The following is a 267262-nucleotide window of genomic DNA, read 5'->3' on the forward strand; positions in this document are numbered from 1 at the left end:
GAAACATTGCATTTATCAACCATAGCTGAATACACAAGAGTGATACTTTACCTACAGATGAATTAATAATACCCCAAAGTTTCGAACACTGAAGTAATAAAGTTTTATGGACAGATGGTGCTGGCCCTGAGCCTGCTTCGTCCGTGTCCTTATCAGAGGACAGTGGAAAGAATACGGTTATGGTACTATAAGAGACACCAGTATTGAAGCCATAAAAAACATGCGATGTTCATTTTCATGACATTTCTGACATACCTATTGCAACGGCAATCCGAACACCTTGCTGTCACCAATGAAGCATGTACTTCTCAACAAAACACGGGGTCCAACACTTTCTAACTGATGATAAAGTCTGCAGAGGGATGGAAATTTCCATGTGATGTTCCAGATAACAGCAGTATTCTTATACCACGCTCAACTTCTCCTGTCTTCCCAGATGACGAGCTTAAAATTGCCGGAAGCTACAGCGATTGGCTAATGTTGAGGGAAGTTTCGATGCACATTCTTACATCGTTTAAAAGCTAAACGTGACTCAAAGTGATCAGGGGAATGGTCTGCACCAGCCACAATCAACCATGAGGGGCCAGGTAGGGGGCAAGACTGAAGACCTTTTCAGAGTTAAAATATTTAAATATTTAAACTCAAACAGGGTCTTAAGTTCCGACTGGTCCTTTTCTGAAAAGGTAGGGCAAAATGAAGATGCTTTTCATGTCCTACCAGTCTCTTGGGGTGCCTGGGGCTGGATGGATCTCCCCTGAGCACCTGCCACCACCTGTCATCTGCCCGCTGACTGTTCGCCATGAAGCGGCGAAAGTGCGGAAAGTGGTGACTGAAAAGAGAGAGAGAGTGAATGAAATATTTGGTCTACAGAGGTCTGTACAGGCTCCAAGTGATCAGGGGAATGGTCTGCACCAGCCACAATCAACCATGAGGGGCCAGGTAGGGGGCAAGACTTCAACCGGAGCTTAAGACCTTGTCGGAACTTAAGGCCTGGTAGACGAGGTCTTAAGCTCCGACAGGGTCTTAAGTTCCGACTGGTCCTTTTCTCAAATCGTAGGGGAAAATGAAGATGCTTTTCATGTCCTACCAGTCTCTTGGGGTGCCTGGGGCTGGATGGATCTCCCCTGAGCACCTGCCACCACCTGTCATCTGCCCGCTGACTGTTCGCCATGAAGCGCCGAGAGTGCGGAAAGGGGTGACTGAAAAGAGAGGGAGAGTGAATGAAATATTTGGTCTACAGAGGTCTGTACAGGCTCCAAGTGATCAGGGGAATGGTCTGCACCAGCCACAATCAACCATGAGGGGCCAGGTAGGGGGCAAGACTTCAACCGGAGCTTAAGACCTTGTCGGAACTTAAGGCCTGGTAGACGAGGTCTTAAGCTCCGACAGGGTCTTAAGTTCCGACTGGTCCTTTTCTCAAATCGTAGGGGAAAATGAAGATGCTTTTCATGTCCTACCAGTCTCTTGGGGTGCCTGGGGCTGGATGGATCTCCCCTGAGCACCTGCCACCACCTGTCATCTGCCCGCTGACTGTTCGCCATGAAGCGCCGAGAGTGCGGAAAGGGGTGACTGAAAAGAGAGGGAGAGTGAATGAAATATTTGGTCTACAGAGGTCTGTACAGGCTCCAAGTGATCAGGGGAATGGTCTGCACCAGCCACAATCAACCATGAGGGGCCAGGTAGGGGGCAAGACTTCAACCGGAGCTTAAGACCTTGTCGGAACTTAAGGCCTGGTAGACGAGGTCTTAAGCTCCGACAGGGTCTTAAGTTCCGACTGGTCCTTTTCTCAAATCGTAGGGGAAAATGAAGATGCTTTTCATGTCCTACCAGTCTCTTGGGGTGCCTGGGGCTGGATGGATCTCCCCTGAGCACCTGCCACCACCTGTCATCTGCCCGCTGACTGTTCGCCATGAAGCGCCGAGAGTGCGGAAAGGGGTGACTGAAAAGAGAGGGAGAGTGAATGAAATATTTGGTCTACAGAGGTCTGTACAGGCTCCAAGTGATCAGGGGAATGGTCTGCACCAGCCACAATCAACCATGAGGGGCCAGGTAGGGGGCAAGACTTCAACCAGGACTGAAGACCTTTTCAGAGTTAAAATATTTAAATATTTAAACTCAAACAGGGTCTTAAGTTCCGACTGGTCCTTTTCTGAAAAGGTAGGGCAAAATGAAGATGCTTTTCATGTCCTACCAGTCTCTTGGGGTGCCTGGGGCTGGATGGATCTCCCCTGAGCACCTGCCACCACCTGTCATCTGCCCGCTGACTGTTCGCCATGAAGCGCCGAGAGTGCGGAAAGGGGTGACTGAAAAGAGAGGGAGAGTGAATGAAATATTTGGTCTACAGAGGTCTGTACAGGCTCCAAGTGATCAGGGGAATGGTCTGCACCAGCCACAATCAACCATGAGGGGCCAGGTAGGGGGCAAGACTTCAACCGGAGCTTAAGACCTTGTCGGAACTTAAGGCCTGGTAGACGAGGTCTTAACCTCCGACAGGGTCTTAAGTTCCGACTGGTCCTTTTCTCAAATCGTAGGGCAAAATGAAGATGCTTCTCATGTCCTACCAGTCTCTTGGGGTGCCTGGGGCTGGATGGATCTCCCCTGAGCACCTGCCACCACCTGTCATCTGCCCGCTGACTGTTCGCCATGAAGCGCCGAGAGTGCGGAAAGGGGTGACTGAAAAGAGAGAGAGTGTGAATGAAATATTTGGTCTACAGAGGTCTGTACAGGCTCCAAGTGATCAGGGGAATGGTCTGCACCAGCCACAATCAACCATGAGGGGCCAGGTAGGGGGCAAGACTTCAACCAGGACTGAAGACCTTTTCAGAGTTAAAATATTTAAATATTTAAACTCAAACAGGGTCTTAAGTTCCGACTGGTCCTTTTCTGAAAAGGTAGGGCAAAATGAAGATGCTTTTCATGTCCTACCAGTCTCTTGGGGTGCCTGGGGCTGGATGGATCTCCCCTGAGCACCTGCCACCACCTGTCATCTGCCCGCTGACTGTTCGCCATGAAGCGCCGAGAGTGCGGAAAGGGGTGACTGAAAAGAGAGAGAGAGTGAATGAAATATTTGGTCTACAGAGGTCTGTACAGGCTCCAAGTGATCAGGGGAATGGTCTGCACCAGCCACAATCAACCATGAGGGGCCAGGTAGGGGGCAAGACTTCAACCGGAGCTTAAGACCTTGTCGGAACTTAAGGCCTGGTAGACGAGGTCTTAAGCTCCGACAGGGTCTTAAGTTCCGACTGGTCCTTTTCTCAAATCGTAGGGGAAAATGAAGATGCTTTTCATGTCCTACCAGTCTCTTGGGGTGCCTGGGGCTGGATGGATCTCCCCTGAGCACCTGCCACCACCTGTCATCTGCCCGCTGACTGTTCGCCATGAAGCGCCGAGAGTGCGGAAAGGGGTGACTGAAAAGAGAGGGAGAGTGAATGAAATATTTGGTCTACAGAGGTCTGTACAGGCTCCAAGTGATCAGGGGAATGGTCTGCACCAGCCACAATCAACCATGAGGGGCCAGGTAGGGGGCAAGACTTCAACCGGAGCTTAAGACCTTGTCGGAACTTAAGGCCTGGTAGACGAGGTCTTAACCTCCGACAGGGTCTTAAGTTCCGACTGGTCCTTTTCTGAAAAGGTAGGGGAAAATGAAGATGCTTTTCATGTCCTACCAGTCTCTTGGGGTGCCTGGGGCTGGATGGATCTCCCCTGAGCACCTGCCACCACCTGTCATCTGCCCGCTGACTGTTCGCCATGAAGCGCCGAGAGTGCGGAAAGTGGTGACTGAAAAGAGAGAGAGAGTGAATGAAATATTTGGTCTACAGAGGTCTGTACAGGCTCCAAGTGATCAGGGGAATGGTCTGCACCAGCCACAATCAACCATGAGGGGCCAGGTAGGGGGCAAGACTTCAACCAGGACTGAAGACCTTTTCAGAGTTAAAATATTTAAATATTTAAACTCAAACAGGGTCTTAAGTTCCGACTGGTCCTTTTCTGAAAAGGTAGGGCAAAATGAAGATGCTTTTCATGTCCTACCAGTCTCTTGGGGTGCCTGGGGCTGGATGGATCTCCCCTGAGCACCTGCCACCACCTGTCATCTGCCCGCTGACTGTTCGCCATGAAGCGGCGAAAGTGCGGAAAGTGGTGACTGAAAAGAGAGAGAGAGTGAATGAAATATTTGGTCTACAGAGGTCTGTACAGGCTCCAAGTGATCAGGGGAATGGTCTGCACCAGCCACAATCAACCATGAGGGGCCAGGTAGGGGGCAAGACTTCAACCGGAGCTTAAGACCTTGTCGGAACTTAAGGCCTGGTAGACGAGGTCTTAAGCTCCGACAGGGTCTTAAGTTCCGACTGGTCCTTTTCTGAAATCGTAGGGGAAAATGAAGATGCTTTTCATGTCCTACCAGTCTCTTGGGGTGCCTGGGGCTGGATGGATCTCCCCTGAGCACCTGCCACCACCTGTCATCTGCCCGCTGACTGTTCGCCATGAAGCGCCGAGAGTGCGGAAAGGGGTGACTGAAAAGAGAGAGAGAGTGAATGAAATATTTGGTCTACAGAGGTCTGTACAGGCTCCAAGTGATCAGGGGAATGGTCTGCACCAGCCACAATCAACCATGAGGGGCCAGGTAGGGGGCAAGACTTCAACCGGAGCTTAAGACCTTGTCGGAACTTAAGGCCTGGTAGACGAGGTCTTAAGCTCCGACAGGGTCTTAAGTTCCGACTGGTCCTTTTCTCAAATCGTAGGGGAAAATGAAGATGCTTTTCATGTCCTACCAGTCTCTTGGGGTGCCTGGGGCTGGATGGATCTCCCCTGAGCACCTGCCACCACCTGTCATCTGCCCGCTGACTGTTCGCCATGAAGCGCCGAGAGTGCGGAAAGGGGTGACTGAAAAGAGAGAGAGAGTGAATGAAATATTTGGTCTACAGAGGTCTGTACAGGCTCCAAGTGATCAGGGGAATGGTCTGCACCAGCCACAATCAACCATGAGGGGCCAGGTAGGGGGCAAGACTTCAACCGGAGCTTAAGACCTTGTCGGAACTTAAGGCCTGGTAGACGAGGTCTTAAGCTCCGACAGGGTCTTAAGTTCCGACTGGTCCTTTTCCCAAATCGTAGGGGAAAATGAAGATGCTTTTCATGTCCTACCAGTCTCTTGGGGTGCCTGGGGCTGGATGGATCTCCCCTGAGCACCTGCCACCACCTGTCATCTGCCCGCTGACTGTTCGCCATGAAGCGCCGAGAGTGCGGAAAGTGGTGACTGAAAAGAGAGAGAGAGTGAATGAAATATTTGGTCTACAGAGGTCTGTACAGGCTCCAAGTGATCAGGGGAATGGTCTGCACCAGCCACAATCAACCATGAGGGGCCAGGTAGGGGGCAAGACTTCAACCAGGACTGAAGACCTTTTCAGAGTTAAAATATTTAAATATTTAAACTCAAACAGGGTCTTAAGTTCCGACTGGTCCGTTTCTGAAAAGGTAGGGCAAAATGAAGATGCTTTTCATGTTCTACCAGTCTCTTGGGGTGCCTGGGGCTGGATGGATCTCCCCTGAGCACCTGCCACCACCTGTCATCTGCCCGCTGACTGTTCGCCATGAAGCGCCGAGAGTGCGGAAAGGGGTGACTGAAAAGAGAGAGAGAGTGAATGAAATATTTGGTCTACAGAGGTCTGTACAGGCTCCAAGTGATCAGGGGAATGGTCTGCACCAGCCACAATCAACCATGAGGGGCCAGGTAGGGGGCAAGACTTCAACCGGAGCTTAAGACCTTGTCGGAACTTAAGGCCTGGTAGACGAGGTCTTAAGCTCCGACAGGGTCTTAAGTTCCGACTGGTCCTTTTCTCAAATCGTAGGGGAAAATGAAGATGCTTTTCATGTCCTACCAGTCTCTTGGGGTGCCTGGGGCTGGATGGATCTCCCCTGAGCACCTGCCACCACCTGTCATCTGCCCGCTGACTGTTCGCCATGAAGCGCCGAGAGTGCGGAAAGGGGTGACTGAAAAGAGAGGGAGAGTGAATGAAATATTTGGTCTACAGAGGTCTGTACAGGCTCCAAGTGATCAGGGGAATGGTCTGCACCAGCCACAATCAACCATGAGGGGCCAGGTAGGGGGCAAGACTTCAACCGGAGCTTAAGACCTTGTCGGAACTTAAGGCCTGGTAGCCGAGGTCTTAACCTCCGACAGGGTCTTAAGTTCCGACTGGTCCTTTTCTGAAATCGTAGGGGAAAATGAAGATGCTTTTCATGTCCTACCAGTCTCTTGGGGTGCCTGGGGCTGGATGGATCTCCCCTGAGCACCTGCCACCACCTGTCATCTGCCCGCTGACTGTTCGCCATGAAGCGCCGAGAGTGCGGAAAGGGGTGACTGAAAAGAGAGAGAGAGTGAATGAAATATTTGGTCTACAGAGGTCTGTACAGGCTCCAAGTGATCAGGGGAATGGTCTGCACCAGCCACAATCAACCATGAGGGGCCAGGTAGGGGGCAAGACTTCAACCGGAGCTTAAGACCTTGTCGGAACTTAAGGCCTAGTAGACGAGGTCTTAAGCTCCGACAGGGTCTTAAGTTCCGACTGGTCCTTTTCTCAAATCGTAGGGGAAAATGAAGATGCTTTTCATGTCCTACCAGTCTCTTGGGTTGCCTGGGGCTGGATGGATCTCCCCTGAGCACCTGCCACCACCTGTCATCTGCCCGCTGACTGTTCGCCATGAAGCGCCGAGAGTGCGGAAAGTGGTGACTGAAAAGAGAGAGAGAGTGAATGAAATATTTGGTCTACAGAGGTCTGTACAGGCTCCAAGTGATCAGGGGAATGGTCTGCACCAGCCACAATCAACCATGAGGGGCCAGGTAGGGGGCAAGACTTCAACCAGGACTGAAGACCTTTTCAGAGTTAAAATATTTAAATATTTAAACTCAAACAGGGTCTTAAGTTCCGACTGGTCCTTTTCTGAAAAGGTAGGGCAAAATGAAGATGCTTTTCATGTCCTACCAGTCTCTTGGGGTGCCTGGGGCTGGATGGATCTCCCCTGAGCACCTGCCACCACCTGTCATCTGCCCGCTGACTGTTCGCCATGAAGCGCCGAGAGTGCGGAAAGGGGTGACTGAAAAGAGAGGGAGAGTGAATGAAATATTTGGTCTACAGAGGTCTGTACAGGCTCCAAGTGATCAGGGGAATGGTCTGCACCAGCCACAATCAACCATGAGGGGCCAGGTAGGGGGCAAGACTTCAACCGGAGCTTAAGACCTTGTCGGAACTTAAGGCCTGGTAGACGAGGTCTTAAGCTCCGACAGGGTCTTAAGTTCCGACTGGTCCTTTTCTCAAATCGTAGGGGAAAATGAAGATGCTTTTCATGTCCTACCAGTCTCTTGGGTTGCCTGGGGCTGGATGGATCTCCCCTGAGCACCTGCCACCACCTGTCATCTGCCCGCTGACTGTTCGCCATGAAGCGCCGAGAGTGCGGAAAGTGGTGACTGAAAAGAGAGAGAGAGTGAATGAAATATTTGGTCTACAGAGGTCTGTACAGGCTCCAAGTGATCAGGGGAATGGTCTGCACCAGCCACAATCAACCATGAGGGGCCAGGTAGGGGGCAAGACTTCAACCAGGACTGAAGACCTTTTCAGAGTTAAAATATTTAAATATTTAAACTCAAACAGGGTCTTAAGTTCCGACTGGTCCTTTTCTGAAAAGGTAGGGCAAAATGAAGATGCTTTTCATGTCCTACCAGTCTCTTGGGGTGCCTGGGGCTGGATGGATCTCCCCTGAGCACCTGCCACCACCTGTCATCTGCCCGCTGACTGTTCGCCATGAAGCGCCGAGAGTGCGGAAAGGGGTGACTGAAAAGAGAGAGAGAGTGAATGAAATATTTGGTCTACAGAGGTCTGTACAGGCTCCAAGTGATCAGGGGAATGGTCTGCACCAGCCACAATCAACCATGAGGGGCCAGGTAGGGGGCAAGACTTCAACCGGAGCTTAAGACCTTGTCGGAACTTAAGGCCTGGTAGACGAGGTCTTAAGCTCCGACAGGGTCTTAAGTTCCGACTGGTCCTTTTCTCAAATCGTAGGGCAAAATGAAGATGCTTCTCATGTCCTACCAGTCTCTTGGGGTGCCTGGGGCTGGATGGATCTCCCCTGAGCACCTGCCACCACCTGTCATCTGCCCGCTGACTGTTCGCCATGAAGCGCCGAGAGTGCGGAAAGTGGTGACTGAAAAGAGAGAGAGTGTGAATGAAATATTTGGTCTACAGAGGTCTGTACAGGCTCCAAGTGATCAGGGGAATGGTCTGCACCAGCCACAATCAACCATGAGGGGCCAGGTAGGGGGCAAGACTTCAACCAGGACTGAAGACCTTTTCAGAGTTAAAATATTTAAATATTTAAACTCAAACAGGGTCTTAAGTTCCGACTGGTCCTTTTCTGAAAAGGTAGGGCAAAATGAAGATGCTTTTCATGTCCTACCAGTCTCTTGGGGTGCCTGGGGCTGGATGGATCTCCCCTGAGCACCTGCCACCACCTGTCATCTGCCCGCTGACTGTTCGCCATGAAGCGCCGAGAGTGCGGAAAGGGGTGACTGAAAAGAGAGAGAGAGTGAATGAAATATTTGGTCTACAGAGGTCTGTACAGGCTCCAAGTGATCAGGGGAATGGTCTGCACCAGCCACAATCAACCATGAGGGGCCAGGTAGGGGGCAAGACTTCAACCGGAGCTTAAGACCTTGTCGGAACTTAAGGCCTGGTAGACGAGGTCTTAAGCTCCGACAGGGTCTTAAGTTCCGACTGGTCCTTTTCTCAAATCGTAGGGGAAAATGAAGATGCTTTTCATGTCCTACCAGTCTCTTGGGGTGCCTGGGGCTGGATGGATCTCCCCTGAGCACCTGCCACCACCTGTCATCTGCCCGCTGACTGTTCGCCATGAAGCGCCGAGAGTGCGGAAAGGGGTGACTGAAAAGAGAGGGAGAGTGAATGAAATATTTGGTCTACAGAGGTCTGTACAGGCTCCAAGTGATCAGGGGAATGGTCTGCACCAGCCACAATCAACCATGAGGGGCCAGGTAGGGGGCAAGACTTCAACCGGAGCTTAAGACCTTGTCGGAACTTAAGGCCTGGTAGACGAGGTCTTAACCTCCGACAGGGTCTTAAGTTCCGACTGGTCCTTTTCTGAAAAGGTAGGGGAAAATGAAGATGCTTTTCATGTCCTACCAGTCTCTTGGGGTGCCTGGGGCTGGATGGATCTCCCCTGAGCACCTGCCACCACCTGTCATCTGCCCGCTGACTGTTCGCCATGAAGCGCCGAGAGTGCGGAAAGTGGTGACTGAAAAGAGAGAGAGAGTGAATGAAATATTTGGTCTACAGAGGTCTGTACAGGCTCCAAGTGATCAGGGGAATGGTCTGCACCAGCCACAATCAACCATGAGGGGCCAGGTAGGGGGCAAGACTTCAACCAGGACTGAAGACCTTTTCAGAGTTAAAATATTTAAATATTTAAACTCAAACAGGGTCTTAAGTTCCGACTGGTCCTTTTCTGAAAAGGTAGGGCAAAATGAAGATGCTTTTCATGTCCTACCAGTCTCTTGGGGTGCCTGGGGCTGGATGGATCTCCCCTGAGCACCTGCCACCACCTGTCATCTGCCCGCTGACTGTTCGCCATGAAGCGCCGAAAGTGCGGAAAGTGGTGACTGAAAAGAGAGAGAGAGTGAATGAAATATTTGGTCTACAGAGGTCTGTACAGGCTCCAAGTGATCAGGGGAATGGTCTGCACCAGCCACAATCAACCATGAGGGGCCAGGTAGGGGGCAAGACTTCAACCAGGACTGAAGACCTTTTCAGAGTTAAAATATTTAAATATTTAAACTCAAACAGGGTCTTAAGTTCCGACTGGTCCTTTTCTGAAAAGGTAGGGCAAAATGAAGATGCTTTTCATGTCCTACCAGTCTCTTGGGGTGCCTGGGGCTGGATGGATCTCCCCTGAGCACCTGCCACCACCTGTCATCTGCCCGCTGACTGTTCGCCATGAAGCGCCGAGAGTGCGGAAAGGGGTGACTGAAAAGAGAGAGAGAGTGAATGAAATATTTGGTCTACAGAGGTCTGTACAGGCTCCAAGTGATCAGGGGAATGGTCTGCACCAGCCACAATCAACCATGAGGGGCCAGGTAGGGGGCAAGACTTCAACCGGAGCTTAAGACCTTGTCGGAACTTAAGGCCTGGTAGACGAGGTCTTAAGCTCCGACAGGGTCTTAAGTTCCGACTGGTCCTTTTCTCAAATCGTAGGGGAAAATGAAGATGCTTTTCATGTCCTACCAGTCTCTTGGGGTGCCTGGGGCTGGATGGATCTCCCCTGAGCACCTGCCACCACCTGTCATCTGCCCGCTGACTGTTCGCCATGAAGCGCCGAGAGTGCGGAAAGGGGTGACTGAAAAGAGAGGGAGAGTGAATGAAATATTTGGTCTACAGAGGTCTGTACAGGCTCCAAGTGATCAGGGGAATGGTCTGCACCAGCCACAATCAACCATGAGGGGCCAGGTAGGGGGCAAGACTTCAACCGGAGCTTAAGACCTTGTCGGAACTTAAGGCCTGGTAGACGAGGTCTTAACCTCCGACAGGGTCTTAAGTTCCGACTGGTCCTTTTCTGAAAAGGTAGGGGAAAATGAAGATGCTTTTCATGTCCTACCAGTCTCTTGGGGTGCCTGGGGCTGGATGGATCTCCCCTGAGCACCTGCCACCACCTGTCATCTGCCCGCTGACTGTTCGCCATGAAGCGCCGAGAGTGCGGAAAGTGGTGACTGAAAAGAGAGAGAGAGTGAATGAAATATTTGGTCTACAGAGGTCTGTACAGGCTCCAAGTGATCAGGGGAATGGTCTGCACCAGCCACAATCAACCATGAGGGGCCAGGTAGGGGGCAAGACTTCAACCAGGACTGAAGACCTTTTCAGAGTTAAAATATTTAAATATTTAAACTCAAACAGGGTCTTAAGTTCCGACTGGTCCTTTTCTGAAAAGGTAGGGCAAAATGAAGATGCTTTTCATGTCCTACCAGTCTCTTGGGGTGCCTGGGGCTGGATGGATCTCCCCTGAGCACCTGCCACCACCTGTCATCTGCCCGCTGACTGTTCGCCATGAAGCGCCGAAAGTGCGGAAAGTGGTGACTGAAAAGAGAGAGAGAGTGAATGAAATATTTGGTCTACAGAGGTCTGTACAGGCTCCAAGTGATCAGGGGAATGGTCTGCACCAGCCACAATCAACCATGAGGGGCCAGGTAGGGGGCAAGACTTCAACCGGAGCTTAAGACCTTGTCGGAACTTAAGGCCTGGTAGACGAGGTCTTAAGCTCCGACAGGGTCTTAAGTTCCGACTGGTCCTTTTCTGAAAAGGTAGGGCAAAATGAAGATGCTTTTCATGTCCTACCAGTCTCTTGGGGTGCCTGGGGCTGGATGGATCTCCCCTGAGCACCTGCCACCACCTGTCATCTGCCCGCTGACTGTTCGCCATGAAGCGCCGAGAGTGCGGAAAGGGGTGACTGAAAAGAGAGAGAGAGTGAATGAAATATTTGGTCTACAGAGGTCTGTACAGGCTCCAAGTGATCAGGGGAATGGTCTGCACCAGCCACAATCAACCATGAGGGGCCAGGTAGGGGGCAAGACTTCAACCGGAGCTTAAGACCTTGTCGGAACTTAAGGCCTGGTAGACGAGGTCTTAAGCTCCGACAGGGTCTTAAGTTCCGACTGGTCCTTTTCTCAAATCGTAGGGCAAAATGAAGATGCTTCTCATGTCCTACCAGTCTCTTGGGGTGCCTGGGGCTGGATGGATCTCCCCTGAGCACCTGCCACCACCTGTCATCTGCCCGCTGACTGTTCGCCATGAAGCGCCGAGAGTGCGGAAAGTGGTGACTGAAAAGAGAGAGAGTGTGAATGAAATATTTGGTCTACAGAGGTCTGTACAGGCTCCAAGTGATCAGGGGAATGGTCTGCACCAGCCACAATCAACCATGAGGGGCCAGGTAGGGGGCAAGACTTCAACCAGGACTGAAGACCTTTTCAGAGTTAAAATATTTAAATATTTAAACTCAAACAGGGTCTTAAGTTCCGACTGGTCCTTTTCTGAAAAGGTAGGGCAAAATGAAGATGCTTTTCATGTCCTACCAGTCTCTTGGGGTGCCTGGGGCTGGATGGATCTCCCCTGAGCACCTGCCACCACCTGTCATCTGCCCGCTGACTGTTCGCCATGAAGCGCCGAGAGTGCGGAAAGGGGTGACTGAAAAGAGAGAGAGAGTGAATGAAATATTTGGTCTACAGAGGTCTGTACAGGCTCCAAGTGATCAGGGGAATGGTCTGCACCAGCCACAATCAACCATGAGGGGCCAGGTAGGGGGCAAGACTTCAACCGGAGCTTAAGACCTTGTCGGAACTTAAGGCCTGGTAGACGAGGTCTTAAGCTCCGACAGGGTCTTAAGTTCCGACTGGTCCTTTTCTCAAATCGTAGGGGAAAATGAAGATGCTTTTCATGTCCTACCAGTCTCTTGGGGTGCCTGGGGCTGGATGGATCTCCCCTGAGCACCTGCCACCACCTGTCATCTGCCCGCTGACTGTTCGCCATGAAGCGCCGAGAGTGCGGAAAGGGGTGACTGAAAAGAGAGGGAGAGTGAATGAAATATTTGGTCTACAGAGGTCTGTACAGGCTCCAAGTGATCAGGGGAATGGTCTGCACCAGCCACAATCAACCATGAGGGGCCAGGTAGGGGGCAAGACTTCAACCGGAGCTTAAGACCTTGTCGGAACTTAAGGCCTGGTAGACGAGGTCTTAACCTCCGACAGGGTCTTAAGTTCCGACTGGTCCTTTTCTGAAAAGGTAGGGGAAAATGAAGATGCTTTTCATGTCCTACCAGTCTCTTGGGGTGCCTGGGGCTGGATGGATCTCCCCTGAGCACCTGCCACCACCTGTCATCTGCCCGCTGACTGTTCGCCATGAAGCGCCGAGAGTGCGGAAAGTGGTGACTGAAAAGAGAGAGAGAGTGAATGAAATATTTGGTCTACAGAGGTCTGTACAGGCTCCAAGTGATCAGGGGAATGGTCTGCACCAGCCACAATCAACCATGAGGGGCCAGGTAGGGGGCAAGACTTCAACCAGGACTGAAGACCTTTTCAGAGTTAAAATATTTAAATATTTAAACTCAAACAGGGTCTTAAGTTCCGACTGGTCCTTTTCTGAAAAGGTAGGGCAAAATGAAGATGCTTTTCATGTCCTACCAGTCTCTTGGGGTGCCTGGGGCTGGATGGATCTCCCCTGAGCACCTGCCACCACCTGTCATCTGCCCGCTGACTGTTCGCCATGAAGCGCCGAAAGTGCGGAAAGTGGTGACTGAAAAGAGAGAGAGAGTGAATGAAATATTTGGTCTACAGAGGTCTGTACAGGCTCCAAGTGATCAGGGGAATGGTCTGCACCAGCCACAATCAACCATGAGGGGCCAGGTAGGGGGCAAGACTTCAACCGGAGCTTAAGACCTTGTCGGAACTTAAGGCCTGGTAGACGAGGTCTTAAGCTCCGACAGGGTCTTAAGTTCCGACTGGTCCTTTTCTGAAAAGGTAGGGCAAAATGAAGATGCTTTTCATGTCCTACCAGTCTCTTGGGGTGCCTGGGGCTGGATGGATCTCCCCTGAGCACCTGCCACCACCTGTCATCTGCCCGCTGACTGTTCGCCATGAAGCGCCGAGAGTGCGGAAAGGGGTGACTGAAAAGAGAGAGAGAGTGAATGAAATATTTGGTCTACAGAGGTCTGTACAGGCTCCAAGTGATCAGGGGAATGGTCTGCACCAGCCACAATCAACCATGAGGGGCCAGGTAGGGGGCAAGACTTCAACTGGAGCTTAAGACCTTGTCGGAACTTAAGGCCTGGTAGACGAGGTCTTAAGCTCCGACAGGGTCTTAAGTTCCGACTGGTCCTTTTCTCAAATCGTAGGGGAAAATGAAGATGCTTTTCATGTCCTACCAGTCTCTTGGGGTGCCTGGGGCTGGATGGATCTCCCCTGAGCACCTGCCACCACCTGTCATCTGCCCGCTGACTGTTCGCCATGAAGCGCCGAGAGTGCGGAAAGGGGTGACTGAAAAGAGAGAGAGAGTGAATGAAATATTTGGTCTACAGAGGTCTGTACAGGCTCCAAGTGATCAGGGGAATGGTCTGCACCAGCCACAATCAACCATGAGGGGCCAGGTAGGGGGCAAGACTTCAACCGGAGCTTAAGACCTTGTCGGAACTTAAGGCCTGGTAGACGAGGTCTTAAGCTCCGACAGGGTCTTAAGTTCCGACTGGTCCTTTTCCCAAATCGTAGGGGAAAATGAAGATGCTTTTCATGTCCTACCAGTCTCTTGGGGTGCCTGGGGCTGGATGGATCTCCCCTGAGCACCTGCCACCACCTGTCATCTGCCCGCTGACTGTTCGCCATGAAGCGCCGAGAGTGCGGAAAGTGGTGACTGAAAAGAGAGAGAGAGTGAATGAAATATTTGGTCTACAGAGGTCTGTACAGGCTCCAAGTGATCAGGGGAATGGTCTGCACCAGCCACAATCAACCATGAGGGGCCAGGTAGGGGGCAAGACTTCAACCAGGACTGAAGACCTTTTCAGAGTTAAAATATTTAAATATTTAAACTCAAACAGGGTCTTAAGTTCCGACTGGTCCTTTTCTGAAAAGGTAGGGCAAAATGAAGATGCTTTTCATGTCCTACCAGTCTCTTGGGGTGCCTGGGGCTGGATGGATCTCCCCTGAGCACCTGCCACCACCTGTCATCTGCCCGCTGACTGTTCGCCATGAAGCGCCGAAAGTGCGGAAAGTGGTGACTGAAAAGAGAGAGAGAGTGAATGAAATATTTGGTCTACAGAGGTCTGTACAGGCTCCAAGTGATCAGGGGAATGGTCTGCACCAGCCACAATCAACCATGAGGGGCCAGGTAGGGGGCAAGACTTCAACCGGAGCTTAAGACCTTGTCGGAACTTAAGGCCTGGTAGACGAGGTCTTAAGCTCCGACAGGGTCTTAAGTTCCGACTGGTCCTTTTCTGAAATCGTAGGGGAAAATGAAGATGCTTTTCATGTCCTACCAGTCTCTTGGGGTGCCTGGGGCTGGATGGATCTCCCCTGAGCACCTGCCACCACCTGTCATCTGCCCGCTGACTGTTCGCCATGAAGCGCCGAGAGTGCGGAAAGGGGTGACTGAAAAGAGAGAGAGAGTGAATGAAATATTTGGTCTACAGAGGTCTGTACAGGCTCCAAGTGATCAGGGGAATGGTCTGCACCAGCCACAATCAACCATGAGGGGCCAGGTAGGGGGCAAGACTTCAACCGGAGCTTAAGACCTTGTCGGAACTTAAGGCCTGGTAGACGAGGTCTTAAGCTCCGACAGGGTCTTAAGTTCCGACTGGTCCTTTTCTGAAATCGTAGGGGAAAATGAAGATGCTTTTCATGTCCTACCAGTCTCTTGGGGTGCCTGGGGCTGGATGGATCTCCCCTGAGCACCTGCCACCACCTGTCATCTGCCCGCTGACTGTTCGCCATGAAGCGCCGAGAGTGCGGAAAGGGGTGACTGAAAAGAGAGAGAGAGTGAATGAAATATTTGGTCTACAGAGGTCTGTACAGGCTCCAAGTGATCAGGGGAATGGTCTGCACCAGCCACAATCAACCATGAGGGGCCAGGTAGGGGGCAAGACTTCAACCGGAGCTTAAGACCTTGTCGGAACTTAAGGCCTGGTAGACGAGGTCTTAAGCTCCGACAGGGTCTTAAGTTCCGACTGGTCCTTTTCTGAAATCGTAGGGGAAAATGAAGATGCTTTTCATGTCCTACCAGTCTCTTGGGGTGCCTGGGGCTGGATGGATCTCCCCTGAGCACCTGCCACCACCTGTCATCTGCCCGCTGACTGTTCGCCATGAAGCGCCGAGAGTGCGGAAAGTGGTGACTGAAAAGAGAGAGAGAGTGAATGAAATATTTGGTCTACAGAGGTCTGTACAGGCTCCAAGTGATCAGGGGAATGGTCTGCACCAGCCACAATCAACCATGAGGGGCCAGGTAGGGGGCAAGACTTCAACCGGAGCTTAAGACCTTGTCGGAACTTAAGGCCTGGTAGACGAGGTCTTAAGCTCCGACAGGGTCTTAAGTTCCGACTGGTCCTTTTCTCAAATCGTAGGGGAAAATGAAGATGCTTTTCATGTCCTACCAGTCTCTTGGGGTGCCTGGGGCTGGATGGATCTCCCCTGAGCACCTGCCACCACCTGTCATCTGCCCGCTGACTGTTCGCCATGAAGCGCCGAGAGTGCGGAAAGGGGTGACTGAAAAGAGAGAGAGAGTGAATGAAATATTTGGTCTACAGAGGTCTGTACAGGCTCCAAGTGATCAGGGGAATGGTCTGCACCAGCCACAATCAACCATGAGGGGCCAGGTAGGGGGCAAGACTTCAACCGGAGCTTAAGACCTTGTCGGAACTTAAGGCCTGGTAGACGAGGTCTTAAGCTCCGACAGGGTCTTAAGTTCCGACTGGTCCTTTTCCCAAATCGTAGGGGAAAATGAAGATGCTTTTCATGTCCTACCAGTCTCTTGGGGTGCCTGGGGCTGGATGGATCTCCCCTGAGCACCTGCCACCACCTGTCATCTGCCCGCTGACTGTTCGCCATGAAGCGCCGAGAGTGCGGAAAGTGGTGACTGAAAAGAGAGAGAGAGTGAATGAAATATTTGGTCTACAGAGGTCTGTACAGGCTCCAAGTGATCAGGGGAATGGTCTGCACCAGCCACAATCAACCATGAGGGGCCAGGTAGGGGGCAAGACTTCAACCAGGACTGAAGACCTTTTCAGAGTTAAAATATTTAAATATTTAAACTCAAACAGGGTCTTAAGTTCCGACTGGTCCGTTTCTGAAAAGGTAGGGCAAAATGAAGATGCTTTTCATGTTCTACCAGTCTCTTGGGGTGCCTGGGGCTGGATGGATCTCCCCTGAGCACCTGCCACCACCTGTCATCTGCCCGCTGACTGTTCGCCATGAAGCGCCGAGAGTGCGGAAAGGGGTGACTGAAAAGAGAGAGAGAGTGAATGAAATATTTGGTCTACAGAGGTCTGTACAGGCTCCAAGTGATCAGGGGAATGGTCTGCACCAGCCACAATCAACCATGAGGGGCCAGGTAGGGGGCAAGACTTCAACCGGAGCTTAAGACCTTGTCGGAACTTAAGGCCTGGTAGCCGAGGTCTTAAGCTCCGACAGGGTCTTAAGTTCCGACTGGTCCTTTTCTCAAATCGTAGGGGAAAATGAAGATGCTTTTCATGTCCTACCAGTCTCTTGGGGTGCCTGGGGCTGGATGGATCTCCCCTGAGCACCTGCCACCACCTGTCATCTGCCCGCTGACTGTTCGCCATGAAGCGCCGAGAGTGCGGAAAGGGGTGACTGAAAAGAGAGAGAGAGTGAATGAAATATTTGGTCTACAGAGGTCTGTACAGGCTCCAAGTGATCAGGGGAATGGTCTGCACCAGCCACAATCAACCATGAGGGGCCAGGTAGGGGGCAAGACTTCAACCGGAGCTTAAGACCTTGTCGGAACTTAAGGCCTGGTAGCCGAGGTCTTAACCTCCGACAGGGTCCTAAGTTCCGACTGGTCCTTTTCTCAAATCGTAGGGGAAAATGAAGATGCTTTTCATGTCCTACCAGTCTCTTGGGGTGCCTGGGGCTGGATGGATCTCCCCTGAGCACCTGCCACCACCTGTCATCTGCCCGCTGACTGTTCGCCATGAAGCGCCGAGAGTGCGGAAAGGGGTGACTGAAAAGAGAGAGAGAGTGAATGAAATATTTGGTCTACAGAGGTCTGTACAGGCTCCAAGTGATCAGGGGAATGGTCTGCACCAGCCACAATCAACCATGAGGGGCCAGGTAGGGGGCAAGACTTCAACCGGAGCTTAAGACCTTGTCGGAACTTAAGGCCTAGTAGACGAGGTCTTAAGCTCCGACAGGGTCTTAAGTTCCGACTGGTCCTTTTCTCAAATCGTAGGGGAAAATGAAGATGCTTTTCATGTCCTACCAGTCTCTTGGGGTGCCTGGGGCTGGATGGATCTCCCCTGAGCACCTGCCACCACCTGTCATCTGCCCGCTGACTGTTCGCCATGAAGCGCCGAGAGTGCGGAAAGGGGTGACTGAAAAGAGAGAGAGAGTGAATGAAATATTTGGTCTACAGAGGTCTGTACAGGCTCCAAGTGATCAGGGGAATGGTCTGCACCAGCCACAATCAACCATGAGGGGCCAGGTAGGGGGCAAGACTTCAACCAGGACTGAAGACCTTTTCAGAGTTAAAATATTTAAATATTTAAACTCAAACAGGGTCTTAAGTTCCGACTGGTCCTTTTCTGAAAAGGTAGGGCAAAATGAAGATGCTTTTCATGTCCTACCAGTCTCTTGGGGTGCCTGGGGCTGGATGGATCTCCCCTGAGCACCTGCCACCACCTGTCATCTGCCCGCTGACTGTTCGCCATGAAGCGCCGAGAGTGCGGAAAGGGGTGACTGAAAAGAGAGGGAGAGTGAATGAAATATTTGGTCTACAGAGGTCTGTACAGGCTCCAAGTGATCAGGGGAATGGTCTGCACCAGCCACAATCAACCATGAGGGGCCAGGTAGGGGGCAAGACTTCAACCGGAGCTTAAGACCTTGTCGGAACTTAAGGCCTGGTAGCCGAGGTCTTAACCTCCGACAGGGTCTTAAGTTCCGACTGGTCCTTTTCTGAAATCGTAGGGGAAAATGAAGATGCTTTTCATGTCCTACCAGTCTCTTGGGGTGCCTGGGGCTGGATGGATCTCCCCTGAGCACCTGCCACCACCTGTCATCTGCCCGCTGACTATTCGCCATGAAGCGCCGAGAGTGCGGAAAGGGGTGACTGAAAAGAGAGGGAGAGTGAATGAAATATTTGGTCTACAGAGGTCTGTACAGGCTCCAAGTGATCAGGGGAATGGTCTGCACCAGCCACAATCAACCATGAGGGGCCAGGTAGGGGGCAAGACTTCAACCGGAGCTTAAGACCTTGTCGGAACTTAAGGCCTGGTAGACGAGGTCTTAACCTCCGACAGGGTCTTAAGTTCCGACTGGTCCTTTTCTGAAATCGTAGGGGAAAATGAAGATGCTTTTCATGTCCTACCAGTCTCTTGGGGTGCCTGGGGCTGGATGGATCTCCCCTGAGCACCTGCCACCACCTGTCATCTGCCCGCTGACTGTTCGCCATGAAGCGCCAAGAGTGCGGAAAGGGGTGACTGAAAAGAGAGAGAGAGTGAATGAAATATTTGGTCTACAGAAGGCTGTACAGGCTCCAAGTGATCAGGGGAATGGTCTGCACCAGCCACAATCAACCATGAGGGGCCAGGTAGGGGGCAAGACTTCAACCGGAGCTTAAGACCTTTTCAGAGTTAAAATATTTAAATATTTAAACTCAAACAGGGTCTTAAGTTCCGACTGGTCCTTTTCTCAAATCGTAGGGGAAAATGAAGATGCTTTTCATGTCCTACCAGTCTCTTGGGGTGCCTGGGGCTGGATGGATCTCCCCTGAGCACCTGCCACCACCTGTCATCTGCCCGCTGACTGTTCGCCATGAAGCGCCGAGAGTGCGGAAAGGGGTGACTGAAAAGAGAGAGAGAGTGAATGAAATATTTGGTCTACAGAGGTCTGTACAGGCTCCAAGTGATCAGGGGAATGGTCTGCACCAGCCACAATCAACCATGAGGGGCCAGGTAGGGGGCAAGACTTCAACCGGAGCTTAAGACCTTGTCGGAACTTAAGGCCTGGTAGACGAGGTCTTAAGCTCCGACAGGGTCTTAAGTTCCGACTGGTCCTTTTCTCAAATCGTAGGGGAAAATGAAGATGCTTTTCATGTCCTACCAGTCTCTTGGGGTGCCTGGGGCTGGATGGATCTCCCCTGAGCACCTGCCACCACCTGTCATCTGCCCGCTGACTGTTCGCCATGAAGCGCCGAGAGTGCGGAAAGTGGTGACTGAAAAGAGAGAGAGAGTGAATGAAATATTTGGTCTACAGAGGTCTGTACAGGCTCCAAGTGATCAGGGGAATGGTCTGCACCAGCCACAATCAACCATGAGGGGCCAGGTAGGGGGCAAGACTTCAACCAGGACTGAAGACCTTTTCAGAGTTAAAATATTTAAATATTTAAACTCAAACAGGGTCTTAAGTTCCGACTGGTCCTTTTCTGAAAAGGTAGGGCAAAATGAAGATGCTTTTCATGTCCTACCAGTCTCTTGGGGTGCCTGGGGCTGGATGGATCTCCCCTGAGCACCTGCCACCACCTGTCATCTGCCCGCTGACTGTTCGCCATGAAGCGCCGAGAGTGCGGAAAGGGGTGACTGAAAAGAGAGAGAGAGTGAATGAAATATTTGGTCTACAGAGGTCTGTACAGGCTCCAAGTGATCAGGGGAATGGTCTGCACCAGCCACAATCAACCATGAGGGGCCAGGTAGGGGGCAAGACTTCAACCGGAGCTTAAGACCTTGTCGGAACTTAAGGCCTGGTAGACGAGGTCTTAAGCTCCGACAGGGTCTTAAGTTCCGACTGGTCCTTTTCTCAAATCGTAGGGGAAAATGAAGATGCTTTTCATGTCCTACCAGTCTCTTGGGGTGCCTGGGGCTGGATGGATCTCCCCTGAGCACCTGCCACCACCTGTCATCTGCCCGCTGACTGTTCGCCATGAAGCGCCGAGAGTGCGGAAAGGGGTGACTGAAAAGAGAGGGAGAGTGAATGAAATATTTGGTCTACAGAGGTCTGTACAGGCTCCAAGTGATCAGGGGAATGGTCTGCACCAGCCACAATCAACCATGAGGGGCCAGGTAGGGGGCAAGACTTCAACCGGAGCTTAAGACCTTGTCGGAACTTAAGGCCTGGTAGCCGAGGTCTTAACCTCCGACAGGGTCTTAAGTTCCGACTGGTCCTTTTCTGAAATCGTAGGGGAAAATGAAGATGCTTTTCATGTCCTACCAGTCTCTTGGGGTGCCTGGGGCTGGATGGATCTCCCCTGAGCACCTGCCACCACCTGTCATCTGCCCGCTGACTGTTCGCCATGAAGCGCCGAGAGTGCGGAAAGGGGTGACTGAAAAGAGAGGGAGAGTGAATGAAATATTTGGTCTACAGAGGTCTGTACAGGCTCCAAGTGATCAGGGGAATGGTCTGCACCAGCCACAATCAACCATGAGGGGCCAGGTAGGGGGCAAGACTTCAACCGGAGCTTAAGACCTTGTCGGAACTTAAGGCCTGGTAGACGAGGTCTTAACCTCCGACAGGGTCTTAAGTTCCGACTGGTCCTTTTCTCAAATCGTAGGGGAAAATGAAGATGCTTTTCATGTCCTACCAGTCTCTTGGGGTGCCTGGGGCTGGATGGATCTCCCCTGAGCACCTGCCACCACCTGTCATCTGCCCGCTGACTGTTCGCCATGAAGCGCCGAGAGTGCGGAAAGTGGTGACTGAAATGGGAGAGAGACTGAATGAAATATTTGGTCTACAGAAGGCTGTATAGGCTCCAAGTGATCAGGGATTACCAAGATTGTCAAGAAGGGATAAAAATAATTCCATAAATACTACGAAATTGTTGATATTTAAGTGATTTCCAGTTATGAAAGAAATATAAATGACATTTAAGAGTGAATAGGTGTGCTGTCTTTAACAACAACCTCTACACAATGGTATTCTAGAGAGAACTGGCCTCTTGCACACATATTAACTGGTGAAGGTTTTGGTATAGTGGTTATTTTTTATGCTTTATATTTAATTTGGCTTCATAACAGAAACTATTACACTTTAAAAGAATTTATCTGTCCACTTCACTTACAAGACCAAAATTGCAGAAGAATGAGTTGTCATTCTAGGAAAAATTGGGGATATATATATTTCCTTTTATTTTTCAAAATGTGAACTAGCACATAGCGTGAGTAGCATTGCTTCGGCCTGGGTAACCTGCCTTACATCAGTGCACTATCAGAGTTGACCCACTTTTGACATGCGCGGAAATAGCCTAATTAGGTGTGGCAATATGCATCGCATAAGTATTACGTCGGCTGACAATATATTTTACTGTGTATGGAAGGATTGCAATGAAAAGTTAGGACTGGGCTGAGACATGGCATAGTCTAATGTCAGCCAGTGGATGTTTTCGAGATGGCTTTGGAAATCGCTTCAGCTCAGCCAATGCTACCTGTAGGAAGCTGCGTCTAAAAAAATCAAAAGCACATCATATTGAATAAACGGCACATATACTAAATACTTACACATATCTCGTATGCATCTTGTGGTTGAGACATTGCATAACGCAAAGAGACCTGTCATTGAGACATGTATTCTATCCTTAGTTCAACAGAAACCATTGTCGCCCATATGTGACGTAGCACATAAGCCCCGCCCACTAATGATTATTCATGTTCAATCGGGACTTAAGACCTGTCGGGGTTTAAGGGCCGCACATACGTGTCATGTACGTTGGCCTATAGAGTCAGTGCTCCTAAGTACGTACGGTCTAGGTTGTCAAACGAATGCGCCGCTTACTTGCAGTACCAGTTTGGGAGCGTCGTATACCAGAATGAAGCTTATCCAATGGGGAGTCTGAACATAGAAACCGGTTCATTATATGGGCTTCAGTTTATCGTCCCTGTTAAATTTTCTACGCAAACGTATAGGCCCCTAATGCCGTACGGATTCACCGTAATACCGTACACCTAACCCCTCAATATCGTACAGGGTGCTCAATACCGTACACACAGCTAGTGTAGTGAATTATATATTATCAAATATTGAATTTCTATACAAAAACAATGTTTTGTACTGCACTTTGTAAGCGTTTGTGAATAAAGCGCACAGTGTCTCTCTTGGAGGCGTGCATAGATATTTCATTGACTGACAGGATAATATGCCCACCCACTAATCAAGGAGCTGTAATAGTGTTGTTGCCAATGATGACATGGCGAAACTTGAAATAATTCGCTATAGGTAGCTTTTGTGTTCACACAAACAAAATTCGTATCATACATTATTTAATAACGAGTGAAATACATGTACAAAATGAAACCGTGGAGGCATGAATGATGATGATAATAATTTTTATCCCAAACGATAAAACAGAGCAATTTGTTCTCGTCATCATACTTTACACACACTTTGAGTCACTGTGGGAGAATCAATTATCATTCTTTTTAAGTTTTTGTTTAAGTTCTCTCTGCTCTTTTCTGGCCTTTTTTTTCTGCTTCATTTTTCCGTTTCTGCTCAACTTTCTTTCTTTTCATTTCAATGATATGATCGCTTGTCAATATTCTGTGTGAGGTCAGCTTTCTGGGATTGACTTTGCCTTCTGAAGTTTTAGTTTCAGGCAAAGAAAATTCCTTGTTTACTGCCTCCAGTTGTCTAAGAGACATCCCTTCATCACTTGCAATCTCTACAATCATATTGCCAGATTCATCAAATGAAGAAGGGACGTCTCCACTGAGAACAGAGAGTATAAATTCCTCAGCTGTCAAGACCTCTGCTCCCTCAGGAAGGTCAGGCTCCTGCGGAGCGGATGTTGATGGTGTCTGATCGGGAGTCGCTGCAACTTTACGTGTAACTGCATCATTGGCAGCTTCGGGGGTTTCAGGGTTGGCTACTTTGGAGTTTGATGTGGAAGCTTTATCAAATGGTTGAGATGGTGCAAAGGCTGATCTGGGGATGGCTGTGGGATTGAAGGGAAATATCCCACATTTCCTGAAGCCATTGATAATGTTGCTGGCGGTGAATGCTTTGTCATAAGCAGCTCTGAATAACCTCGGCCACTCCCACTTACAAACGATGTTGTTGGGGCTGCTGCTCATATACTCCGAACATCCAAAGCTCCATTCCCTACTAAACGAACTAAATACAGTTTTATCTAGCGGACAGAGCCACTGGGTCGTGTGGGGAGGGAACGCGAGAACTGTAATATTATTCTCGCGTGCCTTCTCCAGAAAACCCAGCGTCTCGTGAGATGAATGGCTGTCAAGGATGATCAGCTGGGGTCTCTCTGAGCCGCAATACCTGAGAAAATGGTCTTCAAACCATCTCTCCCCCAGCTGATCCTCCATCCATGCTCTCTCCTGGTATGTATACACAGTACCTGGAACACCGAGTTTTGTGTTATAGGCACCCAAACTTCTTTGGGTTTTCCCTTTCACAATGGCCATTGGCGGTATGGTGTTCCCTGTGGCATTAACACAGGCCAGCACCGTAACTCGGTCTCGGTCATTTCCGACTCGGCCAGGAATGTTTTTGATGCCGGTTTCAGCAAAAACTTTCGCTGGCCGGTGAGTCAGAGGGACCCCAGTTTCATCTATGTTCCAGATTAATTGTGGTTTCTGGCTTAAACCTAGGGTATCTATGATACCACCTAAAGTTTCAAAATACTTGTCCACGATGATGGGGTTCAACATCCTTGCTCTCACTGTGGATAACGCCACTGGAGTTCTGAGCTTCACGTCAGGGTGACGTTTTAGGAAGCCCGCTATCCACTTCTTGCCAGGAATACCCCCTTTAAATGGATTTTTAATACCCAGCTGTTTGCAAATTCGAGACACCTTTATAATTAACTGACGTCGAGTAATTCCGAAACCCTGCAACGCAGCTAATTTCAGTTTTCTAGCAATGTCATTTTCAAGGTCTGCGGAGATGGTTGGTGGACGCCCAAGATGCAAGTCGCCTTCAGATTTTCCTGTGACGCGGTCTGATATGGTCATGACGGGCACACCGTGCTTTTTGGCCGCCTTCCGGAACGACATGCCCATATGTACATCGTTAATTGCCATTTGAAGGTCCTCTTTTGTATATGTTCTTTTCTTCCCCATCTAGAAAAGTAACAATAGTAGCTTAATTCTAATAAAAAGACCAAAACCTTCATGACTGAACAAGATATTCATTTATTTCAGTAACAACCACAGTGTTGTAAAACTTCCATAATGGTTTTCATATCCTGTTGGAGATCATAATGGTTTTGTATATAATACAAGACCTGACGCGCAAGGTGCATCATAGACATTTCACCGTGTATCTCCCCTGCTGGTGTTTTAGTATATGGCAAATTACAAGGGCCACAGCATTTCCGTAAAACATGTTGTCCATGCTGTGCAGAAGCAGTTCCTTTATAATTTCAGCCTCTGACTCGAAATACACATCGTCAATTAGAATGTTTTTGATAGCGATCTTTCCAAAATCAACACCCGTAAAGATTTTCCCATGCAGTTCTTGCTCTCTAATTTTGATCGGCATTGCCATCTGCAATAAAGCATATATATTGTCTTCGTTAAAAGAACATTGATGTATAATAAATATGCCTTAAATTTGCTAGTATTCAATTTCATTTTCAGATTCTAATGGAGCATCTGTCAACCATATTTTACACTAATTACCTGTACGTTCTTCAATAAGATAGACCCGTGAAGGTCCCGGGGTAGAATAGGCCTTCAGCAACCCATGCTTGCCATAACAGGTGACTATGCTTGTCGTAAGAGGCGACTAACGGGATCGGGTGGTCAGACTAGCTGACTTGGTTGACACATGTCATCGGTTCCCAATTGCGCAGATCGATGCTCATGTTGTTGATCACTGGATTGTCTGGTCCAGACTCGATTATTTACAGACCGTCGCCATATAGCTGGAATATTGCTAAGTGCGACGTAAAACTAAACTCACACACTCACACACACACTTCAATAAGATAACCAAATGCATGATAATTAAAGCTAGAGAATAGTGTACGATATTAGGAGAAGGTATTTTTATTTCGCCACAACCGGCCGCCTAAAACCGTACACTTCTTTTTTTCAAAAATGTTTCATTCATCTGTATGAAAGTTCCTTAACCGTTAATATAATCTAATCCTATTCAAACGGGTCGTTTTAGTTTGTATTCAAGTGTCTGTGTTCACTTTATGTACATACCGTTATCAATCAACAGGTGTCCAAGGATACGAGGGCGTGGCTTCTGGTAATCACGGGTGCGAGCGAAAAGAACGAGCCTGCGCAGGCGACCGTAAAATTAACCAATTAAATCTTTCGTGTGATCACGTGATAGTTGACCGATTGCGTGCTATAAATAACACCAGGAATCCCCGGAAAAGTAATCGGCTTGAAACAAAAACATCGAGGCAAGGGTTTATTCAGTATATTTATTTATATGAAGTGTACGGAACTTAGGACACCGTACGGATTTCGGAGCACTGACTCTAACTTGTTTCAGTCTCTGTCCAAGAGCGTCCGTTGTGGTTACTCTCGAACGGTAGTTCAGGATGGTGGACAAGAGATGGAGGGAAGACAAGAGTCAGTGATGGAGATGAAGACTGCAGCAACCATGTTTTATTATTGTTTGGTCGAATGATGGTCGAAAAGGTATATGCAGTCGTAAACACTTGACCTAACGCACATCGGGACTACGTGTCCAATGTTCATAAATGTGGAGACCCGCTCTGACACTTACACACATTCAGAAGTCGGATGGCGATTCTTCATCGTCGACGTAGTCGGAGGCGGGGCGACGGCCTTGGCCAACACCCCGACTAGCCGCACAACCCGTCCACTTCTCTCGATGATCTGGTTTCCCTGCTTGGTTCCCTAACTGGTCTCCTTGGGTAGTCTCGCTGGATGGTCTCCCCGACTGACCAGATCAGTCAGGTTTTTATACACACGGCCATTACGCCACGTTGTGTAAGGTCACCGAACCATGCACACATATACGTAAGATTCGCCGACGTAGGGTGGTTAATTGACATCTATTGATAGCGTTTGAGAATGAAGGGCCCTGCCCTCGAGGGGGGTTTATGATCAGAGGCGGTACACCGAATGCTTGCTGAATATATTACATAGACAAAGGGGATAGAATTTCGGTGGCCTTGGGGCATATATTGAAACAAATAGATCATTTGAATAAATGAAGTTTTGAAGGAACTTATTGAAACGATTTAGTCTATGACAACGATATGGTGAAATAGTGTCCAAGTGACTAGAACTCATAACTCGAAGCTCACTCACTCGTCCTCTTCAGTGGTAGTCATCCCATTCGGAAATATAAACTTTTTATTGGTGCAAAATTGGTCAAACCAGGATAAATAATTAAAGCAGCGTCCAAATGTGTTCATTAACGTTTATTTTCACTGAAGGCAGAACAATTGTTCCACACCTCGGGAATAACCCCCATACCCAAAAGAAGGTGTTTTTACTTCGTTTTACATGAATCTTTGCATGGGATCGAACTCTACATTCAAAGCCAAGTCTTCACTAAAATCACCATGTTGAACATCATCATTATCTAGATCAAGTGAATGTTCTTGCTGATCCCAGTATAATTACTTTTCCTTGTGGAAGGAAAGCTTCGAAATACATATTTTCACAGACGTATCACTCTAAATCTTCTCTTCGCTCTATAATTAAGAAAAACATTCAATAACACATCTTTCCGCTCTAAAAGAAGTCTGATAATGTCTAATTTCAGATCATTTGTGCTTACAAAATTATCAAGGCGTGTTTCAGTTGAACACAATACATAACATTGTATAATGTTTTCAGAATTTTGATAAGACACTCGAGGCAGTTTGTATCGTAGACGTCTACAGACGTCTCATATGAAAGTGAAAGATGGCTAGTTTCTCATTGAAGTGGGACTAGGAGTTTGTTCCATCTTACCTTCTTTTGGTGAGTTATTACACTGCAAACCTATCTCTGCTCTGCACGTATTCAAGATCAGTCCCTTCCTCGTATGTGCGGTGAGATGGACTAATGGTTAAAGCATTTGCTCGTCACGCCGAAGACCCGGGTTCGAAGCTTATTTCTAGTGTTCCCTGTCGTGATATTGCTAGAATAGTGATACAGCGGGGTAAAACTACAGAGTAGCAACGTGCTGGTCATACTGAGCACGTCACGAGCCTTGTAATACTTGGTACTTTTGTTGGATGTTTACAAATTGTACAGGTTGTAAGACCCTTGTCATCAACATGGCTGATATATTCAATAGTATTTACTTCTATTTCACTTCCAGTGATGCTGAGATCAAGATGTTCAACTTTAATTATTTTAGTTATGAACCCACGACGCGTGTGGTTGTAAACGCTAACTCCGATTGCTGCAGCAAAAACACGATCACTAAGAGCTTGTACAGAACGCGTCGAGTCAGACGATCACGATCACTTCATCAAATATTTTTGATAAATTCTTTAAAATTAGTGAAGGAAATAACAAAACATTAGTCTAACTGAGCCACAAACTCTTGTATTTGATTTTGTTTTCTTTTTCTTCCCCAATAAATCTGTATTGACACAATCCATATTTTCTATGCGTTACAAAATGCTACTAATCTTTATCTCGCCGATAACTCTCAATTTTACCCCTACATACATTGTAAATTGATATGGGGATGCATTGATGCCTATACATGCACGCGTAGTTAGAAGTTATGGTTTGTTTGTGACAATAAATAGAGATATTTTCATCAACCGGTGCACTTGAGTCCGTAATCTCCAATCACTATCACTGATACGCTCGCTGTACAAAATCGCTATCACGGGACGCTTGTGCAGTACAGGGTTCCAGAGGCTATAACCATCTGTTGGAGGGTTATGTCTATGAAGAGACGGTGTGTTACCCTACGACAGCTTGTGACGCTCGTTACTGACTTCTGTTTGAACACTTTTTATCAGAGTGGGATCATGCAAACTTGTGTATTATGTTTCTGCTTCTATCATCCATATCAATACCTGAATGATGAAAGTGAAGTCGAGCTTGGTTTGTCACCAAGATACTTCGTACCTAGAATTGGGGAATTAGCCGGGGGAATCTCCACACCTTGATACAAACAGAAGGGTTCAAGGGTCAGACTCTTTATTCAGTACATGGATTCAATGTCATACAAAATCATTCAACCACAATGATATAAAATGTCATCAATGCACTTGAGAAGAGTAGAATAACATCTAAACCTTACTTTATATAATAAATCATTATCAAATTAAGTTAAACTCAATACAATGTTCATTACCGTTACGACGGCGTAATACAAACAAATTTAAAGTTATAATTAACAACTGCATGTCTGTACTAACAATATCTGACATAACATAATCTGTAATTATTTATCATGTACATTTTACTCATAAACATTGTGCCATTCTTGAACAGCGACCATTTTTCAATATAGGGGCGTCCTTTACCTTAAATACGGTACGCCCGTACAGTGTTGAACGTGTACTGTTATAATCCGCTGTACGGTAAATTTAACATAACAGTTATAGATGAGCCATGATATATTTGACAAATAAATATCTCTGGACCAGTTCAGAATACTGTCTGACACATAGCTATATAAATGAAGGCCTATGTGACTGATAATTAGAGCGCACTGAGACTGACTACGGTACGTTACGTCACAAGTAAACAATCTATCCGCGTACGAGCTGTGCAGACCAGTGTGGCGGCATGCTAATGAATTCGTGACCGTTGCGTTGCTGCACAGATTCTACAGCGTTAGCCTTTATTCATTAAATCCACTGAAGTGCTTTAAACTGACAATGTAAACAACTCACTAAAATATTATAACGACTAAACTGTTAACAGGATAAATATAGAAAGTTATGAAGAATATATCTGTAAGTTTGGAAATCTGAAAAACCCTGGTTCTTTACGAACTGATCTACAATACACATAGACTAAATTTCGTAGCTTCCAAATGATTGTTATTTACCGGATATTTTAAGAGTTAATAACTCACGATATTGAAGGACAATAGCGTCTATCAAATGGAAAATATATATTCACTTAGGCTTTGCTAATGCTGTATGCATTTAGTCAGAATAACTTAACGTTCAAGTATTTCTTGTGAACATATATGCAGTTACAACGTTAACTTAGTTACCTAAAATTACAATATCTACGAAAGCAACTAGTCACAATATAACACATATACTTGCGCTGACTTGGTTTTTGGTTTCGACAGTATGCGATGGTAAAACATCTCAACTGAAGTGAACTAATAACTCTGTCTGTTAGGCAGGAATTGTAACATGAAACTGAACCGTGAATTGACGCCGGAAAGTATGGGCAGAACTAGTGCTTCATGTTATTCAACATTTTCCATTATATTTGAAAAGACGAATTCTACACATATGAATATTACAATCAGTGCCAAAGTGATGACTTAAAACACATTCTCACAGCGTGCAACCTGCACATATTCTAAATTACAGAACGCAAGTAAATACATTGTTAACGAAAAACTTCCAGGACACATATTGCGATAGTTTAAAAAAATAATAGAAGCCTAGCTTGTAAACCATATCTGTCATACAGCCGAATTGTGTGTTTAAGTTATAACTATGTTAGTCTTACAAAGTGACGACATACAGATCTTACAAAGTGTCGGCATACAGAACTACAAAGTGACGGCATACAGAACTACTGAAGTAATGATACCAAATTACATTAATCATAATCACGCGGCCAAGGTACAAGATTAGAACATGACTTTGATAAAGTGCAGAACTAGTTCATTGTTCAAGTAAGGAGCATTTTAAGCAGAAATATGAAAACAGAAAAGCATAAAGTAACTATGGCTTACCTTGATACAAACAGAAGGGTTCCAGGGTCAGACTGATGTATGTTTCAGACCCTGGTGCTTATATAGCTGAACCCTCTGCTTGTACGGTATAACCAGTTTCCCTAAAATGGAGACGACGCTGTGTCTATCTTTTGAAAAGTTATGGCATCGAGATATTACTCATTTTGGCAGATAGCTTTCGAGATTCTAATTGCTTTGGTCGTGTGTTGTCGGAAAAGTTGAGTAATAACCAGTAATGTACGTGGTTAAGCCTCCACATCTACATCTGTTTAATTTGACAGCGTGTACAGGCGTGAATATTTGACCATTAAGTTGTGGTCGGAGCGGTCAGTACAAATACTGGAGTGTATACTAAATCAGGCTTTTAGCGGCATGGGGCGATGCCAGTAGCATAGACAGCTGTCACTTACGCAAGTTACCGATAACAAGTCTGCTACAACGTGAATACTGTGACAGTGCACAATATATCTTTGTATTCTTCATATTTGTATATTTATTTGTATGTATGTATTTTGTTTATGTTTGCCATTTATATCTTTCTGTGAGTTCACGTTCATTTTGAAGAGTTGCAATTTTGAAATGTCACATTAATTAGCCTTCATGTCATGGTTCAAACTGATGTAACGCACCTGGCAAGAATAATTAACACAGGCCATATACCATTGAACATGTCACTCTTAAAACTCAAGCTATTGTTTATTGCACTAGTAAATGTCTTAATGACACGTGGTATAGACATCCAGACCACAACTGGTAATTAAAACACCGATTGTACCTTTTTGGCCAATCACAAAAGAATTCCAACATTGATCAGTGGTGTTTCGGCTATAAAAAGAGGTCAGTGATTTCTTGTCTGCACACTTGACCTCACAATAAATGTTGAAACATCTCCCTGACTGATCATTGACTTACGGAATTCTACATTCTATTTAAGGTAAGCTTTCTTGTACAACTCTGATATTACATTATTTAATGCCATGACTAAAATGTCTTATTTATGAATAGAAAGTGGCAATATCATGTATATAGTGTCTTTGCATGAACATCGTCATGCATAATGTCAAAGTCGTTACTGACTGTGTAATAGTGTCTTTGCATGAACATCGTCATGCATAATGTCAAAGTCGTTACTGACTGTGTAATAGTGTCTTTGCATGAACATCGTCATGCATAATGTCAAAGTCGTTACTGACTGTGTAATATTGTCTTTGTATGAACATCGTCATGCATAATGTCAAAGTCGTTACTGACTATGTAATATTGTCTTTGCATGAATATCATCATGCATAATGTCAAAGTCGTTACTGACTATGTAATATTGTATTTGCATGAACATCGTCATGCATAATACCTCAGTCGTTATTTGAACATGTGAGTGAAGTAGATGTTCTGTCATGGATTAGTTGTGCCTGTGTTGCACTCATGTATGGACACATTAGATGTACTTTGCATCATCATTATGCTAATAGTGAACTAAAGTGAATATTTGGTTCAATAGCAAACATCATTTATATATGTTTTACATAACGACAGCTAAGGCACAATTGAGATATGTGTTAAAAGGATTTGTATGAATATGCTTTCCCATTATGATTAGTATTTGATGTTATGTTGAAAAAGGAAATGTTATAACTGTTACAGATTTAAGCTCGACCATTTGAGACGCTAATTCCCCCTCAAAAGGTGTTTATTCGATTATTGTTTAAATATCTTTTATGTATATGTATTTATGTATTGCACACTTGACCTCACAATAAATGTTGAAACATCTCCCTGACTGATCATTGACTTACGGAATTCTACATTCTATTTAAGGATCTAAGCTGGTTATCCCACACGAACCAGCTGACAATAATTTAACAAAATGTACGAAATATAACATTGACTTTGGTGAGAAATATCTGAACAATTTTAGGTACAAATATGCACATTTTGCAACTGTTATAAAAGTATTAGAGCTGGGATGGGAAACACGGATACCCAGGACGGGTGGGTAATAGGTTAGACCAGGGTACCTGCCTGAATGTCCGCACCCGCTTTTATCACGTGACTGATAAATGAAGAATTGATTTTTTTTTTTTATATCATAATTTTGTTTGGAACGAGATTGTTGCCTCATATTTGAGATTGTGGACCAAACGTACACTGAAAACTCAAAAGATATCAAATGTCGGCAACCAAGTATGTCAGGCGTAACATAGGTTGTAAGTAGTTCACTTCAAATAGTCTGTAACCACCCAGTGTTTATATACCTTATTCCGTATTGATTATCTAGCAACATGTCACACAAAAAGAATTATTCAGTCAATATAACTGGACCGGAAACTAAACCACATTGAAACATGAACAAAAAGACAGTCATCAATATCCCCCGCAATGGTAAACTACTCTCCATGAATATGTCAGCTAGTTCTCACAATGTCAGATATTTTATTCTTCACACTGATGTAACGAAACGTGTAAACGTTTCTTATACTAGCATGTTTGTATATCAATGGCAGACTTATACTAGCATGTTTGTATATCAATGACAGACTTATACTAGCATGTTTGTATATCAATGACAGACTTATACTAGCATGTTTGTATATCAATGACAGACTGCGTGAGTGCTTCCATGTTTTTATGTACATCAGTAATGTTGATGCTAAAAATAGAGTGGAACGACTGGTTTATGTCATTAGATTCATGAATACCCACAAAGTGGTAGGAAAGTATAATGGAAGGTTTGAAAGTCCTGCTCCAGAAAGGAGCACTTCGAACAATTTCAGTCAGAGTAAAACATGTGGCCATGGAAATGCATAATATTTTGTTGGAAATCCAAAACTACCTAAAGGCACCAGTTCACCACCAGACCTATCTATGTGCCGATTTGATGAAGGAACATAGCACGATTTTAAGTCATGCTCCGGAAAAGACCAATTTGCACGCATGGACGGACGCACGGACTGAGTCCAAAATAATACTCCCCGCAGAACGCGTTGCGGTGGATAACAATACTGCAACAGCTAAGCGAGTTACTTAATGTTGTACGTTAAATCCGGTCAAAAACAGCGATTATCCTTCAAAGCGTTTATCATTGAATATGTGTGATTGATTTTGACGATAACGAAGTCAGCGTCAGTTCCTGTCAATATATCTATATCTATATCCAAATAAAGCAATATGAATATGAATAAAAAGATTAAATTACTCGATAAAAAGGTGTGTGAATCTGATGTCAACATTGTTTTCTGTCTTTGATACAATATATACATTTCAAAGAATAAGATATAACATGATATCATTACTACGATGGTGTGATGTAGTTCTTTTCATTACTTTGTTACTTGCAAGTTTAATGGTATACGCTATTTATTTATACCTTCAACTGTATTTTGCCTGTCGTTTGTTTATTATGGAGGGATGTTTGTTCAGATCTTTCCATATCGATGACGTACCCACTCCACTGAGAACAAAATGCATTTTGACTTTGTGACTGATGCGACGGATTCAAAATATTTCCAGACGCCGCTCTTATTCTCGGCTATGACTGGTATATGAGTGAGTGAGTTAAGATTATTAATTAAAGTTAAAGCTAGTTAAAGCTAGCTAACACATATCGTTAAAAGTAGAAAACTATTTTTGGACAAAAAATGTGAAAATGGTTTATTGATCGCCAACAACTAGAGACCATGAGGACGTGTATGGACCTTAGTTGGGTTTATACCATTCGTTCAGCCGATGGCGATTGTAGCAAATGTTTAGCCGAAGTTTAAAATGACAAACAATCGCTGCTGATAATTCATCCTGCTAATAATTAAAATACATCTATCTGCAGAGGGAATTAATCGGAATTAATCACTTAAATTCATTTCCTTAAAAAAAATAAACAATAATGAAATATAACTTGCCGTGGTAAAAAGACCTTTAACTGTTTTCACACATTTCACCTATTTATCCCTCATCATGGAGAAGTCAACACAGTCAAGCAGGACATTCTTGACCCTGACCCTCTCATCACAAGGGATACAAAACGGAGGATCATCACCCTTCGGCAAGTATTTGTGAGTATAAAGCGTATGACCAGTGCGACATCGTCGAATGATGACGTCCTCAAATCTGGACTGGCAACCCAAGTAGGTGTAACGAATATAGGAGACTGGTTTATTGTAAGGAAATAACTCGCAGTTATTGATATAACGGGTACCCGCGTCAGGTCAGGTAGTAGGGGGCCATGTGCCCGGGGAAGAAATATGGAAAAGTGTGATATGTAATGTATCATGGCTTCTGAATATGAAACCAACCACCGACTCGGGTCTTTCTCATCTGTAAATGTTTCGCATGAAAGTTCAAATCGACGACAGTACCAAAACATTTCTGACTATGCAAGATGTAATTTTGGCAAGTTATTAGCATTCATGGTGTAAGAATGTCGTCTCCTAACTTCAGCGCTAACATGAACATTAACCACGCGGTTATAAGTTGATTTGTGGGGAAGCATGTGGCCACTGAAGAAGTAAAGACTTGGAAGACTGGGAAAAACCAATGACCTGGGTGATCAGATCGTCCTATCATGTCCGCATGTGGGATATCGTTGCAGTACTTCTCGCAAAGGTCTAATTACGAAATCAAACTGCAAATTGGTCAACGCCCGCTCCCTCGACCGTGACGGACAAAGGGACTGGGCTCCTGTCCATATTAGCAGAATTTCTTCACCTTAACAGTCAAAAGGCCGGATGCCTATCATATGCCATTATTTAAAAATATCCATGGTATTCCTTGTCTGATCGTAACAAAATATCCCAGCAATGCAGTTTTTTTCGGATGCTTGGATGGTATAGTGACTGATCCACTTTGATCCTATTTCTGTGTTTTTAACCTCGATATTTAATCATGTTACTTGAAAATATGATGTCTACAGGCACGTAGCAAGCCATTTGTTTCTGTCCGAAAGATTGCAAAGCTTTATATTTAGGTAGTTTTGAATGTTGGGTCATCTGTGATAGCAAATATCATACGTATATTTTGGTAGCTATGGGAGCTACCCTGATATATTATTTATGATAAAAAACACACAGTTGATTTATTTGAATTTGTAAACTAAAAACGATGAATTTGCCTTTGATAGAGAAATCTGAAAATTTTCTTACGTAAAAAAATTATTACACCTATTTACCTAAGTACACAGCAAATGCCTGTATGTATTCCTTATGTAACGAAGTTCCGTTGGCATCCTCAAAACAGTTTCGGCCCATATGTGTTTTCAGGCTGCATGCGACACAGAGATTACATCTTCCTTGCTGTAACTCGCGTTTGATGGTGTAAACCTACACGTGTTATTTGTCATCATTCTCTTGATGATCAGGTAATGAATTTATAACAGGTATAATTAGTAGTAACACCACTTCGGTTACTCAACAAAGGTTCCCATTTGGCATTTCTCCTGTCTGGAGTAAATACTCAACACCATAAATTAAGGTCTGTAATGGCAAATGTATTGTATGTTATGTAATATGTGCATGTGAGTGATGCAAGAGGGTTTATTAGCTGAGTTACTAAAACAAACATCGATCAAAGGATTAACCGCTAAATCACTGATTGATTAATTACTTCTGCATTCTAGCGAATTTGTCAAAGGGCAGTGTGTGTAGATGTACTAATTTATACTGACTACACCCTCTCGTAAAGTGAGAGTGTAAAAACAACACCCTCCCTTCAAAGAATTAACCACGCTTGCGTTGCCTGATTGATTGCTCATTATTGGTTAACTAAATTACTTAGAATGGTGGACATCATACAATTAGTTGCCAGGTGTGCTATCTTGGGTGACCAATGAGAGGTTTATCAGGTTTTCACCAATGTGAAAGACGTGAAACGATGTGTTACTTTTACGCAAATTAGACTGTTGTAAAACACACGACACAGAGCAGGATTATTTACCAGCTTGGAATATCGTTCTATTATGTGGATATTGATGGATGCATTCCTGAACAAGGTAGTAGCCTGACATTGTTGGTATAAGAATAGTCTGTTTTACATTAAATATTTGCTTTTTGTGTTAATTCATTTGTTTTAGCATTCAACAGAATCTATATGAGAGAAAACACACACTACATTGGCTTCGTTATTTTTCCGTCCTAATAGTTTTTTTACCATTTCTACCACTGGCAGATGATTAACCTTCAAACTGTTTGATTTGTTTTCATAATACATTTGTAATGAAGTAAAAATGACTTCACCTTAGTTGATCTATCTATAATTAAACTATCGATTGCGCACACGGACTGCGCAGCAGAGGTCACCACTCACGAATTCTGGGATATCATCCGAGTACTCACGGGAGAAAAACAATAACAAAAGTTTACACCAGTCCGCGGAAATTGCTCCGCATCAGTGCCCCTTTAAGAGTGAAGTTGACAAAGTTCAGTGTTACTGTATTGTAATGGTAAAATATATGTGGGTTTACAAACGTGGTACCCGTGCTTGTTGGAAGAGGCGACTAATGGGCTTGGCACATATCATCGTATCCCAGTTATGCTCATGTTGTTGAATATTGGATTCTCTGATCCAGACCCTTGAAGATCCGTGTTAGAATTGGTCTTCAGTAACTGCGGCAATGCTTTTGATTCTTCAAAGGCATTTAGAAGTTAGCGTAGTAATACAGGACAAATTTTATGGATAGCAAAAAATAAAAATAAAAATAACCTCAAGAAGTTGCTATCCCTAAAATTTGTCCTGCATGCAATGCTTGTTGTGAAATGCGACTAACGGGATCGTGGAGGTGAGCTTAGCGACTTGGTTGTTCATAGGTAGCCGCCATGTATCTTGCATGTTGCTGAGTGCGGCGTAAAAACAAGAAATAACATGAGCAAACAAACAAAATGTGTGCCAAGGAGGCGTTTTGGTTTAATCTTTTTCCGATGTTGGCATCATTACGGTTTTAACGTTATGCGAGTTTATCGGGTACTGTCTGCTATCTGGTTGCGCGTCTTCACAATGGAACCAGTCAAATTATGAAGTCGTTTAGAGTTATTTACCCCTAGGGTAATGCCAAGAAACCGGCTTAAAAAAGTTGAAGTTGTGGGAAAAGTGCTGTGAATGTAACTCTAATACGCGGATTCAGCGATTTACCTTTCATGCACGGTAAATTTACAACCATCCGGATAAAATCGTTTCCTTATTCATTCACGTCAACAAACATCAGCCAAAGGAAATGTTCACTCACTCTTTACGCTGTTTACCGACTGCGCTAAAACCTTGTTTAAGTTTACGACACGGGTTTACAACAGAACAAGAACCAAAATACAGAAATGTGTCCCAGGATGACTATACAGACCTGTGTCAGAAGTATTCGTCACTTGACGTCATATCCATAGAACCACTCATGTATTATTTCAGTGTATTATAAATAATTTTCATGGAGTGAGTTATCTAAATGGACCTTGTCCGCCTCTGCTCTACTCACACAACTTTAGTTCAGTTCCCCGACCACTATTTAACTAATGACGTTACATTTATCAGTTTATAAATGGTTCCACAATGTACAACCCCGTAGGTCGACATCTGAGGAAAGTTTACAAGAAAATCAACCTTTTTGTCCTGCACTTTTTCATCACAAAGAGTGTTGTCAAGTAATTCAATAACCGAACCCGTACATATCCCAGTGTTAGGGGTTTTCAACGGTATAAGACAAAAATGTATTTTTTATCCTTAATATCATTTTAAGTTTTGATTTTGCTAACGTTGAGTGATAAAGGTATATTCATCTATTTCACAAAAAAGTTTCATGTGTTTCCAACAAAAATAGCGTTTTCACATCGTATCAGCGAAACTGCAGTCGCTTGTCACATCCGGGTATTTTTGTATGTGTTTTCGACGGTGAGCCATACTTTTCTCTCCGCACTGCGTGAGAGTGTTTTGATCACGTGGCTTCCTGTTTCGTACATAACCTGTCACTTGCAGACGACTGATCTTGTTGAATTTTGCTCGCTATGTTTTGTTATATAGGCAATTGATTTTGCATCTGATGTGGTATTAACGATCAAGGGTAAATAATATTGTTGTTTAATTGCTCTTTACATAACTTAATTTCTTGATTTCAATTGTCAATAAAACGTCTCATGACAGGAACTGATCATTCGCCCTACCGATGAAACTGTTTGTGCACTCCGATCGCGCACATATTTCCTCGATATAGCGCTAGCAATGCAATCGTCGAAATCACCAGAACTTCGAATTCAGCTCGCTTTGGGATATAGTATGAGAAGTATCTAAAATATTTTTTGCATTGTATCAATTCAAATTTTCCTCATTGTCCGAGAGTAAACAATAAACACTCTGTGGTTAGTTCCATCCTGTAATGACGTTGCAGTACAATGTCAAAACACTGTACCAAAAGTGTTACCATGTGTAATAGGCGCTCTCCTGGGTGTGTCCTGTGACAGCTGAATTACTGTTTTAACCAGTATGGGAAGATGACAACAAACTTCTCTTGACTTTGTGTTGTGTGATTTTGTTTAATTGTATGCATTTTGCATGTAATCGAGTTTCCAGTTCTTTTAATGGACTATAAGCACCAAAATCTTGACAGAAGAAGAAGAGTTTGTTGAAATAAAAGAAAACATATCAAAATAACATTCATACTCAATCACACCTAACCTACTTTGTTAACTTCTGTATCCTCCTGACCAACCCCTTGTAGTTCCTAATCCTGATCTGCCCCTTTTAATTCCTAAAAAATATCCTATTTAGTCCTACACTAATTGTCTCCCTTCCCAACCTAACAAGAAATCATAATAAATGCTGTACATATTCCCCAACCTACTCTCTACAAGTAACCTTAACCAACAGGGAGGGAGTCTTGATAACAAGACCTTGGGACCCTAGAATGGTACCTGTTCAGATGATCGCAACTAGACAACTGACACTGAAAGTCAGGTCCCTTATGTAGTCGTCTGGGGAATTGACCTCTGACCGTAAAACAATGGAAAACATCATGAAATGCACATGCCCTTGGACCAGCCAAGGCAATTGCCAAGTCATGTGTCACATACCTCACCACCAATATGGCCACACAAGCCCTCGTCGCGTGGTGTATGTCAGACACTCTACAATTCCAAACAAATCAAGACCCGTAAAGGTCCTGGGATAGAATAGGCCTTCAGCAACCCATGCTTGCCATAAAAGGCGACTATGCTTGTTGTAAGCGTCGACTAACGGGACCGGGTGGTCAGGCTTACTGACTTGGTTGACAGGTCATCGGTTCCCAATTTGCGCAGATTGATGCTCATGTTGTTGATCACTGGATTGTCTGGTCCAGACTCGATTATTTACAGACCGCCGCCATATACCGGTAGCTGGAATCTTGCTGAGTGCAGCGTAAAACTAAACTCACTCACTCACCAAACAACCTGCATAAGTGAGACAATGGACACAAGACTATAAGCTACAGATAATTCTATTACGGTTAATTTCCCATGCTATCATCCCCAAATTACTCCTCTCTTAACTGTTAAATTATATAAGTTCCATCACACAAGTAACCATATTGTATAACATTCAACCTGAGTCGTTCATCTTTTCAGCAGTATCATTTTTCACAGATACAAAAACATATGTGCACAACATAACTTGCCATAGGTGAATGTACTGGCATTCTATGCCTGCTGCTTAATTTATACAGAAATCATATGATATACTTCCCATCTCTTCCACCTTCACTGTGATAGTGATACCATACCCAAATGCATTACAAAGATAAATACAGATGGCAGTTTTAATTCTGTGTGAAATTAGTTTTTTGTTAGTTTTTCATTCATACTGTAAATGTATTGCAAATTACATGCATCGTAAATCTGGCCAGTTTTGACACATTACGAAATCACCATCACCATTGCGTTTGGGTTATTTATAGTATGGTTTAATTCAAATGCCAAATGTTACTGGGAGAATTAAAATTAGAAGCAAAAGAGGTAACATATCATTGTGATGAGCGGTATGTTTGTTGTTGATGGAATTACTGATGTTCATTCTGAAACATTATCCATATACTGAGAATTGCTTAGGAAATATGCATACATGTATGACATCAAGTTGAATGATTAGCCATATTGCAGATGGTTTATGAAATCATGTCACATGTATGTTGATTATGTTTTGGCCATAGAATCAGCTATATGGTTCAACACTGTATAGTTCCTTACACGAATCCCTGAATTCCTCATCAGTCTAAGTAAACTTAGCCTCAGTACTTTTCATTACACTCCACTACTGAGTCTAACAAAACCTTATTGGAGGTCAGGTAACCTTTGAGACTGATCAATCAGAACACAGCTTACCAAATCGCGAAAGTGGACATTCGCACAGACCTTTTGATCTTTTTATCATGAAAAGATTCATACCCGAATGATTCTGAATGCTACATAGCTTACGATCGCTTCTGGGTGATGCACTTGGCACATGCTACAACCATGACAACGGTGAATATACAGTCGCTGAAAACAGTGTTTTTGGCAATATTCAAGGATGTCATCTTGCGGAAATATTAGCTAATGGTATCCATGTCAACAGAAACTCCAAAGCATATATACTGCAAGTCAAATAACTGTGTTATATGTGGATTTGTGTTTGTGAGGAGATCTGTGCCAGTGACCTGAATATTTTGTAAGTCCCCCTGATCCCAAAGTAGTAGCAGTTGTCTGTTTGGTTAAGTCTATTTAACCATCTGGCTATTGATTGGGCGGTTTATAGGTTACCTGACGTGACCTTTTACGAGGGTTTGTTAGACTCAGTGGTGGAGTGTAGCGAATAACACTGAGACTAAGCTTACTTAGACTGAATTCCTCATACACTTCCAAATAAAATGGCAAGGGGCCTTGTTATCAGTACCAAGTGTTTTAGTGAAATCTAATGAAATATATCAGATGCCATTCTGGGAAAGGACCACTTGTTTCAAATGTAAACAAAGTCAATGGGAAAGGCATTGTTGTTGGTGATAGTTAAAGGTCACATGCAACGTAAAACACAACTTTGCAGATTCTTACACCTTTCGATATGCACTTTACCGAAACAAATCATCAAAAATACCACTTCAACCAATAAAGTTGAAAAAACAAGTGATGAAAAATGTCTGGTTTATTGACATCTATATGTCTGCCGGCCTGTCTGCTAATGACAAAATGCAATGCTCAACTTGAAACATTGACCACGTGCAGTTTGACATTAACACCTATCGGGCTTATAAGCCGTAAACAAAGAGCCGACAATGCATATTGGCAAATGAACCAGGGGCCAGTGTAAAGGCTTTGTTACACTTGAGTGCACACCCACCAGCTCTGAGTGTATTTGGTATAGTGACTGCCTTGTTTCGAGGGAGGTAACTCACGCACACTGACGATGGTATTTGTCATTTTGACTCTTTCCCTTGCTGACAATGAAAACAAAATGACAAAAGCAATCAGTAGATTGTCACAATGTTTCGGCCTACTTGCATGTCAGATCTATGCATATATATTGCCAGAAACAGTGAAAGTTTCCTGGAAAAGTCCATTCTATTCATGACAGTGAACACACCATTTTGAGAAAGTTGAAAGCTGATAGTGATGTCATACGTACATCAGCATGGTTGTACCTATTTGGTATTTTCATTGAGGTGAGGTTATGGATGAAAAAACACATGATCAATTTGTCCTGCTTCTCACAGTTTCAGTTTTCATGCTTCATTCATATTTTCACAAAACTTTTTTCCTGTGATTAATTTTAGCATTATCATCTTTTGATTAGGGACTAGACAGGAAACCAGTCTAAAAAAAGTAGTACCATTTATGTCATAATCAAAGGATGGTAACTCTGGCCTGTTTGGCTCTGCAAACAAAGGCCTCATAGTGACATACCATTTCAGCACTTATTTTGATGGTAATACTTTCATTGTAAGAAAAATGAGTATATATAATCAAACACTGATATTAAATAATTATTATACTTCACTTCATTTCACATTAGAATAAATGTAATTTTTTGTGTTCAAATCCCCTTTAAAGGAGTTCATAGGCTGCCATGTTAAAGGAGTCCATGGCACTGTGCACGTTGATTACATTGTTGCCAATAAGTAAGCAACAGAAAATTAAACAAAAATCATGTGATTGTAGGTAAGATCAGTACTCACAAATGTGTATATTTTGACTAGCATCTTACGTAAAAAAATTCATTAAAATCATTTATGCAACATAAAATTAACCTGTAAGTCTATTTCAGTGACCTCAAGTGATGAATGATGATACACAAACTGCTAAGTATACTGACTCACGTTTGATTCCCAATGGTGAATACAGGACCAGCAGTTTTTGAGTCTCATTTATTGCTCTTATATACCTTGTACACTTTATTTACCTTATGGTTATTGTGTTGCATATGAGTGTCGTTCATAATTTTGTTTTTTTGGAAGTGTGTTCATTTACCAAGTCCATTCCTCAGTCCACTGTTTTCATGATCGGAATTCTCATGCAGTTATGAGAGCATTGATAGTCCCAAACACTGTAGGAATTGAAACAAGTTTATCACATTCTTGTCTACAGCCTTGTCATGAAATCTGGGGTATATCATTAGGTGCTGAAATCGCTCTCAGGACATAGTTGAGCGCACCTGTGACAGTCCATATTTCTGGTCAAAGATGTGTCAGTGGGGTGAGCATGGGCCCCATCAGTCCCCAGTAGCATCAAATACTTTATAATGGAAATTCTGTCGCAAACTTGAACAAGATTTTTGAAGAAGAATGGGGAGTTGAAGATGAACTAACAGCCCATTAAGATTTTTTACCACTGGGTGATTCTATCACAATATCTATTGCCTTGGGATCTGTTTGGTCCCTGCTCCATAGTACAAGGGTTAATCATATGTAGATCTTCTACAATGATGTATCTATCTGAACATTCCATATTTTTGAAAAAGTAGACCCAGTAACTCCCCACACAGGCATAAATTCCAAACTGTACGCGTTTATGTAACTGCTGTTATTGTATTCCCTTATGAAGATAATTATGAAACCACTTCATCAGATTGCTCATAATTCCAAAGTATCTGCCATACTTTGTGGAATGTATTACCTATTACATGATTGTCAAGGGAACACCTGCATTTTGGTATGAATTAATCCTGAAACTTTTCCCAAACATTCTCATTCCAGAATGATTTCATTATTTATATCTCTGAGAAATTGTGGTGATAAAATTTTCATTTAACAGATCATTTCAGCACTTACACTGTGTCACAGGAACTTCAGCTTGCTGACAGATGAGGCATGTTTATAGAAGCAGACATAAATAACATCCTGGAACCCACAGACACATCTATGCCAATCTTCTTCACCCCTTACTTTTAACACACAAATACATTTCATACTTTTGATCACATTTTCTAGTCTATTGTCAGTCACTTGTAGATATGAACCAGTGGATGTGAACCAGCTTTGGTGCCTCTAAATATTGCTGAAAGAATTACAGTGAAATTATGTAGCTCATGAAATAGGTGAATATTTAATGGTCGAAATCAAGTACAATTTTGTGAGCACTACCCTTTAGTGGGATTATGCATGCACTCGTGCAGAAAGGGAGAATTGGATATTTATTTGATATTTATTTTTTTAATACACTTAGGAACAATGACAAAAAGTAGTTTATTTGCAAATGGATGAAAAGACATGGTTTCAGACTTTTGGTGATGTATACTAGGCAATGTTTCTCCATCTTACACCATGAATGTGGTGTAATGTGTGTAGATTTGGGATTGATTCTAAAAGCGACCTGTTCCTGTTACTTTTAGTATTATGTCAACCTTTGCCTGTGTATATCTTATATTCCCAAAGTACAAATGTTTATGAGAGGGAAATGATAAAAATGTGCTAAATTCAATTTGATCACGTAACATTATTACAGTGCTGTACATTGCTCATGAATTTTACTTTCTATCAGATGAAAGATCTGTTTCCTTTTCTTTTTCATGAACAGCTTATCTAGACAGTAAAATGGATTCAACAGTACTGAAAGCGATGCAGAATGTGCAGCGTAAATACAAAGAGAAACTGGATGAGGCTAAGAAGCCGCCAAGACCTACTACATCCTACATTCCTGGGCTGACTGCACGACCACCACAGTCTGTGGTCACAGCATCACACTCACAAGGTAAAAGAACACACATTGATATTTTTCTGGTGTTAACACAGATTTTCAGTTTTAGGGCTTTTCCATTACATCTTCTACAATATTTTTAGGACAAAGATCATTTAGAAATGTGGGGATCAATTTATCCCATCCAAAACTCTGAATGTCATGTATTGTCATGTAAAGTTGTATAAAAATGAGATCTGAAATAAAGGGATGTCAAGCTGCTTGGTTCAAATTCACCTGAAATTATAAAAATGCATGTTAGATCACCTAGGAACTAGGGATGTCACAATACATGTTTCATGAATTGATTTGTATCAAGACTGACTATTATACTTGTCTCCTTCCTCTGCAGGGATACTCTAGAACAGGGATAGGTCACTCGCTTGCTTTCTTTACCATTTGTACTAATTAACGTGTGCCTTGTTATGCTCCAATGCACGCTGTGACTTGGTTCGTTCCCAGTGCAACTTCAGTTGTCTTTAACCAGGGAGACAATATGGAGTATATACGTTGTAGATTATCCCTGGTTTAACAGAACTTCAGCCAGTTTATTGTATCAGTCAGAATTTTACAGTGAATGAATGAATTATAGTAAGAATTTAGAGCAGAAATTATGTGGATGAATGAACGAAATAAAGAAAAAGAATAAAAGAAAGAAGTACATATGTGAATGAATGAAAGAATAAATGATACACCACAGCCTTCCCTCTCAAAACATGTTAAAGAACACAAAAGTATCGCGAGAACATGTGTTAACAACAGTTGTCCTTTTAAAAAATCTACTTTGAAACATTTTTGTTTACATTAATAATTAATTCAGATATCTTATTGCATGTGGGGAGTGAAATGGACATTAACAAAATGTTAACTGACACTGTCACACTGCCCTCAAAAATAAAACTCCCACAAAGTGTTCTAAAACACCTTTCCAGTTTTGTCAAATAATAAGATAAACAAGAAAGAAACAAGTTATAACCCTCAAGCATCAATGGCGAATCAGATCATAGGAATTAAAGGTGTATGTGAAAGATGTTTTTAAAGTAATAACTAGAAACACTCAAACAACGGCATATAGTATTTCCAAGGCGTATCAGAGCAGATCGGCGATATGTCACATTTTTCACACACCTCAAATATACCCTAACATTCTTTTTTAGATTATGAAACTATCACCATAACTTGCTAAAACATTTCACCTGATAGTATATTCCCCTCATATGAATTAAATGTGTATGTGTTTTTAAGGAAGTAACTAGGAATACTCAAACAACGGCGTATAGCATTTCAATGGCGAAATGTCATATTTTTCACACACCTCAATTACACCCTAACAATTTTTTAAGTCATGAAACTGTCACTATGACTTGCAAATACCTTTCAACTAAAGGTATGTTCTCCTCCTAAAAGTTAAACGAATGTGTGAAAGAAGTAATTATCGGCACAATTTAGTCTATCTTGAAACGGTGAAACGAGAATAGAAGCCAGTGAGCTATAACATACTGACTTGAAACTTTACTACAAATCTGCTGTCCTAATACGGACACTAATACCAATTATTTCACTGAAGTGACAAGATAGTTAACCTCTCTTCTACATGTTGGATTTCAGTTATTACAACACTCAGCGAACTTAATCAGTTCTTGAAAATAAACTGGCCTCAATCTTAAATACTACGCAGCCGCCATATTGGCTACTCTGGCTACATAACGACCCGAGACATACGTTCAGCGGCTTTTCGAGGAGTTCCTTCTCCTCCTCTATATAGGCTCCCTGCTGTATGCAAATGATATCTTGAATCTTGAAACCTCTTGAAGTTCCCTTTTTGGAGAGGACATAAAATCACACTCACCATCACATGACCATCCAAGCTTGTCAGTCTCTCCTCCATTGACCTAGTGAATGGTTGTGAAGGCACCAGGGGTCCCTATACGACATATATGCTTTATTATTTCCATCCTTAACCCTATGTTTTGCTGTGTAAGGCTTTTGGTCTGTATATATTATCATTATGTCTTTGAATTATTGCTACATTTTGCATAATTTTTACCTTGCAGGACATGTAGTTCATCTCTTGAACTTGAGTTTCATTTGATGAAATAGTGTTTCCGTTTTAGGTACTGTCTGTCTGTGGCTGAACCAGATTTGTTAGGTCCTTCATGCACTACTATTTGTTCTTCCAGCATACACTGTAAATTTTGTGAGAATTTGTCTGAAACTAAATTTAATTTGTTATCCCCCCAACATGTAATGTGGGGGGGATATAGTCGACGCCTCATCTGTCCGTCCGTCCGTAATCATTTTGTTTCTGGAGCATAACTCAGAAACCGTTCAATAATTTGTGACCAAACTTGATAGATATTGTAATCTCAGCCTGTGGTTGTGCCTTTTGTTATTTACAAATTTTTGACATTTATATTTTATTTGTTTTTCCATAGAACATTTTGGTGTTAGTCTTATGGTGGGGTGGGCTTCGTTTCCGGAGCAGAACTCCAAAACTGTTCAATATTTTTGTGGAAAACTTAGTAGATATATCAATCAGAACCTAAAGCGGTGCCTTTTTCTAGTTACAGGTTTTTGTGATTTATTATTTTCTCGGTTTCCATGGAACGTTTCGGACATAGTCTCAAAATGGAGGGATGGGCTTCGTTTCCGGAGCAGAACTCAAAAACCATTCAATATTTTTCTGCAAAACTTTTCAGACATATCAGTCAGAACCTGAAGTGGTGCCTTTTGATATGTATAGGATCTTGTGATTTATTATTTTTCGGTTTCCTTGGAAATGTTTCGGACTTAGTCTCAAAAGTGAGAGGTGTGTTTCATTTCCAGAGCAGAACTCAAAACCTTCTAAATATCTGTTAGTAAAACTTTCTAGATATGTGTGGCAGACCCCAAAGTAGTGCCGTTTGGATTTTAAAGGTTTTTGTGATGTATTATTTTCTTAGTTTCCATGGAAATGTTTCGGACTTGTCTCAAAATGGAGGGGTGGGCTTTGTTCCCAGAGCACAACTCGAAAACCATTTCATATCTTTCAACAGATCTTGGCAGATATATGAGACAGATCTTGAAATTGTGACTTTGCTGGTTACAGATATATGGCATTTATAATTTTCATGAATTCCATGGAAACAATTTAAACTTAGTCCAAAAAAAACCAATGATTAACTCTCAGATTATTTGTCCTTTCAAACATGTGGGGGCCAGGGGGATACGTCATCTTCTGATGACTCTTGTATTTATTTACTGTTCATTGACATGCAAGGGACAGGGGTAAAAGGCACTCTCAAGTTATGTCTGGTAAATCTGGTGATAGCACTAGTAACCGTATGTTAGTAACAGCTGCTGATGTTCATTTCCACTGACCCGTGAAGCACAGGGACTTGTATTACTTAGAAACAGCGCTCGAAAGACATATATGTGTATAGACCCTAGCCTAGTACTATATAAAAGGAAAGGGATGTAATGAAGAAACCACCCCCTGTTTGATCAGGGGGTTACATGAAGTTACATGCCACCACGTAAAATTTTTTTAAGGCAACGTCGAGGCCAAGGGATCGAACGCCAGATGATTTCCCTACATAACAAGCCATAAATAGTCACAATCAGATCATTATTTCAAAAGTTATACGCCACGAATCATTGAAAACAGCTACCTCAGCAATTTCATGCCAAAATCATGGATCACCAAATACGGCGAAAACTCACCTTTTAAATTAGTTTATTAACTCCAGACACGTTGACAGCACCAGCGCTGGGCTGGATTTGATCAGCTGCGGCATTCCGTGGGTTGAAAACTTATTGCAACATCTACATTTTCTCGACAGTAAGCAAACATTTTCACCAAAATCGCTGGCAAACCTACTCACATGTCAGCCATAAATGACCTTGACATTCAATGAACTGAGCAGATCCGTGCAAACAGATTCGGGCCATCCGATTGGCCACTGCCACTGTATATTTTATTTCCCGCCAATCACCTAAATGCAGCAATCCAGCAGGATGCATCTACCAGATCCAATGTAGTTGTAAAGAGGCATATATTAGAGAAAATGGTCGACCACTGGCTGTCAGGTTAAAAGAACACAAAACATCAGTTCAAAATTTGGATCAGAAGTCTGCTGTATGTGAACACATCATGCACAACCCCAATCACAAGATTGTTTGGGACAACACCAGGACATTAGTTAGGAGCGCCAATGACTTCAAAAGATGGAATCTCCTAGAAGCCATTGCAATCAAGCAGAACAAGCCCTCAATCAACAGAAACGGTGGTGTTTACCTACCCAATGCATTGAACCACCTTATCCTCAGTGACTAACCTTTATCCAAAGATCTTTACCTGTAAGTCGATAACCTAATCAATACAAGCCTGCATGCCAATCATTTGAAGCCTGTACATAAGTTCAAGCCTGTACCTCAATCAATCGAAGCCTGTATATCAGTTAATAGAAACCTGTATATCTTGTTACCCATTGTTATCTGTCTACTGTTATGTGTATATATAGTACATCCCTTTAGTTTTACCCTCACTACACCTGAAGAAGAGACTAGGAACTGTCTCGAAATGTTGTGACCTTGTATAATAAAGAGTTGAACCATAAAGCATTTTTAGTTTGTCCATAGCTGCCTTGCCAACCTTGCTCCTGCTATCACCTTACAGCTTCAAAGATCACCTGAAGACAGTGGGGTACCAGTGAACTTCAAGAAAGCAAACTTAGATACATGTATGTTGATGAACTGTCAGGGAGTATCTCTGACCCATCAGTTGAGGTTAACTTCATCAGTTTTCAATTGATGGTATGACAGTGGCAAAACATGGTTCAGTGTAATGACAGTGGCAAAACATGGTTCAGTGTAATGGTTTATGGAGTTTTCTAGGAATGGCAGTGAGGGGCAGCTGCTGTTTCATGTACTTTTCCAGTTTATCTGCATCCTTATCGACTCTATGGAAAATTTGAAAACTGACTGGTAATGGAACATTGATGGTGTAGTTTAGGTACAATTTGTCCTACATACTCATAAGACAATTCTGATTAGGTTATATTCAAATCTTGCGATAGAACAGGTCATGTCATTAAAGTACAAGCTAACATTCAGTTTCAAATCACATTGCATCTGATATCTGTTTTTTCAGTTTCTTTACCAAAGGTGGTTCCAAAAGAACTGGTAGAGGCTTTCTTGAATGGCACTAAACATCCTGTGAGTGCCCTGATGGAGTATGCTTCCATGCTGAGACTGACACTGACATTTCAGGAAGTGGCAGTGGAACAGTACTCCTTCACAGCTAAGTTTGCTAATGAGTGTTGCATTGGAACAACTCGCTATCCACAGGGTGTTGGAAAGACCAAAAAAGAAGCCAAGACCAATGCAGCCAAGATAGCTTTCACAATGTTGCTGGGCTTGGATGAAGATGATGTGGACGATAATTCTGGTAAGGAGCAGGATTCTTCTTTTTTTTCACGAACATGAAACTAGACATCTTCTTTGAGTGGCATTTTTGAAGATGGAAGTATAACATAGAACAAACATGGACGCACACACATGCACATACACTTTCCAAGTATGCATTCTTGAAGATTTATGAAACATTACATGTCACCTTGTTACTTTTGTACTTTTCTCTAAAAAAATGACAGGATATGGGCTGTTCTGAAGGCTTATTTTTGTGATGGAACATTTGACCACATGAAGTTATTTTTATTTGTCTTTAGAGCTAGTCTTTCTGAGAAATAATTTCTATTTTTGTGTAAGCAGGGGTACCTGCACGTTCTACGTGACTATAATGTTGTAGTGCGACCTATGATCAACATGCATACAGATTGTGTAATCACTTTTACACTTTGACCTAATTCTGCAGTTTGTAGGACTGTCCCCGCAACAAAATGGATAACATTCCCCTTCGCCGGAATGCTAGCCTGCAAACTCCATAGTCTGACATGCAAACATCCATATCATCACCCTACCCACATCAGTACCACACATTCAGAATTGTGATGTTGTCATATGACCAATGACTCATTGCTAAAGGGAACATGTCAGAAGTTCTAGCATCTTAGTGAATTCAAAGTCCCCACAGTGTTGAACTGATCTGAACACAAACCTTTCCCTTCTGTCCTCAGGACAAGATGAGAATAATGACGAAGATAAAGTTATGAAACTAAAATGTCAAAAAAAGATTGTGAAATCAGCATTTACTAAATCAAGGAACATGTTAGAGAAACTGATTGATAGTGAGCAGATTCCGTCGTGATGAGATGTTAGGGATTCCATTGATAAGGTCCAATGATTGTCAGGCTAAAGCCCCTGAGGTTATTATTGAGCTCTCTGAGTTGTTTGAGTGTTTAGGTGATAAAGACAACAGCATAAAGGTTATGCTTGAAGGTGAACATTTAGATGAGGTAGGTACAGCTCAAAATGAAGCCCAGATATATGGAAACAGTTAAAATGTGTATCAATACCAGTATTCCATAGACACTTCTTGCAATGAAAGGCAGCTTATAACAGTTACGTCTCAAGGTGACTCTAAGGTCACAACAATATCATCTACACAGTCACAAGAGCTTGTCTCTTTGCGCATCGTACCTGCGGTACTAAAAAATGGTGACCTTAGCATATTGTTATAAAGGCATTGCTTGATGATACAAGTACTCAGACTTACATCAATGAAGATGTGTCTTGTCAGCTTGGTTTGAATTGTCATGCTCAATGGTCAAAATGAGAAATTTTCGGACATAGTCTCAAAAGTGAGAAGTGTGTTTCGTTTCCGGAACAGAACTCAAAAACTTCTTAATATCTGTTAGTAAAATTTTCTAGATATGTGTGGCAGACCCCAAAGTGGTGCCTTTTGCTATGTACAGGATCTTGTGGTTTATTATTTTCTCGGTTTCTAAGGAAATGTTTTGGACATAGTCTCATAAGTGAGAGGTGTGTTTCGTTTCCCGGAGCAGAACTCAAAAACCATGCAATATTTTTCAGCAAAACTTGGTAGATATATCAGTCTGAACCTATAATGGTGCCTTTTGGTATTACAGGTTTTTGTGATGTATTATTTTCTTGGTTTCCATAGAAATGTTTCAGACATAGTCTCAATAGTGAGAGGTGTGTTTCGTTTCCGGAGCAGAACTCAAAAACCGTGCAATATTTTTCTGCAAAACTTGGTAGATATATCAGTTAGAAGCTGAAGTTTTGCCTTTTGCTATGTATAGGATCTTGTGGTTTATTATTTTCTCGGTTTCCATGGAAATGTTTCAGACATAGTCTCAAAAGTGAGAGGTGTGTTTCGTTTCCGGGGCAGAACTCAAAAAACTGTTCAATATTTTTCTGCAAAACTTGGTAGATATATCAGTCAGAAGTTGAAGTTTTGCCTTTTGCTATGTATAGGATCTTGTGGTTTATTATTTTCTCGGTTTCCATAGAAATGTTTTAGACATAGTCTCAAAAGTGAGAGGTGTGTTTCGTTTCCGGAGCAGAACTCAAAAACCGTTCAATATTTTTCTGCAAAACTTGGTAGATATATCAGTCAGAAGTTGAAGTTTTGCCTTTTGCTATGTATAGGATCTTGTGGTTTATTATTTTCTCGGTTTCCATGGAAACGTTTTGGACTTAGTCTCAAAAGTGAGAGGTGTGTATCGTTTTCGGAGCAGAACTCAAAACCTTCTAAATATCTGTTAGTAAAACTTTCTAGATATGTGTGGCAGACCCCAGAGTGGTGCCTCTTGCTCTCTGCTTGTTTTTGTGATTTATTATTTTCTTGGTTTCCATAGAAATGTTTCTCTCAAAATGGAGGGGTGGGCTTCGTTTCCAGAGCAAAACTTGGTAGATATATCAGTCAGAACCTAAAGTGGTGCCTTTTGCTATGTATAGGATCTTGTGATGTATTATTTTCTCGGTTTCCATGGAAACGTTTTGGTCCTAATCTGAAAAGTGAGAGGTGTGGTTTTTTTCCAGAGCAGAACACAACAACTTCTGTGGCAGACCCCAAAGTGGTGCCTTTTGGTTTTTAAAGGTTTTTGTGATGTATTATTTCCTTGGTTTCCATGGAAACATTTCGGACTTAGTCTCAAAATGGAGGGGTGGGCTTTGTTCCCAGAGCACAACTCAAAAACCATTTCATATCTTTCAACAGATCTTGGCAGGGGGGATATGTTATTATGCAAAAGCTTTGGCTTTGTGGACTGGGATGATGAACTCACTGGTGAGTTGAAACAAAAGGCATGAGTGTCGCTTTTAGAAAGGTCAAGGAACAACAGTTGCATGTTTTTGTTGATGCGTCGGAAGATGGCGCAGTTGTCTACTGTGTAAATACTTACCAAAATGGTGAGGTTTCCAGCCAGTTTGTGGCTTCCAAGAGTCGTGTTACTCCTTTGAAAACAGTCTTGACCGCAAGATTTGAATTAATGACTGCAGTACTTGAAGGTTGCTACTGTCTGTTGATCACGCTCTAAGAGTAGGGATCTCATGTACAATCTTTTGGACTGACAGCTTGAATGTTTTGTTTTGGATTACAAACCACAGGTGGTATTTCAAAACATTTGTGAGTAATTGTGTTGGATTCATCCAAGAGCATAGTGAACCATCACAGTGGAAGCATGTTCTTGGCAGATATATGACATTGTGACTTTGCTGGTTACAGATATATGGCATTTATAATTTTCATGAATTCCATGGAAACAATTCAAACTTTGTCTAAAAAAACAGTGAGTAACTCGAACATGTTGGGGGCCGGGGGGATATGTCATCTTCTGATGACTCGTTTCATCTGTCCAAGATTCCATCAAATGACAAGGTATGAAATTGGCATACCGTGGAAGGCTGAACCTCAGTCTCTCCTGGAAAATTATGATATGGCCTATAAACGGTTATGTGGTTATGTAGTACTGAGAAGAAACTGTCAAACTGTTGCTGAAAATGTATGAGAAAACTATCACAGATTATCTCAGAATTGTCATGGAATCAGTGGTTGTTGCCACATTTTCCAGTTGTAAAACCAGATCGGACTACCGCGAAAGTGAGAGTAGTTTTTGATGCATCAGCAAAGTGCGAGGGTATATCTCTAAATGATACCATACATCAAGGGGCAAAACTTCAAGGTGATATGCAAATATCCCATTGCATTAGTGTGTGACATTGCAGAAATGTATTTGCAGATAGGCTTATCTCCTGCAGATCCTTTTTCCTTCAGATTTTTGTGGCAATCAATGGATGAAATAAAAATCCCTCAAATTTATGAATTTACACGGGTTGTCTTTGGTGTAAATGCTTCACCTTTCATTGCACAATATATCTTTAGAGAGAATGGCCGTAGACATGAAGGTGCATTTCCAAAGTCTGCAGAAACTGTCTGCAAGTTGACCATGGATTTGGTGAAAGATATTAAGGAATGCAAGATTCTGTTCAGACAACTTACAGAACTTTGGGGCAAAGCTGGAATGAAGTATAGAAAGTGGTTGTTGAATTCACCGGATGTCTTTGAAGTCATTCCTGTAGAAGATAGGGCATCAGAAGTCAACTTGATAAAAGATGAGTTGCCATCTGCTGAGACACTTGGACTTGTTTGGATTACTCAGATGATAAGTTCATACTTTAAAAAAGGGGTTTTCTTAGGGAAATGGCAAAGTTGTTTGATCCACTTGGTTTCCTTTCTCCTTTTCATATTCGTATTCATATTCCAGGAATGAACATTGCAGATATGCTTACCAGAGGAATAGCACTTCGTAACTTGTCGTCAGAGACCTGACATTTTGGTCCAATATTCCTGAAAATGAAAAAATGTGATTGGCCAGAACAATCACTGAAGTTAGAATCAACAAATACTGTTGACTCAAAAAACATCAAAGAAACACACACTTTGGTAGCATATTCAAATTCAGTTTCCCAACTGGAACCATCAGATTTTTCATGTTGGAATAAACTTAACAGAAGTACAGCTTGGGTGTATAGATTTGTCAACAATATTTCTTCTGAGTCTTCTGAAAGACTGACAGCAGAAGAGATTCTTGATGTAGAAAAGCAAATAATTGTCAAAATGCAAAGAGTAGCATTTGCTACATTTGAATATTCTTCAAAGCCCTTGTCCAAAAATAGCAAACTCTTAGGTCTGGATACTTTCATTGATGATGGTCTCATTAGATCATGTAGAAGACTTGAGCATGCTGAGTTTTTGCCATATAAAGCAAGATTTCCAATTATCTTGCCAAAAATAAACAGGGTCACCAAACTAATCGTGAAGCAACACAATGAAGATTCTAATCATGCAGTTGATACAAATCATCTCTTGTAGACGTCATGCAGGTTTTGGATCATTGCTGCACATGAGGAAATAAGGGAATGGGAATGCAAATGTGCATTTTGTTGGCATACAAAGGCAAAACCTGCCACTTGAATCATGGCTCTACTGCCGAAGGTTCATCTGAGGCATTCGATCAAACAGGTGTTGATTTCGCGGGTCCATTTATGACAATTCAGGGAAGTGGAAAAGCAAGCAACAAATGTTATCTTTGGTGTTTACTTGTCTTGCAACAAGGGCAGTTCACCTTGAAATGGCATATGCCCTTGATACTGATTCCTTTCTCAATGCCTTCTATGGAATGACAAGTAGACATGGATTGCCATCAGAAATGATTTCTGACAATAGTACCAACTTTGTTGGGGCTGCAAATGAAATGAAGCAACTAGTTTTCAAGCTAGATTCAGACAAAGTGAAACAATCTTTAGCAAAACGGCGTGTTTGTTGGCTTTTCCAATCCTCCTCAGGTTCCAATTTTGGAAGCGTATTTGAATCAATGATTAAGTCAGCAAGAGGGCTATTTATGCTATCCTTGGTTCTGGAGATATTACCACTTGGAACCTGGGAATAATTGTCAAAACATACCCTGGTTCAGATGGACATGTACGTGTGGTGGACATAAAAACTGAAACGAAAAAGGCCAGTATCAAAAGTATGTCCGTTGGAGGTAGTGAGAGAGAGGATGGACAGGACCAGACAGAGAGGAAGAACAAGAGAGACGAAGAGGAGGGACAAGAAAAACGAAGAGGAAGCTCAAGACAGATGAAGAGGAAGGACAAGGTGGATGAAGAGGAGATGAACAGGAAGGACAAGACATATGAAGGGGAGATGAAGAGAAAGGACACAATAAGTGAAGAGGAAGGATGAGGTTAAACAGATGTAAAAAGGATTCCAGGATTGGTGTTTTATCTGTGCAGACTGAATCATATATGAGTATATTCGTGTTTTTGAAATGTTCTTCATTTTCAGAATTGGATTTATATATATTGGATTTTGCGTATGTTCATGTTTTGAAAAGAAGTATTTCACTTCAGATGTGTACATATTCATGTTTATGAAAGTGCCTTTATTTCATGTAGCATATGTTCTTGATTCTTTGGATGTTATTTTCAGAAATACTATGAAGTCCAACCTTGTGAGTGTGGAGTTTAGTGCTAGAAATATAGAGTGCTTATAAAACATCATTTTTGCTTTTCAGTGATCAAATATTGAACTGTTTAATAATTTAGATTTTGATTTTGTGCTCAAGATGAATGATAGTTTTATCATTGAGGGGGGAATGGACAGAAGGATTCGCCCAACCAACCCCCATTCGTGGGCACACAGTAATGTTAGCGCGAACGCATTTGCAGCTGACTCCTTTTCTGCTGAAACCTGTGCAGACTAGCACGTGGTTGTTTCACTTCGGTGTTCTACTTGAATGAGAGCAATCACACTTTGGTGGCACTCTCTATGTATAATTGGGTGGCTTTGAGAGTGTGTTTGGGTCTAGTTTGTAGACACATAGTTGAGAAAGTTGTATCTTTTGTGTTGTGTCATATTTTGGACACACTATTGTAGTATTGTGTTTGGACACTAGTACTGTTGTATCATGCTTGGACACACTCTGGTAGTATCTTATTTGGACACTTGAATGGTGTCATGTTTGAAGACATTTCTAATGTCGTAGTTGGTATGCTCTGTTATCATTTGACTTTGTATGCTTGAAACTCACTCAAGAGACATTAGCAAGTTGTATGGGTATGCTGAATGATCACAGCATTGCATCTTTGACCAGAGGTTGCTTGCAGTTGAATCTGAAAAAGACATTTGTAATAGTGCAGTATCCAGCCATCTCCCCTACTTTCTGCAAAGTGGAGATGCAGATCAAAGTATGCTATTCCACCACCTCCCCCACTTCCTGCAAAGTGGAGATACAGATCAAAGTATGCTATTCCACCACCTCCCCCACTTCCTGCAAAGTGGAGATTCAGATCAAAGTATGCTATTCCACCACCTCTCCCACTTCCTGCAAAGTGGAGATTCAGATCAAAGTATGCTATTCCACCACCTCTCCCACTTCAAAAGTTGCAGAGATGCCGATCAAAGGATGAAAGTTCTCAGCCTTCTAGCAAAGATCCACTGGTACCACATTCCACTCCAGTTTCTTCAGAATCTCAGAGTCCAACATTGTATCAGTCAAAATGTGATTTTTCTGAGGATGAGGTTTACATTCTATTTACAGAGAACAGTGGATTTTCAAATCTGACTTAACTTCCACTGTTCTGCAGAAGACATGGAGGTAACATTCATTTTTGTGGCTATTTTCTATTTATATGCAGTAAGACACATCTATTTATATGCAGTAAGACACACTTACCTTTTGTTCAAAATGTCTTTCAGGAAACATGGAAATTTATCTTACCTCATGCATAAATGTCGGATTTCTGATAAGCTATGCACTTTACCATTCTTTTGAATGTACCTCACTTACAAGCGAGGTACATTTCAGTGAGGTAACTCTAAATGTGTTTTTCATGTGTCATCTGATGGCTACGAAAATATTTGCCACGCATTCCAATAAATATATTTTGACATAACGTTCAAATGCAGTCCCTGTGAGTATTAAGAAGGGGAATTACACCATGGCAACATTACTAAGACAGTACCTGCAGGAAGAAAAGAAAGATGCAAGTTTCGAATCATTTGGTTCAAAATGGATTGCTGAAATGTACCATCCAATATGGTTTTGAATTGTTTTCTGTTTCCTGGAAAATGATCATGATATTGTTGTTTGTATTAGTTCGTATGGACCAAAATCAGCTAGGTTTATGTTGTGTTTCACTTTTCTGTTGTCATGGCTGTGGCAATCATATTGAAAACATGTTTTAACTTCATTAGACATTTTTTATCCCCTGGCATATAATGCAAAGCAGATTTTAAAAAAACATTCATTTTTTCATGAAAATTGGTCCACACTTCCATGAGATATTGTACTTGTCCCTTTTGATATTTAGAAATTCATAACTTTTTAATTTTGTCTGCCTTCATTGATGCAAGTTGGATTTTGTCCCTATTTGGCGTTAGGTTCAAATACAGAGAATGGAAAACTGTTTCAACATTTATGAAATAAGTTTGCAAAATGGTTGCCTTGTGTATTAAATAATGAATAAACTCACACTTGTACTCTTTTAACCATTACCTATGAAAGACTTGTGGTTAGTCTTAAACAGAACGCCAATGTTTTTTCTTAAAAAACCTTGGTTAATTAGGTTGGTTAAAAAATGTTGCCAAAAGTCGCCTCCATCACTCTCATCCATCACCTCTCGTTACATAACTCTGTCGCCAGATCCCTGTAGTGATGTTATGTGAGGAGTGAGTGAGTGAGTGAGTTTAGTTTTACGTCGCACTTAGCAATATTCCAGCTATATGGCGACGGTCTGTAAATAATCGAGTCTGAACCAGACAATCCAGTGATCAACAACATGAGCATCGATCTGCGCAATGGGGAACCGATGACATGTGTCAACCAAGTCAGCTAGTCTGACCACCCGATCCCGTTAGTCGCCTCTTACGACAAGCCTAGTCACCTTTTATGGCAAGCATGGGTTGCTGAAGGCCTATTCTACCCCGGGACCTTCACGGGTCTGTTATGTGAGGAAGGACTGTCAGTTAGTTGCATATAAAATGTGTAACAAGCTTGGCAATTTGCTGATTCCTCGATGTCAACAGAAACATGCATAATCATTAGGTTATCATCAAATGTTCCCAGGTGTCGGCCACCATGCACAGTACCCATGAAGGTTGCGGGGTAGAACAGGCCTTCAGCAACCCATGCTTGAAATAAAAGGCGACTATGCTTGTCGTAAGAGGCAACTAATGGGATTGGGTAGTCAGACTCGCCAACTTGGTTGACACATGTCATTGGTTCCCAATTGCGCAGATCGATGCTCATGTTGTTGATCACTGGATTGTCTGGCCTAGACTGGATTATTTACAGACTGCTGCCATATAGATGGAATATTGCTGAGTGTGGGGTAACATTAAACTCACTCACTCACCATGCACAGATTTCCTAAATTCTAAATATGTTTTTGAGTGCGAAGCAAGTGTTGTGGAAGCCTGTACATATGAAATCAGGACACCTTCCTCACTTCAAAGTTAGCCTCAAGTTAATAAATCAAAACAGCTAACTAGTAAATGATTGATAACCAAAAGGATTTTGCATGACACAACTTGTAACATAAATATTTCTTCCTTTGAAGCAATCAAGGTTTTGGTCGAAGTGACATTAATTTTGTAGTGTGATACTCACACCAATTTGGGTTTCAAAAGTGACATTGTTATGCTAGAAGCAATGTCATGCAAAATCCTATTGTCTGTCAATCAAATACATATTTTACTACCAGTACAAAGTAGTTTAGATTTTGTAACTCTGTGAAAACAAACCTAAATAGCATTCATTCTCAGACTGGCTGAGACTGGTGACAGGGCGCTGATATTTTTTAAGATGGTGGCGTCACAGTCTAAAGTCAGTTTGAGAATCGTTTAGATTATGGTTTGTTTTTATGAAGTTAAAAGATCAAAACTACCTCCTACTAGTAGTTAAATTTGCTTTTGAATCATGACCAAAAAGATTTTGCATGACACCGCTTGTAAAAGAACATTTTATAACCATTATCACAACAAGTGATTTTGACAGAATCGTCTATGAAAACAAGTTGTATTTCGGAAAATAAGCAAAGTAGGTGACAAAATTAAATGGCAGTAGATTGTGAAAACATAGCGCTTTCATTTTTCAAAACAGTTGTCACGATTGCAGGTTTAGACACACCTACAAACAAGATAATCTACCCCTCGATATGTACATGAATACAGCAACCTACAGCATACCCCATATTACATCATGGAGGCACGCCCCTCTGACTGTGAGAACTGTGCACTGTTGTCAGAAAGGTTGATTTAAGGTAATTAAATGTCAAAATGAGTAGTTTTTATGACTGGGTTGCATTTATAACAATGTGAAAAATGATTTATGAGTATGTCATAGGGGACCATCAGTCAGATATTCTTGTCATGTATGTCACACTTCATACATTCATCCTCACTGTCAAATAGTAGCCATGTATGCTGTTTCATGCACTCTTGATTACAAATAAACACCAAATATGGGCAGTTTTTTTGTTTTTGTTTTCTTTTTAATATTCGGTCATCTCAGTACTAGATTCACTACCTTTCAGGGGCATCTTTTCTCACATTTTGTTTTTCAAAATCATTTGATTTGTTCTTTTTTGTGTTTTAGCTCATAGTGATATGGAGAGCTGCGAATCTCTCACACACTGCACTGACAGGCAGCAATGTCAGTGTGATTTAATTACCCTTATAACAGTGGCTACTGATTGGCTGACTGGCAGTCTCGTTTTAAACACCCTGTGACCGGATGTAAAAAACCTTGGAGTCAACTTTGTGTGCAGACTCTTTCAGTGTTGTCACAACCCCTAGTGTGCAGTACGCAAACCTGTGCACTTAAAAGAACCTACGAATCCTTTGGTAGATAACAAGATGGTGGCCACATGAAAATGTGCAAACACCTAGTTGTGGGTACAGCAATGTGCAGTATAAATGGACTAAGTACTGTGACTATCATGTTTCAGTTGAATGCACAAGTTATTCCAGAATTGTGAGACAAAAAATGTTAGTCTACGGCACATATAGATGATCTTGATCATTCTCTGATGATGCTACCAATTTTTAAGAAGCAGACACAGTGGGGAACTTGATTTGTGTGTGACATGAAGATGTGTTTTCTCTCAGCATTTCTACATGTAGTGTCTCTTCTGAAGACCTTGACACATGTATGACATAAGGACTTGTGTGGTTACTTTAACCATTTCCGATGTACCACACCTTGTTAGGCCCTTTATGTATGAGAAAAAGAGTTGAAAAGTAAAACTACTAACCTGAGCTCAAATGTCAGTTCTTTATGATGTCATTCCAGAAGATTTCAGTCATATTTATGTGTAGCAAATGTGAATTTCATAAAATTATATCAGAATTATATGACAACCTGGAAGATGATAAAGAATCCTGTTATGGCAGTATCCATAATTCAGTGAACAGAAAACTGTCAGCAGTTACGACATGATAAGTTTTCAAAAGGCTGTTCCCTTCTAGTGATTTTTCACTTTTCCATACCACAGATATATACTTCCAACAGTTTATGAGCTTACTATATTCAAATGTTCCAATGAAGGTTGTTTTTACAACATTATAAATAACTTAGAACTAAGCATATATTTTCAAGATTAGCATCCAGTTTGTTGGATGAGTACGTATGTTATGACCTATTTTCAATAACCAGTATTTGACTATATGTTTTGCAACAGGGATTCTAAGTCATGAAAAACTATTCGAGATATTAGAAATTCAGACATCATTCACTCAATCTGAACTAATGTGAATGTTAATTCACCAGAACTGTCATCTACTGACAATTCAGAATCAACCACACCTGTCTTATTCATCCAGATTGTTTTTCATCTCAACTATTTGGACATGGCTCTGAATAAGTGTTGAGTACAGTGACTAGGGTTCCTGGATTCTGTGAAATCAGCCCCTGTCTTCTGTCTCACATTCTACAGAATATGCTGGGAAAGCCAGTATTAATTCCAGCAGCATGATAACATTTTCATGACACCTAATATGACTTTCATAAAGTAAAAGAACATTATCCAGTAAGACTAATTGTTATTATTGTGTTATATGTAAGCCTCCAGGCTGAATAAAAAGGAAACCAGTAAGTTAAACACCAGAAAAGCGTACGAAAGCAAACAACATTAAAAGAACCTGATTTTCAAACAGTGCAACAAATTTAATCTAAATTTTGAGATATAAAACCATATGTGTACAATTAGCCACAAAAGACATCTTAATTTGAAGTAAGCTGGACATAAGGCAACTTATGCAATGTCAAACTGAATAAGATATCTTTGATGGTTTCGCTTGAAGCAAGGTGACAGCAGTCGATGCTGTAGCTAAGCAGTTGTGTCATTAATATCTGAGTGATGTTTGTGCATTGCTTCATCATTAACATGATATTGTCCAGAATCTTCTAAACTACAAGCTAAACTCAAAGAACATTCCCCTCATTTTAAATTTTACACGAAATTTCCATTTAGTGTTAATGAACTTGATATCTGTGGAATGATGATGCCAGCATGGAACTAACAGTCATAGACATAAATGACCAATACCTGTTTATGGTGATTATTAACTTACATGGTGGCCTGTGGGATTGATAAATGTGAAGTCATTAGTTAACTCATTATAGTCCATTTGTCTCAAAAGCGGAACGATGAATTGCAGTGTAACTCGAAAACTAATAAGCGTAACATACTCAATGAAACGCTGATCATAATCAAAACATCCTCAACTGAATTCCTTAACCAAAACCTCTGCATCATGTAATCTAAAATCTTGCAACATCTCCTTTGACAATACCCCATATCATTTCAATGGGGTTAAGGTCACAGCGATAGGGTGAAAGTCGCAGAATATCATGACCCTTACTTTTTATGTAACTGTCAACTTTGTAGATAGGTTCACCTTTGTGGGTTTTTGTGATCTCATATGGCCGAGGCTTTGTTGCCTTTGAAGGCCATGTGATCTGAAATTAGTTGAGCCATGATATCATATCACCTTTTCGACTGTCCGATGTTGGGGCTTTACTTTCGGGTCCTGCATGCTGTGGTATGGGGCATTGTCCATTACGATGAAAAACTTCTCTGGTAGAGCTGGTACCAACTTGTTGTTAACCCAATCGAGGAAAACTGCACCCTTCATCTCAGAATAGCAGTCTCTGTTATCTGTGGACTTTGCCCTGAATACCAAGTCACAGCCTGGGAGAAAGCCTTTGCTGGAGCAACCAGCATGGAGAATAATTAGTTTCTCTCCTTTCCCTAGAGGCAGTTTTCTATGTGACAGCTTATCACCCCCATCTGGTACCCACTGATTGCTGGCAGTGTGCGAGGCATTGACCAAGGTCTCGTCCAAGTACATTGGCTTTTGTTTTCAAAGTAGAGCTTGTTGATAGACTGCCTTACAAGGTCCTTTTGAAAGTTGTCTAAACGTTTTAATTTGTGTGATTTGGACACGACCCCTACCTGCTTTGCATCACCGTCATAGTGTTTGTGTTATAGAACATTTGTCAGTACCATTGCTGATACTCCTAAAGCTTTTGATGCCTGCTGACGGAATTTATTAATGGCATAAAATGGTTTGCCCTTTTTGGCTTCAGCATGGAAAAAATCGTACACTTTAATCATCAACTGTTTCACATCAGCATTCAACATTTTTCATCAGGCATGTGCTTGACGAGATAGTGGTTGTTCTGTTCTTGTAGTTTTTTGGTGGAGTTCGGAAAATGTTCAAATATGAGAAAGCTGTTGAGTATTAGTAAATGATAAACATGTGTGCTATTTAAATTTATTTGGCAATTTTGTACAATGATAAAATTAGCAATGTATCATTTGGTTTCTGACTCAAACTGTATCATGTTACAGTTATGTATTGTAAACATACATACGGGTAACGATGTATGAATTATACATGAGACATAGGAATAGATAGACACTTTGATACAAATGAAAATCTAATCTAAAGTACGCATAACAGAATTCTTGAAGTGACACAAAGCTGAAATATTATAGTAAAAATAACCATGCATTTGAATATTTCTGAACATCATCGTTTCTATATACTGAATGCAAATGTAGTTCATGTGATTAGAGACATGCATGTATGCATAAACATTACACAGAGGGGATCGACTCCATAAAGCAAATTGCACAATGACATAACAGCGCATCTGTTTATTTTATACGTGTCACGGGAGAAACCTTTCAACAAGGATGTAGCTACATATGCATTCTACCAGAGGCTGATATTTTAAGGTTGAAAGAGGTGTTCAGTTATCTCATTACTGTAATCTGATTGAATGATTATACACATCTGTATCGATACTGTGACTGATATACTATCAATAGGATGGGTCAGTAGAGACTGAGTTTTTACACCAGACTTGATAATTACAGAGATCAAATGTTTTACACAATGCCCATGTAAATTGCATAGAAAAATGACTATGCAAATCAACATGAAACTTCAAATCAACAGCTTGAACAAAAATGCATGAAATGCTCTTGTATGGTTTACATGACATTGCCTCTGTCTGTCTCGTAAATGCAATTGCACACCTAAGTAAATCTGCACATGGAGTAAATTTGCACTTGATTTGGGCAGATGCAAAAGTATTTTTGCATGTATTTATATTTACTCACCATGCAAATTTGTCAATATAAAAGCATGGCAAATTTAACCTCACATGTAAATTTTCTCTGGTGACCAACATTTCATGTTTGTGTATACACCTGAAACATTTCATAATACATGTATCTATTTTCAGTCCAAGACGTCTAGTACAGTATAGACAGTGGACTTTTCATTGCAGACTAGCTTGTCTAAAACCACACACGTGCTGAAAATGTCAGGCAGATGAAGAGATTAGTCGTGGTCTGATGAGGAAACAATGTATTTGCTTAATTTATGGAAGGAAAATAACATTGAATGTCAACTGGATGATTCTAAGATAAGCAATGCTGGCATTTATAAGAATATTTCTGAAAACATGATAACAGGTGGTTATGAGAAGACATCGGACTAGTGCAAAGTGAAAATGCACACGCTTAGTCATACCTACAGACTCACCAAAGGAAAACTAAAAAGGAGTGGAATAGGAAGCGTTACATTCAAATACTTCGCTGAAGATGAAGACAGCCAAATGTATGCTGATTTTAAAGAAAAGTGGTCTTGAAGTGGCACTTGGCTCAGTAATGGATAGTTTTCATTCTGCAAGTGAGAGAACAGACAACAAATATATTGATATTGAGCGGCAGAATCTTCAGACTGAAAGCAAACGGTTTGATGTTGAGAAATACCGCACTGAAAGCGAGGAAAGACAGAGAAAGGAAGAAAGAGAACATCAGCTGGACATGATGAAATTGATACTGGACATGGTTGGACAGAACCAAGGAAATCAAGGACGCTAATCCAACAGCCACAACTTCCCAGTATCCAATGTATTACTCAAGTGGTCAATACCCAGTCGACGAGAGTCAAGCCTTGATTCAAACAGATCTTTTTGCAAAATTTTGAAATTTTCATTTTCACACCGGTGGTTTAGTTTGTCTTAAGTTCACTTTGGCAACCATCAATGGCACCACCACAGTTGGGAAAGCCCTGAATGTCTTGATATCCATGAATAACTTCTCTGAGGTCATTTCCTTTGGGAAACTTCACATATTTGTGGGTTAAAGTATCTGTAATAGCTTTACAAACATTGTGTACAAACTTCCACAAAGTTGATCCGCTGACACCGAATAGGTTTGCAACTGTTCTATATTCAACACAGAACGCTCACCAGTATATTGCAGTTTCAACCTGTTTCTCAATGCTTACTGGATCATGAACACAATTTCCAGTAGGTTTCAAAGTTTTATTAAGTTCGGAACAGACAAAGTCAAAGCTAGTCTTGGACATTCTGAAATTGTTTTTCAATCGTCATTGGAAATTGTTGTCATGACAACTCGGTCCCAGCAATCAGAGGATCTCTCTTTCCACCAACAGGTCCTCTCTTTTAGTAAGGACCAGTGAAGGTCCCGGGGTAGAATAGGCCTTCAGCAACCCATGCTTGCCATAAGAGGCGACTAACGGGATCGGGTGGTCAGACTCGCTGACTTGGTTGATACATGTTATTGGTTCCCAATTGTGCAGATCGATGTTCATGTTGTTGATCATTGGATTGTCTGGTCCAGACTCGATTATTTATAGACCGCCGCCATATAGCTGTAATATTGCGGAGTGCAGCGTAAAACTAAACTAAACTCACTCTCACTCACTCACTCACTCACTCACTCACTCACTCACTCACTCACTCACTCACTCACTCACTCTTTTAGTAAGCCACATGAAAGACCAACTCTTAGGGAAAGCATATAATATTTCCTCCTCAGAGAAGTGTTAAAAAGACGTCTGTCCATCTTTACATCAGAAAGGTAAGTGCACAAATCTAGGGTGACTTTAATTGTCATGTGAACGCTTAGCAAATATACTCCCAGGTGCAAATTTACTCCAGTGTGCAAATTTTGCTTGTACGTAAATTTACTCACATGTGCAAATCAGTGCATGTAAACACGGTATAATATTTTTTTTTTTTCCTTGGTGTGTTTTGATTACTGTGTGGAGATTTCATTTTTGCAATAACACTGACAGGTGTATTTATATCTTTGATGCAAAGGCGCGACTTATCATGCTATATTCAACATGATAACATTATCAACTTTTGATAATGGAAAATAACTAGTTACAATTCAGTAAGCTTTAAATCAAGAAGTTAATTTGAGCTATTCAAGCTTGGGTGTATAATTTTTTGCGTTTATACATTATGTTTCATTATATGGAACATGACAATTTAATAATGCCTAAGATGTATATTCAAACTATTCTGATGTATGTCCTTGTGACCTCGTACAGTGTTTCTTATTTATTAGGAAGTTGAAGAAAATATAATCTTCAGTATCCTCTAAACCATTACATCCAAATCAATCAATGTATTTTTGTATCCATTCCCAATGAAGAGAACCAGACACTTACCTCTGTAAAAACATCATAATCCCTTTTTTCACGGACGTTTGTGAAACACTGTATAGGCCTACGATAATGGTTAGCAATTGCTTTCAAAACACTTTAAATACTTCTGCATCTCTCTTAGGTATCCTTTTGTAAGAAAAGGTAGTTGCTCATAGTTACTAAATTGGTTGAAATAATAGGTACAAGGTGATTACAAATGGTGAAACATGCATATGCGTCTCCCGCTAAATAAGAGGTGCTTTCTGTTGACGGATATATGTGGCTCTCAACGCGAGAAAGTGCCAGTTACCTGCCCCATAAACATATCAGTCGCTGTGAGGAGGTGGTTAATTTGCCCCATATATGCGTCTCTCAGCCTTAATGAGTTAAATGGTGGTAAAAAATTGGACTGACATTAGGTGCTCAGAGGAGAAAAGATTTCACACTTGCCTGTTAATTTTACAAAGATCCATCCTAAACTGATTTCATGAAAATTATTTACCCTACACTGAAATAACATTTAAGTATATAACTGGTACGGGTCTGTTTCTCAATCTGCTTGTCTTAAGAGGCGACTAATGGGATCAGGTGGTCAAGCTCGCTGACTTGGTTGGCACATATCATCTGTTAAAAAATTGTGCAGATTGATGCTCATGGTGCTGATCACTGGATTGTCTGGTCCAGATTTGATTATTTACAAACTGCAGCCATATGGCTTGAATATTGCTGGAATATTGCCACTGACTGTGGCATAAAACTGAATTCACTCAATCATTCACTCACTCAATGATGATAGTTTCTTAAACAACTTCTTGGGTGTTCAAATATAAGAAGGCTGTTGGGTTTATTTAAAACTAAACTCACCCACTCAGTGTCAGTGTTTTACACAAACGGTATTTCGTGGATGGGTCTTTGCAGTGTCTGGAGTAGTTAAGGGTCTCCATAGAAAATAGCGGTTGGTCGACAGTAGCAGGCACTCTGACTGGACCTTGATAAGGAATTATGTGATTGGTTAATAATCTAAGCACACATCTAGACCAAGGCAGTAAGTTGTGTATAGTGCTCGGTGGTGTGTATCACAGATAAGATATATGTCCCATCATAAGGACTAGCTTGAAATTTATTCTGTAGCTGTTCTGGGAGTTGAGGAAATGCCGGAAATGACATTTGAATCTGAGGACCCATGTGCAAGTCCTCTCTGAGAAAAATGTTCTCAGAGCATTGATGTTCTTTCCAATGAGGTCCTGGAAGTTAAACCAATGAACGAAAACATGCACACATGCATACTTGACAATGGCACAAGTATCTGTAACAAAACATCATACTTATGGATAAAAGAAGTTGATATGCATAACGTTTGTTCTATTAAGTAGACAATAGTGTATATTTTGTAGGTGAAATTACTCTGTAAGCTAAGGTTATATCTTTGGTTTATGTAACAGAAAGGCAAACCAATGTCTGTTCTAAAGTGGCCTCAGCTGGATGTTTGTAACAAAAAACTATAATTTTGAAAATTAGGAAAGATTTTTGCCACAGACTGTAACAGGATTAGGGAAGTGGAATTGTATGTTTAATGGCTGTAATGACATAAAATGTATTCTTTAGCTTCATGTTTATTCTGATAAACTGGTTTGTTTAAGGATCTGGAACTGTTGTATATGATGCAATGGGAAGAAAGCTGGTTATTCCGAAAGACTGTGTCTCTAATTCTGAACTTCAAAGTGACATCCCACGAGGTGCTGCAGCTGCAGCAGCAGTGTCACAGGCATCGCCTTCAAGAAACAGCAGGAGTGATGATGTGGGGAAGGCAGAGGAGGCAACTACTGTGGAAAGAAACCCAGTCTCTGCTCTTCAGGTCGTCTGTTCACAGAAAAGAATTCCATTTACTATCATCGTAGATGACCAACAAGGTCCATATGGGTATGTTTACAGTGGCTTAAGCAATGATGAAATGCGATGTCAAGAGATTCTGATTAACTCAGTAAGTTCTTGGGTTGAATTATCAACAGATAATTTGTGAGTATCATCTCAAAACATGATTTGATGTCTGTCCCAGGTGCCTTACCCAGCCTGCAGCAATGTTTAAAATAATCACTGGCCTGGAAGGCCTAGCACCCGTTGTTATTGTATTGGTCCATCAGTTTCAAATATTTGCAGGCCATTGTGGCCTTCAATAAATTATCTGTCTTCTATTTGTGCCTCCGCTGTATATGGCAGGGGGCATATAGGGTTACCCTCTGTGTCCGTCCTTACCTCTGTTCCTATGAAACAGGGAATGTACTCTATCCTGTGTATTCTATGGTGTTCATCTTATGTTTTATTTTTTTGTATTTTATTGTTTTGATTTGTAAGTTTAGAGACATTTGAATTTAGGTACATTTTTGCAAAAAAAATTTCTATGATGTTAGTGTAATGAGGGGGACAAAGGAGGGGATGTATGTTATGCACTTCTCCTCAAAAACTATATTATGGAATTCTTTTAGATTATGCATGTGCTTTATAGGGACTTTAGAGGTGTGTATCTCATATTTTGATTTTGTATTCTATTTTTTCAATTTTAATGCCTTTTGAATTTGCATAAATTTTGTTGAATTTCTCTCTGAATATAGTATTATAAGGGAGATGTACATGATCCACTTCTCAAAAACCACTTCACAAAACTCACTTAGCTTAATTACGTCTTTTAAGGTGACCCTAGGGGTGTGCATCTCATTTTTTGATTTTGTACTTTCTTTATTTTTCCAATTTTAATGGTGAGTGAACTTACATAGATTTTGTTGAATTTCTCTCTGAATATAGTGTTTATAGGGGATGTCCACAACAGCTGCTCAACAGAATTGATTGAGCTTCTAAGTGTGTTTCACTGGGACTGTCAAAGATATACATCTCATACCCTGTTCATCCAGTTAATTAATTTTGTCACTTATACAGATGTTTGAATTTGGTTCTATTCATCCTGTTTGTCCCGTACTTTATCCACGTCTCTTCAAAAACCACAACACAAAACTCAATTAGCCTATATGTCTTTTATAGAGATTCTAGAGATTCTAGAAACTAATCACCAGAGCACACTCAGTGAAGGGAACGCTTCCTACAGTAGCGAGGACATCCATGTCCCTTGACATGTATTTCCTGTATTTTTATCCCCCTGGCATGTAATGCAGGGGGATATAGTCGACGCCTCGTCCATCCATCCGTCCGTAATCATTTTGTTTCTGGAGCGTAACTCAGAAACCGTTCAGAAACTCAGAAACTTGATAGATATAGTAATCTCAGCCTATGGTTGTGCCTTTTGCTATTTACAGAGTTTTGGCATTTAAATTTTTTTTTGTTTTTCCATGGAACATTTTGGTGTTAGTCTTATGGTGGGGTGGGCTTTGTTTCCGGAGCAGAACTCAAAAACCGTTCAATATTTTTGTTCAAAACTTGGCAGATATATCAATTAGAACCTAAAGTGGTGCCTTTTGCTATATACAGGTTTTTGTGATGTATTATTTTCTTTGTTTCCATGGAAACGTTTTGGACTTAGTCTCAAAAGTGAGAGGTGTGTTTCATTTCCAGAGCAGAACTCAAAAACTTCTTAATATCTGTTAGTAAAACTTTCTAGATATGTGTGGCAGACCCCAAAGTGGTGCCTTTTGATTTTTAAAGGTTTTTGTGATGCATTATTTTCTTAGTTTCCATGGAAACGTTTCAGACTTAGTCTCAAAATGGAGGGGTGGGCTTCGTTCCCAGAGCACAACTCGAAAACCATTTCATATCTTTCAACAGATCCTGGCAGATATATGAGACAGATCTTGAAATTGTGACTTTGCTGGTTACAGATATATGGCATTTTTAATTTTCATGAATTCCATGGCAACAATTCAAACTTAGTCTAAAAAAATTATTAACTCTCAGGTTATTTGTTCTTTCAAACATGTGGGGGCCGGGGGAATATGTCATTTTCTGATGACTCTTGTTTTCTTTATTAACATTTGGGAATCATCCATCATGTTACAATACCTTACAGTTCACTTCTTGGTATTTCAAAGCTCTGCACATGAGAATGTCAACACCAGTCTTCAAAAAACAAAAACTTCTCTCTAAAGCATAGGCTTTGCTAACAGATATTGTAGAAACACTGTGAAACTTTGTACAATGTAGTCTGTTTTGGTTTGACTTCAACAAATTGGGCCTGCATATTTCATTCAGGTCCTGTAGATTTTAATGCCTGAATGCAGAAGCAGGCCTTAATGGCCAACTGGCAAATTAAAGTGTTGCAAACACTGCTTGTGTGATCTCATTGTGTATGGAACGGGTTTATTGTGAAAACTCAATAGATGCCCTTACCCAGCCTGCAGGATCTCACCATGTAGGGTGTTATAGTAAAAATGGACCCCAGCCAAAACAGCTAAAACGTGTTTTGAAAAAATGACCACTGCTGCTTAAAAAAACAGCCTCTAAACCGAGACAAAACAACCATTATATATAACAGAAAACTACAGGTAGTTTATTTTACTTTTATTCATCTTTACATCAATATTATAAGAAGAGGCAACAACAATGTGACAACTCTGAACCAAAGATAGCAAACTATTTGTATGCCCCAAACTGGTATGTCATGTGATTCTATTTGAGCACAACTGAACATTTATCACACAGTCATTGGAACCTCATAGGTAAGCACACAGTTTCCGGTGAAGTGAAGGATGCACTGAGGTCTTTCAAACTGGAGTTCCATTTGGGGAGGGAACCTTCATGGTGTTGGGGTGTTGTTCCTTTGACTGTAAATTGACCTCATCACAGTTCACGGGACACTGAATGGTCAGATCCTGCATGGTGCTGTTGAGCCTCATCTCTATGATTACCATGCTCTCACCAGTCCAGTCTTCATGGACGATAGTGCCTGAGCACTTTGTGCTCAAGCTGTTGTTCAACATCTCTGACACAATGCTAGTAAAACACAACTATGACCAGCCAGAAGTCCATCTTTGAGTATTTGGGGGGTATTTTGGATGTAATCTGAGAGCAAGGGATCCTCCAGTTTTATACTTTCAGGAATTGACCAATGCATTGCATGATGAGTGGCAGCAACAGAAAATCAGATGTCTGACAATCGTGAAATGGAAAAATGTCAGAAAATGTTATCCGAGTGCAAGGCGGTTACACCAGTTTCTGAGTTAGCAAGTCACTATGGACCTTACTAGTATATCTGACATTAATGATATGTGAACTGTGTTGTATGTCTGCTGTAAAAAACCTGCAGCCATTCTTATTTCTCATTTTACAATGATTTTTGTGAACTTCAGTTTGAACTTTGGTATTCTGTTGTCAATTTTCTGAATTTTTTTAGTGTTTCTAAGCACTGTTTTTATAATGTTGAAAATCCAGTTTAACTTAGTTTAAAAAAGTGGATGGAACGATATTTGTGATGAGATACCTCTTGTCACCCTCTCCCTCATCACCCTGATGGATATTTGGGGAACAGGAGTCCATATTCGGCACAATGTTCTTTTAATTTCAATCCCTGGATCCAGATTTTAGCTGTATACAGTTTCTGGTTTGTAATTACCTCATCCTGCATTACTCCTTAAAGAATGAATAAACGCAATTTTTTTCTACTCTTTTTACCACTGCATATGGAAGACTTCCATTTCGTCATGAATGGAACAACATGTGTCATATTTGGGATTTCACTTTCTTAGTAAAGTACAAATTCTAGTACTTTTTTCGGTTGAGTCCCATCCGGGATTCGAACCTGCACCCTCAGAGTCAGGCACCTAATCGCCAGCACACAAAGTCAGCCGCCTAGCCCGCTCAGCCACCGCGACTTCCACTAAATGGCATCGTGTAATCATGAATGGAACACCATTTTCTTTTTAAAAAAACTTGTGGTTAATTAATACCAAGAGCTTAAAAGTTGCTAAAAAGGCGTCTGCTTCTCTCTCACCTGCAAACGAAACCACAGACAGGTTACGTAATTCTGTCACCAGTGCCCTGCAGTGACGTCATAGAAGAAAATACGTCAACGTCACCAAAGACATGCCGAATTGTTGTGTTGCCGTCAATTGCTCCTTGGGGTCGGGTGGTGGTGTCACTATGCACAGATTTCCACTGGACCCCGTAGTTTGTGCTTAAATTGGTTGTTTGTGTGTGTGAAACGAGCTTTGTGGAAGCTTGTGGTATATACTAAATCGGATATTTCGCCCCCTATCACGCTTCCAGGATAGAAAATGGAGTTCATGTTTAATCGAGTTATAAAATCAAGACTGCTTACTACACATTTGCTGACCAAAAGGGTTTTGCATGAATATAACGCTCTCTTCCCCGGAAGCAAGGTTGTGGTCGAAGTGACAATATTATTGTAAGTAATATTATGTCAACCCCTGCCTCACTTCCAAGAGTGAAATTGTTGTTATGAGCAATGTCATGTAAAATCCTATTGTCCATCAATAAACTACATATTTTACTACCAGTGAAAAGTAATTTTGATTTTGTAAGTCGGTGTAAACAAACTTAAATACATTTATCCTCGGACAGGGTGCTGCTGTTTTTGAAAATCGTGAAGTCCGTTAGAATTTTTGAGATTATGGTTTGTTTTCATCAAGTTAGAAAATTGAAACTACTTTCTATTAGTAGTTAAATATGTATTTGAAGCATGGCCAAAAGGAGTTTGCATGACATAACTTGTTACGTAACATAAGCGAGGTCGGGGTCGAAGTGAAAATACTGCACGATAAATTTCTACACTTTCTTTACTTGGTTTGTAAATGTTCACTCACCAGTATGTAGACACTTGTCAATATATGTCTTTTTGTTTGGTCTCATGATCCTAATTACTTTATAATCATGCTTGTATGGATTTCGAAACTTAACAGAAAGAAGCAATCTGCGAATGTATAACAGGAATGTAATATCTAGACATTTTATAATTTGGCTATATAAATCATAATTCGCACGCACGCCCTAGTGTATGTCGTCTGTATCATTACAACTTCACGACGAAAACAATGATTCTGTTGAAGGTTACGACAACTTAATAAAAACAAAATGCAAATATTAAAATTAAGACAAATTAAAGTTATAGGAGCAATGTCAGGCTATTACCTTGTTGGAGGAATGTATCCATCAATATCCACAAAAACAAGTGATATATAATTCATCTGCAGATTTCCCAAGTGATGTGTCTTTCAACAATATAATATATGAAATGTATCGTTTCAGGTTTTTCACATTGCTGTAGTCTCATTGGTCACCAAAGATAGCACACATGGCAACTAATTGCATAATGTGCATCGTTATTTTTAAAAAGTTATTTAGTTAGCCAATAATGAGCAATCAATCAATGTATTGGCGGTTAATCCTTTGAAAGAAGGGTGTTGTTTTTACATAGACACATACATGACAGAGTGTTTTCAGTATAGATTAGTAAATGTACATGCATAAACGTCTACCTTTTGACAAATGTTACCTGAGGGTTTCGGGGTGTTATACCCTTCTCCCTAGGCAATCTGTATTTCCTCCACTCTTTGTATGGGGATGATGTAGTCAGACGGTATTCTCAAGGAAAAGTCCAGTTTGGCGTTCAAGTCCTTTTATTTTTGTGTATAGTTTTTAACAAACAAAGGTCCTCAAATATTTCCTAGACTCTGGTCTAAACACAACATTAGTTACAATGTCCTGGAAGAACTTGTTGGTCTCTTGCACAACTTCTGATACTATAAGTTCATCTGAGCCATTCTCTCAATATACGGAGAGAACCTCTCAAGTCAACGGTGGGGCCCAGAATCGCGCACCACTCTCCGGACAACTAACAAAATAGAAGTTGTGACAATTTAGGCTCCTCCCCCCAAAGTAATGTCCTACATCATACAAAAATGACTCATGCCCAATCTTAATAATTAGTTACTTTCATTAGTCCCTTTCCGAAACGTTACCGGTACCATCAAATTCTTCCAGTTTCAGATATCTTCATTAATTAACTTTAAGCCATCCATCAACCAAACATTGACATATCTGACAGAATATCAAATAATATTTCCGACTGGTAGGCACCAGAAGATACTTAAACAAATTATTTCCGATCCTCTGCATGTCCCTTTTATTGACAACTGACCACTAATATCCGAATGTCCATCTGTCTAATCATGTAGAATTACAAAGTCCTAGTTTATGTTACTTCAGAGAAATTACCATTTCCCCCAAGAAAAGTGAATCCATAAAATCTGATTACTTGGTCGATGCGCTTTCCCAGTACATTGACCCTACCTAATTTGACTTCAATTTTTCCTTATATATTTATCAATGTTTTATAAACTTTTTAACTCTAAATGTCCTGGTTATACAAATCTCCCATTTAAATCCGCATAAACCTAATTAATCAATCAGTGTGTTATCAGTGCCTTTGTCGGGTAATCTAAGTGGCGTTACCACTAATTATACCCGTCATAAATTCATTAATTGAGCATCAAGTGAATGATGACAAATAACATGTAGGCTTATACCACCTAACATGGATTACCACTACACCAAGTGATTTTGACAGAATTGTCTATGAAAACAAGGGTTGTAACTCGAAAACTAGGCAAAGCAGGAGACACACACAAGTCGTAGTAGATTGTGGGAACATATAGCTTCCATTTTTCATAACAGCTTTTGCAATTTCAGGTTTGTACAAACCTGTAAACGAAATAGTTAAACCCTAAAATGTAGATGAATACTGCACAGACCCTCATTTCTATATCTACAATTACGTCACAGAGACGAGCTGCTCTGATTGGTTGAAATTTTGTTTGCGGCTGAGAATTGTGCACTGTTGACAAAAAGGTCGATTTAAGTCAATTAAAGGTCGAAATGAATAGTTTTAATGGCAGGGTTTCATTTATAGTGATGTCAGCAAGTGAGTTTGTATTTGTACCCTACTAGAGTATATGTGATCTTTAAGAATTGGTCAGCTTGAAAACTGAAATGTTTTAATATACGTCTATGAAAACAGAAAAATCTGTTGATTGTGACAAGCAGTTTCTGTCACAGACAAAGCTCAGTGTCTGTTTTATTGACACCTATTTGTCTGCCTATACAACTTCAATCAGTGACTACATGCATTTTGAGCTTAACACCTAGTAAGGCTATACTTCATATACAGAATCCATTGATTTATGGCACATGCACCTGAGTTCAGTCTGTGTCACATTGTGTAACTACACAGACAGGCAGGTGTGAAATTTGTACACGTGGCATGTTATTATGTCCGTAGGTTGCAAACAAAGTGCCTCTATTTTTCTTGGATGACTGGATTGGACTGAAATCAGTGCAAACTCAGATTGTCAGTTTCAAGTTTTCCTTTATACTTGGACGAATGAAAGTTTCCAGGCACACAGTTGTTTGCTATCCCAATATCTGTTGACTGGCAGCTATCTGGCAGAGAGCCCAAGATCTCTCTATCCATTCTTTATGAGTAACAACTTCTTCTATAGTATGTGATTTTAAATAAGAAGTTGTAGTCCATACAGAATCTTACTTTCTAATTACTCACCATACTTCTAAAATGCCAAAAAACAATTAAGTTCTGCATACTCATTTGCCCTCAGCATATTGGCAAATGAACCAATGAAAAGTCTTTGTTATACTTGAGTGTACACCAGCTTGGGTCCGATCTTTGGGGTGCTTCGTTTCGATGGAAGTTAATCTATATACAAATGTATTGCTCTTCTGATTCACGATTGTGTGCTTACAACTTTGTTGATTTGTTTTTTCACAATCAGCAATGTATATTATATGTCCTTAATAAGTGATAATTGTGTATTAATTATGTTTGTATTTTTTATGGCATATGACCTTTAAAGAAGTTTGACAGATGAAAGTTGGTAGAACAGCATCATCAGAGTGCTGTTGTACAGTTCCCATGAGGGGAGATACAGGACGTATCTAAAGGACAGCAGATGAATCCACAATATATTCTGTTGGATTCTTGAAGTATAATAAGCATGAGTCAGGATAAGGAACATATGTAATTTTTAACTAAAATATATTCTGTAATTATCCTGATGTCAACCCCTCCCAACCTCCCCACAGAAGTCACTTCGCATTTCCTTGCAGATCCAAGGGTTGGGTGAGTGAGTGAGGGAGTTTAGTTTTTGCTGCACTCAGCAGTATTCCAGCTATATGGTGGCGGTCTGGAAATAATCAAATCTAGACCATACAGTCCAGTGATGAACAGCACTGCACAATTAGGAACCGATGACATGTGTCAACCAAGTCAGCGAACCTGACCACCTGATCCTGTTAGTCGCCTCTTACGACAAGCACAGTATACTTTTATGACAAGTATGGGTTACTGAAAGCCTATTTTACCCCGGTCTTTCTCGGGTCCCAAGTGTCGGGCATATTCAGGTTAGAGTGACAAGCATGGTTGGTCATGTGACTGTTTCGGCAGCAAGGTATTAAAGGGTGGCACCTCTTGGGTTAGTGAAGTTATATGATCTCTTCAAAGGGAACATCAAGGAATTCAAGTGTTCCACTTTCATTCGCATAGGAGAAGGCGATATGCATAATAAACATGAGTCAGGATAAGCATAAAATATCAGTTTTGCTAAAAATTACACTTTCAGTTCTTTCTTAAAGGTCACATGTACCACTTATTCATGATATATAAAATGCTTTGATGATTAAGAAAAAAAACAAATAAACAAAATTATAAGTGTATAATCGCAAATCAAATGTGCAATATTTTGTACTTGGGTTTACCTCCCTCAAAACGAAACAGCTGTGATACTGAACCCAGTCAGAGACAGTGGGTGTGCCTTGTCTTTGCCCCCTGGTCATTTGCCAATATGCTTAGCTGGCTCTTTGTTTATGGCTTGTAAGCCCGATAGGTGTTAATTTCAAATTGCATTTGGTCATTGTTTGAATTTTTACATTGCGTATTGTCATTAGCAGACAGGCAGGCAGGCAGACATATAGGTGTCAATAAACCAGACATTGAGTTTTCTCTGTGACAGAGTCTGTGAAAATCAGCTCATTTTGTTCATGTAATGAGTAGATTGTTTACTATCAAGATTAGACTTCTGATCACGACCTCAAACTCCGGGTAGACATACTGTTTCAAACTCTGCAAACCTACTCACTGTGCATGCATTACGAGCGCAGTGTAGCAAAGCTGTTGAAACCACTTTTTGCCCCAACACTGGGAGAAAATTAGTGAATTGTTTGAACTCAGATTTCACTAGCTTATTTTCATTTTCTTTTTCAACGAAATGGCATTTTTGATGATTTGTTTTGGTAAGTGCATACCGAAAGGTATCCGAATCTGCGAAGTTGTGTTTTACCTTAGAAATCTAAGGTTGGTGATATTTTTTGAGTGTTTATAATTCAAAACTATTTTAAACACTTTCAGACAAGCCAGTTTTCTCCTTTCTCCAAATTCCTTGGTAATTAAGTACACATCTGTATAGAGTGACATCAGGGAGTGCAGTGCAGAGAGCAGTCCAGTGTGCAGTGGTAAAGTAAAGGGTGATAGACTGGACATCTGACTGTCCCTCGTCAGGATTTCAAGTAACTTCTTGATGCAGGCGAGATAGTCCACTTTCTTGTACAGAGACACTGGAACAAAGAAGAGCGCGACCATTTTCATGACTGGACTGGAATGAACAAAGCCCCAAAAGCTGATAGAATGGCCATTTTACAACTTTGTCATCTAGCAGTGTCAAGGAACCATCTTGAAATGAGTTTTGTCTGACAATGTTCTTTTAACTGTTTGGAACAAAGGCGTCTTCATATTGTTACATAACTGTAGCCGGACAGGTGTTTAATTTCTAACACTGCATTGCCAGTAAGTAGATGTTTTCTTTGTACACTGAAAAAAAGCAAAAAATATACTATACATTCAAAGAAACAACACAGCCATGTTCGAAATATTACATCATCATTTTCCATGTTACATTATTATCATTTTCCAAAGTATTTTCGATTTTATATTCCTTAAATACAAAGGAGTATCTGACTGTGTTGGGAGATTTTTTCTTCCCTTTCAGAGATTATTTCTGAAACTGATGTGAGTAGATAATATGATAATTGTTAACATGAAAAGATTTGATAACAAAACAATGCTTAAAACGGTATTTTGGAAAACTGAATTGTATGTAGTGGTATGAAATTATGAAATAAATGACTGCCTTTCCTCCATGGCCACATTTTCTTCAACTGATTTAGGCAGCTGTAATATTTTGGGAACTAAGTCACTACAGTCAACTCACAATGATGATTCTACAGACGACAAAGACAATAATACAGCAAAGTTAATATTCACAATAGCTGCTCTGATGTCAGCATCTTGGTTTTTTTTGTAGGTCCAGATCACCTATATTGGAAGATTTGTGTTCTTGATTACTTTCATGAACTGGAACATCTGTACACTCATAGCATGAGAATAGCTTCGCTAACACATCACATTCTCTATGTGTCAGTGTCCGATTGTCAGATCCATGACAGGATACCTTAACCTGATATCAGTATTCTATTTCCTCGTAGAACACACACATGTGAGTTATATACATATTCACATCTTGAAGCGGGTAGGAATTACATGTAGTTAAAACAGACTTCTTTATTTACCTTTGAAGTATTTATATTTTCTGTCTGTCAATATAAACAATATTAACATCTTTATCTATGTAAACAACAAATCTTAAATGTAAAATCTACAATCAGTCAAACTGATTGGTTCATCATAAGTATGAAAACAACCATTCAATCTTCAAAGGTTAAACCACAATGAATATCAAAACTAACAAAACAATTAGTTAATTTTTTAAAGCCTATCTGCAATGAAGTAAATATCTATTAAGATAATTAACAGAATTAGAAGGGTTGGTCAGGCAATGAGAAACACAAAAAATAAAAATGCTGCCATGTCTTGAAGGTAACTGATGCAGAGTCAGAGTCAGCTAATTATGCTGTTCTTGAGATGGCTTCTTGATTTTGTCATTTTGACATGATTTTGTTCGATCAGAAAACACATTCAGAATTGTATATTTGTGACCTGGTAATCAATATGCTGTTTGATGAGGTTGATATGAGTTGATATAGAATATATATAGTATTCCCAGAAATTATTGAGAATCGTGTTGCGTCATGTAACTCATTACGTTTATTAACTTCTGGCGTTTTACTTACATAAACATGTTAAAACATTATCCTTTTACAGTCTCAGTCTTGTTTTAGTACTTTGTTAGACCTCCTCGCTCAGCAATGCATGCCTGAATACGCCTAGGCACACTACCCATCAAAGTTTGTAGGTAATCGTGTGACAGGGTATCCCAATATTGGACCACCTCGGCCTTCATATCTTCAATATTTCTCAGTCCCTTTTGGTTTATTCTGTCCTTCATGACTCCCCACACATTTTCAATAGGGTTTAGGTCTGGGCTGTAACTGGACCAGTCTAAAACTTGAACATTTTCGCCCAACAACAACTGTTTTGTGTAGCGCGCAGTGTGTTTTGGGTCATTATCATGCTGGAAAATCCAATCATCTTCATACAATGTTTGTGCTGTCGGAAGAAGGTGACCATTTAGAATGTCAACGTATCTTTCTTTTGTCAAGTTTCCCGTGAAAACACACAATGGTGTCACTCCGCGAGCCGATATGCCACCCCACATGTGAAACTTCGGGCTATGTTTTGGTCGCTGGTAGATGGGTTTGACAGTATCTTTGGTCCAAATTTTCACACAATTAGGGAAAAGCCAAACAGAACTTTCATCCGAAAAGAAAACATTATCCCAGTCTTGATTTTCATGAGCCAGACACCAGTTTAAACGTTTTCCTTTTGTGCATCTTTCATCAACGGTGAGGGAATTCCACGTTTTTTCACCCAATTAAGTCTCTGTAATTCCTGCCTAACTGTTTCATTGCATACCTGAGGACTTCCTCTGCTAATCATTTCATTTCTGATGTTCTCAACACTTTTCAATTTGCCCCTACTCACAATCTGCCCAAGTCTTTGGCGATCCACAACACTGAATTTCCTAGGCCGACCTGCCCCTGATTTGTGCTCTATCCCGGTTCCTGTTTGAATATTCTTCAAAGTTCTGTATACTGTAGACAGAGGAATACCATGTCTACAAGCTAACACTTTAGCATCAGCCTCACCCCTTTCAAAATCATCTAGAATGGGCTTTTTTTTCTCTCTTGCTGTAAATTCTGCCATGTCAACACAGGAAGCCGTCTGCTCAGACAAGGGAGATAACTCTTGACGTAGTGAGCTGCCTTCTAAGCCTTCAAGAGTTGTCTCCCTTATTTAGTATGCTTAGTGCATTGTGAAAGCCCTTTTTCCAATCTTAGCATCATTAGGAAAAAAACAAAGATTTTCTCAATAATTTCTGGGAACACTGTATATAGCGCACATATCCATGCTCAAGCCGCAGGTATTTTTTTCCCTCAATCGCTGGATGTCAGTCTCAACAGCACATCGTATTTCAATCTCAATTCCCTGATGAGAAGACAACTCTTGCTGCCGCTTGGTGCACCAAGTTTATTGTGGCACTCTCATGCTAAAAAGGTACCCATTAACAGCTGGGTGGACTGGGACACATAGTCACAGTACTTTGTCCAAGTTCACTGCATGTTGCTGCACCCGCAACTAGGTGTTTACACGTATTCATGTGGCCACCATCTGGTCATATACCAACGGATTCGTAGGTTCTTTTAAGTGCACAGGTTTGTGTACTGCACACTAGGGGTTGTGACAACACTGAAAGAGTCTGCACACAAAGTTGACTCCAAGGTTTTTACACCCGGTCAAAGGTAGGCTCGATCCCGACACCTCAACTTCGCTGAATCAGTAGCCTGGATCACTATCCTGGCGCTTTAGACAGCTTGCCCATGGTGATTTAAGGTTGTTGTTATGTGACTATTACAGTACTTATGCCTTTTTGTTGTGGTAGCAAGCACTATGATCTCATTGTGATTGGATTGAGTGTGATCATTTCCTAGCGTGCCAACTTTGTGTTATAAACAGCTTTGGCCTAATTCCTTTTCGGTTGAGTCATATGTCTGTAACCTTTTACTTAGTTTTGAGACTATTATGTCATGTATTTCTGACATGTTTCTAGTTTCAGAGCAGAGGTGAAAGTTCATGATAGAAATGTGGTTGAAGCTTATGGTCGGAGTAAGAAAGAAGCAAAACGGAAAGTAGCATCTGAAGCACTGCAGTCTCTGACTGAAACAGAGCAGGTAAGTCTTTCACATGTGGTACTGTCCCATCTGAGTAGCCATCATATCAGAAGTCAAGTAGGTATTCTTTTCCATGTCTGTCAAACCAGGATGGGTATAAGTTAGGTGAGCTTGTCATATTTCCCGAGCACTTATTTTTGCAATGTACTTTGTGTGACCCGTGAAGGTCCCGGGTTAGAATAGGCCTTCAGCAACCCATGTTTGCCATAAAAGGCGACTCAGCTTGTCGTAAGAGGCGACTAACGGGATCGGGTGGTCAGGCTCGCTGACTTGGTTGACACATGTCATCGGTTCCCAATTGCGCAGATCGATGCTCATGTTGTTGATCACTGGATTGTCTGGTCCAGACTCGATTATTTACAGACCGCCGCCATATAGCTGGAATATTGCTGAGTGCGGCGTAAAACTAAACTCACTCACTCACTCACTCACCCAAGACTTTGTTCAAAGAATTCTTGTCAGACAGTGTCATATTCGAACGGTTTGTCATTTTTGACCTGAAGGAACATAACATTTGTTTTTGCTTTATATTAATATACTTTTGTTGTTCTTGAAAAATAAATTTCATCACTTTTTGTTTTATGGGGTAGGAATGTAACCGGCTAATTTTAGTGGGTGCTATGATTCATTAATGTTGAGTTTTCCCCCTGAACCAACAAGGCCGAAGTCTATGAATATTATCATGAAATAATAATTCATACCAAATGCATGCATGCGTTTATATAGAGGAGAATCTCAGTGGTAGTGTTATTGGTGACATCACAAGGATGTTCTCTTACTGTGACATCCTAACTGCACAGTATGCTGGTGGGGGATTCCTGGCATGCTGCTCTGCTTGGGGGAATTGACTCAGCAAAGAGTCCGAAGTCACAAGAAGCTAATTTACAACTTTATTAACAAGAAATAGAATAACAAGTGTGGCAGGGTTAGTGCTTAATCTTTTAATCCTATTCTAAGTTGCATTAATCTTGTTGGCACATTTACTGGATGCTTGATTGCTTACTCTGGGCCGGATCTTTATTCACCCTTAACTGGTGTTATTTTACTGTAGGTGATAGCATGTTTACCTCATCAGAGCAGTTTATTAAACTGTCCAGACATAACGCTTGTCTTAATGAATGGTTTGTCTTATAGTGGAGTTCTGATTACCTCAGGCTAGGATTTTAACTACAGTCCGTTTGATTCCATTTCACACGTGCACCTTGCCCACCTGGCTGTTCTACCAGCAAGAGGCCCCTCTTGTACAAAATAGCGAAAGGTGACAAGAAAATGATGATCGTTTGTTAAACAACTTTTTTATTCGGATGTCCCAAATTATGAGACACATCATCAGAGTTGGTCTGTCGATTTCATGCGGTTGTGCAAAATTTGGTTTTGTTGCAATTATTAGATTTTGTGTTAGTGAGCAATTCATCGGTCTCAAATGAAATCAAACAGACTGTAGAACATCTGTGAAATTGTGTGGTCATAACTTATACCTTTTTCAGTAGTATGTCTGTGAGATGAGGTTTACTACTTTCGACTGGTGTCTTTCTCTAGGCTATTACTGGTACATGATGAAACTAATATTCTATATTTATATTTTTCTAATATCTGAATGCTAATATTTTGCTTGTACTGGTTACAATTAATAATGAATTTTGGTATGAATTATTATTCAGGGTGGGATAGTATTAGTTATCGTAATAATATTAGTATGTGGTTACAAAAGGCTAAAGGGATATTTCACCCTACAGTCCTGTCGTTGAGTCCTTGCATTTGGAATGTATGGAGCTAGAAAGTCCACCGTAATTCCAGAGATCTTCTATTTTGGGTGGTTTGTTCAGAGACTGGATCTTCTCTGAGTTGTGTGATTATGTCAAATTTTAGATCATTTTTGCTGTGATGTTCAGAGTTGAAGTGAAGTGTCACTGGTTTGTTGCACTTGTGGGTGATATCAGCATATTATTCTGTTAATCGGATCCTGAAACATCTTCACCCCAGTCCCACCGCTCAGCAATTGGTCGCACACTAACGACGAAAATGAATTTATCACTGAACCTTGGGCTGTTATCCAGAAGATCGGGAAGATGTACCAATCCATATCCGCCCTGGGGACCCTGTATACATAGCCTCCAAAACAGCACAACTTTACGCTATCCTCCAGGAGTACCAACAAGTACACCCTGGTGCCACACATGAGGTCATTCTTAGAACTTCCATGCTTCTTGCAATAATGGAATTGGCAGTCTCAAAAAATCTTCATGACCATCATCTTTGCGCCAAAAAGTCAACTTAAGCAACGTCTTTGTATTGTGTTATTCACCTAATATCTATATATTATATAGAGTATCTTTATCTTTGGTATTGTTATTTTTCCATGGTTAACAATCCAATAACTCTGGACCCTGACTCTCCCCTCCGAAGAGCCTTCCCCGTTCCAGTTAAAACACAAGCTCTGAGTTTTACTCACTCTTTTTTCATACAATGTGTTGCGTATAAATACACATGTTAGATAACCCAATCCAACAACAATGTTGCAGAATCGCAACAGTTCTCATAACAATCCAGAACTGGAATCAAAACATCACAAATCATCTGAATGATTAATGCGGATTACTACGCTATTAGTCCATAAACATGGCAAAACAATGCCACCACACACCCACAGAGAATTCCCTGCTGGCATACTGTGCAGTTATGATGTCACAGTAAGAGAACTTCCTTGTGATGTCACCAGTAACACTACCACGGAGATTCTCCTCTACATAAACGCATGCACTCCCACTGTATCTCCATCTGATGAGTACATGCCACACGAAACGCGTAACCCAGATACCCTCTAGCCGATCAGGCTCTGTGTAGTCCATTTCATTGCTTACTGCTAGACACATATTAGATGATCCTGCGCACTCATTAAAACGCATTTGTGACAAGAGAGGCGGTACCACGAATTGGGCGAGTACACTTGGCTGCTACAGGTAGCTTGACAATTATGCATGTGCAATACATGCTAACCGTGACATGAAATCAACACCGCTACTGTGTAACACCAGTGTTGCTACTGTTTTACACCTGTCTCAATACTGTTAAACAGATTTCAGTTGTAGTAAAAAATGTCCAAGTTAGGAGAACATAGGCAAATACAGTATGGTTCAAAATTATTGAGAATAGCTAAAGCATTTCATATTATTAAACGAGAACAAATCAGATAAAATTGAATGTATTGTGAAAGTGAACTGACCTTTTCATGTTGTGTAGGTAACAATTTGATATTTTATCAAGTCTCCTTGAGCTTCCCGGCACAGTCTAAGACGGGTAGGCATACTTCCTATCAGAGAGGTTAGTGTCTCGTGAGTTATGCTGTCCCAGTATCGGACCACTTCTCTCTTCATGTCTTCAATTTTTGTCAACCCCTTTTGATTCACACATTCCTTCATCATCCCCCAAATGTTCTCAATGGGATTTAAGTCAGGACTATATGCAGGAAATGGTAATGCAGTCACATTTTTCTCCTGAAACCACTGCTTGGCATGTTTTGCGGTGTGTTTAGGATCATTATCTTGCTGCAAAATCCAGTCATTTCCATAAAACACATGTGCACTTGGAAGGAGAAAATTATCTAATATGTTAGTGTAGCGTTGACTTGTCAGATTTCCCTCAAACACACACAGCGGGGTCGTTCCTAATAAGGATATCCCTCCCCATACATGAAACTTTGGGCTGTATTTAGGTCGTCGATACAACGGTGCTGACGCAGACTTTGTCCATATTTTCACATTATTGGGATATACCCATATTGAGCTTTCATCAGTAAAAATCACATTTTCCCAGTCAAAGTTTTCATGTGCCAAACACCACTCAACACGCCTGTCTTTATGTTCTTGTTTCATGAGAGGAGAAGGAATTCCAGTCTTTTTCTCCCATCCAAGATCAATCAAATTTCTTCTAACTGTAGATTTTGATACAACTGTTGATCCCCTTTCTATCATTTCATACCTGATGTTGGAGATGCTTGCCCTTTGCTTTTTAGACGCTAAAATTCCCAGCCGGACGCGATCTGAGAAGTCCAATTTTCTGGGTCTCCCTGCTCCTTTCTGGTGCCCCAAATCCTTTCCCTCTTTAAAATTCTTCCTAATCCTATACACAGTAGAAAGAGGAGTTCCTGTTCTCTTTGCCAATGTATTTACATCATCAATTCCTTGATTACACAACTCAAAAATCAACCTTCTTTTATCTTCAGCAGACATTGTTGACAGTGCTGAGGAAAATGACGTCTGCTACAAATTCAGGGGAGGTAACTCTAATTGTACTATACTCAGTAGGCCAAGATGAGTTACCTCCCTTATACCATTACTTAGTTTTAAGTATCAGTGAATCAGTTGAGGTGTTAGGATAGCTCAAAGTAAGAAGAAAAATTCTCAATAATTATGAACCAGACTATAGTTCATTCTCAGGCAAGGGAGATAGCATACAATGTTATCGTGTATATGGACAAAAATTGTGCAACTAAAGCAGATTCTCTTTTACAAAATAGCCTTGCTACTGGACTCTCAACGGCAACTTTAAAGCGCATTAAGGCAGAAGGTGGTAGGAGTGCGAGTGGACCTACATTTATCAGTCCCACCAAGTTGCGCAAACCCAAAACTTGCAGTTACAAACTTGATGATTTCGACCGGTGTGCAGTCCGTCAATTTGTACAAAGTTTATATGGCGTAAAAAAACAACTACCCACTCTGTTGAACTACAAGGGTTCTAAGGAAAGTTTTCGAAAAAATCTCAAAGACATGGGGGTTTAGGTGGCGAAAAACGCAGTCAAACCGTAAACTTTTAATGGAACGTAAAGACATTGTTTCCAAGCGTTTGCAATACTTGCGTGCAATAAAGAAATACAGAGAAGAAAATCGAACACTCATCTTTATCGATGAAACATGGTTGCATGTACACCACATTGTCCCAAAGTGTTGGCAACTTGAGGGTGAAGTAATAAATGGGGTTCAACCTCTGTCTGGCACAGGACCTCGGCTTATTGTGGTTCATGCAGGGGGTGAAAACGGTTTTGTTCCAAATGCTTTGCTTGTTTTTGATTCCAAACTCAAATCAGCAGACTATCATGATGAGATGAAATTTGATAATTTTTCCAAATGGCTCCAGGAAAAGTTGATCCCAAACCTTCCACTGCACTCTGTCAACCGCCAACAGAAAAGATGACATAAAAGCGTGGCAACAAAGGCACAATATCTTATTTGATGAGAAAATGCTTAAAGTCGAACTATTGTTTCTTGCAAAATCCAACAAATCGGGCCCTGTCTACAGAGAAGACACGATGTTGAAGCAACATGGTCATGATGTGCTACGTCTCCCTCCATACCACGCAGAACTAATGATTATCTATTTAATATTTAGCAGACGAAAAGTCATCTTTACCCATTAAAACAACACCGCATATTCCTTCGAATGATAAGACTGCAATTTCAGGCATAAGATACTGATATTCCACGCTAACCTTTAGTTAAGACGAAGACAAATAGATGATTGGGGCATTGACAAGCATTTTAGATATTCAACAGTTTTGTTAAAAAAACCCAGGAAAATGTCATTTGCTTCGTGTAATGGATCGGTCGTCCTAAACATATTTGCTCAGTATATTGGGTTGATTCAATTCATTGGGATTGTACCTGTTCCCAAATCAAGTGTGCTATAACAATTCATGCGTGAAATGCACGGGGAAAATGAACTTCTCGATATTTATCAGACAACCTGTCTCCCTCTTGTTTCAAGTGGATCGTTCTGTGGGGCGTTCCCAAGGATGCAAATTGGGGTCATTTGTCAGGTCGTGTTTACCAGTAGTATGGTTAGTTATGGTAATAATATTAGTGTATGGTTAGGAAGGAAGTGCAGAACAGATTTTCTTTCTCTTGTGTATGGAAAAGAATGAAGTACTAAGATTGCTGTGTTGTTTGTCATTGCAAACTGGCCATGTGCTTTGGGAAGTTTGGACCAGCTCTTGCTTTGTGATGAAAGAGTATCCCGCTTGCTTTTAGATGAAGCAGCACATGTTCCGACATGGACCAGCTCTTATTTTTGGGTGTTATCATCCCACTTGTTTTGAGGTAAAACAGTACTAGTTTTAAAATGGACCCGTTCTTGTTTTGTGATGAAACAGCATCCTGGTTGCTTTGAGATAAAGCTGTATTTGTTCGGAAACGGACCAGTTCTTGTTTTGTGGTGAAACAGCACCCCACTTGCTTTGAGGTAAAGCGGTGCTTGTTCTGAGACAGACCAGTTCTTGTTTTGTGATGAAACAGCATCCCGTTTACTTTGAGATAAAGCAGTAATTATTCCAAAATGGACCAGTTCTTGTTTTGTGATGAAGCAGCGTCCTGGTTGTTTTGAGATAAAGCCATATGTCTTTAAAATGGACCAGCTCTTGTTTTGTAATAAAACAACTGACCCCGTCCCACAGTGCAGCACTTAGAAACTAGTACAGGTTGTTGTAGTTAGAAATAGAAGTAGTATAATAGAGGGATTTATGTATGTAGGGTAAATGTTTAATACCTAATCCCTCAAAGCACACAACTGACGATCCATAGAACTTGGTTTTCCTCCAGGGTCAATGTTAGGAAAACGGAAAGGATACATAGTTTTAAAGAATGAACTATTGTTGCAATCAGCGGAAGTATTTACACTAGCTTTATGCTAGTATTTCATCAGGAAAATATAGTGCTAGGTGTGATTTCTTCCTTAATGAGTTGAGTTGTTATATATCTTCCCAGAATTACATTTTGCAATTTGTTTATTCTATTTTGTAATGTATGGTGAATTGAAGTTTCTCTGCATGTCCTTAATCATTATGCTGAATCTTGTAACTGGGATAAAGCATGGTTGAAGTTGATTGGTTGAAGTTTTGCTCACGATTGACAGGTTCATACCTTCAACAGACTTGTAAGTAACATGGATATTGAAGCAAAATTCAACATAGTCAACCTTTATAAGACCCATAGTTGCCCTTCACTTGTACGTTCTATCATCGACAGAGATTATTACAAAATATCTAAAGATTTCTGTGAAACACGATGATTGTGAAGATGTTCAGGTTTAAGGATCCTTTACCCTGTCAGCAGGCAGATCACTACTTACACCAGCTGGTTTGCTGGCTGTTTCAGACATGTCCCCCACCCTTCACAGGATCAACTAGTTGTTAACATTCACTGTGCTAGAAACTCTTAAAAGAAGACCTTTTTCTTTGACTCCTCAGAACACACTGGAGAAATGTCTTGCTCTTTGAAGTTTGCATCAATATTCACACTGTATTCGACTTTCCCAAAAGTGTTGTTATCTCCCTTTATAGAATATTTTAGGATTATCTCCCTTACACGTTGACTTCTTCCGGTGAGTAGTTTCATCAAAATGGCGGAGAAAGGTGACGTTAGTTTTGTTGAGAATGATGTTCAATTTGATTCAGTGAACATGAAAAAACTTCGAACGTACTTAAGAGACAGAAACCAGAAGGTAACATGAGTTAAAGATCAACTCATAGCACATGCAAAAGGTGCACATGCACTGAATTTACAGAAAAATAATTCTGTAGCTGGACAGTGTAACACTGTTCGTACCCTCGGTATATCTTTGACAATAACATCAAAGCTTTGTACTTCGGGTGGCCATCAGATGCCAGATAACTTTTCGTTAATTACTGGATGAAGCGATGACCTAGAATTACTACCATTATTCACAGAGAGGGATGTATACAATTACCTGGCATTGAGCACCCATGGAACTGTGGACAGTAAACCTATGAAAGCTATTCATCAGCTCAAGGTATTGATATTTTATGAAGACCGACATGTCCATTGCATAGCTGTGCATGGTACCTCTGAAGACTGTGACCGTCTGTTTGTCAGATGTTTAGTTATACCATCTCTGCCAACAACAGATAAGAAGAGCAATCCTGATCATCACGTCTGGGCACTGCCTGTCCAAAGTAACAGGCCATGTCAACTCTGCTTACTGTACCTGTGCAGCTGGGTATGTATTCAGAGAATTTACGAAAAACTACAATCACTTAAGAGTTCCCTGATAGTAGTGAAATTGTTGGGTTATTTTTGTTGTTGTTGTTACATCTTGGTTTAAATCTTTATCATCTTGGTATTCAGTAAGGTGGGTAATGCATGTCACTGAAACATTGAATGCACAAGGTTAATTATTCGTATTCTTTCACAGAACTGGAGAAGCCTGCAACCATGTCTCTGCTCTGCACTATGCCTTGGTGGATATATTACAGATGTAGGAAGCAGGACAACTCTCATGTACCTCCACCAAATGTAAATGGATGATCCCTCGCGATCGAAAGCTTGCTCCTTTGACCGCCGATGACCTACATCTAATGTCAAGTGGGAGGAGGAGTGTTTTAAAGAGGAAAAGAGAGGAAACTAACTGCACAGTAACGTCTTCAAATGCTGACAAACCCTGTGATATGTGTCCCAATACAGGTATGCCCAAAACAAGCATAGATGAGGACCAATTTAGGAAAAAACTGACAAGTAATGAAAACAAAAAGAGGTGTGGATTTGTAGTCACAACAGGTGTTGTCAGTGATGAAGAGCAGATGGCTGATGTAGGATGTCAGCAGTTACATGCACCACCAGTGGACTTTTACTTTTGTGATAATGTTGATCTTGCATCTCAGAGTTGTCAGAATGTCTTTGAAAATTATGCTGAAAGTATCAAAGTTACTGAAGAAGAGTCAACAATTATTGAGAGCATTACTAGGGGACAACAGAAGCAGGTGAATTGGGAGGAGGCAGGGAAAGACAGGATAACAAGTTCTGATTTTGGCAGCATTTGTCTACGGAGATACACAACTAGTAGTATATACAATGACAGTTCTGGACCACTTTCAAGAAATGTCTCTACAAAGCCTTATTTTGTAAATAAGGCTTTGGTTGGGCCATTAGCTCTTGCTACTATTACCCCTACTACTTAACGTGTGTTGGAGGTAACACTGTGCCGTACGGTACGATCAATAATTCTTCTCTTACAAACCCTCTACCCGGCCCATCCCTCAAGTAGTACAAGTTAGGTTCGTCGGCTTTCATATCCACTTTATCTATGTTGTAAGTTTTGACTGACCATATAGGATCGGTGGCTCGCTTACGGCTATCACCCTCGTGTTCCCCCGGCTGGTATAGATACCTCACTAGGGCCCTATCTGGTATCTGTTTCTCCTTCCCACGCAATGGAGCGGCCGACTCTGCAACTATTGATTTTAGTTTGATAGCGTCTGCCGGTTTCTTACCGGTGAGACGGGTGACTTCATGGTTGATTGCCGACACCACCTTGGGTAACCTCGTGACCCATTCAGTCGATCGTTTTCCAGGGGTGGCTATCTCCCTAGCATACTGATAGCCGAACAAGCGCTCAGCCAAAGTCCTATTAAATCTCTCAACTATGGCTTGGCTGCAATGGGCTCCGGCCGTGCCACGCCTGACCTTTGTATCGTGTTTGGCTAGCAGTTGTGACACGGCACCCATGAACTCCCGTCCGGTGTCAACTTGCAGCTCTGTTGGCCACGTCAGCGGACTGCGTTTGTATATGCGTTTGAATCCTCTGGCTACCTGGGCCGAATCTTTCGTGGTCAAGGGTTCGGCTTCCTTGTAACGACTGGCTACGTCCACTACGCTTAAGGCATACTTGTACCTCTTGTCGTGGGGTAGGAACAGTAGGTCTGCCTGGTGAACGCTATTAGGTATGTTAATACCGAACCTCCTTCTAGGCACGTAGCGTGGTGCCGGCAAATAGATCTGCCACAGGGCTTGTTTTTCAAGCCACGCTTTGGCTTCCTCCGGGGGTACTCGCGCTATTTTAGCTAGCTTATCTACTGCGCTAGCTCCTTTCCAGTACCCACGCGGGCTGTAGTAAATAGCCTCAAATTTTTTCATGTCCATACGCGTATGTGTTTATCCCATCAATAGCTATCCAACGTTTCGTGTCCATAGGCGACAGGGACGTCTTGTTTATAGTCAGTCCGTATATCTTATGCCCATCACTTCTAAGTGTGTTCATTTTATGCCTAAAGGTACGGGTCTTGAACAGGGCTTCCTTGAATCTGGCGTGTTTGATGTGTTGTTTCACCACATACTTCTTAACCCCCTTAGCCTTCCGGATCTCACTATTGTCGGCTTTCAGTATGGAGTACATCTTAGGTCTCAAACCTATGTACTCGGCTATGGGCGTGCCAGCACACTCGTCCTTCATCTTACCTAGGACCTTTTTATTTACCGTACTGTGTATGGCATGGGTCTTAGGGTAGTCGCTGGTGTCGTATAAATCGAGGTGTTTTTTCATGTCCTCGTACACGTCCTCGGTTCGAATCTCCATCAGCAGGGAATCCGTGTCAGTGTACAGCACTTCACACCTGTCACCGTACTGTTTCTTGAGCTCGTAGTAAAAGTCGTACATCAGGTGTTTGGATAAATCGAGGATGCTCATCCCCACGTAAACAGGCCGGTTGAATTTTATGTGGCTTTTCTTCATGTGTAGGGCAACCAGGTTGTCTGTGAATATCTTACTACGGTTGAATGCCGGACTGGCTATCAATCTCCTGAGCTTGTCTTCCTCACTAGACCGAACCAGCTTCACTGTCACGCGTTTCCTCAGGTTCTCCATAGTCTTACCAAACACCGAGTTGTTCATGAGCTTGTAGAGATTTTTCTCAAAATCACTGGTGGCTTTTTTTCGTAGGTCTGTGTTCATTCTGATGTAGGGCTCCATCCATGGGCTCTGGTCGAACATGAGCACCCTGTGTATTTTGGTCAGCCTCATACCCAACGACAGGTACAGCTGTAGGTTGCAATAGTGAACGATGTACTTGGTCTTATTCATTAAGTTAGGCACGAGTTTTTCAACGTCTGTCACACGCCCACCTGACAATTTATGTTGGTACTCGGACATCCAGTCTGGGTTAACCCTCATATGTTCGGGAGCCAGGGGGTAGCTGTTGTGCGATGTGTGTAATTCCTTGGTATACTCTAAGTCAACCTCGAGGATATAGCCTTTGTTCGAATCTGGTGCAACCCCCATAACATCAACGTAGGGTACCCATTCGAATCCCCCTGTAGGTAGATACTGGCTCATGGCCGAGCCGTACAGGTTGTTTGCGTCGAGGTAGAGAATGTGATTGGTTGGCTTGTTAGGATCGTAACCTTTCACGTATTGATTATTTGCTTTCGCGTATCGTTTGGATGCCATGGAAATCCCACCTCGCAAGCCTTTCTCAATGAATAGGTGCATGTCGTAATCTGTGAGCAATTCCAAATTAACTCCGGTTTTTTTAAGCAAGGCGTCCCACGACAGACCTGGGCTGGTGTAATACCATGCAGGGTCGAGTTTATACTGCTTGAAACAAGTCCGCCTAAACGTTTCAAACACGTCGGCTAACAGCAGTACATCTGTCCTCAAGTACAGGTCGTGATAATCACCCAGGTTCTTACAACCCAGTTTATTCCATACGTTAGTCGCGTGCGAGTAATCATCTCGTGAGACGGACGCCTCATTCAGCTTGCTATAAAAGCAGTCAATAGGGGGTAGTCTGGTCTCGGTGAACTTGGCCCAACTATCCATGTACTCATAGGGGTACACACCCTTCCTCATAAGCAGGGGTCTAGTCTCGGCGTCTGTGTATCGATCGGTGATAGGGAAGGTATTGTTGGCCTTGACCAGACTGTCGAGTGACGACAGGAGGAACTGAAACGAGTCAATGAACCTAAGTCCGTTTAAGCTGAAGGAGATGTATCTCTCCATGTTGTTGGGGATGCACGTTATATTACCATCGATTTTCGCGATGGCCTGCATGATCAAGTGTGAGTCGTACCCTCTCAAGTTGTGAAAGACAACGGGGATGTTTATTGTCTTAGGGTTGATTTTAAGCTTGAGGTTGCACGCGTTGTGAGCGGCACCTCTATACTTACCAGTTATGTGACAGTGATCTCTCACCGAATCACCGTTAAGTGGTGATTCACACACGTGACAGTTAGTGCTACTAGCGTGGGCTAGCCTGTCGACTCGGGTCAGACGCATGGGAGCGATTTTATACAATGCATTCCTAATAATTTTTTCTTCCTCCTGCAAACACTTTAGAAACCTTTCAGCCGCGTCAGGCCCCCTATATACTACCGGAGCTTTCGTTTCCCCGTCACAACGGACGACAATGTATCCAAACCCACAGGCTTTATGCTCTTGTGTCTTGTGGGTAAAGGTACCGGCGGCACCACTGGGGGAATCCCCACCCACAACCAAGGCTTCGAAGTCGGCGTATATAATATAAGGCACAGACATTTGATTCTTGTGGTTACTGAATTTTAGGATATTGTCACCTTCCTTAGGCATGTCGACTCGTATGGCCGTCTGCCCCACACCTTGACAATCATCCCGGTGGGATTCTAATAAATCAGCTCGACTGAAACCGTGTAGGCATCGTACACAAAAGTGTTTTTCCCCATCGTGTTTCGACTGGTCATGCAACAACCAGCTGAGATGTTTTATCCATGTGTAGTGATACTTTTCACCTCGTTGGATCATGAATATATTGATAACTTGGCGATCCTTCACCGGGCTGACCCTGTGTACTATTGTTGTGTTACCTTCGTGCCCAAAGACATTTATAGCCAGATTATTCTGTTTTTCTACTTTAGTGATCTGGGATATGGGGGTGGGTTCATCTATACCATCCCAGTTGAGCCCATCGTCTTGGGGATAGCTAGAAAGCCTATCTGAATGAGTGCCAGCTGGAAATAAGGCTGACCTGATAGCTAACCTCAGGCAATCGTTTCCTCTATATTCTTAACGTTTACTATGGCATGTTTATTCCTATAGTAGGGAGGCAAGGCTAGGTATGACCCGCCTCTGAACGGCACGTAGTTAGCTATGTCTAGATAGACATTATCGATTTTATCTACAACCCACCCGGACCCCAAGTGTGTGTAGCGTTCTAGGTATTCTCGTATCTGCTGAAAACTGGTATCGATTGATGCGTCAATGGTCTCTGTATGTGTGACGACCTCTTGTTGACCTCGGAAGTAAGGCTGAACATACTCAGTGGTACTCCCAACCTGCTTATCGAGCGACATTTTCACTGTGATCTGAAACTTGATACTTCCTAAGTTATTTAGTTCCTGGTTGACCTTATCAGCTATCAGAGGCTTGATATCTATAATGTCTATATTTCTATCAACGTGCATGCGCCAACCTCTCAAATAGTTGCCTACAGCGCGCTCAGTGCACACGAACTGTAGGTCAATAGCTCTATTCTGTCGTAATAATTCTACAAGCTGTGGTTTTCTCATACGGGAATACCCGCCTAAACCCAAATCGTGTGCCTCGGCTTTCAGTTGTTTTACAGTGGGTACGGGGGCATGTGATAACAATGCGGTTAACCCGGCTCTCCCCAGGTTTGAATAACCCGTGTATCCAAGCTGTTTTGCTTGAGCTTTTAATTGTTTTACTGAAGGAGGGGCTTCTAAACCTAGTAATCTCAACAATGCTGACTTCCGCATTCGAGAATACCCGATCACACCTCTCTGTTTTGCGACCCTCTTCAGCTCGCGTACAGTAGACATAGTGTTTACACCTAAGAGAACCAATGTCTAGTTGCTTCACAGTAAAGGGAGATAACCCTTTCACGCACTGGAGTCTATCTTGAGCAGTCGCCTACGTTCTTTTATGTAGCCTTTTTTATTCTCGTAGATGAGTTGATGCCTGACTACGTTCGCTCCGTGAGCTTTACATAGACAGTAGTGTCCTTTAACCCCGATACCACACACAGAACACGTGTAGTTAGGACTTCCCATATGGAAACAACAGAACCCCTGATTCCTGCATTTCCTACCACAGGCCTCGGTCTTCCCCATAAGTATGTATTCGCATCGGTATGGAGCGGGTCTCATGTTTACTTATATAGGTATTTTAATTTAATTGCTTTGCAACCAACGCAGTAGCTGCTATACCCAACACTATGAAGCCCAGTTCACGATTCATTTGTCCCTTGGATGGTGTGTAGTACTGAGCGAGTGTGGGTTTATTGAGCGGTTCCAATTGTTTACCAGTTAGTAGGTAGTATTCTTTCATTGCTTCATCGACATCGTTGAATGTTTGAACGGCATGGTTTTCACGCGTGAGTTGTTCGTTAATAAAATCGATCCTCTGGAGACGTTTTTTAGCGTACTCAGCCTGTGCTCTTTGTAATTTCTCAGTAGCGAGATCGTGCCGCTTCCTTTCTTCCTGTATTTCAGCCGCGTGATCATCTCGTAGTTTCGAGAAGAGGAAATTACTCCCGGAAAATGCCAGGGCATTCACTAACGCCCCACCGACCATCATAGCTATCGTGGCCATCCCTATATTTATTTCATTATATTATCAGGTATTATTCCTTGTTTTACTAGGATGTCTTTTGTGGCCATCGCCATACCAAGGTTCATTATGAGCATACCCATATCCTGCAGGTTGAAATCTAGCTTGATAGTTGGTTGTTTAAGCACCATTTTAGTCAACCGAGCGTACCCTACTGCTAGACTGGCTACCACTGTGGCGTGGTATGCGTCGTTGACGAACGTTTTCCCCTCAGACATTATGTATATATAAAAATATTTTAAATTATAACATGATATGCGGGTCAATAGTGGGGGTGGGGGGCTCACTGTTGGGTGGTGGCTCACTGTGGGAGGGTACCCCCACGTATAACCATGTTATAACCACGGCAGCAGTTACGCCTACAGCCAACAACAGTCGGGGGTTGGTCACTTTATGTTGGTTACACCACCGTTTTTTACCGGCAGCTACTCTCTTAGGATTCTTCTGCCTGGTTACTGTTTGTGAAGGGGTCTCCTCCACTGTTGGGGGTACCTCCACTGGTTCCTGTGCAGCATCCATCTATACTATTATTATTATTCTTTCTCTCAAATTGACAATGTTTTGCCGTGATAATCGCCGCCGTCACTGGAGCCAACAACATACCATATTTGTGGTACAGCCCGCAGCTGATAGAGCTCACGGCGTGTTCGATAAAAGGGTCTTTCTCGAGGTCCTCCCACAGGTAAAGTCGGCGCTCTGGTGGAATGGGAAGGAAGTGTGATACAATACCGGTGTATATCTGGGTCATAGCCGATCCTATTGTCTTTGTCATTTCTGCTCCGAGCCGGGACTCGTATCTAGCGTACAGCTTATCGATTTCTTCGGCTGACATTTTGTGAATTTTATCCGGAGTGTAGTCTCCAAAGTAATGTTTGGCTTTGCCGCCAACAGCCAACACCACCAGTTTCTCTCGCTTGGGGGAATCCCCCACAGTGGGGCCTGCCGGCGGCGTTGGGGAGACCCCCAACTGTTCGAGCAATTCCTCACACTCCATCTTATAATATAACAAGTAAGATTTAGTTTTAACTATATAATACCCGATGCAGACAAAACACAGAGAAATGAAGGTTAAGTTGCACACGACAAATACTTCAAATATCATAGCTATATACTTAGCTTTAGCTTAGCTTTGCTTAGCTTTGCTTAGCTTTGCTTAGCTTTGCTTAGCTTTGCTTAGCTTTGCTTAGCTTTAGCATACTATATATGCTACTGGTTGGTCGGTCTTGAGCACGAGCTTAGCGTGTTTAGTTTCAGCGAGCTGTTTCTTCACCCGTTCCCGTTCTAATTTACTCATCACATCGTTCTCTCTCAAACACTCCTCGAACGAATCCCTGTCCTTGCAGTGAAATAAGGCCACCCATCGCGTCTGCTCCCTGAGGTCTTTCAACACCGAGTTGAACTTCTGCGTTAGCACCCAGACGCTGTGATTTGCATGCCGGCCGGAGAAGGCCAGGTACGATAGCATGTCTCTCTTTTTTGTTATCTCGCGATTAGCGCTGCAGTCGTCCAGTATGAACAGCGTCGGTTCCCCTTTAAATTTCTCGTGAAGAGCTTTCAACCAGTCCTGCAGGCGTGTTCCAGGGTCGATTTTGTGTACGTCCGGGTCCGTCATCACCCAAGGTCGCGCGTACGTTTTATTCATGCTCAGAGTAGGGCACATGATAACGATGTTATCGAACACATCCTTGTAGTAACCCTCCAACATATCCAACACGAAAACGGTCTTCCCACAGCCAGTCTGCCCGCACACTATGGCGCAGTGTGGGTCAGTGGGTAGTTGTGGGTACCCCTGGGGTGTGTGGGGGGACTGTTTATTGTTGGGGGGTGTGGGGGGGTACCCCCCATCAGTAGATGGCTTGCACGAATCTCCCATTGTCTATATTAAGTTGCGCGTCCATAATAACGTACAGATATAATTTCAACTTACCAGCGGGTTGAGCCTTCTTAGTAATCTGGATGGTTATCCCTTCGCTGCCGTTATCTATACGGCGCCCGCTACCGTGCAGTTTATCATCATCCGTGGATCGCATGTCCAACCATAAGGCGTACTTGGTGGTCAGGTATTCACCGATCTGCACGGAGCCGAGGTCCAGGTCCTTTGTTATATAATCCCCCACTGGTAGCTTTTTTATCTCATCCCACTGCTGGTGTGGTCTCATACCATGACTGAACAGCTGGTTGGGCACGCCCTCGATGGTAACTTCCACCTTTTCAATCTCGGGGTTGAAAAACTTCTCGCTGTCCCTCCGGAATGGATCGTAATACTCCACGGGGACGACCAGGATACCTTTCATCGATCGCGCCGGCACGTTCAGGTTGATATTCCACACAGTGTCGCTCTTATCTCGCACAACTGATCTATGCCTCAGTACGCGATCGTACAGGATAGCCATCTTCCCAGAGTACTGGCTTCGAACCTGCCTGGCCAGCTCCGGGCTAGTGACCATGTCGAACTCCAGAGAGATGTTGTCTATGGCATAACTGGCCTCATCACCGTTCGGCGTACGCACTACTTTGCTATAGTCGTTAAACGTGAGCTCGTATTCGAGCCTATCACCCAGCGCGGCCTGGTAAAACGGCGCGTGTCCCGTGAGCAACTCGAAGTCTAGTGGCACGCAGAATCGATTCCCGTATGCTCGAGCGATGGCCTTTTCACCGTCCGATAGCTTGTCTAGCTGGTCTGGCGTGAAGGCATACCCTATACGCGACCGGGTTGATTTGCTGATACCCTGGTACACATCATTGACTCGTTCTCCCTCGCTTTTCCAGAGATCCCTGTAGCAGTGAAACACGTCGCTGTCGTCGATGCTCAGCACCTCGTTACCGCTGATCTTGACGGTCGTTTTCTTGATGATAGCTCGACCCACGTTCCGCACTAGCTCGCGTTTGTCGTTGTCGGAGGTCAACGTGATATTGAACGCCAGTCGAACAGTGCCTGGTACAATGAGGTCATTCTCACCAAGGTTTGGAAATCTAACCAGCAGAGTTTGATTCTGGTCTATCTTGCTGGGATTGTTGGTGATGGTCACCGACTGGCGCACGGCTCTGGCGCCTAATGGCTCTCTCAATCTTCTGAAAGGATCTAATTTTCTACCGTACATTGTTATATAAATGAAATATATTTTTAATACTAATGGATGAAGACATACCTATGGATGATATGTGGGACGATAGTGCCCAGGCATTCGATGATGACCAGGAGACCTCATTCTCGCAAAGTGACGAGCTCCTTAAGGGCGCCGTCGATGATTATTACAACGCAGTTGAAAATAAATCCAAACTCAAACCGTTGGGAAGGAACTATTCCGATTTTACCCTCAGCAATGGCACGCTGCGTTTGAAGTCTCGCCCGGAGATCGATCTCATGAATAAACGCACTAGAGAACCGCTTGCTTTATCAACATTGGCTGGTAAACATGGGAATGACTTTATCCGCGATGAACTAGGCTTCACAGATTACGGTGGCGCGCGACCTAAGCAGTATCCTCCGAAGTTAGTTCAAGGTCTGGAAGGCATCAGGGACGCCACAGATCAAAACATGACTTATGATATTAAAAAGGTGTTGGCCGACTACGAGAACGAGCCCTTCCCGGGGCTCGAATTTACCGTTCGGGAACTGAGGGGGTTGGACCTGTTGATGCAAACCATTCGTGGTCAGCTCTGGAAAAGCACGGCCAAAATGAGTGAGATAGACGACCACATCGCCTATGAAAAGAAAAAACTCGGTGAAACTGAGGACGAGTCTATGAAAGCCACCATCGAGGAACGAATACGTAATTTGGAAGATGAAAGGCAGACATGGTTGGAGACAGCGTCCGGCTACAAAGAAAAGCTTAGATCCCAGGTCAGCCGTGTGCGGGAAACCATCAATCAAGTCCTCCACCGAGACACCACGTTAGCAGACAGGATTCGGATATTGTTCCGGGAGCAAGGGATCACCATCGCCAGCATTCTAACTGCATTGGGTTTCATTATATCAACCCTGGTGGTGTCACTGGTGGGAGGAACCCCTGTGGGGCCTGCCAGTGGGGGAGTTCCCCCCACACCCCCCGGCGGTGGGGGTGTTAAAGACTGGATAAAAAAACTTGGGGAAGGCCTAGCTAAACTGGCTGGTAAAGCCGCCGAAGCCCTTCCCGGCATCCTGGGTAGCATCGTCTCGTGGTTGTTGAGCGCTCTGTCTAAAACTGCCATGTGGCTCAGTCAAAACCTGTGGGCAGCCATCGTCGCCGTGGCGGGTCTGGTGTACGTAGCGGCTAAGAAATCTTTAACCAAATAAGTCCCAAAGTTACCCCACCAACCACTAGGGCTGTTTTATTATCAATATGCTGCTGATAGGGGGGTACCCCCACATGAATATGGGGGTGTGGTGTTGGTTGAATTTTAGGCTCCGGAGGTGGCACCACTATACCCTTTTCACGTGGTGGGATGTGTGGGATATAGGGGGTGTTAATATCGGGGTTGATACCCAACTTTTGGTCCGCCGTGGCTATGACTATTTTGTTGTTATAACCCACCACTTTTTTTATTCTCAGTTGCATATCACTCGGAGCCATGTACAACCCCACGCCGAACACGTAATTGACTTTCGATCTGGCGTATTCTAACACGTTTTGGTAACGGTCGATGGCCCGCGGGAGATCAACTGGAGAATTGATAGCATCCTCAACGTTGGAAACGAACTGTTTCTGAGCGTCGTAAGCAGTTCCCTTACCGAGGATGTTGGAACGCGTCATAGACTGCGCACCCAACAGCGCCCACACGTACGTTCGAATCGAGTCGTTCAAGCGTATTGTACCAGCACGAGTGAATCCTTTCGATGTTTTTGAGATCATTTTAGTCCAGGCTGTGGCTGCATCAGGATTGGTTTGCTTTATACAGCTGACATGGATCTTTTCATTCGTTGTGGGGCCTGTAAATGTATGACGGTTTGGGTTGTATGAACCATCTTTAGAACCGGCATAATATGTTCCGGACCTGTAGAAGTACACGAGAACTATACCGAGACCATGGTTCACACCAGGAAGGCGAAAGTCTTTATTCGTTGGAATCTCAAACTCCCCACAAACACGTTCATAAGCGCGTTTATCATAGGGGTTATTCGTCATACTCCACGCTTTATCTTGGGGAAGAGGAGCACTTATTTCCTTCAATATTCGTCTCGTTTGATAATAAATATGAAACAAAATAACCGCCTTACTCAGTTCGTCTATACCGTAGTCTGGTGTCACACCCGACCCTGTCGTCGCACACCACACAGCAAAGTTGAGTTGGTTCTGCCAAAACTGCATTGGGTTTTGATTCCAGTTTACCACCGCCTGCGCGTTATTAACGGACACGACATAGTTTTCAAAGATATTAATAAAGGTTGTTTTAAACCCCGTACCATCTGCATTCACCGCGATTTTCAAGTGTGCTAAATCCATATTATAATATATAATTCATATATTATAATATGTACATAACACTTCCAGGAATAACGAGCGGTGAGGCCGTTCAGCTGACGCACGCGATCGATAACACGTCAGGTCAACTCGAAGTCGCACTCTGCGATATCACCTACCTACCGCAATGGACTAACATCAACGCCAGCAACAATAAGCTGTTCGTCAGTGGAACTCGCAGCCAGATAACTGACGGCTACTACAGCGTGTGCTCTCTAAATGACGAGGTCTTCAAACCCCTGGGAGCCGAACTCAAGATGAACGACTCAAACGGCACAGTGGTGTTAATCAACAACGGAAGAACCTCCTTGAGGCTCGGCCGACCATTAGCGAGGATACTCGGTATGTCTCCTGACGAGATAAAACCAACAACAACCGTCACAGGCACGAAGGTACCCGACCTAGTACCGTACCGAGAGCTGTACATTCATCTCGATCAGGTGAGCACAACATACAACATTCAAGGAGGTCACCCTTCCACTATACTGAGAGCAGTGCCGGTGAAAACTGAGAAATACAACGACGGTAGAACCGAGTCGTTTTCACCACGGCAGTATAAGAGATTAACCCAGGGCAACATACCTGAGCTGACAATATCGGTGTTAGATATAAATCATAATCCTGTAAATATAGGATACCTCAGCTTAACGCTTCATGTAAAATGACCAGCGCACAAGGGCCCGGAGTGAAAAAATGCGTCAATATCGGGATCTCCGACCTCGGAGACGCGCGGTTTCGACGCTCCCGGAGTAGATGGTAAATCGTACGCCTTGCAACTGAAAAACAACATTTACAAACGCGTTGAAATCCCCTCCGGTGGAACCCTAAGTGATATGATAGATACCACAAGAGCAACAGTCAACACTAAGTACGCCCTTGTCAACACCGGTGATAATAATTGGATAATATACCCATCGTTCGGTGGTAAACTGTTCGACTTAGACGATGTTGAGAGCACTACCGTCGTCCAAAACAAACCATATATGCTCGTCTTCACCGAAGATGACAAGTGGGTGTTGTTACCCGATAACGACGACTGGTTTCTCAATATTAGACTCGTCTCCCCTTACGTGTTTACTGATAACAAAGACAACCACCTAAACAAAATCGTGAACAATGGAACCCTGCTCGTGGCTTACGTCCCAACTCAGAGACGTAGCGTAGTCGTCAGCCCAGTCAACACTATGGCAGCCCACATGCTATCGAGTAAACCGGCCATACAAAACGTGAAATTACAGTTGGTGTCTGAATTCGAAGGTGTGGTCAAGATACTAGAGAGTCTACCGGCAAACTCAACACTGATCATCAAAGTCTACCTAGGGGAACCATCGGGGAATGATGTCGAGATCGTGAAGGGGATCAAACTCGGGTGGGTGAAACGACACCAGTATCAAGTTTGCAACGTTTACGTGCGGGTGGGTGTCGGCTCCAACACCAGTCTGCAGGGGGTCAACGTGATCGTGGAAAACAAGATATCACTAATCAATATCTTCCTGCCTGACAACATACACTTCATGGGTATGAAGTTCACCCCTGAATTATTATCAGAAAACCAGTTGGAAATTATATCGTAATAGTATAATAATGACCAGTCATCGTCCCAACACTACGCTTAACGACCTGGGAGATACGGAGGGATTCGATCAGCCTGGTGAGGAAGGTGAATTATACATCCTGCACTTCAAAGACAACGTGTACAGACGGGTGCCATTACCAGATTTAAAAGAGCCCAAATGGCTGATCAACTTAACATTCACCTCACCTTATATCACATTAAATAATGGGTTGGTCTCTAAGATTAAGAACAACGGTATCTGGGCCGGGGATTTCATTCCGGAGAGGACATTAATACACCTACCATCTACTGGTTACGAAAAAAAGGGGTTAAGTGCTTATCCACACAATAAATTAACATTTAGCAGTAATCTTGATAGAATATCCTCCCCTTTCACCCTCATCATAGAAGTCTTCTTTACGGCTTTATTCGATGGAGCCCCCCCAATAGTACATCAAATTTTACCCGGGGTGTCAATACGCTGGTATTACATAGACCAATATTGTCGTATTGTTATACAACAGGATACCACTGGTCCTATAAACCACTTAATAAGCCTCCGTGGGGTTTCTATTACAACAGGAAATTCTATTAGCCTCTCACCTATTGCCCTGACTAGTAGTCTAGAACTTGTAGACTTCAAATTCATTGATAGATTTTTAACTGAAACCCAATTAAAATATCTTTCAAAATATACATTATAGGATGGGTCTGTACCCAGTCGTAGAGGAAGTAGCGAAGACGCTGGAAACCGTAGATGGGTTCCGCTTGAGGCAGTTATGTGATGTGAAACGCCAACTAGAACAAGACCGTGACACGCGGAAAGCACTATGTAAAAAGTACCATAGAGCTTTCAATATCGTGGACGGGGCTGACACTACCCTTATGGCAACCAGCATGGGACTAGGGGCGGCAGGTGTTGGATTGTTGGCTACCATCGTGGCTGCACCTATAGTGCTAGGTATTGAAATAACGGCAGGGGTGGCAGGGTTAGCAGGATTGGCGCTTAAGTTAGTATCACGCAGACTTAATCGTAAGGCATTGAAACACGACGAGATCAGGGTTCTGGCCGAAGCAAAGCTGAACACAGTGAGTGAGCGTATTTCCACGGCACTCTCTGACAGTAAGATCTCAGAAGAGGAGTTTCGTTCAATCCTCTCTGAACTCAAAAAATATAACGGAATGAAACAAGATATTCGATCCAAGTCTCGTAAGTCTGCTATCAGCGAGGACGAGAAAAAAAAGTACATAGAACAGGGGATACAAAAAGCCCAGCAAGCCTTTATTATGAACACCAAAGAGATCGTAGGCGGTTCACGTTAAACTGTTTCATCGATATAAACATGCCGTAGACCGCCAACTTTTTATAGTGGGAGGTATCTATACCAGCCGGGGGAACACGAGGGTGATAGCCGTAAGCGAGCCACCGATCCTATATGGTCAGTCAAAACTTACAACATAGATAAAGTGGATATGAAAGCCGACGAACCTATCTTATACTACTTGAGGGATGGGCCGGGTAGGGGGTTTGTAAGAGAAGAATTATTGATCGTACCGTACGGCACAGTGTTACCTCCAACACACGTTAAGTAGTAGGGGTAATAGTAGCAAGAGCTAATGGCCCAACCAAAGCCTTATTTACTAAATAAGGCTTTGTAGAGACATTTCTTGAAAGTGGTCCAGAACTGTCATTGTATATACTACTCACCTGAACCAGATAGACTTGTCCACCATATTTTGGGTTATGGTAAAGACTTATCATCAGTCCATACGAGATGGGGCACTTCCCACTGCTCGACACCTATATGTTCTCAGGATGACTTAAAGACCATCCTAATGTCAGGGTTACACAGTGTGGACTCATTGTAAATCCACAGTATCCCTATTTGGGTGCTAGTCCTGATGGCCTGGTGTCTTGTGCTGACTGTGAAAAGTGCTGTTCATCACATGGAGTACTTGAGATCAAATGTCCCTCGGCACTTAGGGATCTTACACCTCAAGAGGCTGCTTCATAAGTGGATTTCTTTTGCAAATTGGATGAAAATAAGAACTTGAAAATTAAAGAACATCACCCCTATTACTTCCAAGTTCAAGGTCAAATGGCTATTGCACAGGGAGAATGGTGTGACTTTGTAGGACACTGAAGGGTATTTCATTTCAGAGAATTGCATTTAATAAATTGAAGTGGGATGAAATGGTTAAAAAACTAAAACGTTTTTATGTGACAGCAATTGTGCCAGAACTCTTCTCCAGATGAGTGCATCGTGGACTTAAACTCTACTAAGTGTTTTCACAAGTATTACACCCAGTGACGTGTTTCTGATGTTGTATAATGATGGTATTGTAATAGTTATCATTCTCAATAAACTTTCCTGTTTTGTAATTGTTCCGAAGGAATTTCAAAATTTCACATTATGCAGAACTACATATCGTTAGTTGAACATACATCAACAGAAACAAGATGAGTTTTTAGTCAAAGGGCAGATTACAGTAATTCCAGTGATTACTGTAAAGCGACATGCAGAACTTTCATTATTTCAAATCTATAAGGTAAGAAAAGTTGATGATATGTAGTGATAAATAAATTTATTTCTTTTAACTTAAGTTGGAGTAAAAAGGCCTTTGATGATATTTGGTTGTACATTAATGAATGATGGAAGTTGTCATAATGTGCACCAATTGTACATTGTTTTGTCTCAATTTGTACATAAGTGAAACATTTCAGTCAATAAAACTATGTGTCATTTGTATGTAAATGTAATTAAAGAACATCAGAAGTTACTATTACATGAGTTTGTTGGATATAAAATAGCTTACTGTTACTGAAAGTTCAGTTATCCTACCATTAAGAAAAGTCAGTAAGTTTAGTTTTACCGCTGTTTTTAGCAATATTCCAGCAAAATCATGGCACGGAACACCAGAAATGGGCTTCACACATTGTACTGTTGTGGAGACCCAAACCTAGGTCTTCGGTATGAAAAGCAAATACTTTAAACTCGAGATTAACCCAACTCCACATGAAAAGCAAGCATTTCTTGGAGATGAAAATTAACATCTCAGACTAGATTGATCACACTATCAATGATAATCCCAGTATTCATGACAATTACCTGATCTTGCAAATTGTCAAGAATTTCAATCAAATACATGTACATCAATTGTATCAGAGTCCTGGTCATGGGGGTACAATGGTGGTAGTAATGTTGTCAGTGTTGTCAGATTTTCCATATTTTGTTCACAGAATTGGAAATAGTTATGGGAATGATACCTTGTAATGTTCTACAATTTTTTACTCTTTCCATATGTCTCTCTACATGGATTCTCAAATTTGCAATTTGTCTAGTTTTCTGAATTTCTTTCAGTGTCGCTTTCTTTTACATTTTAATGGAGGGATGATTAAGTGTAATCCTTTAGGGGTAGTTAGGTCAGATATCAGAAATCCTTTATCAGCCATTACTGCATCTCCAAACTCACACAAGTCTAATATACCAGATTCTATAGTAATCTGTCTGTCACTTATAGCTCCAGACCATAAATTTGACACAAAACTGACTACACCATTAGGAGTAATGCCAATTAAACCCTTTAAATTAATATGGCTTTTATAATGACTATACATCTGTAACAAGTACAAAATACATAATAAGTACAAAATACATAACAAGGTTAAAATACATAACAAGTACAAAATACACAAATTGTAAAAGTGTGCTGGAAATATAAACTATTTTAACATGTCTTGTCTTGTTTGTCTGTTTGGGATCAATTTAGAACACCTTAAACAATAATACAATTGTCAGTAAAAAGGTTTACATTTTTACAAGTCCATGATGTATTCAAAGTAACCACTGGGTCATGGGTCGAAAGTAGTTCCTATGGAAATTAGTCAAGTTTTAATGAGGTCAGGCCTGCTGTCTTGTCCCTGGTTTCTATTGGCTGAAGATGTGCAGCATCTTGATTGGATGTTGAATTTAGTTGCATTTGGAAAGTGTGAAGTTTGTTCACTTGCTGTCTTTCTCCCAAGTGGGAAGGTGATTTGAAAGTCATGTGAAGAGGATATTGACTTTGGTGGATTTCAGGTTGGTTATATTTGATTTTACAGAAAAGGAATAAACTGCAAAAATATGTTCAGTTGTTGAAAGGTTCATTGAGTATTTATTGTAAATGAATTTATGCATTTGGTGGAGGTATATTTTGACTCAAAGTTAAAGTTGTTGGTGTTGATAATTTCACTTCCAGTTGATTCAGATTAATGTTTGAGTCCAAACAGATTGTACGTTTACTGTTCTGGTGAGAATTAGCATTTCCATGCTATTTGCGGCATACATATTTTAGGTCCTTGGAGGGTGTATTTTGGTGCCTCACAACATGTGCTCAGTTGATGCAAGTTGTCCCATATATGGTAAGACAAGCTGATATGTTACTGTGTCTGGAAGATGCCAAAAGTTTGTCATAACTGCACTTCTAAGAGTCTTGTGTAACTGAACCTTTAATTTTGTGATATCCATTTATTTGAGTTATTTTTATATGTTTAGTGGTAGAACAATTATCTGAACAAAGTGCAATGTCTTGGATGTGATAAAGGGTAATTTTGACGGAGATTAATATATTTGTACACATTGTTTCAGACTTGTATTATTAGTCAACAAAAGAAATAAAACCGAACTACAGCCTCAACGGAGCTTGGTTTTCTGTGGTCGAGCCATTCCCGTTACACATCTGTGATTGTCTTGCTGCTGAATAAGGCTTCTCAATAAATATTTCTGTTCAATCTATTACAACCCGTGTTTTAGGGTATATGTCCTTGAATCCTTTTGGCATAGTAGCATGGATAATATCTGGAAATCAGAAATGACAGATTTTTTTACATGAGATCAATCCATCTGTTAACTGTCCGGGCACAGGTTGTTCTGGAAACATGGAAACAGTTAGCTATATCTGCAACTAAAATCCCAAGTCAAAGTCTCATCAACACCATAAAAAATTGATCTATTAGTGACAATGAGTTTAGTCTTCCGAACTTTGATGACGGATAACCTCTCGCATAAGCTTCAGACAATTCATCAAAAATGCATGAAAATGTATTTCCATCTCCCAGTCCTGTGTTAACATTAACCAGCTCAGGATCAGTCTTTACATCTGCAAATGTCAGTGACGGTAGCAACACCTGTATGTATACTTTGCTCACAAGTCTGTGTGAAGTCTGTTTGTGTACAGGCACTGATCTGCTGTGGTGCCAATGGCTTCTCCTGACTAGAGATGGCTTGAAGGAAACCTTCATCTGACTGAGTAGAAGTTGAACATTTCTGTACAGCTGCAGTCTGACATGATGCATTTCTTTGTGATGACATAGTGTTCTCTGGTATTGGCCCACAGTAGTCATGCAAGAACACAGAAAGCTTGTCAAAGGACCTGTTGATCAAGTAAATGGAATTAGGAGATTATACAGGCTAAATAAGGGAATATGTTTAACAACATGTGTCCTTTTTAACCCAGTTTAAACAGATCACATTGAAAAGAAAAAGAACTTTGCTTAGAAGTTTACATAGATTAATGTTAAGTGATTATAAGCAAAATATACTGGCTACACCAACAAACCTTTTATATTGATGAATAGTTTTTTGGTTGTATCGTCTGTGTTGGCTCCACCATATTCCTCTTTGACAGCTGTCATAGCCATGTCAGTTCCCTCAGTTATCTGTTCAAATTAATGTTTACCTTCGTTAGAATCTAGATTCTGACAAAATGTCAGTGTCCTCTTCATGAGAATAACTCAATATCAGTTATAGTTAAATCAAAAACCATGTTCAGAATAAAAAGAAGATTTTTTAAGCACTAACATTATCTTATATAGTTTTTAATTCAATTCATTTGATTTAAAGTTATTTTTTCAAGTAATCATAAAATAGTACTTTGACGTTTTACATGAGTGATGTACAAACCAATCAATGAAAATCATCATAATTATGTTCGTAATTCGTACTTTGTGACTATCTAAATGCTAACAAAGAGGATATATTTCAGTTTCATTTCGTCGAGGTCATTTGGTAATTCTACTGTAAACTTGTCATTTACAAGTAAAATAACTTACTGAGCTGCTGATGAAACTCTTGTTTGGAAAAAGTGATGGTAAAGTGATCTCTGATGAACGTCCCGCCAATTGAAGAGCTAAATGCAAGGGCAATAACTCTAAATGACAATGACTTTTGGGAAAGTCGAATAGTGAATTGTCTTTGAGATAAAAGAGAAAAATCTTAAATTTTGACAGACTTATGATGTGTGCAGCAAGCAAGTTGTACTGAGCATACCTACTGTCTTCAGCAGGTGCCTGGTGGGATAGAAGACTTTCCTCTTCCAGACAGGATGGCCAACACTGCCTATCAGAAACTCTTCAGTGTCCTTCAACATGTTCCAGACTTGTATGCTGTAAAGAAAAGTTTTGCTGCCTTTATTGTGCAGAGGAGTAAGTTTTTGACTGAATATGTTGCCTCTTGAATTTTTTGGCACTTATCAGGGAGTCTTTAGGTCTACTTTTAGCATAACACATGGAATGGAATTTAGGCGATAAATAGGATTAGGTTTCATTTCAGACCTTGATTGAACCTTCTTAGTCTGGAGTAACTTTGTATTCTAAAATATAATATATAGTGAGACAGTTGATCATAGGAGGATAAACAAAAAGTTCTGAAGATTGTGATTCTCTGCCCTATGTTAAGATGATGGTATCATTTCCTGGACAATTGGTTCAGAGTGGAAAAAATATTTTTGCTTGAGTGCTTCACTATGCACACAAAAGAGCAGTCATAGTGATACTGTTAGCTAAAAATGTGGTGCAACCTTTCTGTTATAAGCATTCTAAAGCGTGGGTTCGAATTTGTTGTGACAGTCCTAACAGTACATTTATAACAGTTGATGTTTCTCCAGCAAATGAAAGTATTACACTGGCATTGCAATGCTTCAGCAGTTGGTAATGTTAGACTGATATGATTGTTTTGAATCAATTGATAAGGAATGCCAATAAAACTGATTATTCAGCACGTAAAATATCACAGATCTTGTGGTTAGTATGTTTGTTTTCGTTGTGTTCACCTTTTCTGGACATAATTTTTTATCTTCATACTAGTTACATTCTACATCATTGCTGAATATGGCATCTGTGTCTTCAGGTGCTACAGATGTTGGGGAAGTGGTAGCTATTGGTGTTGGTAATACCTGTTTGTCCTCCAGTAATCTGACCACTGATGGACGGACCCTCATTGATAGCTATGCTGTAACAGTGGCAAGGAGAGCCTTACTCAAGTAAGTGCATGTACTAAATCATCCACAACATAATCTCTTAACTTGAATGCTGTACATAAAACCCTTTATTGTACAAACTTCTGAAGTGACAAATATAGAAGGAAAAACACAAATGAGATTATCACATGTTCACAAGGTGTTCACAAGGTTTTCTGATATGTGACTGTTTATTTTGGCTGCAATAGTCACATATCATAGCACCAAGCACATTTTGAGAGAGCCATGGCCATTCTTGCAACCATTTTTCGCTCGCCTTTTGATTTACATGTCTCCTTAACAGACGTATCGGTCTGGGGAGACATGGCAGACACTGTTGCTTTCTCAGTGATTTTGGTGCCAAAAAGTCACTTATTTTCATTCTTTTGCATGGCATTATTCACTCCAAATTACCACAAACCGTTGTAAATAAGAATTTTGTATTCATTTGTCGTCTGCGACTTGAAGTGGTAATATTGTCTGATGTTGAAAATGAAGCTAAAACAAACTGATGTTCTAAAAAAGATTGACGAAACTGTGTTTTGCAAGTGCTGTACACAAGCAGTATGTTTAGAGTTCATGGTCTAACATTGTCAATTAATTAATTAATCAAATCATAACTTCATCGAAAAATGTTATCTATTTTCATGCTGATATGAATGGAATTTCGTTTCCCCAGTGCCGATAGTGGTTTTAACCAAGGGAGGTGACTCTGTTATGTTTACATGTTGTCACTCGAACTTGACTCTGTGGCCGACTCCGATTCAAAAAGTCATTCCTTGTCAATATAAAGCTTTTTCGTATGTTTTTTGAAAGGTAGTTAGGGAGCAAATTGCTATGCGCGACAGTTCGCGCTTTGTTGTTTTTATGAGGCGCGACTTGATCATTATTAGTGCGAATCGCACAATCGCGCGTCCAAGAGTAGGCACTGACACAATGGTGATGAGATGATATGTTTTATTTCCTGGAGAATGAAGCTGTTGTTGAGCTAAGCCTGGGAAAGGGCAAAAGATGTATCCTGCTCAACAACAGCTAGTGGAGTCTAAAATATTTAATCAAGTAAATAATTTTAAATATTTAATAGTTTCCGATATCCTAGTTAACAATGTATTTAGTACTGAGACATGTTATTAATTAAAATAGTAGGTTAAACATATAGCACTTTGGACAAAGGTAACCACATGTCTTCAGCCATGTTGGAAATTTACTATTCAACTTCATGAATGAGGCCTCAATGGATGTGATCACGATGAAGCTGAGTATTGCCCCCATATTACCAGTTCTACAGCAGAAATTCAGGGAGTTGTTTATGAGTGTTGCGAAGGAAGTGCTGAAGGACATCATCCAGGATGTTGTAGCACACACACACACACACACACACTACACCCCCCAACCCTCAAGCAGGAGATACAGTAGTTGGGAGACAGCTCAAGACCGACGAGTAAGAGCAGTACAGTCGGAGGAACTCTTTGAGGATCACAGGAATCAAGGAACCTGACTGGGGATGGGAGGAAGAGGAGGTTAACCTGGTTGTGCAAGATGTGCTGAAGAATGTACACCTGGATATCTCACCGTCAGACAGATGCAATAGATTTGGGAAGAGACAGCGAAGTCAGAACAGGAGTGTAGTGGTGAAGTTTGTGAGCTTCTGGGACCACAACAAGGTGATCAAGAACAAGTCCAAACTTCAAGGTAAACGAGATATCTACTGTCAAGGTCACAGATGATTTTGTTTATATAATTAGTTTATGGTACTGTAAATAGATGTAGTATGGTATTGTTAGAGTGGGTTATAAATCGTTGGGGGGTTGTTGTTAGATTATATTCGGTAATACTATGGGAACAGGGTTATGTTCAGGGAAGCGTGACCAGGTATGGCCAGAGAGCTGGGGAGTTATATATCTCTATAAACAATAGAGAGGTGTAGCTTGGGTATGGTAGGTCAATATAAATAGTGAGGAAGGGTAGTAATCTGCACAGTCAGCCAGAATCACCACTGTGTTCACCTGCATGGGTTCAACTTTTGTATGGGATTGCATCTCACACTGGCTGGCGTAAGTTTTTATTATCATTATTATTTTTGTATTTATTGAGTGAGTAGATGGAGCAAGAAATTGTTTAACTGATGTAGTATTTCTAGATATATGTATACATTGTAACATTATATAGCCGCAAAGCCATTCATAATTTGAATGTTACCGTTCCACAAAAACTGTTCCACTTTCATATATGTAAATCGGAGTAAAGTACATGTATAAAGTATAAGACATTGACACATGCCTTAGTGAGTAACTGTAGTTACTTATATTGTATTGTAGTGTCCCGGAACTGGCCGGTTATCCTTAAAGTAAGGAGAGGGGTATTATCTCCGCCTGTAAGGAGACAGACAAGAGTCTTCCCTGTTGTGTAAGGAGCATGTATCTCCTAGTAATGTGAGATGTGGATGGCACAGCCATCAACCATTACACAGGCCCCTTAAACTCCGTGAGGGAAACCATCGCCTGGGTGTGAGGGATACCACACAAATACCATGACGTCACCAAGTGGAACCAAAGTGCACTGACATTCTTATTACATTATAAAGAGAAAGTGTTCTCTGTGAGTGGCAAATTCCTTTGTTGTTATTTAGTTCCATTGTTTAGTTTCCAATTGGAATTATATGTAATCATTGTCTATATTAGTGAGGGTATTAGGATATTAGTGTAGTTAGTAGTAGTAGTGTTATTATAACTTTAGCAATGTAAGTGGTAGACAGAACTGTATATGTAGCTAGGTTAGGTAGTTAGATTAGTTAGTTGTATTTGCACCTGTAGAATTAGTTTTAGTATAGGTATCGGGGTTACTTATATCTTAAGGGGAGGAATAAAGTTTTGCAAAACAAACTATTCTTTTGTTGTGGTTACTTTGGTATGTGACATTTACATCAACGAGGATGTAACTGAGCACAAGAATCATTTGTTCAAGTTGAACAGAGGCCTGAAGAAGGATCAGAAGATAAAGTCCACCTTGACATATGATGGGAAAGTGTATATCTGTTAACAGTGGGAAGGATTCAGTGTGAGTCAGACCTGGACCTGGACCTGGACAACTCTAGTGACTATCTTGCCTTCTCACAGTCATGTTTGAATAATATGTGTGTAGGAATTCAGACGTATGTAAGTATGTGAAATATTTCTATTTATGAATTGTGTTTAGTATATCAACACACAACAATCTATCTTACTGCTTGTTTATGTTTGTATTATTGTTGTTTGTATATGCCATTCTTTATCTCACCTTTGGTTTTTATATTGCACAAACTATATCTCTGTGTACATCTGTATCCATCACTGAATCATTGTATATACTCTATGTTCATCTATCTTCTTTAGAAACTTTGAGAGATCCTGCATTGCCATGCCATCTGATGAGGATTGTGATGTAATGCAACACTGTGCAGTGATCGGGTTATTCAGCCATTTCTAGTGCTCTAGAAACCTCAACAAATGTTTCAAAATCAGTATCCTACGTGCTAACACAAATGCACTTTTAAGTTTCTATGTGGTGAAGCAGATTCTATGTGTAATTTACATTTATCAAAACCAGCACATGCGCCAATTTCGGCCAGTCAGCAGTCCCGGCGCACTTTGTGGATTTGTCAGATGTATTTCCAGCATCAAACAGTGCCTCAGAAGCGATGTGCTTTGAATCATGCCATTCACACTCGCTGTATTTATTATGTATTGTTGGGATTTGATGTGTACCTTCAACAAAACCAATATGGTCAAGACGAAACAAATTGAGGCGGATCAAGGAATAAGATTGGCCTCATGATCAGTTAAATGTTTACACTATCCTTCACAAAACCTACGCCTGCTCTAGGTGAGAATTTGCATGAATTTCCAAACTTTCGCACTTGTGAAAAATCATTACCAATTAGATGGCAACAAGCAGCAGTTTAAGACTTTGCAAATGTAATAAACACGGACAATTCTTGTAACTGCAATACTGATTTTGAGGATAGTGTCAGCGGATGCCTATCATACAATATCCAGTATATCAAAATGATTTCAAACAAGTGTATAGAAAACTGTGACTTAAATATTTCAGAATTTCTTTAAGACATTGGACCTTGTGGAACTGAATTACCATACTCTGTGTGGATTGAGACGAAAACTATGTGAGAAGAATGACTTTCTAGAATACTGGACGGAATGAAATAAAATTGTATTTCTTAACTAAGAGGACATTATTTGTTTTGAGTTTTTGTTAGAACAAAATTTTTTTACGCATTTGGGAGATACGTTAGTGTATTAAAAGAGTAATACAGTAATTAAAACTGCCATTATAGTTACTGTAAAATACTTTCATAACGAACTACAAGGGACTACTGAAATTAGTTCGTTATATCCGTAGTTCGCTATTCATGAAAATCCCATTGAAAGAGCAATAACACTACGTGTATACAGTACAACACATTCCTACTCAGTTTATTCATGCATTCATTCATTCATATTATGTTCTTTTCAGTACAAAGTCAGTAATCTTACTCTGTGCACACTAGGCCAACTGCAAGTCAGTGGGCGAATAGAAAGAAGACACGTCAATTGTCTTCTGTGGCACGAGAAAGTTCTTCAAAGTTTGTAGCATCATACTGGCTTCTGCGAATGCAGATGGGGCCTGGTCTGTTTCATCAATGTTCGTGTCATCATCATCACATTCTGAATCAACTCGGGATATTCCGTCGTGCTGATCGGAAACGGCCTTTACGATGTCATCAATTTCGACACGGGCCTGCCGAGGATTTCAAAGTGAGCGTTGCTAACTGGCATTGACACTGATTGAGTTTGCTCAGTTCGTTATTCACACAGTTAATTAGTGTTAACTGGGACTCACGGGGATTGTAAATCAGTTCGCTGTAGCCATTAGTACGATACAGAGAATTCGTTATTCACGACTTTTTTATATGATAATATACAGAGGTTAATTTGGGACTTATAAAACAGTTTGCTATCACTGTCAGTTCGTTATATCCGTGTTCGTTATAAAAGTATTCTACTGTAAATCTTTGGAAATAATAGCAAGGTATTTTTTTAAGAATCTTACATCCTTTAATAAAAGTAAAAAAGGTAATAAAATGAATAATAAACTATTCTATTATATATAATTGTACTTACTTGAATGACATAATAGATTCATGTGGTTTTAAAGCAGAGCAAGGCATTCAAAAACTATATACATGTCACAGCAGATTACTTGGTGCTGACTTAGTTTCTTGGCTCATGCCTTCCTGCTTTAAGACATGTTTTTTTTTTTTTAAAATAATGCATTTACTAAAACATCATTCTGAAAGTGAACATTACTAGTATCGTAACACATAAAAAAGTTATTTCAACACCAAGAGAATTTAAAAAAACAAATGGTGCCCTTGTCACACCCTGGTACAGCATTATTCAGTCTTGGAACATAATAATTTACAAAATTGTCAGATGACTATTCATGTCAAGGCGATGAATATTGAAGCATATATTTAACTCAAATTTGATGTAATATTTCTTAGAAATCATCATTTGAGGAGGTGACCTATGTTTGAAGATTGCACCAAAGTAGTGCTTAGTGGCTTTTGGACAAATGTGTTTAAAGTTTGTTGATTATTAATTGGAAAATGACCTCCATATTGAATTGCACACTGGTTTGCAGGAGGTCAAAGCTTTTGTATGTTTCCTAAACTTTTGTTATGACTTTTAGCACATTTTGAAGCAACTTTAATATACTGAACCGCAAAAGAAACGCATGTTGATTTAAAACTGTCAATACTTCTTAATCTTAACACTACGAAAAAACAACAGACAAGTGATTGTTGAAGAAATGAGTCATGGTCTCTGGTGAAAACAACACTCAAGTTTACTGTAAAAGCATATGCTATCACTGCACCCTCACACACCAAAAATGTCAGGAAACAGTGTGTCAATCAGTAGCGCATTCCCTGATCAATCTGGCTTCCAAATCTCTAAGGTTTTGAGTTTGAGCAGCTGTCTGTATCCATCTAACCTTTTCATCCCACACATGCTCGAGTGGTGCCATATCCAGGGCCAGAGAGGGCCAGAGTAGTAGAATGTTGTTCCCTCTAGAAGTACTATATTCAATTATGACTTTTCGTCCATACATATGAAAACGAGCCACATCATACTAAATCGACCGGTCTATGTCACCATGAGTATCCAAACACTTGATGTATGACTTCTACTACAACGAGCTGAAGAAACAATACGGCGACAGGTGTGTTGTGTTGTACACGGATACTAATTCCCTGCTGATGGAGACTCAAACCGAGGACGTGTATGAGGATATGAAAAATGATATACAAATGATGACACAAGTGACTACCCGAGAGACCACCCTATGCACAGTCAAGTTAACAAGAAAGTATTAGGTAAGATGAAAGATGAATGTGTTGGCATGCCAATCGTTGAATACGTTGTGTTGAGACCTAAGATGTATTCAATCAAGAAAGCAGACAACGCTGAAATAGGAAAGGCTAAAGGTGTGAAAAAGAATGTGGTAAAACGATATATCAAACATACCCTCTACAAACAAGCCATGTTTGAGAAAAAAACGTTCAAACACCAGATGAACATAGTAGTGACGGGCATCAGATATACGGGTTGACTTTGAATAAGTTGTCTCTATTACCCATGGATACAAAACGATGGATAGCCATGAATGGTGTTAATACCTACACTTACGGTCATATAGATATTTAAGTAACAGAAATACAATGGAGAAAGCTTACTACAGCCCTCGGGATATTGGAAAGGGACAGACCCTATTAAAAAATTAGCTAAAGCCGCACGCGTTTCGGAAGAAAAAGCCAACGCCTGGTTACAAAAACAAGCTATATAGCAAGTATTCTTACCTGCACGGAGATATATACCCAGGAGAAAATTCGGTCTTCATATCCCTAATCAAGTTCACCAAGCCAACCTGTTGTTTCTTCCACATGACATCGTCAGAGGTAAAACCTACAAGTACGCCCTGACAGTTGTGGACCTAGCCAGTCGCTACAAGGAAGCTGAACCCTTGACCTCGAAGGACGCAACACAAGTAGCATGTGGTTTTGAACGTATATACAAACGCAGTCTGCTGACGTGGCCCTCTGAGTTGCAAGTCGACCCGGGTAGAGAATTCATGGGTGCCGTGTCACAACTGCTAGCCAAACACAATGTCGAGATAAGGCGTGGTGTGGCAGGAGAACATCGAAGTCAAGCTATTGTCGAGAGATTCAATTGCTCCTTAGCCGAACGTTTCTTTGCGCACTAGTATTCACATGACTTGCAGTCGGTTGGCCGCAACACTGAATGGGTAGTACGACTTCCTGTGGTTGACTTTATGAATCACGAAGTAACAAGATTACTCGAGGGCCCTGCAGACAACCGAGTGCAAGTCACCCACACTAGGCCAGTCGATGCAATCCTCATGAAAACCACTATAGCGGAGGCAGCAGCACCCAGTCGAAAAAGAGAAAAGAAATTTCCAGATCACGCATTCGTTATATATTTATATCAACCAGGTGAATACAAGGGAGACACCGATAAACATGCTACAGGTCCTATCTGGTCTATGAAAATGTACAATATCGATCGAGTGGATATAAAAGCCGGGGAGCCTAATCTCTACTTCCTTGTAAATGGGCCACATAGAGGATTCGTTCATGATGGATTACAAGTTGTACCTTGATCTTTAACAAGCGTTAAACTTCTCTGATGTAATCTTTTTTCTTCTCGTAAATAAGCTGAAATCGTTTTTATCTGCACCATGGGCTTAACATAATCGGTAATGACCTTCCACCCCTATACCACACACCGAGCACGTATAGTTGATATTATCTTTATGGTGATACAACAACCCTTGAACAATAACCTTTGCTGTGGCTTATTTTGCCACAAATCTCACTTTTCCCCATAAGTACCCATTGACAAATATGTGGAGTTGTGCTCATTTTGTGATATAACAATTTGTGTAATTAGTCTAATTGTTTAACCATTAACACTATCACCGCTAAACCAGGTGCCATCAAGAACAACTCGCGATCTTTTTGTCCCTCTGAAGGAGTTTAATACTGAGACATCGTTGGCTTGTTTAATGGTTCTAGTTGTTTACCTGTTAACACGTAGTATTCTTTAATAGCTTTGTCGATGTCTGTGAAAGTTCTAACGGCATGATTTTCATGCTGGAGTTGCTCAATGATAAATTCTAGTCGCTTCAACCATCTCTTAGCATATTCAGCCTGTGCGGTCTGTAACTTTTCTACAGCTATATTATGTCGTTTTCGTTCCGCTTCTATCTCAGCCGTGTTTGACTCTCTTAATTGAGAAAACAGGAAATTACTCCCAGAAAATGCTAGGGCATTCACGAGAGCCCCACCAAGCATCACTGCTACAGTGGCCATTTTATATATATTACTTTAAAATATTTTCGGGTATAATACCTTGCTGTACCAGAACGTCCTTGGTGGCCATCGCCATACCAATATTCATAGTAAGCATAAAAATAACGTGCATGTCAAAGTCGAGTTTTATAGTCGGTTGTTTTATAATAATATTAGTCAAATGAGCGTATCCTACTGCTAACCCGGAAACCACCAATGCGGGGAATGCGTCCCATGGGGTGTGGGGTGTTTCTATTAGGCTGTCCGCAGGACTCTCCATCTTTTATAATATTGTTATGTTTTACAGATAGAATAGAATGCAGCAGAGAGGGTTCGAGTGATCCTGGCACAGTCAGGCTGGTAAAGCTCATCATCAGCTCAGTACCCTTGCCCCCTCTACACGCAGCCCAGACAGTGAATGGGACTTCTCCTAGGAAACACTGCCTAGTCGAACCCACCAAGAACTTTTTGAAGAATATGAAGGCTCCTGCACACTGCAGCCTTCTGCATTACCCAGATTGTCAGAAGAGCTGTGCTCAGCCTGAAGAGATCAGGAGGTACCAAACCAAGGGCACCGAGAACAATGGGGAATCTGACAACAGTGTACTTGGGATGTAAGCGAGACATTTCAAAGGAGAGGTCCGCATATTTATCATTTATTTCTGAATCTTGCCAATCACATTGCTGTCAAAATGGACAGAAAATTCAATGATATAAATAATTGCATTGGTTTTATCAAAAAGGACAAGATCAGGTTTGTTGCCAGGAATTCATCTCAGGATGTATATTGGCCTATTCCAGAGAAGTTTAAAAGCATCATTTTCCAGGATGCTCTGGACATGTTCAGGGTCGTACCATGGATGGACCTCGGGGTCAGAACCACAGGCATGGCTGAGATGCTAGTAGATTGACGATTGTGCCAAGGAAGGGCATCCACTGACAAGGTGTTGGACAGTCTCGGTAAATTCATTGCAAAGACGACATTTCATGTTCACATTTTGATTAAGAATCACATTTTGACGATTGCGAGTAGGAAGTGACTGGAAAAAGGAAGCCCTCAGTTTCACATTTGAGACCAGCTGACTTCATCCAGGCGAAGGAGTCGGTTTGATCGCTGTTCTGTTCCACACACTGCATGTACAAACGATGCAATGGCTTCTCAGACAGCTTTTCCACAAAGGACCAACTCTGAGAAGACTTGGTGACGGACTTTACCTTGTTTACTCCCCTCACTGTACCGTCCAGCAGTACATCGTCATCAACAAAATCAACCCCAAATTTCAGATTGTGTCCAACAACCTTGGCGTGCTTAAAATAGCTGTGGAATTCCTTGCTTTCAATGTGAGTCCTGACATGCATCATCAGAGGATCATCCGATAAAAAAAGTGCAAAAGTGCACAATAAAATTATATCATGAAGAGCCTCCACATTAATCAAACCCTGACCTCCTGAATTGATTGGCATATATAAACGATTAAGAGAGGAACGAGGGTGGTGTGCTCTGTTATCAGACATGATCTTTCTGGTCAAGTGATCAAGACTCTGGAAGTCTTGTTTGGTCCAATCAACTACCCCAAAGGAATAGGAGAGGAATGGCACAGCAAACGTATTGGTGGCTTTGACCTTGTTTCGAGCATTTAGCTCTGAGCTCCAGATTTTCCTCAAATGAGATTTATACTCGGCCCAAAGTTTATATTGAATCTGGGCATTCTGGAGCTTGTCTCGAACTTGCATTCCAAGATAGGTGTATGCCTGATCTTTCACAAGATGCTCATTAACTCCTCCTCCTTGTAACCTGACCGATCCATCATTGGTTACCTTGCCATGTTTCAGATGAAGAATAAGACATTTGTCGAGTCCAAATGTCATGCTAATATCACTAGAAAAGGACTTGACAAGGAGAACCTGTTGTTTCAAATTGGTCTCACCTTTTGCCAAGGAGCTCGATGTCATCCATGTAGAGGAGATGAGTAAGAGGTGTTGGGGATCTGTGCTGAGGAGGTCCGGGATGGTAACCCTCCTCCCTATTGAGCAGAAAACTCAAAGGATTTAAAGACAGACAAAAAAGCAAAGGAGTCCCCTGGAAAATTCCCCTTCTGATTGGAATAGATTTCGAAGTCTGCACCTGCCCTTGATAGTACATCCCACGCTGAGTCAACCAGCAACTCATTAAAGACTTGAGTAAATCAAGTAGTCGCTCAGGGAGGTCAATACACTGAAGAGACTTCAGAATCCATTCATGAGGGACAGAGTCATATGCTTTTTTGTAGTCAATCCAGCACATGGAGAGGTTGCAGTGATACGTTTTAGCCTCTTCCAAAATCATTTTCTGTACAAGAAGCTGATCCTTGCACCCCCAACATCCCTTTCTCGCCCCCTTCTGCTCGCTGTAAATTATGTCATTGGACAAGCAGTAAGATGACACGAGGTTTGTCAAACACCCTGTGAATAATTTGTATTGAGTATTTAGACATGTGATAGAGCGGAAATTTTATGGGATCAGTCAGGTCTCCTTTCTTGGGAAGAAGTATTGTGAGACCTTTGCAGAATCATGGAGGAACATCACCTGGGTCCACAAGAGAATTAAAACAGTGGAGTAATGGTGTATGGACACAAGGGAACAGTTTCCAATACCGGTTTCGCATACCATCAGGCCCTGGAGCTGTATTAGATTTGGACTTCTTTATAACAGTCTTCAGGCAATCTGGTGAGATGTAACAGACAAACGACCTGGTTAATTTTTCGTGCATTGCATGGTCATAATCACTGACCCTTTGTGCCTCCTGGTTACAGTCGCCGGGTATAGACAACAACTGTTTCCAGAACCTTTCATTTGCAGGCATGGGAGGCCGTTTATCATGCTCATCAACACCACTTGTCTTGAGTTGCCTGTAAAATTGCTTTTCATTATTTCTAAAGAGTTTATTTTGTTTGATAAATTTGTTTTTCTTTTCCCATATTTTCTTTCTTTCTGTCCAAACCTTTATTTTCGCCTTGAGGTATTCATGAATTTGGAGAAGTACCTTTTCTTTTGTTTTGTATTGTAGTTTTAATTTTCTCCACATTTCCTTTTGCTGTTTTGAGATTGGACTCACTGATGATGATTATAATATTGTTATTATTATTTGTTTTATTAAATTTACAATGCTTTGCTGTGATGATCACTGCCGTCATCGGGGCTAGATACTGTCGTATTTGTGATGCAAAGTACAACTGATATAGCTCCAGGCATTATTGATAAACGGGTCCTCCTCTAAGTCCTCCCACAAATAGAGACAACCTTCTGGTGGGATCGGTAAAAAGTGAGACGCTGTGCCTGTGTAAATCTGGGTAATAGTAAAATGTATGACTTTTGTCGTCTCAGACCCGAGTTGTGTCTCATACCTAGTGTATAATTTATTGACCTCGTCAGACATTTTCTGAATCTTATCAGCAGTTATGTTTTCTCCTAAATACTGTTTTCCCTTCCACCCACGACTAGCATTATCAGTCTGTCATGCTGCTTGTTGTCTTTTTTTTTCCTCTGCGACTAACATCTGCTCTAGTAATTCATCACACTCCATTTTATAATATAGTACTCTAGTTTATATTTTTAAAAAATAATAACCAACATACACTGCTCTGATTTGTGTGTCGGCCAGAGAAGGCTAAATACGACAGCATGTCTTTCTTTTTTGTTATCTCTCTATTATGCTGCAGTCATCCAGGATGAACAACATCAGTTTCCCTTTAAATTGGTTGTGAAACAATGTTAAATACTCTGGTATCCGTGTCCTTGGGTCAACTCTATGGACATCCGGGTCCGTGATCACCCAAGCTCTTTCCTTGTAAGTCTGTTTCATGTTTTTAGTAGGGCACAAGATAACGATTTTTTGCAAATACTTCCTTATACTATCCCTCCAACAAATCCAGCACGAAAACGGTCTTGCCACAACCTGTCTGCCGACATATTATAGCGCAGTGTGGAGAGTGGGACAAGCCCCACACCCCAGTAGCCTTATAGTTAGTGGGGGTGTGGGGGTGTCCCCCACCACAAGGAGATGGTTTGCACTAATCTCCCATTGTCTGTATTAAGTTGCGCATCCATAATTACATATAAATATAATTTCAGTTTACCAGGTCTTTGTGCCTTCTTAGTTACTTGAATGGTTACACCCTTACTTCTGTTGTCGATGCGACATCCACTACCGTGTAGAGTGTTATCATCCGTTGACCACAATGCATACTTTCTGGTTAAGTAATCACCAATATTCACGGAGTATAGATCCAGTTCACTGACCACGTTGTCAGCTATTGAGTTTCGTGTGATCGCCAGTAGCTTCATTATTTCTTCCCACTGCTGGTGCACTCTCATTCCATGGCTAAATAACTGATTAGGCACTCCCTCTATGGTCACTTCTACTTTGGTGATTTCTGGATTGAAGAATTTCTCGCTGTCTCTCTCGAAAACGATGTGTTCCTCCACGGGTATGATTAAAATAATTTTCATCGATCGGGCCGGCAGGTTCATGTTGATATTCCATATAGTGTCGCTCTTGTCACGTGCTATCGTTCTGTGCTGCAGTATCCTATCATACAGGATGGTCATTTTTCCAGAGTATTGATTTCGAATCTGCCTAGCAAGATCTGGACTAGTCACCATGTCAAACTGTAATGAGATGTTGTCATTCTTGTAACTACCCTCATCACCGTCCGGCGTAGGCACAACTTTGCTGTAATGATTGAACGTGAGTTCGTATTCCAGCCTGTCACCCAGTGCGGCTTGATAAAGCGGTGTTCGCCCAGCTACCAACTGGTCAAGAGGAATACAAAACCTGTTACCATACGCTTCAGTGATTGCTTTTTCACTATTCGGTATTTTGGATGTCTCATCTGGTGTGAAGGCGTACCCGACACGCAGCTTATTTGATTTTCTGCTCATTTTTATGGTGGTCTTCTTGACTATGGCATGCCCCACAATATTCATGAGCTCACCTTTGTCGTTACCCAAAATCAATGTGATGTTAAACGCCAATCATGCCATACCTGGCACTATGACGTCGTTCTCACCCAAGTTTGGAAATCTAACCAACAGTACTTGGTTCTGGTCTTTCTTGCTGGGGTTGTTCGTAATAGTAACCAAATGGCGCACGACTTTGACGCCTAGTGGTTCTGTTAATCTTCGAAAAGGATTTAGCTTTCTACCATAAAACATTATACATATTATTTAATATAATATGATTTCAAAATATGGACCATATTGAGATGGATGATTTTGGAGCTTACTGCTCCTCCTGATGTTGATAACGATGAAGATACTTCGTGTATTGGTTCACAATCAAGAGCCTCAATGTTAGAAACAGCAGTAAATGATTATTATGAAGGTTTAAAAAGTGATTAAAAACTACGTCAAGCCGGGCCGAGACTATTTGAAGTTTACCATAGATGACTATGGCACTCTGCGTCTTAGGGATAACCCGGAGGTTGACCTCTTTCACAGTCGCACTAGAAAACCACTCACCTTGTCAACTGTAGCCACTTGCTACGGTTCTGAAATCTATACGTGAAAAACTAAACATGTATGATTACGGTGATGCAAACCAAAAAATTCCAAATAAAGTCGCTCAAAGTCTACAAACCATACGATCCGAACTTGTGGCGGACAGCCCCACTGACATTACACAGCGTGCTACAGAAGTATCTGACGGTCTTGCGAGAGTGTTGCGTATGATACCCCCACACCCCCATATGCTGGTTTAACCCTTGGCTCTGGTGGTGATGCCACAGTGAGGTGTCCTGCGGACAGCTGAATAGGTGGTAGTACATGGGATACGTTTACGTTGGTGTTAACACGGCTGGTCGGCTGTGGAGATGATTATATCATTGTTGTAGTCCATTATTTTATTGATTCACAGATGCATGTTGCTAGGTGCCATGTACAATCCCACACCGAACACGTCGACTTTTGATCTGGCGTATTGTAACGTGTTCTGGTATTGTTTTATAGAACTAGGTAGCGCTCGTAAGCGGTTCCCTTACCTATGATGCTGGAGTGCGTCTGCGATTGAGAAAAGAAAGAAATTTTAAAGGAAGTGCAGATGGATTTCGACTGAAACAGATATGTGAAATAAAACGCCAGCTAGAATAAGAGCGTGTTTCCCAGGCATCACTACATAAAAAATACAATAGAGCTTTAAACTACATAGATGGTGCTGATACCAGCCTAATGGCAGCTAGCATGGGATAGGGGCTGTAGGAGTTGGGCTGTTGACAACAGTCTTAGCCACACCTGTGGTGTTAGGGGCATGAAGTAGCAGCCATAGTGGCAGGAACAGTTGGGTCGGTGTTTAAATTTGTATCCCACAAATTGAAAGGTAAAGCAAAGAAACATGATGGAATTAGAGTACTTGCAGTAAAATCTCAGGAGATGAGTTTCGTTTGATCATAGGTGAACTAGAAAAATCCAACAAAATGAAAAATGAAATTTGATCAAAGGTCCACAAAACATATTCTGTAACCGAGGATGAGAAAAAAAGTATATTAAACAAGGGATACAACAAGCCCAACAGGCATTCATCAAGAAAACCAATGATATGAGAGAAGATACATGTTAAACTGTTTCACTGAAATTAATATAGGGGATGCTGTGGTGGAGACACCCTACACCCCGGTGGACAGCCAACTGCAAGCCTCCATACCACCACCTGTTTATAGAGAGTAGTTGAAATAATGTTTAGGCTCAAACTATTAGAGATTTATTCACACCTATGTTAATAATGGATCTGTGGCGGGTTGAAAATATATCATTGACTGATATCGAACCTCTGATTGTTAACAAACTCAAAGAATTAGGGTACGACATCTATCAGTTGACTATTGTTATTAATGAAAATGTCTTCAAAGCGGTTTTTATGACTGATTTCATCGTTGATAGTTTACATGTATGTGTGTCCGGCTACCTAAACGACTGCATAAGACATGAATAAGACACTGAACCCATAATCGATATAGTTACTCTGAATATAGCACATGATTACTGATAAGGTTCTCAACCGGCGCAGACTTTATTGAGGTCGTTCACACTGTGTGACCCAGCTCTCAGCCAGCCAGTATTGATCGATTCACAGTTAGGCATTTGTTTAGTCTAGAAAATAGGCCAGCCCACAGCAGTCGGCTGTCTGCTGTGGGTTAGTTTGAAGGCAGTCTTTGATATGGAGTTTGTGAAAATGGGGTCTAGATCGTGTTGTTGATATTATATAACTTATATATTTGATATGATTCAGAACCACCATTACTTATACTACTACTTCTCAAGTTACGTTCGAGACTGCTTTTGGTTGTGCCCTTTTGGCTGACAAGGAGTTGGTTCGTAGATCTTAAAGAGCTAGCCGATTCAGATCCAGTGCCACTTCCCTTTCTGTCAGATCTACTGGTGCATCCACACTCCGATCAACTACATTGGTCTCCACTAATGCTCCATGTGCACTTTTGGCGCATTTGCATCAGTCATTAACAGCCAAAGGTTATTCTAAACATGTCGCTACTGCCATCACTACAGCGCATCGTACATCCACGAGGTCGCTGTATGATGACAAGTGGAAGAATTTCGAGCCGTATTACAGAGGGAAGGGCATTATGTCTCCCACGACAGCATCGCCACAGACGGTTGCAGAGTATCTTCAGTGAAGATGTCTGCTGTCCCTCATTTTACATCTAATGAATATGAACCATTGATTGGGAAAAATTTTGAGCATGTCACTTTCGCTTTCTTCCTTCTGGCCTTGGCTACAGCTGCGTGTATATCTGAGTTACATGCGTTCGATGTTTCGCAGGTACACTTTGAAAGGTCTCGACATGCTAGAGTGTTCCTAGGATTAAGGTGGGATTTCCTTACCAAGAACCAGTTACTGGGACAGCCGGAGTGTACCTTCAGTATCCCTCTGCTGTCATCTATCCTGGGTCCAGAAGACACTGAAGATTTATCTTTGTGCCCAGTTTGGGCAGTGACGATATACTTACCCCCCTCTAAGGACTGCTGCAGACTATGCAAGAGGCTCTTCATCCCGCTTTCAATGGCTTCCAAAGCAGAAGTATCACATACAATCTTGGCTTTCTGGTTGAGATCCACAATCCTGCGAGTGTACGCCTTTGCGAAGTTGCCACCACCTTCGTCCGCAAAGCCTCATGAGACACGTGTGCTTGCTATCACCATGGCGCTCCATAGGAACTGTTCACTGCAAGCCATTATGCAAGGTTGCTTTTGGAGGTCAGATACTGTGTTTGTCACTCATTATCTGAGGGATGTATCAGTCACGGATGTCGAAGGCCTTCATTGATTCGGTCCATGGTCCTGGTGCAGTAGGTTACATCGTGCATCCACTCAGATAAACATCTCCGCATGCTCAGTCTTGCTATGTAGATAATATACAATATCGAATCATGTTATCCATATCTTATGTACTTTGTTCAAATGGGCTAGATCGTTCTCACCTAGGGCATAGTGTACTGTCATACCCATGGCTGGATAGACTGTGCGGGCAGTCTTGTGCACTTGCAGAGATGATCGACACTCCGCTTATTGACCTCTACTCTCTGAGCAGTCATGTCAGTGAAGCGTTGAATTCCATTCTGATTACCTAACGTTTTTCGAAGCAGGGACGTGCCAGATCACTTGGGTCTCCTGATAAATCATGGGGCGGCAGTGTTAATTCCTTGCCAAACTGCATCTTTTCCTTAGCAAAAGTTGCGGGTGAAACCACATTTACTCTGGAGCGCCCACTCCCATGAGTTTTTGTGCCCTCCAGCCAACTGTGGGATAATGCATAACGTGAGATAGGATAAGTTTAAAAACTTGGAAATTTTAACTATAAATTGTGTATGTATAAACTTTTCCTATCTCACGTGATGGATGCCTACCCTTCCTTCCCCACATCACAGATTACTTAGAGCTCCAAGAGGAGAATGACAAGTAGAGGACGTCACGTGATAGGCTGCACGTACAGGATGATTGACAGGCATCTATTGCAGGGGCAGAGGTCGGGTGGTCAGACCCCAAGAAGATTTGATTCAACTTAGCTGACAGCAAGTTTCCACACTGGGTCAAAGACAGATGCATAACGTGAGATAGGATAAGTATATAAATATACAATTTATAGTTAAAATTTCCAATAATGTCCATATGTAATTTTATTGACAAAATGTTTCGAACTTGGTAAATATTCTTTTCACCTTAGGTTCATTATTAATTAGCAATTAAATACTCTGAAGAAGAAGTTTAATTATTTAGTGTACTTTTATTTCAAATTTATTAATTGGTTGGATAACTGTGCATCCTCTGTTCGAAGAATTTGCTTCACAGATTTCCTATTTCAAGAAGATGGGTCAGTGTAGAGGTGCAAACTGTATCTTGGATGTTGTTTGTGGTATGGACATAAATGCTGGTAGTCTATGAATATGAGTCCAGAATAGTGGATGTTTGTAACTAGGATTCCACAGGAAAGTACACATAGAAAAATAGATTGGAAAGGATAATTGAACAAATTCATTTCCATATTTTCACTCAATGTGTCACTTTAGGATCATGTACAGATTTTGATGAGAATTGCTGCAGATTTGGTGCTGAATATTATGGGCATGTCCAGGTACATCCATAGAAACATAATGTAGACAAGCCCAATTACCTTTTCCAAAATAAGATCAAATATAGATTATAAAATAATGCAAAATAATAATTTTGTTTTGTGACTTTGTTTACATTAATGTACATATAGACAAATAAATTGCACTAAGTAGTGGATAGGAAATATGTTTTCTGCTTTGTTCATGTTTTTACATTTCTGATTTAACTAACTTTGAACATCCTAGTAAGAAATAAAGGTGCCACAAGCAGCATTGACAATCTATTTATAGATATCGAAATGATCTACTATGTGAACATGTGGTTGTGTTCATGGTTTTTGTAAAATTGTGATGGGAAATTAAGAGGAACATAATAATTCAGTTACCTTATCCTGCTAGTATCTTAGACGGATGTGAAATGTCAGATAAATTGTTTGGTTTGAGAGAAAATACGCTTCCCACGCTCATGCAGCAGTGGGCCAGGACAATTTTTCATTGGGCATGTAATTCCATTTCACTTGCCAGTTACAATCTGTCAACAAAGTTATGTTAAAAATAAACTATGAAGAAATTTTCATGACCCGATATGAGGAGACAGAAATTCTTTCGGTTATGGTGTAATGATGTATATCTTTAAGAATCTAGAATACATATTTCATGAGTACATTGGGTTGAATTATTTCTTCCACAAAACCCATTCATCTCATGTATAGTTTATTGACCAGAAAGTAATACATCTTAACTTTTGCAGGAGATTTGATAACAGTATTGAAGGTATTTTAGATATTTCAAGTAAAGTTACTATTGTTGGTGATTTGAATGAAAATCTACTTTCTGTATCTAAACTTATTTTAACAGATATCCTAAACAGAAATAACTTACATAACATTGTAACAGAATCTACTAGGGTGACGAGGACAACCAGCGTAATGACAAACAATGGTACAAAAAAAAACAGCGAAAAAAACCCTGTAATAAGATGAAATTTTATGCAAAAGAACATTTTTATTCTAATCTTGATGAGTTTTATGCCAGCTTTATAGAGGAAATAATTCATTATATTGGAAAATATTACACAATTTGATCAAGACGTCAGGTTTTGCTCTACTATTTGTGCTCTAAAGAGAAGTGTTGTTGGAGAAAGGCCATCAGTTTATTCACATATGGATAAAGCCAACATGTTAAATCAATATTTCGAATCTGTCACTAATCTGAATGGTGCAAATAACACATTTAGACAGGAGCACCGATGCTGTTACAGATAGCATTATAATAGAAGTTAATGAGATCTCTGACATAATTATTCATCTTACCTCACACAGAAATGTAACTGTCTGATTGGCTGAGAGCTCTTCTATTATTTTCAGTGTACCCCACTTACAAGGGAGGTACATTTCAATGTATCCCGACTCACAGTGGGAACTCATTCGGTACTTTATGGTAGTAGTTCTCTCTCTTGAATAATATTGACTCATGTATGATGTACGGAAATTACCAATGTTTTGCAATGAGAACCTGAAATTTTTCTTGTAAGAAAATTGGCTAGCAATGGCTACAATGAATTTTGTACATCACAGCAACTAAAGCACATGTTGCGATAATGGCTATATAATAGTGAAAGTGTAATTGGAAGGATAATAGTGCGATTGTGTTTACTCATGTTTATCCGACCTTCACCTGAAAGTAATTGCTACATATGTATAACAATGTTGATGTATGACCTCACTACTGATGACTGATTTCTTACAAACTGGAGGCTGACAAGGGTACACAGGATTTTGCGAGGACACTTCCCTTGATTCAGCATGCATTTATCTTTATTATACATATGTGATGTAAGTTAGCAGAATGATTCTGACTATCCATGTATTGTTATAAGATTTTTATGATTTTTATTGTAAATAAGAAAGATGCCAAAAATGATGATAATAACCGGTGTTGTTCAGCATGATTTTGCATCAGTCATGGCATCACGCTGCATGGAAACTTGTTATGAATTATGAAATCATTGCATGGTATTTCTTTTTAGTTTGCTATTTCTTGCTACAATACTCTTCCACTGCATATTCTATACGTACTGAGCCATAGTGAGCAATGATTACATGGCTGGATGTCAGAAATTTTCTGAAAATGCTACGTAGTGTAAAATCAGAATTTTTCTTCATTTACATTTCAAACAAGCGCAGTCATTCATGCACAGCGTTCATTTTCACACCCAGTACAGTACCGTTCGTTTTGTTTTATCTGGACTGTTGGAATTGGTGACGAAGACCATTTGTAATATGTTTCTAAAATGTATGGGGAATTAGGTGATGCATTTATGGCAGCTGACTATGAAAAATATGTGATGTGATTGGTGTCTTAATACCGGCCTTCGCAAAACTTGATTTTTTAAGCACTATCCAATATGGCGGAACGCACACTTCGGCATTTGTGTAAGCGTATTTTTTAAAAGATCCCAACTCATTCCATCCTCGATATCTCCAATATCTCCAGGCTATATGTTCCGATGAATCTCCACTATACCCAGGATGCATGTACAGCTAAGCCCGATAAATTTATTAAATCCCTTGGCTGGCTGGTTATCCAATCAGGTGTATAAGCTAGGAAATTGAGCGAACCAATCACAACTCACTTTCGCTTATAAATTTTCTAACCGATTAAACGTGGCAACACGAACCATGTGCAGGTTCTCTGAAACAGGCAGAAGGAGCTCTTGCATGTAATTTTTTAAAATTGTTGGACTTATCAATGTGTCTGTATGATTTCTCCCAAATTTGAGTCACACTGCGAACAAACCATCGCAGCTGCGACTGCTATCTTTGGCGACACCGGCAAGTTCAATTGTAACGGCGGCTTAGCCAAATGTCTACTGTGAGAATGCAGAGCCTGGAAAGGGAGGAAATAAAATTTTCGGGCCGAGCTGTAGATGCATCTACTGTATAGTAGAGACTTATCAGAAAGTATACCCTGGAGATATCGAGGATGAACTGATTCAGGATTCATAGGCAACGTTTCAGGAGTATTATGAGAGGTTAAATGAAAACTTGATATTAGTGATCATTAGTATGCTTTTTTTAAAGTTCAATACTTACAGTAATTATCAGATTTTCACATTACAAAATATACAGCAAATGATGCTGTGAATCACTATTTTGTCTTGTGTCCAAAATGGCGACATTTACGATAAAGCTTATTTTGAAAGGTTATTTTAAGAAGTTTACTTTTGTCTGAGATAATAGTGGATGGTATAAAAAAAATGGAAATTTTAGAATTCAGAACTGTTAAGTGTATTTGTGTCCGTGATATACTTAGAATTTTATTGGATTTGAGCATGAGGGTTGTAATTTATTTACATAGTCCCTAGTATCCATCTAACTAAATGCTCACTGGATGCTGTAATCAGAATCTGATTATTATTACCCCAGATAACCCAAGCTGCCTCTCAGAGCCAGTATAATTGTGTGAGTGAAGTATATTTGTGTGCATGATATATTTAGAATTTTATTGGATTTGAGCATGAGGGTTATAATTAATTTATATAGTCCCTAGTATACATCTAACTTATAGCTCGCTGGATGCTGTAGTCAGAATCTGATTATTATTACCCTGGATAACCCAAGCTGCCTCGCAGGTGCTAGAAGGTTACATGACCTTATCTCACTCGGTATCCTTTTTCTGCTGGGTGAACAGAGGCAATTTTGAACAAACTCACTTGCCTGGGGCATGTATCACATGTACTTCATTGTGGGGCAGGACTGAAGTCCTAGAAGCTCTCAAACTGCCAAACATGACCACCCATCCAAAGATTGTCCAAGCTCGACATTGCTTAACTTCATTAACTTAACTGATTTGTGACCTGAGCTCTATGCACAGGACCATGCAAATATGCTTATCTGAATGTAGTTAGAATCACTCAAAGTACTACATGGTTCTTTATGAGTCTTTTCAGAAGGGCCATATTTGCCACAATTAAGTCATAAACATTCCCTCTGGATTGTGGTTGCCAGTTTCCTGTGGGTGACACAGATGTGCAGAATGAAAGAGATTAAAATTTTTCTTCCAAGTCATAGCTATCCTTAGTGGTATCTCTAAATATCTACATGATTATCCCCCTTGGCTGTGACCTCTCAGTCCTGATCACTCAACCCCTTCATAATAAACTACTCAAAAAAAAACCCTGCATAGGTAGTATTTTTCCATGTAACTTTATGAATTTGAATCATTGGTGTCTATGTAATTAGTATATCTATGGTGAACACTGTCTGCAAACATTTCTGAGTTTGAACCCATTGTCATTGAGGACAACTCGTAAAAACCGCACCAAAATTGTGAATGGGAAGAAATTCATGCGTTACCTTTTACACGCACATTCCATGGATCATTTCCAATAGAAGTCGGGGGGTTTCAATGCTCTTTCGACAGTTGACAACCTTAAATTTGGTGTTAAAGTCATGCCTAGACTTACTGAGGCTCAGTGCAACAATGCGATTGGTCATTTGGAGGCTGGGGAGTCTCAGTCTGCAATTCCAAGGCAACTGAATGTGTCACAGAGCACCATAGCAAGACTTTGGCATTGCTGCCAGCAGCAGGCATCAACACGTGATTGCCCCAGGTCAGGTCGGCCCTTTGTGACCACGCCTGCTCAGAACAGCTTTATTCAGCTTTGACATTTGCGGAACAGGTTCACCACAGCATCCTCTGTAGGATCGGTAGTGCCAGGACTCAGAACAATTCCTGCTCAGACCTTTATGAGGACCTGTCCTTACACGTCAACATCAGCAACAATGCAGACAGTGGTGTTGCCAACATCTCCCGTGGCCATTGCATATGAGTTACCTTACATGCTGCGACATCCCGACGGAAAAGCATGTGTATGTAGATGTCGTAACGAAGGCTACACTGCAAATTGTGTACAGGAAGTGGGCAGATTTGGTGGTACCAGTGTCATGGTTTGGGATGCCATCTCATACAGTAACAGGACAGATCTCATTCAGGTCCAGGGCAATTTGATGACTCAACGTTACCATGATGAAATCATCAATCATCATTTTTCAACATGATAATGCTCGGCCACATACAGCGAGAATAACTAGGGATTTCCTTGCCTAGAACAATGTTCAAGTTCTTGATTGGTCATCACAATCACTGGATCTTAACCCTATTGAATATTTGTGGGACGAATTGGATTGTTGTGTGCGACAGTGTGACCCTCAGCCACAGACGTTACCTGCTCTGTTTGTGACCTTGAGGGAAGAGTACCAACTCATTCCCAGGCGCTTCATCCAGAATCTGGTCCAGTCTATGGGACGCCGATGCCAAGCAGCCATTGATGCTAATGGTGGCCACACAAGACACTGACTGCTTTGCCACCTTGACCTTGGAACACTTGTCATTTGTGACATACAGTTTCTTGCAGCATTGGACTGTTCATGTTCATTCAGGCTTTCTTCATGACTGCCCTGTATTACTGAACTTTAAGTGTATAAATTGATAACAGTGTTCAGCAATGCATTTCTTTTTTTGAGTAGTATATTTTCAGTATGGTCATGCACAGACGTGTCAGAGTGGAAGAGATTATTTGATCAAGTTATCTTACAGACTTATTTACGTATGGTCAGTGGACACCACATTGGGTCACAGAACCATTGCATTTTTTCTAGTTTAGTGTTATTGTGATATTTATTACTATTCTAGGTATTTGCACATTTCCTGCCCTTTTGGGGTTTTCCTGCCCAAAGTAACTTCACCTTGTCGCAGAATAATTGCGTACAATGTGAGAAGTTTATAGGTGACTTTGATCCACATTCTCTATGTGCATCATGCTCTGTGGGAGCCTCAATTGATGCCCAATGTTTATGTTTGGATATATCAACAGAGATATGGAAGAATATGGGTAGAGCTTGTAATCATGCCAGGAACTGGAAATTATCAGAATCAAATTCAGATTCCTCCAAAAAACAACAAATCAACCTCACAACCATCTAGTTCATCAGCTAAATGGCGCCAAAACCTAAATCAAAGTCTGGAACTTGTTCATCTTCCAGCCATATTGATTTGTCAGCCATTACAGAGTTATTGTCTTCCTTCAAGTCGGAAATCACATGACTTTGAGTTACATAATGAAGAGAAAATCTCCAGCTTACAGGGGCAAATAGATTCCTCAAGCTCCTTAACTCAATATGCGGCATACACAAATGACTCACATACCGACAGGCATGCTTGGTCCCAAGGTCAAGAGTCAATCCTTGTATGGCCGTGCAGTGCTCTGTTCAGTTCTGTCCAACATCACCCATGTCCCCACAACACCCGATCCCCACAGCAGGAGACACTAAGACTTCAAGCGGGAGGGACACAACCCTTATGGGTCAGCTCCCATGGTACCTTGCCTCCTGAGCCGGCTGTCGTCTCATACTTGGGTGATTTGGTGTCCCACAGCGTGGTCTACATCCTGTTGGCGGACCAGCATGGGTACTACTCAACCGATGTCTTCGCACAGTATGGTCTTGCTTGCCCACCAATTATTACGTTAGTACCAGACTTCTCGGATTGGGATAAACACATGATTTACCAGACGACTACTGTAAATCAACAGTTTGGCAGACAGGAAAGTTTCGCTAGTATTGTGAATGAAGTGTAGGCGCAAAACTTTCCAGATGCAATGAGTTCTCTCATTTTGTTAAGTAATTAAGAAATATCTATGGCAGAAAACAAACGACGGTGTCTGTGGCCTAATGTTTGTGATTTATAATTTTGTGGGTTTCCATGGAAACGTTTCGGACTTAGTCTGAAAAGAGAGGAATGGGCTTCGTTTCCGGAGCAGACCTGAAAAACCGTTCAATATTTTTCAGAAAAACTTGTTACATACATGAATCAGAACCTAAAGTGTTGTCTTTTGGTATTTGCAGGTTTTTGTGATTTATAATTTTGTGGGTTTCCATGGAAATGTTTCGGACTTAGTCTAAATTTGAGGGATGGATTTCGTTTTCGGAGCACAACTCAAAATCTTCTAAATATCTTTCTCCAAAACAGATATGTAGGGGAGACCCTAAAGTGATGCTTTTTGCTATTTACAAACTTTTGTGATATATCATTTTCCCAGTTTCCATGGAAACGATTCTGACTTAGTCTCAAAATTGAGGGCTAGGCTTCGTTTCTGGAGCACAACTCGAAAACTATTTGAAGATTTTACAGCACAAATGTGGCAGATATTTGAGACAGACCACAGAGTCGTGCCTTTTGCTATTTGCAATATTTTGGCATTTTTATTTTTCCTGGTTTCCATTGAAACAATTCTGACTTAGTCTCAAAATGGAGGGATGGGCTTCGTTTCTGGAGCACAACTCGAAAACTATTCAATATCTTACAGCACAACTTGGCAGATATTTGAGGCAGACCACAAAGTGGTACCTTTTTGTCTTTACAATGTTTTGGTATTTTTTTTTTCCTGGTTTCCATGGAAACAATTCTGAATTTGTCTCAAAATGGAGGGATAGGCTTCGAAAACCATTTCATATCTTTCAACAGATCTTGGCAGACATATGAGACAGATCTTGAAGGGGTGCCTTGTGCTGTTTCCAGATATATGGCATTTATATTTTTCATGACTTCCATGGAAACGATTCGAACTTCAGATGATTTGTCCTTTCAAATATTTGGGAGCCGGGGGATATGACATTTTCTGATGACTCTTGTTGCACTAAGAAATTCAATGACTTCAGTGGCATACCAGCATTTCCAACAATACACATTCAAGTACACAACAATAACAGTAACAGTAACTCACTTTGTTACACTGTCAAGAAGGCCAGATGTTTACCAGCCAACTTCCTCTAGCCTCTTCTTGAGAGCATCAAGGTTTGTGATGATCCACCTTGTGTAAACAGGTTTCATCACGCTTATTCTCAAGTTTATATGCTTGTCAACATAGTCTTTCAGGTTTTGGGCAACACACTCAGCATACTACTGTGTAAAGTGGGTTTTCATAGCACTCTTGAAAGTGGTGTTCATTGGTAAATCCATCGGCTGTAATTCCCCTGTTACATCCAGGCGGAACGAATCTCCAAACGAAATGTCAGTTTTCTCAGTTAACAAGCAATTTCAAGTTCTTCTTGACCGATTTGGTATAAGACACCAGTATGTTTTCAACATAGTCTAACATGCTTTGCTCACAACGCCAGTGATTGGCTGTATGCGTCACATGCCAGTCAACTGGAAATTTGACCTGGGCATGGCACTTGTCTGTCACTCCTTGATAAATGAGTTGGGGTAGGTGGAGTTCACCGATAGCAGTACGTCCCAATGCAGCTCTGACCTCTCACTTGTCTTCAAGACCCCAGAGTCGCCAATGTCCAGTTGGATACTGGGACAATCTTTACCCCAGTTTTGTTGAAGTTGATTACCAGTTCTTGGGTAATGGTGTACTTGGTGACCATATCACCCACTCCAGAAACGAACTCGTCCTTTCATGTCACAAAATCGTTCGGGAGTTTTCTCGCAGCCTTCATACCCTTTCGTTTCACAAACCTTAATTGGTTTAAAAAAGACTCTGCACATAATTTGTTTAAACTAATAGGGCCGCCATTCTCAGCTAGAAGAGATCTGTTCTCATGCGTTATTATCCCCTTTGCTGCAGCAATGACAATAGAAAAGTTTATGATACCCTATTATTCCGATTTCCAATCACATGCTCTTTGATGAGATTGTCACTTTCTCCAAGGAGCAGTAGCCGACCCATCTTCTTTTAAGGCAGCTGGCCAGTTTCGGCTTTTCACCTTTCTTCTGTAAGTAAGAAGTTTTCATAAACCTTACAGAGCTTTCACCGATGTTGCTGTTCAATTAAGTGCTAAAATGTTTAGCAGCCCTAGTGTTACCATGCTCGGACGCATATTTTACAATCTTAGCATGAGTCTCGGGAAAAAAGTGATTGTTCTCCCGTTTCTATTTGACACCATGTTTTGTTACAGTTGTATCTGGTGTTTTCTTCATACTTTTTTCAGTCGCCTTGTTTGCTGCAGTCATTCGTTTCAGCTGAAGAAGGGTCTGGTCGTCCAGGAACAACAGGGTCACTTCGCTTCTTTACAGTAACAACTTCAACATTTTATGAAATGATAATTGTCTTGACTGACTGACCATTTAAAGGTGTTTAATTCTGGATGTTTAGTTAAGTCATTAGTTCGTTAAGTCATTGCACTACATACTCGTATGTCAAGTGATGTGCGTATAAGCACAGTTTGATCTTTTCAATGTAATTGTCCCACCAATTATGCTGGTAAATCACGTGATCAAACATGGTGGTCATCGATTGTGTATGTACGGCGCTATATTGTCTCCTTGAGGTCTCCTTGTTTTTCCTTTGTCGGGCAAATGAAGTTTCATCGTCATTAAGAGGTGGACTCGCAAAATTAGCAAGACGGGTTGTTTAGCTTGCAAAACATTGACGACGGGGGAACTTTGTCGATTTTACAGTAATCCAGAGTTAATTATGAAGGAAGGCTTGGTTACTTTGCCATCCATGGATTGAGCGGGGCAGGACTATTGTCCTGAATGGCCCTTGAAGGAAAAGATGGAAATGCTCCATGCTCTTTATCGAAATACATTACTGCCTCCTAAGGATATCACAGAATGGGATTTTCCTATTGAATTGGGATTGTCTGGATGTTTGCCCCTGGAATGTGCCCCATGGGATTACCATATTTTTCAGTTCTAAAGGGTGCCTTGGACAACTACAAAGAGGCGTTGGCCAAGTTGAATTCACTTCAGCCCAGGATTCCTCAGAGACCATCCTATGCCATTTGTAATTAGGATCTGCTGGGCCATGGATACTAGGCTGCATATGTCTACTCCGTCTCAACTCCTTCATGCTCAAGGGGTAGAACAAGATGGGCTAGGTCCTTTCATACCTGGGCAAAGAAGTTTTAACTCTATACTAAATGTTTATTTTACTCCTCACGATTTGAATCTGTCCCTGGATTTGGAGTTGGATATCAGTTTTGTTCAGCAGGTAGCCCTTTCTCCAGTAGGGGGTCATCAAGCACAGTATTGCAAAAACTGGTAGCAAATTACAAAGGACATATGGACTTTATAGGTGATTTGTTGGGGGTTCATCCTACCTTGGCAGGTCCAACTGTCAGTTACTTGTATTCCAAACGGATGCAGAGTTCATATTCAAGGTCATCATATGGTTGTGGCTGAGAAAGCTATACATCAATTATTGGATAAAGAAAGCAGTAAGAGAGATACCCCCACAGGACACTTCGGAAGGGTTCAGTTCTCCCGTGCTCCTTGTTCGCAGGAAAGACATGACAAAGATATGTATGGTTACAGATTTGAAAATTCTCAACAAGATCTTTCTATGGAAACCACCAAAATTCAAGATGGAATATTAGAACATTTTGCACAATCTAATTCAACCAGAAGCAAAATTTGTAAGCCTGGATCATAAGGATGCTTATTTTCATGTGCCTGTACATCCTTGATCACAGAGATACCTGGGATTTGTAGAAAATGGTGACAGGAATCAGTTCAGAGTCCTACCGTTCAGAATATCCCTTGCTCCATGGCTGTTTATAGCTGTGATGACCCCCATCGTATCCTTTCTTCATCAGAGATGTATATCCATCCATGGGTATCTAGACAATTTCCTAGTCATGAACGCAATTACAAACAAGGTGTTAAGGCAGACAAGAATAATGATTCATGTGTTTATGCACATGGGACTAATCATTCATCTGGAAAGATCAGAATTGACACCGTCCCTGACAATAAAGTTCTTAAAAAGTTTTGGATGCAAGACCTTGTCATATTTATCCTCCACAGGATTGTTGAGAAAAGTTGTGAACCAGAATATTGCAAGATATCAGGTTAAGGCAATCGTCAGTCAGGAAATGGATGTCTCCTGGTATCTCTGACTTCCATCTGGGACTTTACTCTAAGGGACAGAATACATCATCTGGATAGGATGGGGAGTGCACATGGACCTTTGGCAAGTTCAGGGCACATTGTCTCTTCAGGAGAGGGTATTACACATCAATGTTGGAGATGCTAGCCACTGTGAAAGCATTGGATCACTGGAGTTGGACACCCCACGTTAAGAATGTCATGCTTAACTATGGACAATTCTAGAATAGTGGCTTATGTCAAGAAGCAGGGATTAACACGTTCTATGAGTCTTTCATGAGTCACGTAATGTCTGTTTGTCATTTTCCTCATATACAAGATGTTATATCAGGGCTCGTCATATTCCGGGACATTTCAACATTCTTGAGGATTCTTTATCAAGGCTGGACAGCATCATTCCCATGGAGTGGACTCTACACAGGGAGGCCTTCGATTTAATCAGGAAAAAATGGGAAACTCCACAGATAGACTTCTTTGCGACCTGCAGGCATAATTGTCTTCCAATATATGTCGGTCCAGTGCCGGAACCAGTGGCATGGACAGTGGATGCCATGATGATAACTTGGAAAAATATGACTGCTTATGCCTTCGTCCCGTTTAAGATGCTACAATAAGTTCTGGCCAAGATTCGGTCACACAACTGTGAAGTTTATCTAGTGGCTCCCCTCTGGCCATCAAGGACATGGTTCACCACTCTCCTCCAGCTTCTCACAGACTCACCTCTGCTTCTGTAACCGTAACTGAAATTTTGCCTTGCATTCAAAGAGGCAATGCAATGCATATAAAAACAAATAATTAAAAGTATGTATACACAATGTCAAGTACATGTACAAGCATAATAATCATTTGTGCCTCATCATAGATTTCACTATTACAATTTGGGAAGAAGATTAAGAAGTTTTATGCTGTATGGTACAAATGATTTTGAAGTTCTATTAGGTTTGTAATACATGATTTTGAGACAGTGGGCAGAAGGCAGAAATTCATAACATTTATTTAAAAAGTGTGATGGATGTGATGGAATGGCAAGACCTTTCTTCATAACTTTTGACTCATACTGAAAAGGTAGCAGTTATAAATTAAAGCTGCAAATTTTGCTGCACATGTTTACAAGTTTGTTAAGTTTTTCTATGTAAAAGGAAGATTGCCATTCCAAGCATGAAAGCGGAAACTTAAAATGCTATTAATGACTGTTTGTTAGAATAATTTTGAGATATTAGTGTCTACGTTAAGTGACAGCAATTTTCACAGAAAGAAAAGTCTCTCTGGTGCTTTCTGATGTACACAATGTGAATTTGATTTCCATGAAAGTTTATTATTCAGGATAGTAGCCAGATATTTATGCTTTTCTACTCTTTCAACTTCCTGCCCATGGATACAAACTGGTTCTAAACTTGAACTATGATTGACAAATAAACCCAACCAAAGCAGCATCATCAGCAAATTTGAAATTCAAACATGTGGATAAATGACATATACAGTCATCTTTCTTCTTCTTCTTCTTCGTTACTCACAAGATTAACGTATGAAAGAGTTGAATTGACCTGAACATGCTAAGGTTAGTTAATTAAGAAGGTTAATTGATTATAATTCCCTTATCAGTAAATGATGACTTCTCATTCTGCCTACAGCTAAAATTAACGAAAATCATGGTCTCTTGGTCACAACAATGCAAGCAGAATGAAACCTTGATAGACAATACTTGACCCTACCTTCCCACAAGAAAAAACGGAAGAGCTTGATTTTTTTGTGTCTTGTTTTTTGTGTGTCTTCCTATTTTTGTTTGAGTTGTTTTGATAAGCGGACTGCTTTGATTCATCCTTGTTATATGGACATTCATGTCTTTTTGACTTAGTAATTTCTTATTGTTTACCTATCAATTAAAAGCAGCAAACAGACTGGTTTCTCTCTAAACCTTTTTGTGCATCTAAATTACCTACAACACTGACATGACATAGAGTTTAGGTGGCTGTAATTTAAACAGTTTAAAAGGGCACTGATACGGAGCGAATAATGTTTCTCGCCAACGGTCTAATTACGAAACAAAACAGCAAATTGGTCAGCACCCGCTACCTCGATCGTGATGGACAAAGGGACTGTGTTCCAGTCCATATTAGCAGAATTTCTTCACCTAAACAGTCAAAAGGCCGGATGTCCATCATATGTCATTATTTAAAAATAACAAAATAACAAAGTAACAAAATATCCCAGCAGTGTAGGGTTTTTTTTCAGATGCTTGGATGGTAAAGTGACTCATCCAATTTGATCCTATTTCTGTGATTTTTTTACCTCGATACTAGTATTTAATCATGTTACGTGAAAATATGACGTCTACAGGCATGTAGCAAGCCATTTGTTTCAGTCCGAAAGATTCCAAAGCTTTATATCTAGATAGTTTTGAGTGTTGGCCCAGCTGTGATAGCAAATATCATACGTAAATTTTGGTAGCTATGGTAGCTACCCTGGTTTATTATCTATGATAATAAAAACACACAGTTGATTTATTTGAATTTGTAAACTAAAAACAATGACTTTGCCATTGGTAGAGAAATCTGAAAATTTTCTTACATAAAAAACTGATTACACCTATTTACCTAAGTACACAGCAAATGCCTGTGCGTATTTCTTATGTAATGAAGTTCCATTGGTATCCTCAAAACAGTTTCAGCCCATAAGTGTTTTCAGGCTGCATGCGACACAGAGATCACATCTTCCTTGCTGTAACTCGCGTTTGATGGTGTAAACCTACACGTGTTATTTGTCATCATTCTCTTGATGATCAGTTAATGAATTTATAACAGGTATAATTAGTGGTAACACCACTCAGGTTACTCAAAAAAGGTTCCCATTTGGCATTTCTCCTGTCTGGAGTAAATACTCAACACTATAAATTAAGGTCTGTAATGGCAAATGTATTGTACGTTATGTAACATGTGCATGTAAGTGATGCAAGAGGCCAGGGTTTATCAGCTGAGTTACAAAAACAAACATCGATCAAAGGATTAACCGCTGGAGTAAATACTCAACACTATAAATTAAGGTCTGTAATGGCAAATGTATTGTACGTTATGTAACATGTGCATGTAAGTGATGCAAGAGGCCAGGGTTTATCAGCTGAGTTACAAAAACAAACATCGATCAAAGGATTAACCGCTAACACACTGATTGATTAATTGCTTTTATCTTCTACAGCGGATTTGTCAAAAGGCAGTGTGTGTTGACGTACTAATCTATACTGACTACACCCTGTTGTAAAGTGAGAGTGTAAAAACAACATCCTCCCTTCAAAGAATTAACCATCATTGCATTTGTAGCAGGGTGGTGGATATAACCACTAGTTGTAACCACAGAAATACCATCCTCTCATAATCCCCCCCCCACAGATTCATCATATCCATAAATTATGTATATATATTGTCATACATATTGTCATTGTCATCATTTCGTGCTATTTTATGTTGTCCTTGTCTACAGTTGAATGTCAGCCGCTAGCATCTTCAATACCCTTAGCAGCCTCTGATGTCTCCAGCTTCACCTGGACTTCCCCTTCTCTATTTTTAGAAACTTCCACCACCTGACATAACTTTCTAGCATCTGACTTCCTTTGACACCTGTCAGATGCTACCTGTCTTTTGATTGGCCTTTTGGTCCTCTTGTCTAACTTCCTTCCTCACCTGCCCTCCTCATGCATTCTGCATGAACTCTTACAGGAGGGAGGTTCTCTCTTTTCAGGTGAGGAAGATTTCAGTATTCTTATCTCTGTATACTTTGTTCTGCAAACAAACATTATTTAGTAAAAGAGTATCTCACTGCTTCATAATTGTAAAAACATATTTAATTACAATATTATTTCATTCATTATCTAAATATTTGCCAGCTATTGTAACTCTGACTTAGCACATGGTCTTCAAACATGTGCTTCACCAGTTTTAAAATTATTTGCCTTAAATGATACATTCTGCATGAACTCTTACAGGAGGGAGGTTCTCTCTTTTCAGCCTTCCTCCCAACTTTGACACTGCAATAAATTTCATCACTCATTTAGAACTGTGCTTGTTGTGACTAGCAGCCCAGTGGCTGGACATTAAATACCACACCCGACTAAATTGCTTAGAATGGCGGAAATCATACAATTAGTTGTCAGGTGTGCTATCTTGGGTGATCAATTAGAAGTTTATCAGGTTTTCACCAATGTGAAAGACGTGAAATGATGTGTTACTTTTTCGCAAATTAGACTGTTGTAAGAAACACAACATACAGCAGGATTATTTACCAGCTGCAGATGAATGGAATATCGTTCTTTTATGTGGATATTGATGGATAAATTCATGAACAAGGTAGTAGCCTGACATTGTAACTATAAAATTTGTTTGTTTTATTTTCATTATTTGCATTTTGGTTTAATTTATTTGTTGTAGCATTCAGCAGAATCTGTATGACAGAAAACACACACTAGATCGCGTATGTGTGTGAAATAGGATCCACATTGGCAGTCTATACAATGTCTAAATGTTAGTCATGTTAGAAATTTACTATAAGTATAAGCAGACCATGTGTTCTTTTATTAATTTTCAAAATCATACAAATATGACTATAAACTAATTAGGGTTATGAGACAAAATATAGAGACTTACTTTGGCTTCTTTATTTTTCTGTCCTAATAGTTTTTTACCATTTCTACCACTGGCAGATGACTACCCTTCAAAGTGTTTCATTTGTTTTCATAATACATTTGTAATAGAGTAAAAGTGTCTTCACCTTAGTTGATAAGTCTATAATTAAACTCTCAATTGCGCATATGGACTGCGCAGCAGAGGTCATGATCCAGTCACGAATTCTGGGATATCATCCGGGTACTCACAGGAGAAAAACAATAACAAAAGTTTAAACCAGTCCATGGAAATTGTTCTGCATCAGTGCCCCTTTAAAAGGGACCGTTCCAAATTATATTTGGCAAAAATACTGAACTAAACTAAACAGATTATCAGGGCAGAAAGAACAGATCCTTGGAAAACTTTCTGCTGATCCCTCAGGCATGGCATGGCAATCAAAACTCTAGGAAACTGTGGAACAAATTCAAAGCCATACAGGGCAATTCCAAAAAATATTCTCCAAACCTCCAAGTCTTGCCCACAAACAAAGACAATGGAAAAGACATTCTTTGAAACAAGTAGCTTTGCCAACTACCTTGCACCCTACATCCCACAACCCTCCACTTCCATGCTTCAATAAACAAGAAAATAAACATACATGAACTCAAAGCAGCCCTCAAATCTAAAAACACAGCTTCACCCCCAGGTCCAGATAACATCATCTACATAGTAGGAAACAAGCTCCCAACAAGCATGCAAAACCTTACACTTAATCTCTGGGAAAATATCAGAAAACAAGCAAACAACTGTCAATAATTTATTTCAAAACAGAAGAAAGTAGAAAAATACTAACAGAAACTTAACAATGAACAAATGACATACTATTGCATTAACCATTCAATTATATGTCTTAACTTCTATTAAACCATCCCTAGACCAACCCTATTCCTAGACAAACGTACCAAACGACAAACGTGGTATGTAATGATTAAATATTCATTCATGCACTCCCATGCCCTGTACTTATGATTCAGTTTAACCCAGTTTTTCTACATTAGTAAAGTTTTCTGTATGGTTTGGCACAACAGCCCAAGTCAAATACAATCAAGATTGTGTTATGTTGTTGTAGGCAAGTCCATTTCTAAATTAGGGATGGCCTAATTTTCCTCATTCTGCCTACACTTTTATTATGTTTGTAGGCAAAATGAGAGTAAACCCATCAAATGTGTCTGGATTGTGTTTGCACTATCAAAGTGGATTTTTCCAAAAGATTCTGAATTCTCTAGATGATTTTATGCAACAGTGAAAAGAGTGCATCTTCTACCCCAAGCCTGGCCCTGTAAGCAAATTGTAAAGTATCCTGTTGAAGTCCAATATTTTGCTAAATGAAGTTCAAGATAATTCTCTCAAAACATGTCATGATTATTGCAGTAATAGCCACTGGGTAGTGGTCATTAATCATTGAAGTTTTTGACAGGGGAACAGGATTATTTGTGAGGTTTTCCAAGTTGTTGGTATATGATTGTCGTCGATAGACATCTGAACCATCACTCTGCATATCCCGCACAAGTGTTTACAACATGCTCGTATTGCAATGCCAGATATTCCATTGGGAGTGATTGACTTCTGAATATTCATCTTCCTAAATGTTAGCATCACATCAAGGTCGGTGATTACCAAATTAACATCTTTTGGTAGGCTTTGATTGAAGGCAATTCGTGTGTGAGTGAAGTTATGCACATTAAATCTGGTGTAACCAGAAACCAGTAGAGGTACTATATGTGTGCTTACTCAGCACTGCCTAGAGACATAACTCTAACAAAAGCTGTGTTGTAAAACATGTGGGCCAAGGAAGACTGGAGTCATGTTGTTGTTCGGTTTCATGTGCATGCTCAGACAGTCTGAATATGTGAAGCATTCAACAAAATCTAGACTACAATTTGATACTACTGTCTCTGTCCAATCTTGTAGGATAATTGAAACCCTGGATTGTGTTGTTCAGCCATGTTTCATGGAATAATAACTGACACAAAAATTCATAATTAATTATTACCACTACAAGTCATATATTAGGAATGCAATATAGGAAAATATGAAGATAGAATATTAGTTTCATTTTGTTCAGTAATTACTTAGAGAAAGACTCCAGTCAAAAGTAATAGAACTCATCTCACAGACATACTATTGAAAAAGGCATAAGTTACGACTACACAATTTCACTGATGTTTTAGATACATCCGAACCTTTGGTATTAAGGACTGAACTGTTATGTAATAAACTGATTTTATTGAGTAAATATGTCATCACCTACATTAAAATAACATATTATGCAAACACCAGTTAATGATGATAAAGACAAGACCCAGAGCAAGCTATCAGGAAATGTGAAATGTACTCCCCTGTCTGGTCATTGAAGTGGTTGTTGTGGGACACAACCCAATTTGTATTTCATTGGTTATTATTGGGCAAACCCATTTTGTATCATTCAACGAATCGTAATCTTTTTATTGTTTCAATTTCAGACAAATGGTCACTAATTCCATTTGATAGTCAGGAGGGTTTAGGCTCTGAACACAGGTTAGCTCAACCCAGTGAGTTCTACCAACTCTCTCTACCCTCTCCTTGTTATTCCATTCTTGTACATATAAGTGGTGTACTGGTGTATTTGATGGTGTACTGATGCCTTTTGGTACTTTTGGAATTATGAATTATATAGCATGCTGATGACGGTTTATACCCATGTGAATGTACCTGTACAACATGCTAATGATGGTTTATACCCATGTGAATGTACCTGTACAACATGCTGATGACGGTTTATACCCATGTGAATGTACCTGTACAACATGCTGATGACTGTTTATACCCATGTGAATGTACCTGTACAACATGCTGATGACTGTTTATACCCATGTGAATGTACCTGTACAACATGCTGATGACTGTTTATACCCATGTGAATGTACCTGTACAACATGCTGATGGCTGTATACCCATGTGAATGTACCTGTACAACATGCTGATGACTGTTTATACCCATGTGAATGTACCTATGCAACATGCTGATGACTGTTTATACCCATGTGAATGTACCTGTAGAGCATGCTGATGACTGTTTATACCCATGTGAATGTACCTGAACAACATGCTGATGACTGTTTATACCCATGTGAATGTACCTGTACAGCATGCTGATGACTGTTTATACCCATGTGAATGTACCTGTACAACATGCGGATGACTGTTTATACCCATGTGAATGTACCTATACAACATGCGGATGACTGTTTATACCCATGTGAATGTACCTGTACAACATGCGGATGACTGTTTATACCCATGTGAATGTACCTGTACAACATGCGGATGACTGTTTATACCCATGTGAATGTACCTGTACAACATGCGGATGACTGTACCCATGTGAATGTACCTGTACAACATGCGGATGACTGTTTGTACCCATGTGAATGTACCTATACAACATGCTGATGACTGTTTATACCCATGTGAATATACCTGTACAACATGCAGATGACGGTTTATACCCATGTGAATGTACCTGTACAACATGCTGATGACTGTTTATACCCATGTGAATGTACCTGTACAACATGCTGATGACTGTTTATACCCATGCGAATGTACCTGTACAACATGCTGATGACTGTTTATACCCATGTGAATGTACCTGTACAACATGCTGATGACTGTTTATACCCATGTGAATGTACCTGTACAACATGCTGATGACTGTTTATACCCATGTGAATGTACCTGTACAACATGCTGATGACTGTTTATACCCATGTGAATGTACCTGTACAACATGCTGATGACTGTTTATACCCATGTGAATGTACCTGTACAACATGCTGATGGCTGTATACCCATGTGAATGTACCTGTACAACATGCTGATGACTGTTTATACCCATGTGAATGTACCTATGCAACATGCTGATGACTGTTTATACCCATGTGAATGTACCTGTAGAGCATGCTGATGACTGTTTATACCCATGTGAATGTACCTGAACAACATGCTGATGACTGTTTATACCCATGTGAATGTACCTGTACAGCATGCTGATGACTGTTTATACCCATGTGAATGTACCTGTACAACATGCGGATGACTGTTTATACCCATGTGAATGTACCTATACAACATGCAGATGACTGTTTATACCCATGTGAATGTACCTGTACAACATGCGGATGACTGTTTATACCCATGTGAATGTACCTGTACAACATGCGGATGACTGTTTATACCCATGTGAATGTACCTGTACAACATGCGGATGACTGTTTGTACCCATGTGAATGTACCTGTACAACATGCGGATGACTGTTTGTACCCATGTGAATGTACCTATACAACATGCTGATGACTGTTTATACCCATGTGAATATACCTGTACAACATGCAGATGACGGTTTATACCCATGTGAATGTACCTGTACAACATGCTGATGACTGTTTATACCCATGTGAATGTACCTGTACAACATGCTGATGACTGTTTATACCCATGCGAATGTACCTGTACACCATGCTGACGACTGTTTATAAATAGGAATATGTGCATTGTCAAAATATTATCCCAGTTGGTAAGTATGATGACAATGTCAAAGGTACATATTGACTTTAATCTGGCGGATGAGGAAGATGGCGTAGACGTTGATCCATCTCGTCCCAAACATGCTCTATTGGGGAGAGATCCAGTAAATTTGTAAGCTAAGGCAGTAAGTCAGCGTTGTGGTGTTGCAAGAAATCCATAGCATAGCGTTGTCAAACTGTGTTGGGGTGAATACAACGAAGTCCTGGGATGGTTGCATGTTGGATACATGTCACTAATCTGAGTTTAAGTCCTTATGTGTCTCCACAGGAATGATAAATTTAGGTTTCAAATTTGTATATGTACAGTTTCTTTATGTGCCTAGTATAGATTGTTCTGGTGATGTACTGGTGCCCTTTGGTAGTTTTGGAATTCTGGATAAAGTATTTTTAGCATTTCATTGGCACCGAGTTTGATTGGTGGTAGTGCTCTTTTCCGGAGCAGAACTTTTGAAACATTCACCAAATTTCTGGTGGTTAACTGGTGCATTTTGGTACTTTTGGAATTCTGATTTAAATATTTTTTGTGTTTCCATGGCATCAAGGTTGCAGAACCTACAAACCTTTCAGTACTTTCCTTCCACTTTGCTAGATACATGCCAAAACATCTATCATAATCATAACTTGTAGACATATTCATGGAGAGTATTTTGCCATTGTGTGGAATATTGATGACTTTGTCTTGTTGTTAAAGAAATGTGTTGAACATTGACATTGTATTAAAGATATTTGTGTGGAAGTCTGTCCCTGGTCAATTTATTGTGAAATGCAGCACAATCAAGAAAAGGGTGCATTGATGAAGGGTTGCTTGCGAACAGCTTAGTTATGGATTTCAGCCATTTAGAGTCATTTCTATCAGTGTGTGAAATGTGTGACACATTTTTTAGGATTTGTTTTAAGACTGTACAGGCAGGTAATCTAGGGGATGCAGAACATTACACTGAAATGCCTGGAAAGGTGTTTGATATTACTCTCCCAAGATTTCTGCCATCATCACAAAACAATCTTCGTACTTTAAAAGGTGTAAATTGTTTTATTACAGATATTTTCATAGAGAACTGAAGAGTTACTATGACGGGAGCAAACTGTTATCTATATTTTGCCCAAGTTCAACTTCCAGTCTGATGAGACTGAAGGAGCATATCAGTCTACACCTGTTTGTAAGCCAGCCACCAGAGGGTGACTATGGTCTGTTTGCTGATATGTAAGTAAACCTCTCTAATACACCTCTTACTTCTTTTTTCTTAACTCATCTGGAGACCATATTAGTTTATATTGTGCCAACACTCATCAATAATCATTTTCATAGGGCTCAAGAAAAGCTTTATGGTATGATTATGTTTTGGAATAGTAGCAAAAACAAAACAAAGTAGTCTTCTATATTATTTTTTTTTATATGTCAATTTTCTCAACATCACCAGAACACTGCAAAAAACTGTATATAAATCGGTGGGTTATTTCTTTTATGATGCCAGTTATGGATCTGCCAATAACTAAAATTTGGTTTTACATGAAACAGATCACAATAGCCTCACATAATGTTGTAGTGCGTATCAGCAAAACAATGCTGTGTGATGAAATCCTAGCAACAAGGATTTTCCTATTCAGTGATTGCATGATGATGCATGATGATATGATGTTTATCATTATTGATGCACACACTCATTTGTTGACATTTCAGTAACTATCTACTTAAGAAATACAGTTCGTTCTACCACCATGTATAGTGTAATAAAGCACACTTTCGCCCTGAACTATTATAGTTAAAGCACGAGGACATTTGCGTCCGAGCTTGGTCTGAAGCATTGTGAGGAAAACTTTGGGGAGTTTGGACAAGGCAGCGCACAGTCTGTGAATAATACCCATAGTGGTCTATTTTCACAACATAGGGATCTCTTGTGCCTTCCATATGGGAAAGGGAATTTAAGCTCACCAATTAAAGTAAGTTCAGCTGAAGTTTAAGCTTCTGACTTCATTCTACTAGATTGGTTATTGAACCTCACAAGGTTTTCAGTTTGTAACCAGATTTCACTCTGCATCCAGTGCCATCTTCCTTTATTCTACAATCAGTTATCAATTCAACAAAGGCACATGTTGTTAGGACTCATCACATGGGCCCTAGACTGAAATTTCAATCTGACAGCCTCGTTACCTTTGCAACTTTGTCCCAATGTAGCTCGTTTCAGGCATCATTCAAAGTTGTTTTGATAGAATATCTAGCAGTGTCCTTCTTTTGCACACAACCACAGACAGCTCTGACTGAGACCAAAATACACTTCACAAAGCTGCTACTTAGTTGGTAAACATGTCACAAGTCAACAGTCAAGGTTGGGATCATTGTTACTGGTCAATATTCCTGTCCTTAGGGGGACAGTATGTGAACATCAGCATCATCTAACTTTCCTACTCCAGTTATGATATGGGTCTTGGGTGCAAGTGAAGGTTCCAGTGAAATCCCTTACCAAACTGGCATGCTGGTCTGCATGGGGGAATTAACTCAGCAAAGAGTCCGAAGTTACAGGAAGCTAATAACAATTTTATTAACAAGAAATAGAGTAACAAGGGTGGCCACAGAGAGTTGGTACAACCCCCTGGGCTGAGGACTAGAGCTGACCTGTGTTGGGAGTCTAAACCCTATTGATGGACAAATGAAGTTGGAGACTATTTAACTAAAACTGAAACAATATCAAGATTATGATTCGTTGACTGATACAAAACTGGGTGTAACCTACAATAGCCAATGAAATACAGGATAAAGAAAATGGGATGTGTCCTACCAGAACAACTTTAATGACCAGACCTTACACACCTATTGATACTTTCCTTGAAATAGTCTAGACGATTATAATACAAGCCCCCCTATTTTTAAACTCTATTATAAATAATATATTATAATTCAGTCCATATGATGAGTGAGACAGGAGGAATTTGTATATTTGTTCATCTCGTACGTACAAAGACCGCGTATGTGTTGATAAAAATACAGCACACACTGGCAAAGGGGTATGAGAGACACAGGTAATAAATTACATGAAATGCTGTAATATATGTATTCACATCGGCCTCTTTCCCATTTACATCTTTACGACACAATTAAATAATCAGTACTTGTTTGTGAGACTAGACAGTTTCCTGTCATATCCGAGACCTGACAGGGAAATCAGGCATGATTAGCACTAATTAGCCTCGTCGCAGCAATCAGGCAGTCAGCGAGGGGTGCCAGGTGTTGGGGAGGGGAGCGGCTCCAGGGCTTAATGAATTAACTGGGAAGGTATAGATGAACCCACCCCTATCTCTCAGGTCCTAAAAATAGAAAAACAGAATCCAGACTTAACCATAAACATATTCGGGCACAAAGGTAAAAACATAATAGCACACAGGATAAGTCCTTTATTGTATAAGGATGGTCGGAAAATAATCAATATGTTTATAGTACAACAAGGCAAAAAATATCACTACACATGGATAAAGAATTTTAGCCGACTGTTGTACAATCAATCGAAACACAAGGAAATGAAACACTTTTGTGAAAGGTGTCTTCACAGGTTTCTCTCTGCATCTCTATCTGTCTCCCCTACACCTGGGCAATCTTCACTGTGCGAATCGAGCAGATCGGACCTAGAAAACCTGTGAAGACACCTTTCACAAAAGGAGCTTTCTTACTCTTTTTTTAATCTTTCTAGTCTTTCTAGTTTTTACAGCTGAACGGCCGGGGATTCCCCATACATCCAGTAGTATAATGAATGGGTGTTCTGGCTCACCACATTATAGTCCATGGAATAAGAAACTATCCTCCCCTCACTCATATTATTCGCGTTTATTCCATAGGTTATATGAAAAGACTATTTTATAGGGGAGATAAAAAGTAGTTGTGTTATGGACAGGTATAAATTAATATGAGTGAGGGGAGGATAGTTTCTTATTCCATAGGCTATAATGTGGTGACCCAGAACACCCATCTCTTTTACTACTGGTTGAACAATTGCTCAATAAGCACAAGAGTAATTTAGACCAGCAAGTGTTATACACTAATGCCAACTACATTATAAGTTGTTCACTGGTCACAACGGGGCATGGATTGTTGTATCCTCGATGTTTGTTCATGCTCCCTAGCCCAAAGTGTGATTCCCCTTCTTAATATTCACAGGAACTACATTTGAACGTTTTGTCAAAATTTATTCATTGGAATGCAAAGCACATCTTTTTGTAGCAATTGCTAGATATTGCAGATGAAACAAGACAAGAAAATTCAGAGGTATCTCCTTTCCATCGATCTGCATTTGCAAAACACTGGTAATTTCCATGCATCATGCATGATTCAATGTTACCCCCTAGTTCCTGAAAGGTTGAGAGTTAATCAAGACTGGATGTCTGAGTACCAATATAACCTGATGAATGGTCCGCTAAGCAAATGTAGAAAAACTTGTACCTAATTTGTTGAAAAAAGACCAAAGTATATTGTCCACTACCGTATCTTACAGCTGTATTTATCACTTGGTATGAAGCTTACTAAAGTACATAGGATACTTAAGTTTGATCAGAGCCCATGGATGGATCCCTATATTAGAATGAACACAGATCTGAGAAAGATAGCTACTAACGACTTTGAGAAAAACCTATACAAACTCATGAACAACTCTATATGTGGAAAAACAATGGAGAAGTTAAGAAAACGAGTTAATGTCAAGCTAGTCTGGTCAAGTGAGGAAGACGAGCTCAGGAAACTGATAGCCAGCCCTGCATACAATAGAAGTACTATTTTCGATGATGACTTGGCAGCTATACTTATGAAAAAGAGCCATATAAAACTTAATCGCCCTGTTTACGTAGATATGAGTATTGTAGACTTATCCAAACATCTGATGTACGACTTTTACTATAACATGCTAAAGAAGCAGCATGGAAATAGATGTGAAGTGTTGTAGACGGATACCGATTCATTACTAATGGAGATTCAAACAGAGGATGTGTACGAGGATATAAATAGCGATATATTCTGTATGATACTAGTGACTACCCGAGAGACCATCCTATGTACAGTCAAGTCAACAAAAAGGTCTTAGGTAAGACGAAGGATGAATGTGCGGGCACACCAATATCTGAATACGTGGGATTGAGACCTAAAATCATCGAAGCCAAGCTGTAGTTTAGAGATTCAAACACACCACAGCTGAACGATTGTTTGCACATCAATATTCACCTGATTTAGAGAATGGGTAGTACGACTTCCTCATGTGGTTGACTTTATGAATCACGAAGTAACTAGACTACTCGATAAGAGACCAGTCGAAGCAATCCGTGTGAAATCCGTTATATCGGAGGCAGCAGCACCCCGTCGGGGCTCCCACCACAAAGAAAAAAAATTCCAGATCGTGCGATTGTTAGATATTTATATCAACCAGGTGAATACGAGGTAGACCCCCGTAAACGTGCTACAGATCCTATATGGTCTATGAAAATGTACAATTTCCAATATGGAGTGGATATCAAAGATGGGGAACCGAACCTGTACTACTTGCAAATTGGACCACATAGAGGATTCGTCCGCAAGGAATTACAAATTATACCACAGGGATGAAATAGAAATTATACATTTATCTTTAACAAACGTTTAACTTCTTTATTGCATATGATGTGACATTTTGGTATGGATCCTTATACCGTTGTCAAGCAAGAGTGTTTCGGTATGGATCCTTATACCTTTGTCAAGCAAGAGTCACTCTTGCTTCACAACGGTATAAGCAGGCCCCCCTAAGTAATTGAAGGAATTACAGCAAATTTGAAGGAATTGCATCTCAAATGTAAACAAACGCAGCCCACTCGCGAAACAATTGCAGCGATATCGGTAGTTTAGCGGTAATTACAGAAACACATCGGCCATATCGGAAGCAATGTCGGTAATACTTGAAACACGATTGGCCATCTTCGGAGATTTTTCGGTCGCGAGCGGAAACTCACGCAGCAAAACATGGCGTCGTTGGAACAAGCACCCGTCTCGGTGAGATTTGTTTTTAGTTCCTACTATTACATTTTTACACTTATCCATCTTTGACCACCCATGTTGAATGCGTTTAGGTATGAGGTGTTGTCGGGGCAATAGCTTATGTTTTTAGGAAAAGATTGTCACTGCAGAAGAGTGTCACAAGTCATGCCCCTGGAGATTGTTTACATCTGAACATCGAAGTCGTGCCGATGATTACGAACATCATGAACGTGCGCCATGAAGAAGTTTATGAGCCATAATTTGTCTTGCTATGAAGTGCAACTGACAAATTTAAACACATTTTAAAAAAAAAAATGATGTTATATCTGGCGCACGTTCGTAATCATCGGCACGACTTCGATGTTCAGATGTAAACAAACTGCAGGGGCATGATTTGTGACACTCTCCTAGAGTGACTATCTTTTCCTAAAAACATAAGCTATTGCCCCGACAACACCTCATACCTAAACGCATTCAACACGGGTGGTCAAAGATGGATAAGTGTAAAAATGTAATAGTAGGAACTAAAAACAAATCTCACCGAGACGGGTGCTTGTTCCAACGACGCCATGTTTTGCTGCGTGAGTTTCCGCTCGCGACCGAAAAATCTCCGAAGATGGCCGATCGTGTTTCCAGTATTACCGACATTGCTTCCGATATGGCCGATGTGTTTCTGTTATTACCGCTAAACTACCGATATCGCTGCAATTGTTTCGCGAGTGGGCTGCATTTGTTTACATTTGAGATGCAATTCCTTCAAATTTGCTGTAATTCCTTCAATTACTTAGGGGGGCCTGATAAGGATCCATACCGAAACGTCGCATCATATGCAATAAAGAAGTTGTTATCCATAAAGAATCTTACCCTCTTATACCAGTGTTCATAGTTAAGCATAAAAATATCTTGTAAGTCAAAGTCGAGCTTTATAGTCGGTTGTTTTATAATCATTTTAGTCAACCAAGCGTATCTTACTGTTAAACCGGAAGTCATTAATGCGTGGTATGCATCTGTAGCCGTGTGTTTGATGGTTCGGCTCTGGGCTGCTGCTCAAGACGACACAAGGCAATGGTGGTGAAGATGAAGATTTTTTAAATGGGGAATGAAGCTGTTGCTGAGTCAAGTTCTGGAAAACGAAATGGTGCTTCCACCTCAGCAACAGCAAGTGAAGTCATAAAACTTCAGAACCAAGTAAATAATTTAAATATTATAGTTCAAATTATCACAGTACTGTCAGCTAGTGTATATATCACAGTGAATTATTCAATATCCTGTTAAAGTACCTGCGTAAAAGTTGTTCAAACATTCAAAAGCACATGGTCAAAACCATGTTTACAATTTACCTTAATTAAAATGTATATTCCTACACTTGTAGAATTATTGAATAAATATTACTTTTAATTATGTGTTGCTATTGTTTAGAAGACATTTTGCACCTTTTTATAGAGAATTATGAAGTAAAGAGGCAGATGGAAATAGATTAGAAAATTGGCCATACCTGGAAAACGAAATGGTGCTTCCACCTCAGCAAGTGAAGTGAGGTGGGAAACAGGTGGCCAAAGGAAGTCAGGACAGAGGGCACAATAGCCAATAAGAACATAGGTAGCACATCAAAGGAAGTCTTTGATGTGTCCTATTAATAGAAAGGGAAACTCCCAAAGAATGGGTTACCTGGCTAAAAATAGAAAGGAAGTGAAGGGAAATCCTTGTTGACAAGGCTCCAGAAACAGAAGAAAAAGGTGAAGATGTACAGAGGTGGCATTCAACAGCAAGACAGAGACAACATAGAACAAATGAACATTGAACAGATAATGATGTCTATGAAATATGTGATTAATGATTTTTATGAATTATGCTGTGAAAAATACAGCATTAATAACATACTGCTACAAATCGTTAACGAGTGTTTTTCCCTCAGACATAATATATATTAAGGAAAATAAATAACTTTAATTATAACATAATATGAGGGTCGATGGGGGGGACTTGCAGTCGGCTTGGCCTTGGCTGTCCGCAACTAGTTGTTGAGGGTGAGGTTTGCCCCACCACATATATAATAAAACAGTAGCAGTGGCTACAACGTCACCGACGGCTATCCACGGGGGGGTGTGGGGTATCCCCACTCCGCAGGACTCCACGTGTAATTTTGTTTCCTATGCCTTGCTAAGGCATTTTTTCTACCAGCTTCAACTCTTTTCTGATTCTCTTCTTGGTGACTTGTGTCACTGGTTCTGGGGGCTGCCCACAGGACTCGGCTTCGGTGTTTCCTCTTTGGTTATCTCTTGGGCAGCATCCATCTTGTATATTATTATTATTATATTTTGTTTTATTAAATTTACAATGCTTTGCTGTGATGATTGCTGCAGTCATCGGGGCTAGATACACACCGTATTTGTGATACAAAGCACACCTGATATAGCTCAAGGCATTATCAATAAACGAGTCCTTCTCTGAGTCCTCCCACAAATGTAGTTGATGTTCGGGAGGGATTGGTAAAAGGTGTGAAGCTATGCCGGTATAAATCTGGGTAATAGTAGAACCTATAGCCTTTGTCATCTCAGCCCCGAGTTGTGCATCATACCTAGCATATAATTCATTGATTTCCTTATCTGACATTTTCTGAATTTTACCAGTAGTGATGTTGTCACCAAAATATTGTTTTCCCTTACCACAAACGACTAGTGTTACCAGTCTGTCATACTGTTTGTTGTCCTATTGTTCATCTGAAAGTATCATCTGTTCTAGTAATTCATCACACTCCATTTTATAATATAGTAATCTAGTTTTTATTTTTATAAAATAATAACCAACATACACTAAACACATATATCACTGGATCAAAAGTTCACATTTACAAGCTTGTAAATCTTTTGTAAAGATTATGTTTACAAGACATTTACAATTTTGGAAAGATGTTTACAAGACATTTACAATTTGTAAAGATCCACAAGGGGAGATAACTGGTGAGTGATGGTAAAACGGTCCGCATGGCCTCAAATTCACACCTAATAAATCCCAAAGGCTAATTACAGTTTGACCCCTCGACATAATTAATGAGGTAATTGGGGCGTGAAATAAGAGTGGGACAGACCACTGTTCAGTGGACAGGGGTCACTCTGTTAGGGGTAGGATGCTGATGCTCTTACCACAGTGTTCGGTGGAGTGAAGATGCATGGGTGTTTCTTTTAGTATGCGCAAGTTGTTTAGAAAAGAATTCCAACTCAGTATCCCACTTATTTTGTGTTTAGGAACAGTGAATAACAATAACCATAAACAATATCACCTTGTCACCTCTGATAATATGCTAAATGATAGAGATTGTGTTATGATAACATAACACATGACAGTATATGTTGCGATGAATCATGTGGTCGATCCAACCTTTACCAATAGAACCAGTGATACAGGTGGGATAGATCACCTTTTGAAATATTTCACAATCATATTTGATTTTTTGTTGTTTCTGTTGATTCTGCCTTTCTGCAACAATCCACCATAATCCCATAAAATTATTGAGGCATGAAGTCCCATAAGCCGAATGAACTGTACCTAACTGAATAATTTTATGCTTCGTGGGACTACACCTGTTGTACATGGGCTAGTTGCAGTTAACACATACTGCTATATTTAACATAACTAAACAATAACCTTCAGGAATGGAATCCCATGACAGAAATGTGCCCTGGACAAATAACAGGTTGGAGGTTGGCATGGGAGGTTAAAGTAACTTGTTGGAAAAGCCCATCCCAACGTTTTCGAGATGATAAATTTCATGTTGGATTGGAGACGCAAATTAATAAACTGAACATGGTGCAACATAGTGCTGGCCAGACACTGCTCCCTAAGAAAAAGAAACATCACGACCTCCAGAGAGAACTGCCCACCCTGGAACATAGGACATTATTGATATGTTGTATTATTTTGATAGGTTTTCTCATGGAACGAAACTTTCTAAACGGTCACATAAAAAGGGAAAACACAACTTTGCAGATTCTGATACCTTTTCGTATGCAGTTACCGAAACAAATCATAAAAAATGCCAATTCAACCTATAAAGAAAAAAATGCGATGAAAAAAAGCCCGCGACATCGGAGTTCAAGCGATTCACTAAATTTCCCCCAGCGCTGGGGGAAGAAGCTGTTTCAACAGTTGTGCTGCGCTGCGCCCATGACGCATGCGCAGTGAATAGGTTCGCGGAACTTGAAACAGTATGCATGCCCGGAGTCTTAGGTCGTGAGCAGTAGTCTAATCTTGGTTGTGTACACAAACAAATAAATAATCTACTCGTTACATAAAAAAACATCTTGATTGTAAGAAGCAGCCTCTGTCACAGAGAAAGCTTAATGTCTGGTTTATTGACACCTATATGTATGGCTGCCTGTCTGCTAGAGACGATGTGCAATACACAGCTTCAATCATTGACCACATGCAATTTGAACTTAACACCTAATCAGGCTATACACCATAAACAAAATAAATTGATTGATGACTCATGCACCCGAGTCCTGTCTCTGCCACATTATGTAATTAAGCAGGTGTGATACTTGTACATATGACATGTTTTTATGTCTATGGGTTGCAAAGAAACTACATCCGTTTTTCTCGGATGACTGGATCTCACGAAAACTGGTGCAAACTCTTGTCAGTTTTGCTTTGTACTTGGACGAATGACAGTTTCCAGTAGTTCACCATCTCTACTGAGATGATTTGTGATTGGATCGAACGGAAATTCAGAGATGGATTTACAAAACCCAACATCTCTACATACATTCTTTATGGATATCAACATAGTGTATATGAAACTGAAACAACCCATCAAATACAATACAAAAAGTTGTTATCCATAAAGAATCTTACTTACTTGTGACTCGCCATACTTCTAAAATGCCCATCAAACACATCATCTTTCTGAACACACTATGGGCCCAACCTTATGAGCCCTCGGCTTATCAGCAAATGAAGCAGACAATCGGTAGCCGTCGTTACACTTGAGTGCACATCCACCAGCTATGACTGGGTTTGGTCTCCCGCGGGCTTCGTTACGAGGGACATAGATCCAAGTACAACTAGGGATACTCTACAATACTCTATATAGGCTCAATGGTACAACATATTGCACTTCTGAATCGCGATTGTACGCTTGTAATTCTATTTATTTTCTTACAAACAGCAGAACTGATATAATGGAATATATGTTACTAGTACTTATAGTGGTGGAATATTTGAGATGTTGATATTTCATGTATGTTTTTTTTATCTTGTGATCAATAGTGGTAACGCCAAATACTAGTAAGTTCTTATCCACCTCGTGTCTGTAAAAAACACAGAATGGCCTTCGTTCGACTTTGTGCATTGTCATTTTATTCACATAGCATAGGAACCATATTTGAGCTGTGGCAAGTCAAACTGCTTCCATTTCCCTCACTATAGTTAGTACTCTGCTGCATCTTTATTTTATAAAAAAACATTTTGAAATTGTTTCTGCTGAGTTGTAGGCTGGTTTGACATCTTGCAGTGTCATCATCGCGATAATGCGCCGAGGAGTGGGTTGTTTAGGGGGTGAAAGTTGTAATGTGCTGAATTTGGTTTATGACGCGTGAACAAGGAATTTAGTATATCATAACATTGAAATTAAGTTGATGTTTGCTTGACAGTGCTCCATGGTCAGTACTGCACTGTTGATGGAGATGGTATTCTGTAATGCGGAATTTGTTTCACTTTTATAATACTCCTGTCTTTCATGCGAATTAAATTATCCCAAAACAAATGGACAGTGTCAAGCTTACACTAGATGTTTATTTACCTTCGGGAAGGAATTATCAGATTACTACAAGAAAAGAGGAAGATTATATTTCATACAAAACCATTCCATTTACATATTTACGGAAAATATGTTACACATTATTATCAAATATACAATCAATAACAATGGGGTAGCATTGTAGTTGTGCATCCTTTAATACTTGTTCATATTTTGCTTTCTTATGGCTGGGGAGGTCTGCCTGTCGCATCCTTTCAACTCGATTTCTGAAGAAAACAGTCAGTATGATTATACTTACATTAAGTGAATGGTAAACCAATGTCAAAATAGAATCAATGGTTATTCTCATAATCTCATAGCAAGTATTATTGATACTTGTGTATTTAGTGCATTAGAACACGGGTGTTGTATGGTACAACTTTTTTCTCCTTTGAAAGATCACATAGATTAATACTGTGGGGTGATTGTTACTGTATCTCCCAGCCTTGAACAAAGCCTCATCCCTTGTTCATTGATGAGCAAGTCATGTCAGTAAAGGTTCTGTAATTAACAAGGTCTAATGCCTTGTTAATTGATATCATCTCACTTCATCAATTAACATGCCTTCTTCCTTGTTAATTGATGGTAAGTCAAGTTATGTAGTGCATCCTCTTGAAACAGTTTCATCTAATTCTTGATTCCCGAAAGCTAGTTAAATTGGTTTTCATGTTTACTTACTGTAGTTTTTCTGGAATATTTTCTCATGACATCATTGTGTTTGTTTTGGTTGTTTTTCTTTCTTGAGACGGTTTCCTTTTTTGTCTGCAAACATTTTGTCATAGCCACTGCAACAAACAAAATACAATTCCCTGACAAACTTTATGTTTCAATAAAACTGACATATATTATACAGTGATTACGGAATTATAACAAGAAGTCGTCACCAAACTCATGCACCCGATTCAAATGGTTGAACAAAATCGCCCATGAACGTCACATTTTGTTGCATAATTTTACTGTGCGACAAAAGTCACGTTTGGAGCTCAAGAAATGAGCATTCTTATTTATATGAAAGTGGGTTGTGCTCATTTTTTGTAGTGCACTGATGCATATAGGACAGAGCATTAAGCAGAACTGAAAAAACCTTGAAACTCAGTGTATGGAATAACAGGGAAAACTGCCTTAGCGTCCTTATTCTGTCCTGTTTCCAACATGTAAAAATACAATTCTAAATTTATTGTCAGCGCAATGAAGATAAATTCATGTCGAGGTTATTGTAGAAACACCTGAAGTTTTACTTTTTGAATGGTTTAATGCATTGAAACTCTTGCAGTTACTGTATTTAAAGTATATTAAAGTATATTCTTACATCTGTTGTGGATTTAGGGTCATTCCTCTTACAGACTCAGCATTCCGTATAGCCTGCCTCACAGTTCTCTGTGAAAGTAGATTCATGTGAAAAATACAGTTAGCATTTTGGAAAACCTAACAAAATGACTAGCAGGTATTGCAACTAAAGTCTTACATAAAGTCGAATTACTGCTAATACAACATCGTATGAGAATACCTTGTCTGAAAATGTTACAAACATTTACAAAGAAATAAACAATCAATTTAGTTTTTAAAATATATTTGTGTTAAATTTGATTTTGAAATGCCTTATCGATTTTGAAAAGGATGTTTTTTGTGAGTAAATGGGTTTATATTTATTAAAGTCACTATTCCATCCATATAATGACAAGTGATATGGGAATCCAAAATACATATATGCATGAATACTGGGATTAGTCTGTTTTGCTCCGTCATTGTTGTTTTTGATGAAACCTATCTCTTAAAACATAAAACAGAACGTTTTACGTCTGTAAGAATACGTCCAAAATCAGTCCTATACTAATTATACATTATAATTGAAATTGCATGCAACAGGTAATCCTTCAGTTCAACCACAAAAAACAGCTGGTGTTACCTGGGGAATATTTTCCACCCCATAGCCTGATTAAGTCCCAGGAAGGATATTTATGTCATGTAATCAACCTTTGATCAGCCAATTAGTCGGGCTGTTGTTCTCATATCGTGATTCAATATACTAAACACTTACTAAATGCAGGGATACTCCACGACTCTGTGTATTGAGCTCCCTGCTCAATGGTATGGTAGTCTTGAGTGTAAGATTCCTCAACAACCATGCTGCTAAAGGAACACATGGCGTCATCAGGATTGCCTTACTGATTTTACAAATAATATACTTGCGTCATCTGCAATATACTCACCTGAGCTGAATGTGCCCTCTGAAGAAATATCGCTGACATTCTGAATGACTTTGTAGATGTAAAGTCTCAAATTCACGATAGCAAAAATGTCCGTATGTTGGTGTGCAGTGATCAACTGCATTTTCCCATCGGGTGTTCATATATTTATTTAGATCTCAAAAGGTCATCAAATTACTTTGAGTTACTCTTCCTCTCTGTAACTTCTCCAACCAAGAAATACAATGGACATGTACACAACGGTTTGTGAAACATTTAGATAAAGGTATGCCACTTTAATACGAATTTTACCAATTGACCATGTTGTTGAAATAGACTATTGTTCATCAAGACTATGCGTTATCAAAACACTAACCCAAATCAGCCAAATAACCCCACTAGTCGTATCCTCTTTGGACTGAACTTGTTTATTTTAAGAGTGAGAGGATTATAAGGCATGCTCTACTGGGTTTGGTCGTTTAACTAATCCCACACAGCCATCACCAGCAGAGGGAATGATTTACACATCTCATTTTTTGTGCTTATTTATTGTTTGTTTTTTATTGACAAAAAATGAAATGGGATTGTGAACAGTTTACAATTTATATCGACAGCGGTACCATACAACATACAATACAAAATTTAAATGCAGCATGTGTTGTCACATATGTATATAAATTTGAATTACAAACATGGGTAAAGCTTGAAGACAATCTTATACGTAAATAGTGAATTATCTGATATTAATGATCTGTCCATCTTAAGAACTGCCTACCTCTTCGTCAGTGCTTCTTTTAGATTTGATACTAAATATGATTGAAGAATTAACCTCGTGGTTTGTCATATGATAATCTTGTATTAGAACTTTGGTTTATTTACGTTTGTAAAGTGCATTAGAGAGGTATTAACATAAGCTTCTGGCTTGTTTGCCAATCCATTCGACTTCTTTTGATGGGGGATGTCAGATGCAATATATATATATATAAGTATATATATGTATGTATTACATCTGACTTCCCCCTTCTAAAGATTCCACACATACAAACTAATTTTATCAATATAGAGCATTTATGAGAATGTTATTTGTAAGGTAATTATTTTTGGTGTCTTGATGGTAAAATTGTGGATGCTCACCGAAGTAACCATAGACTTAAGACAAAAAACATCTTCAAGCAGAAAGGAAGACCATGAGAAAGTATAGAAAAGTTTGTTCCCATCGTGTTTAGTCAGTTGTGTATGAAGTGAACTATCACTGTTGAAACTGATGATGTATGATTGTGTAGCACTTTAAGAATTTCTTATATTTATGCAGTTACCAAATGCAAAGCAGAGTGTACAGTTATGCAAGTTATGTTTTATGTATGAATGATAAATTAAAAATTTATGTACGCAGAACATAAACAAACAAATGATAGACCGGCATGCACCGTTTAAATATTCTGTAACATACTTCTTGTAAATGATTATATAAATCTTGTTGATTTATTAATTCATTTGAGTATTTGCTCCAATCCACACGTACTGACAACACAACCAATTATCTGTTGACATTGTTACGGTGACAACTACACTGACAGAGTCACTCTACTGTGACTCGGCTCGAACCAAATTAAAGTCATGGGGATAATAATACATTTAAGCAAACCAACCTGTTTTACTGGCAAACCTGCCTCCAGTTAACCGAAATAGTGAAGGATAGAATAAGAACCACAACAAGAAAAGTTTTAGAATTGTATTATACTTAAGATAAATAAACAGTTTTACTTACAATGGATAACATGCATATATGGCACCCTATTTTCTAATAGGCTAAAGTATGAGGACCGACAGTAACTCAAGGAAGGACTGGACGAAAGGATATACCTTAAAGTATAAAGGAATACCAGGGTAACAAAATATAAATGCTGCGGAGATTTGGGCACGAGTTTTCAACCAAACAGTACTCACAAAAAGCTATCTTAAGCTCAACCACACCGGATTATCCTAAATCCTAATCCCAACTCCGACTTAGCAAATATCCCCTGGAGAGTCCATCCTTCACTAGCCACCTCAGTTGTCCATTGCCGGTTCTGGTCGGTCCCCCTTCCCCCTACTGACCTCTGGCTAACCCTATTTATAGCCCGCCTGCGGACCTCGGAGGGGAACTGCCTTAGCGAGACTTCGGTGTTTTGGTATTGACCCTTAGCAAGCGAGAAGTGTGCTTTTGAAATTAAGATAATTACCGAATAGGGTGCCATAGGATAACAGAGTATATATAAAGTATATATGTGCATAAAGCTGACAACATCCTCTTTACGAAGATGCACATAAAAATAGACATAAGAAAACATATCAAGCGTAAAGTGCAGTTAACTGACTTCAAACTGCCTTACAATACTGGGTTGGTACACTTTAAATTCCAACATTTTCATGATAGTAATAGCTAAGTGTACCAACTGCACATCAATAAAAAGTACACATAATAAGGATTAGAATGATGTAAAATAACATAATATTGAAATATAATTTTAACCGTAGCGACAGCAATTCTACATACACCAAACACGACCCTTACTATATACTGAAGATAGCCACTAGGCTGTCACGTGATTAAGAGTGGGAGGTGGAATTCACGCAGCCGTAACAGACATGTTTATGAGATTTCGTGAATACGCCAATTGCATAACACCGTTAATGAGCACCAACATAAAAGTTCTAGTGACAGGTGTTATTTCGAGAATGCATATAGTTCCCACGGAGTAGAGTGGTAAAATCACCGGAATGAGCTTGGGATGATGATCTCGAACAAAGGCAAGACATCTGTTTTAACAGGCACAAGTATTTGGTATGTAGACCAATGCTGGCCGTACACATCAACTTTCATGTTTTCATGCACAAGACGCAGTTGCATTGATATAAAGCACAAATGGACTATACAAAATATAGCTTATTCCTTCAGTTTTCATGAATAAATATGTCACATGCAAGATCCATTATGCATATCAACAATAAGAACTCTAACAGAACAAAAGAAATAATAAAATAGTAAGTTTACTGAGTCATGGGGATTCTTGAGAAATGGCACAATCGAAAGAAGTAGTGGTAAAATCCTTCCTAAATTTACAAAAATTTACAAGCCTTGTAAACATCACCTGTACAATCGTTATAAATGTTTGTAAATATGACATTTACATTTTGTAATTTTTTGTAAATCGCCATTTTTTTTTCTTGTGATAGAGATAAAGGTTAGGTTACATACAATTAAAACTTCAAAAACCGACATGTATACTAGAATTTTCTAAAATTTACTAAAATGTCACTAAAACTTACTAAAACATTACTAAAAATTACTAAAACAATACTGAAATTTCCAAAAAAAATTCTAAAATATTGTTAAAAAAACAAAGACCGACTGTAGGCCATTACTAACATTTACAAAAAACTTATAAAAAAAAAAAGCAGGGCATTACTAAAATTTAATGAAACATTACTAACATTTACTAAAACATTACTAAAATGTACTAAAACAAAATCTAACCACAGGTCACCGCTAGGTCATTACTTGATAATCCACTGGTTGGTCGGTTTTCAACACTAGCTTGGCGTGTTTAGTTTCAGCGAGCTGTTTCTTCACCCGTTCCCGTTCTGTTTTACTCATCACATCGTTCTCTCTCAAACACTCCTCGAACAAATCCCTGTCCTTGCAGTGAAATAATGCTACCCATCGCATCTGCTCCGTCAAATCTTTCAATACCGAGTTGAATTTTGGTGTCAGCACCGAGATGCTGTGATTTGCGTGCCGGACAGAGAAGGCCAGGTACAATAGCATGTCTCTCTTTTTGTTATCTCTGTTAGCGCTGCAGTCATCCAGTATGAACAATGTCGGTATTCCTTTAAATTGATTGTGAAAAGATTTTAAACACTCTCGTAAACGTGTACCCAGGTCGACTTTATGCACGTCTGTGGACGTCATTACCCAAGATCTATCCTTTTGTAAGTCTTGCTCATGTTTATAGTAGGGCATAATATAACTATTTTATCAAATATGTATTTATAGTACCCCTCCAACAAATCCAGTACGAAAATTGTCTTACCACTAACCATCTGCCCATATGTTATAGCGCAGTGTGGAGTACATGGTAAATTAAATTAATAGTGGGGAATACCCCAAATGAAGTTTTGTAAACAACCGACCGCAGGATCGGATCTTCCATTGTCTATATTAAGTTGTGCGTCCAAAATTACGTATAAGTATAATTTTAATTTACCAGATTGTTGAGCCTTCTTCGTTATTTGAATTGTTATCCCCTCGCTTCCATTTTCAATGCGACCACCGCTACCGTGTAAAGTGTTATTATCCGTTGATCTCAAATCCCACCATAACGCATACTTTGTGTATAAGTAATCACTGATATTAACAGAGTATAGATCCAGGTCACTAACCACGTCGACTACTGAGTTTCGTTTGATCGCCAGTAGCTTCTTTATTTCATCCCACTGCTTTTATGCTCTCATTCCATGGCTAAATAACTGATTAGGCACTCCCTCTATGGTCACTTCTACTTTGGTGATTTCTGGGTTAAAAAAAGTTTTCGCTGTCTCTTGCAAATTGTTTGTAATCCTCCACGGGTATGATTAAAATACCTTTCATCGATCGTGCTTGAACGTTCATGTTTAAATTCCATACTGTGTCACTTTTATCGAGTACTACCATTCTATGTCTCAGTATCCTATCGTACAGTATGGTCATATTTCCAGCGTACTGATTTCGAATCTGCCTAGCAAGATCTAGACTAGTAATCGTGTCAAACTCCAACGATATGTTGTTTATCTCATAAGTACCCTCATCATCATCGTTTGGTGTATACTCGACTTTGCTGTAATCATTGAATGTGAGTTCGTATTCCAACCTGTTACCCAATGCGGCTTGGTAAAACGGTACATGCCCAGTTAGCAACTCGAAGTCAAGTGGGATACAAAACCTGTTCCCATACACTTCATAGATTGCTTGTTCACTAACCAATATTTTAGGTAACTCTTCTGGGGTGAAAACATACCCAATAAGTAACCTATACGTGCGATGAATCTTCTCACTGACATCAAGAAAGCATCAGAGTTCATACCTTCCAGGAGATTGAGATATACTGCCCGAGTCGTCACACCTTTAAAAATTATTCCGCATCTTTTCTCCTGTCGCTGACCCAGTTTTATCCACATCAGGCCAAAGCAGTCAACTTTCGTGGAGTAAAAGGCTGGTTTATGTAAATGAAGTCTTACTATGGGCAAATCTGCCATTTTGGGCAACTTTAGTCTTGCTCGTAGCTTCTGACATTCCATGCACTTCCTTTGGTGTTTCTGGACTGCTTCTCGACCTCGAAGGATCCACACCTTTCTGTGTAGTTCTGCAAGTAGTCTTTCAGGCCCATAATGGTGAAGTCTATCATCAAAGTCCTTGATCAAAAGCTTTGTGATTGTGTGATTGACAACTGGATGCTTGGTGTTTTCTGGTATTTCTTCTGCTAGCCTGAGTCTGCCGCCTGAAGTAGTATAAGTAATAAGGGGACAAGCTCACATTCAGTATAAGCCTTATACTTATCAATAACATGGATCTAGACCCCCTTATTCACAAACTCTGAAAAAACAGACACAACCCGTCTGCATTCACACAAGCCCACTGTGGGTGGCCTATTCACTAGACTAAATAAATGTTCAAATGCGTACTGAGTGAGAGCTGGGTCACATAGTGAACTAGTAAGATAAGAAAGAATAAAAAAAGAGTGAAAGGGGCCACAGTCCCCCAAGGGAGAATTAAGAAAGATGGATGTTGTTGCACTCTCCATTGGGGGACTGCATCGGTGCCTTCTCTCACTGTGAGAGTGCCCTGCTCAGAAAGGCTCTTTTCAGAGACCCAACTGATATGATTGTGATCCCTTGCTCACGAAAATTGCAATATCCACTTGTCCCTTGCGTCACAAAATTGTGCAAAGGAGTCAATCTGAGGCAATGGCAGGATACGAACCTATAATGCACAGCTGCACTACTGTACACAATAAGCCCGCGCCTCAACCGATTGAGCTGCTCAGGACCGAGAGCAATTATCTCGGTTTTACCGGTCTATCCTGTGCTATCAACACTGTGATCACGTGATAGCTCTATGGCAACAAGATGCAATGCATAGCATGATCGAAAAAAAGAGTAACTATATCGATTATGGGTTCAGTGTCGTATTCATGTCTTATGTAGTCATTTAGGTAGCCGGATACACATACATGTAAACTATCAACAATGAATTCAGTCATAACAACCGTTTTGAAGATATCTTCATTAATAACAATTGTCATTTGATAGATGCCATACCCTAATTCTTTGAGTTTGTTAACAATCAGAGGTTCGATATCAGTCAATGATATATTTTCAACCCCCCCACAGATCCATTATTAACATAGGTGTGAATAAATCTCTAATAGTGTGAGCCTAAACATTATTTCAACTACTCTCTATAAACAGGTGGTGGTATGGAGGCTTGCAGCTGGCTGTCCACCGGGGTGTAGGGTGTCTCCACCACAGGATCCCCTATATTAGTTTCAGCGAAAGTTTAATGTGTATCTTCTATTATACCATTGGTTTTCATGATAAATGCCTGTTGGGCTTGTTGTATCCTTTGTTTTACATACTTTTTTTCTCATCCTTGCTTATAGGATATGATTTATGAACCTTCGATCTAATCTCATTTTTCATTTTGTTGTATTTTTCTAGTTCACCTATGATCAAACGAAACTCCTCTTCTAAGATTTTATTGTCATTGAGTGCGGTTTAAACGTGATCTATCGTGTTTAACTTTGATACAGCAAGTATTCTAATTTCATCATGTTTCTTTGCTTTACGTTTCAATTTGCGGGATATAAACACCGACCCAACTGTTCCTGTCCTTTGGCGTAAAAGAAAGTTTTCAGTTACATGCCTGCAAGATATTTATATAGCCAAAGAGGATGATATTACTATGAGAAATGAAAGGGGTCTTCAAAGCATTATACCACCATATAAATCAAATGCAAGAGGGGTTGCTATCCTGTTTAACAATAATTTGGAAGTAAATATCCACAAATTCAAGACTGACACCAATGGAAACTATATAATAGCAGATGTAACTATAGAAGGAATAAGAATCACACTGACTAATATATATGGTCCTAATCAAGATGCACCTAAATTTTATCATGCCCTATTTCACAATATTGAAGAATTTGAAACTGAATCTCTTGTGATATGTGGAGACTGGAACTTAGTTTTTAATCCTTCCATCGACTTAGAAAATTATAAAAATATCAATAATCCAAAAGCAAGAAAGGTATTGTTAGATAATATAGAAAAGTATGATTTGATAGACCTTTGGAGGGAAAGAAATTACAATGTAAAAAAGTACACATGGTGGAAAAAAACCCGAAACAGCAGTCCAGACTTGATTTCTTTTTAGTTTCACAAGATTTAGCAAACATGTGACTGTTCCATACTTCCAGGATATAAATATGTGCCCCATTGTTCAAAACACCCTTATCTCTAAGGTCAACCTTATCTCTAAGATTTCAACCTTAGACCTTTACTAAGGTTAGCCTCCCGTTGCACGAAACAACTTCAACTAAGGTTAACCTTAAGTTAAGGTTGATAACTAAGGTTAGCGTCTCTAAGGTTGGAAAGGGAATATGGCGGCTGTTTTTATTTTCAGGAAGCAGAGAGTATACAGAAATGGGAATGTCAAAAATAGCATATTAATGATCACTGATATCAAGTTTTCATGAAAACCAATAATGATAATTCTGAAACGTCGCCGATGAACCAAGAATAGGTTGGGATGTTTTCGAAAATACACTTACACGAACGCCGAAGTGAGGTTTCCGCCATATTGGATAGTGTTTACAAAATCACGTTTCGACTAGGCCAATATTGAGACGCCTATTATATCACATATACTTCATAGTCTGCTGCGACAAATGCATCATTGAATTCTCCACACATCATAGAATCAAATTACAAATGGTCTTTGTCACCAACACCAACTGTCTACATAAAACGAACGCGGTGCTCGAAAGACTGTGCGTTTCAAATGTAAACAAAGAAAAAATCTGATTTTACATTACGTGGCATTTTCGAAAATTTTCCATCATCCAGCCGTGTAATCATTGCTTCCAATGGTTAAGTAAGCCTAGAATATTAAGTTGAAGAGTATCGCAGCAAGAAACAGAAAGATAAAAAAATATACAATGCAATCATTTAATGATTCATAAGCAACTGTCAAAGTTTCCGTGCAGCGTGACGCCATGACAGACGCAAAATCAAGCAGAACAACAACGGTACTTATCGGCATTTCAGGCTTCTTCCGTCATTTACAATGTAAACGATAAAAACATATAACAATACACAGATTCTCAGAATAATTCTCTGATTACTTACATCTCATATTTATGGTCAAAAGATCCCTGAATCATGGCAAGAGTCCTCGCAAAATCCGATGTTCCCTTGTCAGTAAAGCCGCCATTTTGAAAGAAATCGGTCATGGGTAGTGTTGTCACACGTCAACATTGTTGCACATATTAGGCAATTTCTTTGAGGTGAAGGTCGGTTGAACAAGAGTAAACACAATGTCCATATCATTCCGATTGCACTTTCAGTATTGTGATGTATATTTTGCGTATTTTGACCAGGTGCGAGTTTGTCAAAAACGTTTTGAAACATATTTTGATAGCAGCTAGGATATCTTACTCAATATTTATACGAAAACTGCTTAAGAATATATAGCAGGTCATGTCTTAATTTGGACAAGCCTTACGTACACAATCTAATAGTTCTCTCTTTTTACCTTTCATTACATACCTATAAAGAGAAATAATATAATCATAAATGTTTATATCCTAAATGAATATTCATTTACGCTAAATTGATGCTAGGCAGGTGCATGTGTTGCTCACAATAAGATACATAGTAAAACCGTCTAATTGTTGATATATTCAGGACATTATTTCATTTTGTCTAAAGAGTGTTGAATTCTGGCATAGAAGCCGAGACCTTTGACATATTCAATGGAAATTAGGTGAGATGTATACTAATCAGCAATCCGACTCGTCTTTCTCCGATGTCACAAAATGCACAAAACATGCCATGACGTCAACTAAAATGTTGCATCATTTTCAGTTATGTTATTATAAAATGTCATTACATTTTAAGATGTGTCTGTTACTCCATTAATAGTGATGCAAAATTAATCAAAATACATCTACACAAACAGGAGAATTTGGAATCTAAGAACTAAATTATCTATTGCCATCCAAATCGATTTCTTATGTAGTACATTGGTATCTTTCCTTATAATCTGTGAAACTACCAAAAGGTCTCCCCTCACATTGGGGAACTTTGTATTGGAATAGGTTTGTTCACTGTGTACAAAACATAACGAAAATATACTGTCCATATTCACAGCAAATTCTCTCCATGTGATCTTAGTTACACTGACCTGATGTAAAGCATAGCGGGGTTATGCCCCCTTATCTTTATCGTCTCCCTGTGGACGTCATAGAAGAGAATCCATTTTTGACATTTATGGTGGGCCATTTTTAATATTGAGCGTACAATGTTGTGCATTAACACATAAATCCATTTCATATACACTTATGTAGTTCTGACATTAGGCTGTATTTTCTTCACTCACACTTTTCGTAAAGATGATAAAATTAAAAAATTGTAGGCGAGTGCTTTTATTGGTACACAATGAAAGCGGAGAAATTTAATGATTTTTTAACGCACACGAAAGTTTTGGACAACATTTAGCAGTATCTATTTCTCAAATCCCTGAGGTTGTCGCAGTTATATTTATACCAATGGATAGGAAATTAAATATTCTACATTTCTGTGTAATTTTATAGCCGTACACAGATCCAGGACCACGCTAGCGCAATTTTCGCACAATGTTCACTTTTCAAACCTTATGAAAATGTGCGCCTGAAAAAATAAAATCGGCATTCACAGGTTACGGTTACGCTAAGGTTGGACCTCAAGTTAAGGTTGCCCTAAGGTTGTTTTGTGCAACAGGCGTATCTTTTTCTTAAGGTGATTGTAACTCTAACCTTAGTGCTTAAGGTTGATCTTAGCTAAGGTTGTTTTGAACAACGGGGCACTGATCATTCAGCAATTACCATGTCCTTTTCCAGTGAACTTCATAAGGAACAGAGTTGTGGATACTGTAAATTAAATACATCATTACTATATAATCAAGATTATGTAAATGTGGTCAAGGACATGCTTTTTGAAACAAAATTAGAATACTGTAACTGCACTGAGGATGAACTAGGTCATACTGAGAACTCAAAATTACAACTTAAAATAAGTGACACATTGCTTTTAGAAACATTTTTGATGAAAGTGAGGGGGAAAACAATATCATTCTCTTCCTACCTCAAAAAAATCAAAACTGAAAAAATAAAAAATTTAGAAAAAACAATTTCTGTAATGGAAGAAGAAATCAGAGAAAATTTCCAAACAGTATGTGAAACTAAACTTTCTGAACTATACAAATGTAAATTAGAGTTTGAAAAATTAAAAGAAGCTGAAATAAGAGGTATACAAATAAGAAATAGAAATCAGTGGTACCAGGAAGGAGAAAAAACAACCAAATATTTCTGTCAAAAACAGAAATTATACCAGTAAGCTTATGAATATTGTCATTAATGATAAAGGAGAAGTAATATCAGATGGTAAGGCTATTTTATATGAACAAAGAAAATTTTATGAAAATTTATATGCATCAGGTGGTACAATAGCAAGTAAATATATTGAGATATTCAATGATATTATTACACCAAAACTAACAACTGTTGAGGCTGAAACGCTTGAGGGTGACATTACAATAGATGAAATAACACAAGCTGTTAAATCAATGAAAAATAACAAAAGCCTAGGAATGGATGGTTTCCCAATAGAATTCTTTAAATTTTTCTGGAAAGATCTCCGGTCCATATTTGGGTTTGTAGATATACTATTAGAAACATTCAGACAAAATATGTTAAGTCCAACAATCAAAAGAGGCGTAATCACGTGCATTCCAAAAGCTAACAAAAATAGACAGTTGTTAAAAAACTGGCGCTCAATTTTCCTACTAAATTCTGTGTATGAAATACTCAGTACATATATAGCCAATAGAATTTTAAAAAATTTGAATACACTTATTCATGAAACTCAGACAGGATTTATCGCTGGAAGAACATTGGACTGTTATATGATATTATGTTTAAAGCAAAATTTATTATTCTAACAATAGGAAAATTTTGCTTTGGACCCAATATGGAAAAATGGATCAAAATATTAATCAATAATCCTACATCTTGTATTTTACGAAATGGTCATTTATCTCAATTTTTTCATAATGAAAGGGGCTGTAGACAAGGCGACCCGGTCTCTCCGTACATATTCCTTTTAGTGGCAGAAATTTTAGGAATAATGATCCGTAACAACAGTGCAATAGTAGGAATTACGTTGAATAATACTGAACATAAAATTGGACAATATGCAGATGATACTGAATTATTTCTTGATGGATGTGAAGAAAGCTTAAGCATAGCAACTGACACCCTAAATAATTTCTACAAAATGTCTGGTTTAAGAATAAACGTAGAGAAGACTAAAACAATATGGATAGGCTCAATGGCAGGTAGTAACATGATGTTATGTCAGGATCTTAAGCTTGATTGGCACAGTGGGGATTTTGATGTAGGAATAAAGCTTAATCCTAACTTGAATAACCTTTGGGTAATTAATACAAGAAAAGGACTAGAAATTATTAATAGAACTCTAGGGAATTGGAGGAAAAGAAACTTGACATTAATAGGGAAAATAGCGGTTGTTAAAACTTTAGCACTTTCATCATTGGTGCATATATGCAGTTCACTCCCAAATCCTCCAAAGGAATTCATTGATAAACTAAACGATATATTTTATAAATTCATCTGGAATGATAAGCGCGATAAGATAAAGCGAACAATGCTTATTAGAAAATATGAAGAAGGGGGACTCAGAATGGTTAATGTAGAGGTATTCATAAACTCATTAAAACTGTCTGTATTAAATAAATATCTCCAAAATGAAAATACTAACTCTAGTACCATTCCATTCAAGGATATATTTCTGCTTGGAGCCAATATTGAAAATTATGTGAAAATAATGAATCCCTATTGGAAAAATGTGTTGGCAGCATGGGGAATATTTTATAGAACACATAAAACTGATTTTACAGATATTGATTAAATCTTATCTGAACCCCTTTCGTTCAACCATCGATTCCAAAATAGTAATTTTATCGTAAGACATTGGTATCTTAAAGGTATTCACTATATAAGAGACTTGTGTAATGATCAAGGTATTTTGTTATTTAACTCATTAAGCCAGAGAGCTACTTCACTGCTCAACACCTGGAGCCCCGTGCTGATTGCCTGGCTGGCCGTGGCGAGCATAATTAGGGCTATTCAAGCCTGATATCCCTGACAGGTTTCAGAGATTACAGGAAACTGTCTTGTCATACGAGCAAGTCCTGATTGTTTAATTGTTTAATTGCGTTGTAAAGGTATATGTTGAAACAAAATTGAATTTTGAATGAAAGATGTCTACAAGCCCAGGTTGCAGGTGAAACATCACTAAAATACCATATAAACTCTGGAACACCTCAAGGAGCAGTCATCAGCCCGACTTCATTCAACATCATGATGTATGGCCTAGCTCTTGTAATAACAGAGAAATGCAATCAGGTCACTTTTGCGGATGATGGATCTCTATACTGCAGAGGAAAAGCCCTGGATCCTCTGGTGAAGCATCTGAACAAAGAACTCTGGCAAGTCCAGTAGTATAGGTAATAGGGGTTCTGGACCACTTTCACAAAATGTCTCTACAAAGCCTTATTTACTAAATAAGGCTTTGGTGGGCCCCTTAGCTCTTGCTACTATTACCCCTACTACAAAATTACTGTGCCTTAGTAGGAGGTAATACTGTGCCGTACGGTACGATCAATAATTCTTCTCTTACAAAACCCCTACCCGGCCCATCCCTCAAGTAGTATAAGTTAGGTTCGTCGGCTTTCATATCCACTTTATCTATGTTGTAAGTTTTGACTGACCATATAGGATCGGTGGCTCGCTTACGGCTATCGCCCTCGTGTTCCCCCGGCTGGTATAGATACCTCACTAGGGCCCTATCTGGTATCTGTTTCTCCTTCCCACGCAATGGAGAGGCCGACTCTGCAACTATTGATTTTAGTTTGATAGCGTCTGCCGGTTTCTTACCGGTGAGACGGGTGACTTCATGGTTGATTGCCGACACCACCTTGGGTAACCTCGTGACCCATTCAGTCGATCGTTTTCCAGGGGTGGCCATCTCCCTAGCATACTGATAGCCGAACAAGCGCTCAGCCAAAGTCCTATTAAATCTCTCAACTATGGCTTGGCTGCGATGGGCTCCGGCCGTGCCACGCCTGACCTTTGTATCGTGTTTGGCTAGCAGTTGTGACACGGCACCCATGAACTCCCGTCCGGGGTCAACTTGCAGCTCTGTTGGCCACGTCAGTGGGCTGCGTTTGTATATGCGTTCGAATCCTTTGGCTACCTGGGCCGAATCTTTCGTGGTCAAGGGTTCGGCTTCCTTGTAACGACTGGCTACGTCCACTACGGTTAAGGCATACTTGTACCTCTTGTCGTGGGGTAGGAACAGTAGGTCTGCCTGGTGAATGCTATTAGGTATGTTAATACCGAACCTCCTTCTAGGCACGTAGCGTGGTGCCGGTAAATAGATCTGCCACAGGGCTTGTTTTTCAAGCCACGCTTTGGCTTCCTCCGGGGGTACTCGCGCTAGTTTAGCTAGCTTATCTACTGCGTTAGCTCCTTTCCAGTACCCACGCGGGCTGTAGTAAATAGCCTCAAATTTTTTCATGTCCATACGCGTATGTGTTTATACCATCAATAGCTATCCAACGTTTCGTGTCCATAGGCGATAGGGACGTCTTGTTTATAGTCAGTCCGTATATCTTATGCCCATCACTTCTAAGTGTGTTCATTTTATGTCTAAAGGTACGGGTCTTGAACAGGGCTTCCTTGAATCTGGCGTGTTTGATGTGTTGTTTCACCACATACTTCTTAACCCCCTTAGCCTTCCGGATCTCACTATTGTCGGCTTTCAGTATGGAGTACATCTTAGGTCTCAAACCTATGTACTCGGCTATGGGCGTGCCAGCACACTCGTCCTTCATCTTACCTAGGACCTTTTTATTTACAGTACTGTGTAGGGTATGGGTCTTAGGGTAGTCGCTGGTGTCGTATAAATCGAGGTGTTTTTTCATGTCCTCGTACACGTCCTCGGTTCGAATCTCCATCAGCAGGGAATCCGTGTCAGTGTACAGCACTTCACACCTGTCGCCGTACTGTTTCTTGAGCTCGTTGTAGTAAAAGTCGTACATCAGGTGTTTGGATAAATCGAGGATGCTCATCCCCACGTAAACAGGCCGGTTGAATTTTATGTGGCTTTTCTTCATGTGTATGGCAACCAGGTTGTCTGTAAATATTTTATTACGGTTGAATGCCGGACTGGCTATCAATTTCCTGAGCTTGTCTTCCTCACTAGATCTAACCAGCTTCACGGTCACGCGTTTCCTCAGGTTCTCCATAGTCTTACCAAACACCGAGTTGTTCATGAGCTTGTAGAGATTTTTCTCAAAATCACTGGTGACTTTTTTTCGTAGGTCTGTGTTCATTCTGATGTAGGGCTCCATCCATGGGCTCTGGTCGAACATGAGCACCCTGTGTATTTTGGTCAGCCTCATACCCAACGACAGGTACAGCTGTAGGTTGCGATAGTGAACGATGTACTTGGTCTTATTCATTAAGTTAGGCACGAGTTTTTCAACGTCTGTCACACGACCACCTGACAAGTTATGTTGGTACTCAGACATCCAGTCTGTATTAACCCTCATACGTTCGGGTGCAAGGGGATAGCTGTTGTGCGATGTGTGTAATTCCTTGGGATACTCTAAGTCAACTTCGAGGATATACCCTTTGTTCGAATCTGGTGCAACCTCTATAATATCAACGTGGGGTACCCATTCGAATCCCCCTGTAGGTAGATACTGGCTCATGGCCCAGCCGTACAGGTTGTTTGCGTCGAGGTATAGAATGTGATTGGTTGGTTTGTTAGGATCGTAACCTTTCACGTATTGATTATTTGCTTTCGCGTATCGTTTGGATGCCATGGAAATACCACCTCGCAAGCCTTTCTCAATGAATAGGTGCATGTCGTAATCTGTGAGCAATTCCAAATTAACTCCGGTCTTTTTAAGCAAGGCGTCCCACGACAGACCTGGGCTGGTGTAATACCATGCGGGGTCGAGTTTATACTGCTTTAAACAGGTCCGCCTGAACGTTTCAAACACGTCGGCTAACAGCAGTACATCTGTCCTCAAGTACAGGTCGTGATAATCACCCAGGTTCTTACAACCCAGTTTATTCCATACGTTAGTCGCGTGCGAGTAATCATCTCGTGAGACGGACGCCTCATTCAGCTTGCTATAAAAGCAGTCAATAGGGGGTAGTCTGGTCTCGGTGAACTTAGCCCAACTATCCATGTACTCATAGGGGTACACACCCTTCCTCATAAGCAGGGGTCTAGTCTCGGCGTCTGTGTATCGATCGGTGATAGGGAAGGTATTGTTGGCCTTGACCAGACTGTCGAGTGACGACAGGAGGAACTGAAACGAGTCAATGAACCTAAGTCCGTTTAAACTGAAGGAGATGTATCTCTCCATGTTGTTGGGGATGCACGTTATATTACCATCGATTTTCGCGATGGCCTGCATGATCAAGTGTGAGTCGTACCCTCTCAAGTTGTGAAAGACAACGGGGATGTTTATTGTCTTAGGGTTGATTTTAAGCTTGAGGTTGCACGCGTTGTGAGCGGCGCCTCTATACTTACCAGTTATGTGACAGTGATCTCTCACCGAATCACCGTTAAGTGGTGATTCACACACGTGACAGTTAGTGCTACTAGCGTGAGCTAGCCTGTCGGCTTGGGTCATACGCATGGGAGCGATTCTATACAATGCATTCCTAATAATTTTTTCTTCCTCCTGTAAACACGTTAGAAACCTTTCAGCCGCGTCAGGGCCCCTATACACTACCGGAGCTTTCGTTTCCCCGTCACAACGGACAACAATGTATCCAAACGAACAGGCTTTATGCTCTTGTGTCTTGTGGGTAAAGGTACCGGCGGCAGCACTGGTGGTATCCCCCACAACTAAGGCTTCGAAGTCGGCGTATATAATATAAGGTACAGACATTTGGTTCTTGTGGTTACTGAATTTTAGGATATTTTCACCTTCCTTAGGCATGTCGACTCGTATGGCCGTCTGCCCCACACCTTGACAATCATCCCGGTGGGATTCTAATAAATCAGCTCGGGTGAAGCCATGTAGACATCGTTCACAGAAGTGGGTCTTTCCTTTGTATGCTGATTGGTCATACAACAGCTTGCTAAAGTGTTTTATCCATGTGTAGTGATACTTTTCACCTCGCTGGATCATGAATATATTGATAACTTGGCGATCCTTCACCGGGCTGACCCTGTGTACTATTGTTGTGTTACCTTCGTGCCCAAAGACATTTATAGCCAGATTATTCTGTTTTTCTACTTTAGTGATCTGGGATATGGGGGTGGGTTCATCTATACCATCCCAGTTGAGCCCATCGTCTTGGGGATAGCTAGAAAGCCTATCTGAATGAGTGCCAGCTGGAAATAAGGCTGACCTGATAGCTAACCTCAGGCAATCGTTTCCTCTATTCTTAACGTTTACTATGGCATGTTTGTTCCTATAGTAGGGAGGCAAGGCTAGGTATGACCCGCCTCTGAACGGCACGTAGTTAGCTATGTCTAGATAGACATTATCGATTTTATCTACAACCCACCCGGACCCCAAGTGTGTATAGCGTTCTAGGTATTCTCGTATCTGCTGAAAACTTGTATCGATTGATGCGTCAATGGTCTCTGCATGTGTGACGACCTCTTGTTGACCTCGGAAGTAAGGCTGAACATACTCAGTGGCCCCTGTGGGGCCCCCAACCTGCTTATCGAGCGACATTTTCACTGTGATCTGAAACTTGATACTTCCTAGATTATTTAGTTCCTGGTTGACCTTATCAGCTATCAGAGGCTTGATATCTATAATGTCTATGTTTCTATCAACGTGCATGCGCCAACCTCTCAAATAGTTACCTACGGCGTGCTCAGTGCGCACGAACTGTAGGTCAATAGCTCTATTCTGTCGTAATAATTCTACAAGCTGTGGTTTTCTCATACGGGAATACCCGCCTAAACCCAAATCGTGTGCCTCGGCTTTCAGTTGTTTTACAGTGGGAGGTTTTGCTACGGGGGCATGTGATAACAATGCGGTTAACCCGGCTCTCCCCAGGTTTGAATAACCCGTGTGTCCAAGCTGTTTTGCTTGAGCTTTTAATTGTTTTACCGTAGGAGGGGCTTCTAAACCTAGTAATCTCAACAATGCTGACTTCCGCATTCTAGAATACCCGATAACACCTCTCTGTTTTGCGACCCTCTTGAGCTCGCTTACAGTAGACATCGTGTTTACACCTAAGAGAACTAATGTCTAATTGGTTCACAGTAAGGGGAGGTAACTCTTAAGTGGCTATCTTGAGCAGTCGCCTACGTTCTTTTATGTAGCCTTTTTTATTCTCGTATATGAGTTGATGTCTGACTACGTTCGCTCCGTGAGCTTTACATAAACAGTAGTGCCCTTTAACCCCGATACCACACACAGAACACGTGTAGTTAGGACTTCCCATATGGAAACAACAGAACCCCTGATTCCTGCATTTCCTACCACAGGCCTCGGTCTTCCCCATAAGTATGTATTCGCATCGGTATGGAGCGGGTCTCATGTTTACTTATATAGGTATTTTAGTTTAATTGCTTTGCAACCAACGCAGTAGCTGCTATACCCAACACTATGAAGCCCAGTTCACGATTCATTTGTCCCTTGGATGGTGTGTAGTACTGAGCGAGTGTGGGTTTATTGAGCGGTTCCAATTGTTTACCAGTTAGTAGGTAGTATTCTTTCATTGCTTCATCGACATCGTAGAATGTTTTAATGGCATGGTTTTCACGCTTGAGTTGTTCGTTAATAAAATCGATCCTCTGGAGGCGTTTTTTAACGTACTCGTCCTGTGCTCTTTGTAATTTCTCAGTAGCGAGATCGTGTCGCTTCCTTTCTTCCTGTATTTCAGCCGCGTGATCATCTCGTAGTTTCGAGAAGAGGAAATTACTCCCGGAAAATGCCAGGGCATTCACTAACGCCCCACCGACCATCATAGCTATCGTGGCCATCCCTATATTTATTTCATTATATTATCAGGTATTATTCCTTGTTTTACTAGGATGTCTTTTGTGGCCATCGCCATACCAAGGTTCATTATGAGCATACCCATATCCTGCAGGTTGAAATCTAGCTTGATAGTTGGTTGTTTAAGCACCATTTTAGTCAACCGAGCGTACCCTACTGCTAGACTGGCGACCACTGTGGCGTGGTATGCGTCGTTGACGAACGTTTTCCCCTCAGACATTATGTATATGATATAAAATATTAAAATTATAACATGATATGCGGGTCGACGGTGGGGGTACCCCCCACACCCCCAACAGTGGGGGTTACCACCTCAGGTACCACCTCACGGTGAGGGTTTCCCTCACGTGTATATAACCACGAGATAGCCAAGGCAGCAGTTACACCTACAGCCAACAACAGTCGGGTTGGGTTGGTCACTTTATGTTGGTTACACCACCGTTTTTTACCGGCAGCTACTCTCTTAGGATTCTTCTGTCTGGTTACTGTTGAAGTGGTCTCCACCGTCACCTCGGGACTCACTGGTTCCGTCACCTCGGGACTCACTGGGGTTTCCTGTGCAGCATCCATCTATACTATTATTATTATTCTTTCTCTCAAATTGACAATGTTTTGCCGTGATAATCGCCGCCGTCACTGGAGCCAACAACATACCATATTTGTGGTACAGCCCGCAGCTGATAGAGCTCACGGCGTGTTCGATAAAAGGGTCTTTCTCGAGGTCCTCCCACAGGTAAAGTCGGCGCTCTGGTGGAATGGGAAGGAAGTGTGATACAATACCGGTGTATATCTGGGTCATAGCCGATCCTATTGTCTTTGTCATTTCTGCTCCGAGCCGGGACTCGTATCTAGCGTACAGCTTATCGATTTCTTCGGCTGACATTTTGTGAATTTTATCCGGGGTGTAGTCTCCAAAGTAATGTTTGGCTTTGCCGCCAACAGCCAACGCCACCAGTTTCTCTCGCTTGGGGGAATCCCCAGTGGGGGAACCCTCCAACGACAATTGTTCGAGCAATTCCTCACACTCCATCTTATAATATAACAAGTAAGATTTAGTTTTAACTATATAATACCCGATACAGACAAAACACAGAGAAATGAAAGTTAAGTTGCACACGACAAATACTTCAAATATCATAGCTTTGCTTAGCTTTTGCTTAGCTTTGCTTAGCTTTAGCTTAGCTTTGCTTAGCTTTGCTTAGCTTTAGCATACTATATATGCTACTGGTTGGTCGGTCTTTAGAACGAGCTTAGCGTGTTTAGTTTCAGCGAGCTGTTTCTTCACCCGTTCCCGTTCTAATTTGCTCATCACATCGTTCTCTCTCAAACACTCCTCGAACGAATCCCTATCCTTGCAGTGAAATAAGGCCACCCATCGCGTCTGCTCCCTGAGGTCTTTCAACACCGAGTTGAACTTCTGCGTTAGCACCCAGACGCTGTGATTTGCATGCCGGCCGGAGAAGGCCAGGTACGATAGCATGTCTCTCTTTTTTGTTATCTCGCGATTAGCGCTGCAGTCGTCCAGTATAAACAGCGTCGGTTCCCCTTTAAATTTCTCGTGAAGAGCTTTCAACCAGTCCTGCAGGCGTGTTCCAGGGTCGATTTTGTGTACGTCCGGGTCCGTCATCACCCAAGGTCGCGCGTACGTTTTATTCATGCTCAGAGTAGGGCACATGATAACGATGTTATCGAACACATCCTTGTAGTAACCCTCCAACATATCCAACACGAAAACGGTCTTCCCACAGCCAGTCTGCCCGCATATGATAGCGCAGTGTGGGTCAGTGGGTAACCCCAGGGGGGTGTGGGGGTCTCCCCCACTAGTAGATGGCTTGCACGAATCTCCCATTGTCTATATTAAGTTGCGCGTCCATAATAACGTACAGATATAATTTCAACTTACCAGCGGTTTGAGCCTTCTTAGTAATCTGGATGGTTATCCCTTCGCTGCCGTTATCTATACGGCGCCCGCTACCGTGCAGTTTATCATCATCCGTGGATCGCATGTCCAACCATAGTGCGTACTTGGTGGTCAGGTATTCACCGATCTGCACGGAGCCGAGGTCCAGGTCCTTTGTTATATAATGTTGGGTCCCCCCAACTGTCACTGGTAGCTTTTTTATCTCATCCCACTGCTGGTGTGGTCTCATACCATGACTGAACAGCTGGTTGGGCACGCCCTCGATGGTCACTTCCACCTTTTCAATCTCGGGGTTGAAAAACTTCTCGCTGTCCCTCCGGAATGGATCGTAATCCTCCACGTGGACGACCAGGATACCTTTCATCGATCGCGCCGGCACGTTCAGGTTGATATTCCACACAGTGTCGCTCTTATCTCGCACGACTGATCTATGCCTCAGTACGCGATCGTACAGGATAGCCATCTTCCCAGAGTACTGGCTTCGAACCTGCCTGGCCAGCTCCGGGCTAGTGACCATGTCGAACTCCAGAGAGATGTTGTCTATGGCATAACTGGCCTCATCACCGTTCGGCGTACGAACTACTTTGCTATAGTCGTTAAACGTGAGCTCGTATTCTAGCCTATCACCCAGTGCGGCCTGGTAAAACGGCGCGTGTCCCGTGAGCAACTCGAAGTCGAGCGGCACGCAGAATCGATTCCCGTATGCTAGAGCGATGGCCTTTTCACCGGGCGATAGCTTGTCTTGCTGGTCTGTCGTGAAGACGTATCCTATGCGCGCCCGGGTTGATTTGCTGATACCCTGGTACACATCATTGACTCGTTCTCCCTCGCTTTTCCAGAGATCCTTGTAGCAGTGAAACACGTCGCTGTCGTCGATACTCAGCACCTCGTTACCGCTGATCTTGACGGTCGTTTTCTTGATGATAGCTCGACCCACGTTCCGCACTAGCTCACGTTTGTCGTTGTCGGAGGTCAACGTGATATTGAACGCCAGTCGAACAGTGCCTGGTACAATGAGGTCATTCTCACCAAGGTTTGGAAATCTAACCAGCAGAGTTTGATTCTGGTCTATCTTGCTGGGATTGTTGGTGATGGTCACCGACTGGCGCACGGCTCTGGCACCTAATGGCTCTCTCAATTTTCTGAAAGGATCTAATTTTCTACCGTACATTGTTATATATAAATAAAATATATTTAAATACTAATGGATGAAGACATACCTATGGATGAGATACCGGGCGCTAGTGCCCAGGCATATGATGAGCAGGAGACCTCATTTACTAGTTCATCATTGAACCAAGAACTTTTGGCAACAACAGTAGATGATTATTACGAAAGTTTAAGAAGAGATAAAAACTACGTTGAACCACAGGGTCGATACATTGATAATTTTTTTATTGATACAAAGGGTGTTCTACGCCTTAAGTCTAAACCAGAGGTTGACCTCGTTAACAAGCGCAATAAAAAACCACTGGCCTTATCAACTCTAGCCAGACGCTATGGTGTTGAATTTATCCGTGAACATCTAAACATGCATGATTACGGTGGTGCAATACCTAAGGCCGTTGTTGAAGATCTGCAAGCTACCAGATCCCACCTCACCACTAGAGATGAAATGACACCGCAGCGTGCTACAGAAGCCTCGGACAGCATAGAAAAACTGTTGAGCACCTACTGGGACAAACCGTTACCGGGGTTTGACTTTCCGGTAAGGGAACTGCGCGGCTTAGACGAAGCCATGAAACGCGTGCGTGGAGAACTCGTGAACAACATGGGGAAACTGAACGAAATCGACGAGCACATCGCTAGGGAAAAAACCAAACTCAACGAAACTGAAAACGATGATGTGAAGCGTCGTATCAATGAACGAATACGTGATTTAGAAGACGAGAGACGTACACGATTGGAAGCCGCTTCCTCGAATCGTGAACAGCTTCGATCCCAGATCAGTCGTATTCGGGAAACAATCGATAGAATACTGAATGAGGATACAACTTTAGCCAACAGGATTCGGATATTGTTCCGGGAGCAAGGGATCACCATCGCCAGCATTCTAACTGCATTGGGTTTCATCATATCAACCCTGGTGGTGTCACTGACGGGGGGAACCCCTGTGGGTCCTGCCGGCGGAGGGGGAACTCCCAGCGGTGGTGGTGGTGTTAAAGACTGGATTAAAAAACTCGGGGAAGGCCTAGCTAAACTGGCTGGTAAAGCCGCCGAAGCCCTTCCCGGCATCCTGGGTAGCATCGTCTCGTGGTTGTTGGGCGCTCTGTCTAAAACTGCCATGTGGCTCAGTCAAAACCTGTGGGCAGCCATCGTCGCCGTGGCGGGTCTGGTGTACGTAGCGGCTAAGAAATCTTTAACCAAATAAGTCCCAAAGTTACCCCACCAACCACTAGGGCTGTTTTATTATCAATATGCTGCTGATTGGAGGCCTGAATATGGGGGTGTGTGGGGGGTACCCCCACATGAACTTTAGGCTCCGGAGGTGGCTCCACTATACCCGTTTCACGTGGTGGGATGTGTGGGATATAGGGGGTGTTAATATCGGGGTTGATGCCCAACTTTTGGTCCGCCGTGGCTATGACTATTTTGTTGTTATAACCCACCACTTTTTTTACTCTCAGTTGCATATCACTCGGAGACATATACAGCCCCACACCGAACACGTAGTTAACTTTCGATCTGGCGTATTCTAACACGTTTTGGTAGCGTTCGATGGCCCGCGGGAGAATTAATAGCATCCTCAACGTTGGCAACGAACTGTTTCTGAGCGTCGTAAGCAGTTCCCTTACCGATGATGTTGGAACGCGTCATCGACTGAGCACCCAACAGCGACCACACATACGTTCGAATCGAGTCGTTCAAGCGTATTGTACCAGCACGAGTGAATCCTTTCGATGTGTCCAGCATGAACATTTTCCACCCGTCTGCGGTTGACTGCTCCACTTTCTGGACTGTGAAAGCAACACCACCTTTAAAGTTCATACGATCATCCCTCCATTCATTACTCGACAAAGCAAAGTCCGGGCGTAGTTTACCTTGTTTCAGTACAAGATCACTGAGTTCTTTCACTGATCGCACGCCATCAGAAGGAATACCCAACCCGTGGTTCGGCCCCGGCAAACGCCAATCCGTCTTCGGGTTTATTTCGAATTCATTACAAATACGTTCGTAGGCCCGTCTATCGTATGGGTTGTTTGTTGCGCCCCACGCTTTGTCCTGTGGGAGGGGGGCACTGATCTCTTTAAGGATACGTCTGACCTGGTAGTACACGTGGAACTTGAACACAGACTGACTCAGCGGCCCACGCTGAGAGTCGGCCAATGCCACACCACACCCCGTTGTAGCGCACCACACAGCAAAGTTGAATTGATTCTGCCAGAACTGCATAGGGTTGTTGAACCACGCGTGGACTGCCTCAATGTTAGTCACCATAAGCTTATACTTATCGAACACATCTAAAAGCTGGGCATTGAAATACAACTCAGGAGCAACCACGATCTTCATGGGGGAGAAATCTACATCCAGTTTAGGGTAAAACACACCAGGGGAATACATTTTAAAACTATTATATAAATAAATATATATGTAATATGTACATAACACTTCCAGGAATAACGAGCGGTGAGGCCGTTCAGCTGACGCACGCGATCGATAACACGTCAGGTCAACTCGAAGTCGCACTCTGTGATATCACCTACCTACCGCAATGGACTAACATTAACGCCAGCAACAATAAGCTGTTCGTCAGTGGAACTCGCAGTCAAATAACTGGCGGCTACTACAGCGTGTGCTCGCTAAACGACGAGGTCTTCAAACCCCTGGGAGCCGAACTCAAGATGAACGACTCAAACGGCACAGTGGTGTTAATCAACAACGGAAGAACCTCCTTGAGGCTCGGCCGGCCATTAGCGAGGATACTCGGTATGTCTCCTGACGAGATAAAATCAACAACAACCGTCACAGGCACGAAGTTACCCGACCTAGTACCGTACCGAGAGCTGTACATTCATCTCGGTCAGGTGAGCACAACGTATAACATTCAAGGAGGTCACCCTTCCACTATATTGAGAGCAGTGCCGGTGAAAACTGAGAAATTCAACGACGGTAGAACCGAGTCATTTTCACCACGGCAGTATAAGAGATTAACCCAGGGCAACATACCTGAGCTGACAATATCGGTGTTAGATATAAATCATAATCCTGTAAATATAGGATACCTCAGCTTAACGCTTCACGTAACATGACCAGCGCACAAGGGCCCGGAGTGAAAAAATGCGTCAATATCGGGATCTCCGACCTCGGAGACACGCGCGGTTTCGACGCTCCCGGAGTAGATGGTAAATCGTATGCCTTGCAACTGAAAAACAACATTTACAAACGCGTTGAAGTCACCTCCGGTGGAACCCTAAGTGATATAGTAGATACCACAAGAGCAACAGTCAACACTAAGTACACCCTTGTCAACACCGGTGATAATAATTGGGTAATATACCCATCGTTCGGTGGTAAACTGTTCGACTTAGACGATGTTGAGAGCACTACCGTCGTCAAAAACAAACCATATATGCTCGTCTTCACCGAAGATGACAAGTGGGTGTTGTTACCCGATAACAAATGGTTTCTCAATATTAAACTCGTCTCCCCTTACGTGTTCACGGATAACAAAGACAACCACCTAAACAAAGTCGTGAACAATGGAACCCTGCTCGTGGCTTACGTCCCAACTCAGAGACGTAGTATAGTCGTCAGCCCAGTCAACACTATAGCAGCCCACATGCTATCGAGTAAACCAACCATACAAAACGTGAAATTGCAGTTGGTGTCTGAATTCGAAGGCGTGGTCAAGATACTAGAGAGTCTGCCGGCAAACTCAACACTGTTCATCAAAGTCTACCTAGGGGAACCATCGGTGAATGATGTCGAGATCGTGAAGGGGATCAAACTCGGGTGGGTGAAACGACACCAGTTTCAAGTTTGCAACGTTTACGTGCGGGTGGGTGTCGACTCCAACACCAGTCTGCAGGGGGTCAACGTGATCGTGGAAAATAAGATATCACTAATCAATATCTTCCTGCCTGACAACATACACTTCATGGGTATGAAGTTAACCCCTGAATTATTATCAGAAAACCAGTTGGAAATTATATCGTAATAATATAATAATGGCCAGTCATCATCCCAACACTACACTTAACGACCTAGGAGACACGGAGGGATTCGATCAGCCTGGTGAGGAAGGTGAATTATACATCCTACAATTCGAAGACAACGTGTACAGACGGGTGTCGTTATTAGATTTTAAAGAGCCTAAATGGCTGCTCAACTTAACACCCACCTCACCTTATATCACAATAGACGCAGATACGGGGCGTATCTCTAAGATTAGGAACAACGGTATCTGGGCCGGGGATTTCATTCCGGAGAGGGGATTAATAAAAACTTACAAAAATGGGTTATCGGCTTTCTTCGAAAATAAATTAACATTTAGTAATCCTGAAATAATAACCCCCCCTTTCACACTCATCATAGAAGTCTTCTTTGAGTATTCAGACAATGGAGACCACCCAATAAGACACCAAATTTTACCCGGGGTGGCAATAGGCTGGTTTAGCATACACAAAGGCAAATATTGTCGTATTGTTATACAACAGGATACCACGGGTCCTATAAACCACTTAATAAGCCTCCTTGGGGTTCATTCTATACCAACAAATCCTATTAGCCTCTCACCTATTACCCTGACTAACAGTCTAGAAATTATAGGCTTTAAATTCATTGATAGATTTTTAACTAAACCCCAATTAAAATATCTTTCAAAATATATATTATAGGATGGGTCTGTACCCAGTCGTAGAGGAAGTAGCGAAGACGCTTGAAACCGTAGATGGGTTCCGCTTGAGGCAGTTATGTGATGTGAAACGTCAACTAGAACAAGACCGTGACACGCGGAAAGCACTATGTAAAAAGTACAATAGAGCTTTCAATATCGTGGACGGGGCTGACACTACCCTTATGGTAACCAGCATGGGACTAGGGGCGGCAGGCGTTGGGTTGTTGACTACCATCGTGGCTGCACCTATAGTGCTAGGTATTGAAATAACGGCTGGGGTGACAGGGTTGGTAGGGTTGGCGCTTAAGTTAGTATCACGCAGACTTAATCGTAAGGCATTGAAACACGACGAGATCAGGGTTCTGGCCGAAGCAAAGCTGAACACAGTGAGTGAGCGAATTTCCACGGCACTCTCTGATAGTAAGATCTCAGAAGAGGAGTTTCGTTCAATCCTCTCTGAACTCACAAAATATAACGGAATGAAACAAGATATTCGGTCCAAGTCTCGTAAGTCTGCTATCAGCGAGGATGAGAAAAAAAAGTACATAGAACAGGGGATACAAAAAGCCCAACAAGCCTTTATTACGAACACCAAAGAGATCATAGGCGGTTCACGTTAAACTGTTTCATCGATATAAACATAACATAGGGGCGATAGCCGTAAGCGAGCCACCGATCCTATATGGTCAGTCAAAACTTACAACATAGATAAAGTGGATATGTACTACTTGAGGGATGGGCCGGGTAGGGGTTTTGTAAGAGAAGAATTATTGATCGTACCGTACGGCACAGTATTACCTCCTACTAAGGCACAATAATTTTGTAGTAGGGGTAATAGTAGCAAGAGCTAAGGGGCCCACCAAAGCCTTATTTAGTAAATAAGGCTTTGTAGAGACATTTTGTGAAAGTGGTCCAGAACCCCTATTACCTATACTACTAGTCCAGACATGGGCTGACAAATGGAAAATGATGCTTTCAGAAGAAAAGACTGAATACACAGTGTTGACTAGAAAGAGGAAGCATTCATTGCCACTTGAGAACCTACATATAAGACTAAAAGGGAAGAAAATAAGACACAACAAAAACCCAAAGATACTTGGTATGATATTGGATCCAACTCTTAGTTGGAAACAACACATTGGCTACTTATTAGAAGCCTGCATCTCCAAGAACATTCTACAATAGAGCAAGTCAGTTGCTACAAAATCACAGTTTGAGATTACCCATCATACCAACAGAGGCTTTGAGCAGTGCGATCATCAATGATTCACCACCATGGTTATGGTCTCCACCAGTGATCACTGAACTACTACCAGGCAACCTAAAGAAATCAGACAACTCAGCTGGACTTGTCCAAGCAACCCTGTTGATGATCAACACCACTTATGAAAAGCATAATAAGATCTACACAGATGGGTCCTTGTTAACAGCAGCTGGCATAGCTGGAGCAGGTGTCTACTTACAGACAGCAAAGAAAGAAGTCAGGATACCACTACCACCCTCATCAATTCTTGAAGCAGAATTAGTAGCTATTCTAAGAGCAATAGAAGAAATTAGAGATGAGGAAATCAATCAACAGACACCATCCAAGTATGTTATCCTCACAGATTCGTTATCTTCTCTCCATTCATTGCAGTCTAACCAGCCAACTCATTACTATCATCTGTGCTCAGACATCACTAATGCAATAAAAGAATGTTCATGTGACATCCAACTACAGTGGGTACCAAGTCACATTGGTATAAAGGGAAATGAACAAGCAGACCACTTAGCCAATGAGGCAGCAACAATGGGTCCAGTCAACCAGAATGTTCCATCCCTCCCCACACTCCTAAATAACACCAATAGGAAAATCAAGGAAAAGTGGATGCAACAGTGGCAACTATCTGACATAGGAAGGGACTATTACAAGATTCATCCACAAAAACACTCTGGTTGATACAAGTGGTTGACAAGAAAACAACAAGTCCAACTGTCAAGATTGAAACTAAACCACTTCCCTTGCCAGCAATATGTCCATCGATTTGGTTTGACTGACTCACCAAAATGTACACTTTGCAACGAAGAGGACGAATCAGTAGAGCGCATCTTACTGAGGTGTTCAGCTCTAAAAACTGAACGAACTTTTGCATCTTCTGATACCCTCCATGACATCTTTGACAATAATAACAACCATTGGAAAGCAGTTGACAATATCTTAGGGAAGAGAGACGAATGGATACGTGCAAGGGTCATGGACACCAGATGCACGGACCTACACCAGTAACCAGTATATGTTGAAAGAAAGCAGGAGTGAATACAATGTCATATATGTAATGTTTTACATAATTTTATTGCACTTTCTCTTGTAGACTTTTGGTGGCGTGTGCATGTGTATTTTCTTAACACGTTTGTATTCTTTGTATGTAAACATAGTTAAACAAATTGTCCCTCTCATATCATTGTGTGAGGTTAAATTGTTCAAAACATCAATATCAATGGCAGTAAAGAAGAATTTACGCACATGCCCAATAATCCTGTATGAAAGAAGCGTTTTCGCTGATACGTTGCTAGTGTATACTGAATATTTTAAGGTAAGTACTAATAAGCTAGGGTGTGACGTACATGGAGCAGATTCACAGTTTGTCACTTTGGTTCATCTAGATTTAACACAGAATATATACGTTATCACACGAACAAACATGCATACATAAGACAAAGGGTCATTAAATGGGCATCATCAAAGTTCCCAAATGGGACGTTTTGTATCTCAACTGTTCAATATAGTCCCTGATTTCTTTTGAATGACCAATCGTATCATGAGATACCTGTCACATAGGAAATGACAGGTGATGGGGCGTGGGCTAAATTTCTGAAGAGCATGTTCAGTCACTAGATAGCTTGACTATTGGTTAGATCATTGACCAGTTGATATGCTAGATTTCGGCTTTATCAACTCTAGCTATCATGAAAAAGTTTGTGTATCATGAACATACATAATCGTAAGGATGCCTGAAATGTACACATAGGACTAACAAGCACTTTGACGAGTCTATTTTTATTTGAAGCGCTCAAAGCGCTACAATCTGATTATTTTCACCCCGCATAATCCAATCCAACCATTGAGTAGAGATAGTATTTATTTGCATATACATTTTGCGCACACTACTTGTACATCAAACATAATGGCTTGCTGAACATTTAAATATAATCTGCACATTGTTATGAATAAATATCATAATTCAAGTACATGTGTTATAGAATTCAAAAAAGTTACATGATACTGATTTATTGTGATGTATACACTTGTAGTTGAATCTCCCCAAATGTTTATGAAGATGGGCATACTTATATTTGTTTTGAAAGCAAACGAGGTTCAGAGGATTGACAATGGGCGTGACTCAACAAAACAGGTTGTCCAATGATGTAACAGCGCATAAGTTTGTTTTGTCACAGGACAAAACTTTACCTGGACATGCATTCGGCCAGAGGCTGTTATTTTGAGGTTGAAAGAGGTGTTCATATATCTCATTTAGTGTTGTCTTATTGAATGATCATTCGCATCAATTCCGTAACTGATACATTGTCCTCCTTTTATTGACGACGTGATCATTACACTGGATAATTACAGTGATCAAATACAAACGTTTCTTACACACTGCCTATGTCAATTGCATTGATAAATCACATTTCAAATAAGCATGAAACAGCTTGAACAAAATACCCCAGTTACCTTTGTATGGTTTATGTGTACTATATGTGTATATCATGAGTAGATGCAAGAGTTATCAGTTCATATTTGATTATGTATTATTGTCAACTTTAAAAATCAATAGTCGCAAATGAATTAGGTCTAAATTAGTGACTTGGTTAATTTCAAATCTACACGAACATGGGTGTAACACGGTATTCCTATTTATGTCTACGATTCAATATGTGAACTATTACAATGAATTAATTTAGAAGAAGGTTTTGTAACCTTGTCAGCATTAATTCAATCAATGTGCAAACATAGTATCTTAGTATTCCCTCCCAATGACGAGTAACAAACACTTACCTCCTGTAACAACATCTCATAATCCCCTTTCTCGCAGACATGTGTTCATTTGCCTGTATAAGCCCCCGACATTGCAAGCAATTGTTATAAAAAAAAACATTAATAGTTCTTCTGATTAACACAGAAAGTAACCTCTCTCGTAAGAAAAGCTAATCTTTGATCATTACTGCTAAATTGATTGAAATTATAGGTACAGTACGAATTTAAAATGTAAAACGCATATGTGAGTCTCTTGCTGAATGACAGGTGCTTTTCATAACCCCTAATACGCGGCTCTCGCTGAATAAGAGGTGGTTTTTATTACCCACAATACGCGGCTCTCGCTGTGAGAAGCTAATTAATTTGCCGCACATACGCGGCTCTCGGCCTTAATGAGTTAATGAACTTAAGAAAACTTACAAAATCAAAGGCACAGTTCTTGATTACTACTAGGTTCTTTCAAATATACCAAGAAGATGCACAAATGATACTAAATTGATTGACTTTCAATTTAAATTTATTCATAATTTTATTTACACAAAAAAAAGAATTACTGAAAATGAAAGTACTTGATGATGAACTTTGCTCTTTTTGTAACTTAGTGTCTGAAAATTTGATACATATTATTAGGAATGTGAATGTGTGAAAACATTCTTGTTGAAACTGAAAGAATATATTGACAATAAAACAACAGAAAAATTTACCCTGACAAAATATACAGTCTTAATTGGTGGAAATAATAATGAACCATATTCTTCTTGCTGGTAAAAAATACATTCATGTATCAAGTATTAAAAACACCAAGTTATCACTGGATGCATTTCTAAAAATCAACTCAGTAGACAGACACACAAATAAATGATGCAACAGCGCAAATACACAATAAGACAAAAGTTTATATGGATAGAAATTATACATACTGGATATGTGGCAGCAGTGGTGACCATTTTCTGTCAAATTGTAACATTTTATTATTCATAATAGCAATAAACTTTTCAGGTTTGAAAATATCGTCTTTAGGCAGGAGTCGAACTTATTGAAACATAGCTTTTATGTCACCTGAGATAGCAATCTTGTTTCTTCGCTATCTCAACAACACACCTAACAGAGAAGATCCAATGATGGGGCCTGGTTGCAGTTGTTTGTTGAGATTTTCTCCCTTATACTCATAAGAACAATTGAAAACAAGACGAGTTTTCCCATTATGCTCCACAATATGATGTGGAATGAACCAGGATTCCTCAGACCTATTTGCACCGTCCTCACTGATCACTCTGACGTAAATGGAATTGACAAGTTTCTGAATCTCATTGTTGTGAGTTGAGAACTATTCTGGTTTGCTCAAATGGTGTTTTTTGGTTCGATTCAGGCTTGGCATCACAGCTTCTTTGCTTTCATGAAGGGTAGCAGTGGCATTCTGTCGAAGTAGTGGAGTGGCACAGTGAATCTCGTCCTTAACTGTCAACTTGAGAGTTCCACTATCCAATATAGACAAGGCTTGTTTGTTCTCCTTTGAACTAATCACCTGTTTGCTTAAATTGGGTATTGTGTCCATTGTCCTCATATTCTCAACATGATGCATCAATTTCTCATTGTCCCTTTGCAGGCTTGTGAGAAAACAAGTAGTGCTGACTGGCAACTGAGAGGGTCCCTGTACTGCCCATCCAAACTGCAACTGGTGTGCCCTGAGGGCCAGACTTGATTGGCTCTATTGGTACTATGAGGTTGTTATCAGAGCCAATAAGAATGGTTAGATGTACATTGTGTATGGTGGGAAGAACTGAACCTTGGAGATGAGGGTACTTTCTCTGAAGGGAATCAACATCATAGGAGTATTCAGACAGGGCAATGTGATCAGAAGTAAACGCATCTCGAATTGTGAATCTCTCACTTTGATGATCAAGCGGGGAAATGTCAAAATTCACAGAATGGCCATGGCAGTCGAAATTTCCATGTCTGATTGTAGACAGGAGAATGCTGGCTGGTGTCTTCAATAACCCAAGTTGATTTGCTGTAGACGAAATAATCATTGTCCTCGTGGACCCATCGTCTAATATAGCACAAGTCTGAAAACTGCATGTAGGACCATGGAGAATGACTGGCACTATTTTCAGCATGATGCTTGCTGGATTGGTTGGCTGATCCAGAAACAGTTGTTTGACTTTGGTGTGCTGGAAACACTCTCTGATGTGATCATTTGCATCATGTAGTATGGTAAGATGAAGTTTGTTACGTTTCATGCACAACTTCTTTAGGTTACACTGTTTAGCAGTATGAGTTCGTCCACAGTTCCAGCATCTGTGTGTAGCAGGGTGGTGGATATAACCACTAGTTGTAACCACAGAAATACCATTCTCTCATAATCCCCCCCACAGTTTCATCATATCCATAAATTATGAATATATATTGTTATACATATTGTCATTGTCATAATTTCATTCTGTTTTATGTTGTCCTTGTCTACAGTTGAATGTCAGCCACTAACATCTACAATCTTCAATACCCTTGGCAGCCTCTGATGTCTCCAGCTTCACCTGGACTTCCACTTCTCTATTTTTTTAAACTTCCACCACCTGACATAACTTTCTATCATCTGACTGATGCTACCTGTCTTTTGATTGGCCTTTTTGTCCTCTTGTCTAACTTCCTTTCTCACCTGCCCTCCTCATGCATTCTGCATGAACTCTTACAGGAGGGAGGTTCTCTCTTTTCAGGTGAGGAAGATTTCAGTATTCTTATCTCTGTATACTTTGTTCTGCAAACAAACATTATTTAAGTAAAAGGGTATCTCACTGCTTCATAATTGTAAAAAACATATTTAATTACAATATTATTTCATTCATTACCTGAATATCTGCCAGCTATTGTAACTCTGACTTAGCACATGGTCTTCAGCCATGTGCTTCACCAGTTTTAAAATTATTTGGCTTAAATGATACATTCTGCATGAACTCTTACAGGAGGAAGGTTCTCTCTTTTCAGCCTTCCTCCCAACTTTGACACTGCAATAAATTTCATCACTCATCTAGAACTGTGCTTGTTGTGACTAGCAGCCCAGTGGCTGGACATTATACACCACACCCTGCTACAAAATGGCGCCCAACGTGGGGCTGCTGGTCCAGTCAACTACATCACTTTCACAGTGAGAAGAGGCAGTTCACCATTCATCTCATATCATTCTTCAAGAGTTCATGCAGTTTCAAGAATAATCCCAAAACGTTCCTGGATGGACTTTAATTCATTCGGATCAATTGTGTGACGTGTTTGGGACTTGCAAGTTGGTTCTTTCACAGCTTGTGACTTCAACATTTTTGTGTGTATTATTCAGGACTTGAACTGTTTTGACAGAACCTGAAAGCAGACATTTGTGATACTACATAAACATTTATATATCTTCCAGCTTGCAATATCACAATTGCAGCACTATCATGTGATATCTATATTATATATTCACATTATTTGGAAATTTCTTACCTCTGATTTTATAGATTATTGATTTTTGTACAATTCTATCTCTATAACACTTCTATGTCTACCATGTTTATCTAAATCATATATATATATTTTATTCTTATTCATCTCAACCTCATTACCATTATCAAAGTTGTTCCAGTAATATAATTTAAGAGTTCATTTCTATTCAAAATTTCTCCACTGTTTACTATAATTATTTGACTTTGATCCTAAATATATTTTCCAAATCAACCTACAGTTAACTTAAACAGTTCTATTTCAAAATCAAAAGTATTGTTTCCATTTTTGCAATTTTATACCAGTGTTGACACCCTTCCTACACACCTTATTAGTATCAAACTCTATCCTTAGTACTTCCTTTTTCCTAGCTGTTTCTGACGTCTATCCTTCAGAGTGGAAGTTTCTCTTAGCAGCAAACTACTAACATTTACCATGTCTTGTCTTGTTTCTTCATTTCATCATATATCATCTCCCATTCTAGCCTTTATCCACATCCCATGTACTGTTCTTCAGACTTCCATACACTGCCTATGGTTGTCTGGTTGCCAGTGCTTCTGTTGTGACATTACTCTTCTGGTTTAGTTGTTAATTCCTTTAGATGGTTTACACCTCATATCAGTTTCTCCATCTTGTATCCTAGTTGTTGTAGGAGCTGCAAATTGTTTCCTTGCAGTTAGGAGTTTTTGCACTCAGATATCGCCTTTCATAGAATCAGTCCTGTTGTTGAGATCCAACTCAACAGTTAGTTAGTCTTGTTGCCTTTCTTGGAGGTCGTCATATACATATGTCACATTATGGCTCATTTGGACACTAACTTTCAATCACAGGTAGATGAGGTTGTGGATTTAATCCATCAACTTAATCCCATTGTCCGCACAAGCATACTATCCCGTCTAGCAGACGATGTTATTCCACATCAGCCACACACTACCCATACAGCTGATTTGGCATCTGGGGATTTGTTGTCTCGGCCTCATGTACCTCCACCTTCAACCCCAGATGATGGCCCAATGTTTGTTCGTCAACCACAGGGGCCATCATCTCTGTTAGCACACACCCCACCGGGTCCCCCTTTGTTATCTACTGGGGCTTCCCAGTTGGGTACTCCACCACTAGACCCTAGTCCTAGGTTAGACTTGCCTAATTCTCTGCCTAGGCCATACGGGTCCCTATTTAGTTACAACCAACCAATAGGTTCAAGTACCCCTTACCCACAACAACCATGTGTCATAACACATCCATCTAGGGCACCCTGTGAGGCTTGGCCTAACAGACATGTACCCATGCCTTTGCCACATCCAGGGTACAGTTCCACTGTCCATCCTAGTCAGCTTAGGGCAACTCCGCGTTCAACCATGCCCATGTCAATACTTCATGCACCCAGTCCCCGTTTGTAAAGTATAGTCAGTGGCGCACTGAAATATTGGGTTGTCAACGTGAGAATGCTTACTGACACCGCAATATTCAATGCCATGCGGAGAGCAGCTAAAGGTTCTGCTGCAGATCTTCTTAGTGACTTCTCGATTGAGGCAACCCATGATTCTGCACTGGAGCAGTTGGACATTGTCTTTGGCAATGTGATGCCTGGTGAGACACTTATGGAGCGTTTTTATACCGCTCGCCAGGAAATAAATGAGTCTGTTGCAGCTTTGTAGACTTTGTGACTTAATATCAAAGATCGAAGCCTCAGGAATGCTCCCACCAAATGCTGCCATGAACTTACTTTGAAGTCGTTTCTGGATGGGGTTATCCAAGGATGCTTTGAAGCAAGCAACTCGTCATCACTTTGACACTGGTCTAGAGTACAGTCAACTACGTTGGGTAGAGGAGGAACTACTGACCCCCAAGGAGGCATGTACCATGTAGTCAGGAGATGGAGGAAGTGCTCTCTAGACTTAAAGAAATTGATAAAAATCTTAAGTCTATGGGTGACAAAGTTTACTCTCTTGAGCTAAAGTCTGCTCAAGCCTCTTTTAAACCATCCACCAGTCGTCAAGGCCACGCTCAGTCAAAAATTGCTCAGACAAATAAATCCATATTAAAGCAGGTTCATGATAAACCCCTACCACAAAAGTCATCATTTTTCTGCTTTGATTGTGGAAAGCCAGGACTTAAAAGAAGCCACCAGCATTGTCCTGCTTTAAACTCATAAGAGTCCCAGCTGTGGAGCGAACTGAGGACTCGGAGGAAAGCTCCAAACAAAATATGCCTTCCAGTTTAGTTGGCCAACCAAACATTGGGCAAGTAAAGGTCGAGGGTCATGCTTGTAAAGTTTTGATAGATACTGGTTCAATGGTCACCACTATTTCTGAAAACTTCTACAGAGCTTACCTCCCTCACTTGCCGCTTCACCAAATTAGCTCTTTACTAGAGGTGCATGGAGCTGGAGGTGCCAAGCTACCCTATTTGGGGTATGTTGAGGCCACCATTGCTGTACCCCCTGACTTTATGAGTCAAGTAGTTGAGATACCTGCACTTGTTCTAGTAGTACCCACTACAGACTTCACCTCCAAGGTTCCACTTATCCTGGGGACGAATGTCCTGCGAGCTGCTTGCGACAGCAACCCTGGTGACAGGGTATCTGGGAGTTCTTCTCCTTGGACCATGGCTATCCATTGGCTTAGTAAGCGTTGGGAGGACCTCAACCGAACTGAGAATGTGAGGACTACTAAGGCTATCACTATACCCCCGTCTTGTAACCAGATTATTACTGGCATTTGCAGGGGTCATGCTCCACAGACTGGTATGGAGTTTTGTGCTACACCATCCATACTTCCTGGTTCTTTTGCACTCGTACCTGGTGTTGTTGGTTTTCAGTCTAGCCACTCCACAACATGGGTCAAGGTTGAGGTTACTAACCCATCCACAAAGGCTGTTACAATTCCTGCTAAAACAGTACTTTGTCATTTGGGACAAGTTACTGTTTTGGACAGCTTAGTCTCTGAGGATGAGGGCACTCATACTGGTTGTAAACCTACCAAACTGTCAACAGAGTTATTTGATCTGAATTCTCTGAGTGCAGCACACTCCCTGGAAGAAATAATTCAGTTGCGTTCTCTTCTGAATGAGTTTGATGATGTGTTTAGCAAGTCTGATATGGACATGGGACATACTGACTTGGTCACCCATCGAATCGAACTCACAGATGAGACCCCATTTAAGGAGAGACATAGACGTATTCCACCCTCCATGTATCAAGAGGTCAAGTACCATATAAAGCAAATGTTGGATGCTAAAGTTATCCGTCCATCTGCTAGTCCATATGCCTCACCCGTTGTATTGGTACGCAAACGTGACTAGGCTCTGCGCTTCTGTATAACTGAACAGTCGCAAACTGTACAGTCGCACAGTTCGAGATTCCTACGCTCCACCACGGATAGAGGAAACTCTTGATGCATTACATGGGGCAAAATACTTCTCTTGTCTTGATCTTAAGAGTAGATATTGGCAAGTCGAAGTAGACGAAGAGCATAAGGCCCGTACTGCCTTTACCGTCGACCCACTTGGGTTTTACGAGTGTAACTCAATGCCATTTGGACTAACAAATGCTCCGGCTACTTTCCAACACCTGATGGAAAGGTGTATGGGTGACATTCATCTTCTTCAATGCCTTATCTATCTCGATGACATCATTATATTCTCTAAGACCTTTGATGAGCATCTTGAGAGATTACGAGCAATCTTTCAAAGATTGCGCAAGAATGGGCTCAAGCTTAAGCAGTCAAAATGCCAATTCTTGCAGACCTCCATTAAATACCTAGGTCATGTAATCTCTGAGGAGGGTATCAAAACAGACCCTGAGAAAATAGAGGTATTGAAGAACTGGCCAGTTCCACGCAATGTCGACGACATACGCCGATTTCTTGGATTCTCTGGATACTTTAGGCATTTTGTACCTGATTATGCCAAAGTTGCCAGGCCGCTGACAAATTTGCTAGCTGGTCATGGTGGGAGGTCCAAACGGAAAAGCAAGTCGACTCAACCATTTGTATGGGGAGATGCTCAACAGTCAGCTTTCAGTGAGCTTATTAGCAGGCTTTCTTGTGCTCCCGTTTTGGCCTTTGCTGATTTCACTCTGCCCTTTGAATTGCACACTGATGCAAGTGGGGATGGCTTGGGTGCAGTATTGCACCCAGTACCAAGGAAATCAAAGGCGAGTGATTGCTTATGCAAAGCCGAGCGCAATTATCCTGCTCATAAGTTAGAGTTTTTGGCTCTAAAGTGGGCAGTCACTAAGAAGTTTCATCACTACTTGTATGGCAACTCATCCACTGTGAAAACAGACAACAATCCCCTTACTTATGTCCTGACTTCCGCAAAGTTAGATGCAACTGGACATCGTTGGCTTGCAGAACTTGCCACCTATGACTTCTCCCTTGAGTATGTTCCTGGTGCAAGGAATGCTGATGCAGATGCTTTGTCCAGGTTGCCTCGTGAGTCAATGGACACACAAACTCTTTCTGCTGTTTGTAATGGTCAACTTATCTCATCATGCGCTGTGGAGACACTCTCTCTCAATCAGGAGGTGATGTGTTGCATGTTGGCGGTTGATGGTATGGCACCCTCTGATGTTGCTAACCAACGGATGAAAATATATCAGCAAGCTGATCCCTCAATCTGCTCGATTTTGGACTTCATTCGTATTGGTACACGGCCTAAGAAGGAGGCTCTCAAATCCATGGACCGAGACACTGCAGCCATTCTCCGGCAGTGGGATTCACTCACTGTGAAAGATGGCCTTCTCCACAGGCAACAACTTACAGATGTTGGAGTACCCTACTATCAAGTGATTGTTCTTCAGTCCAAAAGAGATGAGGTTATTACCCATCTACATGATGATATGGGACATCTTGGTAGGGACAGAACCGTGGCACTTCTTCGGACTCGGTTTTATTGGCCAGGAATGATAACAGATGTGGAGAAAAGGATTCGAGCCTTCCAGAGATGTATTCTACGTAAAGCTCCTAACCAAACTGAGCGTGCACCATTAGTAAACATCACAACCACTCAGCCTATGGAGTTAGTGTGCATTGACTATCTCAGCTTGGAGCCCTCCTCTGGTGGCTTTGAGAATGTCCTTGTCATTAAAATTCACCAAATTCCTTTCACCAAATATGCTGTTGCCGTTCCAACCTGCAACCAAACGGCCCGCACTACTGCCAAAATACTGTTTGATCACTTCATTGTTCACTACGGCATTCCAGAAAAGTTGCACTCTGATCAGGGCCGGAACTTTGAAAGTGACATCATCAAACAGTTGTGCAGCATATTGGGCATTCTCAAAACACGAACCACTCCATATCATCCGATGGGTAATGGTTTATGTGAGCGGTTTAATCGGACTCTCCTGGGGATGCTCCGGACTCTTGAGGAACAGCAAAAGGCAAAGTGGAAAGACCATATTTCTCACTTAGTACATGCCTACAACTGTTCACTCCATGAGTCTACCGTGTTCACACCCTACTTCCTCATGTTTGGCAGACATCCTAGACTGCCAGTTGACATCGCATTTGGTACATCACTAGCCAATATTTCATCACCAACTCATACACAGTTTGCCGCTGATCTCGATCGCAAATTACACACTGCATATGAGCTTGCATCGGCAAACCTTGAAAGGGCACAGGCTAAACAGAGAAAAACCTACAACCTTAAGGCACGTGGTGCCACTGTCAAGGTTGGTGATCTTGTATTGGTTCGTAACGTCAACATACGTGGGAGGCAAAAATTGGCCAATCTCTGGGAAGAGGTGTACTGTGTAGTCAAGTCCCAACCTCATGCCAACATTCCTGTGTTTAAAGTCTGCAAGGAAGGGACCAGAGAATGTCGTATACTTCATCGCAATATGCTCCTTCCCATTGGAACAGATGGCCAGCCCATACCCATGCCAAGGCGCTCACCATCGACAATCAGACATTTAATGCCATCTTCTGGCAATGTTAACGACACTAGTGCCAATGACACATTGGAAATCTCAATGACCGACATGGATCTTGAAAATACTTTTCCTCCAGTATCGGTACCATCCCCTGTGTCGCTGCTGCCTTCAGTCAGCTCACCATCAGCAAGGAGTTCACATTTACCTACATCATCCTCACCAGCACAAGCTGTGTCAACCAGTCGTACACCTGGCTCAGTATCATCCGTTCCCCAGCCATTGCCTCGCCAAGTCGGCCGTAACCGCACAAAGCCAAAATGGATGACGGATGGACAGTTTGTTGTACAACAAAGTGTTCGGGTGTGAGGGTACCCCACCAGTGTCACTTTTGAATGGCGAGGTCGCCATTTCCCAAAGTAGGGGTGTATGTAGCAGGGTGGTGGATATAACCACTAGTTGTAACCACAGAAATACCATTCTCTCATAATCACCCCCACAGTTTCATCATATCCATAAATTATGTATATATATTGTCATACATATTGTCATTGTCATCATTTCATTCTGTTTTATGTTGTCCTTGTCTACAGTTGAATGTCAGCCACTAACATCTACAATCTTCAATACCCTTGGCAGCCTCTGATGTCTCCAGCTTCACCTGGACTTCCACTTCTCTATTTTTTTAAACTTCCACCACCTGACATAACTTTCTATCATCTGACTTCCTTTGACACCTGTCAGATGCTACCTGTCTTTTGATTGGCCTTTTGGTCCTCTTGTCTAACTTCCTTCCTCACCTGCCCTCCTCATGCATTCTGCATGAACTCTTACAGGAGGGAAGTTCTCTCTTTTGCTACATGTATGACACCCTGCTACATGTGCTTTTCTCTTATCCAGTTGACAACTTCACTCACTGACAGTTTCTGGAATTCTGAGCATGTGCTGATGTGATGCTTTTTGTTGCAATATGCACAGTATCCGGTTCGTTGATTTCCTCTTGCTCCATCACTGTTATTGCTGGCCAGTTGATCTAACTTGGGGCTTGAAACTGGCAGCCTTATAAGCAATTTTCTTGGCCTGAGCTTTCAGCTTCAACCAGTCCAAGAAATGAAGAAGATTGTAAGTCCTGTGTTCATCCAAACTCAAGATGCCTCAATGCTCAATAAACCCATCCCGGTTGGTTTGTGGCAATTTACTCAAAAGACGATCTACATGTGACCCACATCTTAGTTCAAAACCGTTGTGTCCCTCAATGGACCGAAGCATTTCAACAAGTGTATGCACAGAAAGTGTCAGATTTTCAAATGTATCAAAGTCATTGTATCTCACTGTAGGAAGATTCATAATCATGGCTAATTCACTTTGGACCAACTGTCTTGGCTGACCATATGTTTCTTTAAGAGCTTGCATAGCACTGGTGTAGGGCTTCATGTCATACAGGAAAGCCTCAGCAAGGTGTTTTGGAGAATCCAGTCTATCCAGCAACACTTGAACCTTATACTGTTCTGACAATTGGACATGGCTATCTACAATACTGTCAAAGGCCATCTTGAGGATAGCAAAGACTCTCTCCTTACCATTAGCAAACGATGGAAGTGTAGGCTGGGGGATTCCATAGGATGAGGCAACCAATCGTTCTGTCATGTATGGTTGATTAGGGGGCCATGACTCTTGGTAAGACTGGAAACTACATTGAACATTGGAGTCAAACCTTGGGGAGTCTGTCACATGCCTGACTTGAGGAGGCAAACCGGAATTAGATGGCAAATTGTCAGGATTATGAATGTAATTGTCAACAAATTCAGTCTGAGTTCCACGCTGAGGGGTGCTGTCATCACTCAATTCTGTATCTGAAAGTACAGGTGTAGACACTGCAGTGTGAGGGTTCAGCAAACTACTCGTGAGACAAAGAGAGCCCGCTTTTATTCTAGTTCTGCTAACTGCCTCTCTACTTTATGTAACTGCCTCTTACGAGAGACTTCCATCTGAAAATGTGCTCTTTCCTTCAAACTTTTCCTTTCTTGCAGCTGTGCCTGAATTCTTGCATGAATTATATCTTCCTCTGCCCTCTTTTTTGCCTCCAAAGCTTCATCTTCTACTTTAGGTATCGAAATATCTAAGTGTCTATCTTCACTCTGTCTACATTTCAACTCCTCTAATTCAGCATGTTTCTTGAATTTTACAAGCTTTGTAGTTTGCTTTCCTGACAGACTGCTTATAACAGTTTTAAGACTGCTTGAAGAGTATTTACTCACATTGGAACTTGCAGGTCGATGTGAAGACTGAGATTTTCTAGACATAAGACTGAGGCTACTACTGAGTTCCTAATTCCTCTTCCATTGTCCCAGTATGAACACATTTGCCCTTATTTACATCCTCAGTGTTAAGAATAGGCAAAGTCCCACACACATAGTCCTGAAGATAGGTTGGTGGCCTTCTCTCTCTTCTCTCTCTGTTACTAGCCACAATTCCAATATTTCACAAAGTTCAAAATATCCAGATATCCGGCTCGTGAGACCATGAAAAAATAGTAAATGCTGGTTCTGGTTTCATCAGTTTAATTCACTGTTGTTTCAAAGGTATTTAGAAGTTGGAGGAATCAAACTAAAAGTGCTTTATGGTTCAACTTCTTTATTATACAAGGTCACAACGTTTCGAGACAGATTCTAGTCTCTTCTTCAGGTGAGGAAGAAGAGACTAGAATCTGTCTCGAAACGTTGTGACCTTGTATAATAAAGAAGTTGAACCATAAAGCACTTTTAGTTTAATTCACTGGTTCAGGCTTCATGGCATCAAGGTGTCACACACACATACACTCTCACTCAAGTGCACATATTTTCCAGTTCACATATCATCAGGTATAAAAGTTGGATTCAAAGGTGGAAAGTTATACTCCTTACCGTTACTGGGTGGATTATAAAAGGGTATCATGGAGCGGAACTGAATTGGGGGAAAAAAAAATCACTTCTCTTTAACATTTGGTGTTATAAAAAATCCAAATCTAATACAGCTCCAGGGCCTGACGTCATTCGAAACTGGTACTGGGAACTATTCTGCTGTGTCCAAACATCTTTACTACCCTGCTTTAATTCTCTGCAAAGGTTGCAAAATATTCCTTCCCCAAAAGGAGACTTGACTGATCACAAAAACTAACGCCCTGTCATATGTTTGAATACACAATTTTTACAGGGTGCTTGACAAACCTTGTGTCATCTTACTGCTCTTCTAAGGACATAATTATTAGAGAGCAAAAGAGGATGAGAAAGGGATGTTTAGGGTGCAAGGATCATTGTCTTATACAGAAAATTACTTTCCATCTTTGATGAGTTGCTGGTGGACACAACGTGAGATATACTCACAAGGATAGGTGCAGACTTTGGAATATATTCCAATCAGAAGGGGAATATTTCAGGGTGACTCATTCAGTCCTTTGCTTATTTGTTTGTCTTTTGAGTTTTCTGCTCAGCAAAGAGGAGAGCTACCATCTCCTCAGCACAGATCCACAACATCACTTACTCATCTCCTCTACATGGATGACATTGATCTCCTTGCTAAAGGAGATGCCAATATGAAAGAGCAGGTTCTGCTTGTCGAGTCCTTTTCTAATGATATTGGCGTGACATATGAACTCAGCGAATGTAATACTCTTCATTTGAAACATGTGGCAAGGTAACTACTAATGGATTTATCAAGTTATGTGGAAGGAGTTATTGAGCATCTTGTTGAAGATCAGGCCTTCTCCTATTTCGGATTGCAAGTTCTAGACAAGCTCCAGAATGCCCAGATCGTGCTGATTATAAATCTTGTTTAAAGAAAATCTGGAGCTCTGAGCTAAATGCTCAAAACAATCTTGATCTTGTCCTTTTTGATAAAGCCAATTTATTTATTTACATCATTGCATTTCTATCCCTTTTGACAGCAATGTGATTGGTAAGATTCAGGAAAAGCATGATAAATATGTGGACTGTGCCTTTGAAATATCTCACTTGCATCCCAAGTACACTGTCATCAGACTCCTCATTGTCCTTGATGCCTGTGGTTTGGTAACTCCTGATCTGCGCCCAGGTTCTCCACTGGGATCACAGCCTTCTGACACTATGGGTAGTTTGCAGCAGTGTTGGGAGTCATATTATACATTGTTCACTGGTCAGGAGGGGTCTCTGTGGGCTCGGAGAAAATAAACAAACCTTGAGGGTCCAGTGAACAATGTATTTATCATACCAAACACCTGAACTTTAATTTTGAACTTTTTGAAGCACTGTCTTCTTTTGAATGTGAGGCGAATCCTTTCGTCGCCATTGTGCAGATGACACAAGGAAAACAAATTTAGAGTTATCTCCCTTCTATTCACTTTCAATCACAAAAGATCGGTAATTTCCATGCATCCTGCGTGATTCAATGCTATTGGAGAAGTAGTAAAAAAGTACTACCATGAAGAACCAAAGAGTTCGGCATTCCCAGCAGTGTACATTGAAAACAATACATCGTCTGTAAGCATGGTACACTGAAAAAAAAATAGGCGCTTAGCTACTCAGAAAGTGACATTCATGGGTGAGGTAAGATAAATATACTTATGTACAACATACGAGGGGATGTCAATAAGTTTTGAGCCTTGAGCATTTTTCATACCCAGGTGTCACAGCCTATGGTACGACATTGAACCTTGGGGGGTAGCTGATATGATATATAAGTTTTGGTATCCTACTCTCAGAAGTTATTGAACAGCTCACATTGACAGAAAGAGACCCCCCCCTCACGGCAGTGAAAATAAATAAAATTGAGTATAGAGCAGTAATTAAGTTTTTAGTTCTTGAAGGAAGCTCGGCGAAGAACATTGAAGAAAGGCTTTCAGCAGTTTATGGGAAGTCTTCCCCTTCATCTGCTACCATCAAACGATGGGTCAATGAATTTAAGCATGGTAGGGAGAGTCTTGAAGATGACCCCAGTCCAGGTCACCCAACAACAAGCACTAGTCAGGAAAACATTGACAGAGTGCATCGACTTGTGCTGGAAAATCGTCGAATCACACTCCATTAGTTAGAGGAGACCACAGGCATTTCACACGGATCCATCAAGACAATTCTTCATGAACATCTCGTCATGTCTAAGGTGTGCGCAAGATGGGTGCCAAGAATGCTTACAGATGAAATGAAGCAAACAAGGGTCACCATAAGCAACTCCATGCTAACCAGATACAACAAGAATCCAGAAGATTTTCACTTTAGGCTAGTAACCTGTAATGAAACCTGGATCCACCCTGAGAGCAAACAAGAATCCATGGAATGGAAACATGTCACTTCTCCCAGGACCAAAAAGTTCAAAGCCTCCAGATCAGTGCAGAAGGTAATGGTGACAGTCTTCTGGGATAGCAAAGGTGTCATCCACATAGATTACTTACCAAAAGGAAGAACAATGAATGGGGAATATTACGCTAACTTGTTGAGGCAAGTGCGACAGTCAATCAAGGAGAAGCGCCGGGGGAAAGATCAGACGTGGTATTCTTCTACATCAAGACAATGCTCCAGTACACACACCTCACGTTGCAGCTGCTGCTGTCCAGGAATGCAGCTATGAAATCTTGCTGCATCCCCCCTACTCTCCAGACCTGGCACCAAGTGATTACCATCTGTTCCCAAATCTCAAGAAACACTTGCGTGGTCGTAGATTTCAGGAAAATAATGAGCATATTGCTGCCACTGAGGCTTGGTTTGAGGACCAAAATGGTGCCTTCTACAGAGATGGCATCAGCGCCTGGCAGAAAAGATGGAACAAGTGTCTTGACTCACGTGGGGACTATGTTGAAAAATAAATGTGGTTCATACCAATATTTTGTGTTTTTCTATGCAAGGCTCGAAACTTATTGACATCCCCTCGTATTCTCCGAAGGTTCTTGGTGGGTTCGACTAGGCAGCATTTCCTGGGAGAAGTCCCATTTGCTGTCTGGGCTGTAACTGGGATATAACTTTTTCCCGAGTCATGGTTGTACAAACCTTGAGAAAGAGAGTGCATCTCAGTGATTTTGTGAACTGGTTTTGTCCATAATCCAGACTACTCACTGAATCCAAGCATAATTGTTTTAATTTATCATAAACGCTTGCTTTATGATCCAGACTCACTCAGGTATGGATTACTGAAGTAGTATATACAATGGGGGTTTTAAAACACTTTCAAGAAAAGTCTCTACAAAGCCTTATTTACTAAATAAGGCTTTGGTTGGGTCCTTAGCTCTTGCTACTATTACCCCTACTACTTAACGTGTGTTGGAGGTAACACTGTGCCGTACGGTACGATCAATAATTCTTCTCTTACAAACCCCCTACCCGGCCCATCCCTCAAGTAGTATAAGTTAGGTTCGTCGGCTTTCATATCCACTTTATCTATGTTGTAAGTTTTGACTGACCATATAGGATCGGTGGCCCGCTTACGGCTATCACCCTCGTGTTCCCCCGGCTGGTATAGATACCTCACTAGGGCCCTATCTGGTATCTGTTTCTCCTTCCCACGCAATGGAGCGGCCGACTCTGCAACTATTGATTTTAGTTTGATAGTGTCTGCCGGTTTCTTACCGGTGAGACGGGTGACTTCATGGTTGATTGCCGACACCACCTTGGGTAACCTCGTGACCCATTCAGTCGATCGTTTTCCAGGGGTGACCATCTCCCTAGCATACTGATGGCCGAACAAGCGCTCAGCCAAAGTCCTATTAAATCTCTCAACTATGGCTTGGCTGCGATGGGCTCCGGCCGTGCCACGCCTGACCTTTGTATCGTGTTTGGCTAGCAGTTGTGACACGGCACCCATGAACTCCCGTCCGGGGTCAACTTGCAGCTCTGTTGGCCACGTCAGCGGACTGCGTTTGTATATGCGTTCGAATTCTCTGGCTACCTGGGCCGAATCTTTCGTGGTCAAGGGTTCGGCTTCCTTGTAACGACTGGCTACGTCCACTACGGTTAAGGCATACTTGTACCTCTTGTCGTGGGGTAGGAACAGTAGGTCTGCCTGGTGAACGCTATTAGGTATGTTAATACCGAACCTCCTTCTAGGCACGTAGCGTGGTGCCGGCAAATAGATCTGCCACAGGGCTTGTTTTTCAAGCCACGCTTTGGCTTCCTCCGGGGGTACTCGCGCTATTTTAGCTAGCTTATCTACTGCGCTAGCTCCTTTCCAGTACCCACGCGGGCTGTAGTAAATAGCCTCAAATTTTCTCATGTCCATACGCGTATGTGTTTATCCCATCAATAGCTATCCAACGTTTAGTGTCCATAGGCGACAGGGACGTCTTGTTTATAGTCAGTCCGTATATCTTATGTCCATCACTTCTAAGTGTGTTCATTTTATGCCTAAAGGTACGGGTCTTGAACAGGGCTTCCTTGAATCTGGCGTGTTTGATGTGTTGTTTCACCACATACTTCTTAACCCCCTTAGCCTTCCGGATCTCACTATGGTCGGCTTTCAGTATGGAGTACATCTTAGGTCTCAAACCTATGTACTCGGCTATGGGCGTGCCAGCACACTCGTCCTTCATCTTACCTAGGACCTTTTTATTTACCGTACTGTGTATGGCATGGGTCTTAGGGTAGTCGCTGGTGTCGTATAAATCGAGGTGTTTTTTCATGTCCTCGTACACGTCCTCGGTTCGAATCTCCATCAGCAGGGAATCCGTGTCAGTGTACAGCACTTCACACCTGTCACCGTACTGTTTCTTGAGCTCGTAGTAAAAGTCGTACATCAGGTGTTTGGATAAATCGAGGATGCTCATCCCCACGTAAACAGGCCGGTTGAATTTTATGTGGCTTTTCTTCATGTGTAGGGCAACCAGGTTGTCTGTGAATATCTTACTACGGTTGAATGCCGGACTGGCTATCAATCTCCTGAGCTTGTCTTCCTCACTCGACCGAACAAGCTTCACGGTCACGCGTTTCCTCAGGTTCTCCATAGTCTTACCAAACACCGAGTTGTTCATGAGCTTGTAGAGATTTTTCTCAAAATCACTGGTGGCTTTTTTTCGTAGGTCTGTGTTCATTCTGATGTAGGGCTCCATCCATGGGCTCTGGTCGAACATGAGCACCCTGTGTATTTTGGTCAGCCTCATACCCAACGACAGGTACAGCTGTAGGTTGCGATAGTGAACGATGTACTTGGTCTTATTCATTAAGTTAGGAACGAGTTTTTCAACGTCTGTCACACGCCCACCTAACAAGTTATGTTGGTACTCAGACATCCAGTCTGGGTTAACCCTCATACGTTCGGGGGCCAGGGGGTAGCTGTTGTGTGATGTGTGTAATTCCTTGGTATACTCTAAGTCAACCTCGAGGATATACCCTTTGTTCGAATCTGGTGCAACCCCCATAACATCAACGTGGGGTACCCATTCGAATCCCCCTGTAGGTAGATACTGGCTCATGGCCCAGCCGTACAGGTTGTTTGCGTCGAGGTAGAGAATGTGATTGGTTGGCTTGTTAGGATCGTAACCTTTCACGTATTGATTATTTGCTTTCGCGTATCGTTTGGATGCCATGGAAATCCCACCTCGCAAGCCTTTCTCAATGAATAGGTGCATGTCGTAATCTGTGAGCAATTCCAAATTAACTCCGGTCTTTTTAAGCAAGGCGTCCCACGACAGACCTGGGCTGGTGTAATACCATGCGGGGTCGAGTTTATACTGCTTGCCTAAACGTCTCAAACACGTCGGCTAACAGCAGTACATCTGTCCTCAAGTACAGGTCGTGATAATCACCCAGGTTCTTACAACCCAGTTTATTCCATACGTTAGTCGCGTGCGGGTAATCATCTCGTGAGACGGACGCCTCATTCAGCTTGCTATAAAAGCAGTCAATAGGGGGTAGTCTGGTCTCGGTGAACTTGACCCAACTATCCATGTACTCATAGGGGTACACACCCTTCCTCATAAGCAGGGGTCTAGTCTCGGCGTCTGTGTATCGATCGGTGATAGGGAAGGTATTGTTGGCCTTGACCAGACTGTCGAGTGACGACAGGAGGAACTGAAACGAGTCAATGAACCTAAGTCCGTTTAAGCTGAAGGAGATGTATCTCTCCATGTTGTTGGGGATGCACGTTATATTACCATCGATTTTCGCGATGGCCTGCATGATCAAGTGTGAGTCGTACCCTCTCAAGTTGTGAAAGACAACGGGGATGTTTATTGTCTTAGGGTTGATTTTAAGCTTGAGGTTGCACGCGCTGTGAGCGGCGCCTCTATACTTACCAGTTATGTGGCAGTGATCTCTCACCGAATCACCGTTAAGTGGTGAGTCACACACGTGACAGTTAGTGCTACTAGCGTGAGCTAGCCTGTCGACTCGGGTCATACGCATGGGAGCGATTCTATACAATGCATTCCTAATAATTTTTTCTTCCTCCTGCAAACACTTTAGAAACCTTTCAGCCGCGTCAGGGCCCCTATACACTACCGGGGCTTTCGTTTCCCCGTCACAACGGACGACAATGTATCCAAACCCACAGGCTTTATGCTCTTGTTTGGGGGAATCCCCCACAACTAAGGCTTCGAAGTCGGCGTATATGATATAAGGCACAGACATTTGGTTCTTGTGGTTACCGAATTTTAGGATATTATCACCTTCCTTAGGCATGTCGACTCGTATGGCCGTCTGCCCCACACCTTGGCAATCATCCCGGTGGGATTCTAATAAATCAGCTCGTGTGAAGCCATGTAGGCATCGTTCACAGAAGTGGGTCTTTTCTCTGTGTGCCGATTGGTCATACAACAGCCTGCTAAAGTGTTTTATCCATGTGTAGTGATACTTGTCACCTCGCTGGATCATGAATATATTGATAACTTGGCGATCCTTCACCGGGCTGACCCTGTGTACTATTGTTGTGTTACCTTCGTGCCCAAAGACATTTATAGCCAGATTATTCTGTTTTTCTACTTTAGTGATCTGGGATATGGGGGTGGGTTCATCTATACCATCCCAGTTGAGCCCATCATCCTGAGGATAATTAGAAGACCTGTTCGGATTAGTGTCAGCTGGAAATAAGGCTGACCTGATAGCTAACCTCAGGCAATCGTTTCCTCTATTCTTAACGTTTACTATGGCATGTTTGTTCCTATAGTAGGGGGGCAAGGCTAGGTATGATCCGCCTCTGAACGGCACGTAGTTAGCTATGTCTAGATAGACATTATCGATTTTATCTACAGCCCACCCGGACCCCAAGTGTGTGTAGCGTTCTAGGTATTCTCGTATCTGCTGAAAACTGGTATTGATTGATGCGTCAATGGTCTCTGTATGTGTGACGACCTCTTGTTTACCTCGGAAGTAAGGCTGAACATATTCAGTGGTACTCCCAACCTGCTTATCGAGCGACATTTTCACTGTGATCTGAAACTTGATACTTCCTAGGTTATTTAGTTCCTGGTTGACCTTATCAGCTATCAGAGGCTTGATATCTGTAATGTCTATGTTTCTATCAACGTGCATGCGCCAACCTCTCAAATAGTTGCCTACAGCTCGCTCAGTGCGCACGAACTGTAGGTCAATAGCTCTATTCTGTCGTAATAATTCTACAAGCTGTGGTTTTCTCATAAACCCAAATCGCGTGCTTCGGCTTTCAGTTGTTTTACTGTAGGCACCACCACTGGGGTATGTGATAACAATGCGGTTAACCCGGCTCTCCCCAGGTTTGAATAACCCGTGTATCCAAGCTGTTTTGCTTGAGCTTTTAATTGTTTTACCGTAGGGGCTTCTAAACCTAGTAATCTCAACAATGCTGACTTCCGCATTCTAGAATACCCGATCACACCTCTCTGTTTTGCGACCCGCTTAAGCTCGCGTACAGTAGTCATAGTGTTTACACCTAACATAACCAATGTCTAATTGGGTCACAAAAATATTTCAATCCAGTATTCCTTGAAGCAGACGTTTATGAAAGAGACCAAACTCGGGTAGTCGGGTCCAATTCTAGTAATTCTGTCAAATCGTCCCACGTACCTGGTAAAATATATAGTGTGGCTGTTTCAATCCAGTACTCGCACTGTTGGACATAGTATTCCTTGAAGTTGTGCATGTATTCCCTTATACTTGAAAAACGTTCTATTTGGAATTGAGTCGCGATATCCTGCTCCCATTCGAAGGGGCGAGTATACTTAACACCCTCTTTAATCCATACCACGTCCAATATTACCTTAAATCTGAAGCTTCCCCATAAGGCCAGTTCATCTTTGAATATGTTTTTAACTAGAGATTCGATCTCAATTTCCACAGACATAGCTATACGTAGGTGTGTATAATCTCTAATTGGAGTCTATCTTGAGCAGTCGCCTACGTTCTTTTATGTAGCCCTTTTTATTCTCGTAGATGAGTTGATGTCTGACTACGTTCGCTCCGTGAGCTTTACATAGACAGTAGTGTCCTTTAACCCCGATACCACACACAGAACACGTGTAGTTAGGACTTCCCATATGGAAACAACAGAACCCCTGATTCCTGCATTTCCTACCACAGGCCTCGGTCTTCCCCATAAGTATGTATTCATATGTATGGAGCGGGTCTCATGTTTACTTATATAGGTATTTAATTTAATTGCTTCGCAACCAACGCAGTAGCTGCTATACCCAACACTATGAAGCCCAGTTCACGATTCATTTGTCCCTTGGATGGTGTGTAGTACTGAGCGAGTGTGGGTTTATTGAGCGGTTCCAATCGTTTACCAGTTAGTAGGTAGTATTCTTTCATTGCTTCATCGACATCGTTGAATGTTTGAACGGCATGGTTTTCACGCTGGAGTTGTTCGTTAATAAAATCGATCCTCTGGAGGCGTTTTTTAGCGTACTCGGCCTGTGCCTTTTGTAATTTCTCAGTAGCGACATCGTGCCGCTTCCTTTCTTCCTGTATTTCAGCCGCGTCTCGTAGTTTCGAGAAGAGGAAATTACTCCCGGAAAATGCCAGGGCATTCACTAACGCCCCACCGGCCATCATAGCTATCGTGGCCATCCTATATTTATTTCATTATATTATCAGGTATTATCCCTTGTTTTACTAGGATGTCTTTTGTGGCCATCGCCATACCAAGGTTCATTATGAGCATACCCATATCCTGCAGGTTGAAATCTAGCTTGATAGTTGGTTGTTTAAGCACCATTTTAGTCAACCGAGCGTACCCTACTGCTAGACTGGCGACCACTGTGGCGTGGTATGCGTCGTTGACGAACGTTTTCCCCTCAGACATTATGTATATATAAAAATATTTTAAATTATAACATGATATGCGGGTCGACAGTGGGGGTTACCTCACTGTTGGGGGGTACCACCTCACGGTGAGGGTTTCCCTCACTATATAACCACGAGATAGCCAAGGCAGCAGTTACGCCTACAACCAACAACAGTCGGGGGTTGGTCACTGTAATAATTTTATGTTGGTTACACCACCGTTTTTTACCGGCAGCTACTCTCTTAGGATTCTTCTGTCTGGTTACTGTTGGGGTCACTTCCCCCACTGGTTCCCTGGTCTCCTGTGAAGGGGTCACTTCCCTCACCTCGGGAGGGGTTTCCTCCTCCTCCCTGGGGGATTGTGCAGCATCCATCTATACTATTATTATTTTTTTTTTCTCTCTCAAATTGACAATGCTTTGCCGTGATAATCGCCGCCGTCACTGGAGCCAACAACATGCCATATTTGTGGTACAGCCCGCAGCTGATAGAGCTCACGGCGTGTTCGATAAAAGGGTCTTTCTCGAGGTCTTCCCACAGGTAAAGTCGGCGCTCTGGTGGAATGGGAAGGAAGTATGACACAATACCGGTGTATATCTGGGTCATAGCCGATCCTATTGTCTTTGTCATTTCTGCTCCGAGCCGGGACTCGTATCTAGCGTACAGCTTATCGATTTCTTCGGCTGACATTTTGTGAATTTTATCCGGAGTGTAGTCTCCAAAGTAATGTTTGGCTTTGCCACCAACAGCCAACGCCACCAGTTTCTCTCGCTTATCATCATCCACTACCCCAGGTACCAACAATTGTTCGAGCAATTCCTCACACTCCATCTTATAATATAACAAGTAAGATTTAGTTTTAACTATATAATACCCGATGCAGACAAAACACAGAGAAATGAAGGTTAAGTTGCACACGACAAACACTTCAAATATCATAGCTATACTTAGCATTTGCTTAGCTTTGCTTAGCTTTGCTTAGCTTTGCTTAGCTTTAGCACACCCTATATGCTACTGGTTGGTCGGTCTTGAGCACGAGCTTAGCGTGTTTAGTTTCAGCAAGCTGTTTCTTCACCCGTTCCCGTTCTAATTTGCTCATCACATCGTTCTCTCTCAAACACTCCTCGAACGAATCCCTGTCCTTGCAGTGAAATAAGGCCACCCATCGCGTCTGCTCCCTGAGGTCTTTCAACACCGAGTTGAACTTCTGCGTTAGCACCCAGACGCTGTGATTTGCATGCCGGCCGGAGAAGGCCAGGTACGATAGCATGTCTCTCTTTTTTGTTATCTCGCGATTAGCGCTGCAGTCGTCCAGTATGAACAGCGTCGGTTCCCCTTTAAATTTCTCGTGAAGAGCTTTCAACCAGTCCTGCAGGCGTGTTCCAGGGTCGATTTTGTGTACGTCCGGGTTCGTCATCACCCAAGGTCGCGCGTACGTTTTATTCATGCTCAGAGTAGGGCACATGATAACGATGTTATCGAACACATCCTTGTAGTAACCCTCCAACATATCCAACACGAAAACGGTCTTCCCACAGCCAGTCTGCCCGCACACTATGGCGCAGTGTGGGTCAGTGGTGAGGTCAATAGATGGCTTGCACGAATCTCCCATTGTCTATATTAAGTTGCGCGTCCATAATAACGTACAGATATAATTTCAACTTACCAGCGGGTTGAGCCTTCTTAGTAATCTGGATGGTTATCCCTTCGCTGCCGTTATCTATACGGCGCCCGCTACCGTGCAGTTTATCATCATCCGTGGATCGCATGTCCAACCATAGGGCGTACTTGGTGGTCAGGTATTCACCGATCTGCACGGAGCCTAGGTCCAGGTCCTTTGTTATATAATGTGGGGCTCTCCCCACTGTCCCTGGTAGCTTTTTTATCTCATCCCACTGCTGGTGTGGTCTCATACCATGACTGAACAGCTGGTTGGGCACGCCCTCGATGGTCACTTCCACCTTTTCAATCTCGGGGTTGAAAAACTTCTCGCTGTCCCTCCGGAATGGCTCGTAATCCTCCACGGGGACGACCAGGATACCTTTCATCGATCGCGCCGGCACGTTCAGGTTGATATTCCACACAGTGTCGCTCTTATCTCGCACGACTGATCTATGCCTCAGTACGCGATCGTACAGGATAGCCATCTTCCCAGAGTACTGGCTTCGAACCTGCCTGGCCAGCTCCGGGCTAGTGACCATGTCGAACTCCAGAGAGATGTTGTCTATGGCATAACTGGCCTCATCACCGTTCGGCGTACGCACTACTTTGCTATAGTCGTTAAACGTGAGCTCGTATTCGAGCCTATCACCCAGCGCGGCCTGGTAAAACGGCGCGTGTCCCGTGAGCAACTCGAAGTCGAGCGGCACGCAGAATCGATTTCCGTATGCTCGAGCGATGGCCTTTTCACCGTCCGATAGCTTGTCTAGCTGGTCTGTCGTGAAGGCATACCCTATGCGCGACCGGGTTGATTTGCTGATACCCTGGTACACATCATTGACTCGTTCTCCCTCGCTTTTCCAGAGATCCCCGTAGCAGTGAAACATGTCGCTGTCGTCGATACTCAGCACCTCGTTGCCGCTGATCTTGACGGTCGTTTTCTTGATGATAGCTCAACCCACGTTCCGCACTAACTCGCGTTTGTCGTTGTCGGAGGTCAACGTGATATTGAACGCCAGTCGAACAGTGCCTGGTACAATGAGGTCATTCTCACCAAGGTTTGGAAATCTAACCAGCAGAGTTTGATTCTGGTCTATCTTGCTGGGATTGTTGGTGATGGTCACCGACTGGCGCACGGCTCTGGCGCCTAGTGGCTCTCTCAATCTACTGAAAGGATCTAATTTTCTGCCGTACATTGTTATATAAAGGAAATATATTTTTAATACTAATGGATGAAGACATACCTATGGATGATATGTGGGACGATAGTGCCCAGGCATTCAATGATGACCAGGAGACCTCATTCTCGCAAGGTGACACACTCATTAAGGACGCCGTCGACGGTTATTACAACGCAGTTGAAAATAAATCCAAACTCAAGCCGTCGGGAAGGTACTATTCCAGGTTTACCCTCGATAGCAATGGCACGCTGCGTTTGAGGGCTCACCCGAAGATCGATCTCATGCATAAACACACGAGAAAACCGCTTGCCTTATCAACATTGGCCGGTAAACATGGGAGTAAGTTTATCCAAGATGAACTAGACTTCGGAGATTACGGTGGCGCGCGACCTAAGCTTCCTCAGAAGTTAGTTCAAGGTCTGGAAGGCATCAGGGACGCCCCATCGGATCAAAACATGACTTATGATATTGAAAAGGTGTTGGCCGACTACGAGAACAAGCCCTTCCCGGGCCTCGAAATTACCTTTCGGGAACTGAAGGGGTTGGACCTGTTGATGCAAACCATTCGTGGTCAGCTCTGGAAAAGCACGGCCAAAATGAGTGAGATAGACGACCACATCGCCTATGAAAAGAAAAAACTCGGTGAAACTGAGGACGAGTCTATGAAAGCCACCATCGAGGAACGAATACGTAATTTGGAAGATGAAAGGCAGACCTGGCTGGAGACAGCGTCCGGCTACAAAGAAAAGCTTAGATCCCAGACCAACCGTGTGCGGGAAACCATCAATCAAGTCCTCCACCGAGACACCACGTTAGCAGACAGGATTCGGATATTGTTCCGGGAGCAAGGGATCACCATCGCCAGCATTCTGACTGCATTGGGTTTCATCATATCAACCCTGGTGGTGTCACTGACAGGGGGTACCCCTGTGGGGCCTGCCGGCGGCGGAACCCCCGGCGGTGGTGTTAAAGACTGGATAAAAAAACTCGGGGAAGGCCTAGCTAAACTGGCTGGTAAAGCCGCCGAAGCCCTTCCCGGTATCCTGGGTAGCATCGTCTCGTGGTTATTGGGCGCTCTGGCTAAAACTGCCATGTGGTTCAGTCAAAACCTGTGGGCAGCCATCGTCGCCGTGGCGGGCCTGGTGTACGTAGCGGCTAAGAAATTTTTAACCAAATAAGTCCCAAAGCTACCCCACCAACCACCAGGGCCGTTTTATTATCGATGTGATTGGAGGTCTGAATATGGGGGTGTGTGGGGGGTACCTCCACATGTACTTTAGACTCCGGGGGTGGCGCCACTATACCCGTTTCACGTGGTGGGATGTGTGGGATATAGGGGGTGTTAATATCGGGGTTGATACCCAACTTTTGATCCGCCGTGGCTATGACTATTTTGTTGTTATAACCCACCACTTTTTTTACTCTCAGTTGCATATCACTCGGAGCCATGTACAGCCCCACGCCGAACACGTAATTGACTTTCGATCTGGCGTATTCTAACACGTTTTGGTAACGGTCGATGGCCCGCGGGAGATCAACTGGAGAATTGATAGCATCCTCAACGTTGGCAACGAACTGTTTCTGAGCGTCGTAAGCAGTTCCCTTACCGAGGATGTTGGAACGCGTCATCGACTGCGCACCCAACAGCGCCCACACGTACGTTCTAATCGAGTCGTTCAACCTGACTACCCCGGCACGAGTGAATCCTTTCGACGTATCCAGCATAAACATTTTCCACCCGTCTGCGGTTGACTGCTCCACTTTCTGGATTATGAAAGCAACACCACCTTCAAAATTCATACGATCATCCCTCCATTCATTACTCGACAAAGCAAAGTCCTGCCTAAGTATACCTCGTTTCACTAAATCATCACTTGCATCTTTCACTGGTTTTGGTCCATATTTGGTAGGTTTAGGAACAATATCATCTAATACATGGAAAAAATTCTCAGTACTAAACATTTTTCGTTTCATAAAGTTTGTTAGTAAATCTTTCTTAAATGCTTTTACTGAGAGCCCATCGCTGTAAGGAATACCCAACCCGTGGTTCAGCCCCGGCAAACGCCAATCCGTCTTCGGGTTTATTTCGAATTCATTGCAAATATGTTCGTAGGCCCGTCTATCGTACGGGTTGTTTGTTGCGTCCCACGCTTTGTCCTGTGGGAGGGGGGCGCTGATCTCTTTAAGGATACGTCTGACCTGGTAGTACACGTGGAACTTGAACACAGACTGACTCGGCGGTCCACGCCGAGTGTCGGTCAATGTCACACCACACCCCGTTGTAGCGCACCACACGGCAAAGTTTAATTGATTCTGCCAGAACTGCATAGGGTTGTTGAACCAAGCGTGGACTGCCTTGACGTTAGTCACCGAAAGCTTATACTTATCGAACACATCTAAAAGCTGGGCATTGAAATACAACCCAGGAGCAACCACGATCTTCATGGGGGAGAAATCTACGTCCAGTTTAGGGTAAAACAACATTTTAAAACTCTTATATAATGAGCATATATACTCTAACATGTACATAACACTTCCAGGAATAACGAGCGGTGAGGCCGTTCAGCTGACGCACGCGATCGATAATACGTCAGGCCAACTCGAAGTCGCACTCTGCGATATCACCTACCTACCGCAATGGACTAACATCAACGCCAGCAACAATAAGCTGTTCGTCAGTGGAACTCGCAGCCAAATAACTGACGGCTACTACAGCGTGTGCTCTCTAAACGACGAGGTCTTCAAACCCCTGGGAGACGAACTCAAGATGAACGACTCAAACGGCACAGTGGTGTTAATCAACAACGGAAGAACCTCCTTGAGGCTCGGCCGACCATTAGCGAGGATACTCGGTATGTCTCCTGACGAGATAAAACCAACAACAACCGTCACAGGCACGAAGTTACCCGATCTAGTACCGTACCGAGAGCTGTACATTCATCTCGGTCAGGTGAGCACAACGTACAACATTCAAGGAGGTCACCCTTCCACTATACTGAGAGCAGTGCCGGTGAAAACTGAGAAATACAACGACGGTAGAACCGAGTCGTTTTCACCACGGCAGTATAAGAGATTAACCCAGGGCAACATACCTGAGCTGATAATATCGGTGTTAGATATAAATCATAATCCTGTAAATATAGGATACCTCAGCTTAACGCTTCATGTAAAATGACCAGCGCACAAGGGCCCGGAGTGAAAAAATGCGTCAATATCGGGATCTCCGACCTTGGAGACACGCGCGGTTTCGACGCTCCCGGAGTAGATGGTAAATCGTACGCCTTGCAACTGAAAAACAACATTTACAAACGCGTTGAAGTCTCCGGTGGAACCCTAAGTGATATAGTAGATACCAGAAGAGCAACAGTCAACACTAAGTACGCCCTTGTCAACACCGGTGATAACTGGATAATATACCCATCGTTCGGGGGTAAACTGTTCGACTTAGACGATGTTGAGAGCACTACCGTCGCCCGAAACAAGCCATATATGCTCGTCTTCACCGAAGATGACAAGTGGGTGTTGTTACCCGATAACGACTGGTTTCTCAATATTAGACTTGGCTCCCCCTACGTATTCACAGATAACAAAGACAACCACCTAAACAAAGTCGTGAACAATGGAACCATGCTCGTGGCTTACGTCCCAACTCAGAGACGTAGCGTAGTCGTCAGCCCACTCAACACTATGGCAGCCCACATGCTATCGAGTAAACCAGCCATACAAAACGTGGCATTGCAGTTGGTGTCTGAATTCGAAGGCGTGGTCAAGATACTAGAGAGTCTACCGGCAAACTCAACACTGATCATCAAAGTCTACCTAGGGGAACCATCGGTGAATGATGTCGAGATCGTGAAGGGGATCAAACTCGGGTGGGTGAAACGACACCAGTATCAAGTTTGCAACGTTTACGTGCGGGTGAGTGTCGGCTCCAACACCAGTCTGGAGGGGGTCAACGTGATCGTGGAAAACAAGATATCACTAACCAAGATCTTCCTGCCTGACAACATACACTTCATGGGTATGAAGTTCACCCCTGAATTATTATCAGAAAACCAGTTGGAAATTATATCGTAATAGTATAATAATGACCAGTCATCCCAACACTACGCTTAACGACCTAGGAGATACGGAGGGATTCGATCAGCCTGGTGAGGAAGGTGAATTATACATCCTGCACTTCAAAGACAACGTGTACAGACGGGTGCCGTTACCAGATTTAAAAGAGCCCAAATGGCTGATCAACTTAACATTCACCTCACCTTATATCACATTAAATAATGTGTTTGTCTCTAAGATTAAGAACAACGGTATCTGGGCCGGGGATTTCATTCCGGAGAAGGCATTAGTACACTTAGAATCTATTGGTCCCGAAAAAAAGGGGTTAAGTGCTTATCCAAACAATAAATTAACATTTAGCAGTAATCTTGATAGAATATCCTCCCCTTTCACCCTCATCATAGAAGTCTTCTTTACGTCTTTATTCGATGGAAACCCCCCAATAGTACACCAAATTTTACCCGGGGTGTCAATACGCTGGTATGGCATACACATAGACCAATATTGTCGTATTATTATACAACGGGATACCACGGGTCCTATAAACCACTTAATAAGCCTCAGTGGGGTTTTTATTACAACAGGAAAGTCTATTAGCCTCTCACCTATTGCCCTGACTAGTAGTCTAGAACTTGTAGACTTCAAATTCATTGATAGACTTTTAACTGAAACCCAATTAAAATATCTTTCAAAATATATATTATAGGATGGGTCTGTACCCAGTCGTAGAGGAAGTAGCGAAGACGCTGGAAACCGTAGATGGGTTCCGCTTGAGGCAGTTATGTGATGTGAAACGTCAACTAGAACAAGACCGTGACACGCGGAAAGCACTATGTAAGAAGTACAATAGAGCTTTCAATATCGTGGACGGGGCTGACACTACCCTTATGGCAACCAGCATGGGACTAGGGGCGGCAGGTGTTGGATTGTTAGCTACCATCGTGGCTGCACCTATAGTGCTAGGTATTGAAATAACGGCAGGGGTGGCAGGGTTGGCAGGGTTGGCGCTTAAGTTAGTATCACGCAGACTTCATCGTAAGGCATTGAAACATGACGAGATCAGGGTTCTGGCCGAAGCAAAGCTCAACACAGTGAGTGAGCGTATTTCCACGGCACTCTCTGACAGTAAAATCTCAGAAGAGGAGTTTCGTTCAATCCTCTCTGAACTCACAAAATATAACGGAATGAAACAAGATATTCGGTCCAAGTCTCGTAAGTCTGCTATCAGCGAGGACGAGAAAAAAAAGTACATAGAACAGGGGATACAAAAAGCCCAGCAAGCCTTTATTACGAACACCAAAGTGATCGTAGGCGGTTCACGTTAAACTGTTTCATTGATATAAACGTGATATAGGCACAGTGTTACCTCCAACACACGTTAAGTAGTAGGGGTAATAGTAGCAAGAGCTAAGGGCCCAACCAAAGCCTTATTTAGTAAATAAGGCTTTGTAGAGACTTTTCTTGAAAGTGTTTTAAAACCCCCATTGTATATACTACTACTGACTAAAATAAAAGTCCCGACACTCAACTTGCAATGGGGACAATGCTTTATAATCCAGGCATACCTGGCAAAAATAACAGTTGCATGTCCTTTACCAATGAGGTAACTATCGTAGCAGTGTGTATGGTAATGAAAAAAAGTTGACTGTCGACACTGCTTTATATTCTGGACAAATGAGTAGGTCTCAGGCCAGTCTGTAGGTAATAATAAGATTCAAGTGTACTGTGAATACATCTCCTGTTGATTGTCTCACATGCATCTCCTTGTTTGATACAGGATGCACTGGATGGACTTTAAATAACTTTATTGGATCCAGTAACAACAGCTGTTGCATTTGATGCATGGTATTAGTGAAATCTGGTGGTTTATTCCATTTCAGGCCATCAAGTGCTTTGGCTCCAGAAAACATGGAACTGGTTGCGTTTGGTGCTCATTTCCCTTCCTTTGATGCTGTAGGATGCAGTTTTCTATCTGTTAAAGATGAAGATGGTAAATATCAGCCTTTTCATCACAGTTTTCAATTGTATGTTGACAAAAGCAGTTAGGGATGTATGTAAATTTTGAAATTGTGAATAATGATCTATTTATTCATTGATCCAGGCCACCGAGCGACGTCAATTATCTTGTCTTCGCTATTGAAAGCAATTTGTGTATTGATGCTGTGGTAATTTTGCTGGTTTACAAACTCATTTTCGTTTTCTGTTGGAGCTTGAATCTGAATGTGTGTTCTGTCAATCACCCCCACATCTGGGAAAGTTTGCAATCTGATAAAAGTTTGACTGGTGACGCCTGATGTCACAAAGTTGAAGTGGGAAGCAAACGAACTGTTTGACGATCCTGTCAGATGACAAACTTCATATGCAGTCATTCACCTTGATCGTCTGCATTACACAACTGAAATTTTCCAGTGGCTTAGTGGAGTTAAGTCAAGCACCTTCTAGTTAAGCCTACCCATGCTCAGTCTTAAGATTTAAGTCAGAAATTGCCAAAACTTAAGTCTAAGCTGTTTTATGAATATGACTCAAGTAAAATCTCAAAACTTCAGTCAGAAAGAAGGAAAAACTTTCAGACTTCTTTTATGAATACCGTCCTTAATGACATATCAATCATAAATATACCAACATCCCTAAACTATGTTTTCCAGTATACTATTACAGATGCTTATAAATGAAATGTGAACAGTAAACGAATCATACAAGTGCTTGTTAGTCCCCAAGCAAGCGCATAGAGCTCAGGTCACAAGTCAGTTGAAGTTAAGCAACGTTGGGCACCAAGAGAGTCCTTGGATGGGTGACAATCTTTGGCAGCTTGGCTCCATAGAGTTTATAGGACCCACCATGACTTGTGGATCTCATCCTAAGCAACTGAGCATTTTTCAAAATTGTCACTGTTCACCAAGCAGGAAATGAGTACCCAGTCAAATAAGTCATGAGACTATTACCTAAAAGGCAGCTTTGGTTATCTTGGATAATGATGATCAGATTGTGCTCTCTGAGGAAGAATATTTAGCTTGGAAAAGGTGTGTCATAAATATTCTCAATATTGAGAAAACGTGGGTGGTTGGTTGCTCAATGGCCTTTTACTTAGAAGATGTTGGTTTCTCAAATACTTGTGTCAGTTGATGGAAGATTCTCTATTACAATATTGATATATATTTTGCCTTTTCATGGAAATCTTTAGTTTTCATCTTACTGCCTGGAAAAATGCCTTTAGGTTTTCTGACTCTGCCTTTTCCGCTGGTGCTTTATCATTCTTCCTCTTTCAGGACAATAGATGGACAAGTTTGAAGGAAATATGGTTTAGGTGATGCCCAATTCACAATCTCCATGACTGCTAATTGTTTTGTCTGTGACAGGATAACATATTTTGTGATTTTGTGTTTAAAGCTATCCAACTGCACTTCATTACATCATACCCCTTGGCAACAATCCCATATTGAAAAGGCCATCTTATCTTTCCTTCAAGATGTTGGCACACATAAAATGTACATAAAATCTCATTAATCATTAGTTGTCTCTGCTGTAAAATATGATCCATTTCTACCTCTTGTGAAGGCCAGATTATTCCGTTTTAGTTATCCAGAGTGACAGTCTCTGAAGTGCATGCATCTGTAATGATGAAAATATGTCATAATATGCTCTTTGCCTGACTTTGTGGCTAAGAAACAATTTATACAAGCACTTTGAATTACCTGGATCACCCAGACTGTGTATCATGTTCCAATAAAGCAGGGAAATTCTGGCTTATAATGGAACATGTCGACATTTACGGAAAAGATGGGTCATAGTTTGGTTTAAGCTATTGACAGACATGATTTCCATCATATTCTCTTTTCATGCTCTGAGCAACTTATGAGCATAACATATTAAAAAGGACAAACTGAATGAATCATTTGAAATCAGCTTTGTACACCTTTTGTCATGATCTCCTTAGTGTAACATGCATCATCAATATTATGGAATGTTGCTTTGCGCAGCGTAAAACTCCAAGTCACTCAAATTTGGAAACTGTTATGGGTACATTTGCTCAGTTATAGTTGTGCCTTTTGCTTCCATCTTTGAGGTTCTTTTACTAAGGATAATATTTCCAAAGTCAGAAAGATGGATCTGTGCTGGTTCAGTATTTCTTCCATTAAGATTCCACCATTGCATGTGATGCTTGATTCTACCCTTTGAGTTTTCATAGTCTCTTCATTTCTTTTGAGAACCAACTAACTGAATATGGGGGTTAATGTTTTTTTTATTAGTCTCATTGAAACATTTTACACTCACTGTGTGTTATGTTTGTCATGGTATCAGGAGTTGGACCTCAACTGGACACAGGTCCGGTAAAGTTGTAAAATCCACTTGTCAATTTCACTTGACCATAATCAACAATTCTGTGGCAACATTGTGTGATACAAGATTCTGATTGGCTGAGAGCTCATAAAAATCATGCTTAAATGGCATTTTAGGTACTGATAATTAAAGTGACTGATTCCCTGCGCATGAATAGAAAGAAGTTTTTGACCCATTTGTTAGTAAACAAACAAGTCAGACATCGGTGCTTTCTACCTCACCAACATAATTGATGTAAAAAGCACATCGTTTGAAAAAGAATTTCTTGACCATAAAGCGAGCAAAGAAACTATGAAGCTGGATAATTGGTGAGAAGCACAAAAGCCCAAAGCAGCAGTATTCTGCCATACATCAAACCATGTCTTGATCTAGCACGCATGATGCCAACAACACATCAGCCAAAACATCCCAACGTGACTGCTTCCATCCCAGGGTAATGCCCAGTCCTTACCCTTCTACTATCCATGTTTTCCTTATAAAAGCTTGCATGCAGGTCTTCTCCAAACTGGAATTAGTAGGGTGGTTATCAACAATTATTTCTTTGAATAAAGCTGGCAGCTGGAAGTGAGTTCATGGCTTAAATTAAGGCAAGTCGGTTGTCATACAGTAGGGGAGATCAATAATTGGTGTAAGAAAAATCAAATATTTGTACTTGCACACAGTATATACTTTATTGTTTTTCATCTGTTTATGCTAAGTGTGAGAAATACAAGTATATTGGCTCCAGAAGTAAAGCATTTTGTGTTGCTGTAAAGGTCCTGTTTTGTTCATTACACAACCTGTCCCTCAACTGAACAATTCCAAGCAATTTCCAGGAAAACAGCCCCTTCATGCCTTGTTTTCTTGCATGCCAAAGATGCTGGTTTTAAAACACTTATCAATTTGGCTGATGAGCATGTTTTTTAATTTACATTTAGCAGTCTGAAAATCAATGATAAAGAACTGCAAAATTGAAAACAAAGTAGCTTTATCTTCTGATTTGGTTTCTTTTGCAAATAATTTTTAACAGTTGCTAGAAATTACATTTTTATTTCATTATCAAAATGCTATATCAAAACATTTCAATAGATGGCACTACTGTACCATGGTTAAGTTTACTGTGTATATTTGCTTGACCAACCAGAAAATTCCTCTTGACCCATGCATGTGTGATATTAATTAGCAAGCAAGTAAACAAAGCTTCAAACCTTACATTATCTGGTATTTTTGGGCTATGGATTAATGATTATTGAAAACATCTCCAGGTTTAAAACTTTTCACAAATGGATGGAATCATTCATCTCGTGTGGACTTATCCTGAGTGTTTGTCTCTGTCAGGTTCAAGATCTTGTTATGATATGGATCTTGGGTCCAAGTGAGGGTACCATTGAAATCCCTTATCTAAATGGTGTGCTGGTTTGCTTGGAGGAATTAACTCAGCAAAGAGTCCAAAGTCACAAGAAGCTAATTACAATTTTATTTACAAGAGAAAGAATAACAAGGGTGGCCACAGAGAGTTGGTACAACCCCCTGGGCTGAGGGCTAGAGCTGACCTGTGTTGGGAGTCTAAACCCTACTCATGGACAAATGGAGGTGGAGACTATTTAACTAAAACTGAAACAATATCAAGATTATGATTCGTTGACTGATACAAAACTGGGTGTAACCTACAATAGCCAATGAAATACAGGATAAGCAAAATGGGATGTGTCCTACCAGAACAACTTTAATGACCAGACAGGGGGAGTACTTAAACTTCTAGTCGTAGTCTAAGTGGTGTTAATCTTGTTGGCACATTTACTGGATGCGTGATTGCTTACTCTAGGATGGATCTTAACAACCCTTAATTGGTGTTTGCATAATGTTATTTTATTCTAGGTGATGGCGTGTTTACCTCATCAGAGAAGTTTATGTCTAGACATAACCCTTGACTTAGTGAATGTTTTGTCTAACAGTGGAGGTCTCATGACCTCAGGCTAGGATTTTAACTTCAGATCATCTGTAAGATTGTGTGGTCATAACTTCTACATTTTTCAATAAAATCTCTGTGAGATAAGTTTTACTGCTTTTGACAGGAGTCTTTGTCTAAGCTATTACAGATACATGATGAAACTAATATTCTATATTTATATTTTCCTAAAATTTGAATGCTAATGTTTTCCTTGTACTGGTTACAATTAATAATGAATTTTGGTATGAATTATCATTTCATGATAACTTCCCCTCTGTCTGAAAAAGTTTGGTCCCCAAACTTGTACGAAAGAAAATATGGACAATGGTATAACTTTAGTTGATGGACAGTTGCATTGTAATGTTAGAATAATGAATGACAATCAAATATATTATTGTCTCTCTGATATAAGGGCATAGGTTCTTTTTCTGTCGTCATTGTGTCTGGATGTGGAATCGCACTTGTGTTGGCTCTGTGTGCTGGTTCTTGATGTTTCCAGGAGGCCTTGTGATGGTTCCACATCCTGCTTTTTGGGAGTCAACTTGTTCATTATTCCATGAAGGCAGATGATTTGTATGAAAATATAAAACAAATGAGTTAGTTAGTGGCAACAATATACATGTAACTTATTTTGATTAGGACTTAAGGACCATTTGCCCTGAAAATAAATTGTCCATTAGTAAAATGTGACATTTTTATTGAAGTAAAAACCTTGAATATCAAGCATGGTCCATGTAATTGGGTGAGTAATTTTCTCCTGTTAGAGAGAAATGTTGGGTATAAGTAAACATATATGCATGTGTTTTTGCATTTAACAAGTGCATTTGTTCATTGAGCTCATACAAGTACATTTTGTTTAGAACCATTTGTTACATACTAATTTGAACACCTTTAATTTGGTTAGACAAACAGTCTGTCTGTCAGTCAGTAATTTGTTCAGTGATTTTTATTTTGTTTAGTGATTTTTATTTTGTTTTATTTTAATTTATTTGATTTTGGCTTTGGTTTACTTTGATTAATTGAGTTTACTTCGCTCAATTTTGGTTCATTTAGCATCAGTCCAAGCTGTACATTTGGCTGATTTTGGGTTCAGTTTTGTTCCATTTCGCATTGGTTTTGTTCATTCCACTTTTGGCATGCTGTATTTCGTTTTACGTTTCGCATTGTTTAAGGTTCGTTCCACTACGGTACGGTGTATTTCGCTTTTTTGTGATAAGTTTGTTTCATTTCAGTACAGTGTACTTCGTTTTTGTTTCACGATAGGTTTGTTTCATTTCAGTACAGTTTACTTCGTTTTCGTTTTGCGATAGGTTTGTTTCGTTTCAGTACTTCAGTACTGTCTCTTTCACTTTCGAGACTGGTTGATCAGATCAATGCTGATGTCATTTGTTCACAACCAGTGTCTTCAGGTAACACAATGTGAAATGACAGGACAACAAACCTTAATATTGTTAACAAGGAATTAACTCTTAATTGAGATAATACTGTAAAAGAATATCCTGCACTCTTCGCAGAAATATTGAAATATCTCACGACCAGATGTGCATGTTGCACACACTCCTTGGAATGGTCGGGAGATTCTGTCATCTGTTGTTGAATAATAAGGAAAGTCCGCGCTTCTAGCGTAATTTCTGTAGAAAGTTGGATCTTAGCAGGGGTGGTACGATATAGTCATTCGGCTGGATTTGAAAATTGGAGAGTCATCATCTTGATAATGTTCTTCAGGGATGGCAGTTTTGAGCATAAATTTGACGTCTTCATAGCCCTCATTGAGGTAGTCCTGCATGAGATGGAGAGGAACACATTCAAAATGAACTGTATCATAAGTATAATCATCATGGACATTTGTAGGCTCATTACAAGAACAATAATAGTTGTTGTCAATAATGACTGTGACAAAGCACTCTCCTTGACTTATTTCAATGGCCGAAACTTCCATTATTGCCTCATTGACTTGGCGTGTGTTTTGGGGCCAATGGATATGGTTCTGTATTCAATCCTGGGTCTGTTATGGTCAGTTCTGGTGGATACTGTGGACGATCAGCTGGGTCAAAATATGGCTTCCTGCGGTTGGCATGGACCATTGGTTTGTGTAATTTGTCGTCAGAACTTCGGCACAATTTGTACGTGAAACTTGAACCTAAATGAACAATGTAGTAACTGCCATAACACTTTTTGGTTAATTTGTTGCAAAGGCCTTTTTCTACTTTTTGACAGTATAGGCAAACTCTTTGGCCCGAGGAAAAATCTGGTTCTTTAGCCTTACGATTATATTGTTCAGAATACACCTCCTTTGCTCGAGCTGTGTTTCCTGCTGCAATAGTCTTTGTAATTTCTAGCTCCTCAAGCAAATTTGAAAGATAACTTTTGTTGTTGTGACCTAAATTTTCCTTTGGAATTAATGATACATCTTGTGGAGCTCTCATTTCTTGGCCAAAAAGCATAACAAAAGGGGACTTTTGAGTGGATGAATTTGGAGCCATCCGATAGGCCATCATAATGCCTGGAAGAAACTGAGGCCAATCATTTTGAGTTTTGTTACAATAGGCTCTTAGTGACTGATTGATGTAGGAATTGAGCCTCTCTACACAGCTATTTGTTTGGGGATGGTATGGGCTAGTATGAGTGAATTTGATCGCCAAAAGTTCACAAATAAAATGATTAATTTTGACATGAAGTTCTGACCTCTATCTGAAATTAAAGTCCATGGAGCACCATACCGACAAGAACATCTGCTACTTCTGTGGCCTCTTGGGTTCTAAGGGGAAAGGCTTCACACCATCTTGATGCTGCATCGGTTATGACCAGAATGAACTTGTATTTGTCTGGTGCAGTTGGCAAGGGACCAAGGATGTCAACATGCCATCAGGTGAAGACTTCTTCTACAGGTAGTGGACGCAGGGATGCCTTCTTGCTGTGATAGTGCCTCTTGGTTTGTTGACATACCTCACATGTCTGGACATAAGTTGCGATATCGCTGTACAGTAGTATTTTGGTCTCATGGTGTTGTGCATCCTTTCCTTTCCATGGTGACAACCGCCAGACTCAGAATCATGGTAGGACCTCAGGACCAGGTTCCTGAGAGTTCTTGGAACTGCCAGCTGTTTAATAAACTTGTCAGCATGACCCTTCTGTCTCTGTGGGACAAATCTATAGAGTATTCCATCATCAATTTCAAAGGTAGTGGCTTCAAGTAGAATCTTTTGGCGATCTTTTTCATCTTCATCTTCTTTGTAGTAAAAAATCTGTGTGAAATCTGGACAGACTCTTTTTATGTGACGTAAGTTGGGATGAGAATTAATATTTGCCTCGATCTTTGTAGCTTGTGTGACATCATCACTAGAGGCATGTAATGCAGCAACAATGTTTGCTGGTACTGTTTGGTAGTCCTCCTCGTAATCAAAGGTGACAGACCAATGAGATGTCTGTGATTCAGAATCCATGTGATTAATACTTACTATGCTATCCTTCTCAGTCTGAGTGGATTGGGTGACCTGTGAGGATAAATGTGGGCTTGACAACGTTGTGGTATTGCTTCTTTGCCCAAGTGAAGTTACTGTAAGGACTGTTTTCTCAGCATCTACTTCTGTTTGGTTCTGGCTGTTAATATTGTGCTCATATTCCCTGCGTGAGAGTGCATAGGCATTCATGTTAGCTTTGCCACTGTGATGAACAATATCAAAAGTATAGGTAGATAGTTCTAGCGACCATCGACCTAACCTACCGGTGGCATTCTTGATGGATTTGAGCCATTTCAAAGCGATGTGGTCTGTGTAGACTGTGAATTTGGAATTTGCAAGGTATGGACGAAATGATCTGATGGCTTCAACCAGAGCTAGGCCTTCTTTTTCTGTAATGCTCCAGTTCTTTTCGCTGCCATGAAGAACTCTTCCAACAAAAGCTATAGGATGCTCATTATTCTTTTCATCTTTTTGACTTAATACAAACCCTATGCTTATATCGCTGGCATCGGTTGCTAGGAAAACTTCTTTGTCAAAGTCTGGATAAGCCAGAACAGGTGTGTTCGAGTGTGTTAAATGCCTGATCACACTTGAGAGACCACTGGAATTTTGGTTTCTTCCCAGTTTCTCCCTCTAAATGCTTTTTTAACAATGCATTCAATGGCAGTGCAATTTTAGCATAATCTTTCACATACTTTATGTAAACGTTTGTGAGGCCTAAGAATGAACGAACCTGTTTTTGTGACTTGGGTACTGGGAAGGTTTTAATTGTTTCAACCTTTTTGTCATCAACTTGGACACCTCCACATGATAAAACATGACCAAGGAATGAAACCTTGTCTGTTGCAAAATTGCATTATGATGGCTTCAGTGTTAAATTTGCCTGTTTGAGATAGTAGAAGACTTGCTCCAAATGTTGGAGATGCTCCTCAAAGATTTTGCTGTAAATTATCAAATCATCACTGTAGATCAGTGCAACTTTAAAAAGCAATTTCCTAAGCACTTTGCTCATGAGTTGCTGAAAACAAAGTGGAGAATCAGACAAACCCTGCGGCAAACAGTTGAATTGATATAGACCTTGATGGGTGACAAAAGCAGTTTTATGCTTTGAATCTTCATGTAATGGCACTTGGAAAAAGCCATTTGCGAGATCTAATGTGGAGAAAATTGTAGCTTGGCCATTGCCGATGTGATCAACAACATCATCAAAAACAGGGAGTGGCCATGACATTGGTAAGGTGACAGAATTCAACTTTCTGTAGTCACAAACAAATCTGTATGAGCCGTCACGCTTCTTAACTAAGATGATGGGGGCTGAATACATTGAAATGGATTCCTCAATTAAATCATGTTTGAGGAAATCTTCTACCAGTTCCTCAGTGACTCTTTGGAGATGGGGCGATTGCCGATAAGGGCTACACTTAACAGGGGGATGGTTGCCCGTGTCAATGACATGATCGTGCATGTCAGTCTTGCCTCAGTTTGCAAGGCTTATGGAAAACATGTCTCTATTTTGTCCTAAAAATCAGAGTAGTCTTTGTTGCTGGTCAGGCATCAGTTGTGTCTTGGTCAGATCAAACCCTAAATCTTTAGCAACTTTGACATAACCCCTAGAGTCATTGTCAGTCTTCTTATTGTCAGCGCTAACTATACTTACAAATGGCAGGTCACAGTCAATTTCAAAGATAGAGTGTCTGTCAATGTAACTAAATTTCCCTACAACTGTGCCTTTGTCTAAAACTTTGTCTTCTTGGGAAGGATTCATTAGCCTAAATGCAGCAGTTTTCTTGTGTGCTTTCGAGAGGGTCCTACCACCTGCTACTTCAGAATGAGCAGTGAGGGAGGCAATTGGTTCAATGAGAACGAGGGAATTATCTTTTGCCTCAGGTAGTCTTATCTTGAAATGAATTTCACTCTGAGGGGGGATATAAATTTGGTCTATTTTTTATAATCCACCAATTTCTTGATCTGGATTGGTAATAAAGTTAATGTACTGCCTATCTGAAGTGCTGTTGCCTATTATGAGGGTATGGCAGCTATAATCTATGACTGCATCGTTGTCACTGAGGAAGTTTGCACCCAGCAGGACTGACTGTGGTAATGAGGGCAGGACATGGAATTCTTGTGAGAATTCCTCATCTTCAATGACAAAATCTAACACAACTGAACCCAACACTATGTGCAATTCACCGCCAACACCCTGAATGTGTGGAAAGGATGAGTTTCCAAGTACAGGGTTGTTGAAAGCTTTGTTTAGAAAAGCAGATGAAATGCAACAAATGGATGCCCCTGTATCTGTTAAACAAGTTGTTGTTTCAGTGCCAAGTGTTACCTGAATTACGCTCTTGGCAAGGGGCGTAACTAAGAACACAGTAGGAATTTCACTTCCAAAGTTACTTTCCATACCAGACTCCATATTGGCCTTGACACCTTATAGTATGTGTAAAGGCTAAAATCATTAGTTTTCAATTTTATGCAAAAATGCTCATTAAGTTCATTTATTGACAAATTTATGTTTTCATTTATTATCACAAAATAGGTTAAATTCAAAATATTTCATTTTCAAATTCATATTTCCAAATAATAACAGTGATCAAGCCACTACCTGCATAATCATAACAAAAGCACATGGCAATGTTTATAAACAGTAGGTCAGGTGACCTAATTTGCATGTCAGTCTGCCCCTGGTGGCTACCTGAGTGCATATCACCTTGCAGTCAAGAAGGTCACACCATTTTGAAAAGATTACCAAGTCCATGTGGCTATACAAGATGTGAGTAAAATTTTGTCATATGTCCTATTTAATTGCTTTCAAGAATGTTTAATGTAATGAATATTTGCCATTATTGTCTTAGAAATGTTTCTGGTGTGAAATATGTCATTTGAAGGGAAATTTACTGTAAATTTGTATGTTTTTGTTATTTTCATGACTAAGCCTAAATGAAATGTGTAAAATGGTTTTGAAATGTTGTTTAAAGCCCCAAATAAGTAAAATTATGTTAAATAAGGTTTGTTGACATCTGCATATGAATTTTGATATTTTTGATATGATCTGTAGTACAGAGGTTCTTTGTTTGTTTTTATTGTAGTTTTTGAACCTCACCACTCCTCGGCATGAATTGTTCAACGCTATACTGATATTGTAAACGACTGTACAACGGTGAAACGAAAATGATTAAAACCTGTGGCGCGAGTTTCAAGTCTTGTGTTCTTGCTGCTACAGTATGTACCATACTATATAAAGAAAGACAAGAAATCAACAATGTAAACTTGTACTTACAATTTTTGAAGACTTTTTCTTCCTTGCTTGGTGTCTTTAGAGGAGTTGGTGGTCCATAAGTCCAGAGGTGGATGCAGTCGCTTGTTGTTGCTTCCATGTGTTCTTGTAGCTGGTCGTAGTTAGTTCCTGGGCTCCGAGGTTCCGAAAATTGTTGATTCTCCGCCAACTGTTATGATACGGGTCTTGGTCCAAGTGAGGGTACCAGTGAGCTCCCTTATCAAATTGGCTTGCTGGTTTCCTTGGAGGAATTAACTCAGCAAAGAGTCCGAAGTCAAAAGAAGCTAATTACAATTATATTTACAAGAGATAGAATAACAAGGGTGGCCACAGAGAGTCGGTACAACCCTCTGGGCTGAGGGCTAGAGCTGACCTGTGTTGGGAGTCTAAACCCTACTCATGGACAAATGGAGTTGGAGACGATTTAGCTACAATTTAAACAATACAAAGATTCTGATTTGCTGACTGATACAAAAACTGGGTGTAACCTACAATAGCCAATGAAATACAGAATAAACAAAATGGGGTGTGTCCTACCAGAACAACTTCAGTGACCAGACAGGGGGAGTACTTAATCTTTTAATCCTATTATCTAAGTGCCATTAATCTTGTTGGCACATTTACTGGATGCTTGATTGCTTACTCTGGGCTGGATCTTTAATGACCCTTAACTGGTGTTGGCATAATGTTATTTTAATGTAGGTGATGGCATGTTTGCCTCATCAAAACTGTTTATTAACCTGTCTAGACACAACCCTTGTTTTAGTGAATGGTTTGTCTTACAGTGGAGTTCTGATTACCTCAGACTAGGATTTTAACTCTCTGAAACTGTGTGGTCATAACTTCTACATTTTTCAATAAAATCTCGGTGAGATAAGTTTTACTGCTTTTGACAGGAGTCTTTGTCTAAGCTAAGATACATGATGAAACTAATATTCTATTTTTATATTTTCCTAAAATTTGAATGCTAATGTTTTCCTTGTACTGGTTACAATTAATAATGAATTTTGGTATGTATGTGCTTATTCATGTGTATTGGTGCTTAGTGATGTTGCAGGAACCAAACAATGGACATAATCAAGCAGAGGTTTTGCTGAAATTACCTGTGTTGTTGTTCAGGTGTTGTGCTGCCTGTAGCTGAAGACCAGCAGCCATATCAGAACCTGACAGACATTGAGGCAGGTGAGGACATCATGGTCATGTCCTGCAGTGACAAGCTGTTACGCTGGAACATACTGGGACTGCAGGGAGCACTCTTCACTCACTTCCTGGAACCTGCCTACCTGTCTTCAATCATAGTCGGTATGTCTTTAACCCCACGTCAGCGTCAATCAGTTCGGAAAAATATCATGGGTATCCTTGACTATTATCTATAGCTATGCAGAATCTAAAATAAATGCCTACCCACAAGACAGCATTCTTGAAGACCCGGGTTTAAACTGAAAGCTCATTATATCCCTTCAGCCATGATTAGAGATTGTTATTGAATGTAACCCACAAATTGCTTGATGTCCATGTGCATGACACTGCTTCTTAAGATGTTTCTTATGTGATGATGTTGCAAGGATGCAATGTGGCACACTGCATGTTGCGAGGACATAAAATGTGCATATCATTCATTGAAGGAATGTCTTGAGCAGGTGCTTGCCGTACTATACCTGTTGATCCCCCTTTTCATGCATGTGTTGGCTTTTACAATGACTGCTGTCAGTCCACCACATGGTGTTCAAAATGGATTCCTGATTTTTGGGACTAAGCTGGTTTGTTTCCAAGAGTTTGTTATGTTCATCCTCTGTGACGGTAATGAAGCATACAGGTGCATGAGATTGATGGATCACATATGAGAATTCAAAGGGGTCCCCACTAGATGACAATGAGTTTCTTCCGGCCAGCTCTGAAACCTATGCTATATGGTGTCTGTTGTTTATGCAGGTAGTTAAATGGCGTGGTTTAGGTGACTGAGTGTTGGGAGTTTTGTGTCCTTATAGCATAGTCCAGGCCATGGTTCTGCCATGGAATAATCCCATATTGACAAAAGAGCTGCGCAATAAAACCGGTTCACCAGTATTTACCTTTTCAGACATGAAAATGATATGTATAGTGATATGCTGATTGAAAACCAGTATTTTGAATTGACCTCGGAAATCTTCATAACACTCGGAAATCTTCGGACCATTCCTTGTTCCATTTGTGTCAAATATTGTTTACATTTTTATTTTGTCATGATTAAAAGTTGTTGATAAGCTAAATCAAGCATAGTTATTATCGTGTAATTTAACTTGATAAAAAAAATTTAAGTCAATCATAAGTGGGTGTTTTTGCTAGAAAATACTTCTTGCAATATATTTCAATACATACTACAATATAAGCTTTCGTATTGCAATATAATCGCAATATCAAAATTCTTTGCAACACCCACAAGTAATTGACAGTATGTTTGGACAATTGCTTGCAGTGTATTTACAGTTTGGAAACTGTCAGAATTACACATCATTTGAAGGCTCGCAAAATTGAGATTTAAAGTATATTCACCATGAGACAGGCCACTGTGATCAAGCAACAAATAGATAACCAAGATGTGACAAAACAGAGAACATTTTTCCAACAGCTTATTTGTAGTGGCAGATGTGTTACCTTAACAAGAGTATTATTATAATTATGTTTTCATTACATAGGTTCAAAGTTTGACCATGGCCATTGTTCCCGTGCAGTGTGTTGTCGTGTATATGATGTGCTAAGTGAAAGTTTGCCATCTACATATCACATCAACCATCCCCGCCTTCATCCCGTCTCCATATTGTTTAGTCAGCACTACCCTGATGGAGAGCATGCAACATCACTCAGCGTCAACTGGTCAGAGGGAGATGAAAAAGTGGAGGTCACAGATGGCTTTACAGGGAAAGCCACACCAATGTATGCACAGTCAGCAATATTGTAATGTGCCAATGCTGCTTTTCAGTATGGACACTACCTTTTTTTTTTTTTTTTTTTTGTGTGTGTGTGTGTGCGTGCATGAGAGAGAGAGAGAGAATGAGAGAGAATGAGAGAGAGAATGAGAGAGAGAATGAGAGAGAGAGAGAATGAGAGAATGAGAATTGGTCATGGTTAGGAACAACATATTGACAAGATAGCACCATATGGACAATGCAGTATTTCACTGAGGGGACATAAACAGCCTCCTCAAATCTGAATGAATAAGTTGTTTCTTGCCACCTCAGACCTCAAATGAGTCTAGCAAACTCAGAACTCCTGTGTAAAACTATGTTTGAATGTGGCAAACTCATATTCCTTGAAAAGAGTACATGGGATACTGACCTTACACTCGGGGATATATCAGGGAGCAGTTACTTTATGTTTTATAACTTGATCCCAGTGCCTTTCATGTTTTTCACTAAAATATATTTTGTTCAAAATCAAACCAAATCTTGAATGGATGATTGCATAAAATTTGCTCTGTATCTAAAGTTCATTTGTCAAAAATGTTGTGTCCTTGTCTTTTACAGGTCCCCATTCAAAACAGGTGCTTCAATGGCCAGTCGATTGTGCAAAACTGGCTTCATGGCACGATTTCGTGAACTTGCTAAGGTTTCCCAGAAATCTCAGTTGTTAAAGATTTCTACCTTCCGTGAGGCCAAACAAAAGGCTATTGAATACCAGGTTTCGAAGCGTGCTATGTGTGAGCACTGTGTACAGGCTGGCATAGGATGCTGGGTCGCTAAACCAGCTGAGATTGAATACTTCTCCAAATAACCAGCATCTGCTCAACCTGCATGTATTATGGTCAAACCTTGAATAGTCTCAGACCTCTCAATAAAAAATGATTGACTGTCAAAACCAAACTGTACATGTTAGGTTACCTTCTTCACATGCAAAGGGAATATGCAACAAATAAGACTTTTGTTTTGACAACAATGTAGATATCCAAGTGAACAGATGTGTCCACTACCATGTCATCAATTTTCTTACACTTCAGGAGATACGGAGTACCTTTTGTTTGGTGTTTTCCCAGTTCATGGGATGTTGTGTACTTTAAATCTTTGACCGTCCCTGCTAAAACTGATTGCGAGCAAATGTATAATTGTAAACAGCTTTTTTCACTTTTCTTTGAGAAGCATACATATAATTATGTGTACCAGTTTAGGTTTGCACATTATAAGAAAACATCTCCCACTCCTGTATCAGCAGATGTAATCTTAAAGTTGTTTTTAACCACATCTGATCATGCTTGTGTTTGTCTTCTTGTAATCATCCTGTAACATCTTGAAATCTTATTTCATGACAAGTAGAGACAAGCCAGGGTGTACTTTAGTTCATTACACATGTGCATGTTTAATAAAGGCTGGTGCCAATTACCTTCAGTAACAGGTTGCAATAAATCCTCCAACATCTTATTGCTGTTATCGTGTGTTTTAATATGGAAGTAACTGACTGGAAGTAGTATGCAGTAGTTATTTACTGATGGTTGTGGACCATGTACCCTTAAGGACTTACTTAGGCTTAATTTCAGGCCTGTCCCCCAGTAAACTGGCTCAACCCACCCTTCCATGTGCCATGTACCTAGATCAGTCAAGAAAACAGTTCAGTCTGGGATTGGAATGCTAGAAAAGGCGACTATGCTTGTTGTAAGAGGCAGCTAACGGGATCGGGTGGCCAGGTTCGCTGACTTGGCTTACACGTCATCGGTTCCCTATTGCGCAGTTCGATGCTCATGCTGTTGATCACTGGATTGTCTTGGTCAAGAGTGTGGCATAAAACTAAACTCACTCACTCGAATACTAGAACTCTAGATCAGAAGTCTGTCACATTCCCTTTACACCAGCTGTCTTGCTCTCTTAAGCTATACATACCTCCTTATTTTTTATGCTTATGTAACCGATTCTATATTGGCTGATTACGGCTTCTACATGGGTTTTAAGCATCTTTCTATGCATTTATTATGATCAACTTGCTCAAAATTACCCAAGAGCATCATGTTGGTATTTTATTTACCTTTATTCAAGCTGAAATGCCACCAAACAAGGCAAGCCATCCCATAATACTTGCTGTAGACTGGTTTCAGGTTAACTGACTGCTGACCAGTTTTAAAACTGGTTTCAGACATGCTTTGTGCTAGTGTATCCAGTATAGACGGAGTCAAGCTCAAAAGGTGTAAGGGGCTCACCTGTTTAACAATGACGTTATAAAACTGGTTCTAGACTTTCTTTGCACTGCTATAGACGGAGCACAGCTGAGGAAGATGATACAATCACCTAATCACCTACACCTAATGATGATGATCATGCCAGCGTATTTTTTACCCATGTAGAATCGGTACATCTTTTGCGGGGTCATCTCTAAGAAATAATTCAATAATAAGTGTAGAACCTTGTATCACCTTGATCCATGTTTCTGGGATTTCCTACTTTTTTTCATTCGCATCAGTCTATATTCGGGTTCCGGACAGGTGACTAACATGTTACCCGTTTGATCTGTTAATGTTGATACCACACACCGACTCTTGTATGAATGAAATAAAACCATCCAGTAGAATCCCATTATTTTTCAGTTCAATGACATCACATCGTCATTCATAATGAGACTGGGGTAGGTCAGGGCAAGATTAATAATCCAAGGCAAATGTGATTCGACAATGACTTCTGGACATTGGTATGCGATTTGAAAGTGCAAGGCGTTTTCTGTCCTGGGTCGATCGCATCCTTGCGTGTGCCCGAGATTGGAGAATGCATTGATGGTGCTTTGATTTGGGTTTGACATGGTTCAATAGTTGTGGAGAAGAGTCTTCAATACATCTTCAGATAGTTTCTTTAAACTGATGAGACGGATTTGGGGAGGTAAAAATTCTTCATCAGTGCCATTGTATTCTCCAAGTCATATTTGATGTTTCCAAGGCCAATGGAGGTATAAACCTTGTATAATTTTTATGTTGGTCAGGCGATGCCTTCCCAAAAAAGACTTCAATATAAAGCTTGGAACTGTTTGGTATCCCTTGCGCGAAATCGGACATGTCTTGGAATTCAAACATCAACTGTTAACTCTTATTTCAACTATCCTGTTGACTCAAATGACCCACTTTGTTTGGGAAGAGGCTCATGTGCACTCTCCTTTGTTGCGTGTGGATCAGAATCCCCTATTACATGATGATCCCTCTACTCCACAAAAACATAGGGAGACATGAGGGTGATATTGAGTAACTAATCGATTTCGGTGAGATCAACATCCATTGGTTATCATCAGTGAGGATGAACTGGTACAACATGTTTTTAGAGAGACCTTAGGTCTCAATGTTATCTAAATCGCCTTGATTGCCATCGAATACCGGGACCATAACCCATTAGTGGTCGTTGAGAACGAGATTGTAATGCATTTTTTTATGAGACCTCTGGTCTAGACATTGTCGAAATCTCCTAGGTTTTTACCCCCACCACTGCATACTTCGGTTTGCCCGTAAGTATTGTTTCGTAATTCTAAACTGTATATTTTGTCACAAATGCAGGGTTTGTCAAAGCTGCATGTGTCCCCGAGGTTGGAGATCGTGATGGTCGAACATTTTCTCAGTGGCATGGTCCTTCCCAGACTGAAGCTTCAGTTGTTAATTGATGTGCAGTGTGACACTGAGGTATCCTATATCAACAGGATCATATTTTATATCTGAAACTGATAGTTTCAATTCCATGATGCTGCTTTGCATTAATTTCTTGTACTGTTGTGATGAAAATGATTTGCTTCTGCCATTGTTGTACTTTTCCGTTGTACATTTCCAACTCTCAGCAACAGGGCTGTTCGCCTTAAAGCTCAGCTGATCGAGGTGAACACACAGTTTGCAATAAGGGATGAAGTTCGGCAATTTCGAGCCCAGTGACGATTTCTCAAGGTGCTATGTCATAAGTCTCCAACCCAAGTGTTCTTGCCAAGGATCTGCCCAGTTTGATGGGTTGGTTTCCATTCATCAGCCAGAGTATGCCTTCCGACTCATTGAGTTTCGTACTGGCTCTGACGGGTTTAAAAATTTCGTTGGCATACACAAGTTATAACAACCGTTGGTCAGCAGGTGATGGCTGTTATCGATAATTACTAAACCAAATCAAACCAAAAACTCTAAAGTAACCTACATTTTATTTTCCCACAAATGCTGATTCATACATATAATGAACTAATGAATTCAGAATCTCAAGGTCTGATTATGACCGAAATCTAACATCCAACATACAGACTAACCTAACACACTCACACTAACCCGTAAAATCAGTGCATATAGTGTCATATCCATGAAGAGCGGTGTGTTTGCACGCACAACACATAGTCCGAGGAAAAAAAACAAAACATCAATAAGATAACCACTGAAAGTTCCAAAATGCAACTGTTATGTAACCACCACTGAGAACACATGCATCTGGTGTCTGCGGTAGAAAAGCGTTTCATATTCCATGAACTGTTCTTCAGTCCAAACAGTTTGTTGTTTCTCCCATCGCTGATATTCGTCCATCGTGAGTAGTAGGCGATATCGATCGCATGCAGCAGCGGAATGGGGTCACCATTAGTAATTCCAAGAATCATGACGTACATGATGACATAATATATATGTCCATCATTATATTAATTCAATCCGATCCGAAGACGGATTAGTGACCGACGGGTAGGAACCACGGTTTGGGCATTCCATTCGAAGGAAGGCTATCCGTGAAAGACGTCAGTAGCGATATACTAAAACAAGGTTTACTACGTCTAGAGTTTGCTCTGTCAAGTAATGAATGGCGAGATGATTGCATGAATTTCAAGCAAGAGTCATCAGAAGATGACATATCCCCCTGGCCCCCACATAATTGAAAGGACAAATCACCTGACAGTTACTTGATGTTTTTTAGATTAAGTTTGAATTGTTTCCATGGAAATCATGAAAAATATAAATGACATATATCTGTAAACTGCAAAAGGCACCACTTCAAGATCTGCCTCATGTATCTGCCAAGATCTGTGGTCTGGAAACTAAGCCCATCACCTCATTTTGAGACAGTCAGAAACATTTCCATGGAAAACCAGAAAAAGAATAAATTACAAAAACTTGTCAATAGCAAAAGGCACCACTTTGTGGTCTGCCACACATATCTACCAAGTTTTGCTGAAAGATATTAAGAAGTTTTCGAAATGTGCTCCAGAAACAAATCACATCTCTCACTTTTGTGACCAAGTCCAAAATGTTTCCATGGAAACTAAGAAAACAATAAATCACAAAAACCTTTAAGTAGAAAAAGGCACTACTATAGGTTCTGATTATATCTACCAAGTTTTGCAGAAAAATATTGAACGGCTTTCGAGTTATGCTCTGGAAATGAAGCCCACCCCGCCATTAGACAAAGACCAAAGAATAGAAATCTGTAAATAGCAAAAGGCACAACCATAGGTTCAGATTATTCTATCAATTTTGGTCTAAAAATATGCAATGTTTTTTGAGTTATGCTCTGGAAACACAATGATTATGAATGGACTGGCAGGTATACAGATGGACAGACAGACGAGGCATTGACTATAAAAAGGTGCTACTTTTACTGTCCAAAAAGTCAATCATTTGCTAGAGGTGATTGGAAAAAGTTTATGCTGAACTTGTTGATGGGGTTCTCTCATGCGGATAACGTACGACTGAATGATTACCGGGACATGTTGGAATATGCCAGGTTGAAAGTCGACCAAGTTTGACATGTACATGGCTCTGACGATGTATAAAGTGGGGGGCTACATCAACGAAATCTTCATCACGACAGTCAATCAAAAGTTGGGGATCAATGAGATCAACGGGAGTCACTTCGCACCACCCATGCATATCGGTGAAACAGGCATCGTAAAATCACCCTCTTCCCCGAAGCCTAGCATTTGACCAGCACCACCACTGCTATCATCACTAATGGTGGGAAAAAAAATCAACAACACCTCGATCATGAAACAGCGCTCATGGTCAGTGCCATGATCATCGGAGCATGCCTCATATGGTTAAAAAAAGTCTTTAGCGGCTACATACAGTATAGTGGCTGCACCGACGATAACCACTCACAGGGTTTGGCCGAGCCACATGGCCGTTTTTGATAACAAGTCTAGCAAACAGGACATGATGCTGCCAAAGATGCTGGTGAGGGCTTTGGTGGATTTGCCGGTCTGCCTCCCCAAGGGTTCTGTGACGAATAGTAGTACACAGCGAAGATGTCATTCAGGATCGGTGAAAATTTCACTGTGACTGACTGTTTTCTACAACTGCCGTGATGTCATAGACAAAACCATGACATAATATGCTTGGATACAAATAGTACATACAATGGTCAATAAGTAGCAATTACTGTCTCTATTCTGCGTCATACTTTGGCAGCTGAAAATGACCAATGAATAGCAAATGATAAAAAGAAGTACATTTACAGTTCATATTTTGACACTGGAAATTTAATTTGTAAGTCTTTCACTTTGTCTCGGGTCTTGAACATTCAACTCCAGGGGAAACAACTTTGTTATAGGTCTGTTCCTTTTCCCTTTATTTGTGGCACCCGTGGCGAGCCACCTCCTCATGGTGGGTGCTGGGTAATGCTAAGAGCTCGCTGAAACCCCCGTAGTGGACCCGGGGGGATATTTTGTCCACCAACCCGTTTGCCGTGGGTTGCGTCCCGTGTCGGTGGAGGACGGGATCCTGGTGGTTGAGGGCACTGGGGCTTTTAACTGTGCTCCATTGCCCAACACACCACTTTGGCCCTGACTTCACCTAGACGGGTGGTCGAATGGGCCCGGTTCGACCAATCGGCTGGTCATGCCAAGCCCTGTGCATGGAGGATATGTATCATTGAACAAATTTTATTTGGATTTTTACTTTCGGTCTTGGCTTATTTGTTCATTGAGCTTTTCGAAATTTAAAATGCATTTTTGAAGTTCTGAACTTTTGCCTAGAGTCTTATGCCCAGAAGGCGGTGGCTCATGGGCCAATCTGGTAGATTAATTATTTCTAATTCTTCTGCTGGAGAATATCATCCGGGTATCCTTGGTGCTGTAAGCTGGAGGCCCGCTTGCTTTAACATTGTCCTTGTGATACTCCGTGGTGGGTGGGGAGCTCGGATGATGAACCGTATTACACTAACCATGGCTTATGAAACTCCAACAAAAAAAACAAAACGTCCACTTGATATTGACCCTGTTGATACTGACCATAGACTGTCTACATCGATTGAGTATTGGCCACGTTTCATTGTGATTGAGACTCCTGACAAGACACCGTTGAAATTGAACCCCTTTGCTGTATCCAAAGGTATTCAAGGCATTGCTGGGGATGTGAAGAACATAAGACGCTTACGTTCGGGTGCCCTGCTAGTCGAGTGCGGGAAAAAGCAGCAAGCAACAAATCTGATGAATATTAAATCTTTCGTGGGCATTCCCGTCACGGTTTCTGCACACAAAACCTTGAATACAAGTAAAGGTATCGTGAGAGATAGAGATCGATTGTTTGATGACATGTCGGAACTTGATATAGGATCTGAAATGAAAGATCAAGGTGTACTATATGTCAAGCGCTTTATAACTCGCAGAAACAACGAAACCGTCAAAACAAATACGTATCTGTTTACTTTCTCATGTCCAAATGCTCCAAAATCAGTGAAGGCAGGCTACTGCAACATACAAGTTGATACCTACATCCCCAACCCGCTCAGGTGTTTTAAATGCCAGAAATATGGACACGGTGTAAATACGTGCACATTGTCTGTTGTGTGTGCTCACTGTGGTGAGAAGACACACACAACAGAAGATTGTGACAGCGATTATAAAAAATGCACCAATTGCTCAGGCGACCATTCGTCCTTTTCTAAACAGTGTCCTATTTGGAAAGAGCAAATGGAGATCAATAAAATAAAATTTACTCAAAATATCTCTTTTTCGGAGGCCAAAAAACTGGTAAAGAGATCTGATCTTCCACAAACTTATGCTACAGTAGCAAAAACATCATCGGGATCTAAATCTAGCACTACATCAACCACAGGCTGCCAAACTACGTTGACTTGGGTAAATTGCGATTCTCCACAGCTTTTGTACCCAGCTATATCATCACAGACTGAGGAATCACTTCCTAGTACCTCAAAGTCGTCTTCTGATCACAAATCATCATCTCAGTCACACTCAAAGTCTCAATCCACAGCTGATAGTCAACAAACTGTGAAAAATAAATCGAAGCCAAAGCCTGATGCTTCAAAACAACAAAGTGGCAGAGCTCCTAAAGGGTCACAGAACAAAATTCAATTGTTCAATAAATACGGGTCTCTTGAAGACATGGACGTTTCTGAAAACGTCCATTCTAGGGCACATAGCTTGTTGCCCTCTAAAAGAGTGCGGGGTAGATCCCCAATAAATCCACCCAAAAGATAGTTTATTCCATTAATATTGTACAGTGGAACTGCAGAGGATTAAGGACTAATTTACATGAATTACAGCTATTAGTCCAAGATTTTATACCTTCAGCGATATGTCTCCAAGAGACATATTTGAAACAAACAGATACATTTAACCTTCGTCAGTTTAATGCATATCACTGTTTTGCACCTCCGGGTGATCGGGCCACTGGCGGATCATCCATTCTAGTCAAACAAAACGTTATTCAAAGCCCTGTTTCACTTAATACTAATATGCAGGCTGTTGCAGTGAGAATTACTTTACATGTAGCGTTTACGCTATGCTCTCTTTATATTTCTCCGTCGACGACGTTTGGCAAAACTGATCTTCAAGCTCTATATGATCAGCTCCCGAAGCCCTGTATTATTATGGAAGATTTAAATGGGCACAACCCACTCTGGGGTAGTGTAACTACAACCACTAAAGGGAAATTGTTGGAGGACTTTTGTTCTGACAATGACTTATGTATTTATAATGATGGTTCCAACACATATTTACACCCTGGGACAGGGACCTATTCTGCTCTTGACTTGTCATTGACAACTTCCGAACTACTAAATGAATTCGAATGGTCAGTCCACGATGACCTCTGTGGAAGTGACCATTTTCCTACTATGTTAAAAGCTGTAACTAAATCCGATGTTCCTCCATCATCAAGACGAAATTTTAAAAAGGCTAACTGGGCTTTATATGAAACACTGTGTGCTGAAAAACTTAAACCCGAACGTTTTATTGACGTTCCTGATGCTATTAAATGCTTTTCTGATGAACTGAATTCCATAGCTGATGAGTGTATACCAAAGTCCTCTGTAGTTCCACACATAAGAAAACCATGGTTCAACGATGAGTGCAAACAAGCTAGGAAGGCAAGGAAAAAAGCAGAACATTATTCTCTTTCTTGCCTTCAGGCTATTAAAAATCTTTCTTGTAAACATCCACTTTTAATAGAAATTATTAAATTATATAATGATCTTGCTACTGGCCAATACGACATCGTCTTCTGTTGGTTACCCAGCCACGTTAGCATTTCCGGTAACGCAATGGCCGATCTTGCTGCTAAGGCAGCACTTAACAAATTTGTGACACCACTTCGTATTCCTTATACTGACTACAAAGCTAGCATTAGAGCTTACACTCGTGATCTGATGCAGAAGAAGTGGGACACCCAAGTAGGTATAAATAAACTACATGAAATAAAACCCTACATTGGTTATACATACTTGGGTTGTCAGACCAGATTTGAAGAAGTCATTTTGCGACGATGTCGTATTGGCCATACAAGATACACTCATGCATACCTTTTAAAAGGTGAGGATCCTCCGTTTTGTATCCCTTGTGATGAGAGAGTCACGGTCAAGCATATTCTGCTTGACTGTGTTGAATTCTCCATCACAAGGGATAAATTTTTCAATGTCAAAACTATCAAGGACCTTTTTAGCACTGTTAGTTGTCATTTAATCATTGGTTTTTTAAAAGAAATTGATTTTTTGGTGGAATTTTGAAAATTATGTTGTGTAAATAGATGCATTTTAATGATTGGTAGTTTGAATTTGTAACTTGAATCGTTGGTGGCTGTACCCTCAAAGGGGGTTGAAGTATTGTAAATTATTGTCCTCCTGAGAGGGTACATAAGTCCACAAACATTCACAGTAAATTTAAGTCTACCAGGATTTTAATCGTAGCATTCATGTTCTTTTAATTTCGACTAACTTTTCATACAATCGCCAGCAGCTGAAGGGATGGTGTAAATCCAACTAGGGACCATGCAGGTAGCAAAGGTACTGTAAGTCCCCATGGTTCCTAGTGTGGTGATCTACCTTCTGTTGTTGGCGATCTATAGTCTGTTTTTATATTGTATTGTCTAAATAGTGCTATTAGTTTTAACTTTCCATACTAGTTTTAATTGAAATTGTGATATTCTAGTTGTTTTACTGTCCTTCGTTGACGGGTTTTTATGATTTATATATGCTCTTTTTCATTGTTGAATGTTCTCGTCACGATATGGCTGAGATATTGCCGATGTGACGTTAAGTTTTAACTCACTCACTCACTCACTCCCTTTATTTGTCCTCACTGATGCCACTCTCATGCCCGTCAATGTCATGATTTTCCACTACAGCTAACTTCCAGAAAATCTGCTTTGAATCATTGTGTATGTGGACATATCCAACTCAGATCATTTGAGTGCATGAGTTACAGAAGCTCTTTTGAATTCACAGAGAGACGTTAGATATTCTCTCTTCAATCTGGTCCAGAAGTGTTGTAATGTGTCTGTCTTGCAGGAGAACTGATCATTCACACTGGCTACTGAAGCTGTGGCTCCTTCAGTTACCTTTCTTTCATCTGGGTACACTGGAGACAATATTCAGTGTCCGTACAGTAAGTGTGCGGGAGAGAATGGCATTGGGTCTCTAACAGCTGATGAGATGTATGTAAGAGGTCTGTCACTGATGATCATTTCTGTTTCTGCAACAACTGTCTAACTCCTCAAAGTCGAGAAGGTTGATCCAAGAACCTTGTAGATACTTGTAGAACTTTGTTTTGACGATTCCTACCATTCTCTCCCAGAAACCACCAAATCATGGTGTTCTCTTAGAAATGAACGTCCACTCTGTTCCATGTTCACTGAGTTTTTCTAATACATGTTCAGAACTTCTGAGAGTTTCCGCCATGGCTGAAAATGTTGATATACATTATCAGAGAACATTGTTTTTGATGTTGATTTCTCGCTGACAAAACGTTGAAATGCCAATATGAATGAATCATGTGAATAAGCATACATATGCCTTGATAATTTTGAAGTTTGTTTCTTTAACCTTTAAAGCACCGGTAAAGTCAACACTGTTACTGTTACTGTAAAGGGCTTTTCATCTTGGAGTCTGTCTTTCGGTGCTAGTGGAATATCAGATGTAGTAAAGCCTTGCCCAAGTACCCTCTGACACTGAACACATCTGTGAAGGCCACTGCAGACTATTCGAATACATGGGATCCAAAAACTCTCAGGTTTGCAATGGTTGCGTCAGGTCCAATATGTAGGTTCCTGCTGTGTGTGTCTGACACTGTGTGTCTTGTGAACTCATGTGATTGTGGTAGGAGTGGAAACTTTGTTCCATCTGATACCGGTGCGTGGTGTATTCTTCCTCTACTTCTGATCAGACCCTCTGAGTCTTGAGCTGTGGTTGCGAACGTCTTTCCTGAGGCAGTTGATGATGACATCAACATTCTTCTTTTTGATAGTCAGATTTAGTTCCCGTGTATCGGATTGCAAGCATGTTTTCTGCAGTTGTCTATAAAATAACGGATGTAGGCAGTGATTCATAGCACCTTCTGATAGGAACTGTATTTGGTGAGAGAATATATATGCCACACTTCTTTCTTCTCATCTGCTGGTTCTGTGACTTTCAGGTCTTCAGTAAGTGACATTGTTACTTTTAAGAATTTGCCGTGACAAATGATGTAAGAAATCCCCTGTGAACCAGTAAAACAGAACAAAGACAAGTCAAAAAACATTCAAATTTTGCATTATTTGGCAAAGAGAGCAAGTTCTGCAAAGTCACAAGTCAACCTCACAATACCAATTTCAAATACAATACAAGTGACACAATATCTACGGCAATCGGTCACAAAATATAATATAGCAAACTCATCAAAGTCTCAGTGCGAGAGAGAAATCAGCTATGCAGAATGCAACATGGCAAGCGATCTGACAGCAGTTTCATGCGTTGGCGGATATTAATGATAATAACTCCAGTGAATATGTGTTCCCCCCGTCTCAACACGGCAACCAGCCTTTTTATATATATATACTCAGTCATTTCCTGAAAGTTCGGGCACATACAACCATCGCTAACACCGTGGAGAGATCTAGAATAATGACTCCCGGAAGTACACAAATAAAAAGCCAAGGGCAGATAATTTCCGGACAGCCTGCTGCCAAAATCTTAAAAGTGTTGACCATCTATTTTATGAAATGTGACCTATCATAATTATTATTCAAAACACTAAATGTTGCGCCCCAATAATAATTATTACTTAATTAATAACAAAAATATACAGAAAATACACACTCGTAACAAGGTCAAGGCAACAGTTGCGTCCCAAGTTCCATTTGGGCCAGTATGATTGATTGGCAACTAGTTAGGACCATGCATCCATAATTGACTATTCAATAGTTCACTTGCAGATGTTCCTCTGGTTTAACGATCAGCTGGATTTTCAATAAATACGGGTCTCTTGAAGACATGGACGTTTCTGAAAACGTCCATTCTAGGGCACATAGCTTGTTGCCCTCTAAAAGAGTGCGGGGTAGATCCCCAATAAATCCACCCAAAAGATAGTTTATTCCATTAATATTGTACAGTGGAACTGCAGAGGATTAAGGACTAATTTACATGAATTACAGCTATTAGTCCAAGATTTTATACCTTCAGCGATATGTCTCCAAGAGACATATTTGAAACAAACAGATACATTTAACCTTCGTCAGTTTAATGCATATCACTGTTTTGCACCTCCGGGTGATCGGGCCACTGGCGGATCATCCATTCTAGTCAAACAAAACGTTATTCAAAGCCCTGTTTCACTTAATACTAATATGCAGGCTGTTGCAGTGAGAATTACTTTACATGTAGCGTTTACGCTATGCTCTCTTTATATTTCTCCGTCGACGACGTTTGGCAAAACTGATCTTCAAGCTCTATATGATCAGCTCCCGAAGCCCTGTATTATTATGGAAGATTTAAATGGGCACAACCCACTCTGGGGTAGTGTAACTACAACCACTAAAGGGAAATTGTTGGAGGACTTTTGTTCTGACAATGACTTATGTATTTATAATGATGGTTCCAACACATATTTACACCCTGGGACAGGGACCTATTCTGCTCTTGACTTGTCATTGACAACTTCCGAACTACTAAATGAATTCGAATGGTCAGTCCACGATGACCTCTGTGGAAGTGACCATTTTCCTACTATGTTAAAAGCTGTAACTAAATCCGATGTTCCTCCATCATCAAGACGAAATTTTAAAAAGGCTAACTGGGCTTTATATGAAACACTGTGTGCTGAAAAACTTAAACCCGAACGTTTTATTGACGTTCCTGATGCTATTAAATGCTTTTCTGATGAACTGAATTCCATAGCTGATGAGTGTATACCAAAGTCCTCTGTAGTTCCACACATAAGAAAACCATGGTTCAACGATGAGTGCAAACAAGCTAGGAAGGCAAGGAAAAAAGCAGAACATTATTCTCTTTCTTGCCTTCAGGCTATTAAAAATCTTTCTTGTAAACATCCACTTTTAATAGAAATTATTAAATTATATAATGATCTTGCTACTGGCCAATACGACATCGTCTTCTGTTGGTTACCCAGCCACGTTAGCATTTCCGGTAACGCAATGGCCGATCTTGCTGCTAAGGCAGCACTTAACAAATTTGTGACACCACTTCGTATTCCTTATACTGACTACAAAGCTAGCATTAGAGCTTACACTCGTGATCTGATGCAGAAGAAGTGGGACACCCAAGTAGGTATAAATAAACTACATGAAATAAAACCCTACATTGGTTATACATACTTGGGTTGTCAGACCAGATTTGAAGAAGTCATTTTGCGACGATGTCGTATTGGCCATACAAGATACACTCATGCATACCTTTTAAAAGGTGAGGATCCTCCGTTTTGTATCCCTTGTGATGAGAGAGTCACGGTCAAGCATATTCTGCTTGACTGTGTTGAATTCTCCATCACAAGGGATAAATTTTTCAATGTCAAAACTATCAAGGACCTTTTTAGCACTGTTAGTTGTCATTTAATCATTGGTTTTTTAAAAGAAATTGATTTTTTGGTGGAATTTTGAAAATTATGTTGTGTAAATAGATGCATTTTAATGATTGGTAGTTTGAATTTGTAACTTGAATCGTTGGTGGCTGTACCCTCAAAGGGGGTTGAAGTATTGTAAATTATTGTCCTCCTGAGAGGGTACATAAGTCCACAAACATTCACAGTAAATTTAAGTCTACCAGGATTTTAATCGTAGCATTCATGTTCTTTTAATTTCGACTAACTTTTCATACAATCGCCAGCAGCTGAAGGGATGGTGTAAATCCAACTAGGGACCATGCAGGTAGCAAAGGTACTGTAAGTCCCCATGGTTCCTAGTGTGGTGATCTACCTTCTGTTGTTGGCGATCTATAGTCTGTTTTTATATTGTATTGTCTAAATAGTGCTATTAGTTTTAACTTTCCATACTAGTTTTAATTGAAATTGTGATATTCTAGTTGTTTTACTGTCCTTCGTTGACGGGTTTTTATGATTTATATATGCTCTTTTTCATTGTTGAATGTTCTCGTCACGATATGGCTGAGATATTGCCGATGTGACGTTAAGTTTTAACTCACTCACTCACTCACTCCCTTTATTTGTCCTCACTGATGCCACTCTCATGCCCGTCAATGTCATGATTTTCCACTACAGCTAACTTCCAGAAAATCTGCTTTGAATCATTGTGTATGTGGACATATCCAACTCAGATCATTTGAGTGCATGAGTTACAGAAGCTCTTTTGAATTCACAGAGAGACGTTAGATATTCTCTCTTCAATCTGGTCCAGAAGTGTTGTAATGTGTCTGTCTTGCAGGAGAACTGATCATTCACACTGGCTACTGAAGCTGTGGCTCCTTCAGTTACCTTTCTTTCATCTGGGTACACTGGAGACAATATTCAGTGTCCGTACAGTAAGTGTGCGGGAGAGAATGGCATTGGGTCTCTAACAGCTGATGAGATGTATGTAAGAGGTCTGTCACTGATGATCATTTCTGTTTCTGCAACAACTGTCTAACTCCTCAAAGTCGAGAAGGTTGATCCAAGAACCTTGTAGATACTTGTAGAACTTTGTTTTGACGATTCCTACCATTCTCTCCCAGAAACCACCAAATCATGGTGTTCTCTTAGAAATGAACGTCCACTCTGTTCCATGTTCACTGAGTTTTTCTAATACATGTTCAGAACTTCTGAGAGTTTCCGCCATGGCTGAAAATGTTGATATACATTATCAGAGAACATTGTTTTTGATGTTGATTTCTCGCTGACAAAACGTTGAAATGCCAATATGAATGAATCATGTGAATAAGCATACATATGCCTTGATAATTTTGAAGTTTGTTTCTTTAACCTTTAAAGCACCGGTAAAGTCAACACTGTTACTGTTACTGTAAAGGGCTTTTCATCTTGGAGTCTGTCTTTCGGTGCTAGTGGAATATCAGATGTAGTAAAGCCTTGCCCAAGTACCCTCTGACACTGAACACATCTGTGAAGGCCACTGCAGACTATTCGAATACATGGGATCCAAAAACTCTCAGGTTTGCAATGGTTGCGTCAGGTCCAATATGTAGGTTCCTGCTGTGTGTGTCTGACACTGTGTGTCTTGTGAACTCATGTGATTGTGGTAGGAGTGGAAACTTTGTTCCATCTGATACCGGTGCGTGGTGTATTCTTCCTCTACTTCTGATCAGACCCTCTGAGTCTTGAGCTGTGGTTGCGAACGTCTTTCCTGAGGCAGTTGATGATGACATCAACATTCTTCTTTTTGATAGTCAGATTTAGTTCCCGTGTATCGGATTGCAAGCATGTTTTCTGCAGTTGTCTATAAAATAACGGATGTAGGCAGTGATTCATAGCACCTTCTGATAGGAACTGTATTTGGTGAGAGAATATATATGCCACACTTCTTTCTTCTCATCTGCTGGTTCTGTGACTTTCAGGTCTTCAGTAAGTGACATTGTTACTTTTAAGAATTTGCCGTGACAAATGATGTAAGAAATCCCCTGTGAACCAGTAAAACAGAACAAAGACAAGTCAAAAAACATTCAAATTTTGCATTATTTGGCAAAGAGAGCAAGTTCTGCAAAGTCACAAGTCAACCTCACAATACCAATTTCAAATACAATACAAGTGACACAATATCTACGGCAATCGGTCACAAAATATAATATAGCAAACTCATCAAAGTCTCAGTGCGAGAGAGAAATCAGCTATGCAGAATGCAACATGGCAAGCGATCTGACAGCAGTTTCATGCGTTGGCGGATATTAATGATAATAACTCCAGTGAATATGTGTTCCCCCCGTCTCAACACGGCAACCAGCCTTTTTATATATATATACTCAGTCATTTCCTGAAAGTTCGGGCACATACAACCATCGCTAACACCGTGGAGAGATCTAGAATAATGACTCCCGGAAGTACACAAATAAAAAGCCAAGGGCAGATAATTTCCGGACAGCCTGCTGCCAAAATCTTAAAAGTGTTGACCATCTATTTTATGAAATGTGACCTATCATAATTATTATTCAAAACACTAAATGTTGCGCCCCAATAATAATTATTACTTAATTAATAACAAAAATATACAGAAAATACACACTCGTAACAAGGTCAAGGCAACAGTTGCGTCCCAAGTTCCATTTGGGCCAGTATGATTGATTGGCAACTAGTTAGGACCATGCATCCATAATTGACTATTCAATAGTTCACTTGCAGATGTTCCTCTGGTTTAACGATCAGCTGGATTTTCAATAAATACGGGTCTCTTGAAGACATGGACGTTTCTGAAAACGTCCATTCTAGGGCACATAGCTTGTTGCCCTCTAAAAGAGTGCGGGGTAGATCCCCAATAAATCCACCCAAAAGATAGTTTATTCCATTAATATTGTACAGTGGAACTGCAGAGGATTAAGGACTAATTTACATGAATTACAGCTATTAGTCCAAGATTTTATACCTTCAGCGATATGTCTCCAAGAGACATATTTGAAACAAACAGATACATTTAACCTTCGTCAGTTTAATGCATATCACTGTTTTGCACCTCCGGGTGATCGGGCCACTGGCGGATCATCCATTCTAGTCAAACAAAACGTTATTCAAAGCCCTGTTTCACTTAATACTAATATGCAGGCTGTTGCAGTGAGAATTACTTTACATGTAGCGTTTACGCTATGCTCTCTTTATATTTCTCCGTCGACGACGTTTGGCAAAACTGATCTTCAAGCTCTATATGATCAGCTCCCGAAGCCCTGTATTATTATGGAAGATTTAAATGGGCACAACCCACTCTGGGGTAGTGTAACTACAACCACTAAAGGGAAATTGTTGGAGGACTTTTGTTCTGACAATGACTTATGTATTTATAATGATGGTTCCAACACATATTTACACCCTGGGACAGGGACCTATTCTGCTCTTGACTTGTCATTGACAACTTCCGAACTACTAAATGAATTCGAATGGTCAGTCCACGATGACCTCTGTGGAAGTGACCATTTTCCTACTATGTTAAAAGCTGTAACTAAATCCGATGTTCCTCCATCATCAAGACGAAATTTTAAAAAGGCTAACTGGGCTTTATATGAAACACTGTGTGCTGAAAAACTTAAACCCGAACGTTTTATTGACGTTCCTGATGCTATTAAATGCTTTTCTGATGAACTGAATTCCATAGCTGATGAGTGTATACCAAAGTCCTCTGTAGTTCCACACATAAGAAAACCATGGTTCAACGATGAGTGCAAACAAGCTAGGAAGGCAAGGAAAAAAGCAGAACATTATTCTCTTTCTTGCCTTCAGGCTATTAAAAATCTTTCTTGTAAACATCCACTTTTAATAGAAATTATTAAATTATATAATGATCTTGCTACTGGCCAATACGACATCGTCTTCTGTTGGTTACCCAGCCACGTTAGCATTTCCGGTAACGCAATGGCCGATCTTGCTGCTAAGGCAGCACTTAACAAATTTGTGACACCACTTCGTATTCCTTATACTGACTACAAAGCTAGCATTAGAGCTTACACTCGTGATCTGATGCAGAAGAAGTGGGACACCCAAGTAGGTATAAATAAACTACATGAAATAAAACCCTACATTGGTTATACATACTTGGGTTGTCAGACCAGATTTGAAGAAGTCATTTTGCGACGATGTCGTATTGGCCATACAAGATACACTCATGCATACCTTTTAAAAGGTGAGGATCCTCCGTTTTGTATCCCTTGTGATGAGAGAGTCACGGTCAAGCATATTCTGCTTGACTGTGTTGAATTCTCCATCACAAGGGATAAATTTTTCAATGTCAAAACTATCAAGGACCTTTTTAGCACTGTTAGTTGTCATTTAATCATTGGTTTTTTAAAAGAAATTGATTTTTTGGTGGAATTTTGAAAATTATGTTGTGTAAATAGATGCATTTTAATGATTGGTAGTTTGAATTTGTAACTTGAATCGTTGGTGGCTGTACCCTCAAAGGGGGTTGAAGTATTGTAAATTATTGTCCTCCTGAGAGGGTACATAAGTCCACAAACATTCACAGTAAATTTAAGTCTACCAGGATTTTAATCGTAGCATTCATGTTCTTTTAATTTCGACTAACTTTTCATACAATCGCCAGCAGCTGAAGGGATGGTGTAAATCCAACTAGGGACCATGCAGGTAGCAAAGGTACTGTAAGTCCCCATGGTTCCTAGTGTGGTGATCTACCTTCTGTTGTTGGCGATCTATAGTCTGTTTTTATATTGTATTGTCTAAATAGTGCTATTAGTTTTAACTTTCCATACTAGTTTTAATTGAAATTGTGATATTCTAGTTGTTTTACTGTCCTTCGTTGACGGGTTTTTATGATTTATATATGCTCTTTTTCATTGTTGAATGTTCTCGTCACGATATGGCTGAGATATTGCCGATGTGACGTTAAGTTTTAACTCACTCACTCACTCACTCCCTTTATTTGTCCTCACTGATGCCACTCTCATGCCCGTCAATGTCATGATTTTCCACTACAGCTAACTTCCAGAAAATCTGCTTTGAATCATTGTGTATGTGGACATATCCAACTCAGATCATTTGAGTGCATGAGTTACAGAAGCTCTTTTGAATTCACAGAGAGACGTTAGATATTCTCTCTTCAATCTGGTCCAGAAGTGTTGTAATGTGTCTGTCTTGCAGGAGAACTGATCATTCACACTGGCTACTGAAGCTGTGGCTCCTTCAGTTACCTTTCTTTCATCTGGGTACACTGGAGACAATATTCAGTGTCCGTACAGTAAGTGTGCGGGAGAGAATGGCATTGGGTCTCTAACAGCTGATGAGATGTATGTAAGAGGTCTGTCACTGATGATCATTTCTGTTTCTGCAACAACTGTCTAACTCCTCAAAGTCGAGAAGGTTGATCCAAGAACCTTGTAGATACTTGTAGAACTTTGTTTTGACGATTCCTACCATTCTCTCCCAGAAACCACCAAATCATGGTGTTCTCTTAGAAATGAACGTCCACTCTGTTCCATGTTCACTGAGTTTTTCTAATACATGTTCAGAACTTCTGAGAGTTTCCGCCATGGCTGAAAATGTTGATATACATTATCAGAGAACATTGTTTTTGATGTTGATTTCTCGCTGACAAAACGTTGAAATGCCAATATGAATGAATCATGTGAATAAGCATACATATGCCTTGATAATTTTGAAGTTTGTTTCTTTAACCTTTAAAGCACCGGTAAAGTCAACACTGTTACTGTTACTGTAAAGGGCTTTTCATCTTGGAGTCTGTCTTTCGGTGCTAGTGGAATATCAGATGTAGTAAAGCCTTGCCCAAGTACCCTCTGACACTGAACACATCTGTGAAGGCCACTGCAGACTATTCGAATACATGGGATCCAAAAACTCTCAGGTTTGCAATGGTTGCGTCAGGTCCAATATGTAGGTTCCTGCTGTGTGTGTCTGACACTGTGTGTCTTGTGAACTCATGTGATTGTGGTAGGAGTGGAAACTTTGTTCCATCTGATACCGGTGCGTGGTGTATTCTTCCTCTACTTCTGATCAGACCCTCTGAGTCTTGAGCTGTGGTTGCGAACGTCTTTCCTGAGGCAGTTGATGATGACATCAACATTCTTCTTTTTGATAGTCAGATTTAGTTCCCGTGTATCGGATTGCAAGCATGTTTTCTGCAGTTGTCTATAAAATAACGGATGTAGGCAGTGATTCATAGCACCTTCTGATAGGAACTGTATTTGGTGAGAGAATATATATGCCACACTTCTTTCTTCTCATCTGCTGGTTCTGTGACTTTCAGGTCTTCAGTAAGTGACATTGTTACTTTTAAGAATTTGCCGTGACAAATGATGTAAGAAATCCCCTGTGAACCAGTAAAACAGAACAAAGACAAGTCAAAAAACATTCAAATTTTGCATTATTTGGCAAAGAGAGCAAGTTCTGCAAAGTCACAAGTCAACCTCACAATACCAATTTCAAATACAATACAAGTGACACAATATCTACGGCAATCGGTCACAAAATATAATATAGCAAACTCATCAAAGTCTCAGTGCGAGAGAGAAATCAGCTATGCAGAATGCAACATGGCAAGCGATCTGACAGCAGTTTCATGCGTTGGCGGATATTAATGATAATAACTCCAGTGAATATGTGTTCCCCCCGTCTCAACACGGCAACCAGCCTTTTTATATATATATACTCAGTCATTTCCTGAAAGTTCGGGCACATACAACCATCGCTAACACCGTGGAGAGATCTAGAATAATGACTCCCGGAAGTACACAAATAAAAAGCCAAGGGCAGATAATTTCCGGACAGCCTGCTGCCAAAATCTTAAAAGTGTTGACCATCTATTTTATGAAATGTGACCTATCATAATTATTATTCAAAACACTAAATGTTGCGCCCCAATAATAATTATTACTTAATTAATAACAAAAATATACAGAAAATACACACTCGTAACAAGGTCAAGGCAACAGTTGCGTCCCAAGTTCCATTTGGGCCAGTATGATTGATTGGCAACTAGTTAGGACCATGCATCCATAATTGACTATTCAATAGTTCACTTGCAGATGTTCCTCTGGTTTAACGATCAGCTGGATTTTCAATAAATACGGGTCTCTTGAAGACATGGACGTTTCTGAAAACGTCCATTCTAGGGCACATAGCTTGTTGCCCTCTAAAAGAGTGCGGGGTAGATCCCCAATAAATCCCCCCAAAAGATAGTTTATTCCATTAATATTGTACAGTGGAACTGCAGAGGATTAAGGACTAATTTACATGAATTACAGCTATTAGTCCAAGATTTTATACCTTCAGCGATATGTCTCCAAGAGACATATTTGAAACAAACAGATACATTTAACCTTCGTCAGTTTAATGCATATCACTGTTTTGCACCTCCGGGTGATCGGGCCACTGGCGGATCATCCATTCTAGTCAAACAAAACGTTATTCAAAGCCCTGTTTCACTTAATACTAATATGCAGGCTGTTGCAGTGAGAATTACTTTACATGTAGCGTTTACGCTATGCTCTCTTTATATTTCTCCGTCGACGACGTTTGGCAAAACTGATCTTCAAGCTCTATATGATCAGCTCCCGAAGCCCTGTATTATTATGGAAGATTTAAATGGGCACAACCCACTCTGGGGTAGTGTAACTACAACCACTAAAGGGAAATTGTTGGAGGACTTTTGTTCTGACAATGACTTATGTATTTATAATGATGGTTCCAACACATATTTACACCCTGGGACAGGGACCTATTCTGCTCTTGACTTGTCATTGACAACTTCCGAACTACTAAATGAATTCGAATGGTCAGTCCACGATGACCTCTGTGGAAGTGACCATTTTCCTACTATGTTAAAAGCTGTAACTAAATCCGATGTTCCTCCATCATCAAGACGAAATTTTAAAAAGGCTAACTGGGCTTTATATGAAACACTGTGTGCTGAAAAACTTAAACCCGAACGTTTTATTGACGTTCCTGATGCTATTAAATGCTTTTCTGATGAACTGAATTCCATAGCTGATGAGTGTATACCAAAGTCCTCTGTAGTTCCACACATAAGAAAACCATGGTTCAACGATGAGTGCAAACAAGCTAGGAAGGCAAGGAAAAAAGCAGAACATTATTCTCTTTCTTGCCTTCAGGCTATTAAAAATCTTTCTTGTAAACATCCACTTTTAATAGAAATTATTAAATTATATAATGATCTTGCTACTGGCCAATACGACATCGTCTTCTGTTGGTTACCCAGCCACGTTAGCATTTCCGGTAACGCAATGGCCGATCTTGCTGCTAAGGCAGCACTTAACAAATTTGTGACACCACTTCGTATTCCTTATACTGACTACAAAGCTAGCATTAGAGCTTACACTCGTGATCTGATGCAGAAGAAGTGGGACACCCAAGTAGGTATAAATAAACTACATGAAATAAAACCCTACATTGGTTATACATACTTGGGTTGTCAGACCAGATTTGAAGAAGTCATTTTGCGACGATGTCGTATTGGCCATACAAGATACACTCATGCATACCTTTTAAAAGGTGAGGATCCTCCGTTTTGTATCCCTTGTGATGAGAGAGTCACGGTCAAGCATATTCTGCTTGACTGTGTTGAATTCTCCATCACAAGGGATAAATTTTTCAATGTCAAAACTATCAAGGACCTTTTTAGCACTGTTAGTTGTCATTTAATCATTGGTTTTTTAAAAGAAATTGATTTTTTGGTGGAATTTTGAAAATTATGTTGTGTAAATAGATGCATTTTAATGATTGGTAGTTTGAATTTGTAACTTGAATCGTTGGTGGCTGTACCCTCAAAGGGGGTTGAAGTATTGTAAATTATTGTCCTCCTGAGAGGGTACATAAGTCCACAAACATTCACAGTAAATTTAAGTCTACCAGGATTTTAATCGTAGCATTCATGTTCTTTTAATTTCGACTAACTTTTCATACAATCGCCAGCAGCTGAAGGGATGGTGTAAATCCAACTAGGGTCCATGCAGGTAGCAAAGGTACTGTAAGTCCCCATGGTTCCTAGTGTGGTGATCTACCTTCTGTTGTTGGCGATCTATAGTCTGTTTTTATATTGTATTGTCTAAATAGTGCTATTAGTTTTAACTTTCCATACTAGTTTTAATTGAAATTGTGATATTCTAGTTGTTTTACTGTCCTTCGTTGACGGGTTTTTATGATTTATATATGCTCTTTTTCATTGTTGAATGTTCTCGTCACGATATGGCTGAGATATTGCCGATGTGACGTTAAGTTTTAACTCACTCACTCACTCACTCCCTTTATTTGTCCTCACTGATGCCACTCTCATGCCCGTCAATGTCATGATTTTCCACTACAGCTAACTTCCAGAAAATCTGCTTTGAATCATTGTGTATGTGGACATATCCAACTCAGATCATTTGAGTGCATGAGTTACAGAAGCTCTTTTGAATTCACAGAGAGACGTTAGATATTCTCTCTTCAATCTGGTCCAGAAGTGTTGTAATGTGTCTGTCTTGCAGGAGAACTGATCATTCACACTGGCTACTGAAGCTGTGGCTCCTTCAGTTACCTTTCTTTCATCTGGGTACACTGGAGACAATATTCAGTGTCCGTACAGTAAGTGTGCGGGAGAGAATGGCATTGGGTCTCTAACAGCTGATGAGATGTATGTAAGAGGTCTGTCACTGATGATCATTTCTGTTTCTGCAACAACTGTCTAACTCCTCAAAGTCGAGAAGGTTGATCCAAGAACCTTGTAGATACTTGTAGAACTTTGTTTTGACGATTCCTACCATTCTCTCCCAGAAACCACCAAATCATGGTGTTCTCTTAGAAATGAACGTCCACTCTGTTCCATGTTCACAGAGTTTTTCTAATACATGTTCAGAACTTCTGAGAGTTTCCGCCATGGCTGAAAATGTTGATATACATTATCAGAGAACACTGTTTTTGATGTTGATTTCTCGCTGACAAAACGTTGAAATGCCAATATGAATGAATCATGTGAATAAGCATACATATGCCTTGATAATTTTGAAGTTTGTTTCTTTAACCTTTAAAGCACCGGTAAAGTCAACACTGTTACTGTTACTGTAAAGGGCTTTTCATCTTGGAGTCTGTCTTTCGGTGCTAGTGGAATATCAGATGTAGTAAAGCCTTGCCCAAGTACCCTCTGACACTGAACACATCTGTGAAGGCCACTGCAGACTATTCAAATACATGGGATCCAAAAACTCTCAGGTTTGCAATGGTTGCGTCAGGTCCAATATGTAGGTTCCTGCTGTGTGTGTCTGACACTATGTGTCTTGTGAACTCATGTGATTGTGGTAGGAGTGGAAACTTTGTTCCATCTGATACCGGTGCGTGGTGTATTCTTCCTCTACTTCTGATCAGACCCTCTGAGTCTTGAGCTGTGGTTGCGAACGTCTTTCCTGAGGCAGTTGATGATGACATCAACATTCTTCTTTTTGATAGTCAGATTTAGTTCCCGTGTATCGGATTGCAAGCATGTTTTCTGCAGTTGTCTATAAAATAACGGATGTAGGCAGTGATTCATAGCACCTTCTGATAGGAACTGTATTTGGTGAGAGAATATATATGCCACACTTCTTTCTTCTCATCTGCTGGTTCTGTGACTTTCAGGTCTTCAGTAAGTGACATTGTTACTTTTAAGAATTTGCCGTGACAAATGATGTAAGAAATCCCCTGTGAACCAGTAAAACAGAACAAAGACAAGTCAAAAAACATTCAAATTTTGCATTATTTGGCAAAGAGAGCAAGTTCTGCAAAGTCACAAGTCAACCTCACAATACCAATTTCAAATACAATACAAGTGACACAATATCTACGGCAATCGGTCACAAAATATAATATAGCAAACTCATCAAAGTCTCAGTGCGAGAGAGAAATCAGCTATGCAGAATGCAACATGGCAAGCGATCTGACAGCAGTTTCATGCGTTGGCGGATATTAATGATAATAACTCCAGTGAATATGTGTTCCCCCCCGTCTCAACACGGCAACCAGCCTTTTTATATATATACTCAGTCATTTCCTGAAAGTTCGGGCACATACAACCATCGCTAACACCGTGGAGAGATCTAGAATAATGACTCCCGGAAGTACACAAATAAAAAGCCAAGGGCAGATAATTTCCGGACAGCCTGCTGCCAAAATCTTAAAAGTGTTGACCATCTATTTTATGAAATGTGACCTATCATAATTATTATTCAAAACACTAAATGTTGCGCCCCAATAATAATTATTACTTAATTAATAACAAAAATATACAGAAAATACACACTCGTAACAAGGTCAAGGCAACAGTTGCGTCCCAAGTTCCATTTGGGCCAGTATGATTGATTGGCAACTAGTTAGGACCATGCATCCATAATTGACTATTCAATAGTTCACTTGCAGATGTTCCTCTGGTTTAACGATCAGCTGGATTTTGTCTGTAGGCATGTACTTCCAACATTCTGTGCTACCCCGTTCGATATAAACTTTCTCAGTGTTATATTTATAAATTTAGCCAGTGGAGTCGTATTTGACTGTCCCACCAAAGTGCAACAGAGTTAATGCTTAGCACTGTTTTTAGATGCTCTGCAAGCTGTGCACCGATGGCAGCACCCATCAGGTCCAGACGTAGTAAAATGGTTGATTTCAAAGGAGCAACACGTCTTTTGCCATCAGTAGTGTTGAGGATTTGCTGTTCACGAGGTATACACACGCTTCATATGCTTGTTGACGAGCGTCTGTGAACATATGGAGTTGATTTTCAGTCAGACCACTTTGTGAGATATGTATCTGGTATATCATTTCACTACCTGACTTCAGGTTGTAAGGTCTTTTAACTGGGAAGCACTGGTTTCAAGACAGTCATTAAGACTTGCAGCATCACTTGAACTTTTGCAGCTACCGTCAAACACAATATGTAATGGTGTTGTAGCAAAGTCCTTCTTCACTGGATGATGAGGTATATAGTAACTTGATCTTGCATGTCCGATTCTGGTACCCTCTCGATAAATCCTTTTCCTTCTTGGTCCTTGATGATACTGTCATACATCTGAAGCATTCCTGCTACTTTCTTCAGACGGCGTACAACGCTAAAGACTCTCTGTTTAGCTAGGTTTTCATTGGTTGTCAGATCTGGATGTTCTTCTCTCCATGGTAGCTTAGCCACATATCTGCCATCTCTGTAGGTAATATCATTTTCCTGATAATCTTAAAGACTGTTTTTCAGGACAGTGTCACTCTTGTTTGGAAGATCTGCGATTTCCCAGAAATTAGTAATGCTCTTTTCCTCTTGTTTGTGTTATAATAGTACCTTGTATATTTCCACTTCTGAGGGACTTTTGTTTATTGTAGTTGTGCCTGGGGTCCAGCAAGCAAATGTATTTCAAATGTAGATCCCTCAGGATTTCCATGAGCAAGTATCATGTTGCAAAGGTTGGATAATCTTGTGACGTCTGATGAATGTACTTGCACTGGAACACCAAAATTAGGGCATTGACTGGAATTCTTTCTCCATGTTTGCCGATGACGAGTAAGTGCATTGTGCCTAGATGTCGTAATTCTCCATTTGTTGATCCAAATCCAGACAATCTGAGTGTTCCCCTCTTGACTGATTTGAATCTGAGTTGATCTGTCAGTTGTCTTGTTATGAAAGATCTCTTCGAACCTTCATCAAACATGATATTGGCAGTTCCCTCTGTTGAACACACTTCAGACACATCTGTCTTCAGCAGGACTTGGTTGGATGAGGTAAATGTTGACGTAGAATGTATACTTACTACATGAGGTCTACTTGAACTTTGTGTTGAGTCTTTGAATGGCATTTAGAAGTGATACACATAAAGACACAAGTTTTTAATGGATGACAACTTTTTTATTGTGAAAAGTCATGACGTTTCAAAGTATATTCTTACTTCTTCATCAGGTGAATGAAACAATGGAGTACAACGAGCTATTTATGTACATGCAGGAACAACAACAGTATGACAAAGGAAGCCAGTAGTTAATTGGTGGATGGACAGGAGAGGAAACCAGGAGGGTTGTTTACCCAGGCATGATTGGTAAGACAAACAATAGGAAGCTAGATAGGGTGGGGTATAATGGACAGGGGAAGCCAGGTAGTGTTAATCCAGGCGTGTGTGATGTGGTAACAGTGGCGGCATGTAACAAGTAGTAAGAGACAAGTGGGTGTGGGCCTCATTGGTAGTATGTACAAGGATGAAGTGGGCAACAATGATAACGAATTATTCCAATATTAATAAGTCCCAAGTGCTAGGGAGATGTGTTCCTTGGTCAAGGTTGATAGTTGGTCGGCTTCTTCTGATGTCTATGGACTCTTGCAATTTCCTTGCAATCAGTTGCTGTTGTTGACAGATAGGGCCTTAGTGGCTTGTGTATTATTTGAGATGGTTAGTGTAAATCCAAACACAACACTTGGAGAATACTTATTCTAGAAGTAACTTGATTGGGTACAATGTCATACTCTGGGGCATGAGCATTCAGATTGCAGTTAACATCATTAGAATTGCTGTCTTGTGGGAGTTTACTGAAAAGTTCTTTCAAGACATAAGCATATACTCATCTGCATCTTCAATTTCAGTGCTGATCTCTCCTTCATTCAGTGTTTCCAATCTCTGTGAAGTTGTTTCAGGATTTCTTAAAGGGTGGTGTCATCACATTCATCTTTCATGTTTTGTAATATCTGTGTAATGGCTCCTCTGTGTCCTGTCCGTGTAGCCGTTAGCTTCTGTATATCCATGGTTATGGGTCTTCTTGAGGGTCAGGGCACCAGTAATATATGGGGTGAATATTAAAACACAGCAAAGATGTTGTTCGGGTCCAGTGAAATTGCTCTGAATGTCCACGAAATCATATTTGGGCATGAAGTTCAATATCTGGTTGGTGTGTCCTCCATGTCGGACAACACATGCACGACACCTTGATGGCATACTGTTTCCAGATGGTTGACAGGTGCAGGATCCCTGGTGTACAACCTTCATCCAAGGAAGTCCCATAAATGTTCAGTTTGGGACAGGTATGGGACTTAGAAGGCCAGTCCAATGTCTATATAAAGTCTCGTCAATTTGAGCCCAATGTGGCCTGGCATTTTCATCTTGGAATTCAAAATTCCTACTGATGATTCTAGCCAGAAGAGCCACGACAGGAAGCAAAATTTTGTCAATGCATCACTGACCATTCAAGGATCCATTAATGATGACCAGATCTGACTGCCTGTCATGTGTAACCCCACCCATCACCCCCATATCGATCATGGTCAGTAATTGCTGCATTGGCATACCACTCACCGCTATGGCGTGAACGTTTTCTGCCATCTGTGAATCTGACAACATGATGTAATGCCAATGGCGCAAAGCCTGTCCTATATGCTGCCTAGCCCATGCCAATCTTTGGCACCTATGGTAAACTGTAAGGGTAACACCCTTGAAAGGCCCCCTTGCTTTCAGACGGGCTTGAGAGAACCGGCTTTGAACGGTTGAGTGTGAAATTTGCCCTGCTCACATTCATTGAAAAAACAATCGTCTACAATGAAAAGCCTATAACTAACATGTTTTGCTTTGATTTTAGTTCAGAAAAGCATTGTCTTTTTAATTACCACATGCAGTACAAATTGACGTTAAAATTTTACAAATAGCTCCCATACTACCACCGAACTCAAAGTAATAAAATTGGAGATACACCTCCAACCAACGATTATCCCCTGGAAGGTCTTTATCGCCAGTGTGTAATTATTACACATCCCTAACAATTCAAGAATTTCCATGTAGTATGTAACATTTAGTTATAAATATATAAATGTTTGGAGCAGCAGTTCCTCACTCATCTGAATCCATTTAGGTTTTAAATTCTGACACTATATATTTATGTATACGGTACTTATATAAAGACACCTATTATCTCAGCAGTTAGTCGGTTGCAGCCAAAATACCAATCACCATAGCTTGAGATAAAATATTTACCCCTCATAAAATATCAGGCAGTGTTGTGAGTTATTTTATATATGTGAATTTTATTCATTCATTTCTTACATTTTAACACCACTTAAAGCTCTTAAAATAGTTATTTACAGAGATTTGTCTCAACAAACAACAGACAAATTCTGAACACCCAAGAGGATGTTTATGATTGATTTACATGATATATGTTTCTTATTTTGATAACATTATCCTGACAAATTAATTTCCATGACAGACCATATACTATCTAACTTTATATTCTGATTTTCATTCAACAGTTCTTAAAGAAACTTTAGCTTATGCCTGTTTGTTAGAAATTAACACAGAAAATGTGTTTAAAATTATATATATGTTTTTGATGACATAAATTCGAATTTAACCCCACAATTATTCGATGAAGATATGTTTATGCATATATACTGAGTCAAAAAAGAAACTTCACATTCTTTCTTCAGGGCAACTATAAAAGAACAAGAGATAGTAAGATGGTCAATTTCTTTTTATGTCATTGCTGAGATCTGTGTGATGTAGTCGATACACTGACAGTGCCACAATCAGTTCCATTAGGCTACACCGCCGTTCCAGAACATGGTATACAGAATGTCAAGTCACAAGAATAAAAATTTGAAATTTCGCAGTTCAGCGCTATGTATGGGCACTCTGCACATTCACCACTGCCCAACGTCGTCTCCTCATCGACTGTCTGATGCTTGTGAACACGTGGTTGGGGACTCTGCGCCATTGCTCTTGCAAGGCAGTGCCAAGTTCTATCATGAAATGAT

General features: G+C 41.0%; 3 protein-coding genes and 2 pseudogenes across 5 annotated transcripts in view; 2 read left to right on the forward strand and 3 right to left on the reverse strand.

The window, feature by feature from the left end:
- The window catches only part of LOC137274752 (uncharacterized), a 12723-nt gene extending 12379 nt beyond the window's left edge, over positions 1 to 344 (reverse strand). Inside the window, exon 1 of the mRNA XM_067808091.1 lies at positions 256 to 344. The gene's annotated coding sequence lies outside the window, so the exon portion shown is untranslated. The remainder of the gene's footprint in view (positions 1 to 255) is intronic.
- Positions 345 to 23178: 22834 nt separating this feature from the next.
- LOC137274763 (tigger transposable element-derived protein 6-like) lies at positions 23179 to 24822 on the reverse strand. The gene has a single exon (XM_067808101.1). The coding sequence runs from the start codon at positions 24820 to 24822 to the stop codon at positions 23179 to 23181; it is 1644 nt and encodes a 547-aa protein (XP_067664202.1).
- Positions 24823 to 37543: 12721 nt separating this feature from the next.
- On the forward strand, positions 37544 to 238631 carry LOC137296332 (adenosine deaminase domain-containing protein 1-like). Of its 3 annotated transcripts, none has more exons than XM_067828108.1 (12): positions 37544 to 37699; positions 44557 to 44730; positions 49847 to 50143; positions 68302 to 68581; positions 81754 to 81874; positions 109577 to 109718; positions 110422 to 110554; positions 149691 to 149852; positions 223115 to 223224; positions 235360 to 235542; positions 236916 to 237153; positions 237744 to 238631. In XM_067828108.1, exons 1-12 carry the CDS (start codon positions 37693 to 37695, stop codon positions 237988 to 237990), a joined length of 2094 nt encoding a protein of 697 aa, XP_067684209.1. In that variant the 5' UTR covers positions 37544 to 37692; the 3' UTR covers positions 237991 to 238631. The 3 variants fall into 3 exon arrangements, with proteins under 3 accessions (XP_067684209.1, XP_067684226.1, XP_067684217.1); XM_067828125.1 differs by having other exon boundaries at positions 237046 to 237153; XM_067828116.1 differs by having other exon boundaries at positions 37588 to 37699; positions 109580 to 109718.
- LOC137258556 (uncharacterized) lies at positions 89525 to 105270 on the forward strand (annotated as a pseudogene).
- On the reverse strand, positions 106391 to 108590 carry LOC137258563 (uncharacterized; annotated as a pseudogene).
- Positions 238632 to 267262: the final 28631 nt, after the last annotated feature.

This window comes from Haliotis asinina, chromosome 1 (assembly GCF_037392515.1).
Source record: "Haliotis asinina isolate JCU_RB_2024 chromosome 1, JCU_Hal_asi_v2, whole genome shotgun sequence".
NCBI lineage: Eukaryota > Metazoa > Mollusca > Gastropoda > Lepetellida > Haliotidae > Haliotis > Haliotis asinina.

Coding starts and splice junctions, on each gene's coding strand:
- LOC137274763 (XM_067808101.1), bottom strand. CDS start 24,822: ATGGGGAAGAAAAGAACATATACAAAAGAGGACCTTCAAATGGCAATT.
- LOC137296332 (XM_067828108.1), top strand. Junction 68,582..81,753: donor GACCAACAAGGTCCATATGG/GTATGTTTACAG, acceptor ACATGTTTCTAG/TTTCAGAGCAGAGGTGAAAG. Junction 81,875..109,576: donor CTCTGACTGAAACAGAGCAG/GTAAGTCTTTCA, acceptor TACTGTCTTCAG/CAGGTGCCTGGTGGGATAGA.